The 216,875-nt window shown below is 38.2% G+C and overlaps 4 protein-coding genes across 6 annotated transcripts; 2 read left to right on the top strand and 2 right to left on the bottom strand.

Annotated features, from left to right (window-relative positions):
• Positions 1 to 10,673: 10,673 nt before the first annotated feature.
• On the top strand, positions 10,674 to 123,545 carry cacna1ha (calcium channel, voltage-dependent, T type, alpha 1H subunit a). The gene is made up of 35 exons (XM_079872084.1): positions 10,674 to 10,953; positions 13,162 to 13,498; positions 57,988 to 58,097; positions 59,480 to 59,613; positions 59,956 to 60,053; positions 70,259 to 70,418; positions 72,757 to 73,069; positions 75,354 to 75,446; positions 76,851 to 77,628; positions 81,089 to 81,444; positions 91,905 to 92,056; positions 92,728 to 92,913; positions 93,096 to 93,213; positions 93,848 to 94,003; positions 96,695 to 96,782; positions 97,124 to 97,332; positions 98,563 to 98,940; positions 101,340 to 101,440; positions 101,530 to 101,647; positions 101,761 to 101,829; positions 101,912 to 102,096; positions 102,368 to 102,494; positions 102,587 to 102,712; positions 102,946 to 103,035; positions 103,156 to 103,369; positions 107,853 to 108,004; positions 108,315 to 108,424; positions 115,093 to 115,226; positions 115,344 to 115,414; positions 115,702 to 115,780; positions 118,125 to 118,246; positions 118,346 to 118,633; positions 121,261 to 121,429; positions 121,528 to 121,682; positions 121,778 to 123,545. Exons 2-35 carry the CDS (start codon positions 13,186 to 13,188, stop codon positions 122,774 to 122,776), a joined length of 6,951 nt encoding a protein of 2,316 aa, XP_079728210.1. The 5' UTR covers positions 10,674 to 10,953; positions 13,162 to 13,185; the 3' UTR covers positions 122,777 to 123,545.
• A 10,733-nt stretch (positions 123,546 to 134,278) lies between these two features.
• Positions 134,279 to 139,187, top strand: ccdc97 (coiled-coil domain containing 97). Of its 2 annotated transcripts, none has more exons than XM_079872655.1 (6): positions 134,279 to 134,675; positions 135,823 to 135,969; positions 136,061 to 136,388; positions 137,189 to 137,428; positions 137,771 to 137,894; positions 138,920 to 139,187. In XM_079872655.1, exons 1-6 carry the CDS (start codon positions 134,577 to 134,579, stop codon positions 139,071 to 139,073), a joined length of 1,092 nt encoding a protein of 363 aa, XP_079728781.1. In that variant the 5' UTR covers positions 134,279 to 134,576; the 3' UTR covers positions 139,074 to 139,187. The 2 variants fall into 2 exon arrangements, with proteins under 2 accessions (XP_079728781.1, XP_079728780.1); XM_079872654.1 differs by having other exon boundaries at positions 135,820 to 135,969.
• Positions 139,188 to 140,852: 1,665 nt separating this feature from the next.
• llgl1 (LLGL scribble cell polarity complex component 1) lies at positions 140,853 to 180,585 on the bottom strand. Of its 2 annotated transcripts, none has more exons than XM_079872320.1 (23): positions 180,328 to 180,585; positions 178,789 to 178,886; positions 162,608 to 162,689; positions 162,300 to 162,430; positions 161,988 to 162,131; positions 158,136 to 158,298; positions 157,669 to 157,804; positions 155,243 to 155,297; positions 154,993 to 155,147; positions 153,314 to 153,531; positions 152,592 to 152,659; positions 152,247 to 152,400; positions 150,721 to 150,825; positions 149,811 to 150,103; positions 148,519 to 148,672; positions 148,248 to 148,389; positions 145,490 to 145,773; positions 145,138 to 145,402; positions 144,927 to 145,041; positions 144,292 to 144,368; positions 143,876 to 143,999; positions 143,694 to 143,795; positions 140,853 to 142,461 (listed from the first exon to the last, which is right to left on the bottom strand). In XM_079872320.1, exons 1-22 carry the CDS (start codon positions 180,406 to 180,408, stop codon positions 143,717 to 143,719), a joined length of 3,123 nt encoding a protein of 1,040 aa, XP_079728446.1. In that variant the 5' UTR covers positions 180,409 to 180,585; the 3' UTR covers positions 140,853 to 142,461; positions 143,694 to 143,716. The 2 variants fall into 2 exon arrangements, with proteins under 2 accessions (XP_079728446.1, XP_079728447.1); XM_079872321.1 differs by having other exon boundaries at positions 140,853 to 142,455; positions 180,328 to 180,573.
• A 311-nt stretch (positions 180,586 to 180,896) lies between these two features.
• Positions 180,897 to 216,173, bottom strand: myo15aa (myosin XVAa). Its single transcript, XM_079872097.1, has 65 exons — positions 215,751 to 216,173; positions 214,882 to 214,964; positions 214,727 to 214,790; positions 214,361 to 214,470; positions 214,112 to 214,186; positions 213,451 to 213,541; positions 212,693 to 212,796; positions 212,419 to 212,482; positions 212,196 to 212,309; positions 211,936 to 212,097; positions 211,706 to 211,819; positions 207,810 to 207,868; positions 204,724 to 204,847; positions 204,515 to 204,610; positions 204,297 to 204,428; positions 204,057 to 204,182; positions 203,871 to 203,948; positions 203,636 to 203,790; positions 203,483 to 203,528; positions 203,266 to 203,390; positions 203,027 to 203,144; positions 202,316 to 202,491; positions 201,462 to 201,546; positions 201,322 to 201,375; positions 200,799 to 200,880; positions 199,811 to 199,941; positions 199,591 to 199,686; positions 199,091 to 199,326; positions 198,842 to 199,020; positions 197,740 to 197,812; positions 197,273 to 197,464; positions 196,669 to 196,775; positions 196,461 to 196,549; positions 194,892 to 195,015; positions 193,954 to 194,148; positions 193,722 to 193,780; positions 193,531 to 193,641; positions 192,864 to 192,942; positions 192,353 to 192,494; positions 192,063 to 192,153; positions 191,785 to 191,938; positions 191,581 to 191,696; positions 191,422 to 191,481; positions 190,618 to 190,693; positions 190,407 to 190,522; positions 187,943 to 188,061; positions 187,659 to 187,800; positions 187,462 to 187,573; positions 186,859 to 186,933; positions 186,380 to 186,585; positions 186,150 to 186,292; positions 185,972 to 186,044; positions 185,457 to 185,529; positions 185,293 to 185,366; positions 185,092 to 185,174; positions 184,865 to 184,995; positions 184,697 to 184,791; positions 184,534 to 184,611; positions 184,362 to 184,458; positions 184,071 to 184,231; positions 183,782 to 183,915; positions 182,897 to 183,030; positions 182,673 to 182,806; positions 181,620 to 181,760; positions 180,897 to 181,469 (listed from the first exon to the last, which is right to left on the bottom strand). Exons 1-65 carry the CDS (start codon positions 216,156 to 216,158, stop codon positions 181,368 to 181,370), a joined length of 7,578 nt encoding a protein of 2,525 aa, XP_079728223.1. The 5' UTR covers positions 216,159 to 216,173; the 3' UTR covers positions 180,897 to 181,367.
• Between the last annotated feature and the right edge of the window lie 702 nt (positions 216,174 to 216,875).

Here is a 216,875-nt window from a genome sequence, read left to right as displayed (position 1 = left end):
GCCGGACCCACCCTGTCCTCGGGGTGGAAATCTCGGCGGGCCTGGAGGACGAGGCCTGGGGAGAGGAACGGGTCGAGGGGAAGAGGGAGAAAAAAGAGAAGAAGGAGAGAGAGAGTGCTGGGAGGGGTTCGCCGACCCCTAGGCACGCTACCACATGTTCCTCCGCCAGCTGGATGGCTGAGTCCAGCGACGTCGGGCGGTGGCACTGGACCCACTCTGCGGTCTTCCTGGGCAGGCGAGTTATGAATTGTTCCAGTACCACTCAGTCAATGATTACCTCGACATCGCTTCCCTCAGCCAGGAGCCATTAGCGGCAGGAGTCCCGGAGCTGTTGGCCCATCACGAAGGGTCGGCCACTTTCGCCCATACCCAGGGAATGACGATGTTGGTCTGGGCTCCAACCGACCTGCTGTAAGATGGCCCGTTTCAGGTCGTCGAAGACCAGGAGGTTCCGGACAGGCAGTTGTTGGGCAGCTACTTGCACCTCGCCAGACAGAAGGGGGATGAGGCGCACCGGCCATTGGTCCCGTGGCCACCCACCTGCCTCCGCAGTCTTCTCAAAGAGGTCTAAGAAGACCTCGGGCTCGTCCTGATCCCCCATCTTATTCAACGGCAGGTGGGTAGGAGTGGTCTGGCGTGCCGTGGCTTCTGCCTGAACCTCCCAGTCCATCCAGCTCCGGAACCTCTCACGGTCCTCCTGTTGGGCCTGGACAATGGCCTGGAACTGACGTTCCTGATCGGTCCTCAGTAAGGCCTGGTGCCAGTAAGGCCTGGTGCTGTTCTTGATGGAGGATCGCGAGGGATGAGATGACATCCGCAAGTGGTGTCCCTGACGGAGATTGCATGGCGGCGACTGCTTCTTCCTTCCCGGGTTTCGGCACACTGTAGTAAGATTCAGATAAAAGGTGAAGGAAGAAGACGGGGTCGGCTTGTCTGAGACTTGTGACTTTATTTCAGAAACAGTAGATCACGCAATAATATAAATTCACGCTGCGGGCGCTTCTCATAATTCAGTCTTTAACTCTTTCCACCAGTGCTCTTCCGAGCTTTACAAACAGTCCAACTCTTCCCACTTGTTTAGTCCACGAGTCTCAGCCATTCCCTCTTTGCTGCTTCACATCTCCCAGGTGGCTTTATCCGGTCTCTTCACGCCAATTATTGAAACGAGACTCAGGTGTTTGTCATTTGCACTTGACCCATTTTACGCGCCGCTCGTCTCCTTTCTCTCTCTCCCGTCACAGACCTCGCTGAACCACGCCCCCCTTGCCACAGCAACCAAATACAGAAACGCGTTGCAAATACAACACAACCAAATACAGAACCGTTTTGCAAATACTCACAAAGCAACCAAATACAGAAACGCACAGTAAATACACACAATGCACAATTATTTTTACATCCTGATCATATGTGCGTTATGAGTATTGAAGCACGTTTCTGTATTTGGTTGCGTTGTGAGAAGATGTTTTCTTAGTTTGCTGTTGTTTTTCTATTTGCATGTGTTTTCTTCAGTTGCAGCGCATTGAGCTTTCTCAGCCACCGTAATAATGAGCATAATTTACATGGAAAAGAATGACAATGGCTTATTTACGCGTTCACAACTCATTTGTTAATCTGGATAGCGGCTAGTTATAGATTTTTGCACTGCAATATGTGACTGTTAAGTCAAAAATTTCTCTCACATTCTCTTTCTGAGATCCCCACTGTAGGAGCCATTATAAGACCTGTTATTCAATCATACATGCACATATGTTTATTGTGTCAATTCTCTTCATGTGTCTTGTTTTTCTGGCAATTCACACAGCTTCGCTGGTGCACCATTAGAGGACAAAAAGTGCATTTGCAATAATGGTTTTTCCGTGTCTGCATCAAGAGAGGATTTTTACAAGCTGACACGGGATCCTGCCAGTTGTCTGGGAAACCTTTTTGATCTCTGGTGCATATTATAGACATGCACTGGAAGCTGCTATCGAGTGTGGGTTGCATGGAACTGGAAGTCTGCATCATAAATCACTGCATTTCTATGTCAGGATATGTGCTGAGTGTAAAATTATCTTGCAAAGTGTTTAAAGGAAGTATAGTGTTGTCTTCATTACACAGACACTAGTCTTGTGGCAATCCAGGAAACAGCCATCACTCACTCTTGGCAGACAGTGTCTGTTGACAGGCTTTTGTGAACATTATTCAGATGAGATGAATAGAGGCTTTATGGATCCCTCTTGACAGTTAAATCCTGTGACAAGCTCCAGATTTTGGTCAGTCTAATGGACATATAACATGTCATTTTCAGTGACTGATATAAGAACATGATCTCTCAGGTTTGTTTGTTTGAGACTGTGTGGTGCCTTTCACATTGTGTTTAGCAAACAACTCAATAAAACGCAGTTAGGCCAGTCTGACATGATTTTAATGAGCATGTTTTCACATAGAAAACCCCACTGGAGATCTCAAAGCCTTGGATTACCGCTCAGCACAGTTACTGATTTGCAAATGCTGCCCAATCCTGGCAATGTGAACCGCTGTGACAGAGGGAAGAGGTGACTCATGTGTCTTCTAACAGTTTAGATCGACAATAAAGCAAGTGAGATGGTGCTGATATTTTGTCCATTATATTATATTGATATAAATTTAGCTGTTCTTCCACACAAATTCTGATTTGGTGGACAGTAAACAGGAGGAAATTAAAATATTGGCTTGACATTCTTTCTTTTTTCAGCCCAGATTTACTAACTTATTTCAAATTAAATTTAAAAAATGCAAATCATAGACAGCAATTTGACTTTTTATTTTATTTTTCTGAAAAAGATTCTGAAATTCTTTGGCATAATAGTTTGGCATTAGCCTTAATTATTATTGCTTGAAAAAATGTAACTGAAGCGGTTTTGGTTTAATATGATTATTTGAAATACTTTTGTCTGTCATATCAAAGCCAATATGGTGTAACCAACATGCAGCGAGCCATTTTGTTATGCGACAAGAAACAAGGAAATACAAAAGTCTCTTCTGCTCACCAGTGGTGCATTTATTTGATCAGTAAAAACAGTAATGTTATGAAATATTATTACAATTTAAAATATGTTTTCTATTTGAATCTATTTTAAACTGTAATTTATTCCTGTGATGTTAAAGCTGAATTTTGTGTCACATGATCTTCAGTCTTCAGTGTCACATGATCCTTCAGAAATCATTCTGATATGATGATTTGATGCTCAAGAAACATTTCCTGTATTATTATCAATGTTGAAAACAGTTGTGATGCTTAATATTTTGTGGAATCTATGATACTTTTTTTTCAGGATTCTTTGATTGAAAGAAAGCTCAAAAGATAGTAGAATAATTTTTGTAACATTATAAATCTATCTTTATTGTTACTTTTGATCAATTTACTTCATCCTTGTTGAATAAAAGTAAAATGCAAGGGATAATGTTCATTCAGGTCATTATCAGGAAATATCAGACCTTGGAAAGTCACGACTAACCAATCAGAAATAGATATTCTAGAAAGCTGTGTAATAAACGTATTTATTCAGGGGTCAGATGGCTAATGCAAACTCTTGTCACTTGTCACATGTCATCAAATTTATGTTAGTATTAAAGGTGCAGAAGCTCATGGATGAACGCTGCACTCTTCCTGACCTTCTTACTGATAGTCTAAAGGGTGAACTTGTGCGTGACCCTTTCCCTTGGACATTAAATGAGGACAGTGATGCAGTATGTTCGATGGAGCCCGCTTCAAGGCCAGTCATACAGTGGATTACCCCACACCAGTATAATTCCAGGTCCTACCACTGTCTAACAGTTTATGATTTAGTTCCATCATAAGAGTTGGGTGATAGCTTGTGTATTACACGGCTCCACAGCTCCTTATCAGTTTCCAACAGCTTCCCCAGAGTCCTGTGCAAAGGATCATGATAGCTCTCGCTGTATCAACATTTTTTATAAATATGAGGTGTATAAATATGTCTCTGCTCCGGAACATTTAGCTTTTGCCCCTCCTGTTCTTTGGAGAAATTAGGAGGTAATGTCAAAAACCAAAAGCTGCAGGCTATTATGTGCAGATTCCATCATGTCTAACAAGTCTACCTGAAAGAAATAATATTTCTGAGACTTGATGATGCAAATTTAGTCAATGGTAGCATCCATTTCAAGGGTGGAAAAAGTTGGCAAAGGGATAGTTCACCCAAAAAGAAAATATTATGTTTGATGGTATAGCCATTGACTTCCATAGAAAAATAAATAAATAAATATATATATATAGTAAACATGGTACTTTACATAGTAAATATATATATATATATATATATATATATATATATATATATATATATATATACTATGGAAGTCAATGGCTACTGTCAACTGTTTGGTTACTCACATTCTTCAAAATATTTTATGTGTTCAGCTGAAGAAAGAAATCCATACAAGTTTGGAGCAAATGATGACAGAATTTATATTTTTGGGTGAACTATCCCTTAAAAGTCAGCATGAAATGAAAATTCTCACAATCTGTTTTGTAAATGCATGTTATTGATTTTACTGTGAATTATTCATCCATGCATATGGGTAATTTGTAAAAAAAAATAATAATAATAATTGCAACTCATATTGTTTAGTTAAAATGTCAACTTGATCTGGTAAAGCCAGTCTTCTCTCTGATGATGTACCGGACTTCTCCATCATTTAGACCACTATAAAATCCCCAAAATTAAAGGGGAGAAGAAAAACAATCCCATATTTTTCATTGTTGATGTCAAAGGCTGACACCCAATCAAACTCTGCATTATTTTTGTGCAGATTAATCTGTCACTTGGTAAAACCAGCCAAATTAGGCAGATGCCAGCATGGGCAGGTTGAATGGCATGCCATCATCCTCAAACATTCCCAAAAAAACAAAAACAGGCTAGATTAATTATGGGTTGCTGGTTTGAGCGTCACTTGATGTCCACTGTAAAATCCGGCTCATGAAGAAAAACCAGTTGAGAACTCCTTGCTATGGGTTTCGTGACCATGTGAAAGTGACTACACAGTGCTGGAGGTGGTGGCTCGGTGGATGAATATTAGCTTGATTTTTGTCTTCTCTCATTATTCCAGTGTGTTATTCCAACCTCAGCTTGTTAGTGAATCAGTGAAGGCCATTCTCATTACCACTGTTTTTCTACCCACGGATGCTTGTAATGTTTCTGCCATTTCACTTTCAAAAGATTGAACATAATCACTTTTCGTCCACAAATGTTGGCATTGCATCTTTATCGTTGATATGTCTGGCAGATCAGTTGTCTTGGAGGATTAAAGTGTTACAGAAGATCAAAACAAAAGAAAATCTGCATGACGTCTGTTTAAAGAAGACTCTCATTTGGTTCTGCAAGTTGTTTTTTCCCCCTGACAATGTAACTTAGTATTTTATCTGTATTAAACCGGCTCTGGACCACAGGCCACATTCAGATTGCCTCAGTAAAGAAAGGGAAATGAAGAAAACATGCAATAGAAGCTCAATCCACCCTTAAGGAAGAATAAAATGCGAGATGTTATATCAAATATCAGCACTGTTGGAGAACCCCTGATCAAGAAGATTAGAAGATCGGAATCTGTTGTATAATAGGATATCCATGCCCACTGGATTACTTATTTCCGTCCCATCAATGGCTTTTTATTAAAGGTCTACCGTCTTGTAAGGATGAGTTAAGTCCTCCTCCCTATATTTATAAGCAGAAAGTGGTGGCCGTCTCCAGATGGCTCCTCAGCCACCGGGATAATGAGATGCCTAAACTAGGGGGTTAAAGCAGCTTTACAGGTTGGAATGTACAGCTGCTATTCAGAAGATACCAGTGACATGACACGTTTGACTGCCCGAAGGAGCCGAGTGGGACGGAACACCTGATAGAACACTGGGATAAGACGAGCAATATTTGAGTACCTCCTGGATGAGTGCGTAATATAAGAAAGAAAGAAGAAGTTCCTTGAAATATACATGCCTTTCACAACTTTCACAAATCAAGCTGCATCTAATCTCTGAAAAGTCTTGAATAGAAAAATAAATCTGTTATAGTACCAGATAGTGCTTGCAAATATTGACTGTGGTACAGAAAGAACTGTGAAAAAAGAAATAGAATCCTTAAAATTATAGAATTCTTTCGAATGACTTGCAGTGATAAAAAAGGGAGGGAATGGAGGAGCAAATGGGGCGGGGCAGTCATAACCACCCAGGGGATGATTGACAGGTTGATAGTGCTGCTTGCATCCCCCCCCCGTCTGTGAGAACACGTCAGATTCTCTCACCACAGATATTGGAGTGGCTTTAGTTGACGCAGCACAACTGTTGGATGCTCACCAAACTGTGCAAACCCCTTGGCCCCAACAATCATCAAATCCATTTCAGTGTAATTTAAGTCACACACCTGTTTCCAGACTTGTCGATAGATCTTTGTTCTTAATCTTTCTCAATTAAAGAAGTGGTGGTGTAGAGTTTGACACAGCTCAGTGAGTCATTAATATCTAGTGGTTTCTCTTTCCTATGAAAAATACATATATTAGTGCTGTCTAATCGCATATAGGCTATATATATATAGGATGTATATATGAAGACTTAAGATGCAAAAGCCTCTAAGTGCCATCTGAAATTTTCTTCTAGAATGATAATTTTTATCAAGCTTGTATGTTTATGTTCAGTTATTTCACTTTAATGGCATGTGTGTGTGTGTGTGTGTGTGTGTGTGTGTGTGTGTGTGCGTGCGTGTGTGTGTGTGTGTGTGTGTGTGTGTGTGTGTGTGTGTATGTGTGAAATATAGGCTACATTGTAAATCTGAAAAGGTTGGCAAACTCAAAAAACTGAGGTAAAAAGTTACTTCAAAGTTTAAGTAAGCAGAACTGGCAGATTTTTATTTTGTACTCATACATTTTAATGATTCTTAACTTGAAATATTTGAGTAAACTAATAAATACATTAAAATTATAATGTAATTTCAACATATATTTTAGTAGTGGAAACTTGGCTAGCTTTAACTAACTAACTTGCTAATACAATGCTTTGATAGCATTAGCAAAGCATAGCATAGCAATTATGCTGAAAGAATATGACAATATAGATCAGTTAACATTTATCTGTTCTCAAACCAAGCTCATGCTCCACTCGTCACCATGATGGTAACCCCCACACAAAAAAACACATTACAGAAACTCTTCTAAATGATCATAGCAAAACATTAAACTAAATCTACACTAATATTAACACTAATATACACAAAAAAAAAAAAAAAACATTATCACAACACTTAATTTTCATATTTACTCTCCCTTTTGAGTGTCATGGCAAAGCATGCTTGGAAATACAAATCCCAGCCCAGTTTCAGATAAATTTAGTCCATAAAACTCCAAACGATGAAACAATTCAGATAACTTAAAATGTGTCTGTTTGGTGAACTCAAAATACTCATAAGTTAATCTGAACTAATTTGTTTAATTTAAGTTTACTCTACTAAAACCAATTAATTATTTTGAGCATTAGGGTTATATTTACAAACTTTTATGTAATGTATATATTACATAAAAATATATTACATACAGTGCTATGCATAAGTTTAGACACCCATGCTAAAGTTGACTAAAAAGAGGAATAAAAAATCATCTTTTGGAAATTGAACTTAATGCCTTAATTAAAAAAATTAGGAAAAATCCAACCTTTAAGGACACCAATTTTCTTCGTGAATAAATAATGTATCGTAAATAAATAAATGTTCTTTCTTAAAATACAGGGTGCATAAGTCTGGACACCCCTATGTTAAATTCCCATAGAGGCAGGCAGATTTTTTTTTTTAAAGGCCAGTTACTTCATGGATCCAGGATACTATGCATCCTGATAAAGTTCCCTTGGCCTCTGGAATTAAAATAGCCCCACATCATCACATAGCCTTCGCCATACCTAGAGATTGGCATGGTTTTATTTCAGTTAGCCTAATAACTGGTTTGATTTGCATTGAGAGATGATCTTATGGAAAGTACTCCATGCCAATCTCTAGGTATGGTGAAGGCTATGTGATGATATTCCTCTTTTTAGTCAACTTTAGCATGGGTGTCTAAACTTATGCATAGCACTGTATACACACACACACACACACACATAATATATATATGCAACATGTACAAACATTAGTATTGTCATAGCTAAAAAAGCTATGTTTTTGAACAGGCATGTGAAATGATGCTGAAATGATTAGGCTTCATCTCCTTCCTCTGATGTTAATATATTGTGAATTTCTTCAGTAGCTGGGCTCATGTGATATTCATTAAAAGCTGTTTTTTTATTTATTTTTTTATTATGTTTTGCTGTACTCATTTACAAGATAACTTGAGCGTGGAAGGAAAGCATGTAGACTCGCCCACATGCCTCTCAATAATGCATTCAGTCCATATATCTTCCACTGCTGTTGTACAGCACATGTGCAAGCTAAATCCAGCAAAACCCCAGTGCTGCTATCAGTGGCGACCACATGCTTACCCTGAGCTTAAGAGGTCATTCTCCCAAAAGCAGTGTATTGATTATCTCTGGGAAATTATTGATCTATTGGGGGTGATATTTCTTCAAAATTACAGTTAATTTGCTGAGATTATAGATGCCATGGAAACAGTGATACTGTACACTGTAAAATGCTCTTCTCAGGGATTTTTTTAAAGACATATTGGGGTTATTGGAATGTCTAACCCTTTTGGAGGCAATATTGATTCACACTGAAACAATGGCTTAGTATTCAGAACGATGCATTTTCAATGCCATGTTTGGCAGTCAACTCACATGAGATGTTAAAAACCGCAAAATCCTCATCCAGTCCAACAGAAATCAATGATGATTTATTACAAGTAATAATACATTGTATTTTTTTGTAAATTTAATAATTCACTGATTCTTGGGACATGGGACAACTCATGCCATTAGTGCATTTTTAGATAATAAGTATCACGTTCTTTACATGCAGTGTACCATTTGATTTCATTTTCATTTTTCGATAAGATTTCACAGCTGTCTCTTATGTTTTATGTCAACACTGGCAGATGTTTATAAAATCAGGTAATATTAAAGTCATTCTTCATCTTGAAGGATTTCTTTCATGTTCTACCTGCAGCTCAACAAAGTCAAACAGGTTCTGGTTATTATTGGAATATTATTATGATTATTATTAATTTCAAATAACTGTGCTTATATTTTCTGTCTCAACTGAAAATGTCAGCTTCATCACACAAATTGTAAAGATTTTATTTTATTTTATGGTATTTGGGGTCACAAAAATATTAAATTATTTGTATATATATATATATATATATATATATATATATATATATACATATATACATATATATATATATATATATATATTTGCATGTGTATACAATATCTTTTTATAACTTTAATGTATTATAATGAGTTTGCATTGAACAGTTGAGCTGCATTTTTTTAATTATGGGTGGCAGTTGAGAGAGTAGAGTTACCATGACAACTGCAGTGCATCCTGACAACACAGAGAACCACTTGGCTCTCTCATTTACTGTTAAGGTTAGTTAAATTCATTTAAATTCATATCAACCATTAGTGTCCGTTCTATCACTTACTTGAGTCATTTACGTGAAATTACTTACCTGAGTTGTTTACCTGAGATACTTACCTGAGGTAGAGATACTTACCTGAGTTCAGCCAGTTGTGTGAAAGAATCTGAGCATCTGTGTAAGTTAACTGTCAGCAACATGTTGTTAGGCTTTCTTTTCTTTCTTTGTTTGTTTGTTTGTTTGTTTGTTTCTTTCTTTCTTTCTTTCTTTCTTTCTTTCTTTCTTTCTTTCTTTCTTTCTTTCTTTCTTTCTTTCATTTATTGTGATTTGATTTAAGTATTTAGCCTATATGTAGGCTAAAGGATATATTTCTTTCATGTCTTAATGACTCTGAAATGCAAAACACAGGACCGCTTGAGTGACAAGCAATCTTTTCTATCTCTCTCATTTACTCTCATTAAGTTTTTCACTGCTTTTACAGTCCTCCCGACTGCAAGGACCTGTAACATATAATACCAGAAACAAATATTACTATGAGCATTATAGGGCTAAGTTAAGTTACATGTGTGATGTGATGTAAATTATTTTGTCACCAACATAAAATGGTCGATGGTGACAATTCAATAAACAGAGCTGAAAATCAGTTTGAGGCCATCCTGTTGTCTCAATTCCTAAATTTATTGACGTAAATGCTAGATTTGTCTAAATTTTTTATAATTATTGCAGCCTATCTGAGGGTGTTAACTGGTGACTGGGACAAGGGAAAACACGCATATTGTGAGAATCAGAGGATTGCAGCTAAGTTAATCATAGGTGAGTACGAAAATGTGAACAGATTCATTCGAAATTATTTCTTTTCGCATAACGTTAGCCTACACTTTTAATATTTTCAGTAGTCTAATTGTAGTCAGATTTTTCTCATGTCTATTGAGTGAATAGCCTTCGATTGTAATTTTACTAGATTTAATTACTTAAGCATGCCTTCATCGTATATATAGATATTGTAGCCTATTCTGTCTTAACAAGAATGATAAAAGAGTATCTGGTGTGAAGTAATGCGGGTAACGCCAAATGAAGCGTCACGTGCTCGCGCGCGTTCTGCTCACTAGAAGTTTGGCGTGTCACATCAAGGGAGAATCCCGACCAACATAGATGCGCCAAACCCTTTCGCAGTTTCTTCTTTGGATAATGGCTTTTCTCGCTTCACACCTGAGACAGTCTGACATGTTTTGGGATAAATCACTCAAGATTTGTTCATTTTAAAGAAAATCGAAGGACTTACGTCGTTAAGAGGCAGAAACTGCATTTGAAAGAGACAAATGGATCTCAGCGAGTCTCTGTCTTTCACCAGAACGGATTTTTCTGCGGTACACTGAAAGTAAAGGAGATGCTTATGGGAACCTCCAATTCCTTATCTATAAGGTAACTTATTTGTTTTGTTTTGTTTTGTAAGTTGTGTTTAAAATCAATTTCCGTCACAGTATGTTTTTGTGTAGAAAATTAGAAATACTTTAGGAAGATAAGCTACAAATATTCATAACAGGATTATTTTCCACGGCAGCTGTGCGCAGATATGATTTTCGAAACGTTTTTTTTTTTCTCATTAAACTTCAGGACTAGTATATATTGATTCATGATCCCTTTTAATTTATAATATGTACAACTAGGAGATTATTGCAATGGAGCTTGATATCTTGTCTCTTTGATGGATCTTACAAGCGCTTATCTCTTCACTGTACAAAACCGTGACAATCAACTATCTTTCATTTAATACACACATCCTATGGCAAGCCAATTTTACATTCAGTCCTCTTCACTAGTATATTACATTTTATTAGTAGGCCTACTTAAATTATTAAATTAAATTATACTCAAATTATTTGTTTTTAATTAGTTTTAGCCTACTAGTTACTTTCGCTAGTCACTGTTTTACTAATTCTTTAGACACTATAGGCCTACTTATTATTAAACATTTAAGGTCCGAAATTCATGTCCGAAATTTTCGCCTGTCATAGAAAAATTCGGATCAGGTTAGATTTTCTGAGTTTTTCGCGTAGCATGCATTTTGAATGGTGTTTTGACAATTCAGAGCCACCAAATCACGAAAAAAACGCATACGAAATTTTCGGACTCAGTGTGCAAGTACCAACTATCATTTGAATTGTTCACTAGGCCTATATAGACCTTATGTGCCACAGAAACTAGGGCGCCGCCATCTTTTGAATATTGTCTTTTAACTTCCGTTTTTGCTGTCGCTCTGTATATTTCTATGGCATTGCTGTCCATAAGTAATTAGCTTTTGAAGTGGATTTACTTAATGTAAAGTTAATGAAAGTTATCATGAGGACTAGGTAATGTTTAAAGCAGATGACTTAACAAATGTCACTCAACCGGGAAGATTTTAAAACGAGCCGTTCATTAATAAACAAGCAAAATCGCTGTGAAAATACAGACCTGAAATCAAAAGACAAGGAGCGCAACCTGAAAAGGGGCGGGGCTACATAAGGTCTATAGTTCTACTAGTAACATTTTGAAATTGAACTGTAAAAACCATTTGACTAGATACATAAGACAAGTAAAACATAACTAGTGGCTAAGATAAAAGAAATGCTTACATTTGTGATGCTAGTGTTTCATAGGTACTAGCATATATTAACTGTGTGCTAGTAAAGCTGAAACATACTCTATCTACGAAATACATTTATTAAATGTGCATTGTGCAATAAAGAAGTACCCCAAATAAAGTTTAATTATATGTATATCAGTAAGTCTCAAGTGATATGCCAGTAAATATGTTCATGTATTTGAATACATACATTCACATATTTGTGAAATAAATGTATTTTAAATACATTTTGGAACAGTTGGCTATATGTTACCATTAACTGTGTAATAGTTATTTAGGCCTATTACTACTGGGATAGTGACTAGTAGATAGAATAAGTACTAATGAATAATTGAATAAACAATGGTGCTGGTATATACAAATACTTGCGCATTAAACTTTCGTTTACAAAGACGTGAAACTCACCGAGTGGTCAGGGGTGTTCACTGATATGCTCACACAAAAATCGCTGCAAAAGATGCTTTCCAACAGGTTTTATCGTAGTTTTTGTCAAACACACAAAAAAAAAAAAAAACTTGGACAAAAAGTACGATAAAACCTTTTGGAAAGCATCTTTTGCAGCGATTTTTGTGTGAGCATATCAGTGAACACCCCTGACCACTCGGTGAGTTTCACGTCTTTGTAAACAAAAGTTTAATGTGTTTTTTGGAAGGATTGTTCCAGTGCCCATAGGCTGCCATTCTGTAGGTGGGGGGGGAGAAGCGAAAGAACCTAAAATTCTCGGGACAGCAGCATGTGTCCAAATTTTAATCTTAACCGTTCTATTTCATCATAAACGATCTGCTTTAAGTGTAAAATACCGAACTTGTCCTTTAATACTAATCGAAATGAAACTTCAATACTAATGAAATTGAAAAGGAGCTAGTTACTATTGGATTACTTGTATATATTGTATAGATTACTAGTAACATAAAAATAGATACTAGTTACTATAAAGGAATAATTGTTAAATCGGCTTGCCATATGTCATTGTTCGTTTGACATATTTGTTCTTTTAACTACAGGATTCCATTGTCAGACGCTTTATCATGACTGATGGCGAGGGGAGAGAACACTTTCATTACTTGGAGAGAGGAGAGGTAAGCGTTCCCATTTCAGCCCTGTACCGGGCGCCCGGTCCCAGTGAAGAGATCGGCGATGAGGAGGAAAAGAGCAGCACATGGATCCCCGTCCATGAGAGCTCTCAGACACAGGGGACCGGGGCCCGGGACCCCACTCCGGATTTGGCCTCTGATGAGGAGGAGCAGCCCCCCTACCCGATGCTGGCGCCCGTGGTGTTCTTCTGCATCAAACAGACCACTCGTCCACGGAGCTGGTGTCTCAGGATGGTTTGCAACCCATATCCTTTAACTAATGTTTTCATCTGAAACTACTATTTAGCAATTTAGTATGTGGTTTTAAAGTTTACGCTGATGACTTTGGCCTTAATACACAATAGCCTATTAATTACAGTTTAGTTTTTTCTTGGACCTTGCAGGACTTTGGTATCAATTAGGATCTGTAGGTGTATGCTGAATGGCTGGCTGGTTGCCGTGACAGCTTGCAGCTTCCTGCGTGTATTTTGACAGGAAACTCTTAACAACAAATAAGAGCTGATCTCGTTCTCCCACCGGTGTAGGCTTCCCGAAGATTCGTCCTTTTGGCAGTGTTGCAATTAAGAGCACTATTTTATAAATAGCTTCATTAGCTGAAGGGGCGGCTCAAGCTCTCTGCTGAGTCTCTTTAGAAGTGATGCGCAAAATGCAGCCTGGCACTTTGTAGATATTATTTTATGATCTAGATAGAGATAAGATTAAATACAATGCTTATGGTTTCTAGTTTTTAATGATGAATTGGACTTGCTGGCCTCATATGTGCACTGGAGTTTCCTCCATTTTGTGATTTGCTTTTTGTTGCTTAGCCATTAAGCAAATTAAACTTAGGTTGTAATTGTTTTCATATTACATTTATAATGGCCGCATTGTGGTATGAAGTGCATTATGTTTTACATCACTTTCTGACTGACAGCTGTAAAGAGAGCAATTAGACCCATGATTAGTGTTTAAAGACTTAATGGATTTGTTGTCATGTGGTTCTGCTTGGATATAGAAAGCACTTTGTGGGATATTTGGAGGATGTGGAAAACCCCACTGCAATTTGTATTATTTCCAAATGCGTTTTGCGGGCTACTTAGCGTTGTGTGGAAATGCATTTTCCGTTTAAATCTTCTTTATGTGAGTTGTTTACATTTTTCATGGTGGGGCACTTTACATATAATGCATATAAATGGCAGCTTCACTTGCTCAAATGTCTTTTGGATTATTATAATCACAATTAGGATCTATGCACCAAGCATGCAGTTCTGTGTGCAACATTAGAGAAATGACAATACACATCACTGCAACATTTCACTTTATATTTAGACAAATGTACAGAACAGCTGAAATTTAAATGATGAGAGGAAATGCCATTTGTCGCCCTCCCAACAATACACGAAGGGGAAAACTGCTGGTTGTTCATTTAATTACTATTCATAAGTTTGGGTCATTTATATTCTTTCATCTTTCTAACTGTCTTCTGCTCTTCTGTTTCTATTATTTTGTGTGCTTGTTTTTGGGTCAGTTAGATACGCCAGCGTCAGTGTTCAGCAGTGTAAAATGAAGGCTGCAAACGAGCATGCTTGTCAGATGAAAGTATGTATCATCTTTATTTTGATTAGTCATACATGAGCTTTCTCGCCCTTAGGCACGTGTTGCGAGGCCATAACACTTTTTTACTGAGGTGATGATTAATCTGTATTCTGACATATTGTATAAATCAATGGCAGAACTGGGACTGTGTGTGTCGTTGTTAGCAATGGCTGCCAACTCTTCTCCAAAAATAAATAAATATATATTTTATAATATTTTATTAAACATGACCTTTGCCTGGTGATTATCTTTATTCTCACTATTTTGGTTTTTCTAGATAGATCAAAAGAGCTGCTCTCAAAAGACAAAAAAGGTATTTGCATTTGCCTCTTAGGGAGTTATTAATGTGTTTAGATTTAGATAATGAGCTGATTGCATAAACTGGTAAGACTCGTTTTACAAGCTAGGCATCAACTTTTTTTTCTTTAAGTCTGTTCATAACTTTTTTAAGGCAGTTACATAAAAATGTCGATTGGCCTAATTTGATACCAAAAAGTAAGATTAACTGCCCTTTGACTAACTGCTAGTGGGTCATTCTAGATCTTAAAACACTGTCTTAACATAACTATGTTTATGCAACTGGCCCCATGTGTGCAGTGTTCATATGGCCATACGAGTATCCTGTTGAGATGTACACCTGGACCACAATGACAATGTTCAGTCTGCTGAGAGCAGGCATGTTGCCATGGATAGGGGATAGTTCAGTAAAAAATCAATATCGTTCCAAACCTGTATGACTTTCTTTCTTCTGTGAAAAAACTTTCTTCTAGAAAACTTCTAGACTATTTTTGTCCATACACTGAACGTCAGTGGGCCTCCAAAACAATATTAGTCCCCATTGACTTTCAATGGATGGACAGAAAAGAACACAGAAACATTTTTCAGAATATCTAATTTTAGGTTTCACAAAAAAAAAGAAGAAGAAAAAAAAGAAAACAATACAGGTTTAGAATGACATGAGGGTGATCCCACCTAACAGGAAAAGTTCTCGGAAATTGAGCTAACATTCTGGCAAGATTATCTCAAAGCTATGAGCAAACATTTCTTCTCACAGTAATATTAAGTAAGGGATAATGTAGATCCACCCTGTTGTTATCGCAGAATAAACCCTGACAGGATGATCAGGACTTGCATCACCCTGAAGGTATTCTGCAATAACAAACAGCTGGATGTACATTATCCCGCTTATTACACGGTTAATTTCCACATAAGTAAATAATTAGACACAAAATATTGACTTGAGTTGAAATATTTTATTAGGTCTTTAAATGGAAAGCTTCCGCAATGAAAGCAGTTGCTAGCAAGCGGATTCTAACTAGACGGATATTTAAGGGATACGGAGTCATACCACTTATACATGCCACATAAATAATTATGGGGTAATAGATATTGATTTGAGATGAAACTGTTTTAAAATTGTACCCGTTTGTTATCGTATAATCCATTACAGTGTACAAAAAAAACATCACAAAATGGTAGCAGCTGCGTTTGTATGAAACGAGAGAGCGAGTCCATGATACCAGATGACATAATTAAATAACTGAACACAAAATATTTAAATAAATATTATTTAAAATAAAATAATCATAAAATAATATTTGAGTTTTAATATTTTATTAGCTCACCAAACGCAAAACTTTCCTAGCAAGCAGAAAGTGCTGACTTCAGTTAAACTTCAGTTTTGTTGGCACAAACATTTTATTTCTTCATCGTTCATGGAATGTTTTTTTTTTTTTTTTTAAACACTACTTGTTTCAGAATGTTCAGAGAACATTCAAAAGTAACGTTCCCAATCCCATAATGTTTGGAAAATAATAAAATTTAATGTTAACATTCAGTAACCTTAACATTTGCATAACCTAAAAAAAAACATTAAGAGAGTTTTCAGAGAACATCAGAAATTGCATTTTCATAACTTAATGGCAACATTAACAAAACATTCTTAGGCCGTTTGTCCACCAAAGCGTTTTTAACCAGCTGAAAACGCTAGGCGCTCTGCTGAAAACGCCTAGCTGTGAGCGCTTGAGAGTGTTTTGGCAATGTAAATACAATGTAATGTATTTTCTCTGGCTCTTGTTTTAAATGATTTTGTTCCGTTATTATGCTTGTTGTTGTCATCTGTTGACTTACGTTGTACAAGCAGAAAGTGGCGGACGCGGTTGGTCGGTGTGGTATTAGTCCCCCCCCCCCCCCCCCTCCTCCACTGTGATTGGACGGTTGGGTAAAAAGTGACAGTGATGAGCGCTGCGTTTTAACAAAAGTTGAACATTCTTCAACTCTCGGCGACCTGTAAAAAACGCCGAACACTCAGCGCTTCAGCGTGAAAAAGACGCTCAGCGCCTCGTTACGCTCATGGCGTTTTAAAAACGTGGCGCTCCCATTGAAAACAATTGACAAAACACGCCAGCCGCGTGAAAAAACGCTTTGGTGGACACACGGCCTTAGTGCATATTTTTGTTAGCTGGGATTAGCTCTTTAAGTAAAGATTGAAGAAAGACTAATTGAGTTCAGTTAAAAAAACTGGATTAATATCATGTTCATATCATCAAGAGGGTTTGTAGTGTTGTAAGTCAAATAATCCCAAATTTGACGAGGTGACGAGGCATCGTACGAGGTGCAAGTTACCAAAGAAACAACAACGATGGTATCAGTATAATTTCCTCTATTATCAGGAAATATTGTCATATAGCACAACGCGAGCTTGTCTTGCTGCAGGTTTTATCTTTTTCCACCCATGCAACACAACTTCTCACCATTAAATGAAAGCATATGTTTACGGTGTGGATCATTCAGTTTGACTGTGAAGCTTGACACTGTGGGATAGGTCATGGGTTGTGCATCACAGGGAAACAAAGAAAGGCTGTGCTGGCAGAGAAAGGGTGAGACACAGTGAAAGAGATTGCAGTCTCTCAACATGTTCTTGTTTTTGAAACCCCACTCAGGGCACGAAACTGACAGGAACAAATGCACTTATAGCTTCACGTCACGACATAAGCCTACAGTACATCCTGATTTAGGATCATCATGTTGCATCTGTATTGTGTTTAAAGGATGAAATTAGAGTGGACGTTTGGAGATCTGATGCTGTTTCGGTTGAAGACAGCAGAGTCTGATGAGAATCAGTGCTTGTATAACCTCTAGTCTTTGAATGTAGCTATAGGAGAGGAAGCTGAATGATTTATTGGTCTAGGGCATATGGAGAAGAGAAGTCAGTCACAGCCAAAGCATGCTGATTAGAGGAGTGTTTGAGGATTAATATCATTTCAGCTGGATTTCTGTATATCTTTAGGCCTGCAGCTCACAGTCTTTAGAGCAATGGCACGTAACTAACAAGACTGTCTTCTCGTAGTTTTATGTCTTCAAATGCACAATAGCGGTAAAGGCACATGTGTCTGTGCCTTTAAAGTACAACCTGTACACATGATTCAGATCTGCAGCACAAGTGAGCTTCATGGGTCAGGTCATGACTGTAAACATTAATGCACGTTTAAACTTTCATACTGATCCTCCGGGGTGGTAAAAGCTCTGGATGGCATTTTTATGACACTGTGTGTTTGAGTCTAGATAATGATAATGGGTCTCAGGCTTAACAGTGCAAAACAACAGCTATTCGTGCCAAAGTCACTGAGGGGCAACGATCTGGATGTGTAGTTTAGACTTGACTTCAAGACTACAAACGATACAGCAGGTGGCAGCCTGTTCCCCGACAGCAATTTGGACAGGTTTCTCATGTTGTGGTTAGGATGGGTGATATTGTAGCTTTAGATGGCTGTTAAAATGCTGCTTGCTGAAACATCACTCTCCAGTGATTTAAAGCTTCTTTATTTAACATTCGTTGTATCTTAGCAACAGTTTTCTATATTGATATGTGTGCAGAATTTTAATCAAAGTAAAAAGCAAAACTGCTGTTATCAGTGCTAATCAGTGGTTGTCAATTTCATCAACAAAAAAGATGCATGACAATAATTAACCAATTTTAATTAGACCATATCGATGGTGAAAATATGCAGACAAAAAAATTGAGTTCACACCTACAAATAATCAGATTTGAGTATGCGTATTTGGCGTGCTGTCCGAGGGGAGGGCTCCGAGCTCTGAATTTGACCCCAAACCCAGAGTGCTCCCCCTGTATCCCTGGCTGGGATAGGAACCAGTGGAGAGTGAGGAGTCGGGGTGGCTGAGGGATGCAGAAAAACTGTTGAGAAACATAGGCGAGTCGGCTATGTATATATAGGCCTCTTCTGATTGGGTTGATCATCTGAACATGCTCCTCCCGAACTTTGTTAATAAAACATCAAGATATTAACAATGCACAAGCACTGTTTTTAGAAGATTTTTTTTTTATAATGTACAAATCATAGTATGCTGGCGATTGATCTGGTTAACTGAGAGCCAGTAAACTGAATCACTGTATTAGCTGGTTTGATCTATCAAACACATCCTGTAAGAGATTAATTAATTATTACAACTTACATTTGAACCAAAGTCACATGCTAGGCAGAATGGACAACTTGGATATTGCATAGGCTGTTGTCGTAAAAACATGCTGTATGAGGTGCTTTACGTTTCCACTAAATGGAATTAGTTGCCCGTTAATTTCTAATGCGGTCATTTTTGATCACGAGGAGTACAAGTGTGACTATTTTTAGGACCATTTCAACCTTTTCAGGGCAAGATTTCGTGTTATGAAGTAAAAAATTCTAAAAAAACAAAACCTAAATCTGTCAATATTTAACCGAAGAGCACCAGAAACACATGCCTTTGCCAACTGATTTTTATCAACAAAGCCTTAATAGACGTGTAAACAGTTAGCAGTAATGCTAGCATGATTAGTACCCACTTACCTGCTTTTCTACAAATCAGGGTTAGATCACATCGCATACTTAATATTCATAAGCCAAGCTTACAAGTTTTGTAATATCCCCCCAACTTTTAGTTCCTCCTCAAATCCTGTTGACAATGCAGACATAGTCAAATATTTAATAGTTCAGCTGTGAATTTGCTTAATTGTATATACCAATGTAACTTGCAATATTTTTTATGTTGTGGATATTTTCTATAGTGAGGTGTATTTTATATCCTTTATATAAATGGGGTATAAATGATGCGTTTGAGTGAACTAAATAATAACCTGCTAGCAAGTTTGGCATTTATCTAAGCAGATCAAACCTTGAATTGTGTTTTGTGAACGAGTGGATGGAGTTGAAGGACCTGGTGCTGGTTTGATGGCATGCTGGCTGAATCCGTGACAGTACCCTCCCCCTGTAACATTGATCCACTGGAGGCAAGTTTGCAGAACCCGTGTGCAGTTTAATATTATTCAAAAACGAGATCAAACATAAAACAAAGGTGTGGCGTGGCATGGCGTGGCAGGTTTTGGGAGTAGATAAGGATATCATTGATGTAATTGATGACAAATCTCTGTCTGGAGCATGTCCCGGAACACCTCATCCATGAAGCTTTGGAAGACTGAAGGTGAGTTAGCTACCCCGTACGGCATGACCCGGTGTTCATAGTGCCCAGATGGTGAAATGAAGGCAGTTTTCCACTAGAGTGGGTGGAGCTGGTGCTGATGGCATGCTGGCTGAATCTGTGACAATGACACGTCACATAATTAATATTCATGAGGCAAGCTTATAGATGTTATAATTTATCCTCCTGATTATGTATACGCAAATCCCGTTGACTATGAAAACAAATTTGAGTATTTAATAGCTGTTGCATATTTTATGAATGTATTTATGTGTGAGCTTGAAGCACTGCCCTTACGAAAAAGAAGTTTATTTAAGTGTGCCATTAGTATACTTCTTTTAAAGGTACAATATGTAAGAATTTTGTATCAATACATCCAAAAACCACTCGCACAGTGTTAAATATTTCTTTCATTTGTGTACTTCCATTCTCCTAAACGTGTCCAAGAATTTGTAAATTCAGAGAAATTCACAATTTTAAAAAGTGCCCATCCCTCTTCACTTGTCGCCTGTCAATGACGTAATATCCACGTTATCCCTGGTTTCCGCTTGTACTGCCATAGTAACCATGGCGACAGACATGGACAACTGCGTAGTGCATAACGTCTAGCGGCACGCTGTTGTTGTTTCGTTCAAACATTATGGACCATGGCAAGCAGACTTTGGGACAAAAGGAGAACTAAAACGAGGATCAATATCAGTGTGGTGTTTTCGAGATACCGAGAGCTCCACATCCGCGACTAACTTCGACTTGACAGAGCTTCACGAGTCACGACTTGACAGGGACGCCGCTCTTGCATGTACTTTATTAGACAGGTGAGCAAATGTACATATAACAAATCAATGTTATATAGCTAAACATGATGAAATGTTAGAATATGATCAGTATGTTATTCTAATGTTGATCTTAGCTTACTGCTAGTCTCATACATAGCAAACAAACTAACACATAGAATAACATTATAACTTTCAACACACTCAAATGCTGTTTAGTATGATAGTGTAACGTTAGACCAGTTAAACAGCGCTGCTTTACCTCACAAGTTTAATTCGTCAAATAAACTGACCTGTGTGAGTAGTAATTCTACACTTGCGGGTAGTTCGGTAGAATTAAATGTCCTTATACCATGGTCTGGGTGAATACACGATTCTGATTGGCTGCAGGGTGTCCATTAAAAAGTGATAATGTACACCTAGGAAAGGCGTCCCGTCAATTTGCCTGATGACAGTTCTAAATGATTGCGCTGGCTCAAACTCACTGATCAACTGCTGCGGTCGGGTCGCTGTGGCCACGTTACTTGGCAACGCCTGTATACGGGAGATATTAAATAGTGCGCTCGACTTAATAAATAAAAACCCTCACGATTTTTACTCTAAAACACATTAAAGTATTATTAATTGATTAAATATTTCTTTCTTTCGTAAGTGACCATGGTATAAGCGGGATAATGCCCTTCGAGGTGTCCATTAACAGAAATTAATGGACCTCCGCTTCGCGTCGGACGGTTCACGCCTCCACGTCGTCCATTAATTTCTTTTAATGGACACCTCGTCGGGCATTATCCCTTACTTATTCCTTTATATCCGCTGGACTCGCGTGTGGCGCTGATATCTGTCTCTTAACAATCGCGACCCACTTCATACCACAGTCATGTAAAAAAACATGAATGTTTTCACTCATCCATAAACATTATTAGATCCATAAGCATGACGGCAAGTCCCATCATTCTGCTTATCACTGCGTCATCAACCTACGCCTTTGTTATTGTAAAAGGTTAGCGACCCCTGGCGGCGGAAAAAAATAACATATTGTAGCTTTAAACTAAAAATAAGGAAGTAAGTATACTAAAGTATACTTGACTTGTACTGACAGATCTAAGTATATTTGGCCTATACTTGTGCTCAATCTTTTGATCGAGATATACATAATGTATAAATTAATATTCTAAGTATACTTGTAGATGTGTTTACTCTTTCACAGTTATTTCACATAGTTTTCATGCTGTCTTATAAACTTGCATTGTTTGAAAATATTAATTTATCTGAAGTTTTGTGTACTTTAAGATTACATAGGAATTTACTTCAAATCTACTTTATTTTCCCCCCATTTACTGAACTAGTGCAAAAAATGCCCGTGCAAAATCAGTTTTTGTGTGTGTTTTTAGTAATTGTTGGTTTGGTGTGTTTGAGTGCTCATTGTTACAATTACACAGCGAAAGTTCAGTGACATTTTTTTTTGTGCATGGTAGAAAGCACACAGTGAACTCCGAGAAAACGCTGCGCTTGAGTAAACAGTTTGTGTATAGGCCACTACAAATGATGCCCGTGAAAGAGACTGTGAACGCATTGAATAGGATATGTTTAGTTGGTGAATAGCATAGGCTACTATTACACAGTAGCGACAACGTTAAGCGCACCAGAATGAAATATAATATTCAGAAGTAAACAGCATAGCTGACTTACAGATTCAGTTTACATCCACAAATGAATAAGCGCCTCGATTCAGGGAGCAGTGGAAAGTGCCCGTGCAAAATCAGTTTTTGTGAGCTGATCGCCGTCAAAAAAGTTCAGGAGATATTTCTTGCGATGGCAATATGATCAAAAATAACTTTATATTGATTCAATGGATTAATTGCATTTTGAAAAAAAAAAAAGTCATGAATTTATTGCATTTTTGGGAAAAAAAATAATCAGTTTTTATAATAAATCTTAAAAAATTCAAATCCAGATTTTGATTTTCAATGTTGTTATAACCTAAAGATGCTATGTGAAAGTTTGAAACAAAATAGTGGTTTTCACACATTTAGTGGTTATCTCACATTCGAGAGATATGCGAATAACACACAGACAGACAGACGGACGTTTCTGTAATTTATAGATAGATGGATTTATCACGTTCGGGAACCAAACTATAATATTCAGAAGTAAACAGTGCAGCTGACTGAGTGTTTATGTCAGAATGTTTATTTTTAAACCACAACCTTCTTGGGGCTTCTTTGACCGATACAACTCTCTAATGTCAGAATGTTTATTTTTAAACCACAACCTTCTAAAAATGATATATTTAACGATATCTTTTGCATTTCTCATCCAAACAATGTCAAACTTGGCACTGCACTTACTCGTGCCCGTGGCAAGACACCTGTCGAGTTTGAAAGTAATCGGACTAACGGTTCGAGAGATATGCGAGGAACAGACACACACACAGACAGACAGACAGACAGACAGACAGACAGACAGACGTTTCTGTAATTTATAGATAGATTTTCCTGCTATCCGTGTTTTCACTGTTATACAGCTATTACGCATCATCTAGCACAGAATCTCTGGAAACACAGATGAAGAAGAAGCAGAAGCAGGTGATAGAAGATTGCTTAGGTAAATGTTAAATAACGCAATCATCAAACATTAAACAGCATACAAACTTAAAAGTTCTTGCAGTATAAAACTACTAAACTAGTAGTTTACTGAGAGAATACTTCAAAGTGTACTTTCATAAACTAAAAAATGTGCTACATGTAGTATTTGACTAGTAAAATATCAATACCTATATAAGTTCACTTCTAGTATTGTTGCAGTACAAACAAAAAACTTAGTTGTAAACAAGTTGAGTACTCAAAGTTTACTGTTGTTACACTTGCAAGTAATCTTCTAGTACATTGATATTAGTATTCTTACTGAATAAAGTATACTTTAAAATATACATGAACTTAACTAAAGTATACTTAAAATGAGCTTGAAATATACTTGTTTTATTTTGTGACTTTGTCACAACAAGACAAAATCTTCTCTACTCACGCAGTCAACAGCTGACAATGTATATATCCTACATGTCACAGTCTCCGAGGTGTTGTTGATCTCAGCGGTTATTGATTTGTTCGTGTAAGGCGTGGTGCAATAGACTTGTGTGATTTATTCCCAACAGACAGTTATAAACAAAAGACAGAGAAGCAAAGGGCATGATTGAAAAACTAAGTGGCAATCGATTTTGAAGGCTGCCATGGACGGGTCCCTTTGGTGAACCTCAAATCCACCTGGCTCTGTGAAGTGTTTATACGAGGTGAGAACTGAAAGGATGATATTTGAGTGGCTGGTGGGAGGTGGCTGTTTAGGTCGCAATGGACCTCCCTGGGGAGCAGCGGCCAGCTGGGATCCTCTGCATTTGAGGGAGACGGATATATTCCGGCCTCATAAAAGAGCCAACAGTGGCAGAAAAATTTCCCATCTGTGAAAACAATAGCACTGCTACTTTTTGCTGTCTGACGGCCCCTGTCTGTATTTGAGTCTCTATAAGTCTCGCTTATAACCAGTTGTCACAGGAGACAATTCTGAAGCATCCGTTCCCAAATACCAGCATGCTCTCGAACTGGGCTTCTCTCTGACTGAGATGTTTCACGATTGTGTTGATTCAGCTGCCTTCTCACTTTGAAGATAGACCACACACACAAATGACAGTGTGTTAAAAGCTGCGGATCAGGTGTTGATGCCAGTTTGAAATGTGCATTGAGAGTGACAATTGGACACAAGGAGAGCAAAGCTCACTTGACAGAAGATGACAATAAAGCTTGTTTTATGTTTCTGGTTCAGCAGATGTTAAATTCACCCTGCCCTAAACATGCTGGGATGTGAATTGAGTTTTGCTGTCACATTTTTCCCCTTTTCCCCTTGTTTTGATTATTAATAATGCCTTTTTTATGCAAGAGATCCTATAAAAGACTTGACTTCTAAATATGCAGTCTTTATGGTGTCAAGCTAATGAAAATAATAAATTTTTAAAGATGGCTCTGTATGCTGCAGTCTCATTGGGTGGCAACAAATCTACTCCCAGAGATATTTAGAGTTCAAAGAGGAGAGGTTGGAAGTAGGAAGTAGGCTAGATGTGCATTCGATTATCATTTCCTTTGGCCTTGTTCAGAAATTAAATGATTAATGTTTGCTGCACTTCTTAAATGGGAAGGAATGATTTGCTTGGGTCTTGCTTAAATTAGCATCTTGCTCTTATTTGTGTTAAAATTACATCACCCTTGTGTTTTTCCAAACCTGTATGACTTGTTTTCTTCTGTGGAACTTAAAAGAAGATATTTTGACATTTTCTTTTCCATACAATGAATGCCAATAGAGTCCACTGTTGTTTGGACCCCATTGGCTTTCATTGTATGGTTAGAGAGATATAAACTATAAATAATGTTTTTATTGGGCACCATTCCTTACATCTTCACACCTGCCTCAGCCAGTCATGCTGTTTTATGTGAGCTACAGCTCCTGCTTGGCTGTCAATCATGTGAGTTTGTGCACTGAATTCTCTGTGCACGATGAAAGCAGAAACTGATGAATAAATAAAAACTGCATTGCAAAAACTGGTGCTAACGGCAAGGTCTTTGTCCGCCACACTGAGGTTGTCATGGCAATGTGGACTATTAGTTTATATGGGGCTTATGTGGTATGTTCTCTGCACAGCAGCGTATTTTGCTCCATGACAGCAAAACAGCGTTCGTTCTGTATTTAGATCCATTTTTAAACAGAGCTTTTATGCAATGCCGATGACACATTGATACGTGAAATTTAAGGAATCCCATTACAGATAAAAGTATGTATCCACACAGGATTTGTACATATTTGAATTGGTGTGTGCTGAAATGAAGTATTAGATAGTTTCATAAAAGTTGGGAGGGGCCTGGGGGCGGCACTTTGGGCTTTCACTGCATTATAGTATGAGGGGGTTTCTCTGAGGAGAAGCACTTGCTAGGAACTACCTGGTTGCCAGGCAACAGATGAGTTCATGCCTCACACTTCAAGAGAAAATATAGCACCCCTTCATCCCGAAAGAATGGGCTTTGCTGAGTCAATATCATACATTATTAATGGCCTGGGTTATGAGATGGTGTGGAGAGAGGGCAAAGGGGAATTAGGGTGGGAGAGGAAAGGATGGAGAATGAAAATTCCATTTGGACCAATTTAAACCCTCTGTGTTCATTTGTGTCGGTCAAGCAAACAGTAAACTGTGGTAGATCCTTCAGATTGGAAGTCATAAGGGCTTAAAAAGCTCCCTATATGGTGTTCTGTAATTTGATTTAATCATTGATATGATAATGTGCTGTCAGGTGTTTTACTCCAGACCCTAGTTATTAGAAATTAAACCGTTCCAGAGGTATCTCCCTATTCATTTTTTTGCATAGGGATATAAATGAATTCCATAATAAAGTGCACAAGTCATAAACCAAGCTCTGAGATGAATCACATTACAAACAAAGGTACAATGAACTACATATCCCATGAAGCACTGCAAATAAATCAATTGACTCAAGAACAACCATTCAATATAAATAATATTAACATATATGTTCAATCTCTATTACATTCAAAATGCTTCATGGGAGTGTGAGGTCACTGTTGAGCTGTTTTGGTCTGGTTTTGGTTTCTGTGGTAACAGTGACTTTTTCTCTGATTGGAGGATCCATGGAGAATCTCTCCTCAGGATTCTGTGTAGTGTAGTTCTTCTCTGGGAAGTTGGCTAGTTTGCGCTTTTTTTGTGTTGAAATCACCATGACTTATGGCTTTTATAAAAGCATACTGTATATCATCACTGAGCTCACGGTAGGGCTGTCTTTAAAGGTTTATACATAATCGTTAAAAATCAGTTCCTCTACACTCTTAAAAATAAAGGTTCTTTTGGCATTTATGGTTCCATAAAGAGCCTTTAACATCCATAAAAACGTTCAATTGCACAAACCTTTGGAAAACGATTCTTCAGATTATTAAACAGTTCTTCACACTGAAAAAAACAGTCATTTTAAGAAACGTTTGCATTGCATTGATCCAAAATTCCTTTTAGGAACATATTACTTTATTACTTCATTTACTATAGAGTTTATGGTGAAAGTGAGTGGGTATTTTATGTAAAACTCCACTGTTATACTCTATAGTCAGGCTTTCATATAAAATCTGAGTAATAACCAACAAGTTGCAGGTTTCAACCTTTGTGGTCTTGAGCAAGGCAGTGGTACTCTAGGGAGACTGTCTCTACTTTACTTAACATTTAGAAAACTAGTAGTTTTCTAGTTTTCTAGTAGTCCTGGTCCTGTTGTAGTAAATGTAGGTTTATTCTTTTTTAAAGTCATCATGAAATCACAATTCTTATTTTTGTGGAATATTGCAGTATTTATTATAAATGATTTATCTGTGCACATCATTATTTTTATTCAAATTCATGTGCCCTCATAATCTTCATAATCAAAATAACTTCCCCTCCCTCTCTTCTCTTCTCTTCTCTTCTCTTCTCTTCTCTTCTCTTCTCTTCTCTTCTCTTCTCTTCTCTTCTCTTCTCTTCTCTTCTCTTCTCTTCTCTTCTCTTCTCTTCTCTGATGCGTTTACTGGCTTGAGGGCGGGGCAACCTGTCAATCACCTACATTTTTTCTTGTTCAAGAAGATATTTCACTCGGCTATATAGGGAAGAATAGACTATCACAACTTCCGTTTCAAGTTCCTCAGCAATCCAAAAGTGCAACATATAATTGTTTTTGACCTTGTAAATTAAGCATGCTGCTTCAGTGAAGCGAATTCATAATTTAGCCAGAATTCTGTGTAGTTTGGTTCGCCGGATATGAAATGTTAGGCAGCTCTAATGCAGGGTAGGCAACCCCACAGAGAGACTTGTGATGGCTGGCATTTTGTGGTAACTCAGTGGTGTTTAAATTGCCATTTAAAAGCACATTAGCTAATGTCAATGATGTAATGAAAAAAATGTTGATACTCATTAGCCTTCCCACTAGGCCAGATGGAGCTTTATTATTACTGTATAAAAGAGATCACATTTGCCAGCTCAGTCTACCATGATCCACTTGTATATGATAAAAAGCTTTTTGAAATGGCCCACAAAACAACCAGCAATTGTACAATAAATAGCTTATTTTAGCTGAAGTGGCTTCCAACTTGCTGATAACGATTTGTTTGAAGAGGCAGATGTAGTCGTCTTATCTGTGTATGTGCTTGAGAGAGCTGTGCTAATGTTTCGAGTAGCCATGAGGTACAGCTACATGCCACAGAGCATTTATTAGCTTATCTGACAGGACGCCTACGCTAATGCCCTGATCTTGTTTGTTCCAGTTCATGGCCCTGAAGTCAGTCCAGTCCTAACACTTCCTGTCTTGACCGTGTGCCACTCATCTTGTTGTTTAGCACAGAGAGATGGCCGAAGTTAATTATCTGTCATTATTTGCAACAAGGAAGACTCACTATTTCTGTCTGCCCCTCATGGCCATGTGACTCTGATTGTTATTGCTCTAAGTATATCAGATATGACTGCATTATATTTCAGAGTACAGTGTTAAAAAAAGAAGTTAAATGCAACAGTTTGCATGGCTTTTTTTTATGGAAGCCCATTTCCACCACATAAAAAAATAAGTTCATACTTTGGTAAATCATAATTTAGACAAAAGTGAGATCCTAAGTCATAGCTATGAGATGAAAATGCTAAATTATGACATAGTCATAAATACGAGATAACAAGTAAAAAAGAAAATTTAAGGTCAATTTAATATAAAAAGAAGTCATGTCAATTTTGACATTTCAGGTCATAATGATAAGTCAAAATTATCACATACTAAGTCATAATTATGATCTAAAAAATCATTATTATGAGATAAGTTGCAATTATGTCAAAGTCGAGACTGAAGGTCATAGTTAAGTCATAGACTGTAGACATAATATTTCTCATAATTATGACTTATGCCAATTTTGACTTTTTATGTCTTAGTATCCAGTCATTTCAACTTTGTTATAATTTTGATTTACCAAAGCATGCTTTTTTATGTGGTGGAAATGGGCTTACTTTACAGTTCATTTACTTAATCATACTTAAGTAAATGTCAAGTTGCCATGACTTAAAATCTGCTATCTTTTAATTAACTATTTAGATTAAAGGCAGGGTAGGTGATTTTATCTTTAGCTAGCCGCTAAAATTGCCTACCCTACATTTAAGTTCCTCCAGTTGTCAACTTAAACTGAGGCTTAAGCAAATTGTTCCCTTGATTTAACATGATTTTAAATTGTTCAGTATTTTTGTATATAATTCATATTTCATATTCATATTCATATTTTCATGATCTAAGTTAAAAAAGAAAAATGTAAAATTCAATGTAAAATTGACAACATTTACTAAATGTGACAGCAAAATTAACAACAGTGTACATAAAAATGATATATATATATATTAAATATATTATAATTATTAAGTATATTATAATTATATATATATTATAATATATATATATATATATATATATATATTAAATATATTATAATTATTAAGTATATTATAATTATATATATATTATAATATATATATATATATATATATATATATTAAATATACTATAATATATATATATATACAGTATATATATATATATATATATATATATATATATATATATCTTTTTCTTTTTTTAAACTTAGAGACTGAAGATATGAATACATATATCATAAAACTTATTTCAATGCTGTTTGTTGTTTTTCTATTACAAAATACACAAAGCTTAAATATTATATAATATTTAAGTTCTGTGTATTATGTAACAGAAAATCTGCATTGAAATGACAATTTTCTGAAATTGTACGTTACTTTGGAATAATAAGAAAACCAAAAACTATTTTTTTTTTTTAGCATTCAGCATTGATCTAAGATAGTGATCATAACTGATCTCATGTTTTATATATAGTCCAGTCATTTTAAGCCAAAATGGGGGTCAACCTTGAACAAATTGCAACAGAAGCAAACTCCACTGATTTTGTATCCTCAATATGTCCTGAGTAAGGAAAAAAAGCCCCGAAGAATCCCATTTGGGGAAAGTTTCGAAAAAGACCCAAATATAGCCTATTCATACGCCTATTCATTCTTTTTCTTACGTGAATAGGGTAAAAATTTTAACCTTTAGATATCACCATGAAAATTACTGAGTTGATTACTTACATCAAGACAAACAAAAAATGTATTACAATTTTTTTTTAAATTGTTTGTTAACATGGACAAACGGTGCATAATCTAATTACGTATGTGCTAATTTGCATAAATACCACAACAGATCTAAACATTGGGTATAGCCAGGTGAAAATGTCTTGTTGAATCTTATTGACACATAACAGTAAAATACTTAATGTTAAGGTCTGAATGGAACCCATTTAGGCTACCCATGAACATTAATACATAGAGGCAGGAAGAAGTACTTTAGAAACCAGCCTTTATTAATTTTTAAGAGATTGGGTTTGGGGCTGGGTCCGTGGGACTGTTTAGGGTTAGGCACGGACCGAGCCCCAAACCCCATCTCTGCAATAATAATTAATAAAAGCTGGTTTCTAAAGTACTTCTTCCTGCCTCTAGTTGTATGCATTGACTATATTTGGGTCTTTTTCTAAACTTTCCCCTAATGGGATTCTTCAGGGCTTTTTTTTCCTTACTCAGGACATATTGAGGATACAAAATCAGTTGAGTTTGCTTCTGTTGCAATTTGTTCAACCATTTTTCATAAAATGACTGGACTAATAGTAGTGTCACAAGATTATATCAGTTACACACGTGACATGACATTACAACACATTTGTTAACGTGATTATGAGGGCCGAAAGGAAATATCCTGTGAAGCCATGTCATAATTCATCTTAGTGGTTGCGAGTAACAGAAATGTCCTGTGGCAGTGAGGGCTATTTTAATACAGCTGTCATATTTGCTCATATTTAACGATGTGCTTGCTGTGTCTCCCTGCGCTTTACCTTGTTATTAGTCTAGTCTTCTGCACCTTTGTGTGCCATATAGACAACTGTGATTAGAGTGTATGACCTACACACTATCAACTGTATAAATAGCCCACATTTGGCCTATTCATAATCACAGGTTAGTGATGAATAAATGGAATACACTTCAGAGGGACTGTGACACACTGATTTATGGAGGTTGACTTTAAAATCAAGGCTCTGAGGGCCACACAGGTGGACGGTCCTTAGTTGGCACCCTTACTAGGCGGCCCTATAGCGTAACTCACCAGGTTTACAGCGAGACCACCCGGGGGCTTCAGAAAACACAGATGAACTGCTCAGGCTGCTTGTTTTGCAGTTGCTCAGCATCAGGGCTGTATTTACACACGTGTGTTTGTTGTTTTTCATTCGGCGCGGCTGGATGTTTGCATGACGGTCAGGATTCAATTCCTAATTAGGTAAATTATCAGAGCGTGTTAGTGTGTTATAAATGAAAAATGCCAAGGTATCATATAAATCTTCCCTTACTCTAAACGCCACATTCCTTTGTCTGTGCTGAGTATAGAGTGTTACTGTTTGTAAGCATTCCTCCCCCAAGCGCTCTGGCAGACTGTCCAAATACAATCGCCTGCACCGGCAGACCTGCGGTCCCTCATCCCACGCCAGAAAGGAAGGACGAGGGGTTTCAATAAAGCTCTGCGAACATGCGACTTTCACACAGCTGCTTAAATATGATGGGCCCTTATATGTTGTTTATGATTCTTTATTTAAGCCCACCTTATTAACTTACCTTTCAAGAGCTCTCTCAAGTTTAGAGTGTATGTCATGCTCAGTTTAGACTTGCATAATTGAGAGGAGTCAGCTCAGGGCCAGTGCTCGAAACTTATGAAACTCCATGAGAGAAGGCAGAGGAACATTCCCACTGTGTTTATATCCTGTGAAGTACAGCTTGTTAATCCTCACTGTGAAGAATCTCTCTGTTAGGGCCAAATATTGATGTATTTGTATTGTCTTACATGGACAAATGTAAAAAAGGCATTGATGTATTGGATTGTGTGCTGGGAGGGATTGTGAAGAGTGACAATTAGGATTGAGATTTATCTTTACATACTTTTGAGTGGACGATCCTCACAGTTTGATTACCTTATAATTGATTCCTTTAAAATAATGAGAAGCTTGAATGATTGTTCATAGTTCCAGTGATGGCTGGATCGTAGCCCAGAAAGGCCCCTGATAGTCCTGGATTGCTCTGAACAAGCTCTTTATGGATTCTTCCCAATAGTCCTGTCATTAACGGAATCTCGGCTGACGACGTTCTTTTCAAAGTGAAGGGAAAAATAGTGTTAGAGGCATGTGCAGAAGGATACAGCAGGTCAGTCTTTGTGAAAACTACAATGTCTGCAGTGTTAATCAGGCACTGAATATATATGTATGTATGTATGTATGTATACAGAAATAATGCAAATACAGTTTTAAATACATAGCCTAACCATTCAAAAGTTTAGAGTCAGTAAGAATTTTAAGTTTTTGAAAGAAGTATCTTTTTTTCACCAAGGCTGCATTCATCTGACCAAAAATACACTAAAATCAATACTATTGTGAAATATTATTACAATTTAAAATAACTGTGTTCTATGCTAATATATTTTAAAATGTGATTGATTCCTGTGATGTCATAGCTGAATTTTCAGCATCATTACTCCAGTCTTCAGTGTCACATGATCCTTCAGAAATCATTATAATGTGATGATTTGCTGCTCAATAATTTATTATTATTATCAATGTTGACAACAGTTGTGCTGCTTAATATTTTTGTGGACTGTGATTTTTTTTTTTTTTTTCAGGATTCTCTGATGAGTAGAAAGATCAAAAGAACAGCATTTATTTGAAATATTTATAACATCATAAATGCATTTACTCTCACTTAATGCCTTACTGAATAAAAGTATGAATTTCTTTAAAATAACGTATTGACAAACTTTTGAACGGTGGTGTAATTATATAAAAGAGAAAAATATGGCTGGTATAGCATCTTGCTATTAAAAGGTGTGGCAAAAGGTTAATTTTGGACCCTGTAGAGATATCAAATACCTAATAAAGTGTCAATATCAAAAACTGAGGAGAGGAAATGAGAAGGAAGGGAATTAGATAATGTCACAAGCTGAATTCAAACCAGTATTATCGCCAGTATTAACACTTTCTTCTTGGCTGTTTCTCCAACAAAGCTGGTTTGTATTGTTGTTGCTGCTGCTTTTATCCTAAAATACCCAAATTGAGCATTGAAGAATCCAGTCAATTCTGGGATGACCTGTGCCTCTAGACACAAAACAATGAGCTGCTTCTCTACAGACAGCATCAGACAGCACTTCCTGCTCTTTCAGGTATTCAAAAATTCTGCCGTTTTTGAGATCCCAATTCTACCATATAAGGTTCAGTAAGTAATGGAATGCAGAAATATCTTCCAAGATAGTACAACCTTGAAATCCATGATAATGGAAATTCCCTATGGAGACTGAGCAGAATGCTTTTATCCGTGTTCAGTTCCAAACATGATGTGTGGTACTCTGCTCTCTGTCATCTCAAATTTTTCATCTTTATACAGAGCCTCAGTTCTGATAAGATTTACACGCCTGCATGGCAAAAACAAATTGATTTGTAAATGTGTCAGCGCTGAAAGGCGGTCACTTGTGCCATGCTAAGATAACCATGTTTTATTGTGGCTGCTGTCTCTGCTCTTCTTGTTGACTTCTTGTCAACCAGCAATGGTAATGAAAGTGTTGTTGGGGGTAGAAAGATAGGTGCACTTACAGAGAACCAAAATGAACAAAGGAATTGCTGGAAACCCCTAGATACGCCTCATTTAATATAATAATGTGCAGCGCGGTAGAACGTCTGAGCAGCACCATTTCTCCTGCCGTGGAAATGTAATTAAGAGGCCAGACTCAGCTGCCATGGCTTCTCACACACTCACAGCTCTATTTCATGCTCAGGTAGACAAAAGCATTTATTTTTTAATGGTTAGAGCCAGTTGGGTAATGAACACATCGCATAATTTCTACTCTTGCCGCTGTTTAGGAGGTGTTGTTGATGTTTATGTCATTGTAATTAACCAGAGGACACAATGAGTTAAATGAAGAACACAAGTTTGTTGTAACTTCCTTGCTCAGAGAGTACAGTAGTTTGACTGTTAATGTATGCATTGTTGCATGTTATAATGGCTTGCACTGTGAGTACACTTGGAATGCCTATGTGGATATATTATGAAATATGGCTTGAAAGTCCTTTAGTTCTGTGTGCCACTCAGCATAATGTCAAAGGGCCCACTGCTTCCTGCTCTGCTTTAAAGGGCTTGAGAGGAGCACTCTATTGGGATTCTCATTTGTCATTTTACTCTCATTTTTGTTGTCCGTCGAGGCGTAGAGTGGAGTGAAATCACAGGCAGCTCATAATTTGAGTGTCTTTACTCTCTAAGGACATAAAGTTGAAGAGTTTTCTGAACAGTCACGTCCTGAGAACATTCTACTCAAGCCCATATTTAGGCACAAGAATAAAACCACAAAACGGTGTAAAGGGAATTAATTACACTACAACAATCCTATTCTGATGTGATGTGAAGAAGTGACGTGACATGAAGGCCAAGTATGTTAACCCATACTTGGAATTTGTCCTCTGCATTTAACCCATCCTAGTTAGTGCACACACTTTAGGAGCAGTGACCACACACTGCGAACCGTGGACACACACACCTGTAGCAGTGTGGCGCCCGAGGAACGATTGGGGGGTGAGGTGCCTTGCTCATTCGTGGGTATTGAGGGTGGAAGAAAGTGCTTTTGCATATTTGCAATTATATTATATTATTATAGTTATTGTTATGCAAATGTGGGCAGTTATTTGTACTCATGTTTGTGAAGTCAGAGAAAATTCAGTTGTCAGTGGTACAGTATGTCCGCTTTGAATAATGCGGTAATAGTGTTTAGTAATGAACATACAGTAGCATGTGTGTGTTGATGTGGTATCTGCAGCACTCTTAGTCCCTTATAGAGCAGGAGGACCTTGTGTCTTCCTGCTGCTGCTCTGTGCTACTCTCTGACAGGCTTGTCAGGCTATGGACACCAGCATCTCTAATGGTGACGGGGGAATTCTCCACTCCCTTGGAACATCAAAGAAACCTTCCTTAATTGGACCCTAGGCAAGAGTAGCCAGATCTGCCCTGATTCAAACGGTCTGAATCCCAGCACCACTGCCGCAGTCTGCTAAGCTCGTAACCAAGGCAACATTAAGTTAGTGATGAGCTCTCACATACAGTAAAGGGACTCGGCTCCGGCCATGATAGAAGCGAGTTCTCCTTTAGCTGCAGGCGATTTCTGAAGTTCATCTGGGCTCGTGGACAATTAGTCAGACCATCGAGAGCATCTCACAATACACTCGCGTGTGTCACCGCGTCTGCTATGGATAGATGCCAGAGAAGAGCCTGTAATGAGTCAACTCTCAGTGGATCACAGACTCCGGATCAGCCACATTTTCTTTTACCTCTAATAAAGAAAAAAGGGTCTGATCCCAGCCTAGAGGCATGCCTGTCTCTATTTGTTCTGGAAGCGCTCACGCTCAGATGAAATATGCATAAACTTCTCAAGTGCTGTTTTGTTTAAGCTCCGAAAGGGATGAGCTTTGGTTGAGGAGGCTTTGTGTGTTACTCGCTGCATCCGCCTCAGTCTGCCTGTGTCCTTACTTGGAGGACAACGTGAGCACAGGAAGTGAGAAAATATCACTTTCTCAGAAATACGGGGGCAGCTCTGAAATGCTTCACTGGCAAGTTAAATCTGGTTGACAGAGGGAGATTTATTTGCAGCACCTCTGTGAATGGATCTGGCAGCAAACTATTAACACCCTGCGAGCCTATCGCAGTCCTCAGCGCAGTGATGGGGTCAAGCTGAAAATGAAGTTTTCTGCAGGCCCTCCAAGATGCGTTTTGCTCATGAAAAGGTGTGACTGACCCCATGGTGGTGTGAAAGATCATGACCATGGACACACACCAATTAATGGCGCCGCCGTTTCAATCTTTTGGAGCACTTCACAGCCTGCAATGTCAAAAAACTTTAGGCCGACACATCATTTTGATGGTGGTTTACAAGCTTTTCCCTAGTTATTCGATAAAATTAAGTGTGTAGCATTCTGTTCTTTGCTCGTATTGAATTATGTATTTATGCTTTCATATTTTCACTTAGGCACAAAAGGGAACAACAAACAAATGCAGTCAAGTGGAAATGATTAGGCCAGCTGAAAGCTGTTGAGTAGTGCAGAAGTGCAGGAATGCACATCTTGCACTGTGAGTAATAGTATTATGGGCTGTGCATTTAATGTTGTGAAAATTGATGTACACCGTTGCCTGAAAAAGAAAAATAAGTTGACACATATTTATTGGAGCTGAACAAGGAGGCGTAAAGTGCCTGGAGACAGCATTTCCATTCATCTCAATGGCAGTTGGTCGAATAGTTGGTATAATCTCGTCTAAGCTGTCAATGTCATGCGACTAATCACTCTGGATCCACGGGCAAACGATGTCATGACAACACTGATTGGCTGATGGCCTCATAAAAAAACCGTTCACTAGCAATATTCATGAACTGTGATGGAAAAAGCAGTAGAAGATGAAATAATGTAAGTCTATTTCACACTTTTAACAGCCCTCCAAATGAATTGGGCACTGGGAAAATGTCTACATTAATATAATTAAATATTTATCATTTGTATGTGGCTCGCAACACATTTCCTTCACTGAATGGCAACATTTCAATGGCTGTTAATGGGATATATGTTTTTTTGCAGCTGTAGTTACTGACTGTGCCATGCTATCATGCCAACTCCTTTGCTGCCAAATGATTTCAAAATGCATTGGTGGTCTGGTCACTGCCGATACAAAAAATTTAGAGCTGTCAGTTTAAGTTGTACTCCCCACTCTGTGTGAGTTTGTTTTAGTGAAGCGTGTTGCCTGTAGTGCCAAGCTAGACTTGCACAACCATTAAAGGATAAGATTGCTTTGTATTGTTACAACTTACCATGTTGGTAGTATACAGTATGTAAATGAACAATGTGTGCTCTTTTTTTTATCTGCACCTAAATCTACCCATTTATTTGTCAGCCACTATCAGATAAATGTCTACCAGTTGACAGAAAATTGCGTGCAGAATTTTGACGGCTACGGGGCTTTTGTTAAAAATGCAGATTGAGCTGCATTGTTTTTGTAATCCCGCCCATGGACAGTCAGATCAACAGAAGTGTGATGCCAAAATCAGAAGTGGATTATGAGTGTTGATGTACCTTTCTATTGCATAGACAGCCAAGTTTTATTTAAAGCCCATCTTGCCTACCCTTTAAGCTGGTACTTCAAGCTTGAATTGCTCCTAATGTAGGAAAATCCATTATTGTGGAAATTAAATACAGGTCAGGGCGCATGATTCATTTTGTTTTTTTTATCAGATCATTTTTTAAATAATTAATCACTCTAAATTAGCATGTTTATTTGACAGTTAAATTATTATGCAACGGCTTGGCCTGCGGAGAAGTGTTTCGCATTTGAAAGGACTGATTTGTTTAGTAATTTTTTTAGGTGAGGTGCACAGAGACATGTCCTCTCTGATTAATCACAAGCTGTTTGGGGCGGTCTGACAGGACTGACCTTTCGGCGTACTACACTGATATTTTGCGCCGCAGGGAGTTTGGAGCTGGGTGGGGCTGAAGTGAGAAAACGTAAATGCTGTCAAGACTGATGTGGTTCTTGTGTGACAGCTGAAATGGGATAGGAGTGGGCAGTTTAGGCATCCATCCCGCTTTGTGCACGCCTGCGTACCTATGATTAACCGAGAACACCTGTGAGAACAGTGAAGCGCACACACACAATAGAGTACATAAACATCATCTGAGCATGTCACGACACACACTGCTCTTGCTCTGGGAACATTAGCGCTCAATGATGATAGTCATTATGCAATGACCATTACCATTACAGCCTAAACAATGCAGCCAGCTACCTCAGTGAAACAGACATGTTAAATTAATTTTAACATAAATAAACAGCAATACACTACTGTTTGGATTTTTTAATACTTTTTAAAAATTAACTTAAATAAAAAATAAAAAATGTAAGAAATTTGTACTTTTGAACTTTCTATTCATCGCAGAATCCTGAATTTTACTTTTTTTTTTTTTTATCATTTACGCAGCACAACTGTTTTCAACATTGGTAATAGTAAGAAACGTTTTTTGAGCAGCAAATCAGAATATCTGAATGATTTCTGAAAGATCATGTGACACTGAAGACTGGAGTAATGATGCTGAAAATTCAGCTTTGACATCACAGGAATAAATTACATTTTATAATATATTCAAATAGAAAAAAGTTATTTGAAATTTTCTAATTATTTCACAATATTACTGTTTTTAATGTATTTTTGGTCAAATAAATGCAGCCTTGGTGAGAATATAATACTTCCTTCAAAAATGTAAAAAAGAAAAAAAGAAATAAAGAATTCTTAGCTCTAAATGGTGGTGTATATGAAATAATTTAGATGAGGCATTGTTTTGGAATCCATTATCTAAATTATTTCATGCATCTAATCTCAATGAACAATTACTATATATGTAAATTGCTTTCCTCTTTCAAAAATGATATAGATATATATATATATATATATATATATATATATATATATATATATATATATATATATGTATATATGTATATATACTACATACACACACACACACACACACACACAAACATTTTTCTAGAGATAATGTATTATTTTATCTAATGTATTATTTTGGAGCTATGCATCATTAATCCATGAGCAGAATTTTGAGGGAAACAAAACTTTAACCATCCCATTTTTTAAGTAATAAAAAATAACATTGAAAATTTCAAAGAAATCTGTTCACCTTAATAAAAATGTATTAATCATGACAGGCTGAAATGATAAAGCAGTGCCAGCTTTTCAATAAGAAAGTATCTAAAAGCCACAGAGCAAAAGAGATTAGCAAGGTTAGCACAGATACACACAGCACATTCACACGCTTTTCTCTGCCCAGACTGAGCTGCTCTCTGTCATAGCAACGTTATCTAACCGTGCGCAAGATCTCCACAGGTGATCCTCTGTGGATCTCAGGTCCTGCGCATGGTGCCGCTGAGTGTGGAGGTGGCATTGGCACCGTCGCTCTGCCACACACCCATAATTAGCCTTGCAAAACCGCATGACCAGACTTGACCACCCATACTATTTTGTGTGGGTTTTGTTGAATGCAATGACTAGAGGAAAAAACAAGGTTTTGTTACAGGAAATTTTACAGGAAGTTCCTAATTGGCTGCAGAAATCATAGTGCCAGCATTGCATAATGTCTGCCACAGTGTAGTCGTACATAGGACGATTGAGACAGAATTCAAGATTACAGTGCGATGAGTGGCGAGCCGCATGACTTTAAATGTACGTTGGTTTCGTACAGTCATAAATTTGCATAAGCCTTAGTGGAAGCTTTTAGGATTTTGTGTATTATGAACTGTTCTACAGAAACCAATTGTACTAGATGAATTTGAATCTGCTTTGTGTGAGTTTATCGGTCTACCTAAAAGGTTTTACACACCAGAGGATTCCTGCAGCTAAAATGCAAATCAAAACTCTTGCATGACTCAAACCACAAGAATATGTTAATGGTAATCCTTGAGCACCTCTTGTAGAGTGTTGCAGGCTTGCTTTGTGATGGCAATAATGAGTTTAATATGGAGAGGTGGCGTTTTCGCTTGCGTGAGTGGCTTTAGTCGCACATATATATACGGGTTAGTCCATCAAGTGGGGCTCGACAATCTGCAGTGACGTGCTCTTGGAGTCCTGTCAATAGAGTAATCAGAAAAATAAAGCCTGGGGAAGCCCTGTCCATTCGAATGCATGACAGTGTCTGTCTTTGCTTTGAGCTGCAGGATATGACACCCATGTTTCTTGGCCTCTGTCAGAAGAAAGAATGTGACAAAACGCAGACCACTGAACACGCAACATAGTTAGAGCTAATGCTTTACTTCATCTGTGCCTAAAGGGGGAAATCAAATCATAATCATGCCCATTGCTGTCAAATAAAAGATGACGAACAATATTATCAATTAGCAGCACGCAGGGACGTCACTAGGATTGGAAGACGGGGGGGGCTTAGCCCCCAGGGTATTTGTAACTTGCGTTTATAGAAAATCTTACAGTGAATTTGAGTAAAAAACAACTATGTATATGTTTAGCTGTATTTGTCTCTTCAACCCTGTTACCCTAGTCTCAACCCCGTCACACCTCTTTTTTTATTAATTTTTTTTTTTTAAAGTTTATGAATAAGTAATTTAATGTTTGTTGAACTTAGTCAGAAATGTTCAGAGCAAAATCATAAGAATACTGATTTTAGTTCAAATTCTGAATTTAAGCCATATTTTTGATCAAAAATGATAGGGTTGCTGTCACAAAAAGTGCCCATTTCAGGCTTTATAGCATAAGTGTAAAATAATATGTAAATTTTATGGTGCATGGTACAATTTCTGGTAAGCTACGCTTTTGTATTATTTCAATTCAATTCAATTATTGTAATTTGATTTAATATTGACTCATTTGGATAAATATTAGGTACTCAAGATAGGCATTAATTTTTCTCAAGATAAAAACTCATCCAATGCTGTAAACATACAGAGAGCCCTATCAGCTGGTAGTATTATTTAAGGTTAAAAATAACTCAAATTAAATATAATGCGTTTTTTTATTATAATAACAACAACTTTATTTAATGATATAAGTAAAAATATAATAAATATGTAATATAGAAGACATATTTAGCAAAATACTCTCTATAGCTCTTTTTTTCTTGCCAACTACGTGCTAGCCTATATTATGTTCATTAAATGGCTTTCCTGAGGTAAATGTGACATAATTGTTCTCCAGCTATGTTATTGACCTCTTCACGCTGATAAAAAACACTGATTGATCGATATTATGTATGAGAAATATACATTTCGGTAAGTTGTAGCCTACTACTGTATCTTTCAACAGTGTTCGTGTTTTTTTACTATTAGCTAGTAGAGATGATCGGTTCACGTGCGCTAGGGATCCGTCACATCACATTTACAAGCGCCAAAACGGTATTTATTGTTTGAAATTCGTAATAAAATTAACAGAATCTGAGAGTTGAGATTCTTTTATATCATAAAGTAACCTGCTCTGTCTAGTCTGTCGGTCTCCGTGTCCTCTTTGCTTCGCGATTTTTCTGTGCTTGAGAAAATGGATGTGTGGCGTGAGAGCGTGTGAAAAGTGTCAATTGCGTGTGTCTCACGGTGAATGCGTGAGAGTTGTTCGGCTATTGTTTGTAGCTGGATATATATCATTTGTCTAAATATGAATGAGGATACGGTTATTGAAAAATCTAATTGTTATTGTTGTTCTTATTATCATTTAGGGGGGCTTAGGAACATTTTGAGGTAGCTTCAGCCCCCCTAAAATGGGCCTAACGACGTCCCTGGCAGCACGGAAAAATTAAGTTTGTAAAATGTTATCAATGTCAATTAGAATCTATCTATCTAATTATTGTTATTATGGGCTGGCTGCCAGAGAAAAATTGCACTCACATTAATTTTCCACAAATTAACAGTACAAAATGTTATTTTTTTGTGAGCAGGTCGACACAGTAGTCAAAAGGTTGAGATCATATGACTATCTGTATAAATCACTTCATCTCTGCAATCTCTTGTTGTTTGTCTCTTTCACATGTACACAAAAATTAGTGATTAGTGCATTTATGGAATCGATAACTGGAAATGCATCCACTACTGTGTCATACTACTGCAATATCGACCAGCACAACATAAACAAAAATGCTGAGTGTGCCTTTTAACTAATCATAAACATTTTTATCATATAAATGCACTGATGAAACAAGGTTAAAAGCATCAAAGTAAAAGACAGCAATGCGTCTGTGCTGACAAGCTCAGTATGAACATGTATTCCGTCTACTTTGCCTTCTAAGTCTTTACCTCATCAGCATTCTGACAGCATTTTCCAGTTAAGTCTTTCTCTGTTTTTTTTTTTTAAAACAGCTTAAAGTGTCTCTTTTAACATCATGACAAATTATGTCCACAACATCCAGTTCTATGCCACCATCAGTGTTGCTGAACACACACACTTACGCATATGCCGACAGCATCTTCCAGTCCTGACACATTCGTGTCCAGCATGTAACTATGTAATTTGACAGACTAGGCCACGAGAAAAGTAAAAGCTTTTTCCAGTAGTCACAGGGAAGTATCACAGTCACATTTTCCCCTGCACACGGATTCCATATTTTCATGTTAGCACATTATATTGCTGCTTTGGTGCAATGAACTAATAACCTGAGATAAAGTGGCTTGGCAAAGAGACAAGGATAAAACACATCTATGATGTACTGGAGGCTGTTTGAGCACAAATATTTGATAAAGGCCATAAGTTATTTATTAATCTTGTTTCATGGCTCCATGTAGCCCACATCATTCTGAGGCTCATTAAAGCAGAGCTGTGCTGCAGTAGATTGACGGCAGAGACAGCAGATTGTCCACCCACAGAACCAAACCTGAGACTTTTGTGCAGTTTGACGTGCCTTGTGACAAAGCAGGTGTGCTCTTCTATTTGTTTCATTTGCAATTATCACTTTTAAAAAAGCTTAGGGAGTACTCAAGCACAGGGTATCACATTTTATTTATCAGCAACTATTTTTATTTTATTTTACTTTACTTCGATTGCACTTTACTTCAATAGCCCACTTTAGACGTTCTACTAACTATAAGTAACTTTGCAACTACATGTCATCTTGCAGTCATTAGAGTATTAGTAGACTCTCTGCTTGATATCTGCCAGCACTTTACTTTGATGGTCCCCTCAACACGTCAATCTATTCTACTAACCCTAACTTAGTCTACTAATACTCTTAATTGACATGTATTTACACTTTTTTTAAAGTGTACTTTTTCTACCCTACTCTACTCTACTCTACTCTACTCTACTCTACTGTACTCTACTCTACTCTACTCTACTCTACTTACTCATTCTAGTCTACTTTACTTACTCTACTTACTTTACTTATTCTACTTACTCTACTCTACTTACTCTACTTACTTACTCTACTTATTCTACTTACTTTACTCTACTCACTTTACTCAACTCTACTCTACTTACTTTACTTACTCTACTCTACTCTACTCTACCCTACTCTACTCTACTCTACTTACTTTACTCTACTTACTCTACTTACTTATTCTACTTACTCTACTCTACTCTACTCTACTCTACTCTACTCTACTCTACTCTACTCTACCCTACTCTACTCAACTCTACTTATTCTACCTACTCACTCTACTTTACTCTACTTACTCTACTTACTTTACTTACTTTCTCTACTTACTCTACTCAACTCTACTTACTCTACTTTCTCTACTCTACTTACTTTACTCTACTCTACTCAACTCTACTTACTCTTCTCTACTTACTCTACTCTACTCTACTTATTTTACTTACTTACTCTACTCTACTTACTCTACTCCACTCACTCCACTTACTCACTCTACTCCACTTACTCTACTCAAATCTACTTACTTTACTCTACTCTATTTACTCTACTCAACTCTACCTACTCTACTCTACTCTACTTACTCTACTTACTTACTCACTCTACTTACTCTACTCAACTCTACTTACTCTACTTACTCTACTCCACTTACTCTACTCTACTCTACTTACTCACTCTACTCCACTTACTCTACTCAAATCTACTTACTTTACTCTACTCTTCTTACTCACTCTACTCAACTCTACTTACTTTACTCTACTTACTCTACTCTACTCTACTTACTCTACTTACTTACTCTACTTACTCTACTCTACTTACTTTACTCTACTCTTCTTACTCACTCTACTCAACTCTACTTACTTTACTCTACTTACTCTACTCTACTCTACTTACTCTACTTACTTACTCTACTTACTCTACTCTACTTACTTTACTCTACTCTACTTACTCGACTTACTCTACTCAACTCTACTCTACTCTACTTACTCACGCTACTCGACTTACTCTACTCTACTTACTCTACTCCACTTACTCTACTCTACTTACTCACTCTACTCCACTTACTCTACTCAAATCTACTTACTTTACTCTACTTACTCTACTCAACTCTACTTACTCTATTCTACTTACTTTACTCTACTCTACTTTACTCTTACTTTACTCTACTTACTCTACTCTACTTACTCTACTCCACTTACTCTACTTACTCTACGTACTGTACTTACTCTACTCACTCTACTTACTCTACTTTACTCTACTTACCCTTCTCTACTTTATTTACAAGGGGAGGTTAGATCAAGTTGTACAATTTCATGTGTTGTGATGTGTATATGAATTAATAATTCAGATAGGCCTGATTCAAAGAAATACATGAATATTAAATTTCAAATGTTTTGAAAATAATAATGAAAATAACGCGTGTGTGTGTATATATATATATATATATATATATATATACTGTATGTATATGTATACAAATACACAAATTATTAATTCATGATATAAAGAAGTTTAAAGTATATGTAAGAACTTTTTTAAATAACGATTAAAATGTGTACAACTTATGTAATGAACTTGAATGCAAATAATGCATTTCTAAGAATAATTAATTTAATTGATTTTTTAGTAGATTTTATCTTTATCATATTTGTCACTGACCCATTTTCATTATATGGAAATATGCATTCAAAATCCACTCCACTCACAAATTTGAGGGGGCACATACCCTCTCAGTTTGAACGATCGTGTTGCTTCTGCCCAAGTGGGGTGTCTTTTTTATCAGCTCGGCATGAAACTCAACCCTCTGCAAGCACCAGTCTCCCTCAGCAGTCTCCAGAGCCTGAAAGGGTAGCACGCAGGGTGATGATGCCTTTATTTGAAAGCCCACGCCGGTTCCTCTGTCCCCTCTTCCTCTGGTGTGGCTTACAGCTGGGATTGACCGCAGAAAACCATTCATCCCGACAGGCATAAAAGCATGCAATCTTGCCTGGGACATCAAGGCAGAGCAGCATGTGTCAGCTGTGTACTGTAGCTGACTCGGGGGGGAAGAAATGCAGTGTTTTGCCTCCTTTAGCTCCTTATTTTCTGCCATAAGCACGTGTGGATGTGTGTGCACCCTGCTGAGTGAGAGGATCTGTTGGCTTAACTAGATCTTGGTCTCTAGAAGGAGATGTATCATTGCTAAGTCAGAGGTTGGGACAGTACATTAAGGAAAGCAAATCATCACAAATTACAGTCTTACAGCTTTAAAGCAAAGGGGAAATGACGGAGAAAGTTTTGGCTGACAGCATACCCTGAGTTTTATTATCCATATGAGGACAGCCGTAGATCTGGACACCATTTTGAAGAGTATGGAGGAGGAGTGTTGATGTGACAGCACCTGCCAAACGTCTCTCCTGTGCAATCGACGCATGTGTGCATCCACTGGAAGAAAAACCCCAAGCCACACTTTGTGATTAATACAGTCTAAATCACCGCAAACCGTTATCCTCTTGTCTCTTGAGGTAAAAAAACAAAAGAAGAAGTTCTGCAGTCGTGAGAAATGCAGGAGTTAGACTGCGTCGCATCGACACAGCCTTTGAGGATCTGTCAGGGTGCTAAAATACGCAGGGGAGCTTTCAAACAGCTCAAAAAATACGTGGGCGTTTTAACGGACTGTGGAAACGGAATTTCTCATTCAAGCAGATGCACAGTCACGTATCTCCATGGCAATCAGGAGTGTGCTAATTGCGTGTCTATGTGATTCCCATCAACTTCGCTAGTGCTAGTGAGAGAACTTACTGCACAAACGTAGACTTGGATACATGCAGTTTCTAAGCTGAAGACGCTCTTATTGACCGAGTGCCTCTGTTTAAATATTTATTTACCAAGTAAAAGTGTAAGAAGTTGAAGAAGCTGTTGTAGCACTTGGTTTTAAAGATGAATGCATGTTACGTCCATTTTACGTCATGCCACGCATTCAAGTGGGAAACCTGTAGCCTGAACAAAACAAAAGAATTCTGAACAATACACCCACATAACTACATCTGAATTCACTTCTTTATACATTGTAAGCTATCAAAACTAAATATTTGCAAACCATGAAAGTTGAGTGATTATCTTGTTTTCTATTAGAGGTTTCTTACATCAAGTCTTTAAAATGTGAAATACAGCATGTAAAAGTACAATGCACTACAGACTTTTTTGCTCACTTAACTCTAGATTATATGATGTCATCTATATTAAAGATCAGTTTTTCCGCCGCGTTTCAAATCGACACAACACTTCCAACATTCCAACTCAACAACTAGAATTGAGCGTTTCTGCTTGTGCAGTAAATACTACTTCGCATAGTCATTTATGTGCTCTGTAACTCATAGTTACGATATTACCGACTCCAAAGGAGACAACAGTTAATGCTTTTAGTACCCTGGATGCTGTCTTTCTCCTAAATGTTGCTTGTTTATGGAAAGCTTTAGCTGATGTAATGTTACTAGTGTATGTGCATGGCACTAATATTTGTGACTGATATCTGCACCTGCTTCTGTTTTTCTCTCATTTGTAGTGTCACACTGCATGTAAACTGGTCCATGGCATAGTGTTGCACTTGCTTCTGAAATTGCTTGAATTTATGTTGCACAAAAATTAGGCTGTTCTTTTCATCTTTGAACCATTTGTAATTGTTACGTAAGTTGCTAATTTCCTCACAAAATCAGGCAAGCGACATATGGAAATATTGTTTATTGTCAACAGAGATGTGGGACAAAATATATAGAGTGCCTTTATCTCTCACAGGCTATCTACACCACTGTTGTGCCTGCCCCACTTTTAAAAGACTCTTAAAGTGCACAAGCCAGAATATGACAAATCTATTGTCTGGCTAAAATTCAATCTGCTGTGCAAAATGGATCCCAGACTCTCTTTCATAGGGTTTACATTTATAGTCACAAAAGCTGGTTGCTTTGCAGGTTTGAAGTACGATAAAATGTTCAAAGGAAAGCATTGTGGGCAACCAACCATCACTTTCAACTATAAGCCTCATTCAAATTCTTTTCACCCTTAGACCAACTTATCAACACTGAATTTCACTGTTAATTTTTGAAGGTATGAAGTTACTACTTTTTACAAATTACAATAGAGTGAGATTTGTATGAAAAAAGCCTCTCTGTGCTATTAAAATGGTTTATTTATTTATCAAGCAGCGGGATAGTTCATTTTTGAAGAATGTTCTGGCCATGCTTTTCCATACATTGAAGGTAAATAAGGACTAGGGGTGACAAATCAAATCATATTATTTGTGTGTTCCAAGTCTTAGGTCACATGGTAGATAGATTTGAGATAAATATTTCTAGTATATCGGGTGATCCAATTAATACATGGATAATTCATTCACAAATCATGAATTGGTTCTCAGTTCAACTCACTGAATGCAGAGGTTTACAGCTCAATGGAGGGGAAAATTATTAGTGAGTTTAAGTTTAAGTGTAAGCAAACTTAAATTAAAGTCTATTAATCACCCAAACCTATTGTATAACTTTAGAGAACTTGAAACTTAACTTTAATAATACCTGTTTGGTGCTTTTGTGTCCTTTTTTAACTTGAAAGCTTGAGATCCCATGCATTGCACTTGCACAGAAAGGAGCGACCAGCACAGTCTTCAGAATTGAGCATTCCATTGAAGACAGAAAATCAGAAGGTGCATAAATGATGACAGGTGTTGCATTTTTGTGCAAACTATCCCTTTAAACCACCCCACCACTTTAAAAAAAAAAATATATAGGCGATATTATGCCCCTTCACAAAGTCTTGATTTTGTTTTTGGTCTGGTCTGCTAGAACAGGTTTTTATGCTTAAATATATAAAAAAATGTATTTTTCAGATATTTTACATTATTGCAGCACCTCTCTTCCCAGTCCTTCAGTAAATCTCTGTTTAGTTCCGGTCTCAATGAAGCCCCTCCTTCTGAAAAGCGTAATGTGCTCTGATTGGTTGGCTGGGCAAGCATGTTGTGATTGGTCAACCACTTCGAGCATGTTTCGGAAATGTCACACCCCTTACCATAACCAAGAGTTTCAACACACTACTAACGCAACTCAACCGGGCCTCGCCCCCTTTTTTGCATATACTCTGGGAGGGAATTATTTAAATGAGGAATATTGTGACGTACTCTCAAGGCATTTGAGGGAGTTCAGAAACAGTGCTTACTGATATAGAGAATAACTCCCTTTGGAGTGGACTGTGTGCTTTGTAAATTTACAGACGTTTTTCATGCTCAAACAGCAGCATATCACACTAAAGAAAGTCTTCTTTAAAATGTAGTTGTGGAGGTTCTTCTCTCTCTGTCTTTGTTGTCGTTTTGAACAGAGGATTGACAGATGAACAATGTCAAGGACGTTAGACAGGAAAGCACTCAGGGTGCAGAAGATTATAGGCCTGTTATGTGAAATTACAGCGTTGGCGATATCAGACGCTATTGTTTACACAGTATAGATATGATTTGTTGATTTAATTATTAATTCAAGCGAGCTGCAGGGCCTGCATATGATAATAGAAACATAACCAAAGAACTTGTTGAATATTGCCAGAGGGGATGAGGTGCCAATAATGGAGGATGCTTCACTAGTTTAATGCAATGAACAGCATAAAATACACTGCATTTATACAGAGCATTGTTTGGAATAATGTGTGTGTAATGGATACTGTAATGGAGTAACAGAAGATAGACACACATTAAAGACAAGAGCATTGTAATACAGTATCTCTTAAAGGTGTTTTAAGGTGTGTTTTTTATTAGGCTCTTAATCTAATGTAAGGCAGCAAAGGTTTGTGGGAAAGGAAGCTGCTGAACACTTATGCGTTGTCCCCAAGGCAGACAAGTGTTCCTGTAGAGACAACCAAAGAGGAAACAAATTTGATTATTTTTCTCTGTGCTCCCTGCCTCTCTGTTTCTCCTCCTTATGTCTTTTCTTTTCTTATATGAAAGGAGGGTAATTTCAGCCATGTTCCCTGCTGCAAAAAGCTGAGATTGCTGAATCCAAGGCAGTGTTTTAAAGTACAGATAAGTGAGTCGGATCGAAGGACTTTTTAATAATGCAACACTTTACTATGTTTACTATGGCTGTTTAATCACAATTGTGACTTTTTTTTCCTTGCAATTCTGACTTTTTTTCTTGCAATTATGAATTTATATTTCGCAAATCTGACTTCTTTTCTCAGAATTGTGAGATATAAACTTTCAATTGTTATAAAGTCAAATTCTGAGAAAAAAAGTCAGAATTGCGACTTTATAACTCACAATTCTGATTTTACAACACGCAATTGCGACTTTATAACATGCAATTGTGACTTTATAACACACAATTGTGAGTTTATATCACGCATTTCTGACTTTATAACTTGCAATTGTGAGTTTATATCATGCAATTCTGAAAAGTAGCAATTACTTTCTTTCTTTTTTGTGGCGGAAACAAGCTTCCATAGTTTACAGCTGTTTTGCTACATTCTGTATTTGTATTGCTGTATCTTTAAGTCACTTCATTATAATCCTGACGGCTTTGGTGATTATAGAACAATATCATGGTTATTATTTTTTATAGATTTCTATATATTCTATATATTTATTATTATTTTCATGTATTGGCACATGTAAAGTTTAGCTGAAATAGCAGATTTCGAATGTTGAATCGGGGTGAATTCAAATATACTGTCGAATTCGGTCTTTTAAGTTTGAACAGAGATTATATTTGACAAATAGCTTGTTGTGATGTAATAACTGAACTAATCTTGCTGGTTAAACCTGGAATTGACAAGATAAATGCTAATTCAGCATGTGACTGTACCCACAGTACACTTTATTTTTTAAAGGAAAGTAGTAAAATAATAAAAGTAGTAGTTTTTTTTAACTAAGAACTGGATCCAAATTCTCTATACTGTGTTTATTAAAAAGGATTTTGTGTCAGAAACGTTTTTGGATTTTGTTACTATAATCACATTAGATCGAGATTAGGTAAGTGCTTTTTAAAAGGATTGCAAGTGAATGTGCATTTCAATTATCAGTGAAAGTGAATGCGCATTTAAGCATTTCCTGGGATTTCCTTTTTGCTGTTGTTTTTGGCTCACACCATCTGTTTAGCCTACAGTTTTTATCTTATACATCAACTACTGTCAATCAATGTCAGTGATATGCATTCATGCAAAAAAGTGATCTTGCACAGAAGACATAAAACAACAGCACTGCAGCTTCTCACTCTCTCTAGTGGAAGTAGTTTAGGTGGGCTGGATCTCAGATGCCTATCTAGGACTTAAATGCTAAAGTGTCAGTCTGTGATTCTACTCTCTGTTCCTGTATAAATCATTTCTCTGTTGGTGTGTCACACCGCAGATGGCCTGTCCCTGTCAACGGCTGTTCCTGCTGTTACCAAGCAACTAGAAAACTATACAACAGTGTAGTGGAGAGATTTTTCATAAGCAATCTAATCAGTGCAATCAATGTTGGCTGTCTCTGTTGTCTCTGTTCCTGATAGCCTTTTTTATTTGCATCATGCACCTTTTTTTAAGTTACACAGATGACAGTTTTAAAGATAAGACATGTGAAGGAGCTTATGTAGTGATAGGCGTCATATTCCTTCCTAGATGTGGATCTACGAAGTGTCAGCTGATGCGAGCTTGACAAACGTGACATGCCAGAACTGACGCTCTGCTTAATTTGTGTGCTAAAACCAAATGCTGTCCACTTGCAGTCTCCATGAAGTTTGAAGATTAGTAGCATTATTTAAAGTCATCGTTGTGTCTGTTTCTTCTCCCGTTTGGAAGGCGTGTAATACTCCAGATCATTATGCACACAGCTGGCAGCGGCTGCGGTGGTTCAGCTGAAATAAACGGCATCTCAGCTCAAGGACACAGTGGAGGGGCACCACACGGGGCTTGTTTAATTGCCGTTGTATGTCCTCTATAAACAGACGTAGGTTTAACGGAGAGAACGACCGGCACGTTAGCGAAGCCAGCGGTCGACTCGAGGGTCTGCTACAATTCCAGATGTTTCACTGTTCCTGGATAGCCCAGGGCCCTCGCACACGTCACATGTGCATTCAGCGCTTAGATTTTCACCTTGGCCTGGTCTCTAGATCATTCTCACTGATGTAAATCCACACATGATGTATATAGGTGTAGAGCAGCACATGCCCAAAGGGAACGTCATGATAGCTTCAGCATTGCACGTAACGATTTCAATTCTCTATTGGAAACATGAAGTATGTTAACCTTTTGTGAGTAATATTCCCTGTCTCTCAGATGTATGCTGCATTCATCTGAATACTTTACCATAAAAGATGTGAGTGCTTGTCAACTGCTCTGAGATAAATGTTTAAGCTATAAAAACTGCAACCACCTTCAGAACAAAAATTGTGCTAATTGTCCTCCATGGTTGACTAATAGCACTACTTTCAGGCAATGATAACCTGGATGTTTTTGCGCAAACTTTGAGTAGGCCTCATGTGTCATGGGGGGGCGGGGGGTCGGGGGGGGGTTGTAATCTGATATTGTAATGCTTGATAGGAGCCTCAGTAATTGATTTTTAAAGACCAAAATGTTATTGCAAGAATGCATGGGCGCTATGGTAATTGATCTGTTTTTGTCCATGTTGGAAAGTTTTTTATTTAGTTAAAGACATTTTTAAAAGGGTTGCCAGGTTTTGTAATTTATACACGCTGTGGACAGCCATTTTAATAAGTGTGTTGTGGGCAGCATTGGCTGAAATTTGTAATGCATTTTAAAAGGTTCCTGTAAAGGTTTTAAAACCTACTCATGGAAATGCAATACAGATGTAGCGTTAATTGAAAGATATTTTGTCTTCATTACACAATAATCAATATGATGCTAATAAATAAATATAAAGCAGGCTAAAATATGAACAAGCATGCAAAAATATTGCAAGCACTTTGATCTTTTTAGTTGTTCTATTTATATTAATAAAACGTAGCCGTGCAATTTGTTAAGAAACTTGAGTTTTGTGTCACTATGTTAGAGTGACTTTGCCTGTCAATCAAACACTGTGACCTCTATTTTCTGCACACAAAAGCAGCTGCGGATTCTGGTTCACCAGTGATTGATAATTTGAGTTTGTCTTTGCTCCCGGGACCGTTTCACCTTATTGTTCCTGTGGATGGAAGAATTTAGCAGCACGTTGTGGAGACTAAGAGGAACGATGATGGTTTGGATGTGATCAGCAGGTTTTCTTGCAGTACAGCTGGCCTGGTGCGGTTCTTAGATCCGCTGGATCTGTTGTGGGAATTCAGCCACCTGACAGTGATAAATGGCTCGTCTCTCGCAACTGCATTCTATAAACCTTTTACTTATCCAGGTCCATGATCATTAAAAGCCACTCAGCTTGTGGAATCTGGTATTTTATCATACTCCCTGTTAAAAGGACCGACTTAGACCAGGAATGGATTTCCGTACTGGTTGATGCTGGTTAATGATGGCATCTGGCTGTCGGTTAATTCCACCTCTGGAGAAACGGATAATAAAAGAGGTCAGACCTTCATCGTTATTTAATGTATAGGATTAATGACATTAAGTGGTTGTGAATGGAGAGCACAGGAAATGAGAATGAGATTATCTTATTTCTAAGAAGTCGCTTACACTATCACAGCCTGATACATCCACTGAAGCTGGGAGGCTTTATTGTATTTCAAGGCCAGGACTTATTCCCTCCCATCATTATAGTGTCATAGTTCATAAATGTTATGCTGAATCAGTGTTTTTAAGGCATGGGATCTGCCGTCTCCGCTTAAGTCTCCCCAAAGTCCTTTTAAGGCAAGTAATTTTATTCAACGGCCATCTCGCTAATGACCTGTGTAGCAATTTTCTATATAATACAAATATGTACAGATATATAAACATGTACAGCTCCTATCTACTTGAATGGGAGAACGGTTTGTCAAGATTACATTTCAATAGCATGTATGAGAATGTTGGAACTTTCATTCATACATCTGCCATAATTGAGCGTTACAATTTCTCCCATTGCATTTTTTTTTTACTGAGCTCTTACAATCTTATTATATTTAATCATAATTAAGGGAACATTTATTGCATCCTATTAGGCACATTGTCAATTGTGCCATTGTGTAAATCAAGTTATATTCAATAATTAATTAGTCTTAAGTGCTTGAGCTTGACCTGAGAATATTTCTGTCTGCTATTTGAATTACAACACCAGAATATTCTTTGTATTCATATGGTGTAAGTCGCAGAGTACTGCAAAACAGGAAGGACCCAACAATATTGTCTGTCCCTGGGGTTTGGACCCTCTGATCCTACTGGAGAATGTTATTACAGACTGTCTTGATTGAATTTGCTCTCTGCTAATGAACGTACAGCAGAGGGGAGCAATGCATCTCCACTTGCATTGTGATGAGTTGGCTGACTCAGAAGAACCCGGTCACCCTCATGTCAGTGGGGTCCATTAGTCTAGGTGGCAGGCTGTGACGGTCCTCTTGGCTTAATCAATGTGACGGCTTCATTAATCCTTTTCTCCTAAGCTAGCAACAAGCAAATAATACAATTGTTAGCAGTGACAGTAAGTAGTGAGACTTCCAGTTTCTGTTTCTCAGAGTCCTTTTTTTTGTGGTCATGATGCTGCCAAGAAAGGTGAAACCAGAGCTCAGAGGAAGCCCATTTATCATTTTGAAGGGTTTGACAGAAAAAGGAAGCCTCTCTTTAAGCTTTAACATTGCAGGATATTTGTATTAGTATAAAAGGAATCTAAAAAAAATGTTTTCTGTACGTGAGTCATAGGTTGATTTCCAACTACTGTGGCATTATGAAAACAACTTTTCAAATCTATTAAGTCAGTATTTTCTCGTCATATTCGTCAATTTTAAACTGACTGAAAATGCATTTAATTTTACTCAACAAAAATAACTCACCAAATATTCAAACATTTTATATGTTGCTAAAACTTCACTTGTAAAACATGTGAGATGAAAAGACTGAATTTGAAATAACAACATATTTCAATAAACTTAATTGTAATGTATCCGAATTCAGTCTTGCTTATTGCCACTTACTGGGGCAATGATGTAGGCCTAATCTGCAGAAAAGTTCAGTGAATGAATCAGAATAAATCTTTTTAGTCAACTGATTCAAAAGTTTCAGTTCACTGCATGGGAGGAATCAAAAATGAAGCACAAATTACACGCATTCGCTTTAAAAAACCCAGAACAATCTTTTGTATATTTTTACCTAACTTTAATGCAGTTATAACATCGGCAACTATCAGAGAAAAAAATAAAGAAGCTACTGCTAATAATCTGAACAGCAGTGCCAAAAACCCACATTAGCACCTAGAATGTGTAAATGAACACCTCTGTTAATTATGTCTTATTACTATTGCTTTATTTGCCAACTAAATGCCTTATTTATTCAGCGACACGATGCCAACTGCTGCAATCACAGGGATTTAAGTTTAAAGTGTGATTTCCAACCTCAATAGTTTCTCAGTGAGTCATGCATTTGCATGTTAGTGGGTTTCAATCAGGGCGGTAGCTGCGGCTTCCTCAGAAAAGAGATGCTGGAGGTTTGTTCTAACACACAGACACAATTTGCAACACAGTCATATGGCAGATGTTCACAAGAGAGCGTGATAAAGGAGGCAGTCTGCCGTGGCTGTGTACCACTTAGTCAGCAGGATGAGTTCTTCAAGGACAGACAATGTCTTGCACAAACACGGTTCCATCTAGACATCAAAGTCGTGCAACTTTTCTGTGATGTTGCAGAAAGCCCAGTAAATTACTGCCATAAGCCCCATTGCTAGAGCTATCTGAAGACAATAACTGGAGGCTTTGGATGAAAAAACACTCAGACGAGGCAAGTTTTCTGTGTTGTTGCTGTGTAGAGAACAAATAAAATGACAGCGATTTTCATCACTGCAGGTCACCAGGTCGCTGTATTGTTGGTTACTAGTAGGCGTTCATGCTGATGGATGCCCTAATACCCATAGCTTTGGAAAATCTAGTCACATAATAGATCTGTTAATTGTAAAAATAAGATCCGTTTTGACAAGAAATCAGTTCTTGCTGCTAAACTTCACATTGTGCAGGGGAAGTTCGTATATGGCAGTGAATAATGTATCATGTCCTGAACAAGATGATCAATTATCAATCAAACTATGAATTAAACTCACTCAGAATACAGACAATTAAATAATATTGCTGTATGTGGGCAGAGACAAATCATATAGAAGAGATTAATCATTCACAATAACATTGAACTAACTTGCTAAAAATGGCCCTTCTCACATACACACTTTTAATATTTCTCTACAAGGAAAATGGACAATAAATATTGACTCATTCTGCACTATACCGGTTTCAGATGCTCTCTAGAATAAGAATGTCCCTCCCCTGACGCCAACAGACAGAAATTCATTAAATTTATCAAAAATGACAGTAAAGACTTTGTCATAGATCAATTCCAAGTCAAATAAATGCTGTTCTTTTGAACTTTCTATTGTCAAAGAAACTTGAGAAACACAACTGTTTTCAACATTGATAATTATGAGGAATAATTCTGGAGTAATGGCAGCTGAAAATTCAGTGTTGACATCGCAGGAATAAATACAATTTTAAAATGTATCCAAATAGAAAACAGTTAGCCTACTTTAAATTGTAAAATTCCATAATCAAATACTGTAAATGCAGCCTTGGTGAGCATAAACAAACTTTTCAAAAGCATTAGAAATCGTACCAAACGCACACATTTGAATGGTTGTGTAACTTGTGTACATAAAGTCTATTTAAAAAAAGAGAGAGATAATTAGTTTAATAGGTCCAGAAGAAATATGTCAACACAAGACCAAAACTGTGTTCATCATGTGATTTCATTCCAACAAATGTGCTTGTTTGGTGACTCTTATTTTACAGTAAGTCTCTATGAACTAGTATGAAACACTTAAATTTCCAAAACACATCATGTGCAAAGTATTATGAAGCAATATATTTATTGTAGCATCTTGTCTGTGAATAATACAAGAAAGATAATAAAGGGGGAAGAATGGTGGAATAATAAAGGAGTAGAAAGAAGAAAATAATCTTCTCTGGTTGGGACATTTTGCCTCCCTAGAGTTGGCTCGACTGGTGGTTGGGAAAATTCTTATTTTAGCAGTAATGCATTTCCATTTACCTTTTAAGGGGATGGATAGACTGTAGAGCTGGTAAACTTGGCCAGTTCGTTTCAACAGAAAAGCATTATTTATTAAGTGACAGATTATCAATTTAAGCCACTCCACTCAGACTGTAGACTGTGAGTGGGAACGTGACTTGTTAAAGTCTACTCCATTTCCTGCATTTCCCTGGAGAGTGTAGCTATCTTTATGAAGTGGGATTTGGGACCTGGATCTGCTTGGAAGTATGACTGAGATGGGATCTCTGTCACGTTAATCAAAGTCTTCCACATCCTGATTTACCATTTACCATGGAAAATCATGTCCAACCCTAATTTTCTTCATTGTGTGCAAGTTCAACAGAAATCCTTGAAACTCTTGAAAATATATTTTTTTTTTCTGTTCTTTATTCTTTACACCTTATCTGTTGTTTGTGAGGCTCCGACAGTGGCAAATCCTCAGGGTTCATCATCAGCACCTGATTTCAGTCACTGCTCCATTGTAAGGGAGTACAATGTTGTGACGCCCACAATCCGAAGCTCTGTGATTGCTTATGGAAATGAGTCAAATTTCTCATTTGTGTATTGCATAGCAAGTGCCCATCATTTGCCCCATTTTAGATGAGCAGACCTGCTTAATGCGAAGCCCTTGGTGGAACGATGATGTCATTTCAACCCTAAGAAAGCTGATTGTGTCCTTGGAGGGTTTAAGCGCAGATGTTTTAAAGATTGTGTTTGAATGGAGCTATATGATCAGAAATTGTCTGGAAAACATCAGGATCCATAGGGGCCTGTGGGTGTTGTTGGTGCTGATTTGTGGTGTGGCGACCGCTGGTCATGATGGACACGTTGGTCGTGATCTTCAGTGTAGTGGACAGCGCGCATGGAGATGCTGATATGTCGTGCTTGGTGACAGCAGCAGCAACAGCTTGTTTCGGCCTCTTCGCTGACGGTTCTTATGGCATCTGACATCTCAGACAGCAGTGGAACCAATAGTTGTGCAGCTGAAACACATAACCCTGTTTCTGTTGCACTCACTAAATATTTCAGCAGATAAGCAGTGAGAAGAACATTTTATTTCTGCTTGGATCGTTGATATGGCTGCTTTGGCTGTATAGTTTATTGAATGTCTTACGAATTCAGCAAGGACGCATTAAATTTAACAAAAGTGATGGCAAATACATTTATTATCATCATATTAGAATGATTTCTGAAGGATTGTGTGACTGAAGACTGAAGTGATGATGCTGAAAATGTAGCTTTGTGTGTAACTTTGATTTCTCAATATATAAGCAATTTTTTTTACAACATATCTTGGCTTTTTATTTTATTATGGTTTGTTAAACTTTTAATACACCTCCAGACCTTTCACTAAATGTACTTTATTTTCATTTCATCTACAATTAAAAGAGAAAAATGTGTAAATAATAGGCTTTGCACTCCTTAATCATGCTTTAGAAGTTTAATTAAAATTCAGTCAGAAGGAAGGAACGTTTTGCAATAATGTCCTTGAATTTTTTGCAAATCCGTAGTGTTGTTTGCTCTAATTTGTTAAACTCATTTTCTCTAACTAAGGGATCAATAAAATCAATATTGGTGTTTACTATCTATGTAGTTTTTATGTTCTTTGCAATGAGCTAAACACAATGACTATATGATATCTGTGATAAATTTCCTTGACTCTTGTGCACATGGTTTGAGCATGTGAGCATGCTGGTGATTCTGTTGAACTGTGTGACTCTGGGCATGTTCCAGCCATGTGAGGACCTCAAGTGCCAGTCTGAGTGGTGTATCATCTTACAGGTAAGTCTCGCTCCAGTTTACTATGAGAGATGGACTCTGAAAGCTCATTATATGATAATGTTCCCTCAAACATCATTCAAAGATAGTGTTTCATAAAAGTTGTGGATAGAAAGATTGAATTGAATTGAATTGTATATACTGTAGATATTAAATTGCACAAAATGGCATCAAACCAAATGGCCTCTGCAATCAAATGTCGTTAGAGCTTTTCTCAGAACTAGCTTCACTTTTCTGAGCCATTACTTCAAATCAAACTAGTTTCAATGTAATTTTTAGTGGATGTATGAAGATCAAACAGGCGTCCTAGAATAACAGCCATTGTTCATCATCACATGTTAGATTAACATGGTCCATGTTTAATTTTTTTGTCTTTAATTGGTTTATCCATATTTTTCATCATTTGAAACCTAACAACCTTTCCTTGTCTGCATGACATTCATGGATTTTATGTGTGCATCAGGGTATAGTGAATCAACTAATACTAAAGCAATACAAAAAATATTTAAAAAAAACCCATTTTATTTCAGTTAGTTGGCAAGGCAACATTAACATAAACATCTAGTTTAACTTTATGTACTAAAATAACTTTTTTTAAAAAGGAACTAAAACTAAAAAAAATGTAAAATATAAAGAAAAAAATGTATTCAAAATATTAATAAAAACTATAATAGTATCTAAAATAACACTTTTGTGGATGTCCAAAATACTTTTTGAGGCCACAATACATCAGAATTCACATTTTAGTCTTAAAACAATTAGTTACCCTTTATTTTATCTGTTTATTTTATCAATTTTGTGTCCAATGTCTGTTTTTAGGACTGTCCCACCATAGACTTGGCATGTTTTGTGGCACAAACAGGTTTAGGGGTCACTGGAACCTTTGCCAGATATCAGAGACTGAAGCATTTTGCTTCCTTAGTTTTGTAATTCTCTGTAATCCTGCCCACGCTCCCACCAAAGTGAGCTGGGTTGTATATATGGTACTGTGGGAAATTTTTATGTCCAGAAGAGCCTGACAACAGAATCGGCAGGATTTCGGAGATCGGGTCAGCTGAGGCCAGAGCTGAAAATACTACATAACATGAATCATAGCTGATCTTCTCACTCTCTCCCTGTAAAACTCTCAAATGGTGCCCAAATTTATATACACACATTTTTGAAGCTCTAAAGAGGCCCTAAAGCGACATGGTGATGTGGAAAAAAGGGATGAGAGGAAACAATTATATTTCAATGCTTTTGCGTTCTTTCACAGAGCAAAAATGGTGCACGCAAATGCAAAAGCATTGAAATATAATAGTTTTTCCCCCCATCTCATGTTCTGCCTCCTACGTAAAATGTCTGTCCTTTTATATGATTAAAAATACTATGGTTTTTGTCCTCAGGCATTTGATGACTGCATCTTCGCCTTCTTTGCTGTGGAGATGGTCATCAAAATGATAGCCCTGGGGATTTTTGGATCAAAGTGTTACCTTGGCGATACATGGAACCGCCTGGACTTCTTCATTGTCATGGCAGGGTGAGGAAACCTGTCTCCTTTCTCACTTGTCACTCGTGCATTCAGCCATTATCACCACGGTAAAGCTGGTCAAGAGGGACCCGCCGCTCGATTTACAGACCGTCAGTTGGGAAATAGAATTACTGTGAGATTTTTCAGCGCTACGTCATTAACCGTTTAAAAAACATTCCCCTTGTTGTTTAAATTGACCTTTAAATCGAGTGATGAACACATCAAGTCTTCTTTTTTAAAACCACTTTTCTTTCATTATCCTCACGTAAGATCGACAAAAAGAAAGGTTATAGAGATTGACCTTTAGTGTCTGACTCTTGCAGTACGTTTCCTCTGCTCTGCTTCCTCCAGGATGATGGAGTATTCACTGGACGGTCATAACGCCAGCTTGTCAGCCATCCGGACTGTGCGAGTGCTCAGGCCCCTGCGAGCCATCAACAGAGTGCCTAGTAAGTGTCTTTCATGCTGGAAAATCCTGATAAAATGATGCATTTATGGTCAATGATTGGTTCAAGGTGGTTTAAACATATTGATCAATCAGGTTAAGTCGACTGGGTCACCTTGGCTTAGCTGCTGGGGATCCAAGGTGATTAATCACATGACATTTACGGCTCAGAGAATACGGCTAGCAATTTGTATATTTCCAGGAGAATATTTTTCTCTGCTATGAATTTCCTTGACAGCAACAAACTAGCTATTATATTCCAGAAACCAGCTTTAACCACCTGAGGCTGCTATGACCTGGTTTTTCCAGCAGGCTGATCTTTGGCTGCTGATGCTACATGCCTCTCAAAGACATTGTTATGTGTCATTTCATCTGTGATGAAAGGAGAAAACAGCTGCCTGATCTATGACATGTGAAGCAGAGATCATCTCAGACAATCACGTGATGAGCCTGTGTGCAGGAAAGACAACTTACAGAACACACTAGTCTATAAATTACCCAGCAGAACATACCCAGTCCCACAAACGAGAGGCGTATTTCTTTTAGTAATGAGCCTCTGTGTGACGGACTGACAGTTATATTTGATCTCCTAGATCCTATAAGATAAACAATGAGTCCCATAATGTGTCCCATAAGTCTAAGGGAAAATAAAATTACACTTGTGTCCCCTTTGTCTCTGTTTACTGTTAACAGACTTTTACAAAGGCAAGTGTCATATATATAGACAGTGCCATTTAAAACTTTGGGAATGGTTAGATTTTTTTTAATGTTTCTGAAAGAAGCATCTCTTATGCTTTCCAAGGCTGCATTTATTTGATCAAAAATACAGTAAAAACAGTAATATTATGAAATATTTTAATTTAATTAATTAATTAATTATTATTATTATTCTTAAAATGTAATTTAGTGATGGTAAAGATGAATTTCTCCAGTCTTCAGTTGGCATGATTGTTCAGAAATCATTCTAATATGATGATTTGCTGCTCAAGAAACATTTATTATTATACCATGGTCTGTCTGAATACTAAATTCTGATTGGCTTTGCAATAAAATGCACAGCTAGTTCCAAGTCCATTTAATCAGCATTCTGTATTAAAGGTGCTCTAAGCGATGTTGGGTAACGTCACTTCTTGTTGACGTTCAAAGAACTGTCAAACAAAAGGAGGCTAGCTCAACCCTCCCTCCTCCTCATCCCGTCCACTCCCCCTCCCTTCCGTGCTTCCTGAAACAGTCATGAACCATTTAGAAAAAACAAACTGGATTTACCCACCTGTCCAGCAAAAACAGAGCCACCTGAATGTCAGATTGGAAGCCCTTCTGCCGGCGGAGTTCTCGCCACCTTTTGAATGCTTTTCCGATGTAAATTCGGGACTTCGCGTTCGTTCTCCTTTTCCCTCTCCTTTGTTATTTGTTCATCGGACAGTCTCTTTGGTCGTGTGTCGGCCATATCAAAATTCGCAAGAATATAAAATTTTAGTCGTTGCCTTAGTTGTTACATGTTGTTAGGACATCTGTCCTCTAGCTAACTTCCCTCTTCATGCTTCTCTCTCCACCACTCCCCACACCCCCCTTCATGAAGAGGGAAGTTAGCTAGAGGACAGATGTCCTAACAACATGTAACAACTAACTAACTTCCCTCTTCATGCTTCTCTCTCCACCACTCCCCACACCCCCCTTCATGTGCACGCGCACTAACCCCCCAACCCCCACCCTCAAATCATTCTTGTCGGTTATTGGCTGGAACACTGTTTATGTTTTGTGGTCCAGGCTGGGCCAGTTTGTTTTTCTTGTCGTTTGTGGAGCCTGGGCTGTCTACAGAGACCGCGTTTTTTTACAGTGTGTTTAGGGGACAGCAGCTAGAGGATAGTGAGGAGATGTTTGCTGAATGTGACAAAAAATGTTTTTTTTAAAAACGCGGGACATCGCTTAGAGCACCTTTAATGCGCTGCTTTCATTGAAGCAAACACACACATACGTCACTGACTCATTCAACTCAATTCAACTCACAGCTTCATTGCTAGAGAGACACTGAACAGACACAGGTAATTTACACACACACATCTCTCTCTCTCTCTCTCTCTCTCTCTCTCTCTCTCGATAGGCTAATCTATCTATAAATTACAGGAACGTCTGTCTGTCTGTGTGTCTGTTAACTGCATATCTCTCGAACCGTTAGTCCTATGGATTTCAAACTTGACAGGTGTCTCGCTATGGGCACGAGTAAGTGCAGTGCCAAGTTTGACGTTGTTTGGATGAGAAATGCAAAATATATCGTTAAAAATACCAGTAAAAGAAGCACTTAGAAGGTTGTGGTTTAAAAATAAACATTCTGACATTAGAGGGTTGTATCGATCAAAGAATCCCCAAGAAGGTTGTGGTTTAAAAATAAACATTCTGACATAAACACTCAGTCAGCTACACTGTTTACTTCTGAATATTATAGTTTGGTTCCAAAACGTGATAAATCCATCTATCTATAAATTACAGAAACGTCTGTCTGTCTGTCTGTGTGTGTGTGTGTGTGTGTGTGTGTGTGTGTGTGTGTGTGTGTGTGTGTGTGTGTGTGTGTGTGTGTGTGTGTGTGTGTGTGTGTCTGTTATTCGCATATCTCTCGAACCGTTAGTCCGATGGATTTCAAACTTGACCGGTGTCTTGCTACGGGCATGAGTAAGTGCAGTGCCAAGTTTGACGCTTGGATTAGAAATGCAAAATATATTGTTGGCTTTTGCCACTCTAGCCGCTGGCCACTCCCCCTCTCACACTGCACACTGAGTGAGCACAGCTGGCCACTCCCCCTCTCACACTGACACTGAGTGAGCACAGCTGGCCACTCCCCCTCTCACACTTACACTGAGTGAGCACAGCTGGCCACTCCCCCTCTCACACTGACACTGAGTGAGCACAGCCCAGGACCAGAGACAGAGAGGGTCGAAGAAAGCAGTGGAGCTTAAGTAGCGTTTTCTCGGAGTTCACTGTGTAGCCTGCTCCCTAAATCGTGTAGTTCAATTTTCCACATTTATTGTATGTCAGTATCAGTATTTGCTTTCTACCATGCACAAATAAAAAAGTCACTGAAGTTTTGCTGTGTAATTATAACAGTGAACACTCAAATACACCAAACCAACAATTACTAAAAATACACACAAAAACTGATTTTGCACGGGCACTTTGCACTGCTCCCTGAATCGACGCGCTTATTAATTTGTGGATGTTAACTGAATCTGTAAGTCAGCTATACTGTTTACTTCTGAATATTATATTTCATTCTGGTGTGCTTAAAGTTATCGCTACTGTGTAATAGTAGCCTATGCTATTCACCAACTAAACATATCCTATTCAATGCGTTCACAGTCTTTTTCACGGGCATCATTTGTAGTAGCCTATTCACAAACTGTTTGCTCAAGCATAGCGTTTTCTCTGAGTTCACTGTGTGCTTTCTACCATGCACATATAAAAATGTCACTGAACTTTTGCTGTGTAATTGTAACAATGTGCACTCAAACACACCAAACCAACAATTACTAAAAACACACACAAAAACTGATTTTGCATGGGCATTTTGCACTAGCACTTAGAAGGTTGTGGTATACATAAACACTCAGTCAGCTACACTGTTTACTTCTGAATATTATAGTTTATTCACAGCCATCATTTGTAGTAACCTAGCCTGCTCCATGAATTCAATGCGTTCACAGTCTCTTTCACGGGCACCAAACCAACAATTACTAAAAACACACACAAAAACTGATTTTGCACGGGCATTTTGCACTAGTACTATTCAATGCGTTCACAGTCTCTTTCACGGGCATCATTTGTAGTAGCCTATTCACAAACTGTTTGCTCAAGCATAGCGTTTTCTCAGAGTTCATTTTGTGCTTTTTACCATGCACAAATAAAAATGCCAAGTTTGACGTTGTTTGGATGAGAAATGCAAAAGATATTGTTAAATATATCATTTTTAGAAGGTTGTGGTTTAAAAATAAACATTCTGACATAAACACTCAGTCAGCTACACTGTTTACTTCTGAATATTATATTTCATTCTGGTGTGCTTAAAGTTATCGCTACTGTGTAATAGTAGCCTATGCTATTCACCAACTAAACATATCCTATTCAATGCGTTCACAGTCTCTTTCACGGGCATCATTTAAGCATAGCGTTTTCTCGGAGTTCACTTTCTGCTTTCTACCATGCACAAATAAAAATGTCACTGAACATTTGCAGTGTAATTGTAACAATGAGCACTCAAATACACCAAACCAACAATTACTAAAAACACGCACAAAAACTGATTTTGCACGGGCATTTTGCACTAGTTAATTCAAATAAGACTAAACTTACTGCACTACTTTAGCCCTATTCGGACGGGATTAACTTTACAAGGGTAGATGGAGTAATGTAATTTTACCACAGGACGTCTGTAATATTAATGGCCAATTCGCACGGGATAAGATATCTCATTAAAACTAGCAGAAGTGGGAGGGGTAACTCAATTTGCGCATCGCCGTCACCCTCCTGTCGTCATGTGTGTATTACATTGCTTCCTAATATCACTTGTGCAAACACATATAACCTATTATGTCTGGTCAAACGATGTATTAATTAACTTCAGATTGGATTGTGCTGGTAATAGGCACTTACCTAACGCTAGAAGATGTTTTGTGCCTCTAACAAGTGCTTTCTATCTTCTGAATGCTTTTCAAGCGTTTCCATACTTGGAAAAAACGCAAACTACTTTTAAACACGAAATGACGAAATATTTACATACATATTTACAGCGGGTCTATTCGCACGGGATTAGTATTACTTGAGGTAATTTTTTCGGGACTTTTTACTGAAGGTAAAATGAATAATGATTATTCATTTGATTGCTGTAATGATTACTGAGATGGCACATTCGGACAGGACAAAAATCACTGAGCAGCTCTGGTAATTATTACTTTACCCCACCTCTCCATGTTAAACTAATCCCGTCCGAATAGGGCTTTAATCTCTGTCTGATTTAAAATGGAACGAATGCAAGATCTAACGAGTTGTAGCTGATGAACCTAACCACCATTTTAACCCTTCCAGTCAAATTAAGCACTGCAAACATCAATGACAGCTTTAACGTGTCAGTGCTGCATGCAAATGACCATGGTATTGACCTTATTTAGAGCAGCGCCATGAAAGGTATGAAAGCGAGGCTGTGAGGGATAGACTTGCCATGTTTTCATTGGCATCCACTGTAAAACGCTGTATAAAGCTCCTAGATCACTTATTTTCCACAGCTCATGTTGTCTGGAGTTAGATTGTCTTGGAAGGATATTTTTGCAGTGTTTCTTCAGCAGAACAATCCAAAAGCCCATTAAATAACAGTACAACCCACTGAAGAGATGTATGTCTGTCCCTCACAGCCTCGCTTTCATTCCCGTTAAATATCTAAGATGGCGCTGCTGTGAATAAGTTCTATAAGCAGGATAATCCAAGGCTAGCTGTGAATTAAACGATTTGAAAGCACTCCGCTTTGCTTCGGGTGCTTCTTTGCCTCCACGGCGTGTATTAAAATCGTTTAATGCACAGCTAGCATTGCATTATCCCTTACTAATTATCAATGTTGAAAACAGTCGTTCTGCTTAATATTTTTGAGGAAACCCTGATACATTTACATTGAATAGAATGCTCAAAAGAACAGCCTTTATTTGAAGTTTTTTTTTTTTTGACAATGTCACTTTTGTTCAATTTAATGCATCCTTGCTGAATTTAAGTATAAATTTCTTTCAGAACAACATTTTTATATAGACTTCCATAGATATGTATATACTGTATGTATATAGGTGTGGTATATAGACTTAAAAATCTTGACAGCATACTTTATATAAAATGTTTTTAAACACTACAAAAAAACTAACCCCCAATTTGTTTCTTTGCAGTGTTTTTAGGGAGCAAACTTTTTGTCCACTTGAATTTCAAGATTCCCTGGGCAGTGCACTCACTACTAAACTAGGGGGTGGATTGAGACACACCCCTGGAGCTGTAGATTTTAAGTATGAGTAAGTCTGCTCCACCACATCAGCTTTAATGACTTTGCTGTTGCCCAGATGGAAGACGAGATATCGTGATTTATTTGTCTCGGCGGAGTGTTGCCGCCAGCAGGAGTGCTTTTAGTATGCAATGATATTACTATTCGCTGGAGCGAATTGTGGATGTTAGTTTGAGTGCATGTGTGCGTCTCCATTGTTTTGTTATTGCCGACATGCCGTAATTCAAATACCAAGCTAGAAATGCTTGGCAGAGCGATTCTCTATCTCCCCTCTATCTGTTTACCAGAGAGCGAGTTAGCATGTTCATCCTCTTCCAATGACCACGCTTTTCTCTAGGGGGCTCATTAGAGTGTCCGAGCGACGCTGTGGCTCCACGCTGTCTTTGGTGGGAGGGATGCAGGCCATCGAGAGGATGTTCGCACTCAGACAGGCCCATTTAAAGCCCTCTCCTCCCTATATCATACACTTAAATTACATCAGCCACACACACCCACATCAAACACATTAGTCACACGGATCCACCGGATGAATCGCTTCTCTCCTGGGTCACTTCTCTCAGTGATGTTTGCTGATGTTTTTATGCACATTTGAGAGAGCAATGCAGTGTCTTTTTGCTGCTTTTCATTGTTGTGTCATCTCAAGAAAGCAGAGTGATAGACAGGACTGTTTCATCTTAAATGAGAATGAGTACCTGTAGGTAACAGGTTATTCATTCTGCATGAAATATGCTGAATGTTGATACTCTTTGGCTTATCCATTCTGACAGTTTTTTACACACCGGTCTGTTTTGATCACTGGGCCATGTGACACAACTGAATTGCATATGCATCCATGCCTGCTCTTTTGCTCTTTGGTTTGTTTTTTGTCAGGGCTGTCAATTGATTAATATATTTGATTGTAATTAATTTCACATAATCTCACAAAAAATACATAACATGGACACTTTATGTTTCAATTGCAGCTAAATATATGTGCACTACAGAGATTATCTCACTTGCACAAAAATATCATCTGCATATTATTCAATGATGAAATAACTTTATGGACCCCCCACCATCACATACTTAATAGATTATACTTGTAAAAATTACTTTTGTCCCCTTAGACCAACCTTAGGCTCATTGGAAAAACATACCTCTTCCAAAAATTTTGCAAAACTAAAAAAAATACCTATACATGCAATTCACTGCAGTTTCTAGCTGAAATGAACACTAGTGACAGTAAAACACCAACAACTTCATTTCCACTCTCTGAACTTTTCATTTCCGAACAACCAACTCAATAATATATTGCCATAATCACGTTCATATGTTTCAGAGAAAATTAAACACTTTTAGCACCACTTACTGGACATTTCACTTCGAAAGTGTTGCAAAATTTTCCCAATGATCCTAGGTTGCCTCTGACAATCATCTAATGTTTGTTTTTACCAAATTACATTTCACTTCTACAGCGGGGAATTTTTGTTTTATTTTTGATAGTTCACCTAGGAGAGACAATTAATAAAACCCTTGAATTAATTATACTAATCATTAATTCAGTTTTAATCAATTCTAACGTAAAAACTTTTGAATCACAGAATAGAATAAAACCGTTACCGTGTCAGATTTAATGTGTTAACTGTGTGTAATAAAAATAACAACATTAGAGTTGAATTAAACACATACGTTAATGTGCTAAATTTGACAGCCATTGTTTGTATTCTTTAGGACAGTGTAATAATTAACTGCCTGAAAGTTCTGGTGTGAGTTTATATTAGCATGTGAAATACATTCCTTAAGCTTTTCCTATTATGGTAATTCTCAGCACTACACTAGAATTCTGCATCCACTCTCAAGAAAATGTGAGTGTTCCTTGCCTGCAAAACAATAATACTGTAGGGTGTTGCCAGGGCATTGCTACTTGGTAGCTAAGGTGTTTTGGGTGAGTTGCTAATGTGTTCTGACTGGTTGTTAGCACATTGCTATGTGGTTGCTAGGTTCTTGCTATGTGGTAGCTACTGTGTTCTGAGTGGTGGATAGCTTTTATTAGTGGTTGTGGGAATGGATTTGGAATGGGTTTTTGTTCAGTGGTCTTAATTTTCCATTCAAGTTAGACTCAGTCAGTCCCTCCGGTCCCTCAGCAGAGCACTTAAAATATGCAATTTGTCTGCTCTGTCGAGCATTATTACACTTGGGACCAATTTAGGTTAAAGGTGTCATTCTGCAACATAAGGGCCCAGTTTCATAGACAGGGCTTAGATCAAGCCAGGATTAGGTCTTAGTTCAATTAGGGCATTTAAGTAGCTTTAATAAACGTGCCTTAGAAAAAAAACTTTACTGGTGTGCATCTTGAGACAAAACAATGGCATTTTATTTTAAGATATGTCAGTGCAAGTTGCTTTCAGTTAAAACAGCTCAAACATGCATTTTAGTCTGGGACGAGCTTACAGTAAGCCTTGTCTGTGAAACTGAGGGAAGGTTTGCCATTTGATTTACTTCACACTATATACACTGTAGAAAATGTTTTAGGTTCTCTTAACTATTGTTTTAAAAAAAATGTCCTAAGTAACATTACTTTGTTTTGTAAATTTTAATTTGTTCATTCACTAAATGCAAAATGACTCGTTCAGGCAATAAATTCATTAAATTAATCAAGTCAGCTACATGTAACCGAGCTGTATCAAAAGGTCACACTTAACTCCCGACTATGCCACCGACTATAAAACCTCAAGCCCCCAAGCAGTGAAGAAAGGGGAAGACTCTGACCCCAGAGGACAGATACTCCCACTCAGGCTGGCTCCTGGAACACAGAGAAAAGAATCAAAAACTCCCCTTTGAACAATTACACAAAATAAACCTTAGCGGTGGGCTCAACCTTATCCCAGGTTTTAAAATCACACACTTAAACCAAATACAAGAGTACAACATAAACACAAAGCCAAAAAAACAATACAAAACTAAACAAAGTATACATAATAAAACTAAAATAAACCATAAGCAAAATAGCAGGGCCTAGACATCAGAGGTCCTTATGTACACAGCTCCACAAGAAAACATCTGTATCGTACTCCAAAAGTAGAACGAAAACCAAATTCAACGTCATATTCCTCACTGCTATTAGGCTAAACATGGCGTCCTCAACCCCGAAATTAAACCCTATATATATATTTCTGTCAGGACCACTATCGTCAAATACGATTGACAATTGCATACAGTTAGGATTGGTGGTATGGTTCTGTTCTGGGCAAGAACTCCCTGCGCATCCATGCAGCCTAGCATGGATAAGAGCAGAGAGAGTAGCAATAACCCCCCTTAGGGTAAACAGAACAGGACCAACAAGAATGTATTGCAGATATCATAAATCCAAGATTTTAAAGTACAACATGATTCAAGAATTTAATGCCATACTGACTGGACAAGAGGAGGAGCTGGGGATGGAGGAGGGTAATTAGGGTAATTATATATATATGTATATACACACATTCAAATGATTTAAACGTGGAAGAAGAGGCAATAATCGGCCCACGCACGCTGTTATCTGTGCACACAGCCTCACACACTCGAAGCGCGTGCACGCAGAGAGAGAGAAAGAGAGGGAGAGAGGGAGGCTTGTTTCAGGCAGTGCTTGAACACCGAATTGATTCCTCTTTTGCGTTTACTTAAGCTTGAACGGACACATACACACAAAATTATGTCAAAATATCCTTCTCCACAAGTATTCTTCCGGTAATGTCATAAGTGAACAGTTGAGAAAGAAACCGGATGTGTGTCAGTATATTCGGTCCGAGCAGCCTAATATTCCCTGTCTGTGTCATTAATGTTAATAAAATAAACATAAAAACAACATCATCATCATCTATCCTCACTCATGACTCCTCAAGAAACTTCCTCGCTCCTCGTTCCTTGCGGTGCAATTAGAGAATTGAGATGTCCTTCAAGATGGCTGAATCGAATCAAAGATGTTCGATTGGATTCCGGTCACAGGTTTGAGGACAGAGGGGCGAGGAAACAAGGAAGCATCAATTGAGAGTATTGAGAAGCACCCATTGTCTGATTAATCCATACACTGGTCTATCCACAATTTATACTGGTACTTTCAAAAATAAAGCATTGGATGTTATGCAAACCATAAAAGCAGTATGGAGTTAGCACAGGATAATTAAAATGCTGTTGCGTCTGTGTTCTCTTGTGCCTTTGTGTTTCAGGTATGAGAATACTGGTGACTCTGCTTCTTGATACTCTGCCTATGTTAGGCAACGTCCTCCTGCTGTGCTTTTTTGTGTTCTTTATATTCGGCATTGTTGGGGTGCAGCTGTGGGCTGGACTTCTTCGGAATCGGTGTTTCATGCCAGCTGACGTGAAAGCGTAAGTACTGTCCTGCTCTTATCTAACCGGCAGCCTTCTTCCCCTCTTCTCCTCTTTTACCCTCTCTCCGCTGGGAGCATGTCAGCGCTATCAACATGATCCAAAGTGGCAGCCAACTGTTGCCAGCAGCAATGGCATTTCAGCCACTGACAGTCTTGTAAACTGAGCATTGCACCTTGGTGTCAAATCAGTGCTGAGCATTGGTCCCCGAGCACTGAAGGTACACACACCTCCAACAAAGGTACAAGAGTAAAACAACATTACATAAGCAAAGTACGGTGCCCTTGATACAGAGTAATTACTTAATTAATTACTTGGTAATAGACTTTGTAATAACATGTAACAAAATGTACTTAACATGTAACTAAGTTATGGAACAGCCTGTACTTACAGATTGTAATTACGCACATGTAATAGGCAGCTACTGTTACACGTGTAACAAGCCGAGTCTGTTACATACGTGTTACGGACTTGGTACACTGTTATTATGTAAGAAAGTACTTAGTATAACACAATGTAACAACAAGTACTTAAATATGTTTGGCTACTAAGGTCTGCAGTTACACATGGTAAATGTGTATGTGCTGTAGCATTACTTGTATGTAACATAAAATAAAGTGTATCAAGATTGTACTTAAGTGCACTTCCTGTATATCTACATATGTTATCCATCTGAATTAACCCACTAGTTCATAGCTTAAATACATGCATTAGCTTCCTAATTACATTGCAATTACAAAATATTACACAGGTATAAGCTACGTAAAATAAAGTGTATCAAGAATGTACTTAAGTGTACTTTGTGTATACATACCTTATCCATCTCTGCCTTAGTTTGATTTAACTTACTAGTTCACAGCTTAAATGCATGCAGTAGTTTCCTAATTACATAATATTACACAGGTATAAGCTACGTAAAATAAAGTGTATCAAGAATGTACTTAAGTGTACTTTGTGTATACATACCTTATCCATCTCTGCCTTAGTTTGATTTAACTCACTAGTTCACAGCTTAAATGCATGCAGTAGTTTCCTAATTACATTGTAATTACATAATATTACACAGGTATAAGCTACGTAAAATAAAGTGTATCAAGAATGTACTTAAGTGTACTTCATGTGTATCTATAAACCTTATCCAACTCGGCTTGTTACACATGTGTAACAGTAGCTGCCTATTACATATGTGTAATTACAATCTGTAAGTACAGGCTGTTCCATAACTTAGTTACATGTTAAGTACATTTTGTTACATGTTATTACAACATCTATTACTAAGTACCTAATTAAGTAATTACTCTGTATCAAGGGCACCGTAAAATAAAGTGTTACCGAAAAGGATTTAGAGGCATTGATGAGTACAGACTGCAGTCGTCAAAATGGATTGAATTATAAATCGTATATTTTGATGTAATGGGACAAATTGGTGCTCTGTAAGTGCATGTGTTTGTATAATGGCCCCTGTGATTCAAGGGGCCATTACACAAACATTTTCCTCAGCCAGTTCTTATTTAGCATGAAATATGAGCTAGTGAAATGTCCTGTTCTGAAGTGTTTTTGCTGAAAGTTTATTTTCATTTTATTGAGATTAAATTAAATTAAGCACTGCATATGATGGCGGTAAAAGCAGAGTTTTGACCCGGTTCAGCCCTTACATGCATTCAGTTGATTTAATTTTTTCTTAGCCATACCATTTGTGACATGATATTCTCAGGCCTTCAATGGCATCAGAGTATATATTGTTTTAATAGCAATGTTTGACAGTCATGTTCTGTTTTAAATTTAATTTGTTATATGCTTGGGGGCTCCAGGCTCCCCAATGATGTGCATATAAAATGATAATAGCAATTTTGAAATTAACTTATTTTCCCTTTAAATCTTATACTTCTTAATTTAAACATATCAGGCGGGTGAATCAATGACAAGCAAGAGTGCCCATGATAAAGAAAAGGAAAAAATCATTTAAAACACATTTTCCAAATTTGTAGAAATGTATTCTTTGTGTCCGGTTGGTTTCAGATGGTTTTGAACAATGTTTATACAATTTTCAAGTTTACATTTAATTCATGAATATCATACTATTTTGGAGGAATCCCCCCACATGACATTTTACAACCTGAACCAACCTTGCCTTGTCATAAAAAGGTCACATATCGGATATTTTAAGAGACTTATTGACCTTGGCACGCAGTCCTGAGGTTCTGCAGGGGTCCTCAGTCTCATGTACAGTAAAAGACTAATGTAAAGATAAGGAAGAAGCTGTGGTCTCTGAGCATATAATGTGTCAGTTACCGTCTGTTTTATATATATATATTTCGCATTGTATGTGTTTCCACAGCCTTTATAATCTGTCGTTCATGAGTCCGTACTACATGAATGAAGACGGTGAGGACAACCCCTTCATCTGCTCCGCCAATAAGGATAATGGCATGCTGCGCTGCAGTGAGGTGCCCCACCTCAAGGAGGGTGTTGAGTGCACTTTAAATGCATCTCCACCGGGACATGCCTATTCGGGCCTGGATGGGACCAGCAACAGCAGCTGTGTTAACTGGAACCAATATTACAATGTGTGTGAGGCCGGGGAGATCAACCCGCACAAAGGGGCAGTGAACTTTGATAACATTGGATATGCCTGGATTGCGATATTCCAGGTACGTTCCTCTTGAAATGGTGTTCTGATCAGTTCTGTAGTCCAGATCTTTTTTTCACATCACTGATGCTCTTTTTGTTGAACGCTGTGGGAATGGAAATGCATTATGGCCCTTTCAGACAGGACACTGATTGCGCTGCGCTATGAAATCCATTTATCTTCTTTTTCCTAAAGTCAAAGGCCCTAGTTATTCCAAAGATAGATTAGGCTTTTTACAACTTTTTATTGCTTGATTTTCTTCTTGAAAAGACAAAGTCTTGTTAAGCACGCTCCAACCACACCAAATAATTGAATCTCCACTGAGAAAATGTCTGTTTTAGTAATTTCTGCCCCTTTCTCGGAAGGAGCTCTGCAAAGTGATGAGATTTTTCGATGGGAAAGTGATATCTTTTATCACAGCCTGTGGAAATTAAATAAGAAAAGAATAAGCGTCACGCTGCATATTAACTCATCAGTACTTTCAATCCATCCTCATCAGCAGAGTTGAATCACCACAGACGGACTGATGGCACAGACCTCTGTTAAAGAGTATTTTAATATGCGCAGTCATGCCTTTGGTGGAGGGCCCACCGTACGGACATACAGCGAGAACTATGTTTCATTCTGTGGAAATGATTGTCGGTCTCATTTGTCCGATCATTACAAGTGGGTCAGTCACATGACGTCCCTTTTGGCTGGGCTATAATGACAGGAAAGGGTATGCAATTATAAAAGAGGGAGTTTTCATCTGTGTCAACATGAGATTTTAATAAGACCTGGATTGTACTCATAAGATGACACCTCCGAGAGCAGGTTATTCCCTTTTATGTCCAGATAAGCCTTCTTATATAATGGTTACTATAAAATTAAACTTACACATACCATGCCATAATTTATTTTTGATTTATTTTTAGAAACTATATTTGTTTTAAAGTCGTTTCAGATCCAGACTTACAGTCTTCAAAAATAAAAATCGATCATAAAAAAATAGGTTTTACATTTTAAGAATGGAGTCATGAATTGTAACATTTTAGGATTTAATATTTATTGTGTGAAAATGGATTTAGATCAATTTATATAAAGAAAATGAATGAAATTCAAGGTACATTTCACCTGTGAGCAAAATATTTGTACTGTCTATTTGTAATTTGGCAGATATTTTGCTAAATTATGTTAAAAGTTTGAAAATATTAGTTAATTGTGTGTGTTTGGAATGCATAAAATGCTACTGTATCTATTAAAGTTTACTTGGCCACAAGCCGGCAGTTTTATTCTAAAAAAAAAAGTAAAATTAAACACCTACCACATAAGGAAATATTCAAGGATATTAGTGCTATGCCCAGCTGAAAACAATCCAAGTAACACGTTTTTGTTAGTCTGACATCCAATAAATCGTGAGCCCAAATGGACTCAAGCAATATTTTGAAATTATGCCTGGCTGTTTACAGTATGTAAAAAGAGGCTATAATAAATGATGTAAAATTGTGTGTCTAGCAGTACAGTCCCATTTGCAAAATGTCAAAAATGTAAAAGTTTTGAATCAGCTATTTTAAAGCCAACTGTGTGGATCCACTGCGGGAAATCAAGAAAGAGGATTCATGTTTTTGTTTTTATGTGAACAACAGAAATTTGTCTCTTGTTAGACAGCATAGAAAGAATGAGAAAAACAGGGGTTCACACATGAGGTCTAATGCTAAATGATACAGCTGGATGGGAATGAAATGCAGTGCTGCAGGCACAGAGCTTCCAAAGCAAATGATTCAATGCTAATAGACGTAACCCTGCGCTACTACTTTTACTGCAATCAAACTAACAATCAGACCTCTGGCATCTCTGAAGACTTTGCTATATTTCTCTTTGATTTGTATGTCTTTATCTATAAAAACAACAACACACACACATTCAAAATTAATCCCTGGGAAGAAACAACTCTTTTTCAAGAGCTTTAGTGTCTAACAGTGCTCAAGATAAAAAAAATTAGGCATGTCTTAATCTGAGGTAAGGTAATTTATTGAAACTTTACCTCAGGTCAAGGTGTATTACCTGGACTCTACATTTGAATGTGTTTGAACTCAATTATAATTTTCAAAAACCTCCAGAAAAAAAAAAATACAATAAACTTGCAGGCTTTCCATTCCCCAGACAAACTCTCAAAACTCAGTGTTTGAGCCACCAGCCATCTGCACAGTTGGAAATGTGAGCCAGGCCCCTGAGACTGCTATTGTGCTGAGCCAAGCTCAAAATAATGATCACTTGAATCTTCCAGCTCACAGCATTTCTCTTAATTTCTCTTCTGTTTTTTGCAGGTTATTACTTTGGAAGGATGGGTGGACATCATGTATTACGTCATGGATGCCCACTCCTTTTACAATTTTATATATTTTATATTACTTATTATAGTAAGTATACTCTAATTGAAGGTATTTCATAATGTCGGCCTGTTTCACACTGTATACATGAATCGAGTGCAATAACAGGAAAGTGGAATTAACTGAATTTCAATTCAGACAAATTTAACAGGTATAACATTTCAGGAAATGAAATGTTCCTCAAACCTGATCCATTCATTTGTTAAATATAAAGTAGTATACAAATTTCTACAAGTGACATTACAAATAGATTTATCTGTTTCTCAGTGTGACCTATGAAAACTTAAATTGAAATTTTGCATCCTATGCGTCACCTTATTTTGGAATTCAAAGTCCTAAATTTGATTTTAAATTCAGGATATTGAATTGAGAATGGGTATAAAATTACAGTTCAGTTCCTGAGTTTGAATTGAGCAGAACCCCGGTTAATAGGGATGCCAAAATATACACAATCATACTAACACTGATAATAATAAGAATTGTTTCATGAGCATCAAATCAGCATATTAGAATGATTTCTGAGTATTGATGCTGAAAATTCAGCTTTGACATCACAGGAATACTTACATTTTAAAATATATTTAAAGGGGGGGTGAAATGCTAATTTTCACTCAATCTCCTGTTAATCTTGAGTACCTATAGAGTAGTATTGCATCCTTCATATCTCCAAAAAGTCTTTAGTTTTATTATATTTATAAAAGAAAGATAGGCTGTACCGAGTCTTTCCGGAAAAAACCGAGCGTCTGGAGGCGGGCCGTGTGGGCGAAGCCAGAGCCATAGAGAGAATCCGTCGATCTGGGCTTTGTTTATAAAACATTCATCGTCGAAATGCAGGGAACAAACAGTCTACACAACTCGTTTCTGCATCCACTGTTCCTAACGCTGTGTTCTTTGGTAAGCTTTCTCTCACATCCAAAAACACACTTTGGAGACACTATGCAGCACTGCCGATGATTTCCTGTTGAAGCGCGTTGAGGTGCGCGGTCTCGCTCTCCTCTGGTCGACGTGTGCGCGGCCGCGCTTTTCCGGGAGAAATGCTCATATAAGGAGTTCCACTCTGGTCTACGTCATTAGATCCACGGTCGAAAAAAAAACAGCCGAAACTTGTACCAACCCGGAAGTAAGATTTTCGGCATAGAAATTCTCCGTTATTCGTCCAAAATATTTTTAAAAAACTTTGGCCATGTTAAGCATGAGAATCCATCTCTTTAACACTGTAAACAACTCTGAATACATGAAACACCATTGTACCCCCCCTTTAAAATGATGAAATATTACTGTTAGTGAGCATAAGACCCTTCTTTCAAAAAAGAAATCTGTGGTGTATGTGCACCACTTACAGTACATGTGAGGTGTAAAACAGGCATTAAACAGGCATTAAGGAGACTTCTCATGTTCATGATGGTGAACTACAATGACCTTTGTGTCCCTCAGGTGGGTTCCTTCTTCATGATCAACCTGTGCCTGGTTGTAATAGCAACCCAGTTCTCAGAAACAAAGCAGCGTGAAAACCAGCTGATGCAGGAGCAGCGAGCATGCTACCTCTCCAACGACAGCACCCTTGCCAGCTACTCTGAGCCGGGGAGCTGCTACGAGGAGATGCTCAGGTACATCAGCCACCTGTACCGCAAGGTGAAGCGCCGTGTTTCCCGCATCTACAACAACTGGCAGAGCAAGCGCAGAAAGAAGGTGAACCCCAACAGCGTGCTGAGTGGAGGAGGAGGCTCTGGCGGCGGGGTCAACGGTCACAGCAGGCACAGGGGTGGCGGGAACTGGGTCCGTTCCATCCACAACCTCATCCAACAGCACCAACGACAGCACTGTCACCTCAGCAACGGCAGCCCCAGTCCTGTGGTCTCTACTGGGCCCGGCGAGGCTCTGGAAATGAGGTCTATCGCAACGGGGCCGCAACTAACTGTGTCCTCTCAGCCAACCGGCATGCACAATCTTTCTTCCAGGACTCAGTCAGTGCACAGCATTTATCAAGGTGACTTTCACGAGGCCCCACAAGGGCGATCGAGCGCCACGGTGGGCGTGCCGGCGCTCGGACGACTAAACGGGGGTATGAACTATCCAACCATCTTGCCCTCCCTCATCTGCAGCTATACAGGCAGCAGTTCTGCTGGGAAAGGGAGAGGGGAATCGGATGCAAATACAGGATGTGAAGTGATTGATCCCTTTGAGAAGCTGCACCAGCTCATGGGAGAACATAGTAAGTTTTTCATGGTCATTGTTTCCACTTCCAGGCAGTTCCAGTTGTACTCACCCCTGCACAGCCTGTTTCAGGATAATGAAAGGCGTTCTGTGAAGTGATTGTCGGGCAGCCCTTTACGAACGCGACAGAAAATCAATACCTTAAATGTTAAAGTCATTAACACAATCTTTAAAGGAGTGAGGCGGCAACCAGCACTCCACTAGCGATTGTGGCCATCAAGCCCTTTGAAATCCTACATCAACCGCTGATTCCTCGTGTGAGACGGAGACAGCAGGCTTATTCTGTCACTGGAAGGAAAAGATCAGTTGGTTTTCAATGATTCAGACCGCTGGCGTTTCTAGTTGAGTAGTATTAAAGATTGAGTTCACCCAAATATAAAAAAAATTAAAGGGGTCATGAACTGGATTGTTTTATTATTTTATAATGTTGCCTGGGGTGCCCTTATAATGTTAGTATGATTTTTACATCAAAAATTGTCATAATTTATAAATAAAAGCCATTTTTCCAAGCCTGATTTCTGCCTCAGATTTGAACGCTCCGTTTTAAGGGGCGTGTCTGCTGTGAGACTGCAGTGTAAACGCCCACTGCTGTGATTGGCTGACATGCTTGCAATGAAATAGCTAGTATTACATGAACTCTCTCGAAAACTTTTACTACGTTTTTACTATTACAGCTATCGAGATTAACAAATCGTGAAAAGTATCGTTTAAAGCATTATATTTAAATCTATTCCATCACATGAAAGGTTGCAGCATGATGAGCACTGAGCAGATGACAGACAGTCTGTTGATCGCGTGAATAAAGATCTTATCATTGCAACGCAATTTTTGCACTCTCACAAATGCTTACACCAAATCACAATGCAAACACGATGTGAATACACAGTAAGAGCTTCGTTGTGTAGTGTAACAGTGTCATTATTTCATCACGAGTTTGGTAAGTGTCCAGATAATCTCTCGCGGCTCGCGCTGTGCTGTTTGATTGACAGCTTGGGCGAAAGGGATCGTTCTTTGATCGCTTTCTGTAGGCTATATAATTTAATAACAGTTTAAAAAAAGATTATTTTCATAATACTACGAGAAATTATGTGAAGTTGATCGTTTAGTCACTGATGCATAAACAGTATTGAACGATTTTAAGAGAAATATCTGAACTTGAATAATTACACCGAAATCACTGATCGCAGATCAGGCATTAGAATACACATGGTTACTTACATGTTGCTGGCAGATCCGTGTTGGGAAATTGTGATTGACTGATTTAATAAAGTTTAACCATGCTGGAATCCGAAGGAAGCTTATGCAGTCTTCTTCCACAAACAGGCACTGCACAATATTTAGTCAACAGCATGTTTATTGCTTGTAAGTAGCTCGATCCGGTAGCAATTATCATGTCGTCCTATGTTATTTAGCATGTTTGGGCGAATCGGTGGGCGGGGCTAAACAGGCCGTGTTGAAGTAGGCGTTTATCTTCTTTTGTGGAGGCGGTGTTTTATCCTCTTTGACGTCATAGTTCCCCACTTTGAAAAACGAGTCGTTTGCTGAGCCTGATGTCTATAAAAGCTTTTATTGGACTAACAAGGTAGTTTTCAGTTCTGAAACTTACAGGATATTATTATAGTATGATGATCTCTTATATGTCAAAAGCTCAAGGAAACTTTGATTTCTCAGTTCATCACCCCTTTAAACATTTTCAAACCCATATGAATTCATTTTTACCACAGCTCTCATTTAATCCACATTCACATATACATATTTCCACATTACTTATATCTGTAAAGCATCTGGTTTTTAGAAATGTCACTAGTTTGATATCTATAAAACTATTTTAAGTTCACATTTTTAATTTGCACTCAAAAAAACTTGAAAGTAAGTTAAAATTCACATACAAGTTTATGCACTATAGGCTGAGATGAATTTTCTGTATAATGTTAAGTCGAAATTGACATTAAAGATTGAGTTTTGACTGTCTGACACCGAATAAGAGGCAAGACGCTGGCTTGTGTTCATACGACACTTCAGGCAAATGTCCAAAATTATGAAAGATTTGGAAAATGTGAAAGATTTGAATGGAAATGCAGCAACTGGCTCTTTTGTGTTTATAACCAATCATAATGGGGTATTGTTAAATGCAGAGGTGCAGATTTTAATTGAAAAATGACTTAAAGGGATAGTTCACCAAAAATTGACCTTCTTTTTTCCTTATGTCGTATGAATTTTTTTCATTTGTGGAACATAAGAGAAGATATTTTGAGAAATGTCTTTTTTTTTTTTTTTTTGTCCATACAGTACAATGGAAGTAAAAGGTAACAAAACTGCTTGGTTTCCAACATAATTCAAAATCATACAGGTTTAGAGGTACATGATGATCAGTAAATGATTTTTCAGAATTTTCAATTTTGAGTGAACTATCGCTTTAAATTATGGCCTGTTCCTCACATAAAACTATTGTATGACTTTAAAATAAAATATTATTTTGTTGGTTTTTGGTCAATTATTCCTTTAAATGTATGATACTTATATGAGTTCAAGTGACAAATTTACTGCAGGAGCAGTGCATTTTGTCCCAGTACTATTCTTAATAGTACTACTATTTAGTGCATTTGGTTTTGCATTATATCGTTTGTTCAGCCCCAGATAATCAAGGCATCTCTTTCATGCCCAAGCCAGTTTTAATTTCATCAGTCTGTTGCAAAATGACTATTTGTGGATTTCTTTCAACATGAATGTGTACTGCATGTTTACTTCAAATTCACTGCCTCTGCCAGTGCCAGCAGTAATTTTTGATTGCTGCCCGAGTCACCTACACTTCAGCTCATTACCACAGACTAAAGTGGTCCACGGTGTAAGATTATGTCCTCAGGAAACACATTAGTATAAGAGTACAGCCACAAACGTACTCTGATTGGACCAATTAGTTTTATTTAAAGTAGTGAGATCACAAGACCAAGAGAGGGCTTAAACAGAATGCATAGAGTACTGACTTGACTGTGGCTAGAAAAGTAAACTAATAGACTAACTAGTTGAAGTAACTGGTTTTATTGGTTTGACTAGTAAAGTGGAACAAATTAGGTCCAGATATGTGTAATCATTCAAATAAGTGACCTCACAATAAACATTAGGTTAATTGTAAGATCTGTTGATGTTTGAGTTATATGCCAGGTAGAATAAAGCATGTGAATGATTTAGATATCATGTTTCTCCTGAGAAATGTCCTCAATCCAGAAGGAAATAATGCACAACAGCAACAGATAAATTAGCAATCAGTGTTAGGGAATGTTACTTTTAAAAGCAGTTAAGCATTACAAATTGCATTATAAAAAATAAATAATTATGTTACAGTGTTACTTTGTATGTGAAGTAATGTTTGGAAAACAATAATGTAATGTATTCCTTAATGTACTGAAATGCATGAAACGCAGTAACTTGTTGACTGATAGTGTTTTTCCCCCATGTAGGCCACAGTCGTGTGCTGTTGCAGATAGCTGGTGTGGTGCCCACTCAGTTGCTTCTTGAGCTCCTGAGTTGCCCGTATTGCTCAAGGGCCCTGGAGACCATGGATCTGGAGCTCAGTGATTCAGACTACTCCAGATCAGAAGGGGATGTGGTGTACGAGCTCTCCCATGGAGCAGAGTTAAAACCCAGACATGTATTCCGTCATAAAATACTGGAGAAGCGTAACCGCCTGGCTCAGTTCTGGGAGGACTTCCGGGACAGATTGACACGCATAGTGGATAGCAAATACTTCAATCAAGGGATTATGATTGCCATCCTTATCAACACCTTGAGTATGGGGATTGAATACCATGAGCAGGTGAGTGCAAGTGTGGGTTCCTTCATGAATTTTCTGAACGCTTACATTGCTTTAATAGAAATGCTGCAAGGACAATGTATTTTTGTTGGCCAAAAACCGAAAACAAGTTATTAGTTTTCCACTTCCGGTTCTGTTGGCATGAAGACAATGGGTTTTAAATGGGCTTTTGGTTAAACGCTTGCAATTAGGTCTTTGCAATTAGGTCTTTGGTTAACAAAAGCTCAAGATATTTTCACATTTTATTCTATGACCTAAAATACATCAGTAATACCCCCCTTTAATTAAAGGGAACATGTTATGCAAAATTCAACATAATTCACCGTATCCACCAGAGTTAGATAAGTCCATAGATACCCTTTTCATCTCTGTGCGTGCCGTAACTCTGTGTGACGCACCCACAGCTAGCCTAGCTTAGCACAAATACTGGAGGTAAATGGCTCCAGCTAGCATACTGCTCCCAATAAGAGACAAAATAACGGCAACATTTTCCTATTTACATGTTGTGATCTGTATAGTCACAGCGTGTACAAATAACAAGGTCACATGAGACACAGACATCTTCTAACCGTATATATACTGGGAACTATATTCTCAGAAGCCGAAGCACTGCTACTTTTGCGGAGTGATTTACTCCAACTCTGAACGAACTCTCTGCTCCTCTCCATGGGGCTTCTCAGGTGCTGCGAGCAAATCACTCCGCAGAAGTAGCAGTGCTTCGGCTTCTGAGACTATAGTTCCCAGTATGTATACGGTTAGAAGATGGCTGTGTCTCATGTGACCTTGTTATTTGTTAATAAATAACTAATAATTAATAACTGTTAATAAGAAAACAAAAGTCATTTGCAGTTAAACTGACTATATAATAATGTATTTCCCAGCAAAATGTCATTGTGACACGAGCAGAGGTTAGCTATTTATTTATTTTTCATTCATAAACAGTGATGAGGATTCATAGCTTTATTGGGCAAACAGATCTCCTGGTTACATAACTGTGTTGTGCTGCAATGCACCTCTATCTCTCCTCACCATGTTGTTGGGATGTTACTACTTGTGGTTTCGCACCCAATCCTGCGGTTTGACATTTATCCAATCTGATAGAGGTCTCAAGGAATGTGTGTGGAAGCAGTACTGACATTTTCTACAGCTGGTATTGAGGATAATATTGATGAATTGAGTCTTGCGTATAAAACATAATAATTTTATGCAGGGGGAATAAAACATTTACCTACACTCTTGTAATAGTAATAAATACTTAATCTTGAATTTACAGTAAGGATAGCTCGATGGCCAACTGACGGGGTTCCGTTAGTTGACTCAATTGACAAGATATGCTTTTTTTATGCCTTACAAACAGTGATGTACTTACTGTTGTTGTAAATTCGATTGATTTAAATGTCATAAAGTTTTGTAGATTTTTAACACAAATGAAGTTTTGTCAAAATTTGGGTTATGCACAACAAACTGTATTCGACATATTGGGTTATTTTACAAAGTGTAAAACGGGTCTCATCGGTTCCGGTTCTGGTCTTTTTGCATGTGCGTCATTAAATATAGAGCCGTTTTACTCAAGATACCTTCAAAGGAGCGAGTCCATCACATATGCAGATTGATATCTAAAAGTTTTTTTATTTTTTCTTCTTCTCACTAACATTTACATATTTAAATCGAATAAAACAGGAAAGATAAAAAGAACTAGCTAGGTTAGCTAATTACCTTTAAAGTCATACTATTGCCGTCAGTTCGTACAGCCGCGGATAATGAGACCTGTTTTCCTGTTTGTTCATGTGACGTTCGGCATGAAGACGTTCGGCATAAAGCCTATTGCATAAATGGCTTGTGATAAATATTGTTACTTTGCTAAAAGGTGGTTTGGAGAGTGATTGGTTTTAAAATAATGTTTAGCTGCTCTGGTAGAAATAAATTTCAGTTGCACCTTGACTTTTTTCATCATTGAAAGAACAATTTTCACAATAGGAAGCTAGTGTGCTAATAATAGATCTGAACAAACCCTTTTATCTTACATTTAATTATGTGTAATTATATATGATTGATTGGTTGCTCTTTGACTAAAGCGTGGCTTGTTGAATACCAATACGGGGCCCAGATAGCACATCTGCTTTTGAAGTAAAGTCTTTAATCGTTATGTTACTTTAAAGAACAGTTCGTGTTGTCTAATTAACCCACGACATGAAATAAGGCTCTTTTAATCCTTATTTGAGAAGCAGAAGAGGTGAAAATTGTTAGTAGACATTTGTTATGGTGGCTTTGGGGTTCAGAGACTTCCTTCTTTGGAGATTCTTAGATCCATTTTAAAGAATTAACATGAATTCTTGAGTAAAATGCTTGTTATTTGTGTCTTGAGGAGGGACTACTTTTTTAGGTTGAAGAACTTGTGATTATGTAACCAATGGCAATGTCAGTGCTTTACAGTCCGTTAAATGAGTTATGCTTTTGAGTATGTCTGATAATAGCACATTTTAAGAATCTATTTATGGCGCTGTCTGCTTGCTGCCTAGTCTTCCATTATATGTGTATTTAATGTATAAATATCTTTCCAGCTTGAAATTATTGTTGGCATGTCACAAAAGCTGATTCCATTTCAGAGTAAGAAAATGTTATTACGAGGTTATATCACTACTGAATCTTTATTAATTGTAATTTTGACTTTGTATTGTAATTGCAACTTTATTTTTCATCTGAGGTGAGAACAAGCCTTCATAGTCCACATGCATTAAATTAAAGAACAAAAATGTATGATGTGATAAACAGGATGTTTACTGGGTAACTGCCATTATTTGAAATCAATTGTTTTAAGGCTTATCCATATAGGTGTTTGTTTAGTTCTGTCAGCTATTGGGAAAAATTGTCACCAGTAGTAATTGAGGGAGGATTACAGTAATGAGATAAGGCTGGGTGCATTGATCTATGTACTGAATGCTCTTGGCATAGTGGAGAGAAAGATCAGCAACTCAGCAGAGTCTCCGCACTCTCGAGTCAATCAGCCCCCTAATCGGATTTACATGGGGCCACTGACAGTCTTCATTACTGCATCAGTCAAAGTCACCCCACTGAGATAACTGTTCACCCCATCACTAAAGATACATGCATGTCTTGACTGCACATACTGTTATTTCCTTTTTATAAATATTAGACATTAGGCTGAGGGGCTGACATGAAATTCTTTTGGGAAGTTGACATATCCTGCAGTGTGATGTGCTATTCTCCTTCGAAAAGTATTTTAAAGCCATTTGTAAGTCATTTATTGGCTGATTCCCCTGAATGTGTAAACACAGTGACTCAAAACATTGCTCTGTTTGTTTGAACATCCTGACTAGCACAACATAGCAACAGTTGCTCAACCAATGGCACGAGTTTGGGGCAGGGCTATCTGTTTCTGCCACCAATGGCAGAGTTTTTGGTATTTCCGATTTGATTTGCATACAATCATTTATTTATTTATTTTTATTGTCATTATGCTTGAAGATTTTTATAGCATCATATTAATTAAAAGACTTAATTTGTATGTTTAAAAATGCATTTGTCACAGTGCCGAAAATTTGCTAGTGGCAACAAAACTGTGAGTATCACCAAAATAGTTTTAATTAGCCTATGCTACGTTAATTACTGTTAGACAATGTTATTATGTCTTAATTAAAGGTCCCATGACATGGATTATTTTATTATTTTATAATGTTTCCTGGGGTGCCCTTATAATGTTAGTATGTTTTTAAGATCAAAAATTGTAATAATTTAGAAATAAAAGGCATTTTTCCTAGCCTGATTTTAGCCTCTGATTTGAACGCTCTGTTTGAAGGGGCGTGTCTGCTGTGAGACTTCAGTGTAAACGCCCACTGCTGTGATTCGCTGACATTCTTGCATATGAAATAGCTAGCATTACATGTGGAACTCTCTCGAATACTTTTACTATTACAGCTATTATATGTTTTTACTATTACAGCTATCGAGATTAACGAATCGTGAGAAGTTTTTTGAGTATTTAGATCTATTCCCATTACATAAAAGGTTACAGTGATGAGCATTGAGCAGATGACTGCCTGTTGATCGCGTGAATGAAGATTTCACCAATGCAAACATGAGGTAGCCTAAGTACAGTAAGAGCTTCGTTGTGCAGCGTAACAGCGTCATTGATTTCATAACGAGTTTTGGCAAGTGTCCAGATAAACTCACGCTGTGTGATTGACAGCTTGGGCGATTGGAAAGGGATTGTTCTTTGATCGCTTTCTGTATATATTTTAATCACAGTTTAAATAAGATTATTTTCATCCTACCAAGAGAAACGATGTGAAGTTGATATTTTAGTCACTGGCTTGATTTACTGATGCATAAACAGTATTGAACGATTTTGAGAGAAAGATTATCAGTCTGAACTTGAACAATTACACATCAGAAATTCACATAACCCACTGGTTCTTCAGAGGCTCGGATGAAGGAACTAAAAAAATACTTTTGTGTTCATTTGTACATCCAAACACTGAGCAACTGCCATGCTTCGCTCGTTTGCAAGCCATGATGTCCCTCGAGGAAAAACCAATATCGCGCTCGCGCAGCTCATTTTCTCATGGGCGGGCCAAATTCTCTTTGCGGGCAAAGAAGAGAAAGGGGAGGTGACCTTTCCCCTTATGACGACATAAAGGGAAGATTCTAGATTCGCCCGTCTGAGCTTTCATTTTCTCAAAAATACCCAGGGCTTGGTTTACACCTATCAAAATGTCTAGCCACTGGGGGACCATAGGCAGGCTAGGGGAACTCATACTAATGTTAAAAAACCTCATAAAGTGAAATTTTCATGTCATGGGACCTTTAACTTAATTGAGCTAAATAATATCTTCTGTACAGCTGTTTTACAGTTGAAATTGGAGATGTTTCTTAATGGATGAATTGTGCAACTTTAACACAGTTATTTTCCTGTTTATTACACTGTGTCTACACCAGATGCAATAAAAGCATATTGGACCCATTTTACTCAATGATGCTGTCTACACTGGATGCAGTGTGGTGCGGCACGACACAGACACAATAAATTCCCAACAGTAAACTGATGCCCCGTTCTATATCAGACGTACTCCAAGCTCTCAAGCTACTTCTGATACAAAGGACAAATTAATTGGCAACAGTCGCTTTGTTGCGTACACTGTGGATAGCTTCTATCTGTTGCATCGTTGCATACAAATCCATACAAAAATATGTCCATAGACACATTATGCATAATCTACTTAGCTTCACCCAGAATCTTATCATCATCACACATTTATCTGTCACACCATGCCGTGTTTATCTTGAGATTGTGCTGGTCACTGATTGGTTTAGAGCTGTGAAATGATGAGCAGCATTATCTCAAATAGCTGTGAAGTCAAAGACAGTGTTGTTGTTTTTCATTCATTTTGCCTTTTCTGAGTTGTTCTGCACTCAGAGGTGTATAAAGAAGTGGGAATGTGTGCTATGCATCATGGGAAATGATGGAGGAAGGGGGCAATAAAGGTTGCAGCTGCCGACTCCCTCTGGACTGTCCTCCGCTAACATCACTCTCCTTTAGTCTGACATGTTGCCGCCACTGAAAGCCTAGTGTCCCAACATGCATTTTTACTGTCATTGCTTTTCTATTGCTCTGTCCAGCAAATGTGCTTGATGCAGCAGCAGTGGGAATTTGTAGCTTTGCACTCAGGCAGACCATTTTCAGGAAAGCTGGGATGGATATTCGATTTGTGTGTAATGTAAGTGGTGTAGTGGTTCAGTCGAAAATAAAAAATGTCATCATTTACGCACCCTCATGTTAAAAGGACATTAAAAGGGTCTTCAAAAAGCCTCCAAAAGCAGTATAAAAATATATAAAAATAGTCCATACACTATATTCCAAATCTGAACTCATGCAATATATTTGTGTGAGAAACAGACATTAATTTACATTGATGTTTACTGATAATTTTCCCATTCGGGTGGTACAATAATTGCTGCGATCATTGAGGATCATTAAAGGGTTAGTTCACCCAAAAATTCTGTTATTAAGTACTCACCCTCATGTTGTTCAAAACCCGTAAGACTTTCGTTCATCTTCGGAACACAAATTAAGATATTTTTGATGAAATCTGAGAGCTGGCTCACTCCTTCATAGGCTTCTAGGTAATTGTATTCTGCCAGCCTAGAAACGTTAGTAATGACATCGTTAAAATTGACCAAGTGACTACAGTGGCTCAACCTTAAGTTTATCAAGCGACAAGAATACTTTTTGTGCACAATTTTTTTTAAAAAATAACGACTTTATTCAACTATTGAAGAGTGGTCAGGATATTGTTTTGATATTGATAGTGTGTGATTGTCATGTGAACCATCCCTGGTTTTGTTGCAGGGGATGAGGTCTGGGGAGGAGGGATCAACAACAATACAATTGTTTAATATCTTAAAACTAGACTGATTATCTCTGTCACTAGAAAAAAGACACGTCATTTTGTTAGAAAAATTATGCACAGGCTTGAAGATTGTGTTTCGAATGAATCACAACTGAGCTCAGGCTATGGCACTGCATAATGGCACGTGTCTCACTCTATGAGGAAAATTACACTAAACAATGTTTTTGCCCCATAGTATGTTTTATGAATCTGTTGCTTCAGAATTGTTCTGGCAAATTAGCATTGCATTTTATTTCAAGCCAAATTAGAGTTAACACACTTCAACAATCTTGGCACCTGAGGTGGTGTCCGCTGCTGGAATAATGATTCACAAAGCAACCTGTTCAACACGACACAAGCACATCTGTTTATGTATATATGTTGCATAAATTGTAAGATTTAAATGGAAATGTACCCACTGAAAATGTGACTACCATCTGTTTTATGTTGACACTGCTAGCTTGTATTAGCAGATATTCTTGGTTTTTGTTTATTTCTTGTACCCGGCAATACCAATTAGCCTACAAATAGCCTACAAAATCTGTGATGATAAAACTGTTTAGGACTACAAATTGATGCCTGTTAGGCGGAAAATGCCTGTCTAATCGAACATTGCAGTATAAGATGATATAATGAAAGGTTTCCATTTCTAATCTGTTGTTCCTGGGTACCAAGTAGTTTTGGGAAGTGGCATATAAATATTCATGAAGTATATTGATGTATGTAGATCAATGCAGCCACCAGAGGCAGTGGAGCCCCCTAGCTGTGATCTGTCAGCACAGGTTCTTTTACTTCAGTTCTCTTTCATCATCTCGTGTTCGAGATCCACCTATGGGAAGGGCATCCGTGCCTGACCTCTGCAGAAGCATCCAATTGCACCAAGTCTGGCAAGACAGACAGAAGTGCGCAGCCAATGCCTGGTAAGGCCCCACCCCTTACCTGCGGGCATAAGAAGCCTGCATGTGCTGCTGTTCTCCAGTTGACATTCGCTTCTCGCAATCTCTGCGCTTACACAGTTTGGTTGGATTTACGCTGCTCATCTTACGTGTCTGCAGGAAGACAAATCGCCAGATCAGCCTCTGCCAGGCGTGACAGTTGTTTTCTACCAAGATTAGCTGTGTTTGCTTTCTGAGCCGCCCACGCTCTTGCATCTTCTCACCTGTTTCCCTTTCCACGGCAGCCCGCCACGGAGTTTTTCGCTGGTATGTCGCTCTCTAAACCTGCCGCTTCTCACGGGAATAGCTTATCACAGGAATAGCCTGCCCGGCAGCGTGTGGTATGCTGATTGCCGCAAAGGACCTTCACCCATTCTGCGTGGTCTGCTTGGGCCTCAAGCACGCAAAAGAGGCTTTGGAGAACCCGGAGAACTGCAGTCATAGCCTGATGCTGCCGGACACGGTGACGATGACAAGCTACCAGGGGCCTCCCGGGGCACAACATCTCTCATCTGGGCTGACCAGCCCAATCCTGCGTTCCCCGAAGAGGACATCTTCGCAGACAATCTCCTGCTCGTCGAATGAACCGGCCGGTTCTGGTGATGATGATGGCCTTCTCGGGGTCTCAGAGGACGAGGAGGCCAACCCGTCCTCTGGCGTTCCCCAGGCCAACACCCCCACGGCCTTGCCTCAGTCCATCCTCCTAGAAGTGTGTGAGCAAGCGGCCGCTCACCTCAACATTGAGTGGCCGGCTCCACAGAGCGCCACCGACCAGGAAATGCGTCCTTAACAGGCTCGACTGTGTTCAGGGCGGTGCTAAAGGTGCCGGCGCAGTTTTGGCACTCTGCCAGCTACAGTAGATGCATGAGTGTTTCAACCAGGTCCGGTACCCGAACTGGGTGAGGCGGGGCTTTAATTCTTTGTTGTATTCATCTGCTACGGCATGTGTATAATTTTTCTGTCAACTCTGCATATATCCTTCGTGATCAATATCGCACGTTTGTCGACCATACTAAATGTTCTGACTGCGTTTGTGCAGGACAAAGCTCTGAGGACATCAGAAGTTACAGGGACTGATGGCAGCTGTACAAAGTACACAGGTTACACCGTAATTTTAATTTTAATGGAGAGTAAAACAAAGGCAAAACACTGTACAATATGAGGTAGTATTATTTGATAGAACACCGGCACAGTAACTTCATATTGACGTGCGGCTAAACAAAGGCAGAGTACCGTAACTCAATATGAGCGTTCCAAAACAAAGCCAAAGAGCGGTAACTGGTGTTATGGTGTTCTGCCTTGGTTTCTCATGGGCTTTCAAGTTACTGTTAAGACAACCCATTATTTCCTTGCAAAAACAACGGAATTGACTCAATATACTTATCCACATGATAAAGTAGGTCTTGAATGTCCCAAAAATATCAATAACTCATTTTCGACTTAAAACGAAGTTACGGTCTTTTGCCTTTGCACGGCAGAATAGGTTACTGTCATAACCCCAGTTCTCTGAAACATTGAGTGGAGAGATCCACCAGCTTTGCCCCGCTTACCGCACGAGAAGCGAATATACTTACTGGAGAACAGCAGCGCATGCAGGCTTCTTATGCCCGCAGGTAAGGGATGGGGCCTTACCGGGCATTGGCTGCGCTGTCTTGCCAGACTTGGTGCAATTGGATGCTTCTGCAGAGGTCAGGTACGGATGCCCTTCCCATAGGTGGATATCTCCACTCTATGTTTCAGAGAACCGGGGTTACAACAGTAACCTATTGTTATTTACAGGGTATGAGTTTATACTTGCAAACTAATTCAATAATGAGACAGGTATACAGTGTAGATAACCTACTGTATATTTTGTAATAGAAACATACTTCACTGGTAACAATTTACAATAAGGTTTCATTCAGCATTCTGTAGTAGGAATCATGAACTATCAACGAACAGCAATTTACAGCATTTGTTAATCTAGATAATGTTAATTTATAAATGTATTATTGTTCTTTGTTATAAAGAGAAATGTCTTAAATGATTGCATAAAACTTTCAAGTTGAATGGGTTATTTCAATTTGTTTCTAGTGATAATGTGAGCTGTTTAATTTATATGATTTAATAAAAAATAAAAATTAATTAAAGCAAAATTAATTAATTTAAACTAAATCAATAAATTAATCCCATGATGGGAACCTCTAAATAATTCTAAATATTAAGCGCCTGACAAAACACTTTTAAGGTCCAATATACCTTTTCTTCTAAGAGTGTAGATTAATAAATACTGTATTGTTTGTTGTTATTTCATTATGTGCAATAATGCAGTTTTATGTGTCTGTAAAAGCGCCAATAAGGCGAGAGAGTGATATCAGAAGCAGTGAAATATTAATGCATGAGGTTTTATCTTTCTAAATGGAAGTGTTTAACATGATGACTTTCAGTTTGCCCATAGAAAGGGCGATTGTCTAACAGTTTGGCATTGATTTTATAACAGTATGTTAATGTGAACAGTATCCTGGTGAATTCTGAGGGTTGCTGCTCTTATAATGGGCAGCAGAACTAAGAGGTTCATATCATTTATGCTTCCTTTAGAATGTGTTTATTGATTTGCTCTGTGCTAAAGAATTGAAGAGTGCAGTGGTAATTCTTCAGGCACAAGACTTGGTACAGTCTGCATCAGCAAATGCCCTGAAACTGCTTATGATGGACAGATTTTAGAGGTACTGTCTGTCTGATTGATCTGTGTTGCTTTGCTCTTAATAAAAGAGCTTATAATGCTTTGGGATTGATTTTGCTTATCCAAGCTCAGCGCTAGAGCTGTTTGTGTAAAACTGAACAATTGTAATTGCTTCGTAAGTGTGCTGAAATATCTTCCTCATTTGACCCAGAGGTACCATGTTTACATAAACGCTCCATTTATCGTTTGAATGTGCTCAGTAGTTTTGCAGGTCTCTGTATTCATATACAGTACTCTGACTCATGGCGTTTCAAGTGATGTTGTGAGCGTAAAGGTGTGTGAAGGTACCATTATGAGGGTCAGTGAATAAGGTCACTCACATGTTGTATTCCCAGCAGTATCTTGGCATTACTTTGGTCTGCAGAAGGTAATGACGTGTGGCTCTGTTTCCTCTCGCAGCCCGTGCAGCTGACGAATGTTCTGGAGATCAGCAACATCGTCTTCACTAGCATGTTTGTCCTTGAAATGCTTTTCAAACTGCTGGCCTTTGGTACCTTCGGCTATATCAAGAACCCCTACAACATCTTTGATGGGATTATTGTAGTCATAAGGTAAGATCTGTTATATATCTATATTTATATTCATATCCCTGCTGAAAAATCCAGCATAAACCAGCATGAATTCCATGCTGGTCCTACTGTATGCTGGTTACCAGCAACCAGCAACCAGCACCCCGTGCAGGTCTTAGCATGCAAAACATACCTTATGCTGGTGACTGGCAATGCTGGATTCTTCAGCAGGGAATTATATTATATATTAAATAGATTATATTGTAACATTCAATTGATGGAAAATGTATAAAATACGTATCAAATATACACTACTTTTTTCACTACAGAAGTTTTTTAATGATTTTGAAAAGAAATATCTTATGCTCATCAACTGCATTTATTTGATCAAAAATACAGTAAAACAGTAATATTGTAAAATATTATTACAATTTAAAATAACTGTTTTATATTTTAATATCATTTAAAATGCTATTTATTAATTTGATGGTAAAGCTGAATTTTCAGCATCATTACTTCAGATTCTTCAGAAATCATTGATTTGATGCTCAAGAAACATTTCTTATTCTTATCAATATCTAAAACAGTTGTGCTGCTTTATATTTTACATTTTTAGGATTTAAGCATTTAAGCAATGTTGAGGTAATGTTTTTTTCATCTGAACTATTCAATATATAAACTCCTTAAATATAACCATGTGTTTCCGGTGACAGTGTGTGGGAGATCATAGGGCAGGCGGATGGGGGTCTTTCAGTGCTGAGGACGTTTCGTCTCCTGCGTGTACTCAAACTGGTGCGCTTCCTCCCTGCACTGCGTAGACAGCTGGTGGTGCTGATGAAGACAATGGATAATGTGGCAACATTCTGCATGCTGCTCATGCTTTTCATCTTCACATTCAGGTGTAGACCAAACCCACACCCTCATTCAACCAGTTAGAACCAAGCTTGTTGCACAGTGCCACCAACACTATAGCTAATCTTGACCGTTTGATTTAGAGAAAACAGTGCTACATTAATTCGATTTTATTGAACATAATTCTGGAATGTTTATGCATTTTATTTTTATTTGACTATCAATACAGCATTCTTGGAATGCATCTGTTTGGATGCAAATTCAGCCAGAAGATGGAGAATGGAGACACCATTCCTGACAGGAAAAACTTTGATTCCTTGCTGTGGGCCATTGTCACTGTGTTTCAGGTAAGAACAGAAACTATGCTTACTGTACATAGATCTGTCCTGACTTTCAATGAACAGAATAGACATTTTTTCATACTTTGAAATATTGACATATCAAATGTAAAGTGTGTTGTAAGTAATTGCTTATTTTTGTCAGGTTAGAGTTATTTATATTATTATAAATATCTGTATATCCCATAAATCAATTTATTAACTCCATATCTATATCTAAAATATCTAAAATAGTTACTAATGTGCAGCTCACTATAATGGAAAGCATCAGCATAATTTTGCATCAGCACAATTTCCTGAATTGCTGAACCTGCACTGCATCTTCCTACCATGCGCATTTACAGCTATTCTCACTAGATTATCGCAACACCATTTTGTGGTTAAAAAAAGACTTAATTGCTAGACTGGGAAAGCCAATTACTTGTACTTCAGTAAGGAGTGGAACTCTGAATAGTTTGTACAGTATAATCATAAAACTCTATTCAAATTCATCAAATTCTGTATAATTCAGATACAGGAAAACACATACACAAAACACTACTCTATTGCACATCTAATTAATATGTCACAGTTTTTTTTTTCTTTACTCAGCCCGTTCTCTGTACTCTTTTTCTCAGACAAACTGCTTGTGTGTGTTTTTCAGATTCTGACGCAGGAAGACTGGAACGTGGTCCTCTATAATGGAATGGCTTCCACCTCCCCATGGGCGGCTCTTTACTTTGTGGCTCTGATGACTTTTGGAAATTATGTCCTCTTTAACCTGCTTGTGGCCATCTTAGTGGAGGGGTTTCAGGCAGAGGTATAAAAAAAACTTTCTATTACAGCTGTCTCATTTACAGTATTTTGTTTATACACTCACCTAAAGGATTATTAGGAACACCTTTTCAATTTCTCATTAATGCAATTATCTAATCAACCAATCACATGGCAGTTGCTTCAATGCATTTAGGGGTGTGGTCCTGGTCAAGACAATCTCCTGAACTCCAAACTGAATGTCAGAATGGGAAAGAAAGGTGATTTAAGCAATTTTGAGCGTGGCATGGTTGTTGGTGCCAGACGGGCCGGTCTGAGTATTTCACAATCTGCTCAGTTACTGGGATTTTCACGCACAACCATTTCTAGGGTTTACAAAGAATGGTGTGAAAAGGGAAAAACATCCAGTATGCGGCAGTCCTGTGGGCGAAAATGCCTTGTTGATGCTAGAGGTCAGAGGAGAATGGGCTGACTGATTCAAGCTGATAGAAGAGCAACTTTGACTGAAATAACCACTCATTACAACCGAGGTATGCAGCAAAGCATTTGTGAAGCCACAACACGCACAACCTTGAGGCGGATGGGCTACAACAGCAGAAGACCCCACCGGGTACCACTCATCTCCACTACAAATAGGAAAAAGAGGCTACAATTTGCACGAGCTCACCAAAATTGGACAGTTGAAGACTGGAAAAATGTTGCCTGGTCTGATGAGTCTCGATTTCTGTTGAGACATTCAGATGGTAGAGTCAGAATTTGGCATAAACAGAATGAGAACATGGATCCATCATGCCTTGTTACCACTGTGCAGGCTGGTGGTGGTGGTGTAATGGTGTGGGGGATGTTTTCTTGGCACACTTTAGGCCCCTTAGTGCTAATTGGGCATCGTTTAAATGCCACGGCCTACCTGAGCATTGTTTCTGACCATGTCCATCCCTTTATGACCACCATGTACCCATCCTCTGATGGCTACTTCCAGCAGGATAATGCACCATGTCACAAAGCTCGAATCATTTCAAATTGGTTTCTTCAACATGACAATGAGTTCACTGTACTAAAATGGCCCCCACAGTCACCAGATCTCAACCCAATAGAGCATCTTTGGGATGTGGTGGAACGGGATCTTCGTGCCCTGGATGTGCATCCCACAAATCTCCATCAACTGCAAGATGCTATCCTATCAATATGGGCCAACATTTCTAAAGAATGCTTTCAGCACCTTGTTGAATCAATGCCACGTAGAATTAAGGCAGTTCTGAAGGCGAAAGGGGGTCAAACACAGTATTAGTATGGTGTTCCTAATAATCCTTTAGGTGAGTGTATTTCTTAAGCATTTGTGCAAAGTAATTGCTTCCTGCAGATAGTCTGGGGAGTTCAACTTCATTGCTGTTACAATACTGCAGTCAACATAAGTATTTTTCAGCTTTTTTGTTCTTTACATTACATAAATAAATAATGCATTGAATGAAAAAAAAAGTAAAGAATGTAATCTGTGCTGCAAATAACTGATTATTTTGGTTTTCATTATTCTATAGATTCATGGTTTGAAAAAAACATTTAAATGTACATCTTATAAACCAATATATCAACTCCAGATCTAAATCTAGTGCTTAATATGTAGTTAATATGCTTTGGAGTACTTCCCCACTGGCAAAATGGGCTTTTAATAAAACTTGGCTGCCTATGCAGAAGAAAGGCAGAAAAAAATCAAAAGATATCGATGCTACCTGACTAGAGAAAACAGAAAAAAGGCTGTTATCTTTCCTTTTCCTAAATAAAACTTCAACACCCATAATGCACTGGGCATGTTCCAAGGCCACTCCCACCAGTCTGCATACAATTTTCAGTGATAAACAGACTCTTACAATAACTTTTCTGTTAATAACCCTCCATCGATCCGACTGAACGAGGGCGGGGATACAAAAATGGCAAAGTATAATCTATCGTTTTCAAGAAAGCCCTGGAGCTGTCAAAAGTTTTTGCTGACAAATACGCATGAATTTCTCAGTCCAGGTAACAAGGAGTAAACATTGTTCATTTACATATGGGCCTACTACCGACATTGTAAAAATACAAAGTGGTTTGAAAATCTGCGAAGTTACACTTTAATAAGCTTGTGCTGGTTTTTCACGACCCTCACAGTTGTTTTGTACATTTAAAGTTTAAATTATATACAAAATATAATTTAAATATTGAATAGAAATTAAATTAAATTTAAATTTACAGCTAAATATGTAGCTAATATGCAAAGTGTTCACCCCTTGAAAGAGGGTCAACCTGTGGCACACAAGTTGATCTTGTGATACAAGCATTTACAGAATTTGGCTTCTGAAGGATGCAGATTTTTGCACAAACTAAGTAGCTGCTTTCAGTAGTTGAACTGCATTGCTGATACAGTGCTGCAGTGTTTGGCTCATCTGTCATTCTGGGGATTGTGTGAATTGTGAGCTTGTTATTAGTAGGTGTAAACCTGCAACAAAACAAACGCCAACTTAACACAACCCTAACCAAATTTTTAACCGAGTAGCAGGGCACAGAGAATACGGGCACCGCAGCTGTCTGTATGCACAGCGGGCTGTGACTGAGTGAAGGGCAGTTTGTTGTTGATGCCAGAGGCCAGCATCCTCTGAGAGAGCGACTCCTGTTTGGCTTCACTGCGCCTTGAATAACACTTTAGTGGGCTGAGCGTTTACTGAAACACCGTGAGCTGTCCACAAAAACCTCTTGTGCTTTGCAGGGAGATGCTAATAGGTCAGATGCGGATGAAGAGAAGCGATCTGTGAACTTTGAAGAGGAGGAGAAGATGGGGGAATTACAAGCTTCAGGTTACTTCCTTTTTCACATAAAATGTTATTGCCAGGTAACAAAAAATGGCTTTTATGCACACATGCACTCTTTTTACACTACATAGATTTTTCCTATTCTTAACCTGATCATTCAGACATAGAGTGAAGTCCGTTAAGACCCATTCAAGTGGGCAGTGGTCCTCTAGAGCCACATTAAAGTCAGTGCGTACCCATTTCCCATAAATGAATCTACTAAGGAAAATGTATTTTTTACGCTCCTCTGCCATTTACTTTAAGTAGATCCTGGATAATCCTTTTTACTTTTATTCAGTGAATGGTGTTGACTTTCATTGAGTAACCTCTTTTATTTCCTCAAATAGAGTTGAAGATGTACTCTCTGATGATGTCAGCGAATGGGCATGTGGATCCTCATGGCACTTTGCCCCCTCCAATCATCATGCACACTGCTGCCACTCCCATGCCCACTCCAAAGAGCTCTCTTGGGCCGGAGTCAGTGTATAGTTTGACTGAGTCCAGGCGGGGCAGTGGGATCTCGATGGATCCAAGTGCTTTTGATCAGAAATCTCTGGTAAGAAAAAAAAAAAAATCTATGTCAAGCTTATGTACATTACAGGGACATCACAGATAGATTGCTTTAGCGTAAAATAGTTGTGAAAAGAACACAAAAAAGGTGATATCATAAGGTGAAGTGATGTCAAAATGTATCATTTTCTGACATAGCTAAGTTTGTTTCAATTGTGACATCATGTATTGTGGCTCCCCAAAAACGAATTGATATTTATTCATTAACAATTTATGATATTTTACTTTTTACCTTGAAAAATATATGTAAACTTTTTTTCGAAAATAATGATTATGATGTGGTTCAACTGGTTATGTACATTAACTATGTATTCAAGTTGTAAGTTGTAAAATATCACTATCTACTTGGTTACACCACATAACATTCTTAGATTCAATTTAAACTTTGCCTGAAATGGTAAACATTTTTTTTTAAAACAATATGAAACCATGAATACAAAGAGCAAATTTTAACGAACAATTTTTTAAAGATTTCTTTAATGTGGACACTTTATTTGTTATTGACTTAAAACTTGAATGTAATGTCACTTTGGATAAGAGTGTCTGCCAAATGCATAAATGTAATTATTTTGTTGTTTTTAATTTCTCATTGCTGTTAAGGGGTGTTGCTACTGTAGACCCTTCGCTGTGCCCCACTAAAATATTACTAATAAATCCTTTTCTATCACACTGGATATTACTGTATACAAACCTGAGAATCATTTTCCCTAATAATATTTCAAAAATCAAATCAATAGCTGTTTTTACAATCACCTGAACAAAATCAGAACAATCCTTGTTTTGCAAATAAATGACCCTTTTGATCTAATCAGTCAAATTTTCAGTTTAATTAATTCGAACAGTTCACTCACGCACTGAATCTTTTGATGCAGTTTTCTCACACTGAAATAGTAACAGGATATTGTATAAGACAGAAAACAAAAAGTGTGCTGGATACGGTGGAAATGTACTTACAATGTACAAACTTGTAAATGTCTTCTATCGTTTATCAATGACAAACCAGCTGTTTATTGAGCATGCAGCTTATGCATGACTATGTACTGCAGGTAAAGCAAATTTATATCCATATATCCAAAACAGTATCAAAATATACACTTATTTTGATGCCCCAGTACCGATGAAAGGCAGTACTTCATTGCAGTAACAAGCAATATGTGTAACATAAGCACTGTACTGTAACATCTTACCAGGACAACATTTTCTTTTACTAACTCAGACTAGCCCAAGAAGATCTCCGTGCCACCCCCGTGGCTCAGGCAGTAACTGGGGCAGCCGCAGATCCAGCTGGAACAGTTTAGGACGGGCACCGAGTTTGAAAAGGAAGGACACGTCTGGGGAGAAGGAGTCTCTGCTGTCTGGGGAAGGCAGGGGTAGTTTTGAGGACGAGGACCTGGAGGGTGAGAAACTGGCCAATATTTGTGGGGGCTCGCTGCAATATCCCAGCTCTCTAGATATCCCTGAGCTGCCCCAGACCCCCAACTTCAGCTCTTTGGGAGAGTACCACGACTGCAATGGAAGAAGCCTGCACATACCCACTGACCTGTACACCAGTATGAGCAAAGAAGACTCCATCGCAGAGGAGGACATGGATGATGTAAGTCATGGCTTGACACTTGAGAATCACACCTGTGCTGTGCTGTTTGTTACAGTCAGGCATTGCTTATGACTTGTTTTTCGAAGATGTCTTCCCAGGAGTTTGTCTTGTGAGGAGACTAATTGTCATGCTGTAATTGATTCAGCACGGTAGTTTGTAGACAGTAATTGTTTTTCTTGGTGGGTGGAAAATGACCTTTATTGGTGTAAGTGTGATGATATCTCCTCACAAGAGGCCTTGTCTTGAAATTGAGTTTCAAGTGCTGTGAAATTACCAGAAACAATGGGGCTACAATAAAGGCCCACATACAAACAACAAACACAAGTCAAAAGTCTGGACACACCTACACATTATTTATTACACATTTTACAATTGTAGTACATTTTAAAACAATATATACACTACCAATTCAGATTTGCCATCACAGGAATACATTACATTTTAAAATATATTAAAATAGAAAACTGATATTTTAAATGGATAGTTCACCCTAAAAGGCAAATTAAGAGAATTAAAAAGGAGAATAAAAAAAAATAATTCCTGCTCGCACTCATTCACATAATGAATAGCGACCAGCATCAAGCTTTTAGAAAAATACGCAAAAGTATCAAAGAATGATCCCATGCAACATGTGCCGTATATTCCAAGTGTTCTGGGGGTATACGATAGGGTTTAAAGAATGTTTTTGTTGATCTTGATTTCTCACAACTTGTGTTTTTCTGGGCGAGTCTGAGTGAACTGCGGAGCTAACAGATTCTCATAAATGTGCAATCGAGCACAGAAGACCAACAGTCAAGATTGGGATTTTCATTAAATGAATTTAATTTAGTTTTGTTTTTCACCAAACCCTATCATATACCCTCAGAACACTTGGAATATACGGCACGTGTCGCATGGGATCATTCTTTCAGACTTTTACATCCTTTTTTAAAGCTTGATGCTGGTCGCTATTCACTGCCATTATATGGAGCGTGGGGACATTTAAAAAAAAAAAAAACTCCATTTGTAGTCCGAAAAAAAAGAAGAAGAGCAGATTTCATTAGAACAACACAAGGGAGAGTAATTTATTACTTCATTTTCATTTTAGGCTGAACTATCCCTTTAATTGTAATAATATTTCACAGTATTACTGTACTGTATTTTTGATCAAATAAATCCAGCCTTGTTAAGCATAAAGAGACTTTTTTCAAAACCCCAAACTTTTTAACCATATATTTTAGATTATTCAAAGTCGCCACAGTTTGTCTAGTTTCTACACATTCTGTTCATTTACTCAACTAAATACTTTTAAGCAGTACTGAAGGACAGTGTTGGGTTGCATTAGATGATGAGATTAATATATAAATATAAAGTTTTTTTGTTTTTCAAATAACCTACATGGATTACTTTTCTAATTTTATTGATAAATACAATTGAAAACCCTTTCCTTTGTAATAGAATATAAGATATAATAATAATAAAAATAGGTGGGGGTGTAATAATAGGGGTTGTAATATCTGTGAACATATTATTTTGCTGCATTTTAATTAATTAAAGTTGCATTTAATATTGCATTACTCTTAAATATCATGTTCCCCAACACTTGTTTCCTGTTGTTGTTTTAATTCACTATCTGGTCCAGCTTAACCATTAATATTAATACAAAAATATCCAAAAGTTTAAGACAATGAGAAGCAATTGTGGCCAAACTTTGACTAGTTCTGTATTTCTTGTTAGATGTGCAGATTTATAGCACACGTTTATAGGCAAACTCCTCTCATCATTGTCTTGTGTTTTTTTAGGCTGTTCCAGGAAACCAAATTGCATGTGTACATTTGTCTTCATGTTTCTATTATTTCTTGCGAAGGAAATTTGAGTTATGCATCATGAAGGAGTCTGAGTTGTTGGGGGAAAAACACTTTAAATTGTTGTTTATAAGGTGCTGCATGGTGGTGAAACTGAAACTGCATAATGGAGTGCATAAAATGTCCATAAAAACAGCATAAATGTGTCAGTGCTGGAAATAATCTATAATGATTTCCCACAATTGTATTACAAGCTGCATAATTACAGCTGCATCATGGTGTCATTTCTTCAAGTTGAACCATCTTTCATGCCAAGTACCTGGCAAATCAATTAGACATTGAGACAAAGTGGATTTTAATTGTGCAAAATCTATTTTCCGGAAAACACATTTGCAAAATAAACAATTTGTTAGTTAAATGGTAATTCATCACGTTTAAACAAGCATGCATTTGAATCCCTATTTATTGATGTATTGAATCAAGACCATTAGCCTAATGCTTATAACAGAGGTTCTTATCTACCTCAAACACTTTAAACTCCTGACAATTTAGAGCTGTAGTAATTATCTGTAGTTCTTGTTCAATTTGCTGACGCCTCTCTCTTGTGTGTTACAGAGTTTCTGTCTGCGTCTCAAGAGGACATTGGAAGCATATAAACCTAAGTGGTGTAAAGATCATGACGACTGGTCCCTTTATCTGTTCTCTCCTCAGAACAAGTATTTTCCATCTCCAAGCATCTGCTGACCAGTTTGTTCTTTTAAAGTTTCACGTTCACTTCTGTAACTGCTATATAATTCTGTCCTAGGTTTCGGATGATGTGCCAAAGGTTAATTTCTCACAAGATGTTTGATCATGTAGTCTTGGTATTCATCTTCTTAAACTGCATAACTATTGCTCTGGAAAGACCCACTATAAAGACATCTGTAAGTTTGCTTAAGTGAAATCTTATCCTTAATAGTTCATTTGCATCTAATATTTGAGATTGTCATGCTTACTGGATGTATGATACAGGATGTCATTTTGTTTTTCACTTCAGGAGCGAATGTTTCTCAGTATCTCCAATTATGTTTTCACTGTGATCTTTGTTGCTGAAATGACTGTGAAGGTATGATTTTGTATTTTCATATGTATAAAGAGCGTTCATTCCACAAAACAATTGCACAGACGTGATATGGCTTGTGTTAAAGGTGGTGGCCCTTGGCTTCTGCTCCGGGAAGCAGAGTTATCTGCAGAGCACCTGGAATGTTCTGGATGGGGTGCTGGTCTTTGTCTCTCTCATTGACATTCTGGTCTCTCTGGCTTCCACTGGTACAAACCGAATCTTTGGCATCCTGAGGGTTCTTCGCCTGCTGAGAACTCTGCGGCCACTGAGGTGAGTCAGTGAAAGGTCACAACCTGCCTGTCTGAGGCACAATCAATCAATGAAATCCACTACACAGTCATTGCTCTAGTTAGGAAATAAACTGAAGGTTAGTTATGTGGTTGCATTATCTCTCGAGTCTACACGCAATTAATTTCAGAGGTAAGACCAAGAGGTGGTTTATCGATCTTAAAGGTCACCCAGTCTATTGTACCATTACATAAACGTCACTGCAATCCAAACAGGTTGAAATAGGTTGTGTCTTTGTTTTTCACCTAAATAGAGTTATTAGTCGTGCTCCTGGACTGAAGCTGGTGGTGGAAACGCTAATAACGTCCCTGAGGCCCATAGGGAATATTGTGCTGATCTGCTGTGCCTTCTTTATCGTCTTTGGAATTCTTGGAGTTCAGGTAATTGCTTGAACTGGAACACAATACATGCTTTTCAACAGAAATATGAGGTTTTTTTTTTAATAACATAGCATCGATATTATCTTTCACAGCTCTTCAAAGGAAAGTTTTACAATTGTGAAGGTGGCGACACCAAAAACATCACCAATAAGACTGCTTGTCTTGATGCAAAGTACAAATGGATTCGAAGAAAGTACAACTTTGATAACTTGGGACAGGTAACTGTTATTTACAATTGGTGAATTATTCATTGGTTTGGACACACTGAAGCATAATAATATTATTGGCTGAGTGAGAAAGTGAGGTCATGTCACCTTTTTATTTTTGTAGGACTTCCAGAAATTGTTTTCTGCTGTAATTTGTTTGAAATGATTCCCCAAACTGTCATTATGATCCCTGCAACTGCACTGAATGAATGAGGGTTTTGCTGGTTACTGTCTCTCTTCTGCAGGCTCTCATGTCACTGTTCGTGCTCTCCTGTAAGGATGGATGGGTCAATATAATGTATGACGGGTTGGACGCTGTTGGGGTGGACCAGCAGGTTTGGATCTGCTTTGATCATTCTTGCCGGTGCTGTTTCAGTATTTAAAAATTCACATGACCTTTCTAATTTGTCATATGATGGATGTGTCCTCTATCTTCCTGTCCTTCACACCTGCAGCCTGAGCGCAATCACAACCCCTGGATGCTCCTCTACTTCATCTCTTTCCTGCTGATCGTCAGCTTTTTTGTATTGAACATGTTTGTGGGAGTGGTTGTGGAGAACTTCCACAAGTGTCGTCAGGACCAGGAGGAAGAGGAGACACGCCTGCGCGAGGAGAAGAGGCATAAACTGCTGGCGAAAAAGCGCAGGAGTAAGGAGAATTGCGGGTCTGGTCGGTAGTCTGTTTTTCTGAGCACTGCCTGCTTCCAGAGCCTGAGAGAGAAAGCTAGAGAAAGATTTTTTTTTTAAAGACAGAAGCAGTCATAAGGCTGAGTAAATAAAAAAATAAAAACGTGCACATTTTTGCACCGATCTGATGTCAGCCTTAGATTGTGATTGACTGCAGCATGTTCCTGCATGAGATGCCCGCAACACAAAATGCTGCATGTCAAGCCAACAGGGGAAGTTTGGACAGTATATGGGGTCAGCATCAAGACCAAAGCAGCAGAGCGTCCTGCTATCAGTATATAGTGTGATCCGTTAATAGTACACACAGATTTATTTTGAATATAAGATTGAACTAGTACTAATTAGTGTTCATTTTGTGTTCATTTTCCTACCATCAGACCAATTCAACATTGTAATACCAACCTTGAGTGTGTTGAGTCAAAAAAACAAAAAACAAACTTACTGAGAACAGGCAGCACTAAGTGAGCAAGAAGCCATTCGCATCTCTGTGCATCCAAAAGCGGCTTTCAACATTTGCGACTTTGAAACTTGAAAAGTTGATTTTAATTCAATGGCATATTCATGCACAATTCGTGGCACAATATGCAGCGCAATGGCCAAAGATCTGAGATCTACATCAGTCTGTATGTGTATGTAACGCAGTTCAGATGTTATGGGAAAGAGGCGGGAACCGGCGAACATTCAAACATATTTAATGATAAAAATAAAACAAATACAAAACGAAAGTAAAAGACAGCAGCCCCTCACGGACAACTGCTGTCACAATAAAATAAAACAAAACACAAGTTCAGACCTGTCCTCTCTCGCTCTTCACTGTCGTCGCTCCTCCTTTATGCTTCCGCTCCTCTGTGAGAGATACGAGACCGGTGCGTCGCGCAGGTGTGGCTCATCATTAAAGGAACACTCCACCGTTTTTTCATATTAAACTATGTTATTCCCTTAACTAAAACGAGTTGATACATACCTCTCTCGTCTCAATCGCTCTGGCGCGCGGCGACACTTTGATAGCACTTAGCTTAGCCCAGTTAATTCATTAGGGACCAAACAGAGATGAAGTTAGAAGCGACCAAACACCTCCACGTTTTCCCTATTTAAATACAATTACACGAGTAGTTACACGACCAAGTATGGTGACACAAAATAAAACGGATAACTATAATGTATGGCGGAATAGCACTTGGGACTCGGGAGCACTTCGACTCGGCGCAGTAAAAAGTCACGTTGGTTCTAATGACAGAAGTGAGAGGGAGAGGGGGAGAGGATTCAGGCGTGACTTTTTACTGCACTGAGTCGAAGTGCTACCAAGTGCTATTCCACCATACATTATTGCTATCCTTTTTACCCGCTTAGAAAAGCGCCACGTATTATTTTGTGTCACCATACTTGGTCGTGTAACTACTCGTGTAACTGTATTTAAATAGGGAAAACGTGGAGGTGTTTGGTCGCTTCTAACTTCATCTCTGTTTGGTCCCTAATGAATGAACTGGGCTAAGCTAAGTGCTATCAAAGTGTCGCCGCGGGCCAGAGCGATTGAGACTAGAGAGGTATGTATCAACTCGTCTTAGTTAAGGGAATAACATAGTTTAATATGAAAAAACAGTGGAGTGTTCCTTTAATCACACCACCGGCCTCATGCCACTCTCCCACGGCCCTCGGCCTCATCCTGCTCGCCACAGTGTACTTAGACCAAGAGTGCATCCTGTGTGAACAGCCACCAAGTCTACACTATTGTTCAAAAGTTGGGATCTCGAAGATTTTTTTATGTTTATGAAAGAAGTCTCTTATGTTCACCAATGCTACATTTATTTGATCAAAAATTAAGTAAAAAGAGTAATACTGTGAAATATTATTACACGTTGAAGTTTTTTGACAGGATGAAAATATCTAAAATGTCATATATTCCTGTGATGCCATAGCTGAATTTTCAGCATCATTGTGCCATTCTTCAGTGTCACATGATCCTTCAGAAATCATTCCAAAAGAAACATTTTTATTATCAATGGTGAGAACAGTTGTGCTGCTTAATATTTTTGTGGAAACCATAAAGAAAAGGATTCTTTGATTAATAGAAAGTTCAAAGAAAAATAATATTTTGTAACATTATAAATGTTTTACTTTCACTTTTATTCAATTTAATGCATCCTTGCTGAATAAAAGTATTTCTTAGAACTGACCCCAAACTTTTAAACAGCTGTGTATCTCAGACAGGTTGACCAACTCGATTGCATAATAGATTGCTGTGGACCATAGGCCAGTGATAGACTGGCACTGAAAAAAGTTAACAATGTATTGACTTCTATAGCTACTTATATTCATAAATATTCAAGGATTCAATCCTCTGCCATAGTCACGTCATGCCTTTGATTTGTCTTTATTTGGCGGCTTTGCTAAGCAAATATTGCTAAATGCATTTAATTTAATTAATCTGCAAATGATTAAATAAAGTACCTAGTAGTAATGCATCCAAAGAGGTAGTGAGCATTTTTTGAATAGGGGTGGGGGATGTGTGGCTGATATTTATTCTAGAGCGCTAAACTCAAACATATGTAAAATGACATTGAGGAAAGTTACATCATATTATCCAGTTGAGAGATCGGAAATGGTTAGTTGGCAATGATCTGGCTGTCTGTTTTAATCAGTTTGGCACACTGAGGGCACTTATTTGGGTTGTCTGGTTCACTTCTGTGAGCATTAAGGACCCTGAGATTGCAGGCCATGATTTTACGTGACTAAACGAATAAATGTGAAGAAGTGTTTTCTTTGTTTAAGCACCAAGCCTGCCAGGGCAAAGCTTCCTGATAAATGATCTTTAGCATAAAAGCTGACGGTTTTATCTACGTTTGTCACACTTGGCTCCTCTAGCCTTTACTGCAGTCAGGGGATTAATCGTGTATGAGATTGTGACTTATAGTACTCATAGCTGAGTCCATAGCAGTTGAGTTTTTTATTTCCCTGGATCTATTCAAAGAGCCCCTCAGTGCATTCATCTGGGATAGATTAAAGGACGTCTCACAAAACAGTCCTCACAACACAGAGTGAGTTTAGCAGGACAGGAAAGAAAAGAAGGCAAATATTTGAATACATAATGTTTTTCAACTTTGGCCATGTGGACTTAAGAAAATAGCCTTGTGGAAAACATTTGTCATATATCAAAGGAGAATTGTCTTTTTTTTTTTATTAAGCATTGAAAATTCCTACCACATCTGAAATTATGTATTGTGTTCAGTAGCATTGGAAATGGAAAAGATATTTTCTAAAAAAAAAAAATAATAATAATTAAAATGGCATACTAATTTGACTTTGTTTAGGCTAATTATACATCCTAAATACGCTTTTGCATAATTTGAAAAAAATGTAATTGAAAAATATTATGCTCATAAGTCATAGGACCTCTTTATTACCTCAATGTTTGCTCAATTATACACTATTATTTCATATTATTTCATTGCAATAAATAACGCAAATGTTTATTTCACATTTTTAAGATGATCCCATTTGGGACATAAATAATATAAACCCATGGGACACAAATGTGCCCGAAGTTGAAGAAACAACCCTATAAATATAACATATCCAAATAACATCTGTGGATCTGTCCATTATCCAGACTCGCATGGAATCTGCTCCCACAGAAAGCTCAGTGGATTGCCTCAAAATTGGAATATCAATCTTGTGCCACTCTTGAAATATTTTGGCTATTTTGCTAAAAAAGCGTTAAACTATCATTAAGAGTACAGTGAGTTCAGCTTAACTCATTTTATGTTCTGCAGAATTCAGCAGATTTGTCCCCAAATTCAGAGCAGAAAATGTGGAAAAAATCCACAGATTCCATCTGGGCCTGCCATTATCCCATCATAGGCTGTTTCTGTGTGCAACTGTAAAAGACTTTCAAGGTGGCCATGAGTGTCGTATCTGCTAGGGAGAGATGTTCCATGTAATGGTTATGCTCTACCTGCATGTTTAACTCAATCAGATATTCAGTAGCTCAAAAGGCTTCTCTCTTGGCATATGGTACTATTTACCTGTAAACATGCTTTTATGGCAGACTCAGAAAGATGGATTCAAACTCAAATCAATTTTATGGTTGCTGTCACACTAGGCTAATCGATAAACAGTCACCTCTAAGCTCTCCTTGGTAAACACTCAATATGTCCCCGTCACCGGTGCTACTCGCAGAAGTCCTTTCACATGTTCTCCCACACCCTGCCATGTTTACAACGGCATGTTCACCAAAGCAGCATGCTTTAAATCCATGAAGGCACAAGTGCTGCATGAGAGGACTGTAAACGGATAGCATCGCAATAATAGCACAGAGATGAAAAGATAAAGTACTGGTCCTCTCTGCAGCGGTTGTCCCCTCACAACCAGTGCCTTTTGCCTCTGCCTCAGTGAATTGGTTTATCTGTATTTACCCTGCACTGACTCTTCTGTGCTGTCTGTCTGTCTGTCTGTATGACTATCAACAGAGGCCAAGCAAACACCGTACTATGCAGATTACTCTCCACCCCGGCTCTACATCCACACACTGTGTACCAGCCACTACCTGGACCTCTTTATCACCTGCATCATCGGCATCAATGTGGTCACTATGTCTGTTGAGCATTTCAATCAGCCTCGGGTGAGTTTGTGAACACTAAACACATCTTGATTTGTTTCATCTAGTGATCTACCATTGCATAAAGTTGTATTTCATCATTTTAAAGCTGAAGTAACAAACTTATTTTTGTGAAATGTTCTGCTTGGAAAGTGTTTGTGCTCTTCATTAAAATAAATGACACCTGGTGTATTATTTTTATAGAATGTATGCAATTTATATAAATGCAAAGGCATTTGTGCATTATTAAATGTGGTTTAAGTGTCAATATGCTACTTTACTATAAATTGTACTACATTAAAACTGGTGAAATCATTGCTCCTATCTCCCACAGTACCTTGAAGAGGCATTGAAATACTGTAACTATGTCTTTACCGTCATCTTCGTAATTGAGGCTTTGCTCAAACTCGTGGCATTTGGTGTTCGGAGATTCTTCAAAGACAGGTATTGTTACCTATATGGCTCTAATGTGAACAGCATATAATGTGAATACCCTGTAAATAAGTTTAACAATGGATGCATGTATGCAAATCTGTATTGTACTGAAGAAATGTCTGGAAGTAAAATCAGTATTCACAAATGCTTATTAGGGTGCACTTTAGATGGTATTAAAGGGTTAGTTCACCCAAAAATGGAAATTCTGTCAGTAATTACTCACCCTCATGTTGTTCCAACCCCGTAAGACTTTCGTTCATCTTCGGAACACAAATTAAGATATTTTTGATGAAATCTGAGAGCTGGCTCACTGCTTCATAGGCTGCTAGATAATTTCATCTGCCGGCCCAGAAATTCGTTAAAATAGTCCAAGTGACTACAGTGGCTCAACCTTAAGTTTATCGAGCGACGGGAATACTTTTTGTGCGCAAAAACCCCCACAAAATAACGACGTTATTCAACTATTCATTTTCTTCACGAGAAAATCATGAGCCTACGTTTTCTTCAGAACGTAGGCTCACTATTGGCCAATATCACACGCATCACACACATGACCAGCGTCGGCCAATAGTGAGCCTACATTCTGACGTACAACCCAGAAGCGCTGCTCTGTTTACACTACGTCATCAGCTTAGGAGAATGACATGGAAGAGAAGAGATGGTTGAATAAAGTCGTTTTTTGTGGGAGGGGGGGGGGGGGGATTGCGCACAAAAAGTATTCTCGTCGCTTGATAAACTTAAGGTTGAGCCACTGTAGTCACTGCAGAATACAATTACCTAGAGGCCTATGAAGGAGTGAGCCAGCTCTCAGATTTAATCAAAAATATCTTAATTTGTGTTCCGAAGATGAACGAAAGTCTCACAGGGTCATTTTTGGGTGAACTAACCCTTTAAGGTATTATACTGACCATATACATTACATTCTCATTACCAGTTTATTTTTAACTAAGCCATCTTATTCTAATTCTAATCCTGATACTAAAGTCATTTTAAGGAGGTCTAAGGGGAGTCTTGTCAGTCCCCATCCCCTTATCACAGACTTTCCTTGTGCAGTGGATCAACTTGTGTTTTTGGATAACTGTAGTCATGCTGTAATTTGCAAGTGCTTAACCCAATTAAGTTAATTAAAGACTCCATCAGCTTTGTTGATATTTTTTTTCTTCATTCAGAGATGGTGTGCACTAATTATAATTTAATTAATCAAGCCAACAAAGACATGAGATCAATGCATGACTGGCTGGTACTCAGATCAGACAGAAAAGATAATTGACACCAATGTCCTTCCAAAATATGTGTACTTAAAGGGTTAGTTCATACAAAAATGAAGATTCTATCATAATTTACTCACCCTCATGTCTTTCCAAACCCATAAGACTTTCGTTCATCTTTGAAACACAAATGAAGATATTTTTAATGAAATCTGAGAGATTTCTGTCCCTCTATGACAGTCTATGCAACTACCTCTTTGTCAATTCAAAAAGTTTATAAAAAGATTGTAAAATAAATCCATTTGAATTTAACGGTTTAGTCAAAATTTTCTGAAGAGACACAATCACTTTATATGATGAATATAGGCTTTTATTCACATATAAGCATTCATCAATACACACATTAGGGTAAACGGAAGCTTAAGGATGTTTGCTGGACATGCGAGAACCAATGAGGTTCATTCTCGTGTGTTAAGGCCCGTACACACCAAAAATTATAACTATAAAGATAACGATAATAATATAGAGGTCTAAAAATCATTCTAAATATAAAAGAATAGCAGAATCCACACCAGAACTATAACAATAACGGCACAGAGAAATGCTCACTTTCCAGCTGATAAACAATAAAAACATTGACAGCCAATCAAAATCCATCCTGCCTTAAAGAGCTCAAGCATTTAAAGCGATAGACGACAAAACTGCAGCACGTGCTTAGAATAAACAGATCAATATCGTCCACTAATATGGATCCTAATGTAGGCTAGTTATCATTATAGTTATCTTTATAGTTATCATTTTTAGTGTGAACAGGCCTTTATGCAGCACGTAAAGAACCAATGAGGTTTGTTCTTGCACGTCAAACAAGCACAGTTGAACTTCTGTTTATGTTTACTGATCAATATTTATGTGAATAAAAGCCTAAATTCAATCTGTTCATCTTATAAAGCAATCGAGTCTCTTCAGAAAAATTGGACTAAACCGCTCAATTCATATAGATTAGTTTTACGATTTCTTTATGAACTTTTTGAAGCATCAAAGTGGTAGTTGCGTAGCTGTCAGTGGAGGGAGAGAAATATCTCAGATTTAATTTCAAATATCTTCCTTTGTGTTCTGAAGATGAACGAAAGTCTTACGGGTTTGGAATGACATGAAGGTGAGTAACTGATGATTTTTTAAATTTTATGTGCGTCAGTCGAATCAGTTTTATCGAATCGTACATCATTAATACCGGTTCACTTCCGTGATTTAGTACGATTGCATTTATAAGAACCGTGCCTGAGTTCACATGAACCGTACCTCAGACACCCTTTTTATGCTGACTCAGGTATGAAAACAGTATTCACATCATCCAAACAAATCGAACTCTGACATCAATCGAACCCGGGTGTGCACCAAAAGTACTAGTGTGAAAGCACCTTAAATAAAATTTTCCTTGGGGTGAGGCACCAGTGCTGCAACTATCCAGTTCTGAGGATGTTTTTAGTTTTGATGCACGGGATATTGAGGATTCACCACCTCATACCCCTGCATACGAGGAGCTTATGAAGGTTTGTGACTCGTGATGTTGCTAAATTAAATATTGAGTGGCCAGCCGAGAAACAAGTACAAAAGAAAAGTTTGCCAGATGAACGATACCTACCATCTAGATCACAATCTCCTCATCTGGGATTGCCATTTTTCCCCAAGAAACCATTTTTTTATTGCTTCTTCAGCCCCAAACATCTAAATGCCTCTTAAAGCGACATCGACGCTGGTTTGTAAAGCGTTGGACGCTCCGCTCTCGCCTTCTTCGGAGACTCTGTCACCTTGGTCGTCAAGAGGTTTCAGGAGGCAAAGAAACAAGTGGCAGCGTTCCAAAGATTTATTCCTCGATGGTCTATGGGCCATCTACAAGCTCCTCACAGTACAGTGCAGCAAAAGCAGAGCGTCGCCACTCTGGCTCCTTCACAAACGGGGGTCTCGGAAGGCATCGACAAAGAAGTCCTGACGCAGAGGCTGTCAGGCTTCTGAGGGCAGTCCCCTCTGGGTAGAAGCAAATTACACCTATTTATGTGGTGGCATCTCTCTTCGGTGCCCTTAGGGGGCCGTTCTGCCAACCCCGCCACCTCAGGTGTTTTGGGGCGCAAGGGTTCCCAGCGACCCTCTGAGGGTCTGATGCAGCAGGCTGGTACTCTCCGCACACTTTTGTCAGGTTTTATTGACTTGCTTCAGCCTATCAGAAGGTAGTGCAGTTTCATTCTGGGTATGCTTTATAGTTTCCTGGTCTGTGACGTCACCCGCCTATGACGTTCCATCACACCATCATGACTGATTGCACACGTGCTTCACGACTCGTCGACCGAAAATGCCTGCAGGTCCCCTACCCTCTTGATGAATGCCAAAGCGAGCAGGAGAGCTGTCTTCATTGACAGAATATTTAAATCGACTGCATGCAGGTGAAATCTGGAGTGCTCTGAGCACTAAAGTCAGATCCCAAGAGGGTACGGGGTGCTGATTACGAGGAGGATTCAATCTCCTAGCACCCCTGAGGAACCTGAGGACCAGGTCATGCTTTCCCAAGGACTTACCTTCTACTGCATCGTGATGTGCGGCTATTGCGGCAACATACACTTTGAGGGTGGAGGGAGACAGCCTTCGCTCCAACCCATCTTGCAGGAAGAAAAGCACGACACTGATCGGGCAAGTTCGGGGGTCTTCCCGACGGGAAGAGCACCAATCGACGAATAGGTTCCACTTCAACGCATAGAGGCGCCTCGTAGAGGGGGCTCTAGCGGAAGTGATGGTGTCTACCACAGCCTGTGGTAGGCCACCTAGAACCTCCGCACCCCATCCAGGGACCAGACATGAAGTTTCCAGAGGTCTGGACGCGGGTGCCATAGAGTGCCCCGTCTCTGAGAGAGAAAGTCTTTCCTCAGAGGAATGGGCCAAGGAGGGGCTGTCGCGAGGAGCATGAGTTCTGCAAACCAAGTCCGGTTGGGCCTATACGGCGCAACTAGCAGGACCTGTTCCTCGTCCTCCCTGACTTTGCACAGAGTCTGTGCGAGAAGGCTCACTGGGGGAAACGCATATTTGCGAAGACCCTGTGGCCAGCTCTTCACCAGTGCATCCGTGCCGAGTGTTCCTTCGGTCACGGAATAAAACAACTGGCAATGGGTCGTGTCCAGAGAGGCAAACAGATCTATCTGAGCGGCTCCGAAGATTAGCTGGATCACCTGTGGATGGAGTCGCCATTCTCCCGGAAGTGGCGGCTGTCGTGAAAGCTCGTCGGCTGCACGATTGAGCACACCAGGGATATGAATGGCTCGAAGCGACCTCAGATGCTTCTGACTCCAAAGGAGGAGATGGCGAGCGAGTCGCGACATACGACGGGAGCGTAGACCACCTTGATGATTGATGTACGCAACGGTCGCAGTGCTGTCAGTAGGGACCAGTACGTGCTTGTGCCTGAGAAACCCCTTGGGGCGACACAAAGCTAGGCGTACTGCTTGCAACTCTAGGCAGTTGATGTGCCAATGCAGTTGGGGCCCCGTCCACAGACCTGAAACTGCATGCCCGTTGTACGTGGCCCCCCAGCCGTTGGCAAAGGCATCTGTGAAGACCACAGCATGCCTGGACACCTGGACTAGAAGCCTTTCCGGTCAGACCGGAAGAGAACCTACAGGCACGGGAGGGGAGCGTGGGGTTACCCCGCCAGGTGGACACGGTCTTGGGACACAGATGCATCGCCACAGACCGTTCCACTGGGGGGTTGCCCTCGTATCCCTTCACTGCTCCGCCATCAAGAGTGGTGAGGGAGGAGGAGGGAGTCAGCCTGTGTCGGGCCGCCAGAGGGACCTTCCACGTCCTCGTCACCTCCTCATGCACCTCCGGAAAGAAAGGCACTGGAGCGGCGCGCTGAGAACCAGCACGGCCCGCGCCAAGATACCAATCGTCGAGCCGCGAGGGTTCGGGACACGGTGGAGGATTCCACGCGAGCCCGACACTCGCGGCCGCCCGGGCAAGCATAGCAGCCATTTCCGGGTCCGACTCGGGCAACGCTACCACACCCGAAGGGGGCAGCGCAGCCGAATCGTCATCCCCAGAAGATGACTGCTCTCCCTCCTATGCTGCGATCGACATCTGGTCCTCCGTTGGAGCTCCAAAAGAAACAGCTGGAGTCACACGAGATGACCCAGCTGTCTCAATCGAAGACTCCGATGGCTGCGACACGGAGGATTGAGGGGCCCGTGGGGGTCTTTCACCCGGCGGGTTATTCCTCACAGTAAACCTCAGACCACCCATGGGATTAGCCGAAGTAGACTTCTTCTGAAGTGAACCAGAAGAAGAACTAGATCGGGGAATCGCCAAAGGGACTCCCCCTCGTCAGAGGGATCTCAGTCTCAATGTCGCGATGGTCATGTTCCCGCAATGAGAACATGACTCATCCACTAATGCTGTCTCAGCGTGCGCGAGACCCAAACACGCGAGACAGCGATCGTGACCATCACCCGGAGGCAGATATTGACCGCACCCAGAAACACACGGGTGAAACATCATCCTTAAAAGGACGCAATCTTCACTCGTGTTGCTCTTTCAGAGAAAATACTCTTTTACTGTGCCGAAGCACGCAGGGATCAAACGCGGCAACACGTGTGCACTCAATCGAATTCCAGCTGTGACAACAGCTCTTTGAAAAAAGCAGCTCGCCTGAAGTGACAGATGGGATCCAGGAGATCGCGAAGATCACTGCCGTGCCGTAACACCAACACAAAGAGACTTCTTGAAACAGCAGACTCGTTGAGCTTCACGGAAACACAATCCAAAACGCTCATACACTCAGAGGACACAACCGGTCGGCTCCGACGTAGAAAGCGTTTATGTATGTGCTTGCTTCCGCTTTATACCCGCGCTGGTAGGCGGGCCGCGGAATGCAAATCTTGCATGCCAATGTCCATTGGCTCGTTTTATTTCACTCGAAGACAGTTGGTCTCCCTAGCGTGATCCCAATTCGTTGGAAAGTCCTCCGACGAGACGTAGGAGTTCCCGAACGAAAGGGAACTGTAATTACCACATCTAATCAAGTATTTAAATTAAAATGAATTATGTATACAGTATTATCACAAGACAACTTCACTAACCTCTCTAACACATTTGTAAAACACCTTTGTGATTAAGCGTGACAGCGTGAAGTCCTGTTTTAATATGTTGCGTCTGATGTCATGCATAGGGAATGGGATGAATCATTTGTTTCAGTTAAATGAAACATGCTAAATTAAAAGGAGTCATGATCCCTGTTGTTTATCATTAATCCCACATTAGCACATGTACAGCTGCAATCAACCGTATGTTGTTGTATTTGCAATATGCTTATAAATCTGTGTACGGTTTGTTTGCTCAGCTTGCTTAATGTTCAGACACCGATTAGCTAAATGACACTCGTTGCTGGAAGTAATATTTTAACTGTATGATGTTTTAATGTGCTGGCAGATGGAACCAGCTTGATCTTGCCATAGTCCTGCTCTCTATCATGGGCATCACACTGGAGGAGATCAAGATGAATGCAGCGCTGCCAATCAACCCCACCATCATCCGCATTATGAGGGTGCTGAGAATAGCTAGAGGTACTGCAGTTTTTTAGCTTCTTGTTTTTCTCCCAGACCATACAAAATGTATTTGTATGGTCTTTTACAAGTGGATGTGTTTTTGGATATCTGTTTCTCTGTGCTTTTGCCCAACAGTACTGAAGCTTTTGAAGATGGCTACAGGTATGAGAGCCCTGCTGGACACAGTAATGCAAGCTTTACCACAGGTACCTAATGTTGTGTGTGTTTTTGTTTACACATACAGTTTATAGTAGAGACAAAATATTTTTACAGTGTATACAGTATGCTGTTGTGTGTATGTGTGATTTTGCTTTAGAGAGATGTAGATGTACTGCACAATTGCATTTGTTTGTCTTTGTGTGGATATGTAAGTCATGTGGGAGGATAGAGTAAAAGTTGGAGATAAAGTATCTACAGTATAACACAATGCTACTGTACTCCCCATGATTGATTGTTTAATAACATACAGTGATATTGTGCTTCCTCTCTTTAGGTGGGAAATCTGGGCTTGCTGTTTATGCTCCTCTTCTTCATTTATGCGGCACTTGGCGTGGAGCTTTTTGGGAAACTAGGTCAGTCCTGCAATCCTGCTCACTCTTCATACTGAGCTCTCCATTTCACAGTTTTAGCGGCTTTGCTCTACCTTAGCTGACACTCTTATTTTTAGGCCAGAATTGCTTCAGTTTGGTCCCCATGGGAATGCTTCTCTCACAGTTTTAGAACTCTCCTTGGACTATACAGTACTGTCATAATCAGGGGTTAAATTGGGATTTGTTATGTGGGGGGCTCTGTGGTGTCAATGGCCCATGACCAAGTAAACACTGTAATAAATAAAGAAATTATAATACTGGAATGCAGAAATACTACACAGAACAAACTGCCATATTATTTAAGACAGCATGTTAGAAAAAATACATAAATTGAATAATTATAGTGCTGCGTGTGCTTATAAGCTGGTGTCAGGTTATATGAGAATGTGCTGTCTGTATGTTTCTTTTTTAATTTATACCGCAACACTATAAGTGTTTTAATAGAAATCTTCAAAAGACAAATACAATTGTATCTTAATTTAAATTATGTTTTATTAACAAAGTTCGAGAGGAGCACGTTCAGATAATTAACACGAGTGGAGAGCACTCAGCAATCAACGATAAGAGGTGTATATATATTCAGCAGTCTCACCTCAAACCCTCCCCCTGGATAGCACGCCAAATACGCATTAAACTTTACTCCCTCTAATTGTATGTAAGTGTTAACTCATGAAATGGACAGCAATATATTTAATCATGTCTGGCAATTTGAAAAAAATATTTGGGGTCAATAAAAGTTAAATAAACATTTAATGATTTATAAGCCTTTCACATATTTCTACACTAATTATATAAAACTATATTGTCAGTACACCATAGTTATACAAATGAGCTAAAGCAATGCATTTCCATTAAAAGGGATGGAAACTGATAAGAAAAACATTAAGATTTTAAAGATCCTGTGTATTCTTAGATCCTAGTGTACAACGTTAATATCACAATCTTCATCTTTTATTTTAAATGGCTGACATTTATAATTTGCAGTTAGCCTCCCGAGCATCATAAATTTATGAAACTGAGGATGTTTGCTTTATGGAAATCCCCTGCTCCAATGCACAAAGAATCGTACAGCTATTAAGACGTGTGGCAACACCAGTAATACCGGTCTCACAGGTATTTAAATTTTTACATTGCTAATTTGAAGGCGAAAGTAAAATGCGCACGTCCGCATGTGCATTCATAATGGTGCGAAGCAGAGCAAGCGTTTTTCCATAGGAATGAACTGAAAACGCTTGCTCTGTTCTGTTCTGCTCGCTTCGCGCCCGTTGACACGTGCGGCCAAATTCACTTATATAGGCACTTTTACATTTCACTTTGACACCAAATATTCCGCCATCATCTTGTTAGTCAGCTCCTCACTCTCGTGATAAATGAAATCTGACTCCTGCTGCTGAGCTGTGCTGCGACTCTCGTTCAGCTCATGATTTATTAAGCAGACCCCATTCAGTTTTTAATTGTAGCGTCTGTTCTCTAACTGAACTAAATTATTTTATTTGAAAAAATGGGGGGCGGTGCCACGGTGGGCAAGTGATGTAACCGGTGTTGCTTCTGAACACCGTTAACACCGACTATCGTAGCAAGCCGACGCGCGCATGTTCAGATTTGCACGCACTGGCAGAACAAAACTCGCGCTTGTGGCCAGTTCTGCATGTGTCCTGTCAGGACTCACAATTTTGTTATTTCTCCTCGCAACAGGCTGATTTGTGTGCATCATATTTTTTGTGCTCGAGTTTGGGATTTGTTTTATTGTTGAATTAGTAAGTAAATAAAAATAAATATATAGCCTATATTGTTGAAAATGTGGAAAGAGGAAAGTCCACTGATGAGTTACCAGCGTAAGCCTATGTGCCGGGGCTCAGCCCCGGCCCAATTTAACCCCTGGTTATAATGGAAGAAGAAGCTAAATTAGCGCTGTTGAACTTTGGAGCTTGCTCCTGCACAGGTAGCATTTTTGTGAGATAGCCTCTAGGCTCAAAGCGACATTTCTATGCTACTTAGTTATATCCCTTTTCTATGCTACTTAAATCCCTGCAAGAGGCCTCTGGAACACAAATGACAAGATTATGCTTTCTCTTAAAGGGCAAGCACTCTAATTACTTTCATTAGCCTTCAACTTTAAAATCAATGATAATTATTGTGTCAGACGTGTCTGGGAGTAACGGCTCATTTGCTTCTTTAATGATAAATTCAGAGGACCCTGCCATGTTATCTTTTCTTTTAGCAACACATTCAGTGATAATCTGGGAGTCTAGCTATGCTTTTTGTGTATAAGATGTTTAAAGTATTCGACTCTTGGTAAACTATTGTCTACCAATATTTAATCTAGAATGCACTGAGGATGACCCATGTGAAGGATTAAGTCGCCATGCTACGTTTGAGAACTTTGGAATGGCCTTTTTAACGTTATTCAGAGTATCGACGGGGGACAACTGGAATGGCATAATGAAGGTACTACAATGCAGAGGAGTTTTTCATTGTTCTTCTGTAACTGTATTGAGAGGGTTTCACAGGTGCAGGTTTAATCATTAACATGTTGCATATGTGCAGGACACTCTGCGAGAGTGCCCTAAAGATGAGTACTGCTATCTGCCTCTGGTCTCCCCCATCTACTTCGTCACCTTTGTACTGATTGCTCAGTTTGTGCTGGTGAACGTGGTGGTGGCCGTATTAATGAAACACCTGGAGGAGAGCAATAAGGAGGCTAAAGAAGAAGCAGAAATGGACGCTGAGATTGAGATGGAGATGGAGATGGAAATGGCTCGGCGTCTCAGCAACGTCTCAGCGGGGAGTTCTTCAGGGCCTGAAGACAAGGCACATCCAAATACACCCAAACAGGTATACATGCCCCGGTTTGCCCAAATGAAGTTATGAATAAACATTGTCAAGCTATGTATTTATGATAATAGTATAACGAGGGGTTTTCAAACTGGTATCTGGGAAACCTCAGGGGGCTGCAAGACAGTGCTAGGGGGTATGTGAAACATTTCAGGAAAATCAATATAGTACTAAATGTATTTTTAGGGCTGTCAAAGTTAACACATTAACCTAAGTCAATAAAACATGTTTCACACAATTATTTTAACACATTTATCAAGTTATTCAATTTTACATACCAAGTTTTTTATGGTATGTAATCAAATATTTTGCTGATTCTTTGGTGTTCTATACCAGACACAGCAAGCTCACTGTTCGCGATTCTAGATATATAGGAAGAAAAATATAAATATTAAATTGGGGGTGGGGGGTTATTTGAATGTATCTCTAAAGAGAACTAACTGTCTTCAGAAAAGTTTTGATGGGATTTTCTTTTCTGGTAACACTTTACAATAACAGAGCATGAATAATCATGTACTAATACCTGAATTAATAGTTACTTCAACATGAACTCATGATTAGTGAATATATGAACTAATCATGAACCAATGAAGAGCAATCCTTAACTATACGACAGGAGTCATAATGATTCATTCATGAATAACAGCAGCCTTAAACATTTGAGTACATTTGATAGTTAATGCATTAATTAACATTTAGGGGTAAACTAAATCAGTCAGGCTCCATAAGAATGAATAAGAAATATTTTGACTTTGAAATACATTTAAACAATTTATTAGTCATAATTTAAACTATTGACATCAGCAGCTTCATCATAAACATTACTGAAAGGCACAGGATTAGTTTGTCATTAATTTCACTGATCCTCCTTATCAATAGAACATACTAAATACACTAATAATTTATCTTAAAAGGTCCTAATCTGTTTTGTGATTTTCTTTCCCATCAAACTGAACCTACTGTGACTTACAAAGGTTCCTGAGGAATCGGTTCCCAAAAAAAGCCCTGATTTCTAAAAAAACACAACTAACGTGCTGAGCAAGCACCTAGTGCGCCACTAATGAGTGTCCCACCAGAAACAAACCCTACATACTGTAGTTTCAGGACGAAAAGTAGCTATTACTAAACATAGGCCTAAATGAACTGTAAAATTCAGAAAACGCTTTAGATCAAATTAAATGTATTAGTGGTAGTTAGTAGTCTATTTTCCACGTTTGATTAGACGGATCTGTGTAATTAATGGATAAATAATCATGTGCCATTCCAATTATTTGTCACAAAGCGGCAGATGGCAGATTGTGATATTACAGTTTAAATGATGGCAGTATTAAATTATAAGTTTAATTCAAATTTAGAATACTTTAGTTCATATCTTCACTAATCATGAGTTCATGTTCAAGTAACTATTAATTCAGGTATTAGTACATGATTATTCATGCCCTGTTATTGTAAAGTGTTACCTCTTTTCTTCTTACCTCTGTAAAAGGTAGCGTTTATAAGCGTAGCGATAACCAAAGAAACCACTCCTGTTCCATAAGCGCAAATTATACAATCTAATTTAAATGAAAAACAACTGCTTATACTCCATGTGTGTAGCATCTTTGTTTGGCTCGTGATTCAAATGCAGTGGTTGCCTCTAAATTAAAATGGCTAAATATATTTTTTGTTTAGAGCAAATAAACAACAAATGAAATTGCTTTAACAAAGAAAAAAACGGCAATCAGAATTGGCCATAAAAAAATATGAACTACAAATCACTACACATCACTACTTTCTAATCAATTTTTCAGGGATCTCTCACCAGACCCAACTCGGCAGCAAAAATCCAGTCCTTTTAACTGAACAGACCAAACCCTTTGAACATAATCTCACTTCAATCTTTGTTACATCAATTTTCCACATTTTCCATAAAGCAATCATGAAAATAAATAATCTTAAAACATACAAAAAAATATGCTATACAGACATTCAAATTAACACATGACCCTTTTACACAACACAAATCTACTCCCAAAACCTACACCAAAGATATCTTAATACAAATTAAATATTTTGTTAATTGAGATAATATTGTAATAATTTGCTTTGGTACGGTGACACTATGAAAACATGTTGTCTTTATAAAATCACACTTAATATTTTTCTTAATACAAATTTACTGTATATATAGATGCCTTTTATATTTTAGGTTTCTTACCAGGGGATCATCATATTGTGGCATCAAAAAGTTTGAAAACCCCTTGTATAATGAACTGGTCATATAGTATACAAAACATTGTCCCATTTGTTTTAGTTTCTTTAGTTTAGTTTTGCACTTACTGTGCACCATTAACTTTATAAGGAGCAGCCTGAGTTGGCTTCAGGCAACAGGATTGCATTTGTGTTTTATTGGGTGCTGAGTTGTCACATTACAAAGAAAATATGCTGAGGCGATGTGGACAGTGAGAAGTGAGGCTCTACAAGGAGGCCAGAAACATTTGTTACCCCTCATGGGCTGCTCTGGCAAAGAGTAAATTTGCTTTGTCAACTGCAGTGAGCTGGTGAATGAACCTGGCAAGCTTGGCTCTATGTGTTTGTGAGTTTATGTGTGAGGGGGAAAAGCAGTGGAATACATTTCTCTTCCACAGGAGGAGGGGATACAAAAATCACAGGAGAATTTGCTATCTCCACGGAAAATGTCAGTGTCAAGGATGCACTCTTTGCCCAATGACAGCTACATGTTTCGCCATGTGAGGCCAGCCAGTGCTCCATATCCACTAGAAGAAGTGGAGACCAGTCAAGGGTACCTTGCATTAGGTATAAAGACCCAGAATACATGAATTTATGCATTGATAATTATTGACTTCAAAAGAACAAAAACTTAAGGAAAGTATTCATTAACCTTTCCCATATAGGCTCCATCACCTCAGTCCACTCCCAGCCATGCGAAAGCCGTTCCCTGCTTCAGGTCCCTGGTGTTTCTCCCCATTCCCAATTCAGCTGCCTCCCCAAGATTCCCCCTCCCCTTTCCTCTCCAACCCACAGTATTGGCAGGACTTTATGCAGACAGGTATACTCTCAAATGTCCTATCGATATCAAGTTCTTCACTGTTGTGCTCTGATTGCAGGCCACATGTTCACGATGTCCTATGTTTATTCTTTCAGGAAGCAATTAAAAATGACTCCATAGACGTGCAAAGTTTTGACTCCAAAGACAATCTTGAAAGACAGGCAGGGATAACCACAGGCAGCTTCAAGCTGCATTTTCCTCGGATCCCTGGCCCTAGCATTCCTCAGGAGTCACCCTTGTTGCCCCCACGTGGACATACACCCAGTGTCCGCACCTTCCAGCAGCCGCATAGCCAGCACAATCTCCCTTCTCGACCTCCCAGCCTGGCCAGCAGCAGCAGAAGCACCAGCCCCAGTGGCTCCATGTTTCACTCCGCTGATCCGACCGACGAGGAGGTCCGCCACATCAACAGTACAACACGGCTGTGGGCAGGGGTCCAGGCAGAAGCACGGAGTCACTCCCTGTCTCCTTACGCCACCTCAGGGACGCTGCTTCCCATTCTCGTGAAGAACTGCAGCAGTGCTGCCAACTTAGGCGAGTTAAGCGTCAAAGACCCGAAGAAGTGCTTCGGTGTGGACACTGAGGGTTTTCTGGCAAAACCCTACGGTGCTGATGACCATCGCAGGCACTCAATTGAGATTTGCTCTTCAGGAGATGATGGGCTGTTTGGTCAAGAACTCAGCGAAAAGAGGCATGTTCCGATGCGCGGACAGTCGTTGCACATTCCCCGGAAGAAAAAGATTAGCCCTCCCTGTATCTCCATCGAGCCTCCATTTGAAACGGAGGCCCCTGCCTCTCTTGCATCCATGAAAAAGCTGTCAGAGAGCAGCATGTTACTGCGGAGGAGGACGCCATCCTATGACTTGGCCCTGCAGCGGGACTCTCTGGATATGCCGGAGAACCAGCTGTCAACCCAGCCGCTCATCAAAGTAGAGCGGCACCCCTCTCACTGTGCCGAGTATCTGTCCCTGCCACACCCCGCCCCAATGGGCAGTCTGGCAGGCATTCTGTGTGAAAGCACACAGCCACCCCCCTTTGATAGCAGATTTGAAGAATCCACAGACTTCAGCTCTGTAAACAGGACAGCCCAATGAGGGACATCGGCGTCAGCCAAATTTTACCGTTCGCACTCGAGGGTGCGGCAACTAGTTGAACAGGGGATGTTGACCTCTTTCTGTAGCCAAAGTTTTCTTTGTTTCTTTTTCAAATGTAATTTCATCATTAAAGCCAGCCAGGAATGGCAGCCGATCCTAGTGGGAACAGCGTTTGATCTGGAAGGGTGTTGAACATGGGATATGCAATTTCAGGTTTCCAAATGGAACTCTGGTTCTTATTTTAGTCCCAGTGCTCAATCACATTGATTTGAGTTCAGGATGTGTAGTGTTATGTATCATCTGTATCATATTTGTCAGTCTTTCCTCTCTTTGTCATGAGCATTGCTAATGTTTTCTGTAAAGACAGAGTATACAGAATAAAAGACTAATAGTAATTGTACAAGTTATGTACTTTATTGACTCATAATGTTTAAATAGAGAACATATTGTATTAGTGGAGAAACAAGCTCTATTCATATGCACATATTTTTTATAGAGATCTAAAATGTTTTTGCACATATCAATTTGAATTGTCCTCTGTTGTCTTCTTGTGAATGTACAAGTTCTTTTTAATCGAATAGCTGTGGGATCAATTCTAGTCTGTTTAGGCCTACTGATACTGAGATGATTTTTATTTTTCTATTGAGAGGACGGAGTGTGTCGTGTTACATAAATTCAATGAGAACCAAACTACAAATGATCTGTAGCCTGAGTGCAATACACTATAAATGTTTCTGTAAGTTTACCCAGTTAGGTTACTCACTTTTTACACAAACATAGCCAGTAACGTGCATCTCACATTTACAACCCTTTACCATACTCAGGTTCATCTCTAAATGTATATTACAATTTCTGCTACACTCTACATTATAACCTAATTTAACTACAACATACTATTTTAACATTTTGATGCCCTTGGCTGTGGCACAAGTTGCATGTGAAGGACAAAGTAATTCAAATGTAAATGTGACCTTGTTTTGTTTCTCCTGATGTTCAAACTTTATAACTATCAAAGCAGAAGACTAAGGGAGTTTATATCACTACACTTCTGATCTATTTTTTGATCTGTTCTGCTTTGAAATGGCACCTCTGGGTTTGTGCCCTTGTGCAGCAATGAGACACATGTTTAATGAAAGGGACACAAAGGTATGTTTTTTTAAGGGAGTAATGTGATTTATGTATAGTTAAACTAAGCCATGATGTTTTTGGGAATTCACAGGTCAATGACTCCTGCAGATCCTGCTCTTTAAATGATAAAACTCACATATCCAGTGTCATCAGTGTATCACCTGAGATTTAAAATACTCGATGCAGCTTTTGTGCTGTGTTAATTTACTAATTTCCTTTATTTCTGAATCTTCTCAAAAGATGGAGAAGGAAAATCAGTTGCATGTTACCAAGAGGTTTAGAAATATAAACATCTGGGTGTTTTTTTAAGTTTTTTGATATTTCGATTTTCAGATATTTTCCATTTGTAGACTTATCTAATTGCACTAAGATGTAATTACAAGGTATTCCTCTTTGTAGAACTGAGTAAACCCACTTGTTGTCTAATGCAATATTTTATGATAGTTAATGTTGAGATGAGTGCAAGAGGTTTAGTTGTAAGCAAAACTCATTGATGATTACAAAAGTATGTACTCTGACAACATAATCTGACATCAGTTTAATATTGGGCTTTGAGACTAATGTGTGCAGTGTTTCATGCATCTTACGGTACTTGATCCACATTTTTTGCAAGAGGATTGTTGAGAGTTTTTTTCTAATTGCTATTGAATAAATGATAGATCTGTATGGATGGGGTAGTATATAATTGCTTAAAGTGTTTTAATCACTTTGGGCATCTGGACATTATTAGCTGTTTTTTTGTTGTTTTTTAGCTTTTGCCATCAAACAGCCTAATGTCCTTTACCCTTCAATAAATAATCAACACATTTTCCTCAAGCTTTCATGATTACAGTCATTTCTCATTTTTCTCTTCTGTTATTGCAACTATAGGACTTGTTTATTTACACAAACTGTCTGCAATAAGTTCCTTTTTTTTTTTTGGGATTTGATATGACTTGGTTGATAAAGCAGAAGTGTTTGAAAAGCTATAGAATTGTATTTCTACATTGTATTACCTTGTATTGTGTAATGACCACAACTAATCTGAGGGATATTCTCTGTGATCTACACATAAATATTTTATAGCAAAAGGAAGATGTGTAATTTGGTTTTTTTATTTTTTTATTTTTTTTTAATTTTTATTTATAGTATTTATAGTTCTATATTATTTAAATTATAATTTTAATATATTAAACCATACCCAAAAGAAATTTTCAAAAAAATGCACAAATGTCTTTTGTCCATAACAGAGGGCAGACACACATAGACAGGGAGAAGCAGAGGCAGTTCAGACCTAGCAGCCTTAAAATAGTTAAGTCAAGTCACCTTCATTTATATTGCGCTTTTAACAATATGAATTGTTTCAAAGTAGCTTTACAGTGATAATAGGAAACTACAGTAACAGAGATTGATTTGGCTTTACAGCAGCTCTAGGATAAAGTTATTGTCCAACTAAAGTTAGTTTTGATTGATTGATTCACTTCCATTGCGAAGATCATTAGCTATTAATTCAGCTAACACGACACCGACACCGGAAATAGGTTCCAAGGTGCAAACGATTATCAGTTATCTCTGCGCAAACACCGACGTCACGCACATGCGCATCACGTGTTCAGTCCATAGGTATGCGCGTTTTAATATATATATGTGTAGGCGTGTAGTACTTTTTTACAAATCAAACTTCAACAAACTACTTGTCTGGCCTTAAAAATGTATAATACAGAATTATTTATCGCGTCCGCGTAGCCACGTGGTGACTCTGCACAGATAAAACGACAACATTTTATCTGTACAGAGGTAGAGGTAAATGGAAGGGAAGGAGGCCTTCACAGGGGAGAGCCTAGTTGACACTTCAGGACTGCGTTGTCGTCGTGTCCAGGCACAGTTCCTTCATCAGATCTGGATACAGCCTGGATTTGGCGGACTGCAGTAAACCTCAGGATAAACAGAGAGACTAATATTAACGTAGACGCCGTCCTTCTTATGATGTAACAAGTACATCAGGATTTATGGGAAGTGTTCCAGGTTCCAGCTGATCTAAACTATGCAGCCTAACATTGAATTATAGAAGTCTATAATGTGTATACTAGGCCAAAGATATGTGTTTTTAGTCTAGATTTGAACTGACAGAGTGTGTCTGCTTCCCGGACAATGTTAGGAAGACTGTTCCAAAGTTTTGGTGCTAAATAGGAAAAGGATCTACCGCCAGCAGTCGATTTTGATATTCTAGGTATTATCAACTGGCCGGAATTTTGAGATCGCAATAGATGTGAAGGACTATAATGCATTAAGAGCTCACTCAAGTACTGCGGAGCTAAACCATTTAGTGCTTTCTAAGTAATCAGCAATATTTTAAAATGTATGCAATGTTTAATAGGGAGCCAATACAGTGTTGACAGAACTGGGCTAATATGGTCATACTTCCTGGTTCTAGTAAGAACTCGAGCTGCTGCGTTTTGGACCAGCTGTAGTTTGTTTATTAAGCGTGCAGGGCAACCACCCATAATAGCATTACAATAATCTAGCCTTGATGTCATGAACGCATTAACTAATTGTTCTGCATTTGTCATTGAGAGCATATGACGTAATTTAGATATATTTTTAAGATGGAAAAATGCAGTTACTAGACACGTGACTTTCTAGGGTAGCATGTACAGAGTGAACAGCAGCGGTCCTAGTACTGAGCCTTGTGGTACGCCATACTGAACTTTTGATTGATAAGACATCTCTTCATTTACTGCTACAAACTGATAACGGTCAGATAAGTATGATTTAAACCATGCTAATGCAATTCCACTAATGCCAACATATTTTTTTAGTCTATTTAAAAGAATGTTGTGGTCGATAGTATCACATGCAGCACTAAGATCGAGCAACACTAATAGGGAGATACAACCACGATCGGATGAGAAGAGCAAATCATTTGTGACTCTAATGAGAGCTGTCTCAGTACTATGGTACGGTCTAAATCCTGACTGGAAATCCTTGCAGATATCATTTATTTCTAAAAAGGAACACAGTTGTGAAGATACTGCTTTTTCTAGTATCTTAGACAGAAAAGGTGGATTCGAGATCGGCCTGTAATTGACTCATTTTGTAGGATCAAGTTGCGTTTTTTATCAAGCGGTTTAATCATAGCCAGCTTAAAAGTTTTTGCTAATTAATGATAATAAGTAAATATAATCTATGACCCCTGGAAGCATCTCTTTCAATAGCTTAGTCAGTACAGGGTCTAACATACATGTTGTCGATTTAGATGATTTAACGAGTTAATCTCCTATAGCAATAAATTAATCGAATTTTTTCTCAAGGAGACTACAATGCACTGCCTGATGTGATACTGTAGTAGACGGTTGCATAGTTATAATTTTCTCCCTGATATTATAAATCTTGTAAGTAAAGAAGTTCATAAAGTCATTACTGCTGTGCTGCTTGGAAACGTCTGGGCTTGAAGCTTTCTGTTTCATTAGTTTAGCCACTGTTTCAAATAAATACCTAGGGTTTTGTTTATTTTCTTCTAATAGGGTTGAAAAATAAGCAGATCTAGCAGCTTTTAAGGCCTCTCTGTATGCAATCGTGCTCTCTTTCCATGAAATGCGAAATACCTCTAGTTTTGTTTTCTTCCAGTTGCGCTCCATTTTTCTGGCTGTTCTCTTATGGGCCCGGGTGTGCTCGTTGTACCACGGCGTTGGACTATTTCCTTTAATCGTCTTTAAGCGCAACGGAGCATCTGTGTCCAAAGTGCTGGAAAAGAGAAAGTTAAAAGTTTCTGTCGCAATATCGAGCTCTTCTAAGCTATCCGGGATGCTGAGATGATGAAACTGATCACGAAGATTATTAATAAAGCAATCTTTAGTGGCAGAAGTGATAGGTCTAACATATTTGTAACACAGGGTCAGCTTTGCAGCCTTGGCTAAATGAAGTTTACACAAGACTAGATAATGATCTGAGATGTCATCGCTCTGCTGCAGAATTTCAAAGACATCAACATTTATTGCATGTGATAATATTAGATCTAGAGTATGATTACGACAATGAGTAGGTCCTGACACGTGTTGTCTAACTCCAATAGAGTTCAGAATGTCTTTAAATGCCAATCCCAAAGCATCTTTTTTCGTTATCTACATGTATATTAAACTCATCAACAATTAGGACTTTATCTGCAGCCAGTACTAACTCTGATAGAAAGCCAGCAAATTCTTTGATAAAGTCTGTATGGTGCCCTGGTGGCCTGTATACAGTAGCCAGCACAAATCTTAGACTTCTTAGTAATTCTGAAAATATTACTATAAATTACAGCAACACCTCCCTGTTTGCATTTCAGACGAGGTTCATGTTTATAACAGTAATCTTGTGGGGTTGACTCATTTAAAGTAATGTAATCGTTTGGTTTTAGCCAGGTTTCTGTCAAACACAACACGTCTAGGTTATAATCTGTAATCATATCATTAACAATGAGTGCTTTCGAAGTAAGGGAACGAATATTCAGCAACCCGAGCTTTATCATTTGTTCATCTGTATTACATCTGTTTTTTGTTTGTTGAACATCAATTAAATTATTAACCTTTAATGGGTTTGGGAGTTTTTTGTATTTCCTAATTCGGGGAACAGACAGTCTCTATATGGATATCTAGGAGAAATAGTCTCTATGTGATGGGATTTATCTGACCTCAGTGGCGTGAGACGGCTGGCAGACGGTCGGTTTAGCCAGTCTGTCTGCTTCCTGACTAGGGGTGTGAACCTAAACTGGTCTGGTTCGATTATGATTATCATGTCATCGATTCAGTTCAATTCGATATGCATCACGATGCACTGCATCCTCAATTTTCAATTTTACTTCAAAAGTGATATGTGCGCGCGTGTGTGTGTGCGTGTGCTCACCTGTTCGGGAAGTCGCAGTGACAGAAACAGTGACATTCCAGTTTAAGTTTCAAGGGAGTAAAGCTTGTTTATGCCATTAAGAAAAGGAAAATCTGTAAAATAAATATTGTTTTAAAGAAATATTAATTTAAAAGCAGCGCTCATTAATTAATCATTAATCAGTGTATTATGTTACCATTAAAGATGCGCACATCAACCGTCGCTGAGTCCGCTGTTGAAGGTGATGATCATCCATTTATAATCACACGTAACAACACAGAATAATTGTAATTTGACCATTGGGTGTTGAACGCCCATCAACATACAAATGTGGGGAGGTGTCGCAACACCACGCGACAGTAATGCCGCAAAAGTGGATCAGTACCGTTACTCTAAAGCAGTCAGACTCTGCCAGGCGTTAACAGCTCGGGGTGAAAACGGCTAGCGTGGTTTATCAAGTTAGTGGTATTACCTCCTGCATATTCTATTTGTGCGTGATATGAGCGCACACAGCGTGTGTCTTCTGCAGGTCGTGCTTACCAGGTTGTTCATAAAAGCCGAAATGTGCCCAGATGTAGGCTTTTAAAGTAGTTGGAAGCATTTTTTATTTTATCGCACTCGCGTCTCACCTCCCTCTGCCATTGTATGCTACCGTGACAAAGCACGTACGCGACAAATGACGTCAGAAAAGCGTCAGTACATTATAATTGGTTATGGTCTATTACTGAACCGATACCGAATCGTCCTCGTCTGCATCGCGATGCATCGTAGAAATGATTAATTTCAACACCCCTATTCCTGACCTGAGCCCCTATTCATGTTTGAGCTCTAGCCTAAGACTTTGTGCCATATTACTAGAGAGGAGAGCAGCACCATCCCAGGAGGGATGAATACCATCTCTTTTCAACAGGTCAGGTTTGCCACAAAAACTTTTCCATATGGTCTATGAATTCTATATTATTTTGCGGATACCTCTTAGACAGCCAGCCATTGAGTGAGGACAATTTACTAAGTATCTCATCACTCCTTGCAACAGGAAGGGGGCCAGAGCAAATTACAGTGTCTGACATCGTACTTGCAAGTTCACACACCTCTATAATTGTAGATAATAACTGGCGAAGTCGAACATCATTAGTGCCGACGTGAATAATAATCTTAGAGAATTTACGATTATCATTAACCAGCACTTTTAAATTTGCTTTGATGTCAGGCGCTCTGGCTCCCGGCAAACATGTGACTGTGGTGGCTGGTGTCTCTATTTTCTCTAATAGAATCGCCAATAACTAGGGCACATTAAACAGGATTCTCAGTGGGTGTTTCACTGAATGGGGAGAACCTGTTTAATGTTGTTATCGGAACGGAAGAGCGGTGTCTCACGGTCACCCAGTTGCCCTGCTGCACGGGCTCTACAGCCGGAACCGAACAATGTACAGAGTTCACTAAAGCCTAGTTCACACGGGATGATTTTAAAATTGTCGGCCGATTTTCCAAACCTGAGAGACCCCACACACGGCGATAAAAAATCACGGGTCTAACCGTTTTGGTCGTACAGTGTGTGGTGCGCAGCCACACGGCAAAATCAACACATCACACACTAACCGATTTGACACCCGAGCATTCCCAGGTCAGACGGTTGATCCCTCGAGATCAAACGTGACTTCAGAGTAAACAATCATGGCGGACGAAGAGGATGCAGTGGCGATAGTTTATTTTTAACCGAAAAAAAACTTTATCAGTTGGTCCTCCATCTCCGATGTCCAACGGACTTTCTGGTGCGCCATGCCACCGGCTGTTTTGATTTTGTTTCCCGGTGCTTCCTCGCCGCCTGGCTTTCTGATTGGCTACACGCCACAGTCCACAGGCTGCGTGCTCGTTTGTCCCCGGGGGACACCACACACAAGGAGAAATCGGGCCAAAAAAATCCAACATGTTGGATATCCCTGATTTGAGATCGGAGCGGTCCCGACGTCCTTCCGAGCAGACGAGAACTGTCTTAACACACCACACATGGCAGGAATATCTGATCAGATTATTTTACGATAATCGGAGCATCCTTAAGATTGTCGGAAGGGGTGAATCTGGGCTAAAATCGGCCTAATTATCCTGCCGTGTGAACCAGGCTTAAGCTAGTCACATCCAAAGCAGTATCTAAAGCCCTTGCACTCTTACTTTCCTCAATTAAAGTTTGGACACATGGTCTCTAGTTCTGAAATCTTCTCTGTCAGCCTGACTATCTCCCTGCATACTACAGTTAACTGTAGTTTAAACCTCCAAAGGTTGTTGCATGAGCAGAAATATGATCACAGTAACTAAGGGATTGCAGACAAACTCCAAGAATTCACCTATATGCTTTCCAAGCCATAGACCAAGTATTTTTAATATCATGAGATGCAAAAGTAAAAATTCAGTCATTTACCAAGGTGTCAAGCCAGGTTTGGCTGGTTAGCATGTTTCTGTAAGCTCCTGATAGTAAATTTAGTAACTACTACACAATCTGGGGAGAAACATAACATATTTGAACTGGGGCTCCGGCGGGGGAGGCTGCACACTAACAATAACGTGGATGCTAAAGACCGCAGCCTCTAGCGTCCGTCGCTAGCGCCTCTTGAGGCCAGGGAAGTGAGGTTTACATGCACAGCTCATACTGGCCAACGTTCATTACACTTATACTAAACACTATGTAGGTCGGCAGTGCCGCCGTTTTCATGAGAAGGTGTATGCTATTTTATATATATATATATATTCACCAGCATTGACGCCGTTCATAGCCCCACCACTCACTGACTTCCTATGATATCCTCCTGTATTCATTTGGGGCTCCCGCAGTCAAACCGTTCATTCCATTAAGCGCACTGAAACAAACCCTTATGCATATTGGCCAAGAAACTGGATTATATCAGTGCACCCGAAATATGTCTACTCTCATGTTCCTATATTTTTCAGAGAGCCCCTCATCACAGGCATTTTCTGTTGTTGCTTATCTGAGTAGTGTTAACTAACTGCTGTGGAACGCGGAACTATGGCAGTGGTGAATTGCCCTGTGTCAATCACTTTGTCTTTTATACGAGTACTCGGACGGCCCTCCATGCTCGAACATACAGATGCAACAATGGCTTGTCAGCATCATTTTCATATCTCCATCCCATCCCAATAGGCACGCGAGCTGTCTCGCCTATGTCTGCATGCTGCCGCAACGCGTTTTACATTATTACAAAATTAAGGATAATTTTTTGGCTTCAATATCTCGCGGAAAAGAGGTTTTCACCTAGCGTAAGGTATTACGCAGTACTCGTTCCCTCTTCTAGAGAGAACAGAGGTTACGTTAGTAACCGAGTAAGTATTTGCTTCCCTTGCCAGAAATCCATTCCAAAAATTAGTTGCTGCCTCATGGCAGTTCCAAAAGCTTGAGAGACTGACTGTCATCTTGTATGACAAGTCCAGTCCTTCAAGCTCCATTGTCCAGAAGAGGAAAGAACTCTTCTGCTATGGGAGTAGGACAATGGAGAAACTGCCACCCACCCAAGATACTCTACTGCAGCACATCAGACGGGCAGTTTATCAGACTGGAATCTGGGCGACCAGCACACTCTCACAGCAAGGTATTCCTTCTCCAAGGGACTATGGATGGACCAAGGAAACAGGGTCTTGGGAACCAGTTTGGATGACACTTCCAGAAGTCCCCACAGCTTGCAGAGATCAAAGCTTGCACTTATCAAATGTTGCTGTTAGGGGGATTGTTCCACATGCAAATGTGGCAAAGCAAGTTTAGACTGCTCACCTCTTTGCAAATGCAACTGTAACGACTCATAATTATCAATTACAGGGCCAATAAAGACCATATTGCTAATACTTTAACATGTATTGAAGCTTTAGTTATGTAAAAGTTCATAAACATAAACAAACATATCAAAATGTTAACTTTGGGATTCATTTGAATACTTTATCTTGTGCAGGAACTTGAAAATCTCTGTGTTTTTAAGCATATTTCATTGATAATGATATACTTCTAATATGACATGTTACAACATTTATTTCCGAGGGCTCCTAGGCCAAAATTACACTATAGACCCTAAGGAAACACCATGCAAAATTTGGTGCTTTTATCACCTCGGTAACAGTATTTTCACTACGCCACCGGACTACTAAGGAAGTACCTCCTCTCTCAAGCGATAGACTTAATCTGGCACCCCAATCCAGAATTGTGGAATCCACACGTCTAGCTGCTCAGCGGAGCCTTCCGGCGTTACTCTGCCTCAGCGCATGCTGAATACGATTAATGAAGTGAGGGCCCCTTCTACAAGGTGCTTTTATGGAGAGTTTTTGAGAGCTTGTGCAGCTCAAGGGTGGAAGACCCAGTGAACTTCTCAATTACAGTCATCCTGTCCTTCTTACACCTTCTACGCTAATGTACATATATATATTGTCACTGTGTTAGCATTTCACAGCGAGGTTAATGGCAAGTCAGTTGGCATGAATGACCTGACAGTCATGTTTCTACAAGGTGCAATGAGGCTTTATTATTTTTTGAAGAAAGTTGTTTCCCCATAGTGTCATAGATCATTTCAGGGAACCAAGGTTTTGTCAGTAACGGGAGATGATTTCATGATGTTTTACATTTGCCTCGATGAAACGAATATGCACTGTCCTGCTGTTTTTCATAAGGAGTGTTCGACTTCAGCAGTGAGTGCCGTTGAAGAGACGGCGCTGGCGCTACTTCACTGTGATGTATGCCGTGCCGCAAGAGTAATTTGATAACAGCCATCTGGTGCAGTCAGTGCAGCTTCTTCAGAGCGACTGCACAGGGTCAGATGACAAAACTGATTTACAATTGGCCGAATTCACAGATGACAGCGACCTTGTGTTTCATGTTTATTCTGACACCTTCAGTTTCGCTAATGCTAACAAATCCGTGATTTTATAACAGTGAAAACTCTTTTCATGTAATCTTAATGTTGTGTTTATGAAAATAATTCCGATAAAAGAAAGTATATATAGACCCCATTCTATTGGTATTCAATCAGACATAAGTTAATGGACGTGTCATTCACTCACTCAATCCACCCGTTCCATTTCTGTTCGTCAAATCTTTGTGAAAATTGTGTCTCAGTTGTAGAATCTTTTAAGTCCCTACAAATATTTATCCATGTTAAGAAATATGCTGCAAAAAGGCAGTTGAAGGTGGTAAGACGTTTCTTTTTTTCTTTTGCTAAGTAACGTTATGCTATATAACCATTACCACAGATTTATTAGTAGGCCTGTACACTTTGTTATTTTGGCGACAGGTTAATGTGATGATTTTTATGGGTTATTCAAGACTTACCTGGCTGGTTATTAAACAAGTTCTCAGTAATAATACACCTAATTTTAAAATGATTCTGGTCAGATGATTCAGAAAGCTGTCGCTGTAATTTTTTCTAGATTTCTGACCAGTCAAATGCAAAGCAGTATAATGGAGTGTTGGCGTATGTCGCCATCTACTGGACAATGGTGTATTTCCACAGGTTGAAATAAACGGAACTACCGATCTGAAATGATGTTCCACACGGAACTGATAGTGTGGCTACACTGATAGGCAGAACGTTAGTTACTGTTGTTGTTGTTGTTTTTGTTTTAAATGCAGAACATTTAAAAGGACAAATGTAAAAAGAGTATATTAAGAGGTAGGGATGTCTGTAACATATCCTACTACTACAAATAAAGCCGAGATTATCTTTCCGTACGCATAGTTGCACATTATTTCATTAGCGTTATTTGGCAGAATACAATTTCTCTGTGATATATCGACAGCAGTTAGTGCTAGCACTAAAACTGTCTTCGGAAGTGGAAGACAGAAATGTGGGGAGAAATCGAGCCATGTATCAAACCCAATGAGGGTGAAAACGTGAAGAGCTGCGGTACAGACCAGAGATGGACACACTCTCCAGATCTGCAGGTGAGAGAGAGGGCATCACATTCACTACATGTGCACAGTCATAGTTGTCAAAATGTTTGATATTTTGATTCTTAAGTATTCTAAAGCTTTACTATGTCAAATTCAATTGCAAATTTCAAGATAATCCAAACAAAAGCATAAGATAAAAGATTCACTCCATTTTGACAACATTTTTAAATAATAGTTCATTATTAAAAAATGAAGAAAATGTTATGGGTTATGATAAAAGTCTTGACACATAACTTTGGAACATAACTAGAGATTTATATATTAAATAAAATTTAAAGTCGGCATGACATGGAAATTCATCTTTCTAAATGCATGTTTTTGATCTTATTGTGAATAATTAATCCGTGCATGTTTCTTTTTCTTGACCTTATGTTTAATCAAAATGTAATAATGACTTTTTCACTCCCCGCCCCTTTCTTACAAACAACTGTAAGCTCACATTCAGATCTGTCTCCATCCAATCAACCTATGGACAAAACCAAGACTGCATCCGAAATCACATACTTCCCTACTATATAGTATGCATCTGAAATCGCATGGGCTACTTCCCTTCTATATAGTAGGCGAAAAACAGTACGTGACAAGAGTAGTATATCCGAATTCACAGTACTCATGAAAGTGTAGGCAAAAAGTACCCGGATGACCTACTATTTTTGTTGAGATTCTGCATATGATGGACACGGGAGAGGATTTGTGAATGGCAGTGAAGCATCGCAACTGATGCTGGTAGGTCACTTGATAATGACAGCATGAATGTAGTACGTCTGGATTACATTCATACTACATAGAACATACTTTTTTAGCAGTCACAAAGTACGTGCTTGTTCAAAATAAATACCTACATGTGATTTCGGACGTAGCCCAAGTCCCCATCCTCCATTTTTATCTTTTTTTGATAATCCGTTTTACTCGGATGTACGTCATAGGAAAGAGAAGATCTGTCGCTACTTCTGTAGTTCCGTTACATCGTGATTTTAAATTAAAAATAGAGAGAAAAGTGACAATGAAGACAAGATGCTAGCTTTTCTCACTCAAGTATTTTCATCAAGATGTGCCTATATATTATTATTCTATATTTGTATAATGACCCAAAATGATTCTAACCTCTTGAATCTCTGTGGACGCTCCTCTTTAGCAGAAGACAGCACTGTGGGGAGAAATTGAGCCATGCACTAAACCTAATACATCTGGTAACTGCAATGAACCTGCTCCTCAAGAAAGATGTCCTCGTGAGGCAGATGTTAAGGAGGCCCAAAACACTACAAGCTACTCTCCAAATCTACAGGTGATGTCACCTGTGTTCAGCACATGAACTATACACGCAATATAATTCTGCACATGATTCTTACCCTGTTGCTCCTGCTTGTTTTTCTCAGGATGAGCCATCCAGCTGTCTGAGTGCAATGATCGAGGCTATAGCAGCCAGTGGGAGTCCAGTGAAAAGCCAGCAGCTGGGGGAGCCAGACTTAACTCTGGAGGAGAAGAAGGGGGTTTTGATGGATCAGTACAAATCCAAGCCCTTAGTCTTTCTAGAGCGCTATCAGGCCCATCTGAAGCCAGAGCACATGGACGCTTTCTCACACCTGAGCAGTGACTGCAGGGCGCAGTATTACTGCAAGGAGATTCAGAGACGGGCATCTGGCACAGCAGACCGGACACGGATCCGGAACCATCGATACGCAGCTCTTCGTGCTCTTCAGAAGGGTAAGCACAGGTTGTTTGAAGTGTGTTCCTGAAGGTTGCATAGGGATACTGCCGATAAGATTCTGCCTAATTTCGGCCAAATTCTAACACAGCATCACTTGAACCCTTCACGGAGAAGGCAATCCCCATAACGCATTGCAACAAGTAAAAATACAAGATAGTAAATGATGCAAGATCAATGTTGATTAATTTACTAAAGTCATGATTCATTCAGCACTGAAGAGAATTGATAAATACAGTACACTACAGGTCAAAAGAGTCTAAGATTTTTTTTATGTTTTTGAAAGTATCTTATGCTCATCAAGGCTGCATTTATTTGATCAAAAATACACCAAGTATTGTTATACAATTTAAAATCACTGTTTTCTATTTGAATTTATTGGAAATACTGATGATGGAAAAACTGAATTTTCAGCATCATTACTCCAATCTTCAGTGTCACATGATGCTTTAAAAATCAAATTTGCTGCTTATGAAACATTATTATTATTATTTGAATCAGTGAAAACAGTTTAATACTTTTGTGGATTCAGGATTGTTTGATGGATAGAAAGTTCAAAAGAACCGCATTTAATTGAAATAGGAATAACATGTAACATATGTCGTTACTGTAATCAGTGTAATGCATCATTTCTAAATAATAGTAGTAATATATAAAAAAAAAAAATTCATTTTAAAACGGCAAGAAAAAGAAAAATAGATTTTTAAATAACCCCTCTAGCACTTTGTGAACTTGCTGAAGAAATGCTTATGACAAGAATAGCATGCTTTTTAGTTCCTCAAAAACGTTGTCTCGGCAGAGGGCCAGTACTTCAGCGAGGAGCAGATGCGTGTGCGAGATCCACTGCTGTACGAGCAGTACATCGGACAGTATCTCAGTGAAGAGGACATCCTGCAGCGCTCAGAGGAGGCCATGAGGAACGGCCCAGGGGGACTCGCTGACCTGCTTATCAACTCCTACCAGGAGAAACTCATCCAGAACCGCCTGGAGGAGGAGCAGGAGAGAGAGCAGTGTGCAGTGGAGGAGTCGGATGAGGAAGGTATGAGTCAGAACTCCGATTCCATCTAATTAGTTTGATGGATGATTGTGTGTGATCTGGCATTTGTGGTTTGAGGACACAAATGTGTTTAATGAATGACATGGTTATTACAAGGGAAAGGTTTTTTATTTGGACACTTCCTGTGTCGTCGTAAAACAAATGGCTTAAAAAACACACTAAACGTTTTTTGTTTGTTTGTTATTTTTCATAAAAAAAAATGCTGGAAGTTTTCTGTGATGGGTAGGTTTAGGGATAGAATATACAGTTTGTAAAGTATAAAAACCATTACGCCTATGGAGAGTTCATGTAAACCACATATGCCAGTTTGTGTGTGTGTTTTAGAATGTGAGGAACCCAGACCGGCGGAGTGGGAGCCGACTGTAGAAGAGAAAGCCATGCTGAGGGAGGAGTTCCTGAGTCAAATGCATCAGCGCTTCTTGGATGGAAAAGATGACTTCAACTACAGGTTAAATCAGAGGACTTTCTCATTCTCCAGTTTTACTATCAATTAGGTCTAATTTAATATCAAACTCTGTGCCAAAGCAATATTTATTAATATTATTCTCAATGTCTTTCTCTTCAAATTAGTTGTTAAAGGGATAGTTCACCCAAAAATGAAAATTCACCCTGAAGTCATCCTAGGTGTATATGACATTCTTCTTTTAGACGAATACAATCTGAGTTATATTAAAAAAATGTCCTGGCTCTTTCAAGCTTTATAATGGCAGTGAATGGTTGTTTCTGTTTGAAGTCCATAAAAGTGCATTCATCCATGATAAAAGTGCTCCACACGGCTCTGGGGGGCTAATGAAGTCCAGAAGTGAAGCGATGCGTTTGTGTAAGAAAAATTGTTTTACATTTACATTTATGCATTTATCCAAAGCGACTTAGCGTACATTAGCATTTCAACGGACACATTTTACATTCTTATTCGTTTTAAATATGAAAATATTCATATTTAAAACTTTAGTAAAATAACTAGCTTGGAAATGAACATACGGATTTGACTTAAGTCTAAGTGCGACTTGCGCGAGTAATGTAACGTACTGCTGATATTTACGCTACGCCATGATGCACCACACTACTTCCGACGTCACAAGTTGACTGCGTTTGGCCGGAAGCTAGAATTTTACTTTGTAACATGTTAAATATTAATATTTTTCTTACACAAAAGCATCGCTTCACTTCAGAAGGCCTTTGTTAACCCCCCGGAGCCGTGTGGAACACACTTTTATCGACTTCAAAACAGAAACAGCCATTCACTGCCATTATAAAGCTTGGAAAAGGACATTTTTTAATAAAACTCTGATTGCATTTGTCTGAAAGAAGGAGGTCATATACACCTAGGCTGACTTGAAGGTGAGTAAATCATGGGCTAATTTTCATTTTTGGGTGAACTATCCCTTTAATAATGCTATGTAATGCAAACTGTAGTGTTAATTGCTCTTATATAATCTTATATCTTAAATAACATTGATATTTTCATTGCAGTGAAGTGGATGGGAATCCAGATTTTGATAACCTGGATATCGTAAGCCATGATGCAGAGGAGCGCTACTTTGATGATGATGATGATCAGGTAGAAGAGGAGGACGAAAAAGAAGAAGAAGAGGAGGAGGAGGAGGATGATGATATGATGCAATAGCCCTTCATGTTCAGAATGATTTTCATATTTCTCCTGTTTGATATTTTTGTTTGTGTAGGTTAAATGTGATTATCAACAGTTAATTGTCTTTAATAAAAGAGTACTATTTTTCGAGGTGTAGTTGTGGTCACATTTGAGGAATTCAAGGGTGGGGAAGGGTGTCGGACCCAAATGATGGTCCCGGACCCAAATGATGGTCCCAAATGATGGTCTGACCTTAGAAGACAAGCACTTTCACTTTAATACCACCAGTTATTGTTTTATTTTTTTTAAGTTGCCAGCCAGCATTTGATCATTTTCACCAAAATTTCATGGCCCCCAGAATATTGGAATATTTTGCTGTATGAATATCTGAACATGCAATATATCAAAAGAAATAACAGACCCTCCATTTTATCTTAGCGTCATGCATTCTTTTTTTAATCAACACTTGAATATGGATAAGTTAAAGAGGACATAACATCTTTTTTTTCCCTGTTTAAGTGCTATAATCAGGTCCCCGGTGCATCTACCAACCCAAAAAACGTGAAGTGACAACCCAGTAACTTTGTTTTTGGTAAGCCTTTCTCTGCAAGCATGTCAAAATATAAGCTGATCAGATTTCGCTCCCCTTCTGACATAGGAAGGGGATCTTATTATAATATTACCGCCCCTCAATCTGCACGTTTCCACCCAGGCGCCGCCATTTGGTTTTCGCAAGTGACAACAGTGTAACCAGTTCTAACGCAATGGCAAAAGTTCGAGCAAAGCATGCAAACTGTTCCGTCATTGGCTGCACAGACGAGCACAGAACACTATTTGAACCAACAAAAAAAAAAAAAAAAAATTAACAACTGTCTAATAAAGACCTCAGGGAAATGTTTAACTTTTACACAAGTTAGTTGACATGACATCTGTCGATGAGATGAATCAATGTAACTCCACAACAACTTCATAAATGTATCCACTAACCATTCAGAAACGTCCAGGTGCAGTCTAAAAGTTGCAACCTCTTAGTCTCTCCATAAGGCTTCACTCTGCTACTGGTGGTTATTTCTGAGATTTTGGAATGTGAAATTGTTATTGCTGGAGTATCCTAAACTCGTGTAAAAGATCGACTGTCTTCTGAACTTGGGCGGGAAGCAGCAGCTCATTTGCATTTAAAGGGACACACACACACAACTTTGACAAGCTATATTAAATGATCTGGGGGGTATTTTGAGCTGAAATTTCACATACACATTCTGGGGACACCATTTATTTATTTTACATCTTGTGAAAAGGGGCATGTGTCACCTTTAAAAAATAAAAAAAGAATAAAAAAAAACATTGAGCACAAAGCTGAGAAACGTTCTGTACATCCAGAACGGATTCAGAACGATGATCAAAATCATGCTAATCCCTAGTCTAATCCCCTAATGCTTGCAGAGTCCTATAGCTCGTCCTGGGTCGACATTCCATTCAGTAACATAATATTAGGAAGTTTTTATTTATATTCTGTTTAATGTCAGTTTAATTCTGTTTAATGTTTGATGATCACGTTATTTTAAAAATGCATATGATTACATATATCGCTTGTTTCTGCATCTTTGCATGCCTGTTGATCAGGAGATTGTCATTTGTCAGAAGATATGTAACAGCGCCCCCTACTGTATAACAGTGAAAACACGCAAAGACGGAAAATCCTGTCAATGGCAGGGAAAGAGTTGAATGTATAACATCAATATGGTTATATAATATTTATAATAATAATGGTTTTATCGCTAATTTGAGTACAGAAAACACAGACAATTTAACAAAATATGGAGTAAATACTTTATTAACATTCAAGATTTCATTAGCATTGCAATATCTCAAATTAAAATTCTACACAAGAAAAATAAAAATTAAATACATGTTCACAGGATAGGTGCTGGATGGAAAGTAAAGGTTATGTAAGGCAAAAATATACAAACAAAAATTAAATCAACTACAATTAGTGAGGGCCCTTGGACATAAACCTGGGAATAATGCATGGAGAAATGTGACGATGCGTCAATACCAAGCAAATTGTTTGTGCAGTTTTACAATGTAACTGGAGCCTTTCAATTTAAAGTCATACTTCTAAATGCACACTGACTAACATCTGCATTATCTGATCTGAGCATCCAATTATGTCTGTGCAACACTTGTCCTATAGATTCTTTCCCTTTATTAGCTACACTACCACCTATAGAAGTCATTTCTACTACACAGCTGTCTATACTTGCCCCATAAAATGCAGTGTTAGAAATGCCTAGTTATGTAAATGCCAGTGAAATATCTATAAAATACAAAATACCAACCCTTATAAGCCATAAAAAATTATTCTAAGGAATACTGTGTAAATAGAAAAAGTCATTAGCTCCTTCATAATGTGTTAATACTGTGGCAAAAACAAACTAGTTAGAATTAAAGAGGAGAATACTGAAAGGTTACATACACACCATGTTCCTTCAAATTACACACTTCACAGTTAACTGCCAGAATTACTTACAATGGCAAGTGGTTAAGGGACATTATTTAAAAAAATAAAGATGACTGAATGAAATGAAAATATCTCTATCAAACCCACAGGGTCCATAACTTGAACTTTTCAATAGATTTGTGGTCAGAAACCATCACAGTATCATATATATAGATAAAAAGGCAGGGAAAAGGGGAAAAAGTAAACGCTTCATACAGACTATATACCCTTCTCCTTAGTTAAATGAGCAGGGCACATTAATATGTTTCAGCTTCTAAATGAGTTTTGCCTTGATTATGTTTTAATGGTTATTTTCTGTTGTGCCACAATAAACATAACCTACGTGGAGCAGTTGTTTGCCCTAAAGTACCATTAAGATTCATGAACTTTACTGTAGCAGCCATGTATTCTAGGAAATCAACTGATAAGGTAAAATATAAACTTCTGAATACAAGTATTTCGATTTGATTTAGCATAAGCTAATTAATGGCACACAGTGAGAAGGAGAGGTGACGTGAGAAAAGAGGAATGTTGAAAGACAAACGAAGAAGAAAAACTTCATGGGGTCAGTGCAAGCAGCCCCCCTACCGTCGTACGGACATTGTGCAACACATCTTGGCTGTTTTATCGCCCGATCCCTTTAAAAGTCACCTCTCAAATGTACCATTTTATGGCCCCTCAAAGGAACCAATGGTTGTGGGGAGAGAGAAAAAAAGGAAAGGAAAACTGGAGGAAAGGTGAAGGAGAACAGGATAATAGAATGAATCATTCAGTCTTTTGGCACAGGGGAAAAAAAGTGCAACATTCCCACAGTAAAAACTTGATGAACAATGTTTGGTGCAACTTCCGGAGTCACAAACCGCTCTGTCAAGATCCAATTTGAAGTAATGAGTTCAGCTGATGAGTTTTCATCCATAACTGCTCCTGAAAAGAAACATCTTCATCAAGGCTTAAATACGGATGCAATTATATATAATCACAGGCACTCCTCCAAACACACCGACTGATCTTACGATCACTCAAACCATTCTGCACTGCCAAACGTATCCACAAGGAGGCAAAGAGGTACAATAAAACAAATGTAAAATGGCTATGGCTAAATGAAAGCGCTGGAAAACGTGGTCTGTTCTTAATTTTCTGTACATTTACGGTTCAGATAATAATGCCTAAGGCTTAACTGAGGAGGATGAGAGAGGCAGATGCCCCACTGAGAGCCAGCTTGGAGGAATTTGGACTGCAGGAATCGCAAGAGTGCATGAGAAGCTCTGCGTACATGTACTAACTAGACAAGGAGTGGGATTAAAGGTAAAGCATAAAGTGGTTATTAGCAAACTGGAAACTACTGTAGCATCTAGAAAGTCACAAAGCATGGGACGAGGTGGTGATCTCTGCCAATGAAATACACAACATACGTGTGTGTGTGTGTGTGTGTGTGTGTGTGTGTGTGTGTGTGTGTGTATAAATATATACACCGATTCACTTGACTATTTCCCAACACTAGATATGATTTCTAATTTTAACCAAACAATGATTCATATCAGAGAACAAAAAGATGCACACATTTTATGCTATACTCCTAAAAAAAAAACAAGATTATGAAAACAAATATTTAAAACGAATACATAAGCACCTATTTTACTGGGATTTGTCATGTTTCCCTGACATGTTATCTTAGTAGTTTATGTTATGTATACTTTATAACTCAGATTTTGTTGGGTTCTCTCCTTTTAATAATATTTGTTTTTCTTTTTTTTGTATTTTCTTGTAACTGTAAAGAAAATACATATTGTTTATTATTAACAAAAACATTTTTAATATACTGCTACTGTACTTGTTGAAAAAAGTAGATTGTTAAAAGCCACAGGATTTAGAAAACAAGTGAACTATTGTCGCACAACTAAAAAAAATGCAGTGATGTTAGAAGTACATTTTGTTCCTCCCCTTCACGAAATACACTAACACCACTTTTTTTGCCAACTAAAGTCTAACACAGATCTGCACAATAAATAACTGCCAGGCTCAGCGGGGTGCATGTCCTCAGTCAGACACACCTCCCTTCTGCATCCAATAACAAATCTCCTGTCTACTCTTCACAGACCACAGCGCTCCGCTCACAGACGCTCCACAGGCCTGCTTAAGTGCTAAACGTTCCTCACCTCCAGCTGTCTGCCGGCTCGCCTCAGTTGATGAGAATTCCAGGAGGCCTCCCATCCTCCTCTGTGATGTTCCTGAAGTTATTCTCAGCTTCATCCACAGTCCTAAAGAAGCAAAACATTGAGGGGAACCCAAAATACACTCAACTCAAATAGACCAGAACAGATAAATAAAAGCCGCTCACATTAAGAAGTCCTTGACGTCCTCAACGGTGAGATCGCCAGTGGTGTCCAGAGTGATGTCAGCACTGCTGTTGGGAGAATCCAAGACGGGCGAGGACAAATCGCTCCTCATTTCCTCCAACAGACCTGAGAGAAAGACAGCATATTATCTTGTTTTATGCTTTTTCAGCCTAAGCAATGAAATCATAGTATTTCATGAAATACATGTTCTTGACAGTGCGATTTGTATTGTCACAAAAGGGGTGAGATCATAGTTGAAGAAAAATTAACTGCTGTACAAGTACATAAATTAGACCTCAGTCATAAAAATTCTAATTTCCAGTAAAACAAAACCACACAAATTCTAGTAATTTCAGCTAGTTGAGTGAAGAATGACATATATTTTCCATTTGTCAAGACTTGAGTGCAGACTCGTTACCTTCAGTTTCAACAGACTTGCTCTCTGCTTGTGTCTTGTGCGTTCCATTAGCCTGTGGTGGGAGCGTCGTGCTGGAACTGCAAAAAAAAAAAAGTGCTGAAAAAGCAGAAGTACTATTCTCTGAATATCAGGGACATGACTGATGACTGATCCAACAAAAATTACCCATCTGTAACAACTGTTCAAAGGTTTGGGGTCGGCAAGAGTTAACGTTTTTAAAAGAAGTCTTTTATGCTCACAAAAAATACAGTAAAAACAGTAATACTGTCAAATTTTATTACCATTTAAAATTATTTTAACCTGTTTTGAAATGTGATTTATTACTGAGATGTCAAAGCTGAATTTTCAGCATCATTACTCCAGTCTTCAGTGTCACGTGATCCTTCAGAAATCATTCTGATGTGATGATTTGCTGCTATAGAAACATTTCTTATTATTATCAATGTTGAAAACGGTTTCCACAAAAAATTAATTGCATTTTGTACCTCAAATATCTTCTAACTGGCTGTGACTGACGCCCAGGAGTACAATTTATTATTAATTCAGTGTATGTATATAGAGGTCTATGTTTAGATGGATATTTTGGTGGGGCTGTGGCTGTTTAAACCGTAATTAGTGAAATCTATGTTACTCACCTGTGTGCAGAGAGATCGTGAGGTCGCTCCACATCCATTCGGCACAGTGGCTCTGTGATCACACGAGCTGACAGCGAGAAGCGCTCGTACTCCGAGGGCGAAATCAGGTAGAACCCTGATAAAGTTGAAGGCAATTTAGTTGAACCTCATTCCAGTGGAAAGGATCCGAGCTAGAAATGATTTACAGGCTGTTTGAGAATGAACTACTAACCTTGTCCAGTCTTCGTGAACACACAGGACGCAATGCCACTGATGTCTTCTTTGCGAATGCAGTCATAGCGGACTTGCGGTCTCAGTGCTGGCACACTGAACACGTGGAGGTCACCCAGATTGGTAAGGCACACTAAAGCGTTCTCAGAGTACTCTTCAGAGCTCACGCTGGTGAAGTTCGACAGCGCCACCTTCCGTACTCGACAGCCCTCATGGGCGGTCAACTTGAACTTGGTTTTTGCGCTTACTTTAGGCAGCGTGAAAATCTACACAAAGCAGAAGATAGATTATTCACTTCCAATTTAGCTTTTTACGATCTAGTTAATGGTAGATTTAGTTGTAAATATCCCAACCTTAAACTGCTCTTCAGAAGCGATAAGAACTGAGTGGCTGCCCTGCATGTCTGGAGCTTTGGCCAGATCTCTGGAGACTTCATACGGCTCTGGCAGAGGGGTTCCTCGACCATCCAGCACAGCGATGGACACCACTGGAGCTCTGTGCATGAGCTGGATCTCTTTCCCCAGCAGGGCCTCCACACTCTGCTCAGAGAACTTCTCCTGCGAGGGTACGTCCAGAGCGTATGCGTACACCGAGCCAGAGTTTGTGCCGGCCCACATTGTAGGGCCATGATGCGTTCCTGAGAAACAAAGGAAAAATAATGGTGGTCTATAGCATGCCATAATGAACAGATTATTTTCCATATCAATACATGATTGTCTTAAGAGCCAGGAGTCTTATTTAGAAAAACACAAGCATGATTTGATCTTAATTCAAAAAAATTAATAAATAATAAATAAATAAATGAAAGAGAGAAGGCAAAAGCTGACATGAAAGTGTTATTTGCAGGATTGTAACTACCATAGATTTAGGCCCTGTCCCAAATGGCACACTTCATATGCACTTTAAGTCCACGAGACCGAAGGGTGTCCCATGTGTCATTTTAGGTCACTTCTTCCCAGCAGTCAAAGCGGCGTTACGTCACGAAAGTGCGGACTCGTAGGAAGACAAGTGTTTAGGGTGCCATTTGGGACAGGGCCACTGTTGCTTTTTGCTTGCTTAATTGGGGACAACAATATCATTGATCTGCCTGCATTGACACAATTATATGAGAACTGAACTGAGCTGGACAAATGACATCACTGTTTTCTCCAGAGCGGCTATATATACAGTAGTCAACATTTTAATTGGATCAAAAAAAGCTCATCAAAGTTGTCCTATGACAAGAATGGATATTGTTCAAAATTCATGTATAACTTTGATGAAAGGTTTTGATCCACTTCAAATGTTGACTACTGTATAAATGAACTAAATTAATAAATTTTTGACAACAAAAATGAGCCATCACTGAACTTACTTAAGATGGACTATGACACTATTGTCTTCTAGATCAGCAAAAACAAAAACAAACTCTGTTGCATTAATTTCCTGTTATCAGCTTTGAAAATCTGTATTGTAAAAAGCGCTATATATTTAAAAGTGACTTGACAGGGCCATAAAGGGGTATATGCTCAAGTGTTCAACTGGCATGGGATTTTCAATGACAGATTTTGAAACTTTTGCACTTACCAAATGTTAAACTAAATGTCTCTAAAAGTCTCATTTTATTACTAGACTATGTTTTATAACAGGTCTACTATTGAATAAAAATGATTGAATTGAACACAAGTACTAAAACACAGTGTAATGAATGGCAAGAGCAAGCTGAACAGAATAAGCATATCTTATCTTACTGACAAGTTCTTTTGATCTTTAGACGAACTATCAAAGATGCCACAAATTTTCAACATTGATGAAAATAATGTTTCTTGAGCAGCAAATCATCATATTAGACTGATTTCTGAAGGATGGCGATTCCGAAAATTCAGCTTTGACATCACAGGAATAAATTACATTTTAAAATATATTTAAATAGTAAACTTATTTTAAAGTGTAATTTATTCCTGTGATGTCAAAGCTGAATTTTCAGTACTTTCATAGTACATAGTTTCATAGTACTACTGTTTTTACTGTATTTTTAATCAAATAAATTCAGTCTTGGTGAGCATAAGAGAGTTATTTCAAAAACATTGTAAAAAATCATGCATCATTTCCAATATCTGTAACCTATGGCGTATATAAACATATTTTTGTTCACTGAAGGTTTGGGTATCTGTTATATAACATCTGATTCCACTTTTCTCAATTTTATGTGTTTTGTGTGACTGAATTTTTTTTTTTAGTTTTCCCTATTCAGTCAGCACAGCTGTTTCAGACAATAGTGACCTGACTTGACCTATTATAATGTTCCAAAAACAAACCACTCACACCATAACTGCACAGTACAAACACAAAGTTATTCCCTCAATTATTGTGAAACTTTTAAAATTATTGCACTAATAAACAATAATACTTTGTTCAGAACTCTCTCACGGAAATTTATTTCTCCCTAAAAATGATCTGATCACTGTTGTGCAAGAGCCTGTTTTGAGTTAAGAGGTCACATATTTTGAAGATGAGGGAAATGAGGCTGCTTCATGCTTGTGACCCAGACATCACAATATAGAGTGATAGCGTAAATAACTTTAACACCACAAAAACGTGGGTGAATGTGTAACAGCCTTGGTCAGGTTAGACAATAATATACACATCAGCCTACATATTTCACACAGGACAGACAAAACTAACTAACTAACTAACTAACTAACTAACTAACTAACTAACTAACTAACTAACTAACTAACTAACTAACTAACTAACTAACTAACTAACTAACTAACTAACTAACTAACTAACTAACTAACTAACTAACTAACTAACTAACTAACTAACTAACTAACATTCTCTCTACACTCAGAGTTCTAGATTAGACTCGAAGCAAAATAGCTTATACTGGTCTAATATTTTGGCTTAAACTGGTACAATAACAGATGGATAAAATAGGCGTGTACAACAAATGTTAATTAAATTCAAGTACTTTAAATGTAATTACAATGCACCAACATGTATGTACAGAAGTAATTGTATCAAATGGTTAAATACAGTTACAGTAGTAGTTAAAAAAAACTAACTAAAAAAAAAAAAAAAGCACATTTTAGTCATGTCACACTGTGCCCCTTTTCTCACAATTCTCACCATCTCTGAGGAATGTGTCAGCAAAGCAGAGGCAGCGCACCACCCCAGACAGCGAGTCGTCTGCAGAACGGGGCTCAATCCGTCTCTGCACCGGCGTCACCTCAGCATCGTGCTCCGCCAATTGGGCGTTAGCCTCCCGCACCTGATGAAAACAAGATCATCTTCTAATAATTTAATAATCAACAGGTCAGCAGACTCAATGGCCTCATTCCCTGTATCACAAAAACCTGTGAGATTGTGAGGCACGTATGGGAGATTTCCAGACACTCACTTTACCCGTGGGTGTATTAACCACGGCACGTTTCTTTCCTGAGACTCTGCTCTTCCGGATTCGTCTGAAGGACTGGCGCAGGGATTTCTTCAGAGACTTTACTCGAGACAGCGGGCCCTCCATAGCCAGAGAGTCATTGGGGTGTAGGGTGCACCTATGGAAAGAACCTTCCTTTGAAGCAAACTCCATTCATACAAAAGTCAGATCTTTATTAATATCCTATGAGGTTATTCTGCTGTAACGGCTGAAGGAAATGCTTATTCAGATTAGGGTTTAATTGCATACCTATAACAATCCAATGCACTCATTGGGTAATTCAATGGATAATCAATTACCATAACTATACCAATAAAAATTACAATTAAATACAATTATTATTATTAATAATTTTATATTAAATACAATTATAAAATGTATTAACTAATAATATCATAAAATATCACTACTGTTGTTGTTATTAGTATATAATACTATTACTACCACATTCTTGTGACAGATGCTGAATATGCAAAAAAATTATATGATAGAAATACATTGTATGTGATTCCAGTTAAATTGTTATTTTTTGGATCATATATTTTATTGAGTATTGAGTTTGTGTTCTGGAATATTTGTAGAATTTGTTTGGAAATGCAGTTTCTGATGAGACATGCTCATCAATATAATCCATTTTATGACCCTGCTTACTTTGAAGATGGGCTTGTACATGACAAATTTCACATATTTTAATTATTCATTTAGTAAATGTTTCTACCTATATGTCTCCACCATTAAAGGGATGGTTCACCCAAAAATTAAAATTCTGTCAATGTTTATATGTGCATAAAAGCCTGTTCATCATATAAAGCGATCTAGTCTCTTTGTACTAAACTTTGTACTAAACCGCTCAATTCACATGGATTAGTTTTTACGATCTCTTTATGAACTTTTTGAAGCGTCAAAGTGCTAGTAGTGTAGCTGTCAATGAAGGGACAGGAATCTCTCAGATTTCATCAAAAAGACCTTCATTTGTGTATCGAAGATGAACGAGAGTCTTACAGGTTTGGAACAACATGAGGGAGAGTAATTAATGACAGAACTAAAAATTTTGGGTGAACTATCCATTTAAGGTATTATTACCATTGAGTTATTACCAACTCAAATTCTGCTATTGAGCCAACCCCAACTCAGAATACTTCAATATCTTCACAGCAAATGACATCAATCTTTCAGTTTGAAGCACTGATTATAAGTGCTCCTGAACAAGCATTTGGCCAAGTAATACAGCAGCCTTGGATGGCCCCATGAGTTACCTCGCCAGCACCGGACTCCGCCGATGATAGTCAAAGAGGCCAAAGCCATGACTGGTGCCAAAGGCAATGAGGTTCCACTCTGCGTGCAGGGTTACCGCAGTAACGGCCGCAGGCGGCATGCACTGCACCAGGACAACCGGCTGGAATCCAGGAGCAAACACTACCGGGCCCATCTTAGGAGGCAGCCGGTCATGACCCTTCCACGTAAAACCCTCTCGGTCCTGGAGCAGGTCCACCGTGGCCACATCAATCATGTGATCTGACTTCTCATCGCTTAGAACCATAACTATAACCTGTGAACAGAGCTTAGGTTATAACATTACTATCATTTCTTTTTGTGCAGACTATAGTCATTTGAAAACCTAGTGAGCTTCCCATCTAGGCAACATTATTAAGGCCCGTTCACACCAAGAACAATAACTATAAAGATAACTATAGCGATAACTACATTGGCATTGGATGACATCATTCTGTTTATGCTAATTGTGCAGCAGGTTTGTCGTCTGCTGCTTTAAATGCTTGAGCTCTTTAAGGTAGGATGGATTCTGATTGGCAGTCAATGTTTTTATTGTTCATCAGCTGGAAAAAAAAACTTTCCAAAAGTCAATTCCAACAATATCATTTCTCTGTGCTGTTATCATTATAGTTGTGACATGGACTCTGCTATTCTTTTATATTTAAAATGTTTTTTAGAACTTTATCTTTATTATTATAGTTATCATCCTTTGTGTGAATGGCCTTTAGGCATTTTTCAAATGGCACTGGTTTTCCCCTAAGGAGGTGGGATGAATCCATGTTTCACAGACGATTTTGGACGGACAGAGTCAAGATGTTATGAGGTTTCATTAAGTGTATAATACTGCCTATGTGGATATATTTGCATTAAATCATTAAAAACTAGTGATCCTACTTGTCCAGCAGTTCCAGCCACCACCAGTTTTCCACTGTATTTACAGAGGCTGATCTTCTGGATTCCTAGTCTAGGATCATCACTGTATGGGTCAAAACAGCCCACCTGGAAATAAATGAAAAGCAAACATAGATTGTTATTATTCTTCATTGATTTCTAAAGCTGCACAAACAGTGCAGCAATATCATATTTATGAGGAATGTATAGTGTAAAAACACACATGAACCAATTAAGTCTAGTAAAGCCCAAAGTATACTTCAGTTTTTGTGTGTACGCGAGGGTACGCATACATTGTGCGTGATGCAAATTTCATCACTAGAATAGTACGCCCATCACCCGTTTTTGTAACCACTCATGCTTTTGGTGCGTTCAAGTCATGTCGAAAACATCGTATTTACAAGTTAAACGCACATGAACGCACCCACAAAGTCGTAAATACGAGTTGGAAGCACCAATCTTTACGAATTGGGGGCGTGTTAGAGAGAAAAAACGTGGATATACCGCAATATTTACAGGCATTTAGCATAGACATTCCCAGGCTTTTTCATTTACAACAAAATAAAGTTTACAGTGGATTAATAAATTAATTAAAAACATTAAAAAGCACCTGACGGCGTAAACAACTTCCCAACTTGTAAAATACGAAGTACCCAGGAGCACTTGAATGCACCATTTGTACGCGCAAGTCACACATGCGCATTGAATTTGTTTTGCACTAATCAGTTGTTCCACAAGGTGGCAAAACTGGGCCGGCCGTTGTTTCTACTACGCATACTATAGTGTACGCGTAAAAAAAGAAAAGAAAAATAGGCTACTTTAGCATGTAGAAGATATTTTGTTTGTTTTTGTGACAGTTAAGACAAAAGAAGAAGAAAAAAAAAAAAGAAAAAAAAAAGAAAAACTCATCCATACAGCCTTAAAGCAAAAGCATCAGCCATATAGCTTGACTGCATGTTATGAACATTATATAAACGCAATCGGTAACAATATAAGACTATTTCCTTCCCCTCTAGACACATTGACCCTCAACCGCGTCTGCTCCAGCCCAAACAGATGCTGACAAAGTCAAGAACAAAGAAAAGAGGAATGTGCATGTTATGAGGAGGGGAAAAAAAAAAACAATAAAATAAAAAGCAATGCAGCAGTGCCATCCAGAGCAACAATGTGCTTCATTTCCAGCAGACGCTAGCAAAGCATTTCAGTCGTCAGACAGACAGTCTGCTTTTAATTAAGGTGCAAACGAAATCAACTCCAGTGTGAATCCCATATGCTTAAGTGGGCCACACGCCAGACTGCAGTCGGCATTTTATGGAGAAGATGAAGAAGAGGAAAAGGTGGATTAGGGAAACAAAAAGAGACGTGAGAGGTCAAGAAACTTGCAGAGCTGAAGCTGCCCTTGTGAAAGAAAACGGAGTAAAATAAAACAAGATAACATAACATATCCCAGTGTTCAGATGATGTGATAGCTTTGTTTTTAAAGTGAAAAAAAAAAAAAAAATCATCAGAACTCCAAAATAATCCCTGACCTTTCTGAAAGGAGGCCATTCCTCCTCCCCAGCCTGCGTCAAGCTGTCGTTGTGGTCGCAGTCTGTCTGAAAGATGTTCGCTGTGCTCAGTTTGTACAGAGGTTTGAGCGACACTCCCGACGCATCCCAGAAGCGCACTGTACCGTCCTCATGACTAAAACACAAACAAAAATAGCCTCATATCATCCTGACAACTGATCCAAATAAATTAATGCATTTCATTAAAGCCTGTAGGATGCTTTATCAAAACCTTTAAGAGCAGCTGTTCAAATAACTTGATTTTGATTTGTAATGTGTAAAGGAAACAGAGCTTAAAATAAATAAATAAAAATAAAACAAACTCACCCAGTTAACAGTAGTTCTTTTTGCTTTGGATCAGGTGCTAAGTTTTTCCCTCCACATATTGGCCAATTCTGTCAAAATACAGAGGAAAAAAACACTTCAGGGCAGACACTTCAACGAAAAAACATCTGGCAAACTTTAAATTCTGTAATGAAATAACATTAAATAAAAACTTTGATGCTGGTTTATGTTTTACTGGAGGTTGTTAAATAAAATCCATTTCAGAAAGTCCAAATCACTTGCTCCTAAGCTATTAAATCTAAAAATACAGTATGAGCGTGCTGTATTAAATTAATTCATTTATATAACAGTAACAAAAACGAAGGGTGTTGGTTTAATAATGTTAACGTTATACACATAACAGATGTTTTATGAAATGCAGCAGTTTTCTGCTGAATTGGAAAAAACATTGACATATAGCTGGATTTCCTCCGTTTACATGGGTCTTGTTTTTCAAACGGCAAAACATAATTTGCAACATTCTACACATTATCCAGAATTTGGCTTTATATTATTTGGCTATTATACAGTATTTTGAAAGAATCTGAAACAAATTCATATAATTTTTTTGAATAAATATAACCAATATGAGTTATCCCAGCTCCAACATTTTAAAACTATTCCACCAAATTTCATTTCAAACCAACACAGAACATATATAAAAAATGAAAAAAATAAAAAAACACAAGTTTTGGGTCTTTGCGTGGAATCCTTATTTCACCCACCTCATAGTTCTGCAAAGGACACTGCTGTTGGCCAGCACTGATCACTCTCTCCCAGAACTTGGGAGGCACATTTGAGATGTGACATGAAAAGGTGATGGCGGAGGAGTGCAGAGGAGCCAGATAGGGAGCAGGGACAGTGGGCCAGCCAGCCATCTGAAGATCAATCACTACCAGCTCCTCTTCCAAAAGAACCACAAGGGCTGATGGCTCATCAAATTCTGTGAGGCACAAAAATACTAAACTAAAGTCCATGCACAGGAAATAATAATAACCATTTAGCAGACACGTATCATCAGTGATTTATAGAACGAGTTATTACAACCCGGGTCCAAGTGCCATGACCAAGGGTACAATGGTGACAGTTTAGTGATTGCCCCATGTAAGAGTTTGAACTTATAACTACGGCTGGGCGGTATGATGGTATAGATTCAGCTGTACGGTTTATATAACAGCATGTATTTATGGTACAATTTTACTAGGGATGCACCCATGAATCAGCCAATTGGTATCAGCAATTCTTTTGTTTAAAAACAGCCAATGATCAGGGCAGATTATATCCTGTCAATCAAAAGGTGTCTGAAAAACGTATCACACTGCTGTGGGAACTCATACTACTGTGTGTAAAGAAAATATCTTGTTGAATTTAGGGCTGTTGAAGTTAAAGCGACAATAACAGTTAAAAAAAAAAAAATACAGATGTTAAAGCTGGCTCTACTTGACCCTTTGAATCACCAGTAGTTCAAGCCAGGGTTGCTAGGTCCGTGGTTTTTCCATACACTAAATCGCAAAGAGCTTACCAAAATGTATAAGATGTCATGTAATCACTCAATCAGTGTTTCAACCACAGAAAAAACGCCAGTAAATCCGCTTGTGAACGATGGCACTTAACGTTGCATTTACAAGTTACAAGTACAAGTTATCCAATGTTCATAGTTTGTTAGTGAGCTATAAAAAAAAAAAAAACAATAGAGATGAGCTTATTTACTGTTAATATGTGCTTGTTTGAATAATTTTGTCATGGATAAATGGCAGTTGAATACAATTGTTTAGGCTCTGTTGTTAATTTTAACCTTTAATTCTTGGTAATGTATCAAATGAGAGGGTTCTCTGTATAGTTTACAGCATTAGTTGAGAGAATTAGTTTTTTTTGTTTGTTTTTTAAAATAAATCAATCTGTATCGGCAGATATCATTCCGTATATACGGCTATCGGTATCACTGGAGAAATTTTGCATAGGTGCATCTCTAAATTTTACATAATGTGAAGTGTTTTTGCATTAATGGGAGACTAAATAACACTGTATTCTGCTTTGAATCCATTAAGTAAATAAGCTATTAAAAACAACAACATTAATAATAACAATAAAATGATTTAATATATTATTACAGAATAATTCGTATAAAAATTACAGAATAATTATTTTTTGAATTATTGCAATATCGCATTTACAAGGAATTTATGGTTTCTGGTTTGCGTCAAACAAAGCAAATAATCTATCAACAACACCATTAACAACAACAGTAAGTGTTGTTATTATAATTATAATTATTATAAAATACTTATTTAATAATTATTCAATAATAATAATAATAATAATAATAATAATTCTTCAGTGTTTTTAATTATTCAACAACAACCCAAATCTTTAACCACTAGGCCACACCACCGGACCCACTCACCCTTATCTCTGTCTGTGCAGTGAATGGTGAAGAAGTCTATGACACGCGAGGTGAAGTCCAGGGTGACGTGGTTGCTGTCCTGCAGGATGGTTAAGCAGTGTCTGTCTCCATAGCTGGCTCTGGGCATACCGCCACTGAACAACACTAGAGGAGCTCTACAGAGACAACAGAGGACACCCTCCTGAGTCAAACCAGCAGAGCTGAAACATGAGATTATGGGATTTCATTTCTCGCACATTACGGCACAAACCCTGATTCTGTTGTCCTCCACAGGATCTTGTTCACGGCTTTGCAGGGAAAGGGGCCTGAGATGAATAACACACAAAAAGAGGAAAAAGAAAGACAAACTGAGTTTGAGAGAAACCACCAAAAATACAGTAATCTTGGCAGAGTAGATGTTAAAAATTGGAAAATATCCGTAGATCCCCAAACGGTTTGTGTCAACAAACCATCAGCTAATAGTGAAGAGTGCATTTGAGGTTTACGATCCCTTTAATAGGTCTGGAAAAGGATTTTAATGGCCTATTACAAAAGTTGAACAGACCCTAAGGTTTGCTATATAACAACATTTCCTGACATTGTGCGAGTTATGCAAACATTACATCATAACCAGCCATCTATGAGCTAATGGCTACTGGAATTACTACAGTGCATCTGCACAAAAAAAAGGATGTGCATTTACGTGCATGTTAAACGTTTGCTTTCAAACTGAATAAAACAATAGCTAGTCTTTTTAAAATGTAATGTGAATGCTTTAGTACAGTGGTTCCCAAACTGGGGTATGTGAGGTGACAGACGGGGTACGCGAACAAAATGCTGAGTTTTGCCATTCATTTAATTCTACCCCACCTTAAACACGACACTAAAACCGAACATGCATTTTTAACAGGCAAAATGCCACCTCTAATGTATAAACGGGAAAATGGTAGTGCCGTAAAAGGTCAAATATATGACAAAAATCAAATTAAATCATCTTTTGTGGTCAAAACTGACTGCATCCACACAAGCAGCATCCATATGATAGGTTCTACATTATTGCCATTCTTTGTAACTTTGTAAAAGTGGGGATTTAGGACTTACTAGTATGACGAACAAATATAGACAGACTGTGCATAGACATCGATTAAGAGACTCAAACTCTCTTCAATGTCAGTATTGTGTGCTCGATTTTGAAACGAAATACAACAAAAGCCACAGCAGAACTGTTGTGCGTCTCCAAGCAACACACAGCCGTGTTTTGTTAGTAAATTAATCTGCGGCTTTGAACGAATCGGGAGAGTCAATAATTCAATGACCCATTCATAAATACAGCCACTCAATTCATTGCTGAATGAATGAATGAATGAATGACTCGATGACTCACTCATTAAGACAGTGACTAACAGTTTGACATTTAGAAGCATCACTTCGTTTTTATTTTTGAACTTTTTCATTTAAAACATTAATCTCACAACATTATGCCATTGTAATTGTATTCATGCCACCTCTGAGCAGCATTTATCTGTGTGAATACATCTATGCAGTTTGTTGATACTGATTTCATCTGATTGAAATGGTTGATTTAGTTTAATTTATTGCTTTTTTAATTATATTAATGATTAAATTAAAGGTAGCGTAGGTCAGAATTGTCTAAAAAACTTTTATTCAAATTTGTTTAAACTGTCTTTATATACCAATACATAATTAAAATGCAAGTACTCTGAAATAGAGAGTATAAAAAATTGAGTGACTCTAGTGTATTTAATCTTCAATAAACACAGCTCATTAATTCCATTCACTCCCACCTAAAAACGGGTGCGCGACTGCGCGCCTGTGGGCAGAGCCAGTAATAGCGGCGGTAGTCATGGCGACGGAGAGTGACAGTCCCGCAAGCCAATCACTTGTTTCGTCCCGGTAGGAATTAATGAGCTGTGTTTTTTGAAGATTAAATACACTATAGTCACTCAATTTTTATAATCTCTTTTTCAAAGTACTTACATTTTAATTATGTATTGGTATATAAAGACAGTTTAAGCCATTTTGATAAAAAGTTCTTTAGACAATTCTTACCTACCCAACCTTTAATGGAATTAAGAATTCGACAAAAAATAAAATGCATTTAATAGGGTTAGAAAAACTTTGCCTTTATAAAAGTAAAAAAAAAAAAACTGCACCTAAAATCAAATTTAAGGAGGCAATTATTGCCCCTTCATGGAAAAGGTGTACAGCAGACCAAGTGGAAGAGAGGTGGTACGCAGAAGGATGTTAAATGCCTCAGGTTGTACGCCAGTCTAAAAAGTTTGGGAACCACTACTCTAGTATGACTGAAATTGTACCAGACTTATATCAAGTGACTGGAGCTTGGCTTTGTTCAAAATGTATATGGATCATACAACAACTGGCATCAGTGATTTTGACTCATATTTAATCCTTCAAATATCGTGTCATGTACAGCATGTATATTTCATCCTTCATATTGTGTTGTACAGTACCATTTCAAAGTTTAGGATCAGAAAGTTTTATGTTTTTGAAAGCAGCAGTTATTATTAGACCTTTCAGAAATCACTCTTACATGCTGATTTGTTGCTCAATCATTTCTTATACAATTATGCATCAAACTTACAGCTAACAAAATCTGTGTGAGTGAAACAAAAAGAAAAGGGAAAGGCTGTGTAATTGGCATGTGTTGTGGCTCACCATATGGTATGGTGGATGAGATCGGGTCATGGGTGCAGGGATTGCTGCTGCTGACAGCCCACACCATGTATCCGCCATCACTATGGGAACTAACAAAGCTGTTCCCGGACCGTTCCCAGACCAAACTCTCCAGCTGCTGCAAGAGTGACAGTCCCACACAATACACAGTGTCAAAAAAGGACCAAAGACGTTGAAAGGAAGTCAAAAGGTTTGAGTTAAACCATCTGGACAAGTTAACATCAAGCATGGAAGATTTAAAGATGCAATTTAAGCGGAGTTATGAGTCTCGGACAGATCTCTCGACCTGCTCCCTTTGAAAGTCAGGAGTGTAATTATTTGACATTTACAGACAAACTTTGAATTAAAATAGAAACATAGACATCAATGTTTAAAGTTTCAAGCTCATGACCACAAAGAGTGTTGAAAGCCATTTGAGAGACATCAAACAAACTTGCACACACACCCACCTGCTTTCCCAGGAAAAGGTTGTCTACATGCCGACTGTTGAGGTCCCAGAGTACAACCAGACCTCTGCTGTAACCAATGAGGATTTTATCAGAGTCTTTTGGATGTTCCTGCAGGGACTCCACAGGCCCCAATGATTTTCCACACTTGTACTCTTCTGGAACACTGAAGAGGGGAATAAGGAGACATGTGAATAAAATTACACAGCAAGATTTTATTCAGAGTACATCAAAGATACAGAAAACCTACAGATAAATGACAAAACCAAGAGCTATGCTACACCAGAAAACATTTAGGAGATTTATTCTCTTTCTAGTACCGCTCAACTGCACTTCTATTTGGTATAAAAACCCAAATCTAAGTACACACTACTTAACTCCCCAAACACAGAGCGCCACTGAAGTACACATCAGAGGTTACAGAAAACCTTCACTGCAAAACTTCACTCAGCACTTTTACTCTCAGCAGATTCAAATGCAGGCTTGTGTGGAAAAGCATTTCACATGGAAAAATGTGCAGGTCTCAGGGTTCAATGAGTGAAGAATAAACCAAGCTGCAAGCTTTGAGAACAATGTATTGAACATTTGGTAACAATTACATTTGATTCATGTTTGCAAAGTCTAACGGGGTGAAATGGAAAGAAAACACAAAGTTCAATAAACAACTCAAAAAATATCAGTGGTTCAAACTCAAAAATAACACGGCAGAAGTTGACACCATTATCAGACGCTGACATGCTTAAATTCAGTTTGAAAGCCAGACAAATGATGACCAATCAAAAGCCACAGTTCGGGATTCCTCTGTGGCTGTGGCATGGATTCAAGAGCTGGAATGTGCATGGTACACCCACAGAGTCGGGATGAGATGTAGCCATTAAGGGGGAGAGGAAAAGTGGAAAGCGCATGGAAAAGAAGGACTGGAGTAGTCGTTTGATGGCGTTGCTTTGGATGAAAATAGCCACAAGAAACAAAATGCACACAAACAACGAAGGCTTTTACAAGAAAATGTAAGAAATAGAAAACCAGATTTGCCCCTCTTGAAAGACATACCACTGTTTATAAGTCACTGTGTGATAACCAAATAATATATTTGATATATGGCAACGTTGAAATTACATTATTGCTCCAAGATTGTTGAACTGGCAAATTAATGGGAGATCTTGCAATTTTATTTCTTAGATTTCTTAATAATATTTGTATAAAAACTGAAAATGTGTAGCACAAGTCTGTAAGCTTCGAATAAAATTGAATGAGTTAAATTAAAGGGTTAGTTCACTCTAAAATGAAAGTTCTGCCATTTATTAACCCTCATGTCGTTCCAAACCCGTAAGACTTTAAAAACGGAGGCTCAAGCATGTTTGCTTGATGTGCGAGAACCAATGAGGTTCATTCTCATGTGTTATGCAAGTACAGTTGATCTTCTGTTTATGTTCACTGATTATGTAAATTTATGTAAATAAAAGCCTAAATTCAATCGGTTATTCATATAAAGTGATCATGTCTCTTCTGAAAATTTGGACAAACTAAACCGCTCAATTCATATTAATTAGTTTTACTCTTTATGAACTTTTAAGCGTCAAAGTGGTAGTTGCGTAGCAGTCTATGGAGGGACAGAAATCTCTCAGATTGTATTAAAATATATTAATTTGTTTCGAAGATGATAAAAATTCTTAAGGGTTTGGAACAAAATGAGGGTGAGTAACTGATGACAATATTTTTTATTTTTGGGTGAACTAACCATTTAACAAATGTTCCCATACCTTTCGACCAATAAATCTATGATTTTTTACATGATCTTTCCATGATTTTCCCAATTATTCATGATATTCATGAATTAAATAAATATTCTGAAGACATTAAAACTCAACACATGTCAATCTAGATTTCCCACATGCCTTAAAGAAAAACAAAATCACCACAAAACACAATGTTTTCTACCAAGACGCAGAGTATACTCTGGCATTCTGGATCCTGCTGATTCTCAAAGATGAGTGCGCAAAGCTCATATCCTCCATTTTAAACGCCTCCTCGGATAGGGCCCAAGAGATTTGGCACTTGGTACAAAAGCATTTTGTTCAGTAGTTTCCTGGCTGACACATACTTATTACCAGTGGCTCAGATAGGATGCCCATTACCCCAAATTGCGCTGAGTTAATGAGCAGTTCAAGGTCTCTCAGAGGCAGATGAGGTCCACATTTAACCACCCAGACTATATCTGCAACAGGGCACACTGGGAAAGCTGTAATTTATCTCAGAGTTAAACAACATCTTTAAAGAGTAAGATGAATAGCTAGTGTGATTTCCTGCCTTGTAACAGTCACAATTACAGCCATTAGGAAAAACAGGTTTCTTCTTAAAGACTGATGTATTAAATATTTATAAATATTCTTACAATGACAACTGAATAGCAGAGGAGTAAATATCTCATCAGATTGCGGGGATCAATGCCTTTCTGAACTCCGAACTTCTAACTGTGGCCGTGTGAAGTGGGACAGGAAAGCTCAAGCTGCATATAACCTACTGACAGAGTAACAGACAGCCACAGCTGGGGGCATAAAGGGGCCAACAGCCTTGGGTGAATCAGGAAGTTTGATCTGTCCCCTGTTCAAAGTGTATTTGAGAAATGTGACAAAGGCAGCTTGGATAAGGGCTAAAGGAGGGAAGGAAAATAACGCTTATTTTATGAGGTAAGTGGTGTCTTTATTAGAGTCCAGTGTAGACATCCTGATTCACAGAGACTTAAAAAAATACTCTTGTCCCCTGAGAGACATTCAGAAAATATTTTTCAGAGTGGTTGTAGAGAGGGTTAGGGTTAATACTAATTAATACTTTTATTCAGCAAGGACACATTAAATGGATCAAAAGTGATATTTATAATGTTAAAAAAGATTTCTATTTCAAATAAATGCTGTTCTTTTGAACTTTCTACCCAAAGAATTATTAAGAAAATGTGTTACAGTTTCAACAAAAATTTAAAGTGCCCATATTATGCTAATTTTAAAGGTTCCTAATTTTGTTTTGGAGGTCTCCTCCAATAGGTTTACATGCATCCAAGGTCAAAAACACTTAATTTTCTCATAATATACATAGCATCTTTCTCAAAAAGTCTGAAAACGGTTTGTTCGAAGATTCAGTCTCTCTAAAGCCCAACGTTCCAAGAGTCCACTCTGCTCTGATTGGTCAGATGGCCCAGTCTGTTGTGATTGGTCTAACACTTACAGCACTTGTCAGAATCGAAACGCCTATTACCATATCTGAATTTCAGCTCCGGAGACTTCCTCAGCACGTGCATACACAGTGATGCAAATAGTAACGATGGTGTCACTTTTTTCACATCAATTCCACCGAGAGTCCTCATCCTTTGGAAGTTTATCCAAAGTGGAGTTGCAGCGCTAAAAAACTGCATCTTCTCGACATGTCGACAACACAAACCTTTTCCAGGCCTCCACTACAACTACAGCGTTTGAGGGCGAGTCAAATGTAGACGTTGTTTGCGGGCAGCCAACGAAGACCATATGCAGGCAGGCAACACTAATTTACAGTGTCCTTGTTACACATAGTTACTATAGTAACTATAAATTATGCATAATTACGTGCAACTAGCCCTAAAACCCTAAACTCTGGGTGGAGCTTGAAAGAGAACCTGATTTTGATCAGATAAATGCAGCCATGGTGAGCACAAGAGACTTCTTTCAAAAACAGAACTTTTTTTGGTTTGAATAGTAGTATAATAACTGAAAATTATAAATAAAATGCAGCTAAATACAGCTAGTCTGACAACTAGTAAAGAGGTAACATCCGAGTGACCTGATGATGTGACAAGGTCAATATGGACACTGGAAGAGCAGCTCTCACCTCTGCATGACCTCATCCTGGAACAGCGACTTGTTCAGCAACGTGAGGCTGGGCAGTTCCAGAAAGTGTACCCCGCCACCTTCAGTGCCCAGAGCAAGAAGATCACAGCCCAGCTTCAACAGCATGACGGTCACACGAGTCGCACTACAGAGGAGAAGCAAGCAACCTCAAGGTCATAGTTTGGACAAGATTGGACAAATTTGAAGAGTTTAAAAAAAAAAAAATTATATTTATATATATATATATATATATATATATATATATATATATATATATATAATATAACAACAAAAGAAAAGAAAAAAACCTTACCTGGTGCTCTCAATGCCTGGCCTGCCAGGCAGATTGAAGCTGTGAACCTCTATCAAATGTGAGTGGTTTTCTCTCTGCACTATCTCCCATAGGTGAATGGTGTTATCATCCAACAGAGAAAGTATCCTCCCCTATATATAGAGAGAGAGAATCCCATACAGCTTATTGACTGTTCAAATGGCCAAAAAACAAACAACAACAACAAAAAAAAGACCAATAATTTCAATAAAACACACCCCAGCACCAAGCTACAATGATTGATGTAAACATGTGCACCTTATGAGTACAGGATTAAAATATGATCTTACCTGTCCATAGAGGAAGTGTATCTGAGTGACAGCAGCAGTGTCTTTATGAAGTCCAGTCATCTCCACCCCAGGAGCGCCATATCTTAATGCCCAGTCAAGGAATATTTTACAATGATGCATTCCAGGATTCACATCTGTTTTGGGAACAGATTACCTCAAGGGAAAACGTTTCAGACTAGGCTTTGAGAACTGATACATTTTCTTCAGTTTATCAAGTATCTATTCATGCTTTCTTCAAACAATGCACAAACTTAAACATGCATTAAGCGATTTTTGAGAAACACTACTGATATTTGAAATCAACCCAAACAAACACACCCCACCCTTCATTGCTCCGCCCCCAAAATGCACATACATGCAATGCAAGAGTGGATGTCTCTTTATCATAGCTGAATGAAAGAAAATAATGCTTTGTGAAAAAAAGCGAAGATGACGAACAAATGACAAGAACAACAAAAATTAACAGTACACAAGAGCAAGAGTTTGTTGTTAGTAGGGCTGCACAATCTATCGAAATATTGCAAATGTATATATCGCAATATGCATATCGCAACGACTTGCAATAACTGGGGTCATGAACAAAAGAGAGAAAATCACTCACTGCTGTTTAATAAACCTAATGTAGGAGAACCTGAAACCCCATGGTTTACATTAAAATAACACTTCTTACGCTACAGTAAAACACAACTGTTCACTTTCAGAAGTTGTAGGGATGTTTTCTTGTCACAAAAAGAATGTGAAACACGTATGTAGGTTATATCATTTTAAATATATTTTAAAGATAGTTTAAGTTTATTTTACACACTTTAAGTATTATCGTATCGCATATTGTAATGGAATATCGCATTTGATGAGTTATCGCATATCGCATTTTTCTTCAATATCGTGCAGCCCTAGTTGTTAGTCGCCAGCAGAAACTAGCTCCATTCAAAACTGTCCTGCTAACGTTACTTGCTAACATTACATCAACAGCATAACTTGGTTTTGTAAAACATAGCAAAACCAATGTTTCTCACATCTGGAGCAGAAACAATGCAACCTGCGCCTGGTTTCAGGCATTCTCGCTTAGGTTTCTCTTGGGTCTTTTCTAATATTAACGCTGGTCCTAAAGCTCTTGCCTGATCATAACCCTTCTTTTTCCGGTGATATTCCTCTGACCTTTTCTCAGTCTTTCTTCAAATCTCCCTCTTGCTTACTGTCTTTCCTCACCCATGATGTGTGGAAACACCCCCTACTGCTGATTGGTCCGATGTGTGTTGTGGTGCTCGGTCTGATCCACTGTCAACAGCGTTTCATAGAAAATCACTAACTGCACCTTTAAGTCTTGATAAATGCTTGCTATTCATGGTGTACAAAAAATTAACATATGCATGTAATTAATTTATTTTTATTATTGATTTTATTGATTGATTGCAGCCCTACTTAAGACATGTTTTGTCACATATCAGCTCCAATTAATCACTTTCAATCTTGTTTTTTATCAAAGGGAAATCAAGCCAAAGCTGTGGTGAATGTAGTTAAAATGTAAGGCCAAGAAGCAACATTGTGTGTAAAGGTAAAGCCTTAAAGTAAGGTAAAGCCTTAAAGTGATGATACACAGGGCAACTTTTTGGGCAATGTTGCCGTCAACAGGCAACCAGATGAGACACAGGGCCCACGACCGATCTAAATTATCCAGATAGAAATGTATTGCCCATTTTCAATGGGAAAGTGCCCAAGCAACAATCTCTCGGCAAGATTGCCCAGCAACATTGCTCAAAAAGTTGCCCTGTGTATCATCACCTTTAAACTCATGAAACAGAGGATTCTCTGAGGGAAGTAATTGCAGACATATAACGCTCATTAAACAGTCCACTGAGCTAAACACTAAGAAATGAGCCAAAATAAAATCAAAACTAAATGGCTCTGATTGGCCCACACTCAATCTGATCCTGAATGTCTCCAGAATCAAGAGAAACCTCCTACTTCTCTTTTTCAGTTTGACATCAACAGCAGTTGGCAAAGCTGATTGTGCTTTTCTTCAATAGACTGTAGCTCAAATGATTTCTGGATGGCTATTGTGGTGTGCTTTTCATTACAAAACTACACAGCCTTCCACTCTCATAACAAAAGTGTGGATATCTAGGTCAAATCTGATCCACGTAAAAACGATCCAAACTCTGCAGGAAGGAGGAGACATCCTTAGAAAAACTCAATTCAGCAAGCCTTGTGAAAGAGAGGAGCTCTTTAAAAGTAAAATCTTGACTTTAAACAGAGCACGAATGTGCTTGGAGTAGCGCACTATTGAAGCAATATGTATACTGTGCAAAGATGCACATTTTTGGGGGCAAAATGCGTAGTATACAATCCAACAACACTGCGTCAAATACCCTATCCCACAATGCAATGCCCTAAACCTGACCATCCATTTGCAGCTTGATGAATAAGCTGAAAGAGTTTACAACGTGCCATTATTTGACCAAAAAGCCAAAAGAAAGACATTTGTGCACAATTGAATTAAATGTGAAGTCTTTTTCTGCATAGCATGCAGTTTGTAGATTATATTATATTATATTATATTATTATAATATAAAACACATGCATGCACCAGCTGCAATACTTGCTCACTTCATTCGCTAGAGAAGAAAAGTAAAACATTATTAACAAGTTTTAATTTAATGTGTAAAGAGACCTGGGTTCAGACCTCAACTGAACAATTTTTCTTATATTTCTCATTTATAATTATCTTTATAAAATATTTTATTTACATTTTTAATAATAAATCAATATTTTAATGCATGCATTTTCATTAAATGGACACAAAACGTCATCGTTGTTTTTTATTCACTTTCAATGGGTTGGAATGGACGTGATTCTGAACACAGTCCCTTTCTCTCAGCAAACTTGCTTGTGAGGCAGGGTAGGTACATCTGATTCAGACTAATGAGAAGAGATGCACTGATGGAGCGAAGGGAGCGAAGGGAGCACAGGACACACCGTCAGCTCGACTGAGCCCAGAACAAAAGCTCAGGCTGTGTGGCACTGCCGCACGTCACCCTGCCACCTCACACACAGCTCTCTGAGAGCCACTTCAGCTGCTGCCTAATCAAGCCCATAATGTCTTACACAACCAGGCTCTTGAAACGGCACCCCAGACGAACTGCTCCATTCTGAAGTCCCCGTGGTTGCCATGGCAGCATCTCGATTATGTCACACGGGAACAGGCATCCTGTTATTTGCAGAAGAGGCTCATATGCCCCAAAAATGCTACACAATAAAAAGGTTCAAAAGCCGAGAAACATGACACAGAGCATTTACATGCAAAATCTTACACCAATTACGCTTAATAACCAGATGAACCAGGTGAAAGGTCATGTATGTTAACACCTTAAATGGTGTTGTTTATCAGGTAATGGTCATAAATGGTTTACGCAACATACATACATGTAGATTTTTGTCTGCATGAAACTCCTTTACCAGACAAAATTATAATTTGAATTCAAATGTAGTTTTGAGGTTGTTTTTTTTATAATGATCTGATTATATGATTCTTATTTATGAATAAATAAATACAAGAAAAATATGCATGACAGTTAGTGCTCAAATTGGTTAAATCGCATATAACATAAAAGTTTGTGAATTTACAATATATACACACCTTACACACACACACAACAAACTTTTATGTTAGATGCAATTAATTGCGATCAATCGATTTTACATCAATAATAGTATTAAGATATCTATACGAATATATAAAATACTTTATCATTTGTACATGTAAGCACACTCATTGAGTAAATCTTGCTTTCCTATAGGACTAAAACTTTCATTCTCACTGACACTGTAATTCATATTAATGCATTAGGCATAAGCTTTTATCAGTATACATTTTATCAGTTCTTGTATTCCCACATCGCGCAGAGCCACTTGAGCTACCGGAAAACAAAAACAAAAAACGTTTAAATTTTTTTTTTATAATATTAATAATACTGACATAGGTATGCAAAGAAAACAACCTCTGAGGAAGAAGAAATATACAAAATGTACCCAAACAATTTATTGGACTACATTAAAGAAAGTTCAGCTCAGATGTCCAATTAATAAAACAAAAGTAAATACAGGCTCCTTAAATGATAAATTTGATTAAAAGGGGAGAAAGTGATTTTCAATAATCGAGATAAAGTACAGAACCAAAGGAGGGTCCATGTGTGTGAAGCATGCTGGGAGTGTAGGAATTAAACAGAGGAGCGAGGACCAGAAACATCTGTAAAATTCTCTCACACTCAGCCTTGATTACTCAACAGGCCATTAACATGAGCAGAGAGGCCCTGTCATTTTTCCCCTCAAAAACTCCCCCTACAGTCAATATACCCTCCTTTTTGAGCCAATCCATCCACCTCAGTGCATTGCTAATGGTGCGGAGAGATTATAAAGCATGAGATGGCTGTACTCTGAACAGGGCACAGCATGGTTTTGGTTTGTTTTTTGTTGACATGGAGAAAGAAACAGATTTCCTTTTTTTTTGGGGGGGGGGGGGGGGGGGGGGATCATGAACCATTTGACATCTTTGACACTGGAATTTCTGTCCCATCCTCTCAGGCTATTAGGAGTTAGACAATGTTCTTCAGTCATAACATCTTTCAGAAACACTCTGAATTCAGAATTAATTTTCCTCAGCTACATGTCTCACATGAATACTGAAGTTTCTATTGAAGTAACAAGCGGACACTCAAAACAGAACCTGATATTCCCAAGACACAAAGAACATGAATTTTAAACAACTGAAGGCATCCAAATCAGTTCAAAAACAGTTTTAAAATCACATTTTTACCCTCAAGAAATCCATGAAAGTATTTAGATGTTCATTATTTTGACCAAGATAATCAACATTAAAGCCAAAAACGACAGTTTTCTGCAACGCAAATAGAAACAGAACCCAGCGAGCAGAAACTTGAAAATTTTACTTTAAATTGCTAATCTGGAAATCCAATATACCTTAGCAGTTGTTTAGTTAAGAGACATGAGAGATACTTTCATTGTATGGAAAAAGATAAGCATAAACAATTTTCAAAGCATCTCCTTTTGTGGCCTACAACAAAGTCATGTGGTTTAGAAAACTGAACAAATCCAATTGAGAGTAAATGACAAATTTCATTTTGGTAACCCTTGTGGGGAAAAAAGTACAAGTTAGCATACATAAAACATTTTTTTTGTTTTTTAAATAAATATTTACTCAATACTCAAGTGTTAAATGTATTGGTTTAAATTTATATAAAAAGCAATTAGCTGAATTTTAGAGTATGTTTTTTACCTTGAAGATGTAAGTAGTCATGACACATGCAAAGGGTACTGACAAGTATTTATAGTAAACTAATTTATCCAAATATGTCATTTCTATTGAAGCTTGTATGGCATGTATTTTAATATATTTCTAATTAAACCAGTAATGAAGTTGCAATTTAGTAATCTTAAAACAATAATTTTAAAATGTAATATTGAACACACTACAGTTAAAAATGTTAATAAAGTACATTATATTTGTTTTATGTTAAAGCTGCAGTCAAGATTTTTTTGATCATATTCACTGAAACCGACAGAACAACAAATGCAGCTTTAACATCAAAATAAGTGTCCATTAAAGCATGATAAATGCTTACAACAACAATTCCTTAAATTAAAAGTTTCACTTTTTCAAAGCATACTTAAAGGAGAACTCCGGTCAATTTTAACATTGAGCTCATTTTTTTGTAAATTTGCAGTGCTGTCAGTACAGAGAAAAACGACAAAAATCGGTGTTGCCTACACCGTGTTATCCTCTTTTTAAAATTTGCACCCTGTTGACTTCAATGGGGCAAGTTTTAAACCTGCTTTTAGCCTCTTAACATCCTTGATGTGTCATTACAAGTGCACAGCCATGTGAGTGATTCCTTCTGAGTGAACACGGTGAATCTGACTGCAGTAGATGTGAAAGATATGAATAAAAGTGATGTTAATTCAGCCAGCGCACATACCTGTATTTACATCCTGTTTTCGGTCGAAGTCCACAGTAGTCGATTGTCGAGTTCACACGCATAGGTTTAGTACCTATGATCACGCGCGAGAACTCGACAATCGACTACTGTGGACTTCGACCGAAAACAGGATGTAAATACATGTCATGAAAATGTACCAAGTTAAGCCTTTTATTTTATTAATATAATATCTTCAAATACAGTTTTTTTTTTTAAATATATTAACTTGATTTCACACAGAGTTGAAGTACAAGTGCACATTTAATACAATGCTTTTTCACAAGGGGAAACTACAGCTTTAAAATAACTGCCTTAAACAAATTAATCTAGGCCTAAATGGTATAAATATTTACCACACTATAGATGTTTTCTCCACCCTCTCCATTACCACAAAAAGAGTTTTAACATGTCAAAGTCATGTAACAATCAGAACTCCCTTCCTGGGCCCCAGACTGCTCACACAACATAAGCCAAACACACTCTCCGAGGGCCCACACCGGCCATCTCCTCTCCATACTCCCAACAATGCTCGACAATTACTCACTCAAGCGCTAACAAGTTAGCAAAGGATAATGCAATTTCACGGTCTGAATAATGACAAACAGCAGACATTGTGTCCGAAGTCTAATGTAGCAAACATACGTTGTCCTATATTGAAGACACAAAACCCAAGTAATTATGGGGGTTTTCTCTTTAAAAAAAACAAAAAACAATTACAAGCAAGTCCTGTTGAATGGGTCATTGAATGATGGATTAAACCCAGTCTTTTTAGTATCCACCTTTTTTAGATAGAAATTAGAAAACAAAATGTTCCAAAGATACATGGTATCCTCAGTTAATTAGGCCTACTTAAAAATATCATCTGATTTGAGATAAATATGCAATTTGAGATTCCTTCCTGTAAACCATCTACAAAAAAAAAAAAAAAAAAAAAAAAAAAAAAAAAAAAAAAAAAAGGCAAATGACGAAACTTGACATACAGCCGCTCCAACTGAACTTTGGCTTTGTAAGCATTTCTAGAAACTGCAGTTTCAGTAACAAAGAACTAACCGTGAACTTTGTTTTACCCATAGTGCATGGCCATTTTCAGTTCATGTCACCACTGATTAGACAAACTGGAAGGAGATTCCTGCGTCTGTTCTGCTTATTTCCAAACCAAACTAAGGTCATTATAAAGAAGCCACAGGCAAACCCTTTCCCGTCCAGTAACTTGCCACAATTCGTAATTAAACTGTGGTCCTTTAAGTGGAGGGTTTGGCAGCAACGAACATAAAACAGATTTCAATGAGTCTTCTTCACTATTAGAGTTTCCAAAAGGTCTATAGATTGCTTACCGGCCACAGAGTGCACTACAGGGGGGAAGGGGACTGATTCTGAGCTCCCTGTGTGTGACCATGAGGCTCACAACAGAATACTAATGGCTTTAGGCTGAGACACATGAGAGAAAAGATATGCAAAGAGAGACATTTAAATTTCCTTCAGAAGCACCATCGAAATCCATCAGGAAGAAAAAGCTCCAGCAAAACGAGAAAGTTATGAATGAACCAATGAAGAGGCGTTCGAGTGTTTCCTCAGCTGTGTTCAATAAGAAGAGAGGACATCCCTACGTGGGAATGTGAAATGTGAGAGTATCAGTCTTTGATGAGGCAATCTGCCAAACTAAAAGTTGTGATAAGCCTATGCCTCCAGACCAGACAAATGTTTGAGTGTTTGCAGTGGCGTAGATGCAAGCTTCCTGGTTTAGATCAGAGAGCTGCAGCAATGCCGCTGGGAGAAGAAAACAGATAGCTAGCACACTAGGATAAGACCCTATGCATACAGATCCATTCACGCAGAGCTACCGCGCCTGATTGAGAAGACAAATTACAATAGGAAAGATGACTGACAATTTCAAGATCTAGCAAGAAATATATCATGGAAGTGTTGTATGTGTGATTGGTTATACTCGAATTCTTTTAACCCCCTTGATAATGATAACGGAGAATAAGTGCACTTTAAAGTCGGCATGAAACTGAAGTTGCTCATATTATTCACTGTGCAAGCCTTAAACTTGACCTCTTTTTGTGGCAGCAGTATGATCATTTATAATGATTGTGATAGAGTATAAATGGCGCCTGTTAGATTAGGTTAATGAGCTCTAATGTGTGCCAAGTAATCAAGGGGATGCCATGGCAATGACGAAATTCATTTTGGGGACAGCACCTCATTTGAGCGCAGTCATAATCAACAACAGAAGACAGTTACATAGCTCAGCCTGCCAGAGACGGTCAATCATGGAAGCTGTCGCTCCTCAAATCTGAAGCACATCCTGATTACCAGCCTGTTCCAGCGGTGGCCCGGGAAACCATTTCAAAAGATGTCTTTGAGACAAGGACTGGCAACAATAGTGCAGAGGAATGTCCTCTTACAGCAGAGGGTGGAATAAGGGAACAGCCACATGCATTCTTTAGGAGTGAATCCGGCACTTCCAACAGCTCCTCTGTCCCAGCAGTCTCATTGCTTTCCGATCTTACCCCTCGTCTGTCCTCCCCTTTAGCTTTAAAATATAGTTCCAACCCCTGCACCTCAATTTGTGGTTGCAGCGGAGACACATTTATGATCAGACAAGCTCAAATTACATTTGAAGCTTACTAAACTGAGGCCAAGAAACAAAAGGCAACTGTAAATATCTCATTTAAACGCAAGCCTTCAGAGGATCAAGAAAATTGGCTCATAATAAAAAAAAACGGCTGGATTTTAAAGGTTCGACATTTCTGTACCAGTAATGGCATATAAATATTGAATAGTTAGTAATTTCCCAACAGTTTTCCATCTCCCTGCTCTTCCACTGATTGGTTAACACTAGAACCGCCAGGGGTCATTGTATAGGCCTACCTAAAACCGCCAGTGGGTAAAATTGACCTATGCACTACTGTTTTGATACGCCAAAAAAAAAACGTATTATGTCACTGTATTATGCCACTGTCTTTACAAAGTAATGTCTACTCTAGAGTCATGAAATGATTATTTTTAGTCATCAACTGTTTTTGTCCTGTTGTTTTATGTTCTAGGCTATTTTAAGCAGGCTACAATAATGACTTTTCTTAATGGTGAACTGAATGTAGGCTAAACCAGCCTGCAATGACAACGAGAATAAGAAGAAAATAAATACATATTTGTGTGGTGTAATATTATCCATTGTGACAAACTGTGTTTACCGCAGTGGGTGAAAGGCACTGCCTTAGAACGTTAAACATAAACGGCATGAAAATATAGGTAAATTTGACTTGCTGGCACTTATAGGTATAAATGCCCCGTTTTTAATCTGGTTTTATCTAAACAATTTTTAACAACAGCTGATTGTACATAACACAATTTTAGTAAAAGTCAATGACTGGGAGACTTATTTTATAGAAAATCTGTTATGCACATTTGAAAAACAGCTATGGGTAAATTTTACCTCGTGGCGGTTGTAAGGGTTAATGCCCGACGAGGTGTCCATTGTCAGGTATTAATGGACGACGGCGAGGCGTGAACCGTCCGACGCGCAGCGGAGGTCCATTAATACCTGACAATGGACAACTCGAAGTGCATTAATCCGCTTATACCATGGTCACTTGCCAAATAACACATTTTTAAAACATTAGTTTATATTTTAATTAGTTTTACAATTGAAATCTAAAGTTTTTACAAACAATAACTTGGTTTCCCTGGTTACGCCTGACGGTTTATTTACTAGGTGTCCTCTATCACTTTTTAATGGACACCCTGCAGCCAATCAGAATCGAGTATTCACCCAGACCATGGTATAACTAGTGTTAAACAGTAAGCCATTGGTAGGTTTTGGGGCAGGACATCCTAATATCCATCTCGATTAAGAGTGTTGCAGCGATGAAATATTTTGTAGGTCAACCCTAAATTAGCATCACACTTGTTCCCTCGACAAAAACCTAATAGGGTTTTTTGATTGGCTTTTGGAATACTGGACAAAAATAAGCTCTGTGACCAACACAGGTTTGATTCTTACAGGTTTTGTTCATCATAATCTTCACGAATGAACAACTTTCATGAATTTTGAACCTAAATACATTCGGCAAAATTAAACACAGACTATAAAGACACTCCACCACAGTTGCATGACTTCACTGTCATTGTGGCAAGCAGGATGAGGCCGAGGGTCGTGAGAACCAGATGAGGCCGGTGGCGTGATTGATAATGAGCGTCACCTGCGCAACATGCTATTTTGCACCTGCATGGAAGGAGAAGGACGACAGTGAAGGACGAGAGAGGACCAGGCCTGGACTATTTTACGTTATGTTTTGTTTATGTGTGTGCGGCAGTCTTCCATGAAGGGCTGCCGCTTTTACTTTTGTTTTGTGTTTGTTTATTTATTAAAGTGTGTTGAAAGTTCGCCAGTTCCCGCCTCCTCCTTCCCTTATCAATTAACTTTGTTACAGTCATCATCACTAAGATTAAGACAACTCTTTCAGTCTTTATTTAAAAACATTTTCCCATAAAGTTTGAGTTAGAATAGTGCAATTATAAACACAACGAGGCTGTGGAAACAGACTAGCGAGTAGGTGAAATTAAAGTCTGTGACAACATCTGTCCTATTTAGCAAATGCCTTTTTTAAAGTCAAGAGAAAGCTTAATAAAATCAAGAGTGGGGTATTACTTAGGTCATAGAATGAAACGTGAAAATATCTTGAGCTTGTTTTAACCAAATACCTTATTCGAGCATTTAACCATAAACCCATAAAAAAATTTTTAAAAAAATTAAAAAAAAAAAAAATCGCCTTAAGGTTGATGGAACAAGAAGTGCTAAAAAGCTAACAAATTTTCTTTTCTTTTTTCACTGGCATGGTTAATGGCTTAGTCACATAATAAATGAATATATCAGAGCTTCTGTTAACAGCTTTGCAGAGGATGAACTGGACAAACTCTGATGACAGCACCCTTGATCAGACGCGCTTCAGAATGGGCCGTTCTGGCGCCTGACATCAGGATGACCGGGGCTGTAGAGCTATGCACATCACAGCAAGCTAGCCTTTGATGTGCAAACCACACATCTGGAGCTGGAACCAATCCAGATAAAATGGAGCTTATCAAACCACACCAGCGTTCCAGTTTTTTCCTAACTAATGAAGAAAGCTCTGAAAGCTTAATCAAATAACTCAAGCAAGAACTGATAAAATTCTGATGTGGACTGTATTCTGTTTTTACTAAATAAGTTGTTCATAAAGATCTTGCTATTTTTTTCATCCAAACGATTATGGCTATTGATTCAGCCCATGTTTACCCATGCCATGACCGTCCTATAGGATGAGAGCTTGGAGTCACTGGGTCTCCAATGCGCTTAAAGGGACACTTCACCCATTTGCATTAAGCTTTGCATTGTTAGAAACCCAGTCATACTATTGAATGGTCGTGCAACACCCTCTCATTTTCCCCTGAGACGGGAGAAATCTGTTATTTACCTCTTACACTTCCTCCTACAATGACGCAAAAATCGTCATTTTGCGTCATTGTAGGAGGAAGTGTTAGAGGGGGGGATTTCTGTTAAGACTACAGACACTAGTTTCTCATCTTTCCCAGGGTGGGGCGCGCTCACGCTACAGACCTATTACAGATCAGTGGGTGGGACTTTACTCTCTGAAACTGAAAGCAATATCCTCCATCTTGTTTGAAGCTAAGCTAACAGGCGCTGTGGAGACAGATGTAAAGTTTTGACAATAGCGGAGGAGAGTGCTCAATATGATATAGAAGAAGAGGATTTCGGAAGTCTGATGCTTGAATCAGGTGTTTGTGGCTACCTTTACAAGCCGCATTATAGCGAAGAGCAGCCGAGGCAGAAGACCTGCCTGCCGCGGACGAGGAGCCCGGACTGGCTCGAGTTAGGGCGGACTGGTGGCGCCGGTGATCTCACAATGCAGCTACGAACCGCTACGAACACAGAGATAGAGTCCGTCTGCGGCAAAGAATTTCAACGATGACAATTTCTCCTGGACGAAATCTCTGAATCAGACGAGGACACGGACGTTTGTGTTGAGAACTATCCTAGTTTCGCACCGCATATGTTCTGACTGAACATCCAGGTACCATGCAATAATTCACCTTTTCGAAAGAAATACAAACGAGGAGTAATGCACTATATGAGTTCGCCAACTAACTAGACATTTTGTGTGAATGTGAAATGAATTTCAAGCTCTGGTAGTAGCTAGCCTTGTAGACGGAAGAGGCAGATATGCGCTTTCTGGATTAGTGGGAGTGGCTTGCGGAGCTGTGCAATGTGGTGCATTGTGGGAGTTGTTGTCTTTCATACAAATGCGTTCTGAAGTTATTTTTTGTCTTTTCTCGGTCACGAAGGCACCAAATTCAAAAATTATTTTACATTTCGACTACATATATGACCCACTTTAAATAAAAAACAATGTTCAAATGGGTGAAATGACCCTTTAATGAATTAAGATTGGCCATCAGCCGACATAGAATCTACATGCGTAGATTTCCACAGTAGATTTTCCTTAATTTCACAATGTTGTACACACAATGTTCCTCCCGGGTTAGTGACACCATGAACCCTAAAATTTACACAGACCCCGGCAACACGCAAGCAGTGTTGAGAAGAGGAAGAGTTGTTGTAGTAAAGCACATTTGGGAGTCTGCTAAAACTATCGCATCCGTCTTTTAACATTTATTGCAATACAGTAAGTAACACAAATGCAATATTATGTCACTCACATGTAGGCATCTTACAACAGTTCCAACACTAGCAATTTATAGATCATCATTAAAGAACATGCTAATCAATGACTTGAAGATAGTTAACTACACATAAGCTACATAAATTCATCAACTAACCATTCAGAAACGCCCTGTTGCATTCTACATGTTGTCACCACTTCTTGAGTCTCTCCATCATTGGCCAACTTCAGTTTGAACATAAAAGGCAGAACAGTTTCTGACATTTTAGTGCGTGTTTGCATGAGGTAATCAGAGCTGCTAACACACACACACACGCACACATGCAAGCTCTTGAAGCTCCGCCCTCTGTGCCGGGAGCAGCAGCTTATTTGCATTTAAAAGGGACACAAACAAAACTACAAACACAATTTTTGCTCAGACACAAAAAGGGACAATTTTAACATGCTATAACAAAAATGATCTGTGAGATATTTTGAGCTAAACCTTCAAATAGACACTCTGGGGACATTAGAGACTTATTTTACATCTTGTAAAAAGGGGCATTATATCATCCCTTTAACAGGTTTGTTAGTTTACGAAACTTATGTATTTACTAGTGGTCGACCGTTATATCGCCAAGATCGATCTGCATTAGCCCGTTTCTGTTTGGCCAATGTGTCATAAGTGGGACTTTTATTTTGACAGCATTGAGACTGCCAGTGCCTGAGCACACAATATAAATCATTTCTTATTACATAGAACTGTTAAACAAAGCAAGTAAACAATATTCAAAACATTAGCTTTTTTATTATTACTAATAGAACGGCAAAATCTGTAATACAACAGTCCCTTTCTCATCTACCGTTAGCATTCAGCATATACTCATTTATACCATTTAAACAAGTCTTTGAATGTCTAGTAAACAAGTAACCCTAACCCTAACCCTAACCCTAAACCTTGCAGACAGTCGAATTCAGCTGTGAGATCTTCTGAAGTGTGCATTTGTAGCCTGCATGAACGAGTGTTAGATGTGTTGATGTACAGGGCAACTTTTTTAATCAATGTTGCTTGGGCACTTTCCCATTGAGAACGGGCAACAAATTTCTAATTGGATACTTCAGATCGGTCGTGGGCCCTGTGTCTCACCTGGTTGCCCGTTGACACAACATTTGCTCAAAAAGTTGTCCCATGTATCAACACCTTTACTCTTGTGCGTGATGGTCGGTCTGTGCGAATCGGATGCAGACGGGAGTTCAGCTTGTCAATGGAGACGCACAATCGGCAACTTTAACTCTTAATTTCAAACTTTACTTCGCTTTGTCCTGGCGCCTACTATATCAATCCATGTCATTTTCACTGTGTGCTATAGGCTATGTAAAATTAGTGTTCACCTTGTCTTTATTTGAAATATATATATAATTCCCAGTGCACACAAACTTACAAGATTATAGAGTGTCCTGTTTTTTTTTTCATTCTTTTTATTCATATATTTAACCATTACTTTATTTGTGAAAAAGAATATTATAGGATTACAGAATCTTTATTTAACAGATTTTTACCACTCCAAATTAATTTTGCTTGTATAATTATCAAATTATTTATTTCTAATTTTGTAAATATTAAGTAGAATAAATACAAATAATGTAATAATGCAATGAATTTTGATAAATGGGTCTACTACCTAATATAATATGACAAGGATGGAAAAAAAAACTAGTTTATTACATATTTGGGATCATTTGATTATGCTTTAGCATTTAAATCCATTCCACAGAATCTGAGCACAAAACAAAATAGTGTGAGACCAAGTCATTTAGTTTTTCCTTGTAAAATAAAATTCTGAGGAAACGTCTGAACAAAACTTATAAGTCTCTCAAAAGAACTCTTAATGCCATAAAAAAGCAACGAGAGAGAGAGAGAGAGAGAGAGAGAGAGAGAGAGAGAGAGGAGAGAGAGAGAGAGAGAGAGAGAGAGAGAGATGAGAGAGAGATGAGAGAGAGAGAGAGAGAGAGAGAGAGAGAGAGAGAGAGAGAGAGAGAGAGAGAGAGAGAGAGAGAGAGAGAGAGAGAGAGAGAGAGAGAGAGAGAGAGAGAGAGAGAGAGAGAGAGAGACTGACCAACTCTAAGCTAATACTATATTCCCAGCAGTATTCAAAGACATCCAGTTTTAATAAGGATGGAGTCGGAATGGGTAAACCAAACTTTGATCTCTCCTCATACAGCCTTCAACACCCGATCAAATGCCTTCAAAGCTAAATCTGTCATTACTCAAAGTCAACCCTTTATTTACACCCAACCAGTCTCTGTCTTCTCTCTACCCTGAGTCTTCTTGTCAGACGGACGAGGCATTAGCTTCTAAGTGCTGACAGACATTCGCTCAGATCTGGTGAGTGGCAGGTTGTCAGATCAGGCCGTCCTCAGCTCCCACCCTCCCCACCGAGTGAGTCAAGGCTGCAGGCTGAGCGTCTCTCAGCTGGGCTGTGCCTGACACTACCAGCCTCCTAAAGCTCAAAGACCTGCACTGTACCATCACAATCACTATAATATCACTGATCCTGCCTGTATCTCAGCTTCCATCTCAAGAAAAAAAGCAAGCATTACTGTGAAATTTGTTTTGGATGTATTCCATCCATGATGTTTTGGCTGTTTGACTCGTCCAGTCCAAGAGGACTAGATAATGATAGCTTACCAGAGGAGTCTCCAACACTTTATTCTGATAATACCCTCCTAAACATTCCTTAAACCCACTGGACTTAAACATTCAGGCCTGGACAGCGTCAACTATAATTATGACAATTTAGAAAGTTTGTTTTTAAAGTACCAAGTTTGATAGGACTAGCACAATATGTAGTGAGTCACACTGTGTACCAAGGCAGATGACAAGTCTTCAACACAACAGAGCCATACATCCAGAGTAATTCATCACAATCAGTGAACCATAAACTAGGACGTTCCCTCACTGTATTGTATCATCCATCGAGATAAACATGACCAAATCTTTCTCAACATTTTATGACAATTACTGAGAGTTTTTTGGAGAAGTATCAAGGATGCAAAGAGTTTAATACTATAACATTGAATAAGTCAGTGTTCAATAACCCTGTTGATGTAAAATGTAAAACCATTATATAGACAAATACAAATAACTCTATAAAAATAGTTTTATAAGCATCCCTGATGCAGCTCATGAAGTTGATTGAGAGAATCCCTGTATTCTAGACAAACAGTGGCTACTTATAAAAATATATAATTTTGTCCACATTTGTGTCTACATGGAAAAGTGCTGCCTACTATTTTTGTGGAACCATACATTGTTTTTCAGGATACTGTATAAAAAAGTTTTAAAAAATAACAATGTGAAAGTATTTACTGTCCACTTTTGATCAATGTAATGCATTCTTGTTGAATAAAGTACACTTTTTTTCTTTTTCTTTTTTAAATCTCAAGTGGTAGTCAGTGTATAACAAAAAAAAAAAAAAACCTATATCATTGATTCCATTTTAGTAAAGCGCTCACAAAAGGATACAATTTGATGGCCCCTGATTTAGTTCCAATGGCCATAAGCTGCAGTTTGGGATCATAGGCCAAAGCGCTTGGCTGGTTTGGGAATCCATGTTCAACTGTCTGAGTAAAAAAAGAAAAGAGAAAAGAGGAAATCTCACATTCAGAACTTAAACTCACATGTAATGTACATCCGATAGAAATGTAAGAATTCCTCTTTTTCTAAAAAAGAAACCAATTCATACTTCATTGACCTCTATGAGCCCTGATGCTACAATTAGCAATGTAGTTGAGCGATCCTGACAGGAAGAGGACTTCCTTGTTTTTACAACACAAATACAGAACCAGAAATAGTAAGGAAGGAAACCTAGTAGATTTGACAGACAATGTCAAATTCATCTTCACACAAGCTATCAAAAATGATTTGCAGAAACATGTTTTGGGGGCAGTTTTAAAAACGTCATCTTAAGACAACACACAGAATTTAAGCAAAACAAGGCTTGAAGTTGTCTGAAGGATGCAGATCTCTTTGTCACAGGTTGACAAAGTGTGACATAGTAAATAACAGGACCTTCTTGTAACATTGTACACAGTGTCATGACACTTCATCAGTATGACACACAAACACCTTCCTTACACTAAACCATCTGTGGATGAAAGTCATCAGCAGCATTAGAGAAATGAACAAAAGCTGAGGGCTAACCCAAGACGTTTAAAAATGTTATCTCTCATGGTGCTTTACAATGAGGAGGGGGGCTAGAAATGTTGCCAGAGTTTGGTCATCATTAAAGAGCCAACAATCAAACCCTTTCTGTGTTTCTGGCAGGGGAGCAGTAACATGTTCATTATGATTTAAGAGCAGTCACGTTATAAAGAGCTCAACAAATCCTTACAATCACCCACTGCAGGATACATTCAAGGCTCAGAAACCAACATCAATAAACCCACATTATTTATTTTTAATTTAATAAAATTATCATTGAACTAAATCTCATATATTATTTATTTTATATATACATGCAAATGAATAAATAAAAAAGTTGTCAAACATACCAAAATTAAGTAAAAGAAACTTCATGACAGACACTTCCTGTTCTGCAATTGAAATTCGTTGGAAAAATGTAAAAACTAACCGCTGAAGATTACAAACATGAGTAAACTTTTGAGGTCACTCACAATAGACAACGCGCCCTGATCTCATCTGAGTTAATGAGCTCCACTGATGAAGATGAATATCAAACACGACACATTTTTTCATTCTCGCAAAGCTATAAAAGTCCAACTGTGCACTAACAAGAAGAAAAGCTTGCTATACATAAAGTACTAATTGTTTCAAACAACTTTCATGCGTGTATATTGTTGATCCTTAGCCTATATATCTGGCCCTGATAGTTGGAAAACATTGCTTTTAACAGTCACGTGTTACTAAAAACAACATTTAAACAGTGCATGTAATTATTAATATATTTGCTTGAATTAAATGTTCTTTCAGTCGATTTCAGTGCAACCCGAAACGCATGCATGCTCGAGAGACAGGAGACCCACCGCTATATATCCCACATACCTTATTGAATGCAAATAGATCCTGCTTGATTTTCTCACGATGAGGGTCATTTCCCTGCCGTCTGAACCTAAACTTCATCATCCTGAAGCCGAATCAGAGATATATCACAGCCCGCACCGTCTCAGATTGATAGAAATTCCGTTAGGCGTGAATCGGTGCAGAGAAACAATGTGATCCTTCATGCAAGCTCCAGTTTCTTTTGTATCCACTCCTCAAGCCGTGCAAGTTTTCAGCTGTGTGTTTATGCAGTTTAACCACAGGGCAAGTTCGCAGGAACCACGTCTCAGGAGAGCCAATCAGAGGCAAGAATCTGTAACCAATTCACCAAGCCACGCCCACTGCCAGCAAACGCGTGGAAAACACGGATCAGGATTCGGCTGGCTTTACTATTTATTCACACGTTTGAACTGCCTTGCATCAGTTTAATTACAATGCACGAAGTTATCAGTCAGTTAAAACTTTAAACGACATTCTTTTTTTTCTTCTTTTTTTACAAACATTTAACAGCATAATGTTAATATTATTCGATGTGCATTCAGTGTAATAAAATTAAATTGTGAGAAACAGTACAGCTGTGATTTATTTTATTTAGAATAAAGACTTCATATTATACCTACTACATTCATATAGTGCATTTCTCGTCCACATGGAGAATTTAACATAATAAAAACATTGTATAAACATTTAAATCATAAAAGTCTCAAGTAGTGCAACTTCAAAAACAGTGGCTACATTTATTTTATCACTCTTTCTTTCTCATAAAAAAAATAAAAAAAAATAAAAACAAAACTCTTGCTGATCATGTGTTCGGAGCTAGAGGTAGAAATATAGTGTTTTAATCTATGGAACCACATGTTCAACCTAATGGAAAGCATGCAAATTGTTGCGAATAAGCTAATCCTGGAACTTGGTTAAATTGCAAACAGACATATTGCACTATCAATAATGACAGCTGGCTTTGGACGTGTATGAGTTTAATAGTGTCTGATTGCAATTATTGCCATAAAAGTACTAATAAATAACATCAGTGAGAAGGCGTGCTAGAGCAGTGTGATTTCACTGGGCGGCAGAGTAAGTCTCTTCTCTCGTACGGACAGCAGGTTCTCCACATGCATGGCGATGACACGGCACAGCTCAAGGCTCTGTAAAGTCAAACGCACAGGAATAAGCTCAGCCCACAATGGCCCAGTGAAAATGAAAACTCATTATATATGACTTATAGATATGACTGAGATTTATATTGTGTGATTATTTGGAATTATACATTCCCTCTTTTAGTTGAAAGTCCATACCTGGTCCAGCTGTAACTGTGTAATGCGTTGAGACATTAGGTCACCCAGCATTATCTCCACGTACGGGTAACTGGAGCCAGCTGTGGGCCTCTGTGTCCGGGTGGACTGGACCTCCTTCAACGGGAACTTCACCATCGGCTCCTGAGGAACATTGAAAACAGCTGTGAAGTCTATACGTGACCATGTTATATAATATCTTGGGAGGAAATGCAAATACATTTGCAAATATAGGGTATAATGGACACTTAAGCAGTGCCAAAGCAGATTACATATTAAAATCCCAGAATAATGCATACTTTTACATAAATTGGTGCAAAATTCAATTAAATCTATATCTAGGACATTCATCATATTTACTAAAATACAGAAAAAAAGTGCTAATGATTTAAATATGAGCCTTAAAAAGATATACTACCATTTTTTCAGACATTTGAAAAAAATAAAACTTTTATTCAGCAAGGACACATTAAATTGATCAAAAGGGACAGTACAGAAATGTATACTGATACAAAATATTTCAGTTTCAAATAAACGCTGTCCTTTATTACTTTTCTATTAACCAAAGAGTCCTGAAAAAATAATAAGCAGCACAACTGTTTTCAACATTAATAATAATGTTTCTTTAAATCAGCATATTAGAATGATTTCTGAAGGATCATGTGACACTGAAGACTGGAGTAATGATGCTGAAAATTCAGCTTTGACATCACAGGAATTACATTTTAAGGTATATTAAAATAGAAAATGGTTATTCTAAGCTGTAAACATTTTTCAAACAATATTACTATTTTTGATCAAATCAATAGCCTTGGTGAACATAAGCAATTTATTTCAAAAACATTAATATATCTCACCAACCTCAAACTTTTGTACCAATTCTGTCATTATTTACTCACTCTCAATTCATTTTAAACATATATTACTGTCTTAATTATGAAAAAATTAAGTTAAGCTATTAAATTAAGAAATAATGCAGTCTTAGAAATACAGCTTTAAAAGGTTATCTTCACACAGGCTTTAAGTAAAGATTGGCAAACATGGGGTTAAACTTACATGAGTCTCTTTGCTTAGAAAATTCAGACCGTTTTGATTGACAGCCAGTACACACGGGGTGTTGATAGCACCGTTGCTGCTGCTCTGTATGTAGAAGAATGATGAGCCAAACATGGGAAAAGCACTCACAAGCCCTGAAACAGAAACACAAGTACAACAATCAGCCTTTTGAATAAATGGCTGCGCGCCTCCACATTGGCTGTTCTCCTAAGTCAACACCTCACCCAGAAATTGTGCTTTGGCCTGATGAGGACTGAGGGCCTGCACCTGCTGCATATGCTGGTTTACCATGTTTAACCACTGCTGGGGCCGCTGGAGAACAAACAGCTGGGTGGGAATACACTCCTGAACCTCATGGCTGATGGCAGAGAACAAGAGAAAGTTAGTCTATAAATGAGGTGTCAAACTCAAATTACCTCAGGAACACTAGCCAGGTGATTTTCTCCATCAGGGGCCAGCTGAACAATTACAATAAACACAAGTGTTTTTACAATCACGAGTTTTACCACTATAGAATTATTGACACAGTAATTAATATGTAGACAGACATCTTCAGAGTGAATAATTTCTCCCTGATCCCTGGGATTGTATTCCTCGACAACTACAATTTTCTGACTGGAGATCAGGCAGTTATGTTTAATGGTCAGTGTGTGTACACAACTGTTCAAAGTTTGGGGGTCAATGTCTCTTCTGATCACCAAGGCTGCATTTATTCGATCAAAAATACGGTAAAAACAGTAACATTGTGAAATATTATCACAATTTAAAATATCTGTTTTCTATGTTAATATATTTTAAAATGTAATTTATTCCTGTGATGAGTTTTCAGCATCATTACTCCAGTCTTCAGTGTCACATGATCCTTCAGAAATCATTCTAATACGCTGATTTGCTGCTCATGTTTTTGATTATCAATGAATCTATGTTAAAAGTTTTGTGAAATCGTAACACATTTTTGCAAAATGATTTTATGAATATAAAGATCAAAAGAACAGCATTTATTTGAAATATAAATCTTTTGTACAATTATAAATGTCTTTAATGTCAATGTGACATTTTTTAGCTTTTGACGAATACATAACATTTCAGTGTGGCATTAATGGCATTACATGGAGGGCAGGTAGAGCGAGTCCTTGGCACGATGTTGCAGAGCTGCCAGTTTTGACACTTGCTGAAGCTGCTGCTCACTGGCCTTACCCTGTGGGACAACATTGAGCAGCCCTTTCAAGTAGTCAGGGGACACCTGCAAAATATGAATGAAGATCAGATTAATAGCCTGAACAGAGATAACTTAGGTCAAAACAAGGACAAATGCCTTAGATCTTTGCAACTTATGAAATAAGCAGCACAAGACATGAAAGGAATGTCTGGGAAATTGAATCAGTCTGGCTGATGTACCTGATTGTAATGCATAGTGACTCCGAGCTCGTTGTCAAACTTTAGTGGCTGCGTCCATATCACTCTTCGAAACCACAGACTGTAGTTGCTATCAACGTGTTCAGCCTCTGTAGCAATATCCAAGATGTACTCCCTTTTGTTTAGAGGCCGGACATTCTGACCTGGAGAAAGAGTGACAACGCATGAGAAAGCAGCTTGTATTACTTGTATCATCTCTACCATCTCAGCTACTGAAAACAATCAGCGGCAAATTATTTGAACTATGTGGTTTTTTCCTTTTTGTCATCTCACCTCTGTTTGTGACAACAAATATAGCATATTCATCCAAGGCCTCAAGTTTATGCAGACCCATCTCATAGCACAGCTCTTCAATGGCATCCAGAGCCACCTTCAAAGTAACAAGAGTGAATTAGAATCAAATATGATTGGTCAAGCTGCAATAAATATGACAGAGGCAACTTACTGAGCAGGTTTTGATCTTTAGGTGGCGTTCAATTCCACCAGGAAGAAGAAACAACTGGCGCTTGGAGCTCCTTCCAGCCTTGAAAAAGATTGTTCATAATTGAGCACAGATTGGTGAAAATGTGACTGAAATTAGCATTGAAATATGCTTATGTGCAACTAACCAGCATAGCTTTCAATTCCATCCCATTAGGATGCTCAACACGTCCACCGTATTGGAACGTCTTCCTTAGGTTCTGTTCACAAGCCTTGGCAATGCCTATCGACGTATCGTGTTATTTGTAATCATCAGTTAATATGCAATGTTTAATTGTAACATGTAGGCAAAATACCTTGAAAGTGCACCCCAGGACTTGCACAGACATCCTGAAGGTGTTTGAGCAGGTAAGGTTTAAGCGCCTCCGAACACTTGTAGTACGCAGTGAGGATGTACAGCAGCCTCCAGCCCCTCTGACAACTCTCCCTGCGAAACACAGTAAAGATCATCTGTTACTCTGCTTCGCTCATTACAATGAGTCCTACATGGTTTGCTCATTCAGGAAAAAAAGCAGGCTTATACGTCTTGGAGCTGGTGTTCCCAGTGATCTGCTTGAGGACTTGGCAGTACGCTTCATCCTTCATTAATCCATATTCGCCACTCAACTGCAACATAGATTGAGCTTATATCACAGTGACATTGAAGATATTAAGCACATTCCTGTCTGGTATGTTAATATTTCATGATGGCAAGGCTTGTTGGGTTATTTAAAGAGTTGCATACCCTTAGGATGGTGCTGACAACGTCCTGCTCGGCCTGACCTTTCATTGGGTAGTCTCCCATAAACTTCATTATAGCTGAAGGATAATCATCATTGAAGTCATATTAGATAGTAAACATTTAAAAAAAACTGTCACTTAATTTGTGTAACGTAACATTCTGCTTACCAAGAAAAATCTCTCCAGCTACTCTGTTCATGTTTTCATCAGTGAACTCGATCAGGGACTCTTGAATTGGAGACTAAACAACCAAAGCAAAAATCAATTAGAGTATGCATAAAAAAAGCTTCATAACATATATCAACCATGCTTGTTATTATATAAAGGTATATTAAAATCATATAAAATGTATTTAAAGTAAGCGCTGATTATATTCACCATAGATCTCCGATGTACAATTCATTAATGAAACATTCTTTAAATTGGTTCTATTCACTGAAGGATCCAATTTTAGCGAATATTTAATTAAATTGTTCCTCACACAAAGCTATCATATGATTCAGTAGACTTGAAATATAGTGCACAAAATGCATGGGCTACTTTTATGATACTTTTATGGTTTTTAAAGCTGAAAAGCCTCAATATCTGTTCATTAAATGACACGGTGAGTCAATCATGACAGTATACTAATTTTAAATTAACTACATTCTTTTAGAAACCTCAATGTATTCTGTATTCTGTACCTTGGAAAATTTCACCATTTCTGATGGTTCTCTGGATTCCTTTGTCTTCTTTGACTTTTTCTTATATGAATCACTGCAAAATACAAGCATATGTCAGTATATCTATTATTTTTTCTTAATTCAGCTATGCAACTGTGAGAACCTGAGCTCGCAATGCCCCATGATGTAATCAACAGACCCGTTGTTTCTCTGGGCCCCTCTGAAATATTTCTTGGCAAACTCCACCATGTTGTATTGGCTGTCCTGAAAGATTCTCTCATCGATGTCCATATCAGCACTGTCTGTAAAGGCCTCGGCATACTCACTGACAGGAGACGCCACCTAGAGGTGAGATGCAGTGACACACCGGCTCTCAGAAGGATCTATGGTATATAAATCGGGATTTACATGCCTGTCAAGCACATATACCTCAATGGACCGGCCCAGTTCATGGGCTGCGGCAGCGGACCCCACAGCGACAGCCAAAGCGGCCGAGGCGGCCACGCGCCCCTGCTTATTCTTGGGTTCCTCTTTCTTGTCCACAGGAATGCTAATGAAGTCAGGAGCAGCCACTGGCTGTACAAACTCCACAGGAAAAACCCCAGATCGCCCATGAATGGCCCCAAACTTCCAGCCTTTGCACAAAACAAGACATGGTGTGTGAAAATTTGCGTGTGATGGTAGAATGACATTTTAAGAGTAGAAGTGCCTGTATAAAAAGCATCAGTGAAACCATCATGCAAAGAGAAGGAAGACCGTTTCTATACATGCAACTAGGGATGCATAAATGCAGATAAATCTGCAAACCAGAAATTCAACTGTAATGACACTGCTAAGTGCAGAACAGTAAAACAGCACATCAAGAAACCCCCAAAAAGCACTCCATGCAGGTTCCACGCATGACCCACCAAAATCAGGTGTGTCTCTTTTTAACTCCTCCAGGAGAATCACCTTCTTTTTCACTATGCAACCATAACACTGGCCTGTGAAACAGCCACAGAGCCAGCAGTCAAAGTTATGGCTTAGGTGAACAAGTTATTGTCCCTTATACAATACTATTTAGCTATATTATATCATCATGCTATCTTTCAAAAGTTTGGGGTCAGTACATTAAAGACACATTAAATTCATCATAAAGGACAGTTGACAACCTCTGGAAACAGGATGTATGTATGTATGTAGGTCAAAAAAAAATACAATTACCTGGTCAAATTAAAGTAATCTAGTATATGCATGTTCCAGTTTATTTGTTTATTTGTGTAAAAAATGAAATAAAAATGAAAAGAGGTTTAATTCATTATTTTAAAACATGTTCATCATGGAACAACTTCATCAAGTTGTTTTATGTATAAAAAAGCAGTTTATTGTTAACAAAAATTCAACAAATTAACAGATTGCATTATTGATTTATATTTCAGAGCTGATATCCTCATTATTTAGGCTCTTTTTTCCCCAAATATGAAGAGTAATGTAAGGTCTTCATGACCAATTCTGGTTTAAAGCAGTCTCACCTGCATCCAGGCCTTCCATTTTCTGCAAGCGTATGATGTCTCCCTTGTGGAAACTCAGCAGCGCTCTGTCATCTGTAATGTAATTACGCACAGCAACGACATAGTCTGAGTCCTAGAGCGAGAGACAGAGACTACAATTAACACACCGCACCACAGCCAATCATCCCCGAAGTGAATCAAAGTATGAGGGAACTGACCTTTTTCAGCTCTGTGATAAAGTAGTCAATCATAGTTTTAACCTGAGGAGCTTTGGCAGAGAACAGAATCAGTTTCTCATTGGTGAGGTTGAATTCCAGCATGTTTTTGGAAGGAATGGTGACGAACATGATGTCTGTATAGCTGTAAGAGTTAACAATGATCATAACAATGAATATTTGTGATGGTGATGGTGGTACTGTATCATTAATTAAACTCATTAAAAATACCAATTCATTAAAAACAATTTCAAAACACAGACATTAAAAGCCTCAGCAACTGGTACCTGTAGGGTCGTAGAACTCTGAAGTAGTCTGGGGCTACCGCACTGCTCCTGACCATTTTTAAAAGCTTGATTCCTCTATGAGATACAGACAGCACCTGGACCCCTGTGCCAACACTGCCCTGTTCAGGACAAGAACAGGAAGATTTTATCTTTTAGGCTTATCTAGTTCAGTAATGAAACTCTAGATGGTGCATGCTAATAGGCCCTTTACATGCAATCTGCAAGTATTACCACATGGCACAAGCTGATTGCAGTTTGCGGAACATGACTGGTTCAGTGTTTACTGTTTGCTAGTCCTGCAGCACGGAAACCCTCCACCTCCCCCAGTTCCATCTGCCTAGATCTAGATTCATGTAAGTCTATTCATGCAGCAGCAGCATATCTTACATGCTCACAGTAGCGTCTGTGTATCTAAGTCCATCCTTGTTCTGCAGCAGCAGCAGCAATAATCAACTGCAGCAGCAGCGTAGCAGATTTAGGGGCAGATTTACTAAACAGGGCAAATTAGCGTGAGAGCGCAATTCCAAAACAGAGCAGATGAGAGTGGAAAGTTCTGCGCGTGACCTACTGACTAGGGCTGAACGATATATCGTTATCGTATCTATATCTAGATATGAACTTTCAAGATATTACTATCGAAAAAAGCAACGATATAGACGATATAGATTTCCCCTCTCCGCGCTCGCCCTGCATACAACTCTGGCAGTCACAACAAACATCAGTTTTACGAGTGCCATTGAATGCACCGCTAAAGCCAGCGCGCACACACTACCAGGGACGTGGGAACTATATTGTGAGAGGGGGGGGCGGCGTTTCCATGGTGACGCATCATTGCTTGTCACGTGACACGCCGCAGCAGCAACAGCGCTGAATGAATGATGATCTGCTTTTATGTAATTTTTCCTTTTTTATTCAGAATATTCACAAATGTGTTAGCTATCGCATGAAATATCTGATATTCCGATTGTCAAATACATGCAAGTGGAAGTATATTGTTGTTTAAACACCTTTATAACGATCGCGTTAGTTGAGCTGTATGCGCGATGGGCGCCGCCGTGTTAGTTTGTGCCGCAGACGCAGTTCAGAGAATCGGATCTGTTGGATTTACAACCTCTATGTTTACAACACGTGAATTCATCCACTTCTCCCGAAATACTTAAAAGTAAGTGGCTGGTGAACTGGGAATAGAATAGAGTAAACATTGAAGTTACTTACACAATGTGTATCTGATATGAATAAAACGTGTCAAATTATAATGGAAAGGATTATTATTGCCTCTTCCATAGACATCAGTGTGTATTTTACAAACTCTAACGTTAAATGTATTGTTTTTTTAGTACTTAGTCATATCGTATCGATATCGAGATATCTGGCATGAAAATCGAGATATGAAATTTTGTCCATATCGTTCAGCCCTACTAACGACGCACAAATTAAAGAGCACAGATCATTTCCAAAATGACCAACACAATCTACCAGGTAGCGTGATAACCTATGCGCGTGAACTCGACAATCGACTACTGTGGACTTCAACCGAAAACAGGATGTAAATACAGGTATGTGCGCTGGCTGAAATAAACATCATTTTTATTCATATCTTTCACATCTACTGCAGTCAGATTCACCGTGTTCACTCTGAAGGAATCACTCACATGGCTGTGCACTTGTAATGACACATCAAGGATGTTAAGAGGCTAAAAGCAGGTTTAAAACTTGCCCCATTGAAGTCAACAGGGTGCAAATTTTAAAAAGAGGATAACACGGTGTAGGCAACACCGATTTTTGTCATTGTTCTCTGTATTGACAGCACTCCAAATGTACAAAAAAATGAGCTCAATGTTAAAATTGACCGGAGTTCTCCTTTAAGAGGTGCTTTGTTTGGGCGATAAATAATGGCGCAAACCTTCGTAAATCACCTTGCGTGATTCATTTAAATACTCTTCTCCCAGAAATGTTGCATCTGAAAGGGAAACTCCTACAAATGTATATGCAATAAGGCAATAACTGTGCAATAAGGTCAGCCGCAAAAAATAACTGCGTGTCTTTAGTAAATCCTGACAGTAGTTTTTTAATGGCAAAAGAGGGTTTGCGCTGGCGCAAGCTGTTAGTAAATCTGGCCCTTAATCCGCCAAAACCAAATACATGAGCATTGCCATATAATTAAAATGCCAAAACTACTCTGAGAGTTGTCATGATTAAAATAGCATTATGAAGCAGCAAGTGCCCGCTGAAAACATTAGAATACATTATGATGCGCCAGATGTGACTACATTCCCTTCAGCCAGCTTCACCAGAACCATGCTCATTCAGAAATTTCACAATTTATATTTTGTGAACAGTGTGCTATGCAGAGCCACCAGAAAAAACAGCCCTGATCAACATAAACCAGCCTGGACCAGCACTGAACTTCAGGCTGGTCTACGCAGGTCTTTTCAGCAGGGATAATCTGAGAGAGATTCCTTACAGATGCTGGGAAGAGGCGTGAGAAGTAGATCTCCCAGGTGTCTCTTGCGGCAACCACAATCTTCTTCTTCGCATTCTCATCCTGGATTGTGGCATTGATGTCAACGTTTTGCTCCACTGTCACAAAATAGAAGCCAAAATTTTCCTCTCCACAAGCAAAGTTCACATAACACAAGAGGAAAATGTGTATGTAAGTGAAACATAAATCATACCAAAAAGGGATTTCATCTTCTGCCTTTCTTCTGTTGTAATGCGAATGCAAGCCTCTGAGAATGTGTCATGGACAATCTGAAAGTTTCATTATAATTACGGTTAATAAAAGTAATCACAAATTTATACACTACAATTCAAAAGTTTGGGGTCAGTAAGATTTGCTACAAGAGATTTCTATTTCAAGTAAATGCTGTCCTTTTGAACTTTATAAATTTGTTACGGTTTCCACAAAAATATCAAGAAACTGTTTTAACATTGATAATAATAAGAAATGTTTTCTGAGCACCAAATCAGCATATTAGAATGATTTCTGAAGGATCATGTGACACTGAATTACATATTAAAATGGAAAACAGTTATTTTCAATTATAATGCTGTCATTTTTCACATTTACTGTATTTTTGATCAAATAAATCTGACTTTGTGAGCATAAGAGACTTTTTTTTTATTCTTTTTAAAAAAATGATCACAGTCAAAGTTAATTATGTCCATAAATTGAGGGTAAAGGTATTATATTATTGAATTATTGATCATTTTCAGTGTTTTCATTTATCTAGAATCATGTTTATTTTTGTGTGTGTAAGACACTGTTGCATAAATTTACACCACAAGTTTCATGATCCACACTTTTTGCCAAAACCATTAATTCCACCTTGAACTATTGCTAATTTTTTTAGGAACTGAATGCACAAATGTGTTAAATAAAACAAATTATGAGATAAATCACAATTAAAGCTTTATATTTTTTGACAGCCCTAAAACCAAAGTTAACGGAAAGAACAAAAAACTAAAAAATTCCAAACCTGCTTAAACAAGAGGTCTAGTATCAGCGGGTGGTTGAAGCTGTCTTTCGGATAAAAAACCTAAAAACACAAGAAAGTATTTTCAATGGTTCATAATTATTTCCATATTTTAGCGTAACAGCACTGTGTCCCATTGACCCAATACAAAACGACACTAGCCTCTTTCCTTAGGTAGATTTTCCAGGGTACATTGGTGTAGGTGTAGTGCTCTTCACTGCTCCTCTTGTGCAGCTGAGTCTGAATATTCTCCTCTTCTACTGGAAGTTCTCTAGATACTGTAATGTGACACACCACAGTGACGTTATAGCCATGCTAATATGGTTTCTATATCTAAATGAAATGACATAGATGATCTGAGTTTACCAGGAGCAGGAGCTGGGAATCTCTGACTAACAGCTGGCACAGGAGGAGATCGCGTCGTCTTTATGCTTCTTGCTGGTTTTAGTGCCCCGTGGTGGTCATAATCAAACTCCTTTGCAGATGACGAAGGAGAAACTGGAGTGTAGGTTTTCTTTCGCTGATAGTTTGGGACATGAACACATCAGCTTTAACCACAATGATAATGCTAAAGCCCACTGATAATACTTTATATCACGTTAACTCACATGACTTTATCTGTAAATGAACTATGACTGATCTACCTGTGAAGGTGGAGCATTCATCTGGTCTTTAAGAATCAATATAGCTTCGTCATGGGGGTCTGGTTTCCTCAAAAACACTTTAGCTTCCCTCCTGTATTGAAGACCAGTGCAGTTAGAGCTTTAGCCTTTGTTCTGTTCTACTTTAATGATTAATATTTTATTAATGTTTTGTTACAAGGTCAAGGAGAACATTGGTTTGCTGTGTCTCAGTTTTCAGTTCAGGTCATTCATTATTAATGAATGTGGAACTGCCGCTCAGATCTAAATATATGTTCAGTTCTCATTCTCACCTGGGAAACTCTGCTGGTTTTACAGGGTTAGTCTGGTACTGCCTGATAATGTCTTTGATGTTGTGACTTGGCTCTAAGTGTTCTGTGTTTGAGATAGTGGCTCTCACCAAGTCCCCCGCTGGTGGATCCCTCCTAGTTGGGCCTTTTGGAAACATAGCAAAACACTGATGAAATGGTAACACTTTACAATAAGTTTCCATTTGTTCAAATTAGTTAACTACATTAGTTAACATGAACTAACAATGAAAAACTTGTGCAAAGAATTTGTTAATCTTAGTTATAGATCATTCAAAATATATATATATATATGTCTCTGTTAATATTATTTAATGCACCAGAGCTAACAAAGAACAGTTGTATTTTTATTAACTAGCGTTAACCAAAAAAACTGTCACAAATGTATTGCTCATTGTTGGCTAATGGAACCTTATTGTAAAGTGTTACCTATGAAATAATAATTTTAATGAGTGAAATTAAGCATGAAGGCATACAGATTGAAATAATGACGTACTATACTGTCTCTGTGAAGGTTTCTGTGGTGGGGAAGCAGGGGTTGGTTTGTAGGAAACAGGTCCAGTTTCTTGTTTAGTCTTCAAAAAAGATACATGACCAACAACAGCTTTTTTTTAATGTATCAACTGTTCATTAGTATGTTTTGAGGAAAAAATCAACCACCATTCAAAAGTTTGGGGTCAGTAAGTATTTTTTAAAGCAAAGAATACTAAGCATAGGTGCATTAAACTGATCGAAAGTGACAGAAAATACATTTATAATGTTACAAAATATTTTAATTTCAAATAAATGCTGTTCTTTTGAACTTTCTACAACTGTCTTCAACATTGATTATAATAATAATAAAAATGTTTCTTGAGTAGCAAATCATCATATAGTAATGATGTTGAAAATTCAGCTTTGCCATTACAGGAATAAAATATATTAATAAAGAAAAGTTATTTTTAAGTTGTAATAATATTTCACAGTATTGCTATTTTTACTACATTTTTGAAATAAAAAATACAGCCTTGTTGAGCATTAGAGACTTCTTACAAAAACATATCTTACTGACCCCAATACTGTATGTGGAAATGTAAAGTTTATCTATGGCACAATAATAAAGCTTTGACTTGATTTCTAATGATTTATCATCCATATAGTAATCAGGGCTCAGAGATACTCACAGGGCTGTACTGGCTGGAGCGGGGAGCTGGCACATGCTCGCTGTGTGTGTGGTGCGTTGAATTATACATCTGCTGCTGAAGGGCCATGGCCTGCATTGTCATCTGCTGAGCCTGTCGTACATTACATTAGCTCGCTGTTCAAACACATTTAGCATTTTGCTACGAGTCTAAATCATGCTTTGTTTGCTCACCAATATAATCGCTTGCTGGTTGATGATGGCTTGCTGCTGCTGTGCTAAGACAGCTGGATCTACACATTTAGAGATTTAAATAAAGCACAAAAATAAGCACAAAATAAAGCAAATGTAATGTCTAACTGTGATTAGAACGCACAGAAATAAACAGTGCAGTGTTTAAAAAATTATCCCAGAGAATCAATCAGCGCCAAGCGTCATTATATAGAAGGATTTGCAGCATTCATACCTGACATATCAGGCATTGGTGGCACATTAGGCATAGCTGGCAAAGGTGGCATAGCAGGCAAGGCTGGCATAGAAGGCATAGCTGGCATTAGGGGTACTGAAGGTACGGCGGTAGGGGCATGAGGCACAGAGGGCATAGCTGGCATAGGTATAGGTGGCATCATTGTTCCTCCCATAACAGGTAGAACTGGCACCGCTGAGAACAGTAAATATGGCTAAGGATCGGTAAGCAATGACCCCTTTCACATATCTTAATCAAATGATTTAATGCAAGTTGGCTAGGATGAAACCCAATTAGCTGTGCCAACCAACTATATTAAATAAACATGAACAATACTGCTTAAAGTGAAATAAACACCTTGCAGCTTTTTCATATAAGAAATATTCTGTATTTTACTATTTAAAAAATGTGACTTTTAAAGTGTTAAACAGTCTGATTCAATTGATTAATATATATTATATTATATAGCTTGAGGTGTAACACATCTCAACACACCACATATATATGTGTGTTACTGTTTAATTTGTTTAAAAAAGAAAAAGAAAAAGAATAAAATAAAGTTTCTGGCTTCTGTTGATGTGATTAGAAAATTGTCTTGTAAACATAGCAAAAGTTGTCATCAGCTAGTATTTCTTTCACACATAAGTATATGAAGAACACGAATGGCACCCATTTTGTAATACCAATCACCAAAAGCCACAGTCAAAAAAAAAAAAAAAAGAAAGAAAAATAATTCCCCAAAGCATTAAAGCAATCTAAATGGTAAATTGGTTATTTATCATGCAAAGCATTGGTAAATGTGCAGTTTAAATTTTTTTGCAATTCTGAATATTTATCTGGCAATTAACTGCTTTTAGGTACAAATTGACCCGAGGGTACCCATGCATAATTGATGTTTGGTAAGAAGAGGACAGAAAGAGAACAGATGCAGAACTCACCACCAGGCTGCAGTCCGGGGGGATAAGGCCTGCTGGAGAGGGGCTTCACTATGTCACCATCATCCCCTCCAATCCCACCAGCTCCCTTCATACGGCTGGACATGCTGGATGACTTCTCAAAATCCTGGAAAAGAGATAAGGCAAAGCAAAACACCCCATGGGAGTACCTTATACTCTCTAAGAGGGGCATGGCCAATTTACTATCGCAACTGAGACAGAGCCATGCTGGCCTAGACCACAGAACCACCAGTCTAGGATCTTTAAGTGAGCAAAAATAAATAAGTATATATATATATATATATATATATATTTTTTTTTTTTTTTTTTTTTTTACTAACTATTCCTTTGTGACTGAAAAGGTTCCAGAGCTTATTTTTACAATTGTCCTCAATTAAATATTTCTATGTTTGCCAAAATATATAATAATCATTCCACTGCCATACCTCTATAAGTGTTTAAAAACACCAGATATTATCTCAAAATGATAAAGCTAAGGGAAAAAATAAAGTATGCTCAATGCTGTGAGAAATACGGTAAACTGGTAACTTAATCACCTTCATTGCAGGGGACCTGGCAGCATAGAGCACATTGATACACTCAATCACTTACACTATGAGGATCAAGTGGCCAGTTGTGTTCTTCATTCATTCATGTTATATTTTTAAGCTTCTTTCCATAAATACACTGATGAGCCAAAACATTATGATAAGTCACAAGTGAAGCAAATATCATTGATCATCTCCTAACAAGGCCACATATTAAGGTCTGAGTAGATTAGATGGAAAGCAAACAATCAGTTATTGTAATCAACGTGTTGAATGCAGGAGAAATTGGCAGGGATAAAGATCTGAGCGACTTTGACAAAGGACAAATTGTTATGGCCAGACCAATGGGTCAGATCATCTCTGAAAAGGTGACAGGGGTTTGGGAATGACCAATGACCATTCAGATTCAAAATCTGAATAACCAAGGGTCATTGATGCACGAGGGCAACGAAGGCTATCCCATCTGGTCCGAGCCAGAAGAAGGTCTTTGCTCTGCTGGGAAACCATGGGTTTGACCATTCAAGTGAATGTAAATTTGACACATTGTTGCAGACCAGGTACATGACAATGGTGTTCCCTGGTAGAAGTGGCCTCTTTCAGCAGGAAAATGCACCTGCCACACATTGTTCAGGAATTGTTTGAGGAACATGATGAAGAGTTCAAGGTGTTTCCCTGGCCTCCAAATTCCCCAGATCTCAATCCAACTGAGCACCTGTGGGATGTGGTGGACCAACAAATTTGATCCACGGTGGCTCCCCTCACAACCTACAGGTCTCGAAGGATAACATCTTGGTGCCAGATACTACAGCACACCTTCAGGAGTCTTGTAGAGTCCACGGCTTGGCGGGTCGGTGCTGTTTTGGCAGCACGTGGCGGACTAACAGCATAGTAGGCAGGTGGTCATAATGTGGCTCATCGGTGTAGTTAAATTAAACATCCAAATCATGTTGTTTCTATTACATTTACACTTGTTAAAAACTCATGAATTCATGCTGAATTGGGGAAGTGAACAAGAGACACTTACCCCATTACCATCAGACAGCACTGGGTCAAACAGGCTGTCGAGATATCTGTCCATGCCTTTCTGAGTTGGTGCTTCACTGAAATCTGATTCTATTATTTTTTTACAGTTATTGAGAAACACAGAAATCATGCCATTAGCATTGCACAGAATATATAAAAGTAGCTTAAAAGTTAGCCCCAAAAAAAAAAAGAAGAAAGAAACAGCTGACCGTGGCTGTAATACCCATCTGAATCTGGGAGACTGGTGCTTAGCATTGTCTGAGGGAGCAGAAGTGAGTTGTCATCATCAGAATCAAATCCACTTCCAAACAGAGCCCTGTGAAAATTCATATTGAGGGCAAAGTATTAGATAACACTACAAAGACACTGCAAAATAGTTCCCCTGAAGTTAACTATACAATGTATTTTTTTGCTTATTAAAAACAAATAATGATAAAGAAATATGCAATATGCATCACCTTACTAGGTGTAATTTTAAAGTTCCAATCAAAATCAGTCAGCAAAGAATGAACCAAATTTATTTATAATATTAATATTTACTATTTGTACCTTAAAGGTGAAGTTTGTCATTTATGTGTCACCAGTGGCAGTAAACAGAATTTAAAAATGATTTAGCTATTTTCAAACACTCCCCGTCTCTCACAGTCATTAGTTTAGTGCCACAGAACTTAAACACTCACATTTAACTCACTTTTAAATGACATGCAACGCAGATCTATTCAATTACAATTCATATTTATGATCATGTGCATAACCCATTTACAATGTAAATAAAAGTCAAATAAAATGCAAGACTATCATGTAGATACTGACAGGCTGGCATTGGGCCTGGTTCTGGTGGGACTCTCGGCGGAAATGATGAAGTAGGACTTTTGCTTTGGAAAATTTCTCATCAGTTCCATGTCTGCGATCAAGTCCATTACATAATCGTGCCCTGCGAGCTCCGCCCACTGTCCGTGCTCCTTCATGACAACAGAGCACCCCTTCCAGGCCTCGTTCACACCCCTGTGGAGCCAATTAATGAGGCTATTCATTTCAGGCAAATTACAGATGAATAATGAAGGCCTCATTATAGACTGTACATATTCTAACATGCCCAAAAGAAAGAGCCATGAACTAATGACATGGAATACAGCATATTAAAAAGGTTCTTATGAAGATGAATGAATGGATGAATGCAAAATCAAAGATTGTGTGTTGGGCTGACTCTAGGAAAGAGTAGAGTGAAAATGGTTGGAACAAAAGATCATAATATGGATAGTTTGTGTACGGTCGTATACCTGTGCTGTAGAATATCCCCAGCCAGCTCCTCCCCACTCGTCCAGGAGTGCACAGGGCACAGGGAAGATGTCCCTGTCAATACAACATGACGTTTAACAGCTGTGGTTTGACAAGAGTGAAGACTACATGCAAATGACTTTTTCTATTCTGTGTAGCACCACAGATCAGGTATCACCTGATATAGATGTGCATTACACAATTGTCTCCAGAGGGTTTTGAGGAACAAAAGAAACTGCCAGGCAGATTTAGGGAGATTATAGTAATGAAAGAGCCTTTCAGAGCTTTTCTTTTAGTGTTTTGTAAGCTATCCTTTGAGTTTGTATCCTTATGTAAGTCTGCATATCTCTTTCATTCCAAACGAGGGCAAATATTCTCCTTTCTAAATGACGTAATTGAATTTTGACATAACGGCAAATTTCAAGGAAAAAAAATCTCTTAATTCGCAAAAAAAAGTTTTTACGCTCGCTTGAGGTGTTTTTTGACTTTTGACGATTAATGCGAATAATGTGAGATGGAAACACATTTGCCGAATAAATTCTGACGTAGCGAACATTACACCCACGTGACTAATCGGCTGTTTCCACTGATGGTGTTTTATTTACTGTTGGTTACTAGGTTAGCAATTCCACCGTCATCCGCTCGAACAAACTTGATGGAAACACACCTAATTCGCATTTGTTTTTTGCTAACTTTGAAAAGATTTGCTTCACGTTTGGATGGAAACCCAGCTAATGTCTTTTAAAATGTGCCTTCAAACATCTATGCTGATTTTTCACAAGTGTTTTATGATATGTACAGTATAGGAGTTAACAATTGCATTCAAGTGCTGAAATGTGGATTTGAAAAGCAAATGAGCAAAACCCGACTGAGGGTCGGTTGCACCAATAAAGATTAAATTAGGCAGAAATTAGAATTACTCAAGGATTTAATTAAGGGTTTTTTTTAATTAAACTTCAAGCTTACTGTGATTGAAATTTAGCGTAATGGACCCAGGTAAATCACTGGGGTCACATTCACTTTTTTAATGCAACCCAACCTACATGGCAAACACTGACTGAAGGTTGCCGAAACTCAAACAGTGAAGGTGAAACGTATACACACCATCAAAACAGTGTACTTGCAAAACCATGTTTGCTTTCTTCCTATTGGCTGTCCATTCCAGCAGGGACAGTGGGTAAGTCCTCGCTGTCTCCGGTCCATACAAGGACTTCTGCATGGCTTGAATGAGCTTCTGTTGGCCGACAGCTTTGAATCCATTATAGGCATGGTCTGAGACAAACCTAAAGCCAAAAAGTAATGAATGCTTACAAGTTGCTAATGACCCAACATGAATACTGGTATGTTGCTTACTTCAGAAGGTATTTCTCAATTTTGGCTGATGGTGCAAATGCACTCAGGCAGGCCAGAAGCAGCAGCCAGCCCCTCTCTGAGTTTTCTGGATTGGTGTTTCTCCAAACCTGATTGGCAATTTGACATAAGACTTCATCCCGCAGACCAGGGTTGGTAAGCCCCTTCTGAATGATGTAGTTTCCAAATAAATTCTCCTGAGCACCATTTAGATGTGGGTCACCCATAAACCTTAAGATCTACAAAGTGAAAGAAGTAATGCTAATAGAGAGCTAACAGAGTTGAAATCACACTGACTTATGGCTACAACAGAGGCATGTTTCTTCACTTCATCTCATGCTCATTGTAGGTCTGTGTTGAAAGGTTTAAATGTTAAAAATCTATTTCTCTATGGAGAAAATGAATAGGATTTTTACTTCCGGAACCAACATTTGTGCTTAAGTCTATTGCATGTTAAATAAATGACAATGGCAAAATCTTCAACAGTACATAATGTAGTGTACCATGACAAAGGCGTCTAGAGCCTCATGTGTAAGATCATCGTCAGTGTGTGTTAGTGGTGTCTTCAAAGGTGCAGTTAACATTCCAAAGTTTGGCTCCTATAATTAATAATAAAAAAAAAACATACAAATTAATATACAGTATATCAGTCATTCCTGAATGAATATCTGAGTATGAGAGCTTATTTGTGATTTTGGAATAAATTACTCAAGTATGTCTTACTTTGAAGTGAATCTGGACAAATTTAGAGATAGTGTAATTGTTGATGTCAAGAGGTAGAGTGATCTGTGACTCCACCTGAACGGTGGGAGCCTGGACTAAAGCCAAGCAATCAGAATGGAGCTCTCTACCACCTTTAAAACACAGAGGTGAGAGATGACATGCAGTGTACATTACAAATACATTATATTTACTTTTTATATGCTACTTTTGAAAAGTCTGGGGTCAGTAAGATTTTGTTATCTTTTATGCTCACCAAGACATTTATTTGATAAAAAACAGCCAAATTGTAAAATATGTTTTCTATATTTAACAGATTGAAATATTATCACAATTTAAAATATCTGTTTTCTATGTTAATATATTTTAAAATGTAATTTATTCCTGTGATGTCAAAGCTGAATTTTCAGCATCATTACTCCAGTCTTCAGTGTCACATGATCCTTCAGAAATCAGTCTAATATGATGATTTGATGCTCAAGAAACATTTCTTATTATCAACGTTGAAAACAGTTGTGCTGCTTCATATTTTTGCGGAAACCGTGATACATTTATTTTCAAGATTCTTTGATGAATAGAAAGTTCAAAATAATAGTATTTATTTGAGAAAAAAAATCTAGGTTACATTTTTTTAAAGGTGACAGTTACATCGTACTTAATGAAGTACTTAGTAATATTAATTACCTACATGTACTTACTATAGAGTTAGGGTTAGGTTTAGGTTTAGGGTTAGTTACTTGTAGGGTTAGTTACTTGTAATTATGCATAACTTACTGTTATTACTATAGCCAGTACATGTAGTAACGTGTAACTACGTCACCTTAAAATAAAGTGCTACCAAAATGTCTTTACTGTCCATTTTGATCTATTGAATGCACACTTTTGCTGAATAAAAGTAAAAAAAAAAAATCAAAGCATAATCTTACTGACCCCAAACTTTTGAACAATATAAAAAATATATATTTAACGTGAGGAAATTGCCCTGCAGTACCAGAGGCTGCCTGCAGCAATGCTCCGAGTTCAGCTGGAATGACCAGGTGAGTGACGTTGACCACTTCCCGTTTTGACAGCTCCTGCAAATAAAGAAGATATGGAAACACTTTACAATAAGGTCTAATTTGTTAACATTAGATAATACATTGGCTTACATTAACCAACATTGAGCAATATATTTTTACAGTATTTATTGACCTTTGTTGATGTTATTCATAAGCGCATTAACTAATGTTAACATATACGACATCTTAAAAATGTATTAGTAAAAGTTGAGATTAACATTAACTGAGATTAATAAATGCTGTAGATGTATTATTCATTGTCAGCTCATGTTAACCAATGTAGTTAATTAATGTTAACAAATGAAACCTTTTGTAAAGAGTTACCGACTATATTGTAAGTAGTTTTTTTTTTTAATGAATTATTCCCCCCAGTCTTTTATTATATTTGGTTAAATACTGTAGGCATGAGAAATGAACTAAAATGTGGTCAATTTAGACAGTAAATGTCATTATAACCATTTCTATTCTCCTTTGCTCCTCTTCTGCCTTTCTCCTGGCCTCGTATCTCAGCTAAAAGAAGAAAAATAAGTGAAACAATTAAATGTGGGATTGCAGATTAGCTTGATCGCTACCTACTAAAACTGCATTGTTCTTACCTTAATATATCTCTTGCGATCAACATACATATGGATCAGAGAGCGTAATTTCACCAGGCTAGCTCTCATTTTCACATATCGCTTCCTGTAAAGAGAAAGCAAATTTATAGAAATTGTTAAGATCTAAAACAATTTATTGGATATAAATTTCTATTTGTGAGTAAAAAAATTTTTTTTTTTAAAACAATCACAAACTAGAAAAATCATGTCAATTTATTGGTTATAAAGAAAATGTTAAAATGAAGAAGTTATTAAATATAATTATTTTAATTATTTAATTCAATTATTTTTTTTACAGATTATCACTCCTAGGGCCAGATTTACTAAACAGGACAAAGTAGCACGCGGCTGATGGGAGTGGAAAGTTCTGCGGGTGATCTATCTACTAAGATTGAACAAATTCAATGTCTTGCCAGGAAGTTAAATAATGCCACAAATACCAGTAATTTGACTACCGCAAACCTTGTTAAATTACGTTGCATGATTCAATGACACTTTAGTTTGGGGACCAATTATCTCTATTAACTAGTTGCTTGTTAGCATGCATATTACTAGCATATTGGCTGTTTATTAGTATTATAAAGCACATAATAATGCCTTATTTCGCATGACCTTATTCTACATCATTTAATCCTACCCAATACCTAAACTTAACAACACCTTACTAACTATTAATAAGCAGTAAATTAAGAGATTATTGAGGCAAAAGCAACTCTGACAAATCTCTGACAATTAGCAACTCTGTCATCATAGCAGAAGCATCAGAAATATTGTCATTGACAATGAGGGGGTCTTTGGGTCAAAAAGGTTGGAACCACTGATTTAGAGTGAGAATAAGATATTATGGTTTATACCTTGTGAGAAAGCCTCGGCAATGGGCCTGAAGCCGTATGATCTTCATGCGGAAGGCTGTATAGCGTTTTCTCACAAAGAACATCCTGGTGTAACGCTGCAGAGTCAGGGCAGCTACATGCCTTACTCTGTCCCGCTTACTCTCCAACAGGAAGTAGATGTCCTCTTTCATGAACAACTAACAAAACATAAAAGGTGCAATCAAGTACTGGTAATAAAAGGTGCAATCAAGAGTAGTCTCACATAGCCAGACCTTTCTCATCATAAAGTCTAGTCCACATTGCAATTATATTTTGGTCATTAACTACCTGTGGATGGTCCATGGTGTGACGTCTGGGTCACTGTGATTTTGCCAAGTAAGACATGTTCCTGAATCAACATATTTTGTTGACCCTAGAACAAACATTTCTGTCTGAAAATGTAGTCCTATCCCTACCCCTAAACCTAACCATAACTTATCCCTTAAATCAGAGGGAAATGATAGGTGAATAACACTGATGTAGAAGCACCAAACCATGGTTGTAAGCCTAAACTTGATACAACTGTAAACTTGTCCCTCAAGTCTGATTGGTCGATTGGAAAGTTGTTCCAGGATCAACAAAGATGTTGATCCAGGAACATGTTGTACTTGGTGAAATCATGTTCACCGTGACGTCTGACGGTCTGAGACTAAGCGAATAGTAACAATTGCACTTAAGCAGAATCATACACACCTTGGTGACACCGACTTGAAACGATCCTTGTCTAACAGGGCAAAGCTTCCTTAACATGATGACACAGTTTTCACCATTGGCAGGTGGAGGCTGTTTGAGGCCTAGCAGTGATTTGTATCTAAATTCAACCGAATAATTGAGTAATTATTATAATTTTCTTGATATGTTAAAAAACAGATACAAAAGGGAAAAACTTTGTGTTAATGGCCTCAGACGTGTTTGACATGTCTAGCTCTTACCTGAAAAGGAAGACATCAAATGGCATTCTGATCGGATAGCCCTCTCTCCTGATTCGAATGGTTTCTAAAATCCCAGAATAGTTCAGTTGGGCACTGACCAGCTCCATGTCAAACACAGCAGGCTCCTGCAAGGTTACATACTCTCTCAGTGGATTTCAATTCCAGCCAAGATGCAAATAGCTTAATACCCCTGAACCCAGTGATTGCGGCTCTTTACCTTGTTTTGATTTGGCTTTATGCATCGCACAAAATATGGGTTGGCTCTGTAAGTACAAAATGGAAAGAAGTAGTTGGTGATAGAAAAACCTGCATGGGTCTAAAACCAATCACAGAAGAGATTCATGTAGACAGCTCAATTTAGGTGGTCTACCTCTCCATCTTTTCAATGAGCTCCATGAGGGATTGTTGGAACTTGGCCGCCACTGTTGAGGCCTGATGGCGGCGTGTTACCGTGCTGTTCTTCCCAACATGAGATCTCTGCTGGTTGAGGGCCTCAGCATAGCTCATAAACAGATATGCAACCATCTAAAACCACAGCGAGATACGGGTCAGTTTATCGGGGTCATTTCATTCCTGGCTCATGGTAGTTAGATAATTTCTCTTACCTTGTTTTTGCTATGAATAAAAAGGTCAAGAACATCCTGGCGAACTTGATCGTAATTCTTATCCAGAAATTTATGGACCTGTGAAGCGTGTTTTCAGTCACAAAAAGTTTGGTCTATTCCTCCACTAATACTTTATAGGGAATAATTAAAATGTTTGATGGTTCAAGACAAGTAGTTTAAATGCACCTGATAGGAGACCTTCCCAGCGAAATGCTTGATAGTAAATTCAGGGAGAGGCATTTTTGGCTTGGAATACAGTGGATTGTTGCCATGGTGATAGTGGCATTTCTGAAGGAAGGTATGGTCTGTAGCCTAGAGTAAATTTGTTCAAAAGGAGGTTAATTAAAATGCAAATGATGCAAACTAATAGTGATGAATAGATAAATACTAACTAGAACATCAATGGACATTAAGAAGAAATGACACCTGTGGAAACCCGCTCTGATCATCAAGAATTCGGAGTATCCCATGGGGCTTTGCTGCAATGAGGTCTATGCAGGCCTGGTTGTCAGAGAAAGGCACCTCTTCCCAGCTGATTTGCTCTCTGCTATATTCATCCTTGCACATTCAAAAGAAAATCGCATTTTTCAGATGCATACCACATGCAGTTTCTCAGAAGATTAGAGTGAACAGAGACAGCTTACTTGTTCTTCTTTAAAAATGACCCTGTTGAAAAAGAACTGAAGGTACTCATTTGCATAATTTATGCAAAGCTGTTCAAAGCTGTTGAAGGTAAGATCCTACAAAGCACAAAAAAAGTGAGATTCAGTCGAATGCAATCCAAATTTTACCGCAATGAAGAGTATTAGCAAAATCTTTTACTGTTGTGGGAAAACGAGTTGCAGCGCCATACCTCAAATCCATAGATATCAAGGATGGAGATAGATAGTGCTTCGTTCCGAGGATAAACCTGCCTATTTATTCTGTCTGTTAGCCAGCTGAACAGAAGGGAATACAGGATCTTGGCAACTGCATCTCTGTTATGTTTGAGAGGGAAAATTACCATAATTTGATTACCGCAACGGTCAATGCAGAGAAAGTAGTATTTATAATGACACTGATTTTAGTTCTAATACTCTACATCTGAATGTTCATTACTTTCTTTTTTTCAATTCCATATTTAATTCTTGCTCAGTCTATGGAAGTAAAATAATGACAAATGTTTTTGAAACAAAAAAAACTTGTTGAATTGCACTAATTGAAAAAAATAAGCCTATTCATTGCATTAACCGTTCTTGCATTTTAATGCATTGTATTTTTAGGGCTTGCATTTTTACGGGGTGAAATTCAACATGGTTGAATATTTAAGCTGTGAGTATTTCAATTCAAAACATTTCACACACATATTTATTTTTAAAAAAAATCAATAATCCATATTCACCTTTCAGAGTTCACTTCCAAAATGTTAATTCTGTTTAAAATACAACCTATAATATTCGACAGGCAATTTTCAGTCCATTTTATTTCGCCTTACAAATTCGCTTCCACAAATTCAGTGGTTCAAATTCGACATTTGACACCTGGGAACGGCAGGAATAGCAGTAGATTACCGATTAATCATCTCCATAGCTGTTGGTCGACCTCACCAGCAGGAGGTGCAAGTAGGGTTCTGCCTGTCAATAATTTACCGTGCCAACAGGTAAACCGGACGCTGAGAGGGGGACAGACGAAAAACTCAGGAGCTTGTAGAGTGCGAAATGTTCGCGATTTGTCATTGCGATTCGAAAAATGGCTTACAAAGCTAAACGTCGTAATGGAATAAAGAGACCAAAAAGCGACGAATCCAACAAAAGAAGCAAGACGAGAGTGAACATCGTTAAACTTATCATCACTGGAGGATGCTGATAACTTCACAGCGATTGAAAGCAGATGCCGCGCGCGCTTTTACAACATAGCTTGACAGGTAAAACACACACACACGCGTTACACCAAAGCGATGTTGTAGAAAGATGTTGTGGTGGCTACATCTGGCGGAAGTTCCAGAACTTGTAGAACAAGTTTTGTAAATTGTAATGAACTATTTTTTTCTTAGCTGAAGCTTTTAGAAAATGTACAAGTATAATAAAAATAGAATAAAAATACAATTCAAAACAATATGTTTATATATTATGACTTTTTATTTCACAATTCTGACAATAATTGCGATAACAAAAATTTTTAATTTTGAGATAAAAAGTCTCAATTACCTTTTTAATTGCAAATTTATATTTGCAAATTTGTATATCACAATTCTGACATTTTTGTTCTTGCATTTTCCGAATTTATGTCTCACGATTCTGAGAAAAAAAAAGTTAGAATTTGCGTCATAACCACGCGACTCTCTGTCGCACAGTAGAGAGATTACCGTATGGACAGGAGGAGAAGCTCGCGGGCAATCGGGGGGATGTGGAGGCAAAATGACAAAGTAATTAATCAGAATACTTAGCAAAAGTTGCTCCTGCTCCTAGCTCATGGACACCTCCTACTCACACTCTCCGTCTCTGCAAGTTTCGGAAGGGAATGATTCAGATTTCTCTTGGCACAGCTACTAGAAGACAGACGGGTTGCTCACGTCACATCTACGTCGTCAAGCTCAGTTTGAGTCTGCGTAGTACGCTCGACCATCAGGAAGTGAGAGCTTCTAATTGACTTCACTTTTCTCCGTTGAATCCTATGGGGTCGCTGTGTCCAGTTTATATACTGTATGCATTCAAGCGATTCGCTCGTATGTATCATAGACAGTAAAAGAAGGTGTCCATGAGCTAGGAGTAGGAGAAACTTTCGCTAAGTATTCTGATTAATTATTTTGTCATTTTCCCTCCACGTCCCCCCGATTGCACGCAAGCTTCTCCTGCTGTCCATACGGTAATTTCTCTACTGTGCGACAGAGAGTCGCGTGGTTATGACGCAATCGTTAGCCTATTTTTACAAAAACTGCATCTACGGGGTCATAACGTAAGATACAAGGTAATGGAGCCTTTTATTCATTTTCGTGTTTCTTTAGAAATAAATAATGGACAAATGGAGTCTTTAAACGCCTCAGATGTAAAGTTATTCGCTGTCAAAGTGACGCCAAAATTAATGGGAGTCAGTGGAATGCTAACAGCAGGTGGGGGTCCGCTAATCAATGGCGGCGCCCGGGGAAGCTTCAATATTTTATGAAACCCTGCCCCCCTGCTTGAATGGCGGAAGCATGGGCGGAAGCCATGTTGCGCGTCCATCTTGAAAATACATTAGCTAAAGAGGGACATACCTGGAAATTCAAGCTTCGCCTTTTGCGCTTTTACACTCATTGGCACCGTGACGAATGCGAGGGGGAGATTACTCGCGACTGCCGGCCACCGTAGGAGTTAAAACGCCCTCGGAATGGGAGGGGCTAGAAAGTAATATTCAGTTGGTCATATACAATTTCACCGCTAGATGGGAGAAAATCCTACACAGTGTAGCTTTAAGTTCTCTCTGCACAAACTTTAAAAACGCGAACCTGTGAGAACGATGGCGTGCACATGCGTACTACGTGTTTAGTCTATAGTTATGCGCGTTTGAATATATATGTGCGCAGGCGTGTAGTTCTTCTTTACAAACTAACCCTCAACAAACTACTTGTCTGGCCTTAACATTTAGAATACAGATTTTTTTTTTTTAGAATACAGAATTTTGTCTGGCCTTAAAATTTAGAATACAGATTTTTTTTTTTTAGAATACAGAATTTTGTCTGGCCTTAAAATTTAGAATACAGAATTTTTTCCCCCTGAGGGGAAAAAAGTCCAAATTGTGAAATATAAATTTGTAACTCTGAAAAAAAAAAATAGATAAAAAGTTGCGATTACCTTTTTTAATTGTTTTTTATTCCGTGGTGGAAGCAAGCTTCCAATTGTTTTTATTTAGAAACATTTATTTTTTTGGAAATTAGCAAAGTCTAAGTGAGCATATAGAAATGCTTTGTAGGAGTTTCCCTACCTGGCATCAATTGCACTCTCAACAGTCAGGGGCGTGTAGATCTTCTCCCTCATTGTTTCCTAAGAAAGTATAGAATTACTGAAACACCAGAAATACTGGTAGCAAATCCGAAAAAGGTGACCTGGGACATTCTGTTATAATAAAACACACCACTTTTATTGGAAACCAGCTTTGTAGAAATATTGTTGATCTCTTGAGATGAAATGTTGCTAATGCTAAGACAGTATTTTTAGGCAAATTAAAACTGATATGGTCCTTAAGTGGACCAGCCTACAGCACTAGTGTCTGTATTGTAAACACATCCCGGCATCTGTGGCAAGACTATACTAATCCCTTTCAAATTATGACATTAGGGCTTTAAATAATAATAAAAAAAAATCTTTCCTTAAATATTTTAACGTTGTTGTAGAAGAATTCCCCTTCTCATTCACTTTACTTGGATAGATCAGTCTCTTAGCAGGATAAAAACCTGGTGTCAATGTCTGAAAGCAGGGCTTAATAGACCTTATTCACAGCAGCGCCATCTTTGTCATTTTTAATGGGAATGAAAGCGAGGCTGTGAGGGACAGACATGCATCTCTTCAATGGGCTGTACTGTTATTTAATGTGTTTTTGGATTGTTCTGCTCATGAAACACTGGAAAAATATCTTTCCAAGAAATTTCAGTTGACAAAAAACTCCCGACAATATAAGCTGTGGAAAATTGTAAGTAATCTAGCACCTTTATACAGCTTTTTACAGCGGATGCCATTGGAAACACGGCAAGTCTATCCCTCACAGCCTCACTTTCATACCTGTCATGGCGCTGCTCTGAATAAGGTCTATGGTTTCATCAGATAAGAAAAGCCTGGTAGCATGAGATCGCCGTCCAATTCAATTGGACAAAGGGAAATTACTTTGAGTATGGCCTTCTCCTGTTACGTAGATAGTACCTGTTCCTTTAATGAAAAGAATTAGCTAAATTACATTGAAGGAACCTCAAAGGTGTCACACTTGCAGCCATGAGTAGCAGTCTAAATGCCTTAGCACATTTTAACATGGCAATGGGACTGTGAAGATTGATGAGCACTGGCTCTGACCAAGACTTAGACAAAGGCTGATCTGAAACAAGATGCTGTGTAAAGGATCATATGAAAGTTTTTTTTTCCAATGATACATCTGAAATTAGGAATTGATGTGGATCTGATGTGAGGAAAGATGCTGAAACAGAACACGGACACGTTGATGGTCTCCACCAGAGGAAGGTTGAGGAATCAGCTCTTGATACCTCAGATGGAAAATATGTGGAATGGAAACAATTGGTAGTCCATAAGGAAATCTTATGAAATGATCTTAAAAACTCTGGATTCTTCTTTATTTACAGAAACTGCTGGACAAGGAATGATGGAACTTAAAACACTTTACCTTCACTTTACCTTTGTTGGTGTGGAATATTGGATAGTTTCAGACATATCAGGTTTGAATAGGAACTCTATTTAAATAAGCTCTCTATTTGGTTTGATTGACACATTTGAGAGATTTTACTACTGGGCCTAGGTTTTTCATGAATTGATTTAATAAATAATTAGATTGAAATAGAAGCTAATCTGTCATAACATTGTTCTGTTTGATTGAGGATTGTGAAGTGCAACAGTCAGGTTCTGGAAATAAAAATCCCATGCGTTTTCTCCACATGGGGATTTTGAATAACTTATAAACCTCTAAAGACAGACCTACTGTGAGCTATGAAGTTGTTAGATGATATATGTGTTTGTTTTAAGCCATCAGCCTGCACTATTTCAACTTTTTTTTATTTTTTTATAATAATCCTGTTCAGCAGTGTTCAACAGCTGTTCATGGTGAAAAACTAAACCACCATCAGATAATCAAACACTTTAGTGCCCAACCACTCCCATGAAACATTGCAAATGATGTAAATGAGTTAGTCTCCTATGCTCTCAAACTACATAAATGTATTGTATATGCATATTTAGTAATAGACTTAAAGGGATAGGCTAGTTCATCCAAAAATGAAAATTCTATCATTAATTACTCACCCTCATGTCGTTCCAATCCCGTAAGACCTTCGTTCATCTTCGGAACACAAATTAAGATATTTTTGATGAAATCCGAATTTTTGGATGAACTAGCCTAACCCTTTAAAATAGACTGTTTCTTTATATATGATAAACATCTATAAATTAATAATTTTATATTTCTCCATTGTTTTTATATTTCTTCATTCAATTATTTCATTAATAATGCTTCATGATATTGTAGTTCTTTCCCTCATTAAAGCTGTTAAATGTAAAAGCTATTCAAAATTCCCTAGGAATGAATGGGAAAAATACTTGTGGAACCAAGGCTGCTGAAAAAGGGGGCGTGCAAGGCACTGTTGCTCTCTAAAGTGAAATTTTGTTTCACTGTCCTTTTGATCACATTGTATTCACGGTAGAACTGCTTTTTAGGTTTTGGAATAACAACACAAGTTTACTGTGTTTGTGGTGAACTGGTTAAGCAGGGTTAATACTGCGACAGGCCTCTTGGTGGCACCCCTGCAGATGGTTGAATGGTATCTGCTACACTCTTAGGACTGTAACACAGTCTATGATGGGAGCCTCATATTGCTTTAAGGCCTCTTGATGTCTGTTTCTGCCCTGGGTTTTCCCTGACTGGGTTACACTGGTTGCCATAGGGATATGGCATGCTGCCCTGCCATAATCAGCTTGCCATGTTATACTATATGAGGGATTGGGGCTAATACGCACCATTTGCGGCTATCTTTTGGTGCCTTGAGCTTGCTGTCAAATTGAACAGTGTTGGCATTTGGATCGTGTTTCCAAAGGACTTTAATGAAACTGATGTAATGATAAAACCTTCACTAACAGTGTGCTGATACTTGGCATGGGGCCTTGATGTGTGAGTTCTGCCAGGAGGTCATGTAAGGTCTAGAGGTGAGACGCGGACACTTCCTGTTGATATCCTCGAGTCCAGTCTGTCTCAAACAGTGAAATACGCAATATACAGTGGCCGCAAAAATATGGTCACACTTAAAAATATATGACAAAGTATGACAATGCAAGCATCATCTAGTGTAGAGAAAGACAGCAAGCCTTTCAAGCAAACAAGAAGCTGACACTTTGTCATACGTCAGTGTAGCATGTTTATAGTTATTTTGATAAACTACATCTGTGCGAAAATCACCTATGGTACCAGTTGGGTGCAAAAGTCATTGCAAAAGTTAGTTATAATGGTTTTGCATTGATTTGCTCTTTTAATTATCTAATACAACAAGATAACAATGTGGTAGGATAATTTTATTACCTAAGGCAATGAAAACACATTTTAAACGTGGCTTAAGTGTCCAAATGTTTTGAGTCTAGTTTATATAATAATCCTCACTATAAGTATATTTTGTATTGGCACTGTAATAAAGGTACTCCTATAGAAGTTGGATAAGAGGAAGACAAACTAGGGATATTGTTTTCATCTTCAGTGCTGACGGATAATATGAAATTTACTCTCCAGGGTAATTGGGCAATTCACACTGCACCGACAGACGGCGACCTACGCGGACAATAACAAGATTACAGTGTGTCACTTCTCAGACATTCTTAGACATTCCACAACCCGACTTATGCCAGCTGAATAAGTTCAATCAGTGAAAACCAGCACAACAAACTCACTGATCCAACAAAACCCAACGAACGCGTCTGGTGCTGTTGGTCGGCATCTGTCGGTGCAGTGTGAAATTGGCCTTAAAAGTGGGTAATGTGAGTACAGTTCTGCATGGATAGCATGCAAATGCCACTAAATAAAGGCTATAACATATCCAAAAAAATCAACCTACATTATCTTTTGTACAAGGTGTATCTTTTATCTAGTACTGAAGACATTATGAGGCAAGTTTTTTTTACCGTGACTTTGAAAGTAATGGACTTCTGTAGACCCTCTGGGGAAATCTGTAGAAGTTCAGCCACCACTCGGATCTCCTGAGCACTCACAACTGATGCCACTTCCTGAGATTCAGTCTGTCACAAAAATCAAACTTATCGCATTGCACCACTGAAATAGAGCATTACAGTGCAGCAACATGAGGGGAATCCAAGTGAGGAGGATGCAACCATTTGTTTGAGTTTCAATTTACCTCATATCTCTCAAAGAAGACATTTCCTAAGTGAAGGATGGAAGACAGGACTCTGAAGATACCGTTCTGGTCTTCAGCACTGAAGTGAAGTATTTCCATGGCACTTAGGAGCCTGCGGAAATCCTCCCCATCACTCTTGCCAACAATCTCACAGTCGCCACCCTTGCGATCAAATAGAGCATCCATGAAAGAGAACAACCGTCTAGTTAATTTATTTTTTTGCTATAATAATAATCTAGTTGATTAAACCATGGCCTCACCTGATTGAGGTAATAATACGTCTCGGCGTCTTGAAGGTAGAAAGACTGCTTCTGCTGTGAAGGAAGGCCTGCAAGCATCTCGTAAAAAATGTGATAATTTCTTTCATCTTTGGCCTGAGAAAAGAAATGAAGGAAATAGAGAAAAATTAACATTGTGGTTGTCTATAAAGAATTGGTTTAATAAATGATTATTTTAAATATCTATGAGCATTATGAAGAATACCTGAAACACAATCCTGGACTTTTCAAGTAGATACTGTGAGGTTATGGCACCGCTGATTACCCCTCTGTTTGGAGCAGGAAAATCAGACAAGCATTAATATGTAATTTGCAACTTAACCCATGTACTCTAACATACAGTCATTTTAACCAGCACCATGTGAATCTTGATCCTGTTAGCCTCTTTCAGTTGTAAAGGTACCTCATAAGTGTTTCCTCTTGCTAAGTGTCAATAACATCAGTAACATTGTAAAGAGATTTGGTATTGATGAACTTACTCTTCCATGAATATTTCCATGTATTTCCCAAATCGGCTGGAGTTATCATTCCGAACGGTTTTGGCATTTCCAAAAGACTCTAAAAGAGGCGTTGCTTCGAGAATCTGTAGATTAAGCCATACATTAATATGTGAGAAGGATGTAGCAATAACTGCAAAAAGAAAAACATATTATTAATAGTTTTGTCTTGTTTTCATGGTAAACTATCTAAAATACTTAAATCAAGATACATTTACTTGAGAAGCAACAATGCATGAGACTTGACTTCATAGATTGTATCTTAAATGTATTTTGTCTTACTGCACAGGGAGTTTTTTTCCCACTTGTTTCTGAACCTGTTTATAACGTCATAATAATCTGCCAGTGTAATAAGAGAAAATGCGATTTTTTAAAGATTGAAGCCAATCAGCCTGACAGCCAGTCTTAATATTTACGATCTTCCATATAGCAACCCAAAATAGCTTTTTTTTTTTTTTTTGCTTTACTGTTTCTAGAAAGCATGTGATATTCTTTTAGTCGAAGATACTTTGCATAGATTATTAAGAAAAAGAAAAAAAAAACTTTTGAACACTTGCATATCAAAGTGCAACACGCCATGCAACATATAAAGGTTTCAAACAACAGAAGGCACACGCAAAAGTACAATACCTCAATCTGTATGATAGCATATAAAAGTAAAATAGAAGATAAGATAAGTTATAAAATGTGCATGAACTGAGTTTAACAGTTTTCAAAGATTTTATTAGCTTAAGTCATACCTGCTGTGTGACGTTCTGTTTGTGATGTATTGCGGCTAAGTACCGGAGAACTAGCTTTGTGGTCTCTGTTTTACCAGAGCCACTCTCCCCACTGAAAGACAATAAGCACATTTAGACCACATGATGACTCTAACCTCCTAAAGTAGCAGTTTAACTACTTAATTGGCATAGAATGTGGCTTGGCATGCGAGGAACCGATTTTCTTGTCTTTTGCCATGCACTTAAGTAATGAGCGAGGTGGCTGATCATCAGACAGAAGTGAAATCGAATGCTTGATTGGGACTGTCGTTCCAGCTACTCTGAACAGGCATGGGTGCATTTCACAGAGACATGATCTGCTGGTGCAATCATGGCCTAGACATCAGTAGTCTTTCCTTACAGGTATCTCCGTCAGAGCTAGGTTTAAAGTGTTCCAGGCGATCAGCTGTGTCAAGTAGAACTGACACTGATGGCTCCATCAGTGTAAAAGACTACTTAAGGTGACAGGACATAGATTATCTTAGCTATTTGAATTCTGTCTGTTCTTTTAATTAATCTTTCCAAAAACACATTATGAGTTAGGTTAGTTGAACAATGTTCAAATATATATATTTTTTAAAAAATATTTAAAATATTACATTCTGTGAGATAAGCTTACATGTTTACCTTAATTTAATCCTACCTGATAATAATGCACTGGTTTTCTTTGGCATCCATCATTTTTGTGTATGAGGCATTTGCAATAGCAAATAGATGTCTGCAAACACAATGGATAAGTTCAAAACATTTAAGAAAAAAGTACAATACTGTATAAGGAATTAGCCTAGCATTGATAAAAAAGCGATCATCTTAAGTACCGGTTAAATACTACTGAAGTTTAAAGTAAAGGGTTCAAAGTATTATGAATTAATTAATGAATGAAAGAACATACGGAGAATTCTCTCCAAGCGCATGCCCTTTGTGTTGTAGAACCATGTCTGTTCCGTAGATGTTGAACATCTTGTAGGGATTAACAGCCACCAGAATACTTCCAATGTAAGTCTTGGAACAAAACAAACAAACAAAAAAAAACATAGTTTTTCAAACACATCATTGTTTAATTTACTTTTTAAATTCACCCAAAACTCTTTGTACTAAAATATTTACAGAATAAAAGTGTTTTAATGTTTGTTTAAAAAAAAAAAAGTAACCTGAGGTCAAAATACATAATTCTTAGTTCTAAAGAAACACATGGATTGCTTTTAGTCATAAAGAAACAAATGAATTCCTTGTGTAGTAGACTTTGCATTTGACTTACATATATCAAATTGCGGTCAAATCTTTTCTTCAAATTCAGCAACACAGCACCTTCATGCAGGTCCCTGAAAAGAGTTTTATTTTTTATGAAAGCATTTAAAAGTGAACACAAAATTTCATTATATATAGCATTTATCTTATTCAATAATCTCATACTCAAGCTGTGTCATGTCCTCAAACCCATCCTCCTCTGCACGTTCACGATACAGCATTGTGGGCAGACTTCGAATTGAGTACATCTAAAAAGCATTTCAGTAAAAGAAAAATATTGTGTAAACAATGTGTAGGCCTGAACCAAACATGATATAAAGCCAGTATTTCACACTATAATTATTTATAGACCTTAGTCAGGGTAGAGACGCAATATTGAATTTTACATGAAAATGAGGCTGTGAGGGATATACTTGCAAGTCTTATAGTCTTTGCAATGGCATAAACTATTTTATTGAGTTCTTGTCTACTGAAAGATTTTTGGAAAGATGCTTCATCAGCAACTGGCATGTTGTTAATAGTACAATTCATTGAACACACTGTACTTCTATCCCTCATGGCATTGTTTTCATTCCTGTCAAAAATTTAATATGCTACTACGGCTAAGGTCTATTGAAATGATACCTGTACGCTGTTGTGATATTAGCTGGCATGGCAGGTGTATTTTGGTGCATTGTATATTTTTAACATACACATTATAAGTATACACAAACTTAAATACAGTACCAAATCCAACCCTAGTCTATATTGTCTAATATCCAGTCAATACCAAAGTCATAATATTTTCCTTTGATATTTGACATTGCCCAACATCATTTTTGACCCATAGTTTTAAATCTAAATTTCAGCATTTTTAATCTAATTGTTTTAACCTGAATCTTCAGTAATACAATTGCATTATTTTAGATATTGATATCTAACAGATATTGAACTATTATTTTTGTATTTGTTTCCACTGTAGAAAAATTATAGATAGCAATTAAAAGCTGAGCAATGTTTTCTTATAAAGAGTAACTATATGCAAGTTATGTTACCTTGTCATACCAGTTCCCTTGAGGTTCACCTTCTCTATTTGGTAGCCATGCAGGTTCTGTGCTATCTGTCTCTTGGCCAGGAAACACAGGGACGACAAAATTCTCCAGTTCTTCATCCCTATACATGGACCATTTTGTGAGGTTCTGAACAGTATGATGAGGGAGGACTCTTTCTGAAGACCAGACATCATCTGGTTCATGAAGATCTATTATTTGATTTTGAGCCCAGTGTTCACCAGACTGACCCTGAATCTGAGGGGTCACTACTGCGTACCTTGGGTCCTCTGGAGAGCGTCCCAGTGTTGACGGCAACTTGTAGGAGGCTTTGCGTAAGTTAACATTCGTCAAGGCATTTCCCAGAAAGGGTGAAGTGGGAGATTCACTTTGAGCTGGTTTGCCTCTTGTCATGATTGATCCATCAGGCAATCTGTAAGATGCTTTACGAAGGTTTTGGTTCAGGAGGGCACCGGACAGCATTGAAGAGGGAGCTTGCTCTTTTTTAGGATTTCTAAACAGGCCGGAGGTATTAGGTAAGCGATAGTTGGTCTTACCAACATTTTGTAATGCACTTGACAAATGAGATGAAATTGATGGCTCTGGTTCCTGTTCAGAGCTCTTAGTCAAAAGTGTTCCATCAGGAAGTCTGTAAGAAGCCTTACGAAGGTTTGAGTTCAGAAGAGCACTTGAAAGATGTGGAGAGGGTGGCTGCTTTGCTGGTTGGTTTCGGGAAAAAAGAGTACTATCAGGTAGTTTATAGGAAGATTTACGTAGGTTAATATTCTGTAGAGCACTTCCCAAGTATGGTGAGGATGTTGTTGTGTCCACGGTTTGATCAGTGCTATTGGATACAAGTGTTCCATCAGGAAGCCTGTAACTTGCTTTTCGAATGTTTGGATTCTGAAGAGCATTGGATAGCAGTGAAGAAGGTTGAGCTGGTTGTGCTGGCTCATTTCTCATTATCGTACCATCAGGGAGCCTATAAGTTGCTTTCCGGAGACTGGGATTTTGCAAAGCATTTGACAGAACAGATGTAGTAGCCTCCTCTTTTTGGCCTCCTAAATTTCTAGATATTATTGATCCATCAGGTAGCCGAAAGGAAGCACCTTGAAGGTTTCGATTCTTTAA

The sequence above is a fragment of the Squalius cephalus genome, assembly GCF_949319135.1.
Source record: "Squalius cephalus genome assembly, chromosome: 1".
NCBI lineage: Eukaryota > Metazoa > Chordata > Actinopteri > Cypriniformes > Leuciscidae > Squalius > Squalius cephalus.
This window is presented reverse-complemented; position numbering and strand designations above follow the sequence as displayed.

What these genes read in the sequence shown, in the direction of transcription:
- llgl1 (XM_079872320.1), bottom strand. Translation starts at nt 180,408, where the DNA reads ATGATGAAGTTTAGGTTCAGACGGCAGGGAAATGACCCTCATCGTGAG. An exon ending in GTCCTTTGCAGAACTATGAG is followed by an intron (nt 152,660 to 153,313) that starts GTGGGTGAAATA and finishes GTATTTTGACAG; the next exon opens with AATTGGCCAATATGTGGAGG. An exon ending in CTTCTGAAGAGCAGTTTAAG is followed by an intron (nt 145,403 to 145,489) that starts GTTGGGATATTT and finishes TGCTTTGTGTAG; the next exon opens with ATTTTCACGCTGCCTAAAGT.
- cacna1ha (XM_079872084.1), top strand. Translation starts at nt 13,186, where the DNA reads ATGACTGATGGCGAGGGGAGAGAACACTTTCATTACTTGGAGAGAGGA. An exon ending in TGGAGGGGTTTCAGGCAGAG is followed by an intron (nt 94,004 to 96,694) that starts GTATAAAAAAAA and finishes TGTGCTTTGCAG; the next exon opens with GGAGATGCTAATAGGTCAGA. An exon ending in GGTGCTGAGAATAGCTAGAG is followed by an intron (nt 115,227 to 115,343) that starts GTACTGCAGTTT and finishes TTTGCCCAACAG; the next exon opens with TACTGAAGCTTTTGAAGATG.
- ccdc97 (XM_079872654.1), top strand. Translation starts at nt 134,577, where the DNA reads ATGTGGGGAGAAATCGAGCCATGTATCAAACCCAATGAGGGTGAAAAC. An exon ending in GCTACTCTCCAAATCTACAG is followed by an intron (nt 135,970 to 136,060) that starts GTGATGTCACCT and finishes TGTTTTTCTCAG; the next exon opens with GATGAGCCATCCAGCTGTCT. An exon ending in TCTTCGTGCTCTTCAGAAGG is followed by an intron (nt 136,389 to 137,188) that starts GTAAGCACAGGT and finishes TTGTCTCGGCAG; the next exon opens with AGGGCCAGTACTTCAGCGAG.
- myo15aa (XM_079872097.1), bottom strand. Translation starts at nt 216,158, where the DNA reads ATGACAAGAGGCAAACCAGCTCAAAGTGAATCTCCCACTTCACCCTTT. An exon ending in TTGTCAGCACCATCCTAAGG is followed by an intron (nt 185,175 to 185,292) that starts GTATGCAACTCT and finishes TCTATGTTGCAG; the next exon opens with TTGAGTGGCGAATATGGATT. An exon ending in GGGAACACCAGCTCCAAGAC is followed by an intron (nt 184,996 to 185,091) that starts GTATAAGCCTGC and finishes TGTGTTTCGCAG; the next exon opens with GGAGAGTTGTCAGAGGGGCT.